General features: G+C 47.1%; 3 protein-coding genes, 3 long non-coding RNA genes and 1 other non-coding gene across 15 annotated transcripts; 4 read left to right on the top strand and 3 right to left on the bottom strand.

The window, feature by feature from the left end:
- Nucleotides 1-10188: 10188 nt before the first annotated feature.
- SLC18A2 (solute carrier family 18 member A2) lies at nt 10189-41179 on the top strand. 3 transcript variants are annotated; one of them, XM_066355525.1, is made up of 16 exons: nt 10189-10293; nt 10802-10936; nt 12382-12733; nt 20814-20872; nt 21385-21468; nt 21791-21883; nt 23161-23250; nt 23335-23378; nt 23448-23508; nt 26105-26200; nt 29094-29172; nt 29355-29406; nt 30058-30121; nt 31680-31799; nt 32050-32074; nt 38040-41179. In XM_066355525.1, exons 2-16 carry the CDS (start codon nt 10816-10818, stop codon nt 38113-38115), a joined length of 1416 nt encoding a protein of 471 aa, XP_066211622.1. In that variant the 5' UTR covers nt 10189-10293; nt 10802-10815; the 3' UTR covers nt 38116-41179. The 3 variants fall into 3 exon arrangements, with proteins under 3 accessions (XP_066211622.1, XP_066211621.1, XP_066211623.1); XM_066355524.1 differs by having other exon boundaries at nt 31941-32074; XM_066355526.1 differs by lacking the exon at nt 32050-32074.
- On the bottom strand, nt 40721-98148 carry PDZD8 (PDZ domain containing 8). Its single transcript, XM_066355523.1, has 5 exons — nt 97050-98148; nt 76426-76551; nt 71296-71398; nt 49175-49337; nt 40721-45905 (listed from the first exon to the last, which is right to left on the bottom strand). Exons 1-5 carry the CDS (start codon nt 97904-97906, stop codon nt 43702-43704), a joined length of 3453 nt encoding a protein of 1150 aa, XP_066211620.1. The 5' UTR covers nt 97907-98148; the 3' UTR covers nt 40721-43701.
- Nucleotides 98149-98298: 150 nt separating this feature from the next.
- LOC136384774 (uncharacterized) lies at nt 98299-102950 on the top strand. Its single transcript, XR_010747651.1, has 3 exons — nt 98299-98796; nt 100037-100162; nt 102834-102950. It is a non-coding gene; the product is annotated as an uncharacterized lncRNA (long non-coding RNA).
- A 2601-nt stretch (nt 102951-105551) lies between these two features.
- On the top strand, nt 105552-127283 carry LOC136384775 (uncharacterized). 2 transcript variants are annotated; one of them, XR_010747652.1, is made up of 3 exons: nt 105552-105967; nt 117752-117875; nt 126925-127283. It is a non-coding gene; the product is annotated as an uncharacterized lncRNA (long non-coding RNA). The 2 variants fall into 2 exon arrangements; XR_010747653.1 differs by lacking the exon at nt 126925-127283 and adding an exon at nt 122728-122796.
- Nucleotides 108647-108810, bottom strand: LOC136385199 (U1 spliceosomal RNA). Its single transcript, XR_010747797.1, has one exon. It is a non-coding gene; the product is annotated as a U1 spliceosomal RNA (small nuclear RNA).
- A 59964-nt stretch (nt 127284-187247) lies between the features above and the next one.
- On the bottom strand, nt 187248-222427 carry LOC136384682 (uncharacterized). Of its 5 annotated transcripts, none has more exons than XR_010747642.1 (3): nt 222295-222427; nt 198402-198974; nt 187248-192653 (listed from the first exon to the last, which is right to left on the bottom strand). It is a non-coding gene; the product is annotated as an uncharacterized lncRNA (long non-coding RNA). The 5 variants fall into 5 exon arrangements; XR_010747639.1 differs by having other exon boundaries at nt 198762-198974; XR_010747643.1 differs by having other exon boundaries at nt 187248-192649; nt 198762-198974.
- A 1024-nt stretch (nt 222428-223451) lies between these two features.
- Nucleotides 223452-229052, top strand: EMX2 (empty spiracles homeobox 2). 2 transcript variants are annotated; one of them, XM_066355138.1, is made up of 3 exons: nt 223452-223862; nt 225683-225867; nt 228073-229052. In XM_066355138.1, exons 1-3 carry the CDS (start codon nt 223454-223456, stop codon nt 228238-228240), a joined length of 762 nt encoding a protein of 253 aa, XP_066211235.1. In that variant the 5' UTR covers nt 223452-223453; the 3' UTR covers nt 228241-229052. The 2 variants fall into 2 exon arrangements, with proteins under 2 accessions (XP_066211235.1, XP_066211236.1); XM_066355139.1 differs by lacking the exon at nt 225683-225867 and having other exon boundaries at nt 223454-223862.
- The last annotated feature ends 4259 nt before the right edge of the window (nt 229053-233311 follow it).

The following is a 233311-nucleotide window of genomic DNA, read 5'->3' as shown; positions in this document are numbered from 1 at the left end:
AGCTGGATGACAGAGGAGCCAGGCTGAGGGGGCTGTCCCCGTATCCACAGCAGCTGGATGACAGAGGAGCCAGGCTGAGGGGGCTGTCCCCCTATCCACAGCAGCTGGATGACAGAGGAGCCAGGCTGAGGGGGCTGTCCCCCTATCCACAGCAGCTGGATGACAGAGGAGCCAGGCTGAGGGGGCTGTCCCCGTATCCACAGCAGCTGGATGACAGAGGAGCCAGGCTGAGGGGGCTGTCCCCGTATCCACAGCAGCTGGATGACAGAGGAGCCAGGCTGAGGGGGCTGTCCCCGTATCCACAGCAGCTGGATGACAGAGGAGCCAGGCTGAGGGGGCTGTCCCCCTATCCACAGCAGCTGGATGACAGAGGAGCCAGGCTGAGGGGCTGTCCCCGTATCCACAGCAGCTGGGTGACAGAGGAGCCAGGCTGAGGGGGCTGTCCCCGTATCCAGCTCCCTGGAAGCCAGGCACGTGCCATGGATGGCGGTGGACTGTCCAGGGTCGGAAGTCCTGGGCAGCTCGGCTGTTGCCATGGTGACGATGTGCATCTGTTTATCAGAGAACTTTGAAGTTGACTCTGATGCAGGACAACAAAGGGCGCTTCCACCTCTGAAGCAAATCATGGTTCCTTTCATCCTCCTCAACCCTTTACTTCCCTGCTTTGTTCTTGCTATTAGATCAGAAAATAAGACCCTTTCAAATGCAATAAATCCAAAACATAGGCAGTTAAGGGGCTTCTCTGAGGTTCAAGCCCCCCTTTAGTCTCTTCAAAAAGCAACGGCATGTATAGAAAAAGAGATGACCGTGCCAAGGTGGTCAGCTTCGCCTGGAGGCCACTCTCCGACAGTCCCAGTGGTGGGCAAAAGTAGGTTTTTAGTTGTGAGTACACCAGAGTGAATACAGCTATTGTAATAATTGTGACCTGCCTGTGTTTTCCGAACACTGTACAACTGTAAACCTCCTTTGCCCACCCTCGCATTTACTGAAGACCTACTATGTGCCAGGATGCAGGGGATTCGGAGTGGTGCCAGATGGACCAGGTCTCCGGTCTCTCAGAGCTGACCATCAGGACTACCGCTCCATGCCTCAGTTTCCTCAATGTACAGCAATGAGGCTGAAGTAGCCCAGGGTTTTCCACGTGGTGCTGCTTTCTGAAGCCCAGGCATGGTTCCGGTCACTTAGCAAAGGTTCTGGTCACTTCCCCCATTTTGGCCTGAGTAGATTTGCTTTGCCCTGTTTTATACGGTCTGCTTTCCTATAACATTTTGTTTGAAGAAAGAAATCTATAACTTAAATTAAAAAAAAAGAAAAAATAAGAGGGCGGGTGGGGAATGAAGACCACTGGCCATGGATTCCCTACGGCAGTGGTCCCCAACCCCGGGCCGCGGACTGGTACCGGTCCGTGGGCCATGTGGCACCGGTCCGCAGAGAAAGAATAACTTACATTATTTCCATTTTATTTATATTTAAGTCTGAACGATGTTTTATTTTTAAAATATGACCAGATTGCCTCTGTTACATCCGTCTAAGACTCACTCTTGATGCTTGTCTCGTAAGTTCAACAATTATATTTAAAAATACCACAGTTTTTATGCCGGTCGCATAACTTTATTTTGTGCATTTATCCGTCCCACCCTAAAGGCCGGTCCGTGAAAATATTTTCTGACATTAAAACGGTCCATGGTCCAAAAAAGGTTGGGGACCACTGCCCGACGGCTCTTCCAGACGGACTGTCCGGGATGCTGAGACCACAGACTCCCTGGGCAGTTCGGCTGCACAGAGACCGACTCGCAGAAGAAGGCAAGTTGCATTAGGATGTGCACCTGCCTGGACGGCGGACATCCTGCCTGCATTTGAAGTCAAGTCAGCAACTCTGCTCTGCTGGTGTTGCAAAGAGAGAATTCTGTACGTTTCTCACCAGGGCATCCTGGCGAAGACTTCTGCGCTTCCCAGACTCTGGGGCTGCGGCCTCACAGCCCTCCATCGCCCTCCTCGTGGAGCTCCGTCTGGGCCAGCAGCCTGCAGGGCCTGTGTCGTCCTGAGTTCCCCGCCAGCTCTGGCTACTCACAGCCTCCCTGTGGTGGGGGATCTGTCCTCTCTGCCCAGCTAGACCACGTGGCCTCAGAGTGAGAGGTTTGTTGAAGAAATGTTATTAAACAAGGGGCTGAGGGCCCTGCTGAGGATATTGCTTTCAGGGCCCTGCCCCTTACTCTGGGCCTTTCCGGGGTTTTCTCCTGAAATCCGTACGTCTGGTGCCCAGTGCCTCTGCCACTTTTCTTACCTCCCTGGGGAGCACCCTCCCCTCTGCCTTCTCAGCAGGTGACAGAGCAACATCAGGCTGGATTACAAAGGCCACCGGAATCTCTCCCCAAAGCCATTTACCCCGTCTGGGCAGCGAGTGGGAAGTGGGTCTGGGACAGGGCCCTTTAGTGGCCGTTCCTGGTCTCGAGGAGCCACAGGAAGGCTTCATAAACACGGCAGCACTGGACAGCCTCGTTGAGTGGCATCGCGCTGCCAGGGTGGCGGGAGATTCCAGTCCCTACCTTCCTCCCCCCAGGCTGAGTCTTCATGTGTGTACTCCTCTAGAAGGCATGTCACCTTCTCCCTGTGGGCCACACTGAGGCCGAGAGCAAGATTCTGGACGGCAGGACAGCTTCTTTCAAAACAACTCAAACTTGGCGACTCACCCAGCCAGGGGGACCGATGGGATTTGCTCTCCGGTCTCGTCATCACGGGGTCCTTCCAGCGATCAGAGGCTCCCGGGCTGCTGAGGCTGCGTGTCTGCTTTGCTGTGCACACAGTGGGTCTGCAGCAGAGGCTGGAGGAGGCACTGTCTGCTGCTGGGTGTGTAGGGTCAGCGGCCTCTTCGGCAGCTTGGGGGGACCCCTTCCTTCGGGTGATGTGGAGTTGAGTGTTCCCGGCATTCCAGGGCTATCCCCAGCCCCTCCCTCACCCTCTGGGGCGAGGGGAGCGGTGGGGGACAGAGGGGAAGGGCTGCGGCCAGGCCTGAAGCTATGGGGCTGGTTGGTGGTCACACATGTTGTACTCACTTCACCTTCTCATCCAGCTGCCGCAGCCCAAGGGGAGGCCCGAGGCAGGAATAGCTCCCATGCAGGGAGCTCTGGTTCCTCGGTATTTCACTTGTGAGGGTGACTGTCACTTACTCTGGGGGGGCCTTAATGTGCAGGGGAGGTTTCCAGATTTTTGCCTATTGCAATTCTGAAGTCACACAAGTGACTTGACAGACCCACGTCTTAATGACTTTTTAAATGATTCCTCATCCGTATTTTCTCTCTTGTGGGGGGTTTGGTGAATGCTTGGGGCTGTAGATGACATTCAGTGGCTCCCCGGCCACCTGTGCCGAAAGGGTGAGCCAGAATATTCCTGAAAGGCACGTAGGAAAGGGCGCTCTTGTGTGTGTGTGTGTGTGTGTGTGTGTGTGTCCGGCCACCTGTGCAGAAAGGGTGAACCAGAATATTCCTGAAAAGCTCGTAGGAAAGGGGGCTCGTGTGTGTGTGTGTGTGTGTGTGTGTGTGTGTGTGTTTGCGCACGTATATGCGTGCGTGCGTGCATCCCTGACGCACCCAAATGCTGGCTCTGCAGGGAGATAACATCTTCTACAAGACAACAGTCAATATAAATCCAATTGGAACATAATGACTGGATTTCTCTCCCCCACTCGGAGATGGTGACAGTGATTTCTCAGATGCCTTTTAGTTACAGACAAGTTTCCGAAGAAAATAATTAGGTTTGGGCCTTTGCAGCCTGCCCTATTGGACTATTGATTGTCCACTAAAATCCCCTTCCCTGCGGGTGTCTGGGAGTGTGGTCGGCATAGCAAGTGGGCGGGAGCAGCTCTGAGCAGGAGGTGCGGGAGCGTCCACGGAGCTGTGTCCCGAGTCCGTGGTCCCTGCCAAGCTCTCCACTGCTGACGACCACCTGCGGGCACCCACCTGCCGGCACCCCAGTGTCAAACACCAGCTGTCCCCGAGCCATGGAAGTCCAGAAAGCAGAGTTCCAGCCCTCAGTGCCCTGACCTCAGCCCTGTGTGACCTCAGGCAGGGACCTGGCCCTCTCTGGGTCCACTTCCCCCTGTGGCAAAGGCAGCCAGTGGACTCAGTAACCTCCTGGGCCCCTTCCAGCACCCATGTTCTGTCTCTGCTGTGCAACAGGAATATCGCGCGAGTCACAAATGTGAGCCATACAGGAAAATGTAAACTTCTAGAAGCCAATGTAAGAAAAAAAAAGTAACTGGCAAACTTAGTTTTATTAATAATATATTTTATTTAACCCGATGTATGTAAAATATTGTTGTTTCGGTGTGTAAAGAATATAAAAATTGTTAAGGAAATGTTTTGCCCTTTTCACACTAAGCCTTTGAACATCGGTATGTGTTTCCTCCTTAAAGTACATCTCAGTTCAGCCTAGTCTCATTTTAAACACTCCATGGCCACATGTGGCAAGTGGCTCCTGGTTTGGACAGTGCAGTCTACCTGGCCCACCCACTGTCTGTACAGATGGGGATACTGAGGCCAGGCTGGCTGGGGCAGAATCGGCTCTGGCCCTGGGACCCTCACTGGGCATCTGATGCTAGTCCTGAGGACCTGCTCTGTGAGGAGCACTGTGCAAGCCTCCCTCAGGGAGACAGGGGAGAAGAAATGCTTCCCTTGCCATTAAGGAGTTGACAGTCCAGTTGGGGGGGGGGGCGGAGAGAAAGAATAAGCCAGATGAGCCTACTATGGAGTCATGCAAGCTGGCGAAGGCTTTTGTGGGGAACAGGCTCTCAGGGCGTTATACACTCTTGAAGGTAGAAACCCAGGAGGGCTGCGATGTCTTCCCAGGCCCTGGGGTGAGGAGCAGAGCGTGTACAGTTAGATGGGAGACTCAGAATGGGAATAAGATAATCAGACAATGAGCAGGAGGAAGTGTGTCCTGGCAGAAGGAACAGAAGGTGCAAAGGACCTGAGTCACAGAACCCATATTGAATGGAGCCCAGTGTGGCTGGAGGGGAGGGAGGTGGCTGAATGGTGTCAGGGGTATGGAAACCGGGTGGTCCGGGCTGGGGAGGGCCTCCCAGGCCAGAGCGCCCCGGGCAGCACTGCTGGGACTCTCGGAATACCCAGATACACCATCTGAAGCCAAGCAAGAGCCCAGATAATGATAAGGGAATCCAGTTTCAGAGCAGGGGCCGGGGCGATGTGGTAAATGAAGAAGCAGTGGTCGAGGCTGGACTAGGCACGTCCCATTGGGCCACTCTGAAGACATTTGATGTTACCCTAAGTGCAAGGCCACTGAAGGGTTTAGACCAGGGCGTGGCAATAGCACCCTGGTGGTTTTGGCTCTACCCAGCTGGTGAGGAAGGTGAACTGTGAGAGTTCTGGGGGCCATTGGGGTGGCCATTGGGAGGTGACTGCACTGGTCCAGGTGAGAGTGGAGAATCGGGGCATAAAACTGATGAAACGTGCCCTTCACAGCTGGCTGGCTCCTCTGCAGCCTTCAATTAGAGCAAATGTCCTCAGACAGGTTAGTGATTCTATTACAGTGGCCAAACCTGGAGACCTGCATTTTACAGATAATGTTGCATAAAGCCAGCTAATGCCGTGATTGAATTATTAAGTTAGAGCATCCATGACTTGATTTCACTGGCAGCCGGCAAGGCATCCTTCAAGTAAATTGACATTTGCTTTCCCATTCCCTCTTAAAACCAGTGCAGGTTACAGTCTGTACGGAATATGTTCCTTTACAGTGTGCAGGATTCAGGAAAGCAAGAAAATGAAATGCATTTTTCCCCTAATTGTAGCTTATTTTTTTATATGTGTTAAACAACTGATAAGCAGGCTTCAAGGGGAAAAACAAAAACAAAACCCCCTCTAACTGACTGAGACAGATCCAGGCTGAGACCTTTCATGAGGACTTGAAAAGAATGTGAAGTCTGCTCATTTTGATGGTAAATAAATATCAATTAGGTCAACGTGGTTGATGGTATTTTGATCTTCTACATCTGCGTGTTTGTCTAAGTGTTCTATCTATTGTTGAGAAAGAGGTGTTCAATTCCTCAATTTGGACGGTGAAATTGTCTTTTTCTCCCTTTTTAAAATATGTATTTTCAAACTCTATTATTGGGTGCAGGTACATTAGAATTATTATGTCTTCCTACTGAATTGATCACTTTTATCATTATGAAAACTTTTTACTATCTGTTTAAATTTTGTCTTAATATGTAAAAAAAATAAAGTTTGTTTTAAAATCTATTCTATCTGTTATTCATATAGCCACATCAGCCTTCTAATGTTTCCAGTGTGCATGGTATATTTTCCATCCATTTACTTTCAACTTACCTCTGTCCTTAGATTTACAGTGTCTCTTGTAGACAGGACAGAGTTGGGACTATTTTTTAGAAAATCCATCCTGACAATTTCTTTTAACTGTAGTATCCATTAATGCTTACTGCATCTCGTCTGCCATTTTAGTTTTTGTTTTCTACTTGACTCCTCTGACTTCTTTGCTCCTCTGTTCCTTCTTTTCTGCATTTTGAAATGATTTGAATACTTTATAGATTACTTTATAAAGTTATTTGAATACTTTATAGCATTAATAATTGTACTTTTCCTGTTAGCTATTTACCCATTCTTCCTTGTATTATTTTTATAGTGATTGCCTGAGAGATGACACTCTACGTCATTAACATTTATACTCCAATCTATAGTTAAATAATAGACTGCTTTGTACAGAATAGAAATCTGGCCCCATAACCACCTTTTCCCTTTAAGGTAGGGTTGTGATATATACACAGGTCATAAACCACACAAGACAGTGTTGTAACTTTAAATAGTGAAAGCTTTACAAAGAAAATAAAGGGGAAAAGGGAAAGAACAAAACAAGACCAAAAAACCCACAACAAACCTCAAGTCTTTGGCATTGAGCCAGACATTTACCTTTTCTGATGCTCGCCTGCTGAGCCAGTGACCCCTTGCTCAAGCCAGCGACCTTGGGCTTCATCCAGTGGCCTTTGGGCTCAAGCCGGTGACCTTGGGATCATGTGGATGACACTATGCTCAAGCTGGTAAGCTTGCGCTCAACCCGGAAGAGCCCACACTCAAGCTGGCGACATCAGGGTTTCGAACCTGGATCCTTAGTCTCCCAGGTTGATGCTCTATTCATTGTCACCACCAGTCAGGCAGGTTGTATGAGTTCTGCATATTTTTTGGATATTAACCCTTACTTGGAGCTGGTGTTTGCAAATACCTTCTCCCAGTTAGTTGGTTTGAGGCATACATATTTTAATAAAATTCTTGCCCTGGCTGGATAGCTCAGTTGGTTAGAGCATTATCTTGATTCACCAAGGCTGTGGGTTTAACCCCTGGTCAGGGCACACACAAGAATCAACCAATGAATGCATGAATAAGTGGAACCACAAATCGATGTTTCTCTCTTTCTCAATGTCTCTCTCTTCTCTCTCTTCCTTCCTCCCTATCTAAAATTAAAAGTATTTTAATAAATTAAATTATTTACTTAATTATTATTTCAATTATTTAATAAATTTAAAGAAATTTCAGAGAGGTGTCAACAAACTCTCTGAAACCCTGTGGTAAGCTGCGGTGCTCGTGGGGTGGTGGCCGAGGCAGGAAGAGGGAGCACAGGGACGGGCATTTCCCCCGGGCCAGCACCCTCCAGCTGGCGGGCTTCTGTTCACCACCACGGTGTTGCTACCGGAATGGGTAAGCACCCTGAAGACAGGGATGTTTGTCAGTTTGGGCCATTACTATAGTATTTCTCCAGAATCAGTAGTGTCTGGTTCCTAGTAAGCCCTCAACAAGTATTTGTTGAATGAATGAATGAATGACACTTACTGAACTCTCACTCTCTAAGGCAGTGGTCCCCAACCCCTCGGCCGTGGACTGGTACCGGTCCGTGGGCCATTTGGTACCGGTCCGCAGAGAAAGAATAAATAACTTACGTTATTTCCGTTTTATTTATATTTAAGTCTGAACGATGTTTTGTTTTAAAATAATGACCAGGTTCCCTCTGTTACATCCGTCTAAGACTCACTCTTGACGCTTGTCTCATTCACGTGATACATTTATCCATCCCACCCTAAAGGCCGGTCCGTGAAAATATTTTCTGACATTAAATCGGTCCGTGGCCCAAAAAAGGTTGGGGACCACTGCTCTAAGGGATGCCTATGCATTCCCATTTAATCCTAAATACGACACTGCAATAGGTCCAATTAGTAGCCCCATTACAGAGATGGGGAAACTAAGGCATGGAGAGGGTATATAACCTGCCCAAGGTCACTGCTCAAGGAAGTAGCAGGTTGGTACCCAGGCATTCTGACCAGAGCCCTTAACCATGATGCCTCTGTGCCCCAGGGACATGGGGACAGGGCCTATGTCTCTGGGTTCTGAAACTCGAGGCACTTTGGGGCACTCCATGAATGCCATACTTTTCACAGCAATCTTAACTCCTGCCATCTGCTCTCTCCTCTTAAGTCAGAGGTCAGGAACCTTTTTGGCTGAGAGAGCCATGAACGCCACATATTTTAAAATGTAATTCCGTGAGAGCCATACAATGACCCATGTACGTTATGCACTATCCAATAAAAATTTGGCGTTGTCCCGAAGGACAGCTGTGATTGGCTCCAGCTACCCACAACCATGAACATGAGCGGTAGGAAATGAATGGATTGTAATACATGAGAATGTTTTATATTTTTAACGTTATTATTTTTTTTTATTAAAGATTTGTCTGCGAGTCAGATGCAGCCATCAAAAGAGCCACATCTGGCTCGCGAGCCATAGGTTCCCGACCCCTGTCCTAAGTCATTTCCCTTCTCTCCTCTCTTTTTAATATTTAAGTTACACACATCCTGGGACATGCAGGAGTCCCTGCGTTACTGACCTACTTTCTTATCCAACCATCTTTCTCAAACATCGGGGGCAGCAATGGGGAGCACAGAGGGTGTCTAAAGGGAGTCAGGAGGTGCGGAGAAGGGAGCAGCACACATCTAAGCAGTCTGCAGCCGACAACAACGGGCATTAATAAAACAAGCCCAGACTCCACTGCTGTGAGACTGTGGCAGGATAACATTTATTCTAAGTGGTTTTCCAAGAAAATAGCTCCTGTTCCTCCTGTCGCCTAGAAGGGCCTCAAAGCTCCAGCTATGTCAGGAGGATGTCTGTTAAAGGTGGACCCTCACCCCTGGGTAGTGAGGGCTACAGCTCCAGGTTTTCCCCAAATAGGCATTCTTGCTGTCAACCATCTCGTCTTTTCCTTTCCTTTTTAAAAAAAATTAAATGTATTGGGGTAATGTCAGTTACCTTTTCCTCCTCCTCCTACCCTCTTCCCCTCTGGCGACCGCCATTTTCTTGTCAGCATCTATGAGTTTGTAGGGTTTTTTTTTTTTTGGTTTATTCATTTGTTGCTTTTTGTTGTCTATCCCCCATATGAGTGAAATCATCAGGTTCTTGTTCTTTTCCATCTGACTTATTTCACTGAGCATGATAATCTCAAGATCCACCTATGTTTTCCAAATGGTACTGTATCATCTCTTTTAATGACTCAGTATCCACTGTCTCCACTGTCAACACGTATCACGTCCTCGTTAGCCAACAGTCCCCTTTTCCCGTTTCCACATCACCAGCTTGAGGGTACCCAAGGACGTGGGACTCAAAGACTTCAAGTGGCCCCTACCTCAGGCTTCAAAGATGACAGAGGGGAGAGGTGGTGGGGTGCAGAGTGGCTTCCCCAGGAAAGAAAGATCTGTTCCTGGCTCCCAATACCTTATAACCCCTTTCCCTGACACAGTCACCCGGCAGCCTTTATGACCTTACAGCCGATTTAAGGGACAGTGTGGATCAAAGAGCAGCTCCAGCCCCTTCGCGGGGTTCGATGAAAGCACCAATCCCTGACGCCTCACCTTGACTCCCGGTCGTTTACCTCGGGACCCTCGACCCCTCTCCCTGGAGCCCTGACTTCTTCCCTCTGCGCCCAGCAGCTTCTCCCGGGCTCAGGTCCCTAGGGCACGCGGTCACGTGCAGGGGCAAACGAGAGTCTGCGCTCCCGGAGCTTTGACCCCAGCAAGCGGGGAACCTGATGCGTAGCGGGTCTGGGCGGCGACCGAGGCCCCTCCCTCGCCCCCCGCCCCCGCTCCGCACCGGCCGTGACGTCAGAGCCGGACCCGCTAAACTGAGCGGCGGCGGGGCGCCAGGGTGGAGACGGCGACCCCGAGGCGCCGGGAGGGACGGACGGATCCCGCTGTGGCCAGGGCAGACAACCGCCGGCGACCCCGAGGTAACGCCGACCCCGCTCCCTGTCCGCAGGCTCGGGGCTGGGGCAGAGCGCCGCCGGGGCGCGGGAGCGAGCGGGGCCGGGCGGGGGTCAGGGGGAGCTCCCGAAGCGCCGCGCGCTGGGCTCCGGGACACAGGGCGCACGGGGTCCCGCCGCGCCTCCAGAGCGCTCAGTGGTACGAGCGGGACCCTCGGGGCGGCGGGGCACAGGGCTCACGGTGCGCGGGGTCCCGCCGCACCTCCCGAACGCTCAGTGGTACGAGCGGGACCCTCGGGGCGGCGGGGAGCCGGACAGCACCCCGCGAGACTCAGGTGCGCGCCGCGACGGCGCCCGCGGGCGTTATTAGCGGGGAGCGCGGGTGTGGGTGAGGACACACTCGTTGCGGGAAAGCCAAGGGTGGGGTGCAGGGGACCCGCCCGCAGCGTTCCGTCTGCGGCCCGAGAAGTCTGAGCGTTGGGAGTAGCGGACGCCCCGGCCCGTCCCGGCCCCTTATCTGCCGTCACGCCCGCAGCCCAACCCGGAACCATGGCCCTGAGCGAGTTGGCGCTGCTCCGCTGGCTGCAGGACAGCCGTCACTCCAGGAAGCTCATCCTGTTCATCGTGTTCCTCGCGCTGCTGCTGGACAACATGCTGCTCACTGTCGTGGGTACGTACGGCCGGCCCTCCCCGGACACCCCTGCGCCGGCGCCCCGCTTACCCGGTGCGGTCCGGGAGCCGCCTCGTGCGGCCTGGGGAAGTTGGAGGACACGCTCTGTCAAAACACACATCCCCCCAGACTGCCGTGCCCGGGCGAGTAAGAGCCGCGTTTGCGGCTTCGTTTTTCTGGGGGTCAGGTCCAAAATGTGACATCCGATGAAAAACCCAGAACTTGTGTTTCCTCCTGATAAACTAACTTCCCCCTGTCCACTTGGACTGCAATGAAGATTTCTGTTACAGACTAGCAATCCTCAGAGTTCAAAGTAATGTTATAATTAGTTTGCCACCTGAAAAGGAGGGTTAATCATTCGGTGTCACATCTGAAGAAGCAGTCAACATCCCTTTTTACAAAAATGGAAGTGACATTCAATATATTGTATCAGTGAATGACTCAAGATGGAAACATTTTGAGACCCATTTCAAAAGCAATTTGAGCAATGTTGTTTTAGCCCCCCCCCCCCCCCAATGGATTTTAAAAACAAACCCTCAGTAATTTAAACCCAGGTCTCTTAAATTAGCTCCATTAACAGGAAAGCTTTGAGCGTGTTCTTCCTTAACAATATCCATACTTTTAATGAATAAAAAAAAATTTATTTCGACTGTCGGGGGTGGGTTATCTCCCCTGCCTCCAGAGACCGTTTTCAGAGCAGAAGGCAGTCGGGTTTACATGTCAAGGATTACCCTAGATGTGAGAGTTCCGTAAGGGGGGGGGGCTCTCTTTCTTGTGTTGACTGTGTTATTGTTATACACCTGCCCAAAGCTTCTATTACATCAAAGGAATTTTCTTTTCCTTTATGGAAGTCTCAGAAATGCTTCCAGTGTCCCGATAGGATGCAACTGGGCCAATTTCCACCCAGGAAATGGAGAGATACAGTGGGCCTGTGGCAGGCAGAATTTCCAAATGATGACTTCCTGCAGCCTTTTTCTTTTTTTTTCTAAGACATACAATGAAGTTTAGGTTCCGGTTTCCTTGATTCATTCACTTAAAGGTCTTTCGAGCCTCTTTCTGAGAAGAGCCCTGGTTGAGCGTGGGTCAGCATCGACTCAGTCTCAGACCAAATTTGGCTTTCCTAAAATATTCCTGTGGAGGAATCCTGTAATGAGAAATCCCACACGGGACAGGATTCTCTGGGGCCCGCCGGCCGGTTTTGCTCAGTAACTGGCCCGGAGAGCCAATGGGACTTTCTCAGCCTCCCGGGGGCTTTGTTCTCTAGAGAGCTAAGCCACGTGGAATTGTTCCAGTGTCAGCATGCGTGGGGCAAGGCGGTTCCCGAGGTAGACAGGCCACTTCTCTGTGCCTTGTTTGGCATTAGACGTGACCGCAGTTTTCCTGGCATTTGTCCCAGGGAGGGTTTCGGTGCAGTCACCACCTTCCTGTCCTGCTCCTGTCCCCAGTCCCCATCATCCCAAGTTACTTGTACAGCATGAAGCATGAGAGAAACGCCACCGAGCTCCAGACCGCCAGGCCCCCGCTCACAGCCGCCCCCTCAGGCAGCTTCCAGAGCATCTTCTCCTATTATGACAACGCCAGCGTGGCCACAGGGAACGCCACCAGAGACCTGCAGGGGAAGCGGCTGCCCGAGGCCACTGCACAGCACGTGGTGGCGAACACGTCCACTGGCCCTTCCGACTGCCCCAGTGAGGACAAAGACCTCCTCAACGAAAACGTGCAAGTCGGCCTGTTGTTTGCCTCCAAAGCCACGGTCCAGCTCCTCACCAACCCGTTCATAGGACTGTTGACCAACAGGTAGGCTGCATTATTTTGGTCAAAGAGTTTTGTATTTATATTGTTCCCAGCTCATTTTCCACCCTGCAAGGTTTCTGTTTCTCATTTGTTTATCAGAATCTGGGAACCAGTGTGGGGGGTGGGGGGGGGGGCTGGGAAAAATCCAATCCCTGCCCCTTAGGTATCTGTCCATGGTTAATTGTCATTTCCCTGTTGTTCCGCCTTTCATTACTACCTCTGTCACTTGAAAAGTAAGAACATTTTGACACACAGTATGGAGGCCCTCCCCACGTGGGAGGGCTGATTCTGTCTAAATGCTGGACCACGTCATCCGGTCCTCTGTGCCGTGCTCGTCTCTTCCACCTCTGGCCTGCACCTCCTCCCAGAAAGCCAAGGTGGTCTTTTTAGGGCCGGCGAGGTGAAGGCTGAAGTAGGTGGTTGGGTGTGGGAAGCAGGGAAAGATGGGTCTTCCTGCTGTAGAGACAAAGTCTCAGCTAAGGTGGAGGTCCCGGACAGTGTGACAGGTGCATCCCTGCCAGTTACTCGCCTATGTCCACGGGCACCCAGGGAAGAGAATTGCGACTGTTCTCTGCATAATTCAAACTAGCTAATAATGTCCAAACTGGCTTTATGTTGACCTGGATGTTCTGGACACTTCTGGACTCCCCTACTTTGCATACTTCTTCACGTCGCCATTGTTAGTGGTGTTCCAGCAAGTCTTTGTGATTCTATAGCGGGGGCGGCCCGGCTCTGCCTGGTCCATGGGGGCTCAAGGTGTAGGACCAGGGCTTGCAGCGTGGGTAGGGGATGGGGTGTCCGCTGCAAGAAGCGGGAGCCAGGACAGTGTAAGTGCTGGTGGTGGTCTACCCTCTGAACAGTGTAGCCCCAATGGCAGAAATGCAAAAAAAGAAAAGGCAGAGGAGGAAGTGCCCGGAGTCCTACCTGTGAACCAGGCCTAGAAACATGAATGAAGACCAGAGATGGAAAAGGGAACTAGGGAAGGAGAGGAGGGCGGGGTGGGAGTGAACTAGGGAGGGCAGAGCAGGGGAAACAGGGTGGGCTGGTCTAGAACAGGCCCCAAGTGCCGGGCTGGGGAAGGAGTGGGGTTTTAGTGTGGGGCTGCCGGCAAGCCCTTAGAGGTTCCAAAGCCAAGCTGAAGTGTCCACAGGCCAAGCCGGAGTTCAAGCAGGTCTGCCCAGCACCCAGTGTAGGCTGGGAACGTGGAGGTCTTTACATATGAGCAAGCTTTGGCCTAGGGAAGGGGGGGGGCAAGGCCAGCAGGGTCCTTTGTTTAAATATTATTAAGCATTTCAAGAGGGCAACAGCAAGTCTTAAAGCAAGCCTGGGACCCTTCTCAGAGTGGGGTCCTGTGTGACTGGCGGAGGCAGGGTCAATGGGGGATCAGGCCTGCAGGCTGGTGGCAGAGACTCAGAGAGGGTATGGAGCTCTGCCTCCCCCCAGCGTGAGCTGTCCTCGTACACACGGAGGTAATGTGCCCGTGGTGAGCTGGATGGAAGCACATTTTCAACTTTTGCAATTTGATTTCTTGGACTGAATAGTGCCATTGAATCGATTTGAACCATCCCAAGCCATGTGCAGCCATCCAGTCTGTGTGAGGCAGTTGTTACAAAGCTGCCACATAAAACAGTGCTCAGCAGATTGACTCTGATGATGGTCGGCCTGTGAGCTCACCGAGAAGGATATTAGCAAGGCGACATTCGGGAGCTCCTCTCTTCTTTAGGAGGAAACCCAAACGGTCCTCAGTAGTTGCAGGGTGGTTTTCTTTCTATTTTTTAGACTAAGGGCGCTTTTAAAAATGCATCTGGTGTAATTACAGAAAATGGCTCTGGGTTTTGCATTCTGAGAAAGCAAACAGCTCAAATGCTATGTGGGAAAATTGAGGACATTATTATAGTAATGCCTTGCTATTACCATGGGCACAAATGTCACTGGCCGAATAGGGTGATAACTTCCATCCCCAGCTAAAGTGATGTGAGTATTCTAGTCTTTCCAATGCAAATGGCAGATGACAAGCTTAGTAAAAGCCCCATTCTTGGTTTTAATGCCTTGTTTATTCCACGAGGAAGGAGCTTATTTACAACCCGTGAGACCTTTCCTCGATATCAAATATACCAATATGCCAAATTCTTGACACGGAGGCCACACAAGGCTCATGTTTGGGGCTCTAGGGAAAAATAAAAATCTTCCAAGGAAAACCCAGTTGGGTTTTGTGATCTGTGAAATTTAGTCTGTTCTTATGGGGAGTAATCCACTTTGGAATTTTTCAATAGCAGATTTTTAAACCACACCTGGTTCCAATTACCCAGCAAACTTCAAAACGCCCTCCATCTTTTGGTGGCGCCTTGTAATTGGGAAATGCAAATACATTTTAATATGGATGGTGGCGGACTATCTGAGGGACCTCTGTCCCTCCAAAACTGATTCAGTGTTTTCCAAGTAGACTTAAATCTGGGCACTTGCAGCCTATCTGGGCATGCCACGATTCTGCTCAGAGAAGCCATAAACAGGCTCCGTTTTCCTTTACAGAATCTTCCCTTGTGAGCCATTGCAAATAGTCTTTGATGTAATTTGCGCCAATCACATCCTCAACCGCGGATAAGATGTGTGAGTCACGTTTTTCAGCGCTGTATACAAGCGTGTTGAAAAGAGCGTTTTACAGTTGGTTGATATATTTCTAATTGAAGAGCAGTTAAAACATGAAGCATCAGAGCTGGAAAAGACTTGATCAAAGGGTCTGGGGCAGCCCTAGGATTTTACAGGCAAAGGAGTTGGCTGTTCAGGAGCAAGTGCCCAGCAGCCGTAGGACTGGAACCAGGGTCCAGGTGCCTTCCTCCCTGCCTGTTCTTGCCACCTGCGTACTGTTACACCATTTGTGCATCTGGCTACTAACAATCGTGCAGGTAAAAAACCTGGCTTTCTTGCATCAGTTTGGGCTTTCTCTGGTGGATCCAAGCTGAATTAGTAAAGGCTCACACAGTGAGTTGTTGATTGCTCTTTGCAATCAATTGACAGGGAGTTCAGAAAAAAAAAATCAGCCTGGTTTTTTAGACATGGACTTTCCCTCACTTCCTTGGCCCTAAAATAAATAAATAAATAAATGAGCTCTGTTTCTAGCCGCTGATATGAGCTGGTCCAGCTTCCTAGTATCTCTGCAGTGTTTCTGACAATGGGGAGAAGGGAGGCTTTCTGAACCCCCAGAGATGTGGGGGAGCCTAGGGCCAATCCCTTCCAAAGCCTCTTGATGTAAGCAGGACCCGTTCTGAAATGAGACAGTCCATATCACACATGTCACAACCCGATCTCCCATATTATATCCCAGACCTCTGTATTCATGGTCATGATGCTGCCGTGTGGGTGGCTTTGGGGAGCAGATGACACAAGAGGCGGGTTGCCTGCCTGGTGTTTGCAACATCAGACAAGATTGCGTGCCAGTCCCCGGATATAAAAAAATTACAGTTCTTGGGAAGCATGTCTGTGTTCCTCTGGCTGCTAATATAATACACATAATTTCTCTTTCCCTTACTCTCCTGACACCATATTTTTACTGAAAAAAAAAAAATACGTGACTGGATAGGGAGCAAAGGAGCTTTGATTTTTGGCAGGTGGCGTGATCACGCACCCAATAACACTCTCTAAAGCTTGCGGGGACCTGGGATGATTTATTTCTGTTTTTGAAGCTCGTGGGACTGATGTTATAATTCCAGTTTATTTATTTCATGATTGCCTTGTGCATAAAGGGGATAGAAAGGCTTCTCTGAGCAACATCTGTTATCATTCGGTCAGCAAGTGAAGTTTAGACATCCACACATATGAAAGGTATGCTCCAGGTAGGGAAACGGTGTGAAAACACGTTTCCATGTCTCCTTCCACAAATCAGGCTAAGGACGTGGCATGGTGGTCCTCACTTGCATAGCATAAGGATTACACAGCAGGTGCATCTTTAGAACTCAGAGTTATTCCAGATGAACTGGGTGGCGAGGGAAAGGGTTAACTCTGGGTGCCAGGGCGGTGCCCTGGCCCCCCTCCTAGCTTGTCATTGTCTCAGTGGTCTGCTTTTTATCAAGCTGGCGACAGTGGCTCAATTTATTTCCATAGTTACCTAGTATATTTGAAAGCCAGTCATTTCCCCTCGCAAATCGCAGCTAACATCTGCACGACATGGAGGAAGCCACAGGGCACAGCATCCCCACGGAATCCACTGGGGTTACTTCTCTGTCTAGCTTCGGCCGCTCCGGTCTGAAGTGGGCTTTGTAGGAATAAGCAGTGACCTTTTCAGCGTCCCTGTGGACAGGGAGCCCAGCTGTTCTGGAGAGAGAGCTGCTGCCCTCAACGCCATCAGGGTGGTGTGACAGTCTTCGCTTCTGAAACTGGAAGAAGCTGGCTGTGGGATTGGGCATTTGTCACGGGAGCAAATCCCCCACTTGAGCTGTGTGTCACGGAACAGGGGTGACACCCGGGACAGTACGAAATCCATGGCTTACCTAACTCCCTGGAGCGCATCTAATAGCCAAAAAAGACGGCTCCATGGGCTAACCCTGAGAATTTGGTTTTGTTTACAAAATGATGGACAGCAAACTTCCAAGTGTGTCCTGTGAATTTAAATGATCACTGTGGTCACTGATGTTCAATCATCGTGTCACCTTTTAGGAGCGGGTTGGAATCATCGGAGAAGGAGCTGTTGCCTCTTGTCTCTTCTGGGGATAGCTTGTACCCTACTGTGCCCTTGCTTTTGTCACTTAGGCCGCAGGGGAGACAAGCTTGCTTCGTCTCCGTGGCGAAGGTAACCTAGGTGTAGCATTAAAGAAAAAGTAGTGCCTGTCAGTGATGAACTAGGGAATAGGAGCTTTCTCCACTGACCCTCTAAGGGTAAATATAATGACAACACTTTCTACCGCCTTGCACTTTTTTCCAGGGATTCGATATATGGTTTTTGGTCTTATTGCAATTGGATTAACTGCTCCCTGATGCTTTGTGGAGGATGACTGTGGGGCTGGGATGACTCACCAGGGGTCAATAATGGGATATTTGGTTAAACGTTTGCCACATCAGGTCTAGTTCTGCTTAGCGATGCTTAAATTGAGGTGGCATCGAATTGAGACAAGAGGCCGACTCAGATGTTTATGACTAATGGCAGTGGAGCGTCTGTCCGTTTGGAGACACGGTGGGGGAGGAGAAAGTGTACCGATGATCTGCCCATCACGCAGTGACCCTGGGGCCTTGGGCGAGTCTCCATCAGAGGTGGGTATTCAGAGGGCTGGCAGAGGAGGAGGCTGGAGGCCCAGGAGCACAGCTCTGGGGTGGGGCTGAGCTCTGGGGAGCCGCTGCCTGGCTCTGTCCACGGGGCAGCCCTCTCTGGCTGGGCCAGCATTGAAAGTGGAGGGCACCCACGTCTGGTAACAGAGAGAAGCAGTGGGCCCACTGTTGTCGGAAAGAGTCGGCTTGCTCTGTGGCTGTGGGTGAGCCATTCTGTCTCTGAACCTTACTGTGGACGGGCCAGCCTTTGAGTGTCCTTCCAAATTTGCCACTTGGGTATCTCATACATGCTTTATTAAAATCCCAAAGGAATTTACAGAACCACAGCTGTGGTTTTAAAGAAAACCCAGCACCTGGGCATGGTAAAGAGAATCTCCTGTGAGCTCAGAGCGCAGCGGGCATGGAGCCATCTGGTTTTACAGGAAACCGGGGCCCTTTCGTTCCACAAACCCCTAGTGAACCTGTGCTCCTGTGACCGGCGTCCCCACCAAAGTGTGCACTGGCAGGACGTGGCATCCCTCAGATGCCGGAGAGAGGCTCGCCGCCCCGAATTTGGGACAAGTCACTTAAATTCTCTGAGCCTCAGTGTGGCCTTCTGAAAAATGGGAATAAAGCCAGCAATGTCCCGAAAGTGCCATGAGATTCACGGGTGATGTTCCCGGTAAGAAGGAGCCCACCCCTGCTGTGTCCCACCAGGTGATCTGGGCCAGTGGCCAGGTGCAGACTGGGCATGGGTATCCCTGCTACTCCCACAGCTTTGACACCTGTAGTGTTCCAAGTAGCATGTGGGAAGTGGTGAGAAGCGTGTTTATCCCAGGACAGCGGCAAGTATCGAGCATTGTCTTACCTCTGTTCTTCCCTCGCAAGTACAATAATTGCTGAGAAACATAAACTGCCTGCGAGCGCTCCTCTCGGCGTCCCCTGGGAGTGTCCTCACTCAGTCTCCAGCAGTGCCCCGTGGGGCGGGGGTTGTGCACGGGTCCTTTTGCCTTCATGGATAAAGAGTCCGGGCAGTCCACTCCAGGCTCACTGAGACAAGGGAAGCTGCCATTTGATGGCCATCTGACCGGCGGGTCAGGGCCCCGGTGTCTCTGCTGGGTCACCTGTTTGGCCTTGAGCCCCGCTTTGTGAATTACCAGCTCACCTCAGGGAATTTGTGGTGGTGGTGGCGTGCTTCCCGTGAATCTGTCCTGATTTGGGGGATGTTCTTTGGTTTCTGTATGCACATGAAGCAGTTAAAAAAAAAATAATAGCCTGACCAGGCGGTGGCGCAGTGGATAGAGTGTCGGACTGGGATGCGGAAGGATCCAGGTTCAAGACCCCAGGATAGCCAGCTTGAGCATGGGCTCATCTGGCTTGAGCAAAAAAAAAGCTCACCAGCTTGGACCCAAGATCACTGGCTCCAGCGGGGGGGGGGGGGGGGGGGGGGGGGGGGGGGGGGGGGGGGTTACTCAGTCTGCTGAAGGCCCGCGGTCATGGCACATATGAGAAAGCAACCAATGAACAACTATGGTGTTGCAACGAAAAACTGATGATTGATGCTTGTCATCTCTCTCTGTTCCTGTCTGTCTGTCCCTGTCTATCCCTCTATCTGACTCTCTCTCTGTCCCTGTAAAATAAAAAAAAATAAAAAAAAAAAAAAAAGTATGACCAGGACAACCGCTGGAAAAGTTGTATTGAAGCCATATCTGCCTTTTGGCTAGCTGAGGAGGTGGGACAGCTTGTAAGGAAAGGCCCAGGCTGGGCGAGATGCCCACTGTGAACTGGGCTTAGGACGTTCACCAGGTCCCTCTTCTTGTGCCTGCGTTTCCTCGTGTGTGAAATGGGGAGGTGGTCGGCTGTCCTTATCTAGTCATTGGGCTGCTGGGTGTAAGTGCTTCGAGAATTGAGTGATACCATGATTTTTTTTTTATTTTTATTCAAGCCTGGAGGAGAAGAGCCCCTCCAGGCTGAGTGACTGGGACTTGGGACTTCTTGGTCTAGGATCCAGGGCTGGGGGGGGACGAGGCCTGGACACGCTCAGGGCTATTGCGGGACCGAGCCATGGGCTTAGTCAGCGGAAGCAGGAAAGAAGGAAGAGAACGAGGGAGGAAATGAGCTTTCTGAAGCGCCTTCTCTGTTCCAGGCACGCTGATAGCGGCGTCCACGGACATCGTGTGTTACACGCACCCCTGTTCTGGGAGGTGGGCCGTGGCCAGTGCGCTGGGAGACTTTCTGGGTTGAGGGGCAGGGCCGGGTGCCCAGCGGGGGTGAGATACAGAAGGGCCAAGGTCTTCCCACCATGCCACCCGCCTGGTGGCAGAGCCCCGTCTGGGCAGTGGTCTTAGGGAGGATGCGGACTTCGTGCACCGGAGACGAGGCCTGTCCTCCTGGGCGGACCGCACCGGGGGCACAGTGAAGACAGATGTGCACGTCTAGTGCAGTGGTCTCTGTGGCCGGTTGAATCACCTGATGACCTTTTACTCGAATCACTTGATTGCAGTTGTCCCTTTGGCAAAGCTCTAGCAAAGACGCGCTAATTAAAGAAACAAGTTTTTTTAAATGATGGAAACAGGGGCCGTGTACTTCGGCCGCGCTCTGGGTTATTGCCGATATTGTGTTAACATTTATTCTACAGAAACTTCTGTTCCCAGCGACCATCCACAGGAGGGCTCACATCCTAAGCCAGTCAAACACAAAAAGGTCATGCAGGAAGCACCTGCTGTATCACTTTTTAGACAAGTTGACCAAACGCTTATCCGCCTGACCCCAGTGAGCCGGAGCCGTGGGTGCAAAGCCTTAAGAAAACAGAGTGGTTGCTGATTGTCTTCGTGGTTTTGTTTTGCAGGATCGGCTACCCGATTCCAATGTTCACAGGCTTCTGTATCATGTTTGTCTCAACGATTAGTGAGTGTCTTGTGTTCGCCTTCTGAGCACGGGTCCTGCGTGGGGTGGGCTCTGAGCCTCAAACAGGGAACTGAGAACACAGCTGGGGTGGGGGGTGTGTGTGTGGGGGGTTGACACAAACCGCAGAAAGAGATCAGTAGAGAGGCGTCTTCATGGGCAGAGACACAGTGGGTCAGTGTGGAACAGCCGTGGGTTGCGGGGGTCTTCATGGGCAGAGACACAGTGGGTCAGTGTGGAACAGCCGTGGGTTGCGGGGGTCTTCATGGGCAGAGACACAGTGGGTCAGTGTGGAACAGCCGTGGGTTGCGGGGGTCTTCATGGGCAGAGACACAGTGGGTCAGTGTGGAACAGCCGTGGGTTGCGGGGGTCTTCATGGGCAGAGACACAGTGGGTCAGTGTGGAACAGCCGTGGGTTGCGGGGGTCTTCATGGGCAGAGACACAGTGGGTCAGTGTGGAACAGCCGTGGGTTGCGGGGCCCAAGGCGCGCTCACTGGCTGGCCCTCTCTCGCAGTGTTCGCCTTCTCCAGCAGCTACGCCTTCCTGCTGGTGGCCAGGTCGCTGCAGGGCATCGGCTCCTCCTGCTCCTCTGTGGCTGGTAGGTGTGCAGATGCCCGAGCAAGCTGGGGCGCAGGGGTTCTCAGTCTGGCGCAGGGCCCACCAGCACGGCCCTGTGGGTGCACCCCCCCCCCCACGTAACTGCTGGGTAATTTGGGGAATCAAGGTGGTGCTGGGGGTGGAGGTTGGCGGTGGGTGCTGGGGCAGGTGCCCGCCTCCTCATGGGATTCCGCTTGGTCACGGAGTTCCCTCCATCGGCCAGGTTCGGGAAGCGCAGGTCTGGGGTGGGGAGGGGGACGCATGTGGGTGGTTCCTTGGGTGCTCCCAGAGCCGGGCTGCTGACCGTTTCTGTCCCTGGGCAGGGATGGGCATGCTGGCCAGCGTGTACACAGACGACGAGGAGAGGGGCAACGCCATGGGGATCGCCCTGGGCGGCCTGGCCATGGGTGTCCTAGGTGGGTAAGGCTGTGGGGGAGGCACCGGGAGCCTGCCTGGCGCTGGCCATGTGCTCCTCCCTGATTCCACGCACATGCAGACAGATTCCCTGGCGGTCCTCTATTTGTTCGCTATTTTCATGGAGCCTTTGAAAAACGGCGGGGGCCTTCCCGACATGGGAAAACCCGGGCGCCTCCTACTTCTACCCCCAACCTGTCGGGAAACCTGAGGAAACCAGCCCCAGACCTGCCAGGCCCAGGTCAAAACGGAGGCTTGAACAGGCGGGTCTGCCAGAACCCCTCCTCCCCTCCCTTCCCCTCCCCTCCCCTCCCCTCCCCTCCCCTCCCTTCACCTCCCCTCCCTTCCCCTCCCCTCCTTTCACCTCCCCTCCTCTCCTTTCCCCTCCCCTCCCCTCTCCTTTCTCCTCCTCTCCCCTCCCCTCCCCTCCCCTCCCTTCACCTCCCCTCCTTTCATCTCCCCTCTTCTCCTTTCCCCTCCCCTCCCCTCTCCTTTCTCCTCCCCTCCCCTCCCCTCCCCTCCCCTCCCTTTCCCACTCCCTTCCCCTCTTCTCCCCTCCCTTCCTCTCCCCTCTCCTCATCTCCCCTCCCCCTCTTCTCCCCTCCCTTCCTCTCCCCTCTCCTCATCTCCCCTCCCCTCTCCTTTCCTCTCCTCTCCCCTCCCCTCCCCTCTCCTTTCCTCTCCCCTACCCTCTCCTCCCCTCCCCTCCCCTCCCCTCTCCTTTCCCCTCCTCTCCCCTCTCCTCCCTCCCCCTCCCCTCCCCTCCCCTCCTCTCTCCTCCCCTCCCCTCCCCTCCCCTCTCCTTGCACACATTCTCTGAGTTAATGTGGGGAGGACCCCCACCTCCGAGCCTGCCTCCCTGCCTCTCTGTCTGGCCTCCTACACCAGGGCCAGGCATCTTCCCGGGGGACATCTGGGTCCTCTCCCTTTTCCCTGTGACCTCCCCAGCCCTGCTTGGGGAGCCCGCAGTCCCCGTCTGCACTGGTTTATCAGGGACGGAGTCCTCACTCACCCAGTGTCCCCTGCACCTTCAGGGGCCGAGACCTCACTCCTCTTACCTTTCCTTTGGGGTGACCTTTCGAGTCTTTTGCCGGTGTGCCAGACTAACACCGCTTGGAGGAGGTTACCGGGGCAACTTAGCACTAGTGGATAGAATATAGGGAGGCCATCTGAACTAGCTTTGGATAAAACAGAGAAATGCAAGAAACGAATGACGGGCCCAGTGGGGCGGGAGGCATGGCCCCAGGGCCTGGCACGGTTCTCTTTCTCTTCCGTGCAGTGGGCCCCCCCTTTGGGAGTGTGCTCTATGAGTTTGTGGGGAAGACGGCTCCTTTCCTGGTGCTGGCTGCCCTGGTGCTCTTGGATGGAGGTGAGTCCACGTGGGGACCTCGGCCACAATCTGGGCATGGATGGTGACGGGCCCGGGGCCATGCCTCTTGTTTTCTTCCCGTAGCTATTCAGCTGTTCGTGCTCCAGCCGTCCCAGGTGCAGCCAGAGGTGAGCAGTGGGCAGAGGAGGGCGCGGCTCCTGCCACCTCGACTCCTCTGACCGCTCTTTTCTCCACAGAGCCAGAAGGGGACTTCGCTGATCACCCTGCTGAAGGACCCCTACATCCTTATCGCTGCAGGTGGGGCTCCTCCCAGCGCCCTGGCCCTTCTCCGCCTGGGGGTGGGGGTGGGGCGGATGGTGAGGGCCAGTATTCATTTTGCTGCTGGAAATGTTGGGCTGAAAAAGCATAAAAGGCATGAAGAGGTTATATGTCACACACACACACACACACACACACACACACACACACACACACACACACACACAGTTTTCTTTCTTCATTCGTTTCTGACGTCAGCCAGGTTCCTGTGTTGTTTTTCATTTGGGGCAAAGATGTCTGAGTCATGGAGATGCCCCCACAGAGGTTTGTTTGGGGTCGAGCTTGCTCACTGAGTCACTGCTTGGCCTTGCACTTCCGGAAGGAGCCCGTGGCCTCACCGCAGGTGTCTTAGCGGAAGGTTGAGTCACCTTGACATGTATGAAAGGACACCAACTGCAGAGCCCCAGGGGCCCGAGCGGGCGCCTCCTTCCTGCCCAGCGGGCGTCCTGTTCAGCAGCAGGGAGGCCCGGACGGAAACACCTTTGGGTTCTTGGCCTCAGTGGGCTCCAAGGAAGCCCTGGGTTCCACGGCTCTTGGAGACGATCGTGGCCGCATTCATCCAGGGGACTGTCCCCTCAAGGCCATCTCAGTGACACAGACCCGGTGCTCCCTAATGAGGGACCAGCCTGATGTTGCCTGGGCCTGGAAACTGCGGTCAGCAGAGGCCCTCGGGGCCAGGCCAGGGGAGGGTAGCCCTGCGGAGCGGCTTCGGGCCTGGTCATGGTTCTCTCCAGTTAGGGCTAGGCTGTGTAGGCAGGGGGCACGAACGCGAGGTGGGGAAGTGGGCACACCCCCTGCCTCAGGACCTTCAAATGCAGCCTTTTCCAGACCCCCCCCCCCCCCCGCTGGTTTTGTTTGAGTTTCTGCTGCAGGGTTTGGCCAAGGTGGAACCGCTCTAACCCTAGTGTAGGTCCTGTCCATCATGCCTGTGGGTGAAAGGGTTGGAAATCTGGTATGGCGACCTCCTCCTCACACAGGGGAACCTCTCTGTGTCTCTGACAAGATGCCGGGGGCCATTCCAGAGCCCAGACAACCTTGGAGCCCTGGCTGTCCCAGGTGGACATGAGAGACGTGGTGAGAGGTGGGGGCCCTGAGATGTGGCCACCCGCACGTTGGGGCAGACATCTGGGCAGGCTGGGCAGCCTGGGCAGCCTGGGCCCCTCCTGCCTTTGCCTTTGGGTGGCCCTTGCTGTCGCGTCCCTGTTCATGGAAAGAGATGCAGAGACCCACCCAACACCCAGTGTCAGCCCCATGGCAGGTCCAGGCTGCCTTGGCTGGGGGACTTGGAGGCCAGGTGGTGTCTTGTTTGTACCAGTGAATTCCAATTTACGGAGGTGACTGATGACATGGAGAGGTCAATACCATTGAAAGAAGATTTTATGACTACGTTTCCCAAAGGAAGGTGGCCCTCCACGTCACTCGGGGCCACATGGGGATGCACCAGGTTTGGTCAGGAGGCAGAAAGGGGCAGGGTGAGGTCTAGGCCAGAGTCCTGACTGGAGTATCCACGGGAAATGTGAGGCGGGTGGGTAGTTGAAATAATTCCCGCGGTCTTTGGGGGGCCCGGGTCTGTCTGTCCTGGCTGCCTGGTTCCTGCCCTGGGTGGAGTTAGGGGCGGGAGGGGACCTGGGCGTGCCATATCAACTAGATAACGAGGGGGTGGCGGTGTGGGCTCTCGCCCGCAGGGGAGGGGTGGACAGTGCTGAAGTTAACCTGGCTCCGTAATTCCTGTGAGTGAAAAAGACACAGCATCTAAGGAGACACAGAACAGGTGGGTGCGGGGAGGGCTGCCATTTCAGCCTCGTGTTTGTGTTCCGCCTTTAAATGTCACCAAGAAGGAGGAAAAAAAAAAGCAAACATTTTCTTCATTATGTGAGCACGTTAGTCATGATTGCACAATGTTCTCTCAATCAAGATTTTTGCAAATTAGAGGTTCCAGGGGGCACAGCACAGGAAGCTCTCGGAATGATGGAAACAGTTCCGTGTGCCTTTTTCCAGATGGTTCTACATTTACAAAGGGTTTGGTTATCAGAGCGATAACGGCTATTTGCAAAGAGACCCTATATGCATAGTTGATTAAAAAAAAAAAACAAAAAACCCAGCAACCTACAATAGCCCGTCTGTATTGAAAGCACTGGATTTGGGGCATCCCCAGGTCACTGGAAAATCCAGTAAAACTTAGATGCTTAGATGCGGGAGCCTCAGGCTGCCCCAGTCTGTGTGTGGTCTGGAAGTGGCTGTTGCATGGCTACAAGTAAATTACTTCTTTAGTAAATTGTACCTCCCTTTCTTTGTTAATAAATCAGGAAAGTTAAACCAAGTGATCTCTAAGGCTCCCCCCCTCTAGTTCCAAACTTTATGACTCTGGGAATCTAGTTGTTAGAATTAATAACAATAATAAACCAACCCTTTTACTATCCCGTGGACCCATTATTCTTATCTCACCCAAAGTATAGGTTCTGAGTTTCCACGCTGATGGTTCTGGCTGTGGGCACGTGGGGTTTCACTGGGTTTGGAAATGGTAAGGGACCCTTAAGACCCAAACCAGAAACACACTAACCTTTCCCCCTTCAAGGGTCCATCTGCTTCGCAAACATGGGGATCGCCATGCTGGAGCCGGCCCTGCCCATCTGGATGATGGAGACCATGTGTTCTCACAAGTGGCAGCTGGGTAAGGACTGTGGCAGGTTCTTCGGATTCTAGAACTTCTTATCCCCAGGGCGGGTCTCATCATTGTAGCCCTGCCGAGCTGCACTTTCCGGGATGATAAAGTGACTGTTTTTGTTTGATACTTAATGGAGTAAGTGCTTAGGGTAGCAATGAGCTTTGGGGATCTGTTTTGGCTCTAGTTTCTGTCTCGTCCTTGATGGATGCAGAATTTGTACAGAAGCATCAGACCTGGGCAGAAAGGACAGAGGAAAAAATACATTCAGCATCTCTCCGTGTTTCTGAACTGGACTAGATCTGTTAAATAGATGTAGGCAGCAATACAAGTTAATGTGAAAGAGACTGACAACATACTTAGTTTTTAGGGGGATGACTTTTTAAAATTATTTGTAATTTAGAAAGTAATACATGTTTGCTATTTTATTTATTTATTTTTAAGATTTTTTTATTATTATTATTATTCATTTGAGAGAGGAGAGAGAGAAAGAGAAGGGAGATACAAGGGGAGAGGAGCAGGAAGCATCAACTCCCATATGTGCCTTGACTGGGTAAGCCCAGGGTTTTGAACCAGCGACCTCAGCATTCCAGGTCGATGCTTTATCCACTGTGCCACCACAGGTCAGGCCATGCTTGCTATTTTAAAAAGTCAAAGTACACAGGTTGAAGAAGTAAAAATACTGGAAAATCTCATGTTTGCCACGTCCCTGCCCCAGCCTTGTCCTCTGGATGTTCACCGTTACCAGTTCTGAGTGTCCTTTTCGCTGTATGTGAAATGCTCAAAAACCTAGCCCAAGTGCGACCTGGCTATTCACACTGCTACGGACCTCTTGCTTTGCAATGTTTCTATGTCACAATGGGGGTAGATTTACTTCTCAAAAATAATGAAATTTTAATTTTTATCAAAGTTATACATAGACGTCCTTTTTAGTCCAACAGCATTGTAAGAATGGTAACGAAGTAACGGCAGTCGTTGTCCCGTGCCTCCTATTTCCACCCCCTTTCTTCAGATTCGACTCTTCAACTCTTCCAGCTGTTTCTTCTGCTGATTTCCATTACGTTGCTAAAAAATATGTGTCCACTCCTTTTTTTTCCTCCAATTCCTGACATTGTCCACCAGCTTCCTAGTAAAGGAGTGGCGGAGTTGACGCCGTTACTGCTGCACCTGAAAATATCAAACAACCAGCTCTCATGTATCCTCCCCTTCTGTTCTCCTGAAACGGTTGTATTAAGTCATTGGTCAGAATGGCATTCAATATTGACATTACTGTGACTGTGTAAATATTGTCCAATGATGAGCTATGCAGGGTTCTGTAATTATTTTTTACAAGCTTTTCTTTTTTCCTGCAGTTAGTGTTGCTATGTTTTTCTGGTTTCTTAGTTTTCTGTGTAGTGTTTATGCGTCTATTTCCCTCTCTGGCAGGGAACAAAGGCCCTCTGACTGTGGGCAGGTGCATTGGCAGACCTGACCTGGCTGTGATTTGCTTGTCTGTGGACAGACCGTCTGTTCTGCCCTAGTCTCGACTTGTTCTCTAGGTCATCCTGGAGCTCCCTTTTCCAGTGTCTGGGCAGTGTCTTTGCCTCTCTTCTGTTTCCTGAGTCCTTCTCTCCTGCATTGCTCTCTCTTGGTTTACTCCCATATTATGATGGAACACGTCTTCCAGCAGCTTCGCTGGGGGTGGGGGCTGGGGGCTGGTAGGTGAAATTTTCTGAGATCTTACATATCAGCAAAAATCATTATTCTCATTTCATGTTTGGTTAACTTAGTCTGTGGGGTGTGTGATTCTTGGTTGGGAATCAGCTTACAGAGGTGCAGTGCAATGCTAGTGTATCCTGGGAGGCATGCTGACATTGCCCGTTTGTGTGCTGTGAGCTGCCTGGCCAGGAAAGGGCCCCGGCTCTGTGCATCTGGAGTGCAGCGGGCACCGGCCAGCCGTGGAAGATCTACCAGGCACGTCTGATTTATGCACGCACACGGCTGACAGCAACGTAACTTTCACTATGTGTGGGCAAGGTGCAGAATGAAATCTGCTATATCTGATTTCAAGAAAAAACACTAGAATTTTGAACAGTAAGAGTTTGAAAAGCCACCTTTTAGAAAGAGATGTTCCTCTTGTCTTCATAATGAATAGGGGCCAGAGAGAGCTGATGTGGACAAATCCCCTGGTGGCCAAGGCAGGTGTGGCCAGAGGCCTTCTGTTCATGGCAGAGGTCACTGATGGTCAAGGCGACCATGGTTCCTCGCAGCTGGAAGTCAGGGGCTGCAGGGTCATGGAACTATGTTCATAAAGCTATTTGAAAAGAAAACAAAAACAAAAGAATGTAGAAAGGTAAGTATAATCCCATTTTTGGGGAAAAAACAAAACAAAATCATGTGCAAACACATTTATCATGTACACATAAATTTATAAGGGAAAAATGACTCTAGTCATTATCCAAGTGATGGGGTTTGGGCTAATTTTAACTTTTTTCTTTGTCCTTATCTTTATGGTCCCTAATTTGGTCCATGTCTGTTGTCTTCTGTCATACAAAATAAGGAAGGGGGCGAGGACAGGCACAGAAGCCCCACGGGCGTGTGGGAGGGCAGGTGCCCTGCTCAGAATCTGGTGCTGCCGGAGTCGGTTGGCGTGGAAAGCCTGCCGTCAGGCAGATGGGGGTGAGATGAAGCCGCTGATACAGAAATGAACTCCGTGTCTGGCGTGTCTCCGCGGCTTTGTGTGGATGTAGGAGCCACGAGGGGCCTGGCCTGGCTCCTGCAGGCGCCGGATATTAGCTGCTCGGGCGCCGGCCGCAGGCTTCGATTCATCTGCTCTGATCGCCACTGCGGTGTCTGCAATTATTAGCTTTCCTAACGTGCTTGATGTCAGTACTGATAAGGTGTCCTTTTCATAAACTTACAGGCGTTGCTTTCTTGCCAGCTAGTATCTCTTATCTCATTGGAACCAACATTTTTGGGATACTCGCGCACAAAATGGGGAGGTAAGACGAAATGAACAGGACGCTCGCTCTCTTAAAATAATGTCATTCTTTAAAAAGAAAATTCTGTTTCTGCCTTAGCTAGTACAAGCAATTGTTTTGATTGCCATTGAAAATTTGGCCTGGGGGGGGGGGAGAGAATGGATCAGTCATTTGCTGATAGGCCTTTTTTTGTTTCTTAATAGGTGGCTTTGTGCCCTTCTAGGAATGGTAATTGTTGGAATCAGCATTTTATGTGTGAGTAAAAGACAACATTTAACAAGTGGAAACTGTAAATAAAACTTGTTTTGGGCAAGAATCACCAAGACATATATATATTTAAAGCAGTTTGATGCTTATTGATATTGAGTTTTATTACATCTTTCACTTTCTTCTCATTTTTGATCCCCTTAAAAATTTTGGACAAGGCTCTCCAAGGGACATATTTTCATTTTATATCAGTTGGGAGTTGTTCAGAATGTTCCACTGTAGTTATATTTCCACCCATCCCCACCCATCACCTTAAACATTACAAATGTCTTAAACTTTAGGGTCACCAACCTGAAATAATAGCAAGATGTGTTTCTAGAATAAAATACCTTCTACCAGTGGCCAATATCTACCCCAAATGAGGCCTTCAGGTCCACGTCAACGGTGACACGTGGACCAGGCTGAGGATCTTTCGTGTCTGCAAGCTGACTAGTTTTTCACAGCATTCCCAAAACCAGTTTCAGCTTTAACTTTAAAGAGTTCGAGTGTCTGGTTCTCCCCAAACCTGTCTCCTTACTCCTGTTTCCTTCAGAAGGGAACACGCATACCCGACTGGAGAAGACATATTTTTAGACCTCCCAAAATGATTTTGGGTTAGAGATCATGGTATTTTAGTGTAACGTTTATTTCCTTTTACAGGTTCCTTTGGCTAAAAACATTTACGGACTCATAGCTCCCAACTTCGGAGTTGGTTTCGCAATTGGTAAGTCACCTGCGCCTGGTGCCTAAATTTAAAACTCCTTTCCCCGTTGCCAAGAAAGATGCCTTCTTACTCGGAAAGACCATAATTACTCAACCTGAAGTCTCCGGATGCCTGAGAGGAGGCTGTGGGCAGCCAAACTCCAGGACAGCCTGCAGCGTGTCCACAGAAAGCCAGCTGCTCCCACGTCCTGGTCACTCATGCCCTGCAAAGCACACTTTAAAAAGGCTGCTATTTGCAGAAGCTGGCCGCTGCCTCGCTGCTGAGCCTGGGCAAACTCAGAGCGCTTTGTTTGGGCTTAGATCTGTGAACAGACCTCAGAGGAGGCCAGGGAGCAGAGACCTCACACGTCCTTTTTATAAGGTTTGGAACAGAGAAGGAGGCCTGATGTAGTGATGACCACCTGTGCTGCAGGGGTTTTCACGGACAAGGATGAGGAGTCTTTGCCATGTGAGGAACAATTATATGGTAGGAAAAGTCCTGTTTCTATTTTGGATAAATAGTATAGAACATACAGAGAGACTCTGATACAACTCATTGCGGAGTCTATCACAGGTAAAGGCAGGAACGGCCTCTTCAGCTCAGTAGAGGGTAAGAGTGGAGCCTCCGCTGACCCCTCGAACCAGGCTCTGTCCCCGTAGCATATGCCTGTCATCTCACTCACCTCCATAACGTCCGTCACGATTGTCATTCATTTTCAGCTCTCTGTGTATCGTCTAGCTCTGTTGCTCTCCCGTGTCCCCACACCTTGCATGTATTCGGTGTGAGCAAGCTGAATGAAAGAAGTTTCCCCCACCTTCTTGCCCTGGTCCCTGCGGAGGTGGGGGAACTAACGTCTGAGTGCTCGGCTGGGTGCGTTCACTGGCGCCGACTCCTGGGAGCCGGTCATTTCCGTCCCCATCTGATAGGTGGGAAAACCGATGTTCAGAGAGATCGCACGACCGTGCTCCCCCAGCCAGGGATTTGGACTCAGAACTCTGTGCACACGTGCTCTTTCTTTATGCTTCCTGTCCCCGACCGTTCGAGACCAGAAACTCTAATGCTGCTTTTGGTGGCTTTTCTTCAATAATGAGCAGACCTCTTTGGATTTAGTTTCCTGAGTATGGCCAGATGTCCCTCAGACTCCTTGTTCTGGTTCCTTCTGCTCCTCCCCACTGTGTGAGGCCACGGTGTGGACAGGGAGGAGACTGGTGGGGCATGTAGCTGTGTCCACTTGTTTAGGGCAAGGGCCATGAGGACCAGAAACTAGTGAGTCGGGAAAGCAGCAACAGGGAGCAGGCTAGGGGCCCACGCAGCCAGCAACCGCGCCCACTGGATCTGAAGACTGCAGGTGTGTCACCGAGGACAGGCCTTCCAGACAGTGAGGACCAGGGGAGGCAAGGCAGATGGTGGCCTGGGTTTCGGTCCCAGTCTGAGCCACCTTCAGCCGGTCTTCAGCAAAAGGTGTGCTGCCAGGAGTCTGCCTCCAGACTCGCAGGTGTGAGTTTGGGACACAGTCCCAACGTCATCCCACTTCCGGTTTCCAGCCGTTTTCTATAGACTGTGTTCCCTGACTCCACAGGCATGGTGGACTCATCGATGATGCCCATCATGGGCTACCTCGTTGACCTGCGGCACGTGTCCGTCTACGGGAGTGTGTACGCCATCGCAGACGTGGCATTTTGTATGGGATACGCTATTGGTAAGGACATTGTCTTCACAGAACCACCTTTGATCTCTGTGCACCACAGCGAGTGCCTGCTGAAAATTATTTAAACATTTGCATCTTTCTGTGTACAAGACATTTGCAGAGAGCTTTATCTAATTCTCTGTTTCCTGAAAGGTCCTTCCGTTGGTGGGGCTATCGCAAAGGCAATTGGATTTCCGTGGCTCATGGCAATTATCGGAATAATTGATATTCTTTTTGCTCCTCTCTGCTTTTTTCTTCGAAGTCCACCTGCCAAGGAAGAAAAAATGGTAAGGAAGTTTCAGGATGTATTGAAGTGTTTCTTGATCATTTTAGCTTCGTCTTCTGGGTAGTTCCTTCATGGCTTAATTCTAAAATATATTCCTGCTTCTTTTGGGCATAACTCTCCAAACATAAATGGTAAGAGTTCTCTTTTGAGTTTATTCCATAGAAGGCAGCTACTTCTTTTATTTATCAAGCATTATGTTTATAAATTTGAAGAATAAAATTATTTTTATACATAGATTAGCAGTTGTTAAGGTCTTTCTTCAATGAAATAGAAACATAGAGTAGTTTAATTATCTGTGGTTCTTGAAAATTATTGCACACATGTATTTTTGCTTCCTGCACATACTCCTAAGATTAGCCATTTATGGTGCTGTTTGCTTTTCTCCTACAGCTTTCAGTAAGTGTCTCAGTCCTTACTGCATAAGATCTAGATGTGGTTTGAGTGTAGGTAACAGATCTTTAGGGGAAAATATTATATATGCACCCTTGAGCACACATAAGTGCACATGACCTTGAAATTTCTATTTTCACAACCAGAATCATAGCTGTAGGCAAGATGGAATATAAAGTGTTCCTCTTTTGAACAAGTTCAGACTTATCAATTATAAATTTGAAGGTTGAAATGCACCAGTCATTTTAACCTTTCTGATAAGCATTCGTAGCTGGAGGCAGTGGGTGTTGCAGACTTTTTAAAATATCAAATGGTGATAGATACTCATCTAGCTGAGAGAGAGAGAGAGAGAGAGAGAGAGGAAGAGAGAGAAAGAGAGGGGGAGAGAGCCTTAGATTAGATTAGGAAAGAATGAGAGAAACAAGGTGAGTGGAGGTGGCATTGTTGGTCTTTGAATGGATATCAGGCTCGCTGGTGATGTAACCCTGGGAGTACAGCCCAAGTTCGTTCTGGTAATTGAACTGAAATGGGTCTCGATGCTTCGGCACTTCTGGTCCGGCCCTCCCATGATTTCCCCCAGATAGTGCATTTAAGACAGACGCAGACCCTGTAGTTAGGTTATGAGCAGCCTATATTTGTTTTGGGCTTTTTAAAAAATGTATTAATCTATTTAACATATTTTAAACATATACCCAGCACTGTGCCCTTTAGTAGGTAGGATTTAACGAGATGATTTTGAATTACTGATGGCCCATCTGGCTCAGGGAAGCGGCATGGAAGTGCTGTGGAAGCATTCTGACGGAAGCCCCCTTTCTCCCTGCCCCTCACTTAGCTGCATCTCCACGGTGCTTTACTGAGCGTCTGTTTTCCGGCCTGGCCGTGAGGTTCTCCTCCCATCTCTGTGGCGCTGACTGACCCCAGCACAGTACCTTGCCCAAATCAGGGTCAGAACATTCTCAACGCAACAACTGGAAACTGTCACTCCATTGCCACCACCTCAGTTTGATTATGGTTAATCACCTGCAGATGCTTCTGTTCCCCAGGAGACTGTTTAAAACTCTTCTGAGGACGTGAAGGGCTGGCACCGGGGAAATGAGCCAGCTTGCTAATAGAGGGGTTGGGGGGATTGAATGAAAGAATCCCAGCAGAGAGCTTAGCCCCTGTCTGGCACACAGGAAGTGCTCAGTAATTCTGGCTCTTACCTAAATTCCTGGCTTCCTCTGTTAGCCCAGTGGGGCCCCGTCCCATCCTCTGGGAGGCGGGAGCTTCTGTTTGTTCTTCAGTCCCCAGACCTGTAGCGTGGCTTTCCCCACCGAGGCAGCAGTCGTTAGTCAGAGGCTGCTGTGTTATCTGCTTGCTGGCAGCACGCTAGCTTATCTGAGGACCTGGCAGAAATGGTGAGGTCAGAGGATGAGCAGGGTGTGTTAGGGGAAGCCCACCCGGCTTGCTCACCCAGCTACCTCTCTGAGATCCACCAAACGGCGGCAGAGGCTGGCCCCGGAGCCGTCATGTGGAACCACGTGTAAACCAGTGCTTTTTAATTCATGTAGAAAGAAAAATGCAGGAATGGAAGAGACCATCCTGAAAGGCAAAGCATTGAGAATGACAGGCTTCCAGAAAGCCATTTTCACTGTAAATGTCAGAATCTTTAATCAGTGCCAAGCAAGATGAATCATTCAAAACTGGAGAAAAAGTGCATCTCGCTGTCCATAATTGATGCCACCATTGATAGCATCACATCAGATGCCATTTGACTGGCAGCCTGGCAACAGTGGAGGGTGGTGGCCGGCAGCTGCTCCCTGCTCATTGTGGGGACTGATAGTGTCTAATGGTAAGGGGCACTGAGGGCCAGACAGCAGTGTGTCGTGGCGGAGAAAGAACTGATTACTGCCCACTTGAGTGTCAGTGTTCAGGACCAGCTGTTACCAAATGCAGGGGGACTTGAGAGCCGGAATGAGAAACACAAACCTTAGCAAACAGTTCTTTCATTAGGCAGCATTCTGATCATGTTGTTTGGACGTAGGCTGTTTTATATGGAAAGGACTAATGCTGTTCACATGGATCCCAAGTCATATAGTCATGAACTTGTTTGTTTAATAATCAGTGTTGACTTAGCAATACAGGTGGAGAGAGAAAAAAAAAAGAAACAATTTACTCTTGTGTCTCAGAAAGTATGAGAAATATCAACCTGGTCATTTGAGAACTGTGTCCCCGTTATAAGACAACTGGCAGCCTGTAGCTCTCAGAACACCCAGCGGAGATAGCTGTGTTCAGCTATGGATTTTTTTTTCCAGATTGAAGAATTACTTTCAAGAATAAGGCACATTTCTTAGACCTTACTCGTGAAGTTTCCAGTTGTTGCTCAGACAGGAAAGGAGGTGGTCTGAGGGTAGCCTCCTTCTCCTGGGTGGCTCTGAGCTCTGAGAGTCCTTTCATCAAGTCCTTCCGGCTGTCCCCTTGGCACCGTGGGTTGGGCAAGCAAAGGACCGCCAGAAGCCGAGTAGACTACATGCACTCTGCATGGTATGGTCTAGTTCAAGAAAGGAGTCCCTCTGCAGGGCATTTACACAGTGGATGCCTTTTTTAGCCATGGTAGATAAAACTTTTCTAGCACGCAGGCCTGGATCGTCCCCAGTCTGGAATCCTGGAATCGTTACAGGTAACGCTGTCCCCGTTTCACTAGCCCAGCTTCTTGGTTGCATTATCTTGACAGCACATTTGGTTCAGCATGTTTTTACCTCTTCCGAGATCCTGATGCTGCCGTGTCTGGTATGAAAGCTGGCATTTGGCAGGGGCCAGGGTTCCACTCTCAGTAACTGGGCTTTGCTCTAAATTCAGAGGGCAGCCTACTCCTCCTTAGTTCTCTTCCACCAATAGTCAAACACACCTGCTTTCCCTCTGCGGTGCACCGAGTGCCGGTTTGAATTCCCAAGCTGCCCATGGCTTCTCTGTGGTGACCCTCATGCACTTGACTTCCCATATGCCCCTGTTCATGCCTCTCTTTTCGGCACTTTTGGAATGTTACATGCTACCCCGCTTATTTAATTATGGGTAACTTTTAAAAACAGTAAGCCTATTCCATAAAAAGAGCTTTATTTTTTTTTGTATTTTTCTGAAGTTGGAAACGGGGAGGCAGTCAGACTCCCGCATGTGCCCGACCGGGATCCACCCGGCATGCCCATCAGGGGGCAATGCTCTGCCCACCAGGGGGCGATGCTCTGCCCATCTGGGGCATTGCTCTGTTGCAACCAGAGCCATTCTAGCGCCTGAGGCAGAGGCCATAGAGCCATCCTCAGCGCACGGGCCAACTTTGCTCCAAGAGCCTTGGCTGTGGGAGGGGAAGAGAGACAGAGAGGAAGGAGAGAGGGAGGGGTGGAGAAGCAGATGGGTGCTTCTCCTGTATGCCCTGGCTGGGAATCGAATCTGGGACTCCTGAATGCCAGGCTGACACTCTACCACTGAGCCAACCGGCCAGGGCCAAAAAAAGCTTTCAAAAGAGGTTTAGAAGCCAGAAAGCTAAGTTTTAAAAGCTACAGAATATTTCAAGGAAGAAAACTACTTTACCTGAAACAGGCTGTGTAACAAACATGGCTTGGTCAATAACCCATACTCTGCCCGTTCCCACCTGCCTCACTGTGCAAATTCTTCCCATCATTCAAGGTGTATCCCAACCCCACCTGCTCCGCTACTCCATAGGGAGCATTCTGCCTGTGAGCTCCGTGGTGGCTGTCATTCCTTGTGCAGTGAGGCAGCCAAACTGCTGGTACAGGACCATCAGGGCCCTGACATATGTACCTACTAAGTGTCCACCAAGCTCTTGGCAGCTGTGTGACTCTGCTACAGCCCCAGAAATAGGGCTGGGTTTCTCAAAGCATGTTAGCACCACCCTCATGTGAGGGTAGGGACCCGACATTCATTTGTAAGCTGTCCCCACCTCCAGGTGATTCTTGAGCACATTTCTTTGTGGGTCATTAACGTAAGGAGATGAGACCTTGAGCGCTTGGGGGTTAAGCCCTTTGTGTAACAAGAACACATCCACAGGGGGAGAATGGTCAGGTGTACAATGTCAGTTGCCTCCATTACTTGCTTTTGGAAATCAAACTCTTATTAAATATATGCATCAACTCCCTTGGCAGGAAGCATGCTAAAAAATGGAGTTAACTTTGCAGCTGACAGTTGGAGCTGGCAGCCTAACTTGGGGGGGAGGGGTCAATCAAGGAAGTCCTTATCTTAACATGTCACACAGGCAGATTTCAGAATTTCTTGGGAAACAATAAGAGGGTTAAGCCCTGTGTGGAGCCGGAGGGGCTCATCAGATCTGAGGGACACGAACTGGGAGCAGTAGCTACTATACACCGAGACAGGCCGCAGTAAACTGGTGCAGAATACATTTTAATCCATATCAGTGTCTCCATTTAGATTTTCAGACTGCACAGAAAGGCATCAGAATAGTTGATGTGGAAGAAACTCCGGAAGTCATAACCTCCTGAGAGAATTCATTTCAGTTGCATCCAGTGTCCCCTGCTGTCCTCTGTCCTCTGCCCTCCGGGTACCGTGAGCTCTGCACAAGAGGCCGCTCTGGCCCACGGCTGTCCGGGCTCGCATCTGCCCTGCTCAAGCTGTACTGCCTTTGGTCAGGTTCTTGAACTTCTGTGCCAGCGTGAAGCCACGTGGGAGCATGGTGAGGTTGAGCCATGTCATAGACAGTGCTAGCGTGGTCCTGGCCTGACAAACGTCAGCTGCGTTATCAGATGTGCTTGGTCTGTGCACTTCCCACGGGTAATGACTCGAGTGCTGATTGAGGAGCAGATGGCTGCTTTTTGTTTAAGCTACAGAAACAATGAGGGATGGTACAAGATTTTTATGTTCACAGGAGGAATATGTATATTTAATCATACATTTGAGCCAGCATTGGGCAGGCAGGGGTTGGGGAGGAGCTCGGAGGTGCTTTTTCCGAAGGGCCAGGTGAGGGTGGTCCAGGGAAACCGAAGAGGCTGTGGCAGTGGTCTTCAGCACAGTAAGGGCAGTCTGAAGACAGCTGGGATCAGAACCTGATCCACAGAACAGCAGACACGGTTCCAGCCCAGCCTCGGTTGTTTCTGACCCGAGGCTCACCTCCTCAAGGAGAGCAGGTCCTTAAGTGTTGCTGCAATGAAATCTGTCAACAGAAGTTGGATTGGGTGACCTCCAGGGACCTCCGCACCCCCAATTCCAAGAGTCTAACTCTTCCTAACCCTAACCTGCACACCCTTCTTCATAGCTCACAGGCTCCCCTGAATCGACTTACAGCTCCTGGCAGGTATCATGTAATAACTGTGGAGACTGCTTCTGCGAAGTCTAGTTGCCTGCCTGTTTCACTGAGTGTAAACCCCAGGTTTTCTGGGCCAGGCAACTGACTCGTCAATTGCACCAAATGACTAACTAGTTAAGAGTGGGTGGTACTACCTACCTACTTAATCTATCTATTCATCCATCCATTCATCTACACACACCAGTAATCCTTAAAAACAGGAGGTTAAAAATCACCTTATCTTTCTGAAACAGGAAGTTAACACCTGCACTTCGCTCTCTTTCAGGCTATTCTCATGGATCACAACTGCCCCATTAAGACAAAAATGTACACTCAGAACAGTATCCAGTCATATCCACTAGGTGATGAAGAATCGGAAAGTGACTAAGACTCACAAGTCATCAAACTATTTAATTGTGTAAAACAGTGTTTCCAGTGAACTGACTCGTCCAGAACCATCTTAGTCGTCCCATTCATCCCTGGTGAACGAGTGAAACAACCAAAGGTTACATTTCTTTTCCATGGTTATGATCGATTGCCAACAGCCTTATAAAGAAAAAGCAGCTTTTCTAGGGGTTTATATAAAGTTTGAAAACTTTATTTTATGTATTTGATTTTATTAAATATTATACAATATATTTTGACGAAATAGTGTAAATCTATAAATATTTAAATCCAAATCAAATATAATTTTTTAACTTACATTCATGAACACTTGGGCAAAAAATAATCATATATTTTTTCTGAATACTGGTAATGAGTGTTTAAAACTAAAGCACACATTATCTCCGAGACACTTCCAACAAGAAACTCGAAGGAAGTCTGAAAGCCAAGTAAGACAGCATATGGTTATGTAGTAACACTGAGTGTTGTTATTCAGTTTGTGATTATTTATATATGCATGAGTTAAAAGCTAGTTATCTCAAATGCAGAGGACAAGAACTTGAGTCAGGTATCTTTTGGATTTACCCATAAGTCTTAGGTGGCACTAGTAATATATGTAATCACCTACCTAGAAACATGTAAATTATGTTTACATGTCATGTGATTGGCAGCAGACATTAAAGCCAGGAAAAAAAAAGTCAATGTTCTGAACACAGAGAAAAGCACCCAAATAGTTATGAACAGCTAGATTCCCCTTTAAGACATGTACTTGTCTTACTGGATGAAAGAAAATTGAGGGTAGATGTATCTTACACTGTCAAGGTTAAGCATGGTAAGATATATCAACATCTAGTTCAAGTCTTAGAAAACCAATTTAAAAGGCTAATAGCTGCTATGCCATGAAACAAAACCAGACCACACCATCTTTGACCTGTTTGGAGGTCATCATCCAAGTGTTTTCTAGGGATCTATTTTCATTTTGAGTTGTCCGAAACTATTCTTTTCTAAACTTCTGAATGTTGTTTACATCAATGTGAAAAATTTAAATGAAGATGAAGGAATGAAATGATGTCGAAACATATTAGGAGAACAGGTAAAAGAAATAGGGTGGTCAGGATACACCCTGTTTCACAGGCAGGAAAGAAACCAAACATCTAAAAACGTCCATGTATTACTGTGTCTAGTGCTGTGTAACGCCGCTTCTCTAAGCATGACATCGATGTGCCTTTTCAGTGTAAGAGCAAATACTGTGTTAGTGAACTCCGTCTGTTTACATCAGGTTTTGTATGAGATATGATCAGAGTGTGACCATAGTGTGGAATATCTCATGATGTGTCAGTTCTGTAGTTCTGTAATTGCAAACAAAAATTACCTGATGTCAGTTCTTTTATGTTAAAACTGCATTAACTTGGACAAGGAACAAAGAATGTTAGTGCAAGGCCTCTTCAGCCTTTTAGATGCTCTGGGAAAGTTAGCTAATACTCCGTTTCCATTCGCTTTATGAATGATTTTCTGCGGGGCTTTGACTGCTGTGAAGTCTGGCTGTCAAGTGCAGGGTTGGAAGCAAACAATTTGCATAGGGCAACTTACACCAGTCTGCTACTGTGCAAGGCAGCCCCGGAGGCGCTGTCCCCTGGCTCCGAGGCAGGCTGCTCTCTGCTTCCGAAGGGGAGGACCCTAAAAGAGAATGTGCTACAGATCAGTTCTTAGTGGGCTTGTGGTTCTCCCACCCCAATACCATATCCTTCATTCCTGTTTCATTTTACCTTCCAGGCTTCCGTCCCTTTGGTTAAAGGCATGCCTGCTATTGGTCCTTAGGGAGAACGCGAAAGATATGTGGAGTGTTCCGGGAACTGTTTTAGGAGCAAAAAATATGTTGTATTTGGAGGGGGGGATTGTAGGGTCTTTGATGTGACTACTATTCTGGGGTGGGCCAAGACTGAAAAGAGACTTTAAGAAAAAATGTTTGTCAGGACAGAGAACATACAGCTCTCTGAACGGCTCTTTTCAGAGCTGAGGTGGTTCTCATGTTTGTACCTGGCAGAAAACGAAAACCGAAACGAGGTAGCGATGAATATTCAGTTCTTTCTTTTAACTGTTAAGTGTACCTGCCTAAGTCGTGTCTTAGCTAGTTTACTTAATAAATCTTCTGAACACTACTGTGCCTACTTGTATTCCTTTCTAAACTGAACACACTGTCGTTGGAATCAGAAACATAAGAAGGTATGTATGATTTTGACTGTTGGTATTTAATTCAAAACTTCTCTGCTTGCAGGCATCGGTAAAATCCACTCCAGGTGAGTCTGAACCATACATTTAGCTTTGAAAAAGGTTTTAAATTGAAATATGTCAGTTATCCTTGCATCTATCCTTGTGTTATTTTTCTGATTGCTGTGAACAATAGGGCTGATAAAAATAACTATGTAGCCATTTGAAACAGTAGGCCCATGGTGTGTGAATATCCTTTAGGGGTGAAGAGATTCTTTTTAATCAGGGGACCCATGGCTTAAAAAGGATTGGGGAACCTCCCCCTACTTTTTAAAAGGAAAGCTATTCTCTCGATTTAGAAAGAAAGACAACAGATTTTAAAATAAAAGTGATTTTAAATTTATTCACTTCTAGGGTACTTACGATTTTATTACCTTGATTATCTTACTATGAGTAAGAGCCAAATATTTTCAAATTGCCTTTCAAAAAATTTAGGTATACTTAAATTTAGAACTTGATAGTATCCTCAAATTTTTTAGCTGTTTTCCCAGAATCACACGTGGCCACACAGTATTCAACTATATAGTTCTGCTAACAAAGACGGCTTAACATTTAAAAATGTAGCATACAAATTCAGAATCCAAACCGCGCTTGAGTGTTGCTCAGCTTGATTCTCCAACCTGGGCATTAAATACCAGTGTAGGAAATAACACCTTAAATAGTCTAATTACTAGTAGGCAGCAGAGGCAAGTCCCTAAATCTGATATTTCAAAGCTTAAAGAAACAAGAGTAAAGCCAAAATTTAATGCTTAAGAGAAAATTTCAAAATAGCCATTTTGTTGAGCAAAAATGAACTGTTGAGCTTGTTGGCACGGCCAAATTTTACCAGCCTATATAATTCCATAGAGATGCAGCAATCAGCTTTTCCGGATGTCATCAAATGAAGATATTCTTGTTTTCTGTGATAGTTTTTATTTATTATTTTTTAGCTATTGATAACATAGCATGGCGGCAAGATTACATCAGGAATGTAATATAATAATACAGCTGTTTTCACTGAAGCCTTAGACCTTACTCTCCCCTCGGCTATTTGCAGTGTTCCCACTTGCACTCAAGTGGGATGCCTCTACTGCTTCTCCCAACATATAGAGATATAAAACATTGTACTACATTAAAGGTATATTTTACAAATGTCATGAGCAGCATTACTGAGCTTTCCGTAACTGCAGTTCTACAGAGTTAAATATTTTTAAAACACGAGTAGATTTTTATGAGACCAAAGTTTTGCATTATCTCTATAGCTCTTTCAAATATTTCAGCAGTACGCGTGGATGTCACTAAAACTCCCACGGTGCCATCCGTGAACACCAGACACTTTGAAGCTGTCTACCTTCCAGGTTATCAACGGTAAGTTGTTTTTTAGGAGATGAAAGTTGGTTATTACATTGGGCAGCTTGTTTCAAGCGTATGTTACACAACAATATTTTAGCTTTCAGAGAATTCTGTGTATAAAGACTTCTCTAGCAGTGTTCTTTTAAAATGCAAGCATGCTTAAATAAACGGGAAAATACACTGCTATATTTTTGTTATTAACTTGGCCAATAAAAGTATTAGGAAAGTATTGTTTAGTAATACTTCAGTTAATAGCAGAAATGAGGATTCAGTATTGATTTTAAAAGTAGAATAACTTTTCTACCCTCAAAAATGTTTTTATCACCCATATAAGCCACACCTTTTATTTGAATAGCTCTTTACTGTTCAGAGCAGTGGCTGTACTATTGTTTGCCTCACAGCAATCTTGTGAGGTAGAGTAACTCTTTGAAGCTGGGGCGACAGCAGCACGGGGCCCTTTTGTGGCTAGCCTATGGTTATACAGTTCATTCTGTGCTTGAACTTGAACTAAAACTCTTCTATGGCTTCCTGAGCTACAGATATGGGCCAGAATCCATACTATTATACTATGCCTTTTTCTGCAGGCCATACAAGCTGTCCTATCTAGTTTTAAATTCATATCAGTTTTACTATATATCAATTTCATAGTAGCTACCTACAAAAGGGAAAAACATATACATATTTTTTAATTGGCATATGAAAGACCAAAACTTTTATTATATTCCAACAGAGCCCACTGCTCACGTTTTCCCTCAGTCATTTTCAAAGAACTGGTCCCAATTCCTATGTATTGATACTGTCTATTTCTATTTATTTAATTTTATTATTTTTTAAATAAATGGAGATAGTCTGAACTACAGAAGCATTCAGAATGATCACCATTCCTTTAAGCCTGTAGGATGTCAAAGCAATAAATCTACTTTACATGATTCCTCTCCCTCATGACATTCTCCATGAAAATGTTTCTAAAACAAAACAGCCAAAACCAGTTCTCAACATGGTCATTTTAAGAACAGTCCTCTGAAATTTTATCCTTACACATGCTTTATTTCCTGTGGGAGAACTGAAGATGAAAAATAACCATAGATGTATAGAACTTCCATTTAAAAGGAAAGCAACATTTTGAAAGATTCTATTTCAAAACCCTACTGGTTGCTGTATTTTAGTAATCTCGTTATCTCTCTACAAACTGATGGTGTTCTACGTTTAATACTCATTACATCTGTTTTTCATTGCAAGCTCTTCAAATTAATCACTATATCCTTACTGTACCTCAACTGCACAAAACTTTAGAAAAAAAATTTCAGAGGCATAGAAAGCAAGCAATATATGTAAAATTTGTTTTACTAAAATCAGCAGAACTGACTGAAGCTGTGCAGTATCTGCTTTCATGTTACATTTGGCAAAAACAAAGCAAAAAAGCACCCCCCCCAGGACCCCAAAATAAAAATCTCAAGCAAGTACAGATGACGGACTTCATAAGACAAAGTAAAATTCAGAACCTGTTCCCTCAAGGACTGCTGCTGTCAGTTCGGGTGCGCAGCCATCTGTCACAACCGTGATAGAAATAAAAACATTACAAGAACCTGGACAGTATCCTATTTAACACTAATTCAAGACTAAGAGGAAGGAAAAGAGTACAACGAGACATCACATACATAAGCACGAAAAGTTAGCTTACATAATTCCGTAATTAGAAAAATTTAAAAATAAATTAGTAAAAATAAATTCCAAGTATAAACCCAAGAAGCAGAGCTATAAATACCATTTGAAACAACCAATTTAGTGAGCTGGTCATTTTTTTTTGCTGGAAAACAACCTTTTCATTCTTGTTCTTAACACAGGCAAATAACTGTGGAGAAGCAGGCCAAAGTGCATTATGCGAGGGTTTAGACGGGGTTATATCTGTGGTACTTTAGATGCAACTTCCCCCCAATCGTGTGAAAGTTCAAACACGCTGTTGATTACACAGACTCAGATGGGCCAAACAAGTCATCTGATAGGCTGCTGAATGGCTGAGAATCTATCAGTTGGGTTATTTCGTTATCAAGGTCTTCTTCCGTATCGTCTGCGTACTTGCTGATTTTTTTGGGGTGCTGGTCTAAGGACAGACTTTCTAAAGATTCGATATCTTCAATGCCTGCTCTGTAGTGGATCATAAGGAGTGTCAAAGCTTGCAGCCGTTCCCCTGATTTAGCCAAAGCGGCAGAAAGAAGGGATTTTTTCCTTGCATCGGCTGTCTCCTTCTCTTCTCTAACAAGGGAGTTGTTGTGCTCCAACTCCTGATCGATTTCGTTCTGCAGCTTGTCCAGCATGAACTCGAGTTTCAGGATGCGCTCCTCCGTGGGCAGGCCCCGGTACAGGTCCCGGCCAATCTCTTTCACCGCGATGAAGACGCTGTCGTCTAGCCCGCCCTCCTTCCTCACCAGCTTGATCCCTGTGCTGTTCCCCCGTTTGGAAGGACTGTGCGGACCGCACACCTCTGTGTCACTGCCTTCATTGTCTGACGTGTTGGGGGTGTGTTTTGGTGACGGTTCTACGAGATCAGTTCCTGGTTCGGAGAGGCGAGTTTTAGACACCTGCCGCAAGTTTAGCAAGCGAGAGCTAGTGTTGATAATATGCCTTGTCAAGCCCGTTGTCTTATTGGCGGACTTGCTCGTTTCAGCGTCAGCACGAGCGGGCAGGCCCAGGAGGGCTTCCTGTCCTTCCAGCCTGAGGCTTTTCAGGGTCCGCTCTATCCGCCTATCAGTGGCTCCACAAAGAGGTGTCTCGGCGAGACACTTCTCCTGGCACTTTTTATGGCAGACATAAGCACAGAACATACACTGGGAAGCAGCTTTCGTCCAGACTTTTTTCTTGCAGTAATCACACCAAGTGGGGTTCTGGAACTGAGTATCCTGGAAACTGTGTTTGTTTTCTGTTAAACCCATCTGTCCAACCAAGTGCTCCTCTTTTGGTAAGGCAGAGACCTCTTCGACCAAATGAAATTCTTTTTCTTTCTCCAAGTTAGTAACTGTATGGTGGTCCGGTTCTCCTTCTTTCAAATATTTGAAGTGAACAGTAATGTCACCAAAGCAAAATTTGTCGTTGAATCCTTTCTGCATGCTCAGATTGCGGAGTGCAGTTCTCGTGACCATGGCTTTGGGTGCTGGCGCTTCCAGCCTGAACTTCGAAAGGTACTCCATGTTTGACGTAGCCAGGCAGCCCAGAGCCACCTCTTCCAGTTTTAGGCTAACGTGCCCCAAACAGATGAGCCCCCCTAACTTAAAAGGATCCCTGCACCACAGTGCAATGTTCAGGTATCTGTGGCCGGCTTCTATGTCAAAGACACAGGTTGCTCTGCTCCTTGTCCATTTCCCTAGCTTATTACGATAGGGGATTTCGGAAGATTCCCACGTTCGAGGGTCATCTGAGCTGTCCTTAGGGGGGCAGGAATTCTCTGAGGTCAAGTCCTTTGCCACGTCTTGCTTTGCTGAAAACGGCTTAGGTGCAGCTCCGTCGTCTACGGGATCCACGCCTTTCGCTTGCTTCTCGGCGGGTTTATCTGCAGCAAGAGGCGGCGGCGGCACCTTTTCTGGCTTTTCAGCGAGGAGGTCGGGTTCCGCCTGCCCTGGGGCATCGGCGGAAGGCAAGGGGACTTTCAGTTGCGGTCGTGGTGGCACGGGTGGTTTGAAAGTGGATCCCTGGGTGGGTTTTGACACTTGTGCTGGGTCTGTTACCTCAGGTTTTAGGGCTAAGGGTTTGTTTCCATCTTTGGATGGAAGTTTTGGTGGGGGTGGCTGACTTCCTGCGACTAATTTACGGTTTAAAACTGGTGACACTGTTCCAAGGGGTCTCACAGAAAGTGCTGTTGGGGTGCGTTTGGGACTATGGCCTGCCAACTGGACCTCATCCCTGAGCTCAGTCTGGGCTCTGACATCACTGGCCAAGTCTTCAAACTCCGAGTCCAGGTCTCTGTTTTCAGTGTCTGCTGCCAGCCCAGGTGTTTCCTCTTCGTAACTGGGTTGGCATGAGCTCGGCAGGAAGTTTTCTTCCAGCTGTCCAAAATTCTCCTGCAGAACCGCACCTTGACTGCTCTGGCCAACGGGCCGCTCATAAAACACCAGGACTCGGTCCCCAGCTTGCTTGATAAGCTTCAGCACTTGCAGTGTAGATGTGATTTTCACACCTGTTTTAAGATTTTAAAAGGGAAAACAAATTACTGTAATAAGAGTAAAAGAAATTGCTAAATATAATTGCCATTAATTCTTAATATTTTAACAAAAAAGTAATAGGCAAACCTCTAAATTACACACGTAGCTTCTGGAACAATAAGAGCACTGACACTCAACCCCTGAATGCACTGACGTCCACAAATAGTCACCTCCTCAAACCAGGTGGTGACAGAATCCTCACAGAGGTGCTAAGGTGCTAACTCCTGAGTGCTCCCATTCCTCCCTAGGTTTAAATGACATCCTTTCTCCATTTAAGTGAGCAGCGTGAAGATTTTATTAATGGATGAACCAGACTTAAAATGATGGGAAACTGATTCTACTTCAGGAAATCCTAATATATACCAGGGGTTACAGCAACTGGCCCAAATTAAGAGACTGATGCTTGAAATAAACTTAGCAAAGTACTACAGTATAAATAACGTGCTCCTTCACAGACTCTTTTATTAGCTTTACCCATTAAACCAATCCTTTTCAGAACCAGAAAGAATATTAGGAAGGCATATGCTGCTTTAAAGTTAAACAAGTTGGTTACATCTGCATCTATATTGATAATATCTAAAGTTTTCACGTTATGGGTGCTATATTAACATAGCTCAAAATTCAAAAGGTACACAAGACATAGACTGCAAACTGTCCCTTCCACCTGTCTCCTAGCAACACTCTTCTTCCCCGAGGCGCTCGAAGCCGCAGCTCCTAGTGTATTCTCCTAGAGACCTCGTGTGCGTCACTTCCGGCTCTGTTTCCTGTCCTTTCCCTACCCTCCCCAAAACAGTACTTACCCACGCTAGCCCTCTCTGTAGGACTCAGAGAAAGGTGAGACGGGTCTTTGCTTTCCAAAGGTCTTAGGGCCATCCTAAATAAATCAAAGTAACATCAGCCCCATCTAATAACCTGACCTCAGTTCCTCAGCCTATATCCTCTCCTACTCGGCTGCCCAGGTAAGACCATGCTGTAGACCTGGTCATCGCTTGGAACTTGTCCACAGCAAAGATCTCTCACTTGGAAGTTAATCCCTGGTCACAACTCCTCCTTTCCCCCTCTGAATATCCCATCTGCTAACTGAAGCTGCTCCGAGGATTTCCAGACCTCGTCATTCCTCCTTTGCCCTCATGGTCCAGCTAGTTCTTCTGCTATCACTTGCTTTTCTCCCTGACCCCCGTCTCATGACTTTCCATGATGTTCACAGCACGATTCCCAATCCTTGCGCCCTGGTCCTTTGCTCTTCCACCCCTGCCCGTCTGTGTGCTTCCCCAGCTCTGCTAGCCTGCCGCCTCCCTTTCCTGGCCCTGAGATGACCGTCTGACCCAGCACCGAGTTAGGCTCTCCATCTTCAGCCGGGCGCTCAGTGCTGCCTCAGCACGCCGCAGAGTGGTCCCTAAACAACTGAGTCTCTAAAACACCAGCTTCAAACCTCCCCTGTCCCCTGAAGCCCACCCTTCCTGCTCTTTTACTTTGCAGGCGACATCACCTCATTTTCTGAAAAGATCAACAAGAAGCCATCTTTTCTCCCTGCCAATCATTTTTAGTGCTAACCCATCTCAGAGGAGGGAGGACCCCTTTCCTTGTACAGTACTTCAAATTTCACCCTCCCCTCCCCCACCACCTCCTGCTGCACTTTGCTCTGTCATTATCCTTGCTCCTGTTTTTATTCCCTTCTTCCTCCTGCTCTAAAACCACTTTCATGACACTGTACTGATTCGATCCAGATCTCTTCCCCTCAATCTTCTGCAGCAGTGCCGGCCCCTGTGTGCAAGCATTCCCTGGTCCGCCATAGCTTCTCTGCCCCTCTGCTCCCTTCCAGGGTTACATCAGCTTCAGCAGTTTCAGATGTCAACTTTTCCTTCATTTCCCCTCCTGTCCTACATTCTCAGCTCCTTCCTGGGTGTTTCCTGATAGTGCAAAATCAGTGCAGTCAGAAACGCTCTCTGCCTTCCCATGCTCCTGTCCTCAGAAACGCTCTCTGCCTTCCCATGCTCCTGTCCTCACTGCTCTGTGACTCAGCTTGCCACCCTCTCAGTTAACCTGTGAGGGATCCCAGAGATCACTGACGCCCTACTCAGCTGTCCATTCTGTCAGAGCCCCAGTCCATTTGCATCTCCCCTTCAGACCCTCCGGGTCACTGGCTTCACCTACAGGGATAAACGGCTCTTAACTGTGATCCCTCACTCACATCTTCCCTATTTTAATCACCCAACATACTGCTCCCCAATTTTCCTAAAACTCAGGCTCGAAAACCTTTGGCCCATAAACTCGTCACACTGAAATCCAGACTTCTAACATGGCTCTTCAAGATTCACCAGCCTTAACCTCTACGTCTCTCTCTCAATACTGTCCCAGCAAAGTTGTAGTCTCACAAATGTGTAAATGAAAACTAAGTCCATCTGATGATCTGTGGTGACAAAAACTTCAACTCAATCTAAACGCGTTCTTTGTGACTTAGCACCGCCCTCTCTCTCCCCCAGTCACCAGGAGCCACGTGGAAATGGCCACTGTGCTTCCCAGGACTGGCTGGTCAAGTCGGGATTCCTTTTCTTTAGGGAGTATTTGTAACACACGCAAAAGTAGAAGAAACAGTAAAACAAACTCCATTACTGAGTTTCAAATATAACAAATATTTTGTTCATTTTAACTGTCACCAATCTCCCATTACTAAGTTTTAAAATATTACTGTAGACCCATATAAATAAATTACAGCTATAAAAAATTTATGTTATCACATAAATTTCATATATCACACTTGGAATCTCAAATATTACTTTTTTACAAATGTTAGATATACTTTTAACTGCATACATTTATATGGCTTATTTATTTATTTAGCTTAGATTTATTTTTGATAATAGATATTTACTACTTGTGTAATTAAAAACAAAAACCATTCAGAAAAATACATAAGAAAAAAATTAATTTTATCTTGTAGGTAAAACCAAAACACGGTTATGTGTGAATATTTTAAAAACGAGAAAAAATAACATGTTTACATTAAATGTAACAGATGATGTTTATTTTATGGCTTTGCTATCCGAAGTGTCTACAGTATATATGTTTTTAATTAAAATTTAAGGCTTCCTTCTGGCTTTTATTTATAATAAAGTTATTACTTTCTTTCCATTATAAAAGTAACATGTGCTTATAAAAATAAAGAAGGAAGATGGGAAACGTCCCACATCTGCTCTGTGCTGTCTCTGTAAATGGCATGTATACTTCACATCAGCATAATTACCTCCAATAGCAATCAGCCGATCTCCTCGCTGAAGATCAGCAACTGCGGCAGGTGAGTTTGGGGCCACAGTCTCAATGACAACGTGCCCAGCATACCCGTCAGTCGACTGGACAAGACGAAGTGTAAGTCCAACGCTTTGTAAATTCCCCTTAATTAATTCAACCTTTAATAAAAAAGAAAAAAACAAAGACATTAATAGATTCATAATAGTGGAGTGAGAAAACATTAACACACTGAGAACAAAACAGTACAGTTGATGCTGATTTTTGTACCATGGTGACTTAATTGCAGACAAATAAAGAAGGAAAAAGATCTTTATTGTGATCATATGAGTTAACATGCTCTGACTGCGTATCTGGACCATCAAAACAATCAAACACTTCTTCAGTGTGTCTTATTAGGATAACACTGTGTTTACTGTGGAAAATTTGCGAATAAGCAGAATGCAAAATAAAAACTAATCGTATTATCTAGAACTTCACAGTCAATATCGTGTGTGTGTGTGTGTGTGTGTCACAAAGTTGAGATCCCATTATGAAGATAATTCTGAATCTTGCAATTTGGAAACATAATGGGAAAAATCTTCTACATCATTAGAAATAGGTTGGAACCTCCATTTCTTATGGTGTATTATTAAATCTTTTTGTGGGAGGTGACAAAGGAAAAACATTTACAATTATGTTTATTAAAAATTATCTTGTTAATGAGTTATCCTGTAATAACTCATAAAGATCATTTTGTTTTCTAAATGAATGTCATTCAATTTATGAGGAGTATGTATCCCAAATTATATTATCTGTGATTTAAAAAAACAACACGTTTTCTGTCCGCATTCAAATCAAAGGATAGAATGCCACATCCTTCTAGATGGCAAGAATTCAATCTGTGTTCATTGAGCTAAATTCCATTATCAGTCTAATTGTATTATCATTCAGCTTAAGTTTCTTAGTTCTGTTCTTCAAGATATCCATGAGGGACTTTGCCAAATAAATGGCTAATAACCAAATATATCACTGTCTGTATTGCTTAATATATAAATCCCACTTAAAAGCCAGAAATTCAGTTCTCCTAACCTAATGATGTTGGTGGGTAAAAAAGCCCTTATTGGAAGTTGTTCTTTAATATTGGTGTTAATAGATTTTGTAAAGTTGCTTTTATATTAAGGAAAATCTTAATCACATTATGCTCAAGAAATGAGAGCCTGACCAGTGGTGGCACAGTGGATATAGATAGCATCGACACAAGATGCTGACCTGAGGGCGCTGGCTTAAGTGCAGGCTCATCAACATGATCCCAAGGTCTCTGACTTGAGCTACAGGTCACTGGTTTAGCCTGATCCACCCCCTCTAGCCCTAATCAAGGCAACTATGAGAAGCAATCAATGAACAACTAAAGTGAAGCAACTATGAGTTGATGCTTCTCACTCTCTCTCCTCCCTCCCTCTTTTTCTCTCAAAGAAAATGAAGGGGGGGGGGGATAAAATCAAGTTTTTGATCATGTATAAGTTTATAAAAAACAAAAAGGACCCTTCCAGACAACATTATTTGTGTTTAAATCTTCAAAAACATTAGTCTAGCCTGATCTAGACATCAACCTGGAATGCTGAGGTCACAGGTTCAAAGCCCTAAGCTTGCCTGGTCAAGGTACATACAACAAACAATCAATGAACAACTAAAGTGAAGCAACTATGAGGATATTTCATGCTCCCCTACCCCCTCTCTCCTCTCTCTGTAAAATCAATAAATAAAATCTTTTTAAAAAAACCCAGAAAACATTTGTCTAATTCTTGCCTTAAGATATTGTAAGTAACAACTTTATACTGTTATAAGTGTTACCAGTTAACAAAAGCCCTTAAGAACATACTTTCAAATCCATAAACATAAAGCTACAAAAGATGTTTATGGAACATTGGGAACACTTAAAGAGACTAAAAACTAGGTGAAATTAGGGAAATATGTGTGATAACGAATATATAAAAGCCCTATTTTTAGAAGGCTCACACAGAAATATTGTATTTAAGAGTGAAACATGATTTCAACAACAATCCTTGCCTATAATTTTAGGCAAGTGTTAAACTTCTCTGAACTTAATTGGTAAAGTGAGATATCTATCACAGATATACAACTATGAAAGGTTCAGTATTTATTCCTATTGTTGTTATAAGCAAGAGTGAGCACCACTAGTAAAAAATGGGGATGCAAAAGGACCCAAAGGTCGCTGGCTTGAAGCCCAAGGTCACTGGCTTGAGTAAGAGGTCATGGCTCGGCTGCAACCCCCTGGTCAAGGCACATATGAGAAAGCAATCAATGAACAACTAAGGTGCCACAACTACAAGTTGATGCCTCTCATCTCTCTCCCTTCCTGTCTGTCTGTCCCTCCATATCTCTCTCTCGCTAAAGAAAGGAGTTTATAAACCAGTCTGTGAACGAACTCAATATACAGCTAAAGAAATAAGGCAAATATGAAACAAACACCAGTTAAGGACATTAGAACATTTAAACTACCTTATAGCATTCAAATATTAATTTACTTTTATAGGATCAGAATTGAAAAGCTAAAATAATTTTACAATTAAAAAACTCTTATTAAGTAAAACAAAGATGACGACTAATATCAACATTTAGTAAGAGAATAGCCAGTTCAAACACCCTAGAGGGATAATGAGCTCGCATGGGCTTTTCCTCTGAAGAGCAGAGATTATACTGATGGTGGGCAAGATCTACTTTTCCACAAAATTACAATTTTCCATCTCTTTAAAAAGTTTCCCTATGCAGTAGACTAAAGACATCAAATAAAAGGGAAAGGAACCATAAAAGGAACAGAAGGGAGAGAAAATTAGTATTTCTTATGGACAAATAAAAGCATAGTAAAAAAAAAAAAGAATGAACAGGAAACAGTATTACATTGTCCTCTGAGTTGCTGATCATGAGATCTTTATCAAAAAAGAAACAAGGGGAGGGGGAAGGAAAGTGGAGGCAAAATGTGTGTAATAACAAAATCAGGTATAGAGTATGGAGGCTCTCAGTCATTTCCAACAATCATCTTTATAACTTCCATTCTCATAAGAAGCCAATGGATGTTTTTAGGTTCTACAAAAATCTGGGTGCTCCCCTGTTCCAAAAGCAATGATTAAAGAAAAGTTAACATCTATGGAACTTTTCACTCAAAAGCTTTGTAGGTGGTCAAAGTTTGCTTCCTACATTCTTATAGAGACTAAGGAAAACCTGGTTCCTCGGTATCCCAAGTGAGGATCAAGATTTCTGCCACATGGGGGGTCACAACACCCCTCCCCTAAAGCAGTCATGTGGCTACATCCATGGAATTTACCTAGAAATTTTAGGTCAAGTCCAAATATGTGCCTATATAAGCTCTATAAACTCTAAGGTCCCGAGACTCCTCAGAGCACAGGGACCCTACCTTTGTCAGAAGGTTGGAAGCATCACAGCCAGAATCTAAGTATTGCTTAGCACTGTTTCAGAGGGCACCTAAACTATGCTCAAAGGCTGAAGCAAGATGTGCCACGAGACATGTATGGACACAATGTGATGGGAATTCAGGGAGGGACTGCCTCTGGGTGAGTGGTCTGGGGGAGGCCTCGTCTTAAGGAATGACATTTAGGTTATATCTTAAAGCATGAGAGGAATTTGCACAGATCACCTTGGAGTTGAGGAAAGGAATGTGGGATGGGGTACAAGAGGCCACAATTTCTAGGCCGTGGAAATGCTGTTAGAGCAAAGAGATAGAGACAGGAGTTCAGGGCACAGCCAAAACTTAAAAGCATTATGATGATACCGTGAAATGTAACGGGAGAGAAAACTACTATCATGATTATGACAGAACAGCAGCATTTCACAGAACATATCAGAATCCCACATGTTCTGAGTACCAGCGAAAAGTCCTACAATATGTTATCTTGCAACCAATATATAGTTTGCCCACATCTATTAATATGTATTTGCAATAAACATGTTCCTTGGTACTTTGTGACATGACTGATATTTTATAAAAGAAAGGAGGTTGATAATACTTGTTCAACACTTATTATATGCTTAAACAGACAGCAATATGGCCGAGTTCTCCCCCTAATCCTCAGTATGGTTATAGTGGGAACAGTTTCTCTTCACGTGGTTTCACTGCTCTGCCTCATTAGATGGTCCTGGGGCATACACCTGACCCAAGCTGGACCAATCCGAGTACCTTCCTACATGGCAGGGAGTCAGATTCAGAGATGCCTTAAATGGAATAAAGATAACTATAGCTGTAGGCACTTGTGCAGCCTCTTACAAACTGCAAAGTGGAGAAAGGCAGTCTGAGGAATAAAGCACAAGAACAGCCACGAGCAGAGGAAAGAGGCCTGACAACGGTTTGTCTCTGGCTCCAGTTCGTGTCTAAGGCCTGGCTGCACTCCTGGTAAGAGCTTCGCAGAGCCTAACCCAGCAGCCACGAACAGTGGCCCTGACATCCCCCGTGGTGCCCACGAAACTACCATGGATTCAGAGGATTCTGAATAAGTACCTTTTTTTTGCTTAAGTTCGTTTTGGTGCGTATCTGTTTCAAACAGGTTCTAGCTTCCCAGGCACTGTGTTAGAGACTTATACACAATATCGCATTAAACTCCAAGTGCTGTACTTATCCAAACTAGAAAGCTACAAAAATATTATAAAGGTAAAATACATTATAAAGGATGTAAAGGGTTTTCTCTGTGGCTTAGCCTGTGTCAACCGGCCTGAATTTTGTTGAAACCAAAAGGTAGCTTTCTGTTGGCGGAGAAATACTATTTCTAGTAGTTTTTGATAAAACATACATAAAATGTTCATCAACTGTGAAGAATGTGACACATACTAAGTGGCAATTACAAGAGCTGAGCCATGAGTCAATACATAGGAGACTGCAGACAGCCTGCATTTTCCTTCACCAATAATGTCAGGTGAAAACCTTCCAGCTATCCGTGTGCATTATCTTGTGGAGAGCAATTCAGTAAAAACACCCAGACAGCCTTCAAGAGCTCTCACTCTGACACCCACTGAGCCTGGCTTGGGCCCAGCCGGGGTGCCTTATTTTCACCTGGGGGAAAAACAACCTTGATTATTTAATCCCTTTCTAACATGGACATAATTTTATACAATGGACAAAAGGCGATATATTATAATAACACATCAATATAACTCTTTCACAAACTGTTCTTTCCTACTCAAGCTTGTAACATTGAGCAAAAAACTGAAACTACAAGAAAGGATCACTAAGTGAAAGACCCGAAATTACTGTGACCAGGCATACTTTTATTAAACAAGTTTCAGGAAGAGACATCATGAGGACTATTTTCGTTGAGTACTGGGGCAGGGGAGGGAGAAACAACATCACAATCTGTATACATATGTAGCAGACACCAGTAGAAAACTGAACTCCCAAGAACAGGCTTTCAAATGCAGATAACTATCCACAGTCTTCCTGGCCCATGATGTAAATCAATACCTATTCCATCCAAGTTCTCAGTCTATTACAATAAAAAAGATGCCCATGATCTTTAGACACATCGGCATATTCTACAATCTCTCTCTCCAAACTAGTGTCAATGTTTTCAGAAAGATCAATGTTGACCTAAGAAATACAGTTTAACGTAACTGACAGCAAAGCTACTAAAAAGAAAAGTAATGGGTAGAAATGCACTAATTGATTCTCCCACTCATTCAAACACATAGACACCACGTGGGAAGTGGTGTCTGTGAACACTGCATGTGAGCTCCCTGGTTTATGTCAGCAGGAAAGGTAGGCACAGACAAGTAATTACGGCAATACTTGTGTGAGTTAATAGGAGACACCTAACATTTAGAGAGCAGAGAAGACATTCCTTAAACAAATTTAATTTGTCACTGGGAGGATGAGTAGGAGTTTGCCAGACCCGGTCAGAAGTAGAGGCCACTGACCTCAGCAGGAGAGCAGTGGGTGTGGAGGAGGGTTTGTCTGGCTTCCTAATTCTTATTGCCCCAGAAAAGGACACTATTCTTGCTAAAGGGTCCTCCGGGGCTGGATACAGGTCCTCTGCAGGGGTAGAATTAGAACAACAAGTACAGAGATTCTAAAAACAATTAGCTCATAAACGAAAAGGTTTTAAAGGAGAAGTGGAACTACGTATATGCCAATCAAATACCCTTGATATTCTAGGATTATCAATTTTTTTCTTTTATGTATTTTTTTAGTTGGGATTATTCAAATTTTAAAAATGGTCTTGAAAATCATTCTATTAATGCTGTATCCAAACACTTCTGCCAGTCAGAAGGCCACTTTTTACAAAATTTGGTTGCTCTTTTCATGAGCATATAATATAGTTTCTTTGGTCAAAGTAATCAAAACTCTACATGCTATGCTAAGGACTTCCAGTAGTGACTAAAAATCATCTTTTTGATGGGCCATTGTACAAATTATGTTTACATGGCTTGCTTTGGGATGTGGTCATTGAATTCTGAATATCAAGGACCCAGGCAATTTTGACTAGTCATTAAAGATTTATCCCCAAACTCTGAATGACAATAGAGAGGTTAAGATTTCTAAAAGTAGAACAATTTTTATATTAGTTATTGAGCTGTTGCAAGGGAAACTTCTACATACAACATGCTCAGCACAGAATGTGTGGAGAGATGTAACTGTCTGGCCATTTCACTGAACACCAGCTGCTGGATCAATTTAATTATGGTCACAGGGCACAAATTACTACCAGGTGAGGGACCCACAACCTACTGCCCATCTCAATTAGAAGCAGCAGCAAGGCTGTTTGAAGATCGGTTCTAGGGGCAGATTCCATATATTATCATCCATCACCTTTAAAAATTTGAACCATAACTAATGATCTACTAACTCTGACAAGGAGAAGTGTCTATGTTCTTATTCTTATTCTCCCCTGTTCCTCTCTTCCTTTCTTTCCCACATATACATGCATTTGAGTGTGAAGTAACATTTAGCTCAATTCTGAAGTGCAATGAGTTAGAACTAGAGTACTATTACTCAATTTCTGCTTAGAAAGCACATTTCAGGACACTGTAATTCTGAGTGTACTTAAGATCTTGCTTCCCAGCAGTCATGACTTTGGCTAAAATAAACATAAAGAAAATATTGAGTCTCTGAAGGGTCATTCTGTATCAATCTAAACTACTTTTAAATATAGCAGTTTTAACAGTACAGAAGATGCCAACTGAAATATTTCATGGGATCTTCAACTACTGGGTCACTATGTATTGTTGCTTCCATGTACTGAGCCAAATTCTCAATCATCTTCATTCAAGTCCTCCACTCTTACCGAAAAAAGAAAATACTATATTTATTAGCTATCTTTGAAATTATCTCTTATTAGCAAAGAAGACTCACAATTTAGATGCACATGACCATACCATTTTTCCCCCCACAGGAAGTAAAACTCTGGAAACAGACATATGTTATTGCTTGGTATAAAAATTACTATCAACTCCCACAGAAATGTTCAAAGACCTATCATTAAAGTTAAATTCATAAAGATTTAAATCAGATCAGTTCTTAAACTTGTAAATCAGATAAATGAAAAAGAATCTGTCAGGTAAAGAGAAGCGCTATTGTAGAAGTAAATTTTCACAGCCTTGTCCCCCCAAAAAACAAAAATGATATTTTTAAAAAAGAGGTCTTGCCCTGGCTGGTTGGCTCAGCAGTAGAGCATTGGCCTGGCATGTGGAAGTCCCGGGTTTGATTCCCAGTCAGGGCACACAAGAGAAGTGACCATCTGTTACTCCACCCCTCTCCTTTCTCTCTTTTGCTCTCTCTCTTCCTCTCCCACAGCCATGGCTTGATTCAAGCAAGTTGGCCCCGGGAGCTGAGGATAGCTCCATGGCCTTGCCCCAGGCACTGAAATAGCTCATCTGCCAAGCAACAAAGCAGTAGCCCCAAATGGGCAGAGCATCACCCTGTAGGGGGCTTTCCAGGTGGATCCTGGCCAGGGCACATGAGGGAGTCTGTCTCTCTGCCTCCCCCTCAGTTAAAAAAAAAGTAAAAGTAAAAAAGAGGTCTTGAAGGGACATATTTGAATAGTACATATCAAATAAATCTTAAATTTTCTCACATGGATTTTACATGTAAGTATATTCTTTGTCAGCAGAATGCCTCAATTTTCAGTAATCACCCCTTAGTGGAGTGTTAAAAAAATAAAAATAAAATTACACTGAAATCAGCCCCTCCTCAGTATTAGGAAAGATTTGATGTTCTTTTTTGAAGAAACAAATGCAATGACTGGGATGGCTTGTATTCAGTGCTGGGTTTGAATTCTGGCTCTAATGTTTACTAGTTTTGTGTGGTCTCAGGCAAATGATTTAGCCTGTGAGACTTGTCTGTAAAAAGGGGTACTGATATCCACCTCACTGGGTTGTTGTCAGATTAAACAAAACTGTGGGAATGAACGTCTAGCACAATCCAGGCACTTTCATGATCTCTCCTCACCTGGGTCAAGGAGGCTTCTTTCTGGGGTAAAAATTCAAATGCGGACCCTCAATCTTCCAAACAGAATGCCAGCTTGGCCATCTGATTACCTGTCTCTAAAGCAGCTGGGTGGTCAATCAGGACTGCATCCTTTAGTCGCCTCACCCAAGACAACAAAGACACAGAAATACCTTGAAAAAGTCAAGTCCATTCTACAAATATAACTGACCTAAGAGGTCTAAAGAATAAGAGTTATCCTCTAACCAGTGCAAAGGCTGTTCGGACAGTAGTGCCATTCAAATTATTACCTTGCAATACACTCAGGTTTCTTCTCTCTTTAAATCTGACTGAAGTCTCCATTAATGTTTTGATTTGAAATTAATTTAAAATTTTTACAACCATTCCAGTGAAATAAAAAGCTCTGAAAAGTTTGCAAAGTCTGAGGTTGTTATGGAAACAACAAAGTGGAACATCAACCTTTAAATTCCTTTGTCAAACAGAAACAGCTCTGATTTTGAGTCACTAAGTCAACCGTAAGCATCATACATTATCACTGTACTTCTGCAGCGTGACTTACATCTCAGTAAGGAAGCATGAAACCCTTAGGGACAGATTTTTTTTTTAATAGAACTTTTTATCTTGAAATAATTTTAAACTTACAGAAAAGTTGCAAAAATAGCACAAAGGATTTCCACTTATCCTGAATCCAGATTACCTAATGTTAACATTTTGCTACACTTGTTTATCTCCCTCTCTCTTTGCACTGTTTTCTGCACAATTTGAAAATAAGTTGCAGACGTGATTCCAAAATACCCCTCTAAATATTTCAGTATGTATTTCCTAAAAAGGACATTTGCTTATATAACTACAGCACAATTATCAAGTCAGAAAATTAACACTGATACAAGACTATCAATGTTGATCTAAAGACTTTTTATTCTAGCTGGGATGCAATTTAAAAGTATGTACCAATTATTTCTTTAAATTCTTTGACCCAGACATCACCTAGATCAGGGGTTGGCAAACTATAGTTTATGGGCTGTTTTTAAAGAAGTTTTATTGGAAACCACTCAAGCTCATTTGTTTATCTGCCGTCTCTGGTTGCTTTAGAAGTTAAAACAGCAGCAGTGAGTAATTGTGACAGTGACTGTCTGCAAAGTCTAAAATACTATAAAAAAATCTGCCAAATATACAGATGATGTATTATATACAGTAGAATACCATACAGGCATAAAAACAATAACACATGTAAATGGAGACAGAACCATAAACATAGCCTATGAACAGTGTGTATGCCTGTGTTTTAAAGTTCTTCTGTAAAGTTAAAAGTGGTCTCCCTGAGTAGTGATATTATAGTTTACTTCTGCAATTTTCTTCCTAGTTTCCTTTAATTGGGCAAAAAATATATAGCTCACGCCAATTTCCAAACATGTATCACTTTTATCTAATAGAAATTGCTGATTTTGTTAGAATATGCAAGTTTCCTTAAATTTCACAAATGAAATAGCACAAAAATTAAAACTCTGCTTCATGATACCTATCCTATTTCCTTATGCTCAATGGGTTTCCACTGAGACTTCTAACATTCTCAATATTGCTCATTTTATGAAAGAGAATTCACACACAACATTCATTTAGAAAACAAGCCATCTGTCCGTACTCTAAGAATCACTTGGTAACCTTTAAAGAAATACAATGAACTATCCAGAAGTAGTCTTATTTACAATGATTAATAACCTTATCTCCTCCAGTATAGAGCGTACTGTTTACATGAAACAGTTTTCAAATATAACCACCTATTTGTCTAGTACAACCCAGTATCAATGTAAACCAACATGCTTACAAATGGAAAACACAGCTGTCCCCGAACCCACTTTAAACTCTATTCACGTTCAGTATTTATGTGGAGAAACACTCAACACCTCATGGGAAAAGACGGATGTAATAGGAAGTATGAATTAGGTGTTGCTGCTGCCCTTTCCACTTGCCTTTTTGAAGATAACGAAAACTTCCACCTAGTTTCACTTTAGCTTGCTCATTTCCAAGTACCTTAATTAACTACTTCACATTTAAAGTAAAATGCAAAGGTGAATGCTGGAGAGATCTAACAGTTTAGCACCATGAACTATTTCTTCCTGAAGGTTCTAAAATTATGTTGTTAATTACAAATATCTAATTTTTTTTCCATGCTACATTAACACTCTTTATTCCTAAGAAGTTCTTAATTTATCTTAAACCTTTCTGGAATTTAAATGTTTGTTCATGCTTTATCCTCAGTTGAGATGGGCAGCAGCTAATCTCCATCCTTCTTATAAAAGCCCTTAATAAACTTGCTTATTTTCTTAAAAGTCACCATTTGGCCCTCCTGTCTGTTAAAAAAGACACAGAAAACAATACCTATTCCTATTTCCCTGTCTTCCCACCTTGTTACAGGGATGATTTAAAGAAAGTGGGTGCAGGGCATTTATAGACTATACAAAACATCAGATAATATTACAAACACATGAGTGTGGCATTTAAGTCAAGTTCAATAATAAGTTACTATTATAGTTACTTTGTGCCACATAATGTGTGAAGTGTTTTACAGATATTTAACTCATATACTGTTGTTATTCCCTCTATTTTAGAGATTATGAAATAACTTGTTCATAGGCATGGAACTAGAGTGGAAGAACCTGGATTTGAACCTATCATTCATGGAAATAATATAGTAATTAAGAACACCAGCTCTAGAGTCATGCTGCCTGGGTTTGAGAATGTCTTTACCACCAGCTAGCTGGGTGACTCGGGTAAGTTACTTTCTTTGTGTCTCAGTTTATTCATATATAAAATGGAGATGATACCGAGGGTTATGAGAATTAAATGGCTAATGCAAATAATTTCTTAAAACCACGAATGGCACAGAGAAACTGCTCTCTTCTTATTGCCCCTAACTTCCACTGGACTGAACACACGTGCGCAGGGAGCTGTACTACTTACTGCAGGGTCCCTAATAACACCTCTCTAACATTTTCCTAAATTGTTTATTTCCTAGTTCTGCATCCTGCATCTGAGCGTATGACTCAGAAAATGAGCTATTCGGCTAAGAGGTGCTATTTAGTTCATGACAAAGAATGGGCTAAGTTAGTTTTACTTAGATTGCAAAATACTGGAGGGTCCTGAGAAATACCATCCAAACCAATGTTTAAGTTGTATTAATACTATGTCCTTAACTTGTTCTCAAAAGCTCTTTTAAAAGAATATTTAGCCCTGGCCGGTTGGCTCAGCGGTAGAGCGTCGGCCTAGCGTGCGGAGGACCCGGGTTCGATTCCTGGCCAGGGCACACAGGAGAAGCGCCCATTTGCTTCTCCACCCCTCTGCTGCGCTTTCCTCTCTGTCTCTCTCTTCCCCTCCCGCAGCCGAGGCTCCATTGGAGCAAAGATGGCCCGGGCGCTGGGGATGGCTCTGTGGCCTCTGCCTCAGGCGCTAGAGTGGCTCTGGTCGCAACATGGCGACGCCCAGGATGGGCAGAGCACCGCCCCCTGGTGGGCAGAGCATCGCCCCATGGTGGGCGTGCCGGGTGGATCCCGGTCGGGCACATGCGGGAGTCTGTCTGTCTCTCCCTGTTTCCAGCTTCAGAAAAATGAAAAAGAAAAAAAAAAAAAAAAAAAAAAAAAAAAAGAATATTTAGAATCTTACAAGTTCATTGTAAAACCATTGCTTCTTTTTATTCTTTTTCAAAAAAGAGATCTAAAAATAGAGCATCTGCCCCAAATAAAGTGTTTAACTTACTAGATGTTAAAGCTTCAGACAACAGCACTGAAAATATAAAAACAAGAACAAAAAACAGTTAGTTGTTCAAAGCAGCACATGAAAAAAAAAATCCCATCTCTGGACTGACTTTTGACAATCACTCTACCTCCAACCCAACCTGTCCAGAATGAGATTTTTCTCCTCTTCTTTCTCCCTCCTCATGGCTCCAGTCTCTCTGGCTTCCCTCACTCTCCAAACCCCCTTCTATTTCCAGTTGTATCTAAGTGACACGGATTCTATTTTCTAAGTTCACTGCCACCATTCTGGTTCAGACTTTCATTACTACTCTCCTGGACTATTTCCAGTCTCTCCTTTGTCAAGTTATTCTTGACTTCAGCCACCTGCTACCAGATTTGGTAAACATATTATTTATTACCTACTATATGCTGGACACTGTGCTAGATGCTTTAATATTCAGAATATCACTGATTTCTTATACAACTATGTGAAGCATTATTAGTCCCATTTTATAGAGGAATAAAGTACTGGACTTGTGGATAAGATGGATTTGAGGACTTTAAGATCATGCTTCCAATATGTGGCCTAGCTAAGACTCAAAATTCAGAGCCAAGTCTGTCTAAAGATAGACTATGATGAGATCACTTTCTTTCTAAAAGCCTCCATCATTTCTACAGTCTTGAACAGCTAACTTCTTAGGCTGGTACTTAAAGTACTTCTATAATATGGTCCAACCCTTTTATTTTTGTTTTGTATAATCTTCGCACACTACCATATTCTTCAGCCAACCTGGACAACTCACTTTATCCTAAACATATTCAAATATTCTCCCTCTTTATTTGGGTTTACCCCATTTCTTCCACCGTGAAATGCCCTCCCTACCATCTCAGAATCCTACATATACTGTGAAGCTTAGCTCCTTTAACATATTCCTTCCTGATTTTCCCAGAAGAATGTCCTCACCCCTTCATGGGACCCCACAGTACTTTATCCTGAGACTCCCGGAGCACTCATCCTCCACTCCCTGTGCTGTGGTCTTCCCTCCTCACTGCCCATCTTCCTTGAAGGAAAGGACCATGTTCACACTACCTACTCCTCCGACCCAGTATCCTCTTTCTCACACTCCCAGTGCCTTACACTGGTTTAATTTGGAGAGTTGATGTTTCTCTGTTCTAACCTAAGCTCCTACTCTTTACACAGTATTTCAAAATCATATAAAATACACTTAGAAAATCTGAGACAGAGAACTGCATTCTTCATTTTTAACCAAGATAAACTTTAAGAATGGAAATACTGCACAGGATTTACTTCTAAAGCCCAAAAGCATTTGGTTTAAGAAGCCAAATTATAGAACATTCTATGTGGTTAGAATATACTGCACGTCCCTATTGTATTTGCAAATATTATCAAATTGAACTAAACCAAAGTTTTCATAAAAACTGACATTTTCAAAAAAGCTTTATTTGCTTTAATCTTTCCTTCCTTTGATAAGATTAAGACTGTAAATGGCAAATGGTTACATAGGATCACCAAAATGTGACTGGCAAGGCCTCTGGCCTTCAACAAACAGGACAAAATGCCAGCTCGAAAGCATCTCGCTTAGTGTATTTATAAATCTGCACATCTCAGATGATCTTATTTGAAATCAAAGTTCTTTAGGGAGTTCTTTTACTCTTTGTATGTACACTTAACAATCTGCAGATAGATCTCGGCTCGGTAGATATTCAGGAAGACTTCTAAAACTCTCCAAAACGAAAAGAGAAGTAAAATTTTAGGTCACACAGTCATTTTACTTAGGCTACATTAAACTATACACAGTTAGTTCTTCTTCTGATTTTTTTAATACTAACATTATAAAACATCAAAAGAATTAACATAATAATTATTGTAATATTTATTATGTATCATTTATAAACTAAAACCTTCTAGAAACCAGGTTTTTAACTTTTTTTTAACAAAGGGAATAATGAACAGTAAATCTCATTTTGTAGCCTTCCTCAACCTAAATATTTTTATATGGTGAAGACACACATCAGCGACAGCCTGAGGGGAGAAAGAGACAGCAATGGGACTGAGTTAGGCTGAACCTGACTGTCTGGAAGGAAAGCGCTGACGGTAAACGAAGGCTCATGGCTAGACAGCCAGCTTCAGGCTTCCCAGAAACACTCATGAAATACCCACTAAATAAATCCCAAGTGCTGTGAGCCCCAGCAATCATGGTGCAAAGAAAGATACTGGTGGAAACGACACTGATCAGACTTTCATTCAAATATACATGTGAATTCTCAACTGTGGTATTACCAAGAGTTCTATGCTCGTTAGGAAAAGTTTCCCAGCAGAAGATGATTGGTCAGTAAGTCAGTCAGGATCTGATGAAACAGAAAACACTAAAGTGTTTGAAACAGAAGGACTTGAAAACAGGGAAATGGCTAGTCCCTGTTAGAACTGAGAACCAAACAGGGGACAGTGAAGCAACTCAGACATTCTCAACAGTCAGAAGTCATGCCCAACCTTGGGCTAGAAGGACAGAGGGAGGGTGTGTATTAGCAGAGGCCAGGGGCTGGAGCACCAGGCAGACTCCGCATGGGAGGCTGTCCTGTGAGAAGCACTGAGCCACTATGAGAAATTAGTGGCCGTCAGACTTGTTTTCCAGGTGGAAAAGAGACAGAACACCTCAGCTTCTCTAGTCCACTCCCACTTCCCACCAGAGCTTTCCATTGGCCAAACCAGCTGACCGTCAGCTGACAGTGAAGTCCTGGAGACACAGCCAGTAGAGGTAAGCCTTCCCACGACACAGTGCCACAGTGCCCCAGTGCCCCAGTGCCGGGGAAGAGCCAATGGGCGAGGTCCCGGCACCAGCACAGATCTAGGAGTAGGGGTATGCCGGTGGACAAACGTGCCAGGGGAAGAAGCCCCAGCACAAAGGCTCTGTAGCGGACAGAGTATGGCAAGTACGGAGGAATGCAGGCTGGCCAGCACAGCTAAAGCAGAATGGGAGGGAAGAAGGTTGGGCCAGAGGAAAAGAGACCAGGCCAGAGGAGGCTTTGTAGGCCACATCAAGGAATCTGTCCTTATTCTAGGAGTTCAAAGAAACCATTGAGATTTAAGGAGGAAGCAGACAGAATCAGATTTGTATTTCAAAATAATCACTTTCCAAGATCAGGCGCGTTCAGGGTGGTATGGCCGTAGACGCTTAACTTAAAAAAAATAATCACTTTCCTTTCCCCACCCCCCAGGACATTCACAAAACAAATGTGCCAGGAATTCTGCAAGGTACGGGACACGCAGCATTAAAATATACTGCTCACAAAAATGAGGGGATATTTCAAAATGAATATGAAGCGATAAAGTATCCCCTCATTTTCTTGAGCAGTGTATAACATATTTGTGCCCCTGTGAAGTCTGCAGGCAAATATTTAGTGTAAAGTATTATTAAAGACCTTTTAAGTATCCTTCTTTTAACATTTATCATCTGATTATCATCAGGAATGTGAGGTTTATCTTCATAGCCTCATAGATGTAGTTCCTTGCTCAGTAAATTTGTTGACTATTCTACTGTTTACTCTTGCATTTATATGCTTCCATTAATCATTCACCCACCTTTGTTTTTCCAGATGGAGATCATTAATTTTTCCCCACCCATTTATCTTTACATGGCTATCTCACTTCTGTGTTAATTTTAGTTTTTCTTCCCACCTAACCCAGCTGTTATAAATTTCCTGTATTATAGAAACCTGAAAAAGCACAAATAACTCAGAAGAATTTCATGGTTTTTAAATAAGTATCTTCATTTTATGACACCTAGTCTCTTGAAAAGTTGAATCATTCAGAATATTACACCCTGTTAAATTTACTGTTTACAAAATCCTTAAGGCAGATCTATTAGGTGATTTGGGAAGTTTTGCAATGGATCTTCATCAAAAGTTTCCTGACAGTTGAAAATGCATTCACTGCCTGACCAGGTGGTGGCACAGTGTATAGAGTGTCGCGCTGGGATGCTGAGGACCCAGGTTGAAACCCCGAGGTCATTGGCTTGAGCACAGGGTTGTCGACTTGAGCACGGGAACATAGACTTGACCCCATGGTTGCTGGCTTGAGCCCAAAGGTCACTGGCTCGAGCAAGGGGTCACTGGTTTGGCTGCAATTCCCCCGTCAAGGCACATATAAGAAAGCAATCAATGAACAACATAAGCTACAAGTTGAAGCTTCTCATCTCTCTCCCTTCCTGTCTGTCCCTCCATCTCTTTCTCTCTCTAAAAAAAAAAAAAAAAAAAAAATATGCATTTACTATTTCCATTTTTTCTACTGTTGTTTAGCATCTTGATATTAGACAGGAATGATTTCCATATATTATATTTTTCTCCTGATTACCTTCCCTTTACCAAATTTTCCTTTATTCAGTTGACCTAACCTTTACTCTGGAAGTAAAGAGAGACTCACTGGGCTGTAAAAGGCAGGCTGCCTCTGAATGAGGCTCAGTCTTGGACAACTAAACACGGCTAATCCTATTATGAAGACCCTTCCATTCCAATCTTATCCTATCTTATCCCAAAGCTTCACAGCTCCCCTTGCCTCTGTTCTAAAATGATTCCACTATCACCACTCCCAAATTGTCCCCTAATTATCAGATACCACTTACAGGCCAGTTTTGTTAGAAGTAGTGGGATTTAAAGGAACAAGTATTGATTCTACAAGCAGAAGACTATGGTTCTTTGTATATAGCAGAAGTATTTCAGACTCTAGGCATCATCTCCTCAAATATCTCTTTAATTGTAAGAGTGTGTTTAAAAAAATGGAAGGAGACCTGATATAAATTATCTCTCAGAATCAGATCCACTCAAAAATGAGGGAAGCAACAGTGGAGAGAAAGAAAAGTGCCACTCGAGTCAAACAGAAAGGTAAAGTCAAGTCTGGAATCGAGGAGGTGAATTCTTCTGACTTCATATTGTGGGTAGAGCTGACTGTATCAAAAGGCCTTAGTAGTTGCCAATTGATAGCATATAACCCTGTGAAAGGAATATACTCACTCTGATTAAGTGATCCAAATGATCATTTATGAGTTCTCCCCAATTGTTAGCTGAATGCTCTTCAGGGATTTATTACTTCTTATTTTTTAGGCAGTTCTGAAATATGATGACAGGTAATGCATACCACCACAATAAAGTACAAGACACAAAGTGCTTTTGCTTCTACTTACACTGAACACATCACTGTTCCAGTATCTCTCTTCTGCCCATCTACTGTGTATATCTAAGGGAGCCAAAAGATTCCTTTCTAATTCCATCTCCATTTCAAAACAGGAAGAAATCCATATTCTTCCTTTCTCTTTGATAGTGACATATTTATGCCAATGTACTGACTTAACAGTTATTGGGATTTTTAACATTATGTCTCTAATCAAAGAAGGAAAGTATTGGTCTCTTATAAAGGACAATTGATTTCAAGTGTCTGAGTGCAGAGTGGCCGGATAGAAGGAGAGGAAGCAGGGTCAGATTAGAAATGTACATAACAAAGCTTGTTTTTAAAATTAAAACTCATTTCATCCTTTTATTCAAGATGGAGAATAAGGAAAGAGCTAGATAGAACAGCGGGGTGTCAGTTGGCCCCAGTGCCTTAGTATCTATTCCAGAACTCCCAGATTCAGAGGTGCCACAGCTCACTTTCAGGGTGCCTTCTCTTCTCCCCAAGGGGCCTCATACATTCCAGGTTGCACAAAGCATAAAAACAATCTGAAGAATGAAGTGACAGTGTGGAGACATGACAGAAGAGACAACATACATGGTATAGGCAGGATAGTTGAGACAAGCAGAGAGAAGGTAAGTAAGAAAAAAGAATATTTACTCAAAGCAAGTGGGTGGTCAATGGTGAGGGAATTCCAATTCTGGGAAACGAAGACTCAGGATCTCTCTCTTTAAAACTGTATTTATGGGATATTTATACAATCATTTTGCTTTACCCATGCACACAATGATAATTATGTACACTTTAATATGTTTAACATGTCAGATTAATTCTATTGTAAATTTTATTTGATATGCACTGTGAATTCTAGATATACACAGTTGTTTTTAGTTTCATACATGTAATGCATTCATGTATATCAATCATGGCCTGAAACGTTTTAAAATCCGAACTCTTTAAATTTGTTCATTAGTAAAAACGAAGCAAATTATTGAATAGAATGAAAATAAACTTCCTGTCTCTTTTGGTGTAGGTGAATTCATTCTTAGTATTGATTCTGTCATCCCTTGCAAGATAATCCTCTGATTTTTGCTTAAGCCTAATATCTAATTTATTTGCACCTCAGCTGTCCCATTTAGGAGGGTTCTGGTGAGGAATCTCTCCTTATTTTTGAAGAACAAACACAAAGCACCTCATTTATCCTACAAGCGCTTTCATTTTGCTAGTAAGATAAGGAGCAGGGCACTGGCCTGAATGTCTGGTTTTGCTCCAAACTTGCCTTTGATTCCCAATAAGGTAAAAAGTAGGTTTTATGCAAGATATTTGTTAAATTATTCTTTTCAATTATTCCCTGATATCCCAATTTAAGAAAAATTCCTTTAAAAATAAAAAGTCATCAAACATTTAAATTTTTTCTTGAAGCTAGACTGTGGACTGACCACCTAAAAGGCATTGATAACCTTTTTCTCTTACCTTCAGCTTCTACAAAGGCTGAAAAACTAAAATGATTCCCTATACTTCCTCACTGCTGGGGGCGGCCTGAGTCACTGTTGGTGACTCAGGTCTAACCAATGAGATACAAGTGAAAATCCCTGGGTGGAGCTTTCCAGAAAGAATTTAAAAAAGACAAAACCTGGCTGACATGTGCCTCTAGCATGTCTTACATCTCACCCTTTTTCTTGAAAGGTAGATACGTAGGGGGGCATCAGGTGTTCTGCAACCATGAAAACAAAACGCCCAGGCTAACGATGGAGAAGAAAGCCAATAGGAGCCAGGCTCCTTGATTACATACTGACTGCGGGCTTATCGCATAAGACAAATACGTCTCTTTTTTGTGCGTCAGCCACATTCACTAGATTTTGCTTACACTAGCAGCATTACATTGTTCTATCTCTACCCCCAGTATCTGTGCAAGTACTACAAATCTAATGCTTCCATCTATTATTGATCTTCCCCTATTAATGGCATACAGTACACATTACAATGCTGTAAAAACTCAAAGATATATTTAAAATAAATATGGAAGGAACTGAGTTTCTTTCATTCTGCATATTTGTTGAGATTGTGACTAAGTTTCACCCATTATAAAAACTAATTTAAACCTGAAGATAGCTTCCCAACTTATCGAATACTTTAGAATGCTTATTTTTTAATGACACTTTTTTTCCCTACCCAAATTTACAATATATTCCAAATTTTCAAATCCTATCCTGTAATGTTTTGTACAGTCTTGAAGAGCACTCTAATTCTCCCTGGAGTTATTACATTCAGACATATGTAATTTAATGCCTGAAGACACTCAACTGCTGCTGACATCTTTGACACCAGATGTAATCAGTAACCTAGAATTATTTCTCCAAAGCTACCTATGACATATGCTAAGATCTAAAATTATGACTCAATATTAAAGTCTCACTAACCTTTGCTATAAAATATTAACGCTGTCTAATCTCATATAATAAGGGAAACTGAAAAGGCCAACAGCAACGGCAGTCCAACAGCAACGACAAGCTATGACTGCTTCGTATGGGACTAAACAATAATGCTTTGTCATGTATTCTCGTATTTCAGAACAAGCTGAGAAGCTGGGCTTTTCACTCTTCTGAGGAGCTGCTTCAAACTGGTTGAGCTGTAACTTAAGGCATGAACCACCACCAAAAAAAGGGAGTGTCCTAACAACCATTATTTTGACTATGTCATTCCCATGTTCAAAATCTTCAATCGCTCCCAATTCAAACACTGTGGGTCAGCCCATCCTCCTTTTCCAGCTTCACTTCCCCTTATATTCCCATGCTGGTCACAATTACTCTATGTATTCCAAGAGAACTTCGCACTGCCCAATTGTTTTTTCAAACTCTAAGAGAAAGTTTACTCAGAAAGTCACAGAAGTATACGTGAATGGTAGAAGAATCAGGCTCAGGTAACAAGTTACAGAGGCAAAAGGAGGGGCCCTTGGAGCTCAGGAGAGAGAAAAGTAAAGGGGTTGCATCCTGGGAAGAAGCGGGTCCTGGGGGAGAGGCGGGTCCTGGGGAGAGGCGGGTCCCGGGGGAGAGGCGGGTCCTGGGGAGAGGCGGGTCCTGGGAAGAAGCGGATCCTGGGGGAGAGGCGGGTCCTGGGGGGAGAGGCGGGTCCTGGGGAGAGGCGGGTCCTGGGGAGAGGCGGAACAGAAAAGGTGCAGGCAGCAGCGCTAGGGAGAGGTAGAGTCCACACTGCTTGCTCAGTTTTTATGCAAAGATGTTCAGAACACTTATTACATAAAGAAACTGGAAACAATTTAAAAGTCAAGAGAACATCTATAAAAATGCATAGCCATTAAAAGTCACATTCTTCAAAAGCATGATAACATGCTCTGGGCCTATTTAAAAAATTGAGAATTGTAACTTTAAAAATGCTATGAATAATAATAGACTATTCTAGATTACCAAAAAGCACATTACTATTACTATAAAACAGCTAGGTAAGTGCAGTTCAAAAGTAACTATTCACCAGTATGCTGAAGACAAAGAAACAGTTTTCCTAAATACTGGCTATAAATAATAATCAGATGATTGGCTATACTGTCACCAAGATGTAAAAAAGTTCTTGTCTCTCCTTATCTTAAAACTATCCCACCACAAATAATAAAATTCAAGCTCCTTACCACGCCCATTATGTTAAGCATGACTGCACCTCACCTATCATGAGGTAGCTCTACTAGCCTTCTATTTTTTTAAGATTTTATTTATTGATTTGATAGAGAGAGAGGGAGAGAGAGAGAGGGTGGAAGGAATGGGAAGGATCAGTTCCTAGTAGTTGCTTCTCATATGTGCCTTGACTGAGCAAGCCTGGGGTTTTGAACTGGCGACCTCAGCATTCCAGGTGGACACTTTATCCACTGTGCCCCCACAGGTCAGGTTCTACTAGCCTTTTTTCTGTTCCTCAAACATGCCCACCTTCCCCTCTGCTGTTCCCTTTGCTTGTAATGCCTTCTACTCCTTCATCCCCCAAACTCTCCACTTGGCTCACTCCTCATGATTCAGGCCTCGCTTCCAGTGTAAGGCTTCAGTTTGGCAAATAAAAATAGCGGACATACTTATACTAAAAAAATTATTCATTGTTTATCTTAAATGCAAATTTAACTGGGCATCCTCTCCAGTGTCATCTTTTTAGAGAATTTTCTGATTATTGCCAGATCGAGTCTCCTTTGTCATAACTCATTATTCCTTTATCATAACCCTATTTTCTTCATTGTCCTTTTCAATCTCTGGAAATTTCTTTGCTCACTTCTTTGGTTTACTCATTTGTTTCTATGTTCTACCTCCATCCTAAAATGTGTAGTTCACCTCCCCCAACTTTGAACCCTCCCACCAAACCACTAATTTGGGTTAGAACCACAAAAGCAGGATCTTTTTGTGTCCCTAGCATCTGACACAGTGCCTAGTACAAAGTAAGCACTCATCAATGTCTTTTGAATGAATGAATGCTCTGAATTTATATGCTTTTTAAGGGGCTTAGAATTATTTCCAATTCTACACCTGTGAAACAATTTTAAAGTTCTGGAAGGAAAATTAGACTAGTTTCTTATGCAAGCAAGCAATTTGAATATTATAGTTTGATGTGTTTCATTACTGATGTACTATAAAAAGACAAATAAATAAAAGCTGTTCATAGTTGTTTGCCCATGACCAAAAAGAACCAGGAATAGAGGAATACTAATAAAAGCAAAGTTATAGAATATAAACTTTATACAGATATAAAACTATGCAAATCAATTTTACCGTCTTAATAGAGCTCCTTTGTTTTTCTTCCCAAACACCACTGCTCAATTCAAGTGTGCAATGAATATTTGCATCTCGGTCATAGGATCCAAAAATGAGTAACCTGCAGTATAAAAATAAAACAAGGAGACTATTATACCAGTTATGTTCATTAAAATTTTTCTTTCAGCTCATTATACCAGGAGGTAATAAATTACTGTTATTATTATAATTTTGATAACACAAAGTCAAATACTGGTACACCCTCTAGTGGAAAAGTGAAGTAAAGCTAGAATTAGGTGAAATTTCAGGACAAGCTGTTTTTAGCAGCTAAATCAAACAAAGAGAAAGTACTATCTATTCATGAGATAAATCAGACTGTTGAATTATAAATGTTGTAGAATAATGCCTATAGAATAATACCAGCTCTATAAAAGTTAAACAAATATAAAGTAGTACAATAAAGTTGCTTATGAACACAAACACCTCAATCTAATGTGACCTTAGGCAAATTATTTAATTTCTCTATGCCTATCTCTTCCTCTGAAAAATCCAGGAGAAATATAGTACTTCCTTCTTAGAGCTGCTGGGAGACTACAAGAAAGGCAAGCAAGGAAGGCACTCAGCACAGTGCCTAGAAAACAGTAAGTGCTCAATAAATGTTTGTTATTTCTATTATCTTGAACACAATTATCAAGGACTAACTGTATCACCTAATTTTACTGCTTAATATTCAGATCTAAAAAGAAAATCTCAAGTCCAATCTTGAGATGATATAAAGCAGTTTTTATTATTGAATGAAAAGAAATGTTCCCCACATGTCCAACAACTTCTACATTATCTATATTCTAAATCAGAATGTAAGCCTGCTATATGCCTTAGAAGCAAGTTTGAGAAGAGCTTAAGCATTAATCCTGACTACCACTCCATTACTCTATCTCTACATGAACATCACAGGGGTAGCAGTGAGCTAATGACAGAAAAATGGATAACACACATTAGAGTAATATGAGAAAATTGTTTCCTAAGGTTGGAGACCTCAAGCAAATTATATTTATGCCTTACAAACTGGCTTCATGAACTGAAAAGCCTGCATAAAGTCATGGCAAAAAAAAAAAAAAAAAAAAAATCCCTAAATGTAAATAATTTTTCATCTTAAAAGGAAATTTAATTTCTCTATGCCTATCTCTTCCTCTGAAAAATCCAGGCCCTGGCCGGTTGGCTCGGCGGTAGAGTGTCGGCCTGGCGTGCAGAAATCCCGGGTTCGATTCCTGGCCAGGGCACACAGGAGAAGCGCCCATCTGCTTCTCCACCCCTCCCCTTCTCCTTCCTCTCTGTCTCTCTCTTCCCCTCCCGCAGCCGAGGCTCCATTGGAGCAAAGATGGCCCGGGCGCTGGGGATGGCTCCTTGGCCTCTGCCCCAGGCGCTAGAGTGGCTCTGGTCGCAACAGAGTGATGCCCCGGAGGGGCAGAGCATCGCCCCCTGGCGGGTGTGCCGGGTGGATCCCAGTCGGGCGCATGCGGGAGTCTGTCTGTCTCTCCCCGTTTCCAGCTTCAGAAAAATACCAAAAAAAAAAAAAAAAGGAAATTTAAACAGTGCCTGACAACTTATTGCCAAAAACATTAAAAAGATTCATAATTATAAAATACTAAGTTTAGAAAAATGAGAATTTTCATTTATCAAAGTTTTGCTGCCCCCATCTGTTCAAAAGTGCAAACTACCTACGGGCCTCTACAACTGCTGCCTGCAGAAGCTACGCGCCAACTTGTTAGTGTTCCCAAGTTCCCAGCAGATACTGAGCTTCAGGATTCAGGAACAAGAAAGCACAATCCTTGGAGTCCTCCCCTGAAATCGTGTTAATCTACATTTTTCTCATATCACCACTTTTATGTTTTTAAAAAGAGTAACAAAATTTAACAAAAAATTAACTCAAAACGAATCCGACTAAATGTATGAGAAGAAAACATAAGCAAGTCTTTGTAACTTTGGATTAGGCAAGGGTTTCTTAAGACAGAACAACAAAAGCACAAGTGGCAAAAAATATATAGATAAATGAAACCACTGAAATGAACATTTTTGTGCTTCAAAGGACACCACCATTAAGTGAAAAGACAAGGCAAAGAATGGAAAATCTTTGCAACTCATGTGGACCTGTGTACTTACTTGCTGAGAATCTTAAGTCTCAACAAATGGGATTTATAGCAATGTACTCTGAAGACCACCAAGCTAGATCTGGGAGGGCTGCAGCCCTCTGAATATGTAGTCCTGAGGGGACTTGTATTCAGTGGCCAGTGGCTGGCTGACTGGGATGTAATCCGTGCACTCAAAACTGCGGTGCTCTGAGTGAGAGGGAATCTATTGCCACACCTCACAGATACTGCTCCCAGGAGAGGGAAGAATTCCTCCTGAATTTCATATCCTTCTCTTTCTTATAGGAAACTGAGCTCCATCATAACCTCATGACTGCTGTCATACACGTGGTCCATCATTGACCAAAATGTTGTTATGCAGCATATGACTGTACAGTGCTTGACCACACACCCTCCATCACGGGTAGTACAGGAGATGCAAATAAATCCAGAATCCCTTTTAGTAAGTATGTTTTCTGTACTTGTATGGATAAGCCAATTCTGAAACTATTTGAGATGCATTACAGAATTGAACAAATGAGTAAAAGTGCTGATGCTACTGGAGCTGGGTTTAAGGGACATAAAGATATGAAAGAAGAAGGACTGAGACAAGAAACAAACCTAGGATGAACTGAAATTGGAAGCACTGGGTAAACTCATGATTTCTAAACTGAGTATGTGTGTATGTAAGCATATGTGACAAGTGTTTATACATATATGTATTGCACAACTCTTTCCACTGAAGGGACTTATGAATATTGGAAGCACCAATGAACAACCCAACACCCAGATCTTGACTTCTAATATCATTCTCTATGAAAAGGAACCAGGGCTCTTTGGTAAAAGAGCTGATTCTAGGACTATGGCAGAGAAGACATAAAGATACAGAATGAACCTGGAATAGCTCATTATCCCAGAAAGTAATGAAGACCTCAAAACAAAAATCATGCCTGACCAGGTGGTGGCACAGTGGATAGAGCATCAGACTGGGATACGAAGAACCCAGGTTCAAGACCACGAGGTCACCAGCTTGAGCGCGGGCTCATCTGGTTTGAGCAAAGCTCACCAGCTTGGACCCAAGGTTGCTGGCTCGAGCAAGGGATTACTCGGTCTGCTGTAGCCTGATGGTCAAGCCACATGTGAGAAAGCAATCAATGAACAACTAAGGCAGTGGTAGTCAACCTGGTCCCTAATGCCCATTAGCGGGCATTCCAGCTTTCATGGTGGGCGGTAGCGGAGCAACCAAAGTATAAATAAAAAGATAGATTTAACTGTAGTAAGTTGTTTTATAAAGATTTATTCTGCCAAACTTAGTGAAAATCCGACATAAAGTACTTGGTAAGTAATTATTATATGCTTTAACTTGCTGTAATTCTGCTTTATAAATTTTATAAAGTAAAATTACTTCCCTACTTTATAAATCACTATTACTGTGGAACTGGTGGGTGGTTAGAAAATTTTACTACTAACAGAGATACAAAAGTGGGTGGTAGGTATAAAAAGGTTGACTACCCCTGAACTAAGGTGTCACAACAAAAAACTGATGATTGATGCTTCTCATCTCTCTCTCTTCCTGTCTGTCTGTCCCTATCTATCCCTCTCTCTCTCTGTAAAAAAAAACAAACAAAAACAAACAAACAAAAAAACCCACATACACACACACACATACATACACACACACACAAAACACACAAAAAATCATGTCACAGGCATATGGAGCCATAGTGGCCAAATCAGGGACGATTCATGCACAAAATAAGAACAGTAAAGAATTGTAACCATTGAAAACTATAGGAATCCATGACTCTGCTGATAACAGATGAAGGAATAAGGCAGGAAGGACTCTTGGTAACAGAACAAAAAGTCAAGTGCTGTAGTTTTCTATATTTGTGTTAACGTTAAAAAATTTTTAAGTAATGTGTTTTTGTAACCCAGTAAAACAACGTTCCAAAAGCGGCTAAGAAAATATAGGCTTTAGAATAGTGTTTAAGTGTGACTCAGTGAAGAAGCGACCTTAATTAAAATCATCTATCTATAATTGGGACAGGCTATCTCCTAAATGTACCACTGTAGAGTACAGAACTTTCACACACCTGAACTTTATAGGCTTTGCCTTCACTGACTATATCTTTGTTTTTTTTTTTTTTAAATGTAACTGGTTAGTAAAACCAGCCAAAGCAAAACAAAGCAAATGTATCCATTTCTTCACTCGATTCCTTACATAGAGATATGTGACAAATCCTGCCTAGAATTTGGTGCCAGCTTCTTCCCCCTGAAGAACATGCACGTCTATCAGAGAATGAGAGCTATGTAATCCATTCAGTTTCCTTTGCGGGCATAAACACTGATCTTCTTTTCTATTGGTTGCTTTTCATCTTATTTTATTTTCTATTTAACTGCACACAGGAAAATTTAAAAAGTCTTAACAATATGAGTATAACTCTAATGTGGAATAGTTTAGTCTTCTAATAGCCGCACTACAAATACAGCAACTGAGTTCATCAGTGACTTAAAAAATCAACTTTAGTTCAATACAAAATAATGTAGTTAGAACCAATTTTTACAAACAAAATTGTTTCCACCCCCAAACTTATCATTGGAAAATTCAAACTATTTCAAAATAGAAAAGGGGCTTTGTTTACAGTGCGTGACCCTTTTAAATGAATAAAATTCAAGTTCCAGTTCTTACAACTAAATACGCAAAAAAGAACAAGTTCATTTAAAGACTCACTTTCTTAGTGATAAACACTATAATAATTGCATTAAGGCATAATAATAGAAGCTACATCTACTGAAGGCTTATTATGTGGGAGGCACTGTGGTTTATTTACCTATCTCTGATCACAGCTGCTGACAAGGTGGCAGGCTTGCCCATCTTACAGACATGTGACTTGCTTAAGAACATAAAACAGTAAGGTTACCTAGCTAGGATGTAAAGAAAGCACTTACTAATGCAAAAGTCGGTATTATTTCCACTGTATGTTGCCCCCAAAATGTAGCAATGACAAAACAAGGAACATACCTGCTACATTCTAACAATGTAATTTTAAGGCGGCCTTCAGTAAGTGCCCACTGTTGTATGTGGATATGCTCTTCTTCGTCTTCTTCAAATCCTTGCAGGGTTTGGAATGGAAAAAACGGCTTAAACCTGAAAAAGTAAAGATAAGTCTAAATTTCTGAATCATAAACACCATAGTTTATTTATTTATTTATTTATTTATTTATTTATTTGTATTTTTCTGAAGCTGGAAACGGGGAGAGATAGTCAGACAGACTCCCGCATGCGCCCAACCAGGATCCACCGGGCACGCCCACCAGGGGCGATGCTCTGCCCACCAGGGGGCGATGCTCTGCCCACCAGGGGGCGATGCTTTGCCCCTCCGGGGCGTCGCTCTGCCGCGACCAGAGCCACTCTAGCGCCTGGGGCAGAAGCCAAGGAGCCATCCCCAGCGCCTGGGCCTAAACACCATAGTTTAAAGCATTATAACACAGCCTACCTGTAGGGAAACAACACACACAAAAAGCAAACACCTAAAAGTGCAGGTGCCCAACACAACCAATGCTTACTACATGCCCTGTAAATGGCGGTAAGTGGTGCCCTTTCTGCAGCACTCAGACTTCCTGGGTTTTGGTGTGCCCTATTGACAAGGCAGGGCACTCAGAACAAAGAAGAAGAAAGTCTAGAGGTCACCAAACGTCTCTGAAACTTGGAAGGGGCAGGAGAGAGCTTTTCTGGACCCGATATTCCTACAATACAAGACCAAAATTCAGAATGCACCGTTCCATGGAAGCAATAAGAGTGATAGTCTCCGCCTGTACCCAGAAGATACCACGCATTTTCCTACTGTTAAAAAGAACCAACAGGCCGCAAATGGAGTCACTTTGCTAGGCCCCATCAACCCTTAATACCTAACTTAACTGTACTTTCAGCTTCTCCCAGGACTGGAATTCTTTTTTTTTTTTTTTTTTTTTTTTCCCATTTTTTCGAAGCTGGAAACGGGGAGGCAGTCAGACAGACTCCCGCCTGCGCCCGACCGGGATCCACTGGCATGCCCACCAGGGGGCGATGCTCTGCCCATCTGAGGCGTCGCTCTGTTGCATCCAGAGCCATTCTAGCACCTGAGGCAGAGGCCACAGAGCCATCCTCAGTGCCTGGGCCACCTTTGCTCCAATGGAGCCTCGGCTGCGGGAGGGGAAGAGAGAGACAGAGAGGAAGGAGAGGAGGAGGGGTGGAGAAGCAGATGGGCGCTTCTCCTGTGTGCCCTGGCCGGGAATCGAACCCAGGACTCCTGCACGCCAGGCCGACGCTCTACCACTGAGCAAACCGGCCAGGGCTAGGACTGGAATTCTAAACCAATCAATCTGGAGTTTCCTGGCCAATACTAGTGAGGTAAGTTGACTGATAAGATCCCCTGCCTTCCCTGAGAGGTGTCCTTCACCGAAACATTACATTCTAAACATTCTTGTCCTAGCCTCTTTCTACCTATAAAAACCTTCCATCTGTACAACTCTTCCAAGTACCTTTCTGTTTACTAGAGGGGATACTGAATATTCATGAATAAAGCCAATTAGATCTCTAAAGTGACGTGGTTTAATTTTTTCTTTTCTTTTTTATTTTTTTTGATGATACAGAGAAAGAGACAGAGAGAGGGACAGATAGGGACAGACAGACAGAAAGGGAGAGATGAGAAGCATTGAGTCTTCACTGTGGCACCTTAGTTGTTCACCGATTGCTTTCTCATATGTGCCTTGACCAGCGGGTACAGCAGAGTGAGTGACCCCTTGCTCAAGCCAGCGACCTTGAGCTCAAGCCAGCGACCTTGAGCTCAAGCCAGTGACCTTTGGGCTCAAGCCAGCAACCCCGTGCTCAAGCCCAGATGAGCCCGCGCTCAAGCCGGCGACCTCGGTTTCAAACCTGGCTCCTCTGCGTCTCAGTCCAACGCTCTATTCACTGCGCCACTGCCTGTCAGGTAGAATTTTTGTTCCTTAACAGTACCAACTGGATGTCCTCCCTACTCCTCAAAGCCTATACAAATCCTAAACACTTTCTATAATGGGTTTTAGGTCCTAGATCAGCACAGGTCACAGCCTTAAGGTATCCCACCCCACAAAGGAATCCAAACAATAAAGCAGGGCTACTTCTACGGTTTTCTTTTATCTCCCCATTCTACTACATATATTTCTTCAGAACTTATTAGCCTTTATCTCCTGTTAACTTACCAGCTTTAAAATGTTAGTTTTCTCACTCAAGTTCCCAGAAAATTAGGTTTCTTTAACTAGCTACCCATACTTCACCCTACAAAAAAACTTAAAAAACCAACCCAGAAAGATAGATTTCTAAGACGACGGCATGAGAAGTTCCAATGACCTATTCCCCAGTGAGGCTGGTGAAAATTATTACAACTAAGACAGCAACAATATATTGAAAGCCTCTGAAGTGGTCCTAAGGGCACACCACAAATGAAGAAACTTCTAAAGAAAATCTACAAAATTTTGGTAAGAAAGGTGAGAGCCCATGGTGTCTGACCAAGACTTCCTTCCAAAAACTCAGCAAGAAAGAGATTCTGCATCAGACTGCCACAGCTCAGAACACATCTGCCTGCCCCTGGGTCCCCATCACAGGGCTTTCTCCCTGGAGGAGCAGGGCATCAGTGTTTCTCATCCGGCTCTCAACTCCCTGGTACGGAGGCTAAGTTCCAAGAAAGCACAGTCACAACATGCAACTCCCTTCTTGACCCAGCCCCCATTTGTGGAATGGTTTTGAATGCTGCTCTGTTCACTTTGTAAAAATTCAATTAACTGAATTTTTATGATTAGTATACTCTTGTAAGAGTTTAAAAAAAAATATTAACTTAAAAATGTGAATTACTTTGGTAACATTTTATTTATTTTTTAAAAGATTTTATTTATTCATTTTAGAGAGGGGGAAGAGAGAAAAAGAGAGAAAGAGAGAGGAGGGAGGAGCAGGAAGCATCAACTCCCATATGTGCCTTGACCAGGCAAGCCCAGGGTTTCGAACCAGCGACCTCAGCGTTCCACGTCAACGCTATATCCACTGTGCCACCACAGGTCAGGCTACTTTGGTAACATTTTAAAAAATACATAATTTTACACTTAAGAGTAGCTAAGCCTTGTTCTCATATGTGAATCTGAGAGAATCTTTTTTAACATCTAAAATATGTTTTTGCTCTAAGATGTTTCTTCAAGGCTGCTCTGTGAGCACCCTGAATGCCAGCTGGTGGCAATTCCATCACATGGCAGCAGAAAAACTGTTTGCAAACACTATGATCTTTAGAGAAAAAAGGTTTACTACAAACCCAATATAAAAATATTCTGAGGTCTCAATCTACTCTTGACTTCAGCACAGCCTTGTGTGCCCTTGGCAAAGAAATACATCAGCTAGAGTTTTCACAGCTCAACCAACAAGAAAACTTTCTACCACTTACAGCTAGCTAAAAAAGGACAGTTGTCTCACTGCACTGCATGCCTTCTATGTCTAGAAGTATCTGGGCAGTTGATGAGGCTGTGTCAAGAAGGGAAGGTGTTATTAAAAAAAACACAAAATTTAAAATCATACAAATAAAGAGTATAGTCCCAACTCCTAGATATTTGTTTCAGAATAATCAGGGAGGGGAGTGTGGGAAGATAGAGATAATCAAACGTGGCCACAAGTTAATTATTTTGCTACAGATAGTGAGGGTTCACCGAACTACTGACTTCTAAGTAAGTTTGAAATTTTCCATAATGAAGAATTAGAACAGGTTGTTCAGCCTGACCTGCGGTGCCGCAGTGGAAAAGAATCAACCTGGGATGCTGAAGTCGCCGGTTCAAAACCCTGCACTTGTCTGGTCAAGGCACATATAGGAGTTGATGGTTCCTGCTCCTCCCCCCTTTCTCTCTCTCTCTCTCCTCTCTAAAATGAATAAATAAGTAAAAATTAAAAAAAAAAAAAAAACAGGTTTGTTCTGTATACTAAAACAACCTGAGTTCCGTCTTCCTGTTCCTCTTCTATACCTTCCTTAGCAATATCATTTGCTTTTACTGCTTCTCTAAGTTCCAAATACTTATGCTTAAAAGTAAATTAACACTTATTCTTCAAACTTGTTCCTCCTGTCCTGTTTCTTATTGGCACCACCAATTTAATAGACACTTGGAAACCTAAAGTTACCGCCTACTCCTCTCCTTCTTACAACCAGTGAGTGCCACCTCCAGTCCCCTCCATAAAGTGACTCTTCTGCTGTTGGTCTGTGTTTCCTATTGGCCTGGTTCAGGTTTTCACAGTGTTAGAATGTTGTGATTTCTAAAATTATGCTTCCTCTTTTAAAACAAAAACAAAAGCCTCTATTTCTTTTCTTAAATAAGAAGCTATCTCACATGACTATTACAAAGACTTAGAGAGTTCACAGATGTGGAGCATCTCGTAGAGATCTTGGCATGTAATGGGCACACTGAACCTGGTTTTCTTTTTTCTCTGAGCTCAACTTTTATCCAACTGGCTTCCTCACTGAATCTCTAACGCGATCACATAATATCCTGATTCTGTCCCTTCACTATTTCTTCCACTTCCATCCCATTTCTCGTCTCTAAAGCTAAACTGTCCTTAACAGTCAGTTCAAATGTCATTTCATCCTTTCAACAGCTATGCTCACTTGAGAATAGAGACACCAATCAAAGTTCAAAACTCAGAGACTACCGTCTTATTTCAGGCTCAGGAATACAGACAACATTATAGCCTGCCTTAGGAAGGAAGCAGAACAAGCAGTCACAAACAGGCAATTTGGGAGTTCTGTGTGCTTTTTGCCTTTTATTCTCAAATAAGAAACGAGCAAATATGTGTGTGCTCCAAATTCTCCTAAACCAAATATAAACTAGATAAATCAGGTGATCGTTTTCAAAATGTTTCTTCATTTATTGTCCTTCAGAGACACATCAGTATTCTTTTAAGTAATGAGTCCCTCTGCTGCACTTAAATATAATTACAAAACCTCAATTAGCCATGATTTTATGGTGCACATTATTATGTAAAGTATGTCACACTATTATAAAATTACATGTAAGCTAGAAAGAAAACAAAGTACAAGTGGTTCAAAATACTCTTAATGTTCTCTGTGTATTGAATGAGCCTAAATTTTCTATTTTACTTAGTTCAATTTATATTACATTAAAGACAATTCATACCTAAGCTCCCCCAGGCTTACTAAGGCTTGTGCTGCCATATAACTTCTCCTAAGAGACTGCTTGCTAACCAGTGATCCCATCACTAGCCACACCTGGTAAGCTCCTTTTCACTACTGAAGTTGTCTTTAAAAATCACCCCCTCTCTGTAATCCCCCCACGTCTCGCGCGCTTGCTTCCTCATCTGTGTTCCAAAAGCACTTTATTCTGCTATGCCGCTAGTCACCCTGCTTCCATGTCTGTCTCCTTCCAGCTCTCCCCAGATCCCCCACCCTCCCAACTACATTCTGAGACTGAGGAAAAGGGGTCCTGGGAGGTAGTACAGAGAGTGGTTAAGAGCAGACTCCGGGTTAAGCAGCAGGACTAGGAACGCCCTTCTGGACTTCCCAGCAATATGGCCTGGAGCGAACTCTGACTTTAAGCCTCAGTTTCCTCCTGTGCAAAAGGAGGGTAGTAAGTGCGCCTCTGCCTCCCAGTGCTGTTACAAGGATTACAGGCAATAACGAAAAGCGCCTCTCACGCCTCACTTGCCAGCTTCTTTCTGACGAGGCAGTTGAAAGCGCTAAGCACACAGGTTTCAGAGTCAGTACTTGGTTCTGAATTGTGGTTCTAGCACTCACTAGCTCTGAGACCATGGGCAAACTACTTCAACTTGAAAGCCTCAGTTTCTTCATCTGTAGAAGAATGTTATTGATTAGATGAGAAAGTTCATATAAGCATTTGGCACAGCAATTTCCTATCACACTTTCTATTTATCTATTTTAAGGCTGGTCTCCTAGACACATTTTAGACAGCAAATGCTTCCTCTTCACAAGGAATCATTTCAGAACTCAGCTTTCACCATGTATAATGCTAAAGGTCATAGCTATTGGTCTTCCTCAGATTTCAGATTCTACTTGGCCATAAATTCCATTACCATACTAGTTGATTTTTTTTAATTGTGTTCTTTGTGAGGCTATCAAATTAACAATAGGCAATATGCCTCCCTACCCAAAGTATCACCTTTCTACCTGTGTGTCATGAAGCTTTATAACCAAGGCTTACAATAAAGTGAATAGATTAAGAAACTGACTTATAGAAACCAATGGAGAATCATTCTATTTATGGAATCCCTTGGTGTACACTATGCTGACAAAGTCCACACTTGGGAAAGTGATTTTGATTTCTGTACTCCTAAGGAGAAAAAAATACTCCAGAATAGTTGTGAAACTAAGAGCCAGGATAAAAAACACTGTTACAAAATCCTTACCCCCACTCTTCCACATATTCTCTACCTAATAAGAAATGTTCACTGTTATCCAAACTCCTAATTCTTCATAGAATAATCAATATCTAAAATGCTTCACAATTTCCTGAAGTGGTTTTATATATACACTGAACAAAAGAATGGTAATAGAGGCTGCAGGTGCCTCATAACAGAACTCAATAGCTGGTGACTCAAAGGTGAGTCAATGTTACCTGATATCCTGTACACCAGAGATAAAGTATCAAATGAGTTGCTCAGGGATCCAAATGTCTGATAAATCTCGTATCTTTTTATGTTCATCATGACCCATAACATGAGGGTCCCTTACCATAGCCTATGATCGATTAAATTAAAATTCTCAGTTTTAATAAAGCTTAAAAAAGGGGGATAGAGAGAACAGAACCAGAAGAACTGTGCTCAAATCCAAATTCCTTGTGCTTCTCTTTACCAGCTCCCCAATACATGTCTTTAAATAAGTGAATATAAAAATGACCACTTTCGCCTGACCAGGTGATGGCGCAGTGGATAGAACGTCAGACTGGGATGTGTAGGGCCCAGGTTCAAGACCGCAAGGTTGCCAGCTTGAGCGTGGGCTCATCTGGTTTGAGCAAGGCTCACCAGCTTGAGCCCAAGGTCGTTGGCTTGAGCAAGGGGTCACTTGGTCTGCTGTAGCCCCTCGGTCAAGGTACATATGAGAAATCAATCAATGAACAACTAAGGAGTCGCAATGAAGAACTGATGTTTCTCAGGCCCTGGCCAGTTGGCTCAGTGGTAGAGCATCGGCCTGGCGTGCAGAGTCCCAGGTTTGATTCCCGGCCAGAGCACACAGGAGAAGCGCCCATCTGCTTCTCCCCCCCTCCCCCTCCCCCCCTCCTTCCTCTCTGTCTCTCTCTTTCCCTCCCGCAGCCAAGGCTCCATTGGAGCAAAGTTGGCCCATGCGCTGAGGACGGCTCCATGGCCTCTGCCTCGGTGCTAGAATGGCCCTGGTTGCAACAGAGCAACGCCCCAGATGGGCAGAGCATCGCCCCCTGGTGGGCATGCCGGGTGGATCCCGGTTGGGCACATGCGGGAGCCTGACTGCCTCCCCGTTTCCAACTTCAGAAAAAAATAATAATAATAAAAGAATTGATGTTTCTCATCTCTCTCCCTTCCTGTCTGTCCATCTGTCCCTGTCTCTGATTCTATCTCTGCCACAAAAAAAAAAAAAATGACCACTTTCTTTATTTCTAGCGCATCTGTAAATTATTAATACATGCTTTCATATACATCCTTGGTTCTCATGACTTAACAATGTACAGCCTTATAAATCTTATTTCACATATGAAGAAACTAAAGATGAGAAAGTTCAAGCGGTATTCCATGATCACATAGTAAATGGCAGTCAAAACTATAATGATCCACTCAACCCTGTGCTTCCTACAACACCAAGGTGTACAAGCAAAACTATACATCAACTGAAAATTATATATCTAATATTTTTGAAAGTTAACTTAGCAAGCGAGGCAACAGGAGTCCCTAGGTTATGATAAAAATAAGTAAACTTCAGGGTAGACCAGTAGTCCTCAAATATTTTGTTCACAAAATTCCTATACATTTTTAGAAATTACCTGTAGTAAGAACTCCAGAGAGCTGTTGTTATATCTACTGATATTTACTGCATTCGAAATTTAAAATAATACTTTTAAACATAAGAATTACACAAACTCACACTCCATTAGCCATCAGTGTGATAATGTCATTACATGTCAGGTAACTCCTGGAAAACTCCATCATACAGTTGTGAGAGAAGGAGAGTGAAAAAGGCAAATAACAATTCTTAAATTCTAAGTGATAACCTTGTCTTACTGTAAGGACATCACTTCTTACTAGATTAAAAATAAAACTTGAAGGAAGAAAGGACTGTTTTCTTTATTCTCTCTTAGCACTAATTCTCTTTGCAGTACATAGTGCCTGGACAAAGATGATATCAAACATCTACTGAGTAAATTTGAATGTCTTCTGAAGTCTAGTGGATGGGGGAAGAGAAAACATCTTAAGGCAAAATTATTACCTCCCTACTATAGTAAAGACAATGAACAATAAGGTAAATAAGACAGATGTCTGATCTTCTAAAGCCAGTCAGATGTATCAAACGGACAAAAACTCCATTTTAGGTATGAAGTAAAGACAGTTAAAGATTGATCAAGAGGCCCTGGCCGGTTGGCTCAGTGGTAGAGCGTCGGCCTGGCGTGCAGAAGTCCCGGGTTCGATTCCCGGCCAGGGCACACAGGAGAAGCACCCATCTGCTTCTCCACCCCTCCCCCTCTCCTTCCTCTCTGTCTCTCTCTTCCCCTCCTGCAGCCAAGGCTCCATTGGAGCAAAGATGGCCCAGGCGCTGGGGATGGCTCCTTGGCCTCTGCCCCAGGCGCTAGAGTGGCTCTGGTCGCAACAGAGCTATGCCCCGGAGGGGCAGAGCCTTGGCCCCTGGTGGGCAGAGCGTCACACCCTGGTGGGCGTGCTGGGTGGATCCTGGTCGGGCGCATGCGGGAGTCTGTCTGACTGTCTCTCCCCGTTTCCAGCTTCATAAAAATACCAAAAAAAAAAAAAAAAAAAAAAAAAAAGATTGATCAAGAGAAATGAGAAAGTTAATATATACTTTTAACTGTTTAGCTTTCTCCTCATTTCTCTGAATCCCTCCAAAAAGTAGCAGAGCTCCTTCTGAAGTATGATTTTGAATTTTATCTGTATCACTCTCTTAGCTCATTACCTAAAATCAGAACTTATTAAATGAAAATATTTTAAAGATGATTTGTATATGCATATTTGAGAAAAATCCTAAATTAGACCTATGCAAAAGTAACAGAGAAGTGAATAATGATATCGCAATTTACATAATTATTTTCTCTAAGAACTTCCACAACTTTAGATTTTTACTTCAACAACTTTAGATTTTTACTTCAGACAGTCTCAAAAATAGCAAGTTACACAATTTTCCCAAGGATACACTAAATGAACAAATCAATAGTAATTCCAGAAATAAAACAAATTCCTCATGATGTAATCTTACTGTTTCAGGGCAAGAGGCTGTTACTTTTTTCTTTAACTTATTTATTGACTTTAGAGAGAGAGTAAAAGAGTAAGATAAGAGAGAGAGAAACATCAATTGTGTCCCACTTATTTATGCACTTATTGGTTGATTCTTGTATGTGCCCTGAATGGGGATCGAACCTTCGGTCATTGGGATGATGCTCTATCTGAGCTACCAAGCCAGGGCCAAGGCTGAGTTACTTTCAAGAGAAATCTTAAGAGCACAGAGCACTCCCAAGGCTCCAACAATTATTACCATAGAGTCTGGTTTAATAAATTGTTGACTGACATGAATCTTGGAATAACTGAGTCCAAATTCTAATTCTATACTACTAAAAAATTCAAATATTAGAGTAATTTATCCAAATATTTTAAGTAGCAATTTATTTTTTAAATGGCCTATAATTTAGATAAATTGTATTCATGGGCTTTATTATAGACTAAAACTGTCACAAATCTTCTCATTATACTTCATTAATCTCAAAAATATCTAAAATAAATTCAATCTGAATTATCTATCACTCCAGTATTAGTTTTAAAAAGACACGTTATTTTGCTACAAACATATTTTAAATTCTTTTAATGTCAAGAGACTGCAATTCTAGTCCTATTAAAATCTGAAGTTAAATACTGAGAACTAATAACCTTTCCAAATATTAAAATAGATCAGACACCAACCTGTCCTAAATTTTACAGAAAATATTATACTTAATAATGGTGAGGGAAAAAAAGATTTTCAATTCATTATAAAAATAATTATCACACAATACAATCAGCTATAATAGAATGGTTCTTATTTCAGCTACAGCAAGTTTCACAGAACTAAAAGCTTTGAATTATTTACTTGCTTGACCAATTAACTAAGGTAGCAAGATTGTGTAGTCAGCAACCACAATAATCCTTAGTAATGAGGATGAGCATAATCTAGCATTCATGAGACTACTGTTTATAAATTGGCATATAACTCAAAAAACAGATATACTATTTACTAGATATTAATATTTGCATTAAATAGTTATATATAAGAACAGAATACAGTCAATTTTCAAAATATAGATTCTTGTAGTCAGCTACTAAACAGAAGTTATATCTGCCCATTGCTACTTAAGATTTTACAGCAAAATGTAGTAGTCACTTACATAGATTATACAGGTAGGATACAGAGTTCATCCTAGGAGATATACCAACTTGTAAACATATTTAAAGCACAAATACCTATTTTAAATGGCATGTACCTTACCAACAAAACAAGAATACATAACAGGTACCTAATACAAAATAATAAACCTAACTAAAACATTTTTACTGTGCTGTTCACAGCATTTTTGTTTTTAAACATATACCATCAAGAACCAACTATGCTGGGAAGTGGGAAGTTTTCTGGCTTTTTTACCAATACAATGCAAATCAAAGCACAGATATTTCAGTACTCCACCATATCATAAGCTCCAGCTACAATACATGAAGTATTCATGGGCATAAACACCCAATGTACTCATTGTAGAAGAAAGAAAAATACTCTGCTGATTGCATAAAAATTGATAATTATGCACCAGAGCAGTAAAAATAAGTTTTACTGTTATTTTATACCAGTCCAAGGAAAGTATAATCTAGTTTATCAATACCGACCTTTCCTAAGAAAGTGGAATTAAAAACAAAGGCTTCTGGAGTGCCAGAGAAGGTTACAAACACATTCACATTTTGTTTTTGCTTGTGTGTGGAAATGAGAGAAGGTGTTCATAAGAGGTCCCACAGACCTTGAAGTTAGCATGGCTAATTGTTGGCGACCTCCAGCAGCATTACTAATGCACATATGCATATGTGCACGTGTTTCTGTGTGTTCTGGCAGCGCACTCCTTTTTAATACCGATTTTACAAAGAGAATTGGATTAAATATCATCACCCCACGTTTACAACCACCTTCAAGCATAAAAGGTTAAATAAGATATGTTCTATATATTTTGTTTAAGAAATTTAAAGAATACAGGTACTCTTTAGATCTAGCACTTCAGTTCACTCTGTGAAAATTAATCAAATGTACACCTAGGATTTGGGCAGTGTGTATGTACATACACAAACACATGCACAGGCATATATATTGCTCACAAAAATTAGGAGATATTTCAAAATGAACATGAACATCAGAAAAGCAAACGACCAGTCAAAGAAAGTTGTTCTGATGGGCGCGTGCTTGCAGTGTGGGAACAGCCAGGAATCAGAGTGGACCAAGAGGAAATGTTACAGAAGACATCAGAGAAAGAGAGAATGCCAGAGGGGAGTAAAGTAGTGAATGAATTCGATCCATACATACTGCCTGGAGTAGCGCCCATATTACACTTACAAACCAATGTGGAGGGTCAGATTTTTATTATACTCCCCATTTTATTAATTAAGGACAAAGGGAGGAGGAGATAGAAAAGGAGATACAAGAGGGGGGAGGGGGAGAGAGAATGGGGAGCAGAGAGTGAGAGAGGCACCTCCTAAGTATATAAGAATCTTCTATATATGTGTTTCAGCACAGAGTTAAGTGTACACCTCAAACAACATTTTCAGGGGGATAAAATTAAAAGGTAGGAGTACATTCTTAACTTATTTATGCTCCTAAATACTATTAGAACATTTGTAAAAACCTAGCCAAAACAAGAACTAAAAACTGAAAAAGAAGGAACCTAGTATCTACACAAAGATATAGGTAGAAAAATGTTTATGGTATCATTATTTATATTAGTGAGAAACAAAAAATTTTTAAAAGGAATTGGTTAACCCATAGTACTTCTGACTAATGTAATTCTAAGTACCCGTTAAAACAAATGAAGTAGATATAGTTAGAAAACCCAAGATATCGGAAGCAAAACCCCCCCCCAAAACAAAAGAAGCAAGATATTAACACTGGGTACCAACTATGATTCTGCTTTATAAATCAATAAATTAGAATAGATTTAGAACAAATATGGATACAGAGTCCCCACATTTGTTTTCTTTAAAGATATTACAAGAGTTTTCACTTTGATATTTCATACTTTCTAACTAAATTTTTACAATGAGCTCATCACTCATTTGAAAGGGGAAAATTTGTAATATGTCATCTAGCTGCTAGGTGCCTGACATGTATCAAGTATGGTCTGAAATATTTCTAGCAAAAAGTCTGACAAATGTAGGATAATCAATATGTATATATTAATATAATTAGATGCTAAAGGAAAGACATTTATTCAGTAGGTATCATAATCATGTATGTGACATTTATTATACCCAATTAGATAAATTTCCGTTTTCATTTTATAGATACAGACACTGAGACTAAGCAAAAAGAAGGCCTTTGTCTAAGGCAGGCGTCCCCAAACTGCGGCCTGTGCATGCGGCCCCCTGAGGCCATTTATCCGGCCTGTAGCACTTCCGGAAGGGGCACCTCTTTCACTGGTGGTCAGTGAGAGGAGCACTGTGTGTGGCGGCCTCCAACGGTCTGAGGGACAGTGAACTGGCCACCTGTGTAAAAAGTCTGAGGATCCCTGGTAAGGTTTCTTGCTCAGTATAGTGCTAAAGCTCTATAGACTAAAACAGACAACTTACACTTGTACACACTATTCCAAAGTTCTATAGACTAAAACAGACAACTTACACTTCTCTATAGCCTCAACCCAAAAGAATGAAATCAGTCTCTACTGGCAGGCTCTACTCTGTACCTGCAATTCTATTCACTGAAGGTCAATGGCCCTTATATCTCATTCTTCCCTAGTACAAACACAGCAGTATGTGGTTTTATGACAATCTTAGAAATGTGGCAAGAGAGATTCTGAAACTACTCTGTAAAACTTCTGCTAATAGCCAGGTAGTTGCTTTATGACTTTCCAATCAAGTGTGATGTGCTCTGATGCCTAGCCAAAAGTGTTTCTGGGGCCTATGGCTCTAGGGAGGAACAAAGGGATGTTTTAACAGCACTTGCTTCCTGGTGCCCTTGTTCTGAGAAAATGGAGAATGTGATGGGAAGAAACGCTGGGTCAGTATTAACTTCTAAACAAGGTATTTAGTGTTAGAAACTCTTATTGAACAATATACTCAAAAATGTCTCAGCCTGTTATAGAGAATCTTGATAAGGTGGTGAGGGGAGAGACAGGCTGAACTTTCTTGAACAGAGGTTTTTTAGAAATGCTTGAGCTACATGAATCCTGAACACTGTCTATGCATTTTTCTGCAGAGTATCCAGTTTTTATTAGCTTTCTAAAATGATATGACTGAAAAACAGGTTGAAGAGTATCTTTCAATGTACAGTATATGCATATGTGCTCCTTTCTGGTAGGCATTTAAGAATAGTTGGGGTTTTCTGTCTGCTTTTTTAGGGTTTTTTGTTTAAGAGGTTAGAGCAAACCTTTTTTATAAAGGGCCAGGCAGTAAATATTTTAGAATCTGTGGGTCCATATGGCCTGTCACATATTTTTTTTTTCATTTTTTGAATTTTAAATGTAAAGTTTAAAAATGTAAAATACAATTCTCACCTTGTGGAGCTGATACCAGTGTATGTGCAAACGCCTATGCCTGCATAAGTAACAGAGCGTGCGCTTGGGGAATCTAGGTCTTTTTTTTAGACTTTCAGAAAGTCACCAACCCCTCTAAACCTAAGTTTCCAAGTCTGTAAAAATTACTGACCTCTCAAACACAGTAGTAGTTTTAGCCACTGAGATAGCAAGTTTATGGAACTGCCTACAGTACCTGGCATACAGGAAGCAATTTAGTGTCCTTGCCTCTGCCTATGCGACAGAGCATTAGTAATATTTGTAAGTCAATATTAAGTGTTTGATCAGGCATGCTCCTCCAATACCATCAACTTTATAATAATCTCCTTTGGCTATTTCCAGGAACAAATTGAGGCTTTCCTAGAAAGCCAAGAGATCTGTATATTACTGATTAGAATTTAACATTCTCCTCATAATTACTCTTCTCTGTTCCAGGTGTAAATTAAATTTCTTTGTAAGCAAAGACTTAATTGATCAATTCATTATTTTCCATCTAAATGTTTTTTTTAAACATCTATATCACAATAATTAAAAACAGCTTTAAGAAAACCCAACTTACAAGAAGTAAAACGAAACAATAAATTGGGGTATATTTTGGTGTACCAAGGAATCTAAGGTCACAAAACATCATACAAAACAAAATAATCAGGTCTGTGTCTTAGGACAGATACTGATCTTTCCTCTAACTGTTTCTCACAAAACTGAAGGTCTTAAAGATATTCAAATGCCGTTTAAGTGAGCTTTACTTATTTTCCCGCCTGACCAGGGGTGGCACAGTGGATCAAGCATGACCTGGAACGCAGAGGTCACTGGTTCACTGGGTAGTGGCTTGCCCAGTCAAGGCACTACCTGAAGCAACCATGAGTTAATGCTTCCTGCTCCTCCCGCACCCCTTCTCACACTCTCTCTCCTCTCTCTACAGTGAATAAACAATATTGTAAAAAAAACTGGTTTTCCCCTGAAAGACTAATCGTCTTGATAGAATGAATTGTGTCATAACCATCACCTTCATCATACCCACCACAACACTAGGTATTGGTAATCCTCAGAAAGTAGCTAATGAAAATAAATGATTTTCTAAAAACAATATAATTATTTATCTCTGCGACAACAAATGATAATTCCTTTTATATAGAGATATTCATCTGAGTAGTAGTACAAGAAAAAGCATAAAAGAGAAAAAATTAGCTACGACATTACATCATTACTCCAGAATAGCCAGAATTATACACTATGACCTTGTGTCCACTATCCCAAATATATAGTTCTTAACACTACTACATCAAACTATGATTCCTATAATCACAAAGAATTTTAATAGCTATTTTATAGTATTTTCCAGCCTCAGACATATTTAAAGTCCATATTTAGAAAAGTATGAAAGAGTTAAGTGAATACAGTACATTACTCTTAATTTTATAAATGATTTTGTCAGCTTCCAGAAAATTTACTTTGAAAGTTTTTAAGATAATATGGATTACTCAAAACCATCTTTACCTCAAATAATTGGTAAATTAAAAAAGCAATAATTAACATTAAGAATAAATGTTGTACTTCCCCAAAGAAGAAATAACTCAATTGCAAACCACATTTTGAATATGAGGCCTTCCAGACCAAGCCTAATTTACTTCTCTGGAATAAATGGTATATTTGGAGAAGATAAATATGAAAACAGCTCTAACTAAATACAGCTTTGTCCTTGTCTTTAATGAGGACAGTGGTCCTCCTCTATCTCCAGTCACTAAGAATGTTAAAAAATGTCCATAAATATTTATCAGAATGTTTTTTAGGAGTAAAAAACAGTTATAACAAAACAGTTATATTCAACCCTGACCGGTTGGCTCAGTGGTAGAGCATCGGCTTGGTGTGTGGATGTCCCGAGTTGGATTCCCAGTCAGGGCACACAGAAGTGCCCATCTGCTTCTCTACCCCTCCTGCTCTCTCTTTTCTCTTTTTATCTCTCTCTCCTGCTCCTACAGCCATGGCTCAGTTGGAGCAAATTGGCCCTTGGTGCTGAGGATGGCTACATGGCCTGGCCTCAGGCACTAAAATAGCTTGGTTGCCAAGCAACAGAGTAATGGCGCCAAATGGGCAGAGCATTGCCCCATAGGGGGCTTTGCAGGTAGATCCCAGTCGGGGTGCATGCGGAAGTCTGTCTCTGCTTCCCCACTTCTCACTTAAGGAAAAAAAAAAAAAGTTATATTCAGAAGACATTCCATGAACCTGAAAAGTTACATTTTCCCCAAATATTTGTTCTATACTCATTCATTAAATTCAAATAATGTCAATAAGTAGATGCACATCCCCCCATTACTCAGAGATCAGAAAAGTTAATGAAATGCCGCCATTATCTACGTTCTTACTATTACTATACTGCAGAGAAATGGAAAATGTTTCAAGGGATCTACAAAATATTTCTGGCAGAATGACTTTTTAAAATTCAACATTATATTGATGTCTGCCATGAAACTGTTCAATGACAGTCCCTTCAAAAATACCACTATGTAGCTATTAACTCATCCCATTTTCCCTGATTAGCAACAGTAATGCTCCCCATTAAGTGAGGGTCTCAAATTCATATGAAGACAGGCCAGGCAGGTACCATCAGTAAGGGTAATAACCAGGTGGGAACTATAAACTACACATAAGAGCTTCCTGTAGCTGCTACTGGACTCCATCTCTCCACCCAGTTATTGCTGTGAGGAATGCAGCCCTGGTACAAGACCTTCCAATTGTTCCTAAGAGAAGCCAGAAGTCCAAATCATGCAAAATCTTCCATTGTAAACGCTGGCAATTAAGAAACAACAAACAAACAATACACAATTCAAACCCAATAAAATGTATCTGCAAAGTGAATTTGGCCTTATAGCAGTCCTTAACCAGTGCTAGCTACACAGCAGTAATACCCTAGCACCAGAGAAGCCTCAGTAAGAATCTCAAATATTTGCATCCCAAACCTTAAACTCTCCAGGACTATTTATAGTCATATTTTATGTTGAAGACGGATTCTCCACGTAGTCAAGAACATTAGTGGTACCTTTCTAATTTTGGGGTTCATTTTTTAAAAAATACTACCACTTTTAACTATTTTGAAATACACATTTTAAGAAAAATATTAAAACAAGATTGAGGCCTGACCAGGTGGTGGCGCAGTGGATAGAGCGTCAGACTGGGATGCGGAAGGACCCAGGTTCGAGACCCCGAGGTCGCCAGCTTGAGCGCAGGCTCATCTGGCTTGAGCAAAGAGCTCACCAGCTTAGACCCTAGGCCCCTGGCTCCAGCAGGGGGTTACTCAGTCTGCTGAAGGCCCGTGGTCAAGGCACATGTGAGAAAGCAATCAATGAACTAAGAAGTCGCAACGCGCAACGAGAAACTGATGATTGATGCTTCTCATCTCTCTCCGTTCCTGTCTGTCTGTCCCTGTCTATCTCTGCCTCTGTAAAACAAGATTGAGGTGGCTGAATTTAGAATTATTAGTAAAATTAGAATTATAATATTTAGAAAATGTATACATATTAAAACTCTTTTAAAAGATTATATAATGTTTTACAAATTGTGTTAAGTAAAATGAAGTGTCAATCAGCTGGGTCCTTAGAAAGCAACCACTTGACTTCCTTCACATCTCTAGATGAGACATCAGGAACTGGCAGTCCTGATGAACCACCTTCACCTTAGCGATATGAAAATGGGAAAACAAATGGAGGGAAGAAGTGACAGCGATGTTAAATGGCAAGATATTTCTGTTATATAACAATGTCCAAGGATCCTAAGACTCAATACAATCCTAAGACTTCATTGCTTTAGCTCTACTAAGTAGATTAGATGGCTAAAAAGGATAAACTAGCAAGACCTTCTATTTGGAAACAAAATCTGCTGGATTAGAAAAAAAATGCTATGTGAGGCAGCACCCAAAGATTGAATCCCTTAAGAACAAGGTGGTATAGTTTAACAGAAAGGCAGCCTGCCTTTATCAGAGCTTGATTTCACCGCTTCACAGCTGTACGACTTTAAGAAAGTTATTTAACTACTCTGAGCACTGTGCTCTCAGCTATAAAAAAGGATAAACACTAGCTACTTTAATTCTCATTATGAGAATGGTGATACATCTTAAATGTGTTTTAATTTGTTCTCTTAGCTGAAACCTGAATCGCTTCACAACATCAGTAGTTTAAAACACTTCTGATAGAACTGCTACACACACAAGAGAACTCAACAATTCCTAAAACAGTCCATTCCATCCTCACACTTTTCTTTTTTTTACTAAACTAAAATCAGCTTACTTCAACCCAATCAAATTACATTCTAGTTTAATTCTTATTAAGTACAGCTAATTCAATTCTCACTAAACTCTAAGCTCCACAAAGACTGAAGCCCCAGCACCTAACAATGATGAGCACATAGTAGGTGTACAATATTTACAGATTAAGTGATACATTCTGTGCAGTATTTACTGATTGACCACTGAAATGCCTTCAATATAAAGAGCACAAATGTGTACATTTCCAGAGGTGATTACTTAATGTTTAAGGTTTAAAAGTTGAAATATAAATAACCAAATACATGCTATTTTTTTTTTTTTTTTGTATTTTTCTGAAGCTGGAAACGGGGATAGACAGACAGACTCCCGCATGCGCCAGACCGGGATCCACCCGGCACGCCCACCAGGGGGCGACGCTCTGCCCCTCCGGGGCGTCGCTCTGTCGTGACCAGAGACACTCTAGCGCCTGGGGCAGAGGCCAAGGAGCCATCCCCAGCGCCCGGGCCATCTTTGCTCCAATGGAGCCTCGCTGCAGGAGGGGAAGAGAGAGACAAGAGAGGAAGGAGAGGGGGAGGGGTGGAGAAGCAGATGGGCGCTTCTCCTGTGTGCCCTGGCTGGGAATCGAACCCGGGACTTCCGCACGCCAGGCTGAGCCAACCCGCCAGGGCCAATACATGCTATTTTTCAAAAATCCCTTCAGCTAAAGTAAATTAAAGCAATTTAGCTGTATTTTAAATGGTGATGCTGTTCCTTCAAAGCAATGGACCTATTAACAAACGTCCTAACTCCTATTCATAATTTCCTTCATATTTAACTGAATTCTAAGTCTAAATTAAAAAAAAAAAATCACACCCTCAAAATGACATGGAACCTTAATGCCACTGGCTATTCTGCATATAACCCCCAAATAATAACAAGTTAGTCTAAGTTTATTATCTGAGAGTTACCCAGAAAATATCAGCATCAAAATAGGGATAGAATATTGAAATCTGTAACAACTTTTCTCATGACGCTCTTAGCAACACACTGCTTAAACACTATAACTGATTTATAATTTAGTTACTTATGTCCCAGAGCCTAAAGAGCAGGTTCCATGAACTATATTCTATGTCACCGAACAGGAAATCAAACACAGTGAGCGGCCAATTCACTATCCTCTGCAAATCTATAGAAGTATTTCCATTATAAAGTCAATTTCTCCTGCCACCTGACAGTTTTAGTTTTAAGCTCTTACTCTGGGCTAGTAACCTAAACAAAACATAATTAGTAAGGTAACTCTGCCACAAACGCAAGTCAATAATCTATCCCAAACTCAAACATAAAATATTTCTGGGTTATCTGGGCACTAATGCTTGGGACTGAAAGAAAATTAGTAATCTAGACAAAAACAGGCAACATCCACTAACGAGCATTAGGTAAGGCAAATAACAGATTGACATAACTTTATAATAAAGGACAAAATCCAAAAGAATAATTCTGATGAACACAAAATTAAAGGACAGAAAGTGAAGTTAAATATTCAGCAGTTTTAGAATAGATATGTATGACCCTTTCTACTCCAACAACAATCTGTCCCAGACCAAAGTTTGACCCTACAAAACTTTCTTTTTCCTTCCACTTCACCTATAATAAAAATAAATAAAAAAACAAACCCTTGTACATGAATCAATAGACTCCATAAAATTAAGCCACCAGGTACAGGAGGGCTTTAAAAAGTTAAAAATCACTACCCATCATTAGAATGCTATATGCAGAATAAATTCAGGTCCTGTGCAAGGACTTTAACAGCCATAGAGAGTTGAGACACAGGAGAGAGAGCAGGAGGACACTATATATCCCAACTCGTTTCCCTTGGAAAAGTATTCCTTTACAACAGCTAGTACCTCTGCCCTGAAAGCTGTCAGAGCAAAAGTGGCCTGCAGTTGCAAAATAGGACAGCCCTGGGCTACCAGCACATTCTTCCTGCATGCACTCTGTGTCCAGGAACAATTTCTCAACGTGGCTAAGGTGATGCTGCAAGGTGCCCGGAACGCAGCAACCACAGTTTTCTCAACAGCCCCAGAGCCAGCTCCTGGGGACTGGGGTGGCCCCCCCTTCCACTTTCAACAGGCTGCTTCTCCGCACGCTGACGGCACCTTGTGTGCCCAAGGACTCGCGAAAAGGTTTCCAGGTTGTACTAACCGACGCCCTCCGGAAGGGAAGGTGTGCGCCACGGGCCTTTACCTGGGGCCCGGTGCTGCGCTGGGAAGATCCTGGGAGAAGCAGGCACTGGGGAGGCAGCCTTGGCCCTCGCCACTCACTGCACGCGGGCAGCAGCCTCCTGCCCAAGCCCGACTCCCAGCAGCCGGGTCCCCGCAACCCCGAGACACCTGCCCCTCTCCTGCACTCACCTGATCTTGTAACTGGGGAGGGTGTGCTTGCGCTTGATGACTTTCTTGAGCTGGTTGACGATGATGGAGGTGAGCTGGGGCATGGGCCGCCCTTCAAACTGGGAGCGCACCTCGAAGTCGATCAGCGGGTCCTCCACGAAGGAGAAGAACCAGTGGGTGAACGGCACGCGGGTCAGGACGAAGCGCAGCCTCCCCACCACGCGGGACAGCTTCACGAACAGGTAGGCGGACTTGCCGAAGACCAAGTCCACGTCGATGGCCAGGTGGAAGCCCCCGTTGTACTCCACCTCCGCCTCGAAGGCCAGCTCGTCGGGCGGCGCCTCCCCGTCGGCGCCGTCGGGCTCCCCGGCGGCCGAGGGCACGGCGGGCCGGAGCAGCCGGATGGTCTTGATGAAGGGCACGGTCTCGCCCAGGAACACCTCCCGCAGGCTCAGCCCCTCCAGCAGGCGCCCGGCCGTCTTGGTCTGCAGCAGCTCCTCGAACTCCACCTTGATCTTCTTGGTGACCCAGCGGCGGGCCAGCGCCGTGTCCCGCAGCTCCCGGAACAGGAACAGGATGGTGGCGTTGAGGAAGTAGCAGGTCTCCCGCGTCGGCGGGCCGGGGGTCTCCGGGGTCGGGGTCGGGGTGGCGCCGCCCTCGGGGGCCCCGCCGGAGGGCTCCTCGGCCCCGCCGCCATAGAGGTAGTCCCGCAGGGCCAGGCCCGGCACCGGCCTGATGTAGCGGACGCCGTCGCGCGCGCGGGCGGCCTCGTCCGGCGGCGGCTCGGGCTGCCTGCGGTACAGCAGCAGGAACTGGGCGAGCAGAGTGAGGAAGGAGCCCAGCACGGCCGACGCCAGGATCATGAGCAGCAGCCCCATCCCGCCACCGCCTCCGCCCGGACCGCTGCCCCCGCGCCTGCGGCGCGGCTTTCTTCACGCCGCCGCCTCCGCTGCCTCCATCTTGAGGACATCGGGCGGCGGGCTCCGGGCGAGCGGCACCCTGGGCCTCGTCTGGCGGCTTCGGCCGGCGCCGTACAACGCCCGAGCCTGCGGCAGCCCGCGACTCCTCAGACACTCGGGGAGGCGGTGGGTTAGGCGGCAGCGGCCGTGGCGGCCGCGGGGGCGGGAGGAGGGGGCGGGACAGCGCGTCCTTTCGCCCTTCGCTCATTGGGTAAACGGCTCACTACGTCACTGGCGTGCTCGCTCCCGGCGGCGCAGCCTGGCAGCCAGCGCCCGGGCGCGCGCGGGTCCTTTTTTTGACTGTTCAGCACCCTCCCTGCCGGCTCCCCTACACCAACATTCCATTCCCCCGCGATCCACGTGGCTGTCACTTCTGAAGCCACTATCGAAATCCGAGAGGATAACTGGGGCCGCCGGTTGGAGGATAAGAAGGCCGGGCGGAGATGGCGAGGCGCGTTTTTGATCCTGGCCATCCCGTTAATTCCTAGCGCGCCCATACGCCCTCCTTGGCCGCGGTCCCTCTGCTGCAGCGTGGTTCTTCCACTCGCGCCCTGCGATGTGGGCTGGCGGCGGCTTTCCCCGCACGGCAGTGCCACAGAGGGTCCAAACTGGACGTCGGGAGACGTCCCAATCCCAGGACAAGAGAGGACTGACCGGCAGCCTCAGAGACCGCGGTCCCTAACCTCCGCTCTGCGTCCGCGGAGGGTAGGCCCTGGGAAGGAGAGACACAGAAACAGTGTAAGATTTACCACCTAAGTGGATGTTCGAGGTTTAAATGAGAAGGAAGTAAAAGAGCTGGGACAGGAAAGGTGAGTGAGATGTCTGGCAGATGGATTAGTGGCTCGTTTTCAAGTTCTTGCAGTGGGTGAAGCCCGTGTGTATTGCCACCTTTAGTCCATCCCTGAGGTGCTTAGTGTTAGCCCCCGCCCATTTTACAGATACAAACACTGACGCACAGAGGCAAAGAAAGTGGCCTCCTAGGGTGACACAATGGAGCCTGGTTTGTCTAACCCTAACCCTCGATCACTTTCTCTGTAGCATGACATCGAAATTGCTAGAGTTGGAAGGGGGTTACTGGTTCCCTGATGCACTGGAAGGGAGAGTTGAGGAGGGGGGGGGGGTCAGGAAAGTCTTCAGGGAATTTTGCACAAGGGAGTACCTTGACCAAAGCCATAGAGGTGATGTAGCCAGGTAGCCCAGCACGTTGTTATTCCTCATGCCCCCTGGCTACCTGGTTGTTAGATTCTGCTTCTGTGGCTCCCATCACATGGACACCACCGCAGTTCTACCTCTGGTTCACGAGGGTTCGATATTACATACCGAAAAGGCAGACCAACCAGTTCTGGTTGGGCCTGAGGAGCCAGGGCAGGGATCCCCTCTAGCCAGCCTTCAAGATCTTCAAGCCAGTGCTTGTCTTGACTCTGGGTGATTCTAAAGCAAACACAGAGTATGGCCACATTCTGACGCACCTGGAGCAGGTACAGGACTTAGGAACCAGTCTCATCTGATCTTACTCATGCCCAGGTATAAGTCCAGATGGTTCTTTTACTACAAAAATGTAAGAAAATTGTCTTCTGGGGAACTAGGCCCAACCCCTCCCATTCCACATCCTAAGGAAGTCCAAAGCCATGCTGGGATTTCTGGGAGCTTGAGGCAACTTCTGTTCTTGAGGTCACCTCTGGCTCCTGGCTTCTGCTTCTGGGCTGCTGCCCCGGTTCTCTACGGTTTCAACCCAAATGGAAAATATAGACTCTTCCTCAACTTCCATCAAAAACTTTGTTTATAAAACATATGCACAGAAAATGTCACAGAAGATGGAGATGGGGTAGACAAAAAAAAAAAACAAAAAAACACCATAGTTCCTCATGTTACTGAGATACAAAACTCTCAAACTGTATACTGACCTGTCCTGCAACTTGAAATAGTCTTCAAACACTTCCTCACCCACATGGAAAGCTGTTCTTCATGGGAGTGAATCCTCAGTTTCATATTCCATCTCACAGTCTCCTCCCTCTTCTTTCTTCCCTCCTCTTCTTTCCTATTCCTCAGATTATTACCCCCGGGAATCCCAAATCTTTGAAATCCATTACAGAGTGCTTTGATTCCCCAACAAAACTGGTCTCCCAAGGGATGCACTCCAGATCCATGAAGAAGCCCAGCACACCTTTTGGGAAGGTAAAAGAAAAAGACTTCCCTTGAGTTATAATGGCAACATTGATTGAACAGTTACAATAATAATAGTAATATTTATACAGCATTGATTATGCGCCAGGCACAGGGCTAAGTGTTTTCTGTTCCTTATGCCATTTAAAAATCAGAATGTTAGTGAGTGTTGGTTCTGTCCCAACACCCTGCCCAGACCTGGGTAGCCCGCCCAGCCCCCAGCTGGCTGACCCCACCACAGCCCACCTGGGCAGCCCACTCATGGTTCTAATCTGCAAATGTCTGCGAGCTTGGGAGCTTTGGTACTTTAGCCTTTCACTAGATCATCAGCTAACCCAGGGTTTCTTAACCTTAGCACGATTGCCATTTGGAGTTGGAAAATTCCTTATTGTTAGGAATTTCCTGATTGTGAATTGCAGGAGGTGATACTGTGTAAATAGAAGCTTATTATTTTTTATGGCATTCCCTGAAAGAATATAAATTCAGCAACCTTTTTATTTTTCTTGAATATTAATGCTGGTTCATAGAAACTCAAGTCTGAGACTCTTTGACTCTAGCTCTGAAAATCTATGATTCTGGGTAGGTATTTGAAAGAAGAAGGTACTGAGCTTGCATGCGGACCTTTTAATGAGTTATAAATGACATCTTTGAAATTAAGCTGCCCCAACAGCCTTCATGGGAAGTATCCATTTTAAGGGAAAAGGCTGTTCAATACTGGAAGATATAAGACAAGCATTCTCACCAAGTAGAGGGAGATATGCATCACTTCCGCTGCTAAACTCTGAGTCCTTCCTGGTGACCAGCAAACAGGATGAGAAAGCCAAACCATGTGAATGTGGAGAGTTTGGAAGTAGGGTGAAAACCAACATGATAATGATAGTAATATAAAATAATGCAAATGTAGCAAAATACGGTAAAAAACAGAGAAGTTTAGAATGATCTAAAAATGATACATTAAACCATTTTTGAAACTGTCAGGATTCAGTATCAACCATTTTTGAATGTCCAAGCCTGTGCCAGGCTCTGGAGATACTGAATGAATAGGACAGAATCCCTGCCTTTGAGGTTGCTAGACATATATGTGTGTAACTGATGTTAGACGCAGTACCTAGTGTGTTGTGAGAACAGAGCCTTCTGAAATTGGATTTATGTTAAGGAGACTGGGAAATCTCCAGGAACTCAGCTGCACAATTTTCAGCTCGTGTTCTGTCAGAAACATGGGAGTGAGATGGCTACTTTTTTCTCTCTGTGTCTCTCTGTCTCTTCTCTCTCTGCCTCACCCCCTCCCTCACCCCAACACATTCCTTCTGGCCCCAACCCCACCGAATATCTTGTCTCTTCAACTCTCTGCAAGTCTGTACCATTTCCCTCTTGGTTCCTACTTCCTTATAGCCTCGGCATGCAGGCAGCTTTGAAAGGCACTGGCTCTATACCCAAATCTAGAGGGTCCTATGTTTCCGGTGCCTAGTGTGACCTGTTATTTCAATTTCAAGTGCTGGAGGAGAAACCCTAATCCTCGTATTTATGCCAGAAGGGCTGCTGGTGGGTGGAGCAGTTTCTCCAAGGCTGGGGAGAGGATGGAGAATGAGCACAGATGGGCAGTTGTAGGTCAATAGGGGATGAATGGTCAATTCTAGCTGGGGAATGTGGGAAGTTTCTTGGGGCAAATGGAATTTGCATTGGCCTTTGCTGACTAGAAGGACATTCTAATCAGGAGGAGGCCAAAGCTTAGAAATTGGAAATCCAGTAGAGTTTAGTGAAGTTGAGACCAGGATGGTTGGAGGGTGATTTGAAAAGGGTCAGTGCAGGAGGAGAAGAGATAGAGATAAGATAGTCAAGTAGGATTGAGCCACATTAGGAAGGGTTTGAAATGTCAGGGCAAGTTTGGCTTCTGTTTTGCAGTCTTTGTAAAGTCTCCAAAGGTTTTTAAGCAAGAGCATGACTTTAAAACTCTTTTCTTTCCAGCAGCTAAGTAGCACTGTTGCTAGAGTGATCTTTCTCCAGTACAAATCTGATCTTGTCACTTCATTGCTAAAAATTCTTCAATGGCTCCCCACAGCTATATTAATAATAATGGCTGTCATTACATCAAGAGCATAGTAAATGGGAAGCTTTGTGCTCAGCACTTTAGAAACATGTACATTCTCACAGTTGCCTTTTGGGGTAGGTCACATCATCTCCATTTTATAGATGAGGAAACAGCCCCATAATGCATAATGTATAATGCAGATAACCTGATAAAGGTCACTACTTCATGAATAGAGGCACAGAGGTTTGAACAAGCTCTGTCTAACTGCAAAGCCTCTCATTTTAGGGCAATGTTCTTTTAGGGATACAGTCCAAACTCGTTAGCATGGTGTTGGGCAAATGAATTTGTAAAATCTGTATTTTTTGTTTGCTCACTTTCAGTGTTAAAAATTGGCACTGGGCAGCACCAGGTATGTGATCTGTGAAATTACTAATTACCTTTCTGCTTGGGAAGGACCACTGTTATGCTAATATTACTGGAGGAGAGGTTTTCAAACCAGAAAAGTTTTAAAAGGAGAGAAGGAGAAGGAGAAAGAAGAGAAGCCAAGATGGCAGGGAAAGAGAGAGAAGCCAGTTTTGCAGAGAAAGAAGCCATGTTGGCAGATGGGGAACCAGAGGTGAGGGGCTTTGGGACTGATGAGGCCTTTGATTCTAGGAGGAACCGGAGAAGATTCTCCTGGTTGTGGAACTGGAGAATGTTTCAGTGGCTTTGGGAGCCCTGTGTGTTTGCTCGTCAGCCGGTGCGAGTCTTGAATAAAGGAATGGCCCACCATTTTTTGGCTCCACTGTTTCTTTACTGTCTGCCCGAATCCAATGGGAACCTGTATGTCTATGGCCACAACAGTAGTGACTATTGGCCTTACACATGGCAGACCATTTTCTTTGTGAACTGGGTTGTGCTTACACTTCAGCCCACCCCCCACCCCCTTCCATGCACACTGTCAACAAACCCCGTTGGCTCTTCCTTCAAAATACACTTAGAATGTCACCACTTCTTACCACATATTCATCATCCTGGTTCAAGCACCATCTTGGGCCTGAATTACTCGAGTAATCTCTTACCTGGCTTCTTGGCTTCTGCCCCTGCCACCGCGATCTGGGTTTAAACACAGAAGCTGAAGTGACCATGTTAAAAGCAGAAGTTTGGTCGTGTCAGTCATCTGCTCAGAAATACCCGTGGTTCCCATGCTGGGCAAAATAGTGCATTTCCCCCCAAAGATGTCCACGTCCTAACCCCTGTATGTTATGTTACGTGACAAAGGGGAATTAATGTTGTAGATAGTTGCTAATTAAAGGTTGCTAATCAGCTGACCTTAGAATAGTACGATTATTATGGATTATCCAGTTGTGCCCACTGTGATCACAAGTCCTTAAAAGCGGCCGAGAGAGACAGAAGAGAAGATCAGCATGAGATGACATGCGCACTGCTGACTTGGAAGGTGGGAGGGGTTAGGAGCAGGCATGCGGGCAGCCTCGGGAAGCTGGACATGCAAGGAAGTGGCTCTCTGAGAGCCCCCGCAAGGAACGCACCCCTGCCAACACCTTGACTTCAGTCCATTGAGATCTGCTGGAGGTTGGGCTTTTGACCTCCAGAACTGTAAGACTAGAGGTCCCCAAACTTTTTACACAGGGGGCCAGTTCACTGTCCCTCAGACCGTTGGAGGGCCGGACTATAAAAAAAACTATGAACAAATCCCTATGCACACTGCACATATCTTATTTTAAAGTAAAAAAACAAAACGGGAACAAATACAATATTTAAAATAAAGAACAAGTAAATTTAAATCAACAAACTGACCAGTATTTCAATGGGAACTATGGGCCTGCTTTTGGCTAATGAGATGGTCAATGTCCGGTTCCATATTTGTCACTGCTAGCCGTAACAAGTGATATGACGCATTTCCAGAGCCGTGGCGCATACGGCCGTGTCACCGGAAGTAGTACTGTATGTGGGCGACGCCACGCTTTGCAGCCTCTCACTGACCACCAATGAAAGAGGTGCCCCTTCCGGAAGTGCTGCGGGGGCTGGATAAATGGCCTCAGGGGGCCGCATGCGGCCCACGGGCCGTAGTTTGGGGACCCCTGTGTAAGACAGTGAAATTTGTGTTGTTTAAGCCCCTGTTGTTTGTGGTAGTTAGTTATAGCAGGCACAAGACATGAATATGCTCTGGCAACAAATCCTGTTGGCCTTGCGAGTTCCCACTCTCCAGCTACAAGGTGAGAGCCAAACGGCCCAGCCCCTGTTACCTCTGGAGCCCCAGCCTCCACTCTCCACCTCATTCCCTCTCCAGCCACGCAGCTCTGTAGAATGAACGCATGCTTTGAACCTTCATTTCGGGGAAGAAAGAGAGGAGAGGGGGACTTGCCCAGTGATCCGCAGCAAGGACTTGAACCCAGGACTCTTGCCCAGCTACCAGTAGGTTATTTCTGTTGTACTTAATTTTGCTTTGGCTTGCTCTCCCCAGAAAATCTTGTGATTAAACCTCCTCTGATCACCTAGCAGAGTGTTTAAATTCCCTTCCAACGAGGGGATCTTTATGTCGACCCGTAATAGTCTTTGCCAAAAGAGTAGTTCATTTCTTTCTGAGTGAAATTCAGTGACAGAAGCAGTTCTTTAGAAGACAGAGGAAGAAATTTTCAGAGCGTCGGAATGTACTGACCAAGACAGGCAGATTCCTTAGGAGAAAAGACAAGCCTGGCTTTCCTTCAGCCGTGGACGTTTACTGTGTGGATTGCTATTTATACCCTGAGACGTAGAGTGAGGTGCACGGAAACCTGGATGCATTTCTAAGGATTGTTGGCAACATCGAGCTGAGTGCTAACAGCCCTCCTTTTTCGCTGACCTGGCATTTCTATTTCCAAATGGGAAGATTTAAGCTTGTGGCCACTCGGCGGAGGACGCCCGCTGGACATTTGTGCCGAGTCACTTTGGAGCATATCAGCCTCCCTGTGTCCAGCTGATCTGTGTTGCAGGCTGTTCCAGGGCTGATCTCTGGGTTCAGTCAGCCCTGGTCACAGGAGCACAGGTAACTTTACTACCGCTAAGGCTTGTGGGGACCAGCCTGGCAGAGCAGGCCTATTATGTTGTTTGGATGTTTTTTTCTCTGCCTAGCATTCCTCTCTTTTGGTAACTTCCCTGTCTAGGTTGTGTTCTCAGGGTTCTCACATCCAGGCTCCAGCCCCTCCCTTCAGGGATAGGTATGTGATCCATGTGTGGCCGATTGATAGTACCCAATTCCTTTTGATCCCGAGTGTTCGAGAGAGGGTAGATAGACATGGGAGTCATCAGAGCCCATCAGAATCCAAGCCCAAAGATAATTATACAGACTATAGGAAGGAGACTATAGTCTTCCTTCTCCTGCTGGGGAGGCTAACCTTGGGAGAACCTGGTTCTGGAGTGGTCCATTAGAAAGTGCTTGTGCAGTAAGCTAAACAGAATCAAGCAAAGATGAAAGTGAATGGAGAGATGGTTCTTGAGATGGTGAGTCCCTGGTTCAAGTGCTGCAGGCGCTGTTTTCTGTTGCTCTTCTTGTGTCCTCTGAGCCTCCCCTCTGCCCTTCCCAGCTATGTGAACCAGTCCATTCCCTTCCTGCTGTATAGAAGGCTTAGACTGTGTTTCTGTCATTTGCTTCCAAAGGAGGCCAACTAATATGAGGGGCTTTGGCAGGAAGAACCTGATGGGACCCCTGCCACAGGCAAGAGAGGATTTAGAACCCATTCCTGCAAATCAATGTCAGTTTCCTCAAAGGGGTCTTTGGAGGGCCTGGCCTGGAATATCCCAAAATGGAAGTAAGAGTTTGACTCCTGAGTGTTCCTCATGGAAATCAGATTCTATTATTTCCTATTCTCTTCCCTCTTAAAACATGTCGATGGCTTCCCATGGCCATGAAGATGGAGGGCAGAGTCCTCAACAGGCCTGCAAGGCCTGACCTCTGGTCTGGATCAGGGGTCTGCAGGTTTTTTCTGTTAGGGGCAGAGAGTAAATATTTTAGGCTTTGTGGGCTATAGGGTCTCTACCTTAACCACTCAACTCTGCTATTGTAGCCAAAAGCAGCCAGAGCCAATAAAACAAATGAATGTGGCTGTGCTCCAATAAAACTTTATTGACAAAAATAGGCAGTGGGCCATAATTTGCCCACTTTTTGGTCTGGAACATCTAGAACCTTACCTTCCATACATATATCCAGCCTCACAGACCTCCAGTCAGAATCTTCATGCTCTAACCCACAAACTCCCTCCCCTCACAGAGCTCTCAGTGTGACCTACACGTCTGAACCTGTGTATGCTTAACCCCTAGTCCACTCCTGGTGCACTCTGTCTACCTCTCCTTCATGGTATTTGTGTCATAGTTGTAATTTCCAGTGTTTCATGTTGATTTGCTCTCTTCCCGCTAGATAATAATTTCCATATGTACAAGGCCCTGTCTGTTGTGTTCAGTGTCTAGTGTAGCACTTAGTGCATTGTAGTAGTGTAATATATATATTGAATATATATATAATATATATATGTAATATATATAATATATATATGTAATATATATATATATGGAAGGAAGAAAGAAGGAATTGGTCCTCTGAATCTGCCTGTCAAATCACTGAGCATTTAAGAGCAAAACAATAAATGGGTATTTTTCTTATCTGCCCATTGTTGAAATCAGTAGAACACAAAGATGTGGTGACGCTGGCAGCCCTTCTTGTCCATTCAGACATTTGGCAGCCTTTGGTGCTGGAGGATGTTCCCTGGAGGTGACAGCAGATCTCTGGCTTGACGGTGCAGTTGTTGGGGACTTTTGTGTAGCCCTTTCTCCCAATACCCTGACATTCCCACCTTGCCTTTGGTATGTCCATGTTCTCTGTGAGGGATGCCAGTCAAGGTCAGCTCTCCCAGAATACCCTTTCCCAAAGCTACTCAGACATCCTGGAGTCAGATCCCGGCTCCAGGACTTAATGGTTATGTGACCTTGGGCAAGTCACTTGAACTCACCGAACCTCAGTTTCCTCTCTGCAAAGTGAGGATAATAAAATTACCTAGGACACAGGGTTATTTAGAGGAATTAATAAAATAATGTTTAGAAATTACTTAAAGCCTGACATACTTAGTGTTAATAAGTTAACTACTGATAGCTAAATTTTGGAAAAAAGAACAATCTATCTAAGTGAAGCAATTGGGCCCACCCTTAAAAAATGTAGGCTCAAGGCTAGAGTACAAATGGTCTAAATCAGGGCTTGGGAACCTATGGCTTGCGAGCCAGATGTGGCTCTTTTGATGGCTGCATCTGGCTCACAAACAAATCTTTAATAAAAAATAATAATAACATTAAAAATATAAAACATTCTCATGTATTACAATCCATTCATTTCCTACCGCTCATGTTCATGGTTGCAGGTGGCTGGAGCCAATCACAGCTGTTCTCCAGGACAACACCAAATTTTTATTGGATAATGCATAAGGTACACAGGTCGTTGTATGGCTCTCACAGAATTACATTTTAAAATATGCGGTGTTCATGGCTCTCTCAGCCAAAAAGGTTCCTGACCCCTGGTCTAAATGTTTAAAAATTATAAATCACCTTGGCTGGGTTGCTCAGTGGAGAAAGCATCATCCCAGCACTCTGAGGTTGCAGGTTCGATCCCTGATCGGGGCACGTATGAGAAGCAATCAATGTGTGTACAACTAATTGGGACAAGTAAGTGGAACAACGACTTGATGCTCTTTCTCCCCCTTCCTCTCCTTCCTTCCTCAAATCAATGGAAAAAAATTAAAAAATTATAAATCAAGCTGTTAAATCAAATTTGTTTTCAATGTCCACATTGATGAATATGGCTTCATAATGGCAAAATTATTTTAAAAATTGCAAAACTATAGTTTTAGAAGACCGAAAGTTGGAAAAATATAAAAGACAACTGAATTTAATTATTATTGTACATTTGCTATTGATGGCCCAGAAATATTTGGGTGATAAAATAAAGGCATATTTTATGATTTCTATATTTTAAATAACTTATTTTTCATGCCAGAAAAAAATCACTAGTTATATAATTGCAATCAAAATGTACACAGAATTTATGTGCCATTGACAATAAGGATGTAATGGATTAAAGTTAACATGCAATTATATTCAGCGTATCATATTTGAATATATGTCCATCAAAAATGTAAGTGAAAGTAAATGCAAAACATAAGAATTGAATATTTTGGAAGAAATTTTATTTTTTAAAACAGAAAATTATAATGTCATAATAATGAATAAAAATTATAAATAAATAAAAAATTTTAAAATAAAGCTGCAGTTTTTATTTGACATTTCAAAAATGGAATTAATTCTTAATAAATATTTACAAACATAAATCTATTTACAATTCTAGTAATCATTTTTTTAACTTGGTTGCCAATGTAAATAATCAATATCACACTCCACTCATGCTATCCCTAGATTTATAGATATACTAAAGAGTAATACAAATTTTTTAGGGGAAAGCAGGAATACAGTCCCCCAGTACCACAAGCTATGCAGTCAGATTTCCGACATTTGGGGAAATGGGACAGGTCAGCACACCCAGAATGCAATGGCTGAGCCTCCCCCTGGGAAGATGATCTTGGTGATCATGGTATTGTCCCTACCAGGTAAGAATTAATTAGTATGATAGTATGGTTCTCAACTGCCCGTGTGCACTTTTTTTGTGTGTTTTAAGCTAATTATTACTTTAGAAACCACAAATGGAATACAAAAGGAAGAAAAAGATGCTCGGTGTTGGCAGGAATGATACCAAAATCTATTTGATTCATGCTATCTGAGGGGAAGGAATTGACAAGTTAATTAACCTGCCTTTTCTGTTACTAAAGTCTCCTATTACTTCAGTCCTTCCCCTCTGCCCTCTGAAATGATGTCTGTCTCAAGAAGTTGGCAGCAGCAATCTGCAACCTTCATGTCGTTGGGAGTCAGTAGCCTTGGTTTTGAGGACAAAAGGCAAAATGTGGAAGTTTTCCTGGGGCCTGAGCAGTGTTGGTCCCAAGTGCGGATGTTTAGTTTAGGATGAGGGTAAGTGATAATCCAATCATAATAATCCACATTCTTATGATACACATGAACAAAAGCATACACATGTTCTTTAGTGTGTGTGTGTGTGTGTGTGTGTGTGTGTGTGTGTGTGTGTGTGAGAGAGAGAGAGAGAGAGAGAGAGAGAGAGAGAGAGAGAGAGAGAATGTGGTGTCCTTTAGAGCAGAGACCTTTCTTCTCTGTCCAGGTCTTAGAACAATTCGTAAAGGAATTGCCTGGAAGGTTGACCGATAGGTCATTTGGGGCATTTGCAATGTAACAAAGGTTCTGCTTAACCTTCAAAGAATTCCTGGCACGAATGGGACCTTAGAAGGCAATTTTGAGCCAAGGAGGTGTACAGTGCTTCTCGCCCTCACTGTGCCTTTCTGTCTACCACACACCAGAAGAATGGAGTCCTTCAGCCACAAGTACTCATTCTGACTCTGCACTCTATATGCTTTAGCTGACCAACAGTAGCACCACAAGTAACAAAATACTTAGGGAACAAATGTTTTAATTCTTTCCTTCCTGATTGAGCAGAGTTTCAGGGAAGTACTTTGATAAGTAACTTAATAATAATAACACATCAAAATAAAACAGAACTAATGAAAGAAGGATAAGATACTGATATGCAGAAATACCAACACTATTTTTTTTAATCAGGAAAAATAACCAAAACGTATTGCTCATAAGTGCCTACTAAAAGCTTTTTAAAAATAAAAGTACTGTTACAGGAAAGTATGGGACAATCCCTCAAATAAAAAATGGAGGTAAGTATAAATTCCCACTTTACAAAGAGGAAATGGAGGCACAGAGAGGCTAGGCAACTTGCACAAGGTCGTACAGCTGTTAAGTAGCAGGGACAGGATCATCGTGTCCAGATTCTGACCTGGTGACCACCGTAGCACACCAGCTCTTTGTTCCTTCTACCAGAGGAACCAAATAATCAACAGTAGCAAAAATTCAGTAGGATCTCTGGGTGAGCACCTTCCTTCTGCTTATGCCTCAGGCTCCCCCAGAGGACGGAGATGTCTTACTCAGATTGGCAAAGAGTTAATGAGCATGTGTTCAAGTGTTAGGTTATAAGATGTTGTAAAGCCGCACTCACTGGCTGCCCTCACTGGTTGGATAAAAATCTGACCGCTGAACTTTAAAGTACCTCTTTCCTCCAATTACAAAATGTTGACTCACTTCAGCTTACTTTCAAAGTTCAATGAACTTCACAAGGTCACTACAAGTTGAAAAAATGCCAACGGGGCCTCAAGTACAGTTGATCCTTGAACAGCACAAGTTTGAACTGTGTGGGACCACTTATATGCCAATTTTTTTTTTCAATAAATACATACAGTACTGTAATCCATTCTCTTCTTTATGATTTTTTTAAATAACATTTTTGTTTCTCTGGCTTTATTGTAAGAATACAGTGTAAAATATATGTCATGTACAAAGTATGTTAATTGACTGTTTTTGTTATTGGCAAGGCTTCCCGTCAACAGTGGGCTATTAGTAGTTTTGTGAGGAGTCAGAAGTTCTACGTGGATTTTTGCCCGTGTGGCAGTCAGCACCCTTAACCCCCCTCATTGTTTCATGATCAACTCTAGTAAGATGGGGAGACATGTTGTGCTATAAAGATATCAACAGTATACATTTTGGCAATATCTTTATGATTAATAATTATGATTTTTAACAGCTTTATTGAGATGTTTTTCACATACCATAAAATTCACCATTTAAAGTGTACAGTTGATTAGATTGTAGTATATTTAGAATTGTGTTACCATGACCACAATCTAATTTTAGATCACTTTCAACACACTATAAAGAAACCCCATTCCTATCAGTAGTCACTCTCCATTGCCTCCCACTCTAGCCCTAAGCAACCACTACTCACTTTTTGTCTCTGTGTATTTGCTTAATCTAGATATTTCATATAAAAGGAATCATATAATATGTGATTTTTCTTTGTCATTACTGACTTCTTACACTTAGCATAATGCTTTCTAGGGTCATGTTATAACATGTATCATTATTTCATTTGTTGGTTTTTTTTTAATTCAGTGAGAGGAAGGGAAGCAGAGACAGACTCCCGCATGTGCCCTGACCGGGATCCAGCTGGCAAACCCACTGGGGGGTGATGCTCTGCCCATCTGGGATGTTGCTCCATTGCTCTGTTGCTCAGCAACCAATCTCTTCTTAATGCCTGAGGCAGAGACAATGGAGCCATCCTCAGCACCTGGGGCAACTCTCTCCAATTGAGCCATGACTGTAAGAGGGGAAGGGAGAGAGAGAGAAGCGAGAGGGGGAGGGATGGAGAAGCAGATGGGTGCTCTTCCTGTGTGCCCTGACCAGGAATCGAACCTGGGACATCCACACGCTGGGCTGATGATTTACCATGGAGCCAACCAGCCAGGGTTTCATCCTTTTTTATGGCCAAATAATATTACATTGTATGGATATACAATTTATTTATGTATTTATCTGTTGTTAGACATTTAGGTTTTCCCACTTTTTGGCTATGATGAATAATGCTGCTATAAACATTTGTGTACAAGTTTTTGTGTGGACATATGTTTTTATTTCTCACATGTATATATCTATGAGTATAATTATTGGGTTAGATGACAGCTCTATGTTTAACCTTTTTTTTTTTTTCCTGTATTTTTCTGAAGCCGGAAACGGGGAGAGACAGTCAGACAGACTCCCACATGCTCCCGACCAGGATCCACCCGGCACGCCCACCAGGAGGCGACACTCTGCCCACCAGGGAGTGATGCTCTGCCCCTCCGGGGTGTCGCTCTGTTGCGACCAGAGCCACTCTAGTGCCTGGGGCAGAGGCCAAGGAGCCATACCCAGCGCTCGGGCCATCTCTGCTCCAATGGAGCCTCGGCTGCGGGAGGGGAAGAGAGAGGCAGAGAGGAAGGAGAGGGGGAGGGGTGGAGAAGCAGATGGGCGCTTCTCCTGTGTGCCCTGGCCGGGAATCGAACCCGGGACTTCTGCACGCCAGGCCGACGCTCCACCACTGAGCCAACCAGCCAGGGCCTCTATGTTTAACCTTTTAAGGAACTGCTAGACTGTTTTTCAAAGCAGTTTACCATTTTACATTCCCACTAGCAGTGTATAGGGTTCCAATATCTCCATTTGTTCACCATCACTTGTCTTGATTTTAGCCACCCTAATGGGTGTATGATAGTGTCTTATTGTGGTATTGATGTGAATTTCCCTGATGTCTAATGACTTTTGTTGAATTATCTATTCAAATCCTTTGCCCATTTTTAAATTGGGCTATTTGTCTTTTATTATTAAGTTGTAAGAGGTCTTTATATTTCTGGATTCAAGTCCATTTTCAGATGCATGATTCGCAAATATTTTCTTCCATTCTGTGAATTGTCTTTTCACTATCTTGATAGTGTCCTTTGAAGCACAAAGTTTTAAAATTTTGATAAAGTCAAATTTACCTGGTTTTTATTAGCTTGCTTGTACTTTTGGTGTCATACCTAAGAAACCATTGCCTAACCCAAGGTCACACCTACGTTATCTTCTAGGAACTTTCTAGTTTTAGTTCTTACATTGAGATTTGATCCATCTTGAATTAATTTTGTGTATTGTATGAGGTAGGGGTTTAACTTCATTTGTTTTCATGTAGCTATCTAATTGCACCAGACCAATTGTTAAAGAGATTCTTCTTTTCTTCATTGAATTGTCTTGTAACCTTTTCTAAAATCAATTGACCTTAAATGTGAGAGTTCATTTCTGGATTTTCAACTCAAGGCCTCAGGGCCTTTGCATAAGCAGTTCTTTTATAATAAAGTTCCCTACTGTTCACTTCAGCAGCACATATACTAAAACTAGAAGTTCCCTTGCCTTCCTGCCAGACTGCCCCTTTATTCCTAAAGATTCTTTCTCCCCTTTCCCAGGCGTTCTGACTCACCTTCCTTGGGCCTCATTGTTCTCGGAACATACTTCTACCCATGACTCTGTCACTCCGCAGGGTACTTAAATTTGCTAGTATGCCTATCACTCCAACTAGATTGTGTTTCTTGGAGGCAGGGACTACATCTTACCTGTCCTTATCACTCCAGGTCCAGGAATTCAAAGTGTATTGAATATATAATTTGGATCTATTTGGTTTACATAAACTTTGGGAAGAAGAGCAACTAAAAGTTTAACACTATTAACCCCAGAAAGCATATCTGTGGGCATGTTTTTATACAAACTGAAGAGGAGCTTGACAATTATTGGATTCATTGAAAAGTTTTGGTTTATTAAGAGCCTTGTCAGGCTTTATACATCCATAATTACAAGAAATCCATTTGAAGACCAGAATGCATTGGTCAAATTGGCCAATGGTCACCAACGGTTCTCTTTTCCAGAACCCTATAGAAATTGACCTGGATGCTTATCCCACCCCTAGCAAATTCTGTTCTCATTTGTGCTACTTTCCTCAAACCACACTTGGGCTCATTACATCCTCTGGATCAATAGGTGGAAAATTGTGTTTACTCATGTGTTTCAGATGTTTGTACCCTCACTGTCTTACTTCCTGGCTCAGATGAAAATGTCTTTGGACTGAAGACAATTCAAGAGCTGGCTAAGAATATTGATCCCGCCCAATTTAGACGACATGCCTTTTTATAGTCATTCCCATCAGAGTGAGAGTAATCAAGACTCTAGACAAATGAGTGTGTGGTCCTTTCCACAAAATTGCTTATCTGGGCAGACCTTTCTTCCATGTTCTTCACTTACCTCAAAGGTCTCTGGGTGTGGAGTTGGGGGTGGATCCCTTTCTTAAAGAAGAGGAGCCAAATTGTCTTTGGCCAAGGACAATTTCCCACCATTGCTTTTACTATTCCATTCAGATATTCTAATGAACAAAACTGACATATATTTCCAATGTAATAAGGTTAGGAATCTTCTATTTTGAAACTGTTTCACATGTCTCAACTCTGCCAAGGATCCTTCAAAGGACTTAACTATTATTTTAAATTACAAAGCCACTATTACTTTAAATTACAAAGCCACTACAAATAGCCTTGCCTTTGTTTTCAAGTTCGAAGGTCATACCTGAATCTTGAATGAATGGCACTTAGTTTGTGAAATCAATAATTCTCTTACCCTCTATATTAGTCCTAAACTTTTTATTATTATTATTATTATTATAGCATTCTTAACTGCTCATTCTACTGTCAAAACAGCACAACTTCAGAATAGACTTTAGAGCTACAATCTACTGGAAGCAACAAAAATTAAAGGTCTACTTAGGAAACGCAGAGTTGAAGAGAAGGGGAGGAAGGGCTTCAGCTGAACTCCTCCCCCTCCTCCCGTGGGGCCAGTCTTACTCTGATGGAGTTCCTCTCACATGGAAACACCAAGAGACTCACCACTCTAAATTTTTTGTTTGTTTGTTTTTAAGTCAAATAATTTTGGGAAGCAGGTGGCTAACCTCTGATAAGCAAAGTCCTTACTGCAGACCAGGGAGCTTCTCATCTGCTCACGTGTGTTATGATTCTCAAAGAAGAACGTGGTGTATCATTTTCTCTAAAGGCATTTGACTATGAAACACTTTCTTCCCAGATCATCTCTTTTCAAGGTTACTGTTCCATGGAACATACTTTGGGAAATGCTGCCTGATGGCTTTTATAAGAGTATAACTCCTGGGTTTGCAATTGAATTCATACTTCTTTATCCATGCCTGGAAACCCTCCCCTCAAAGAATAATCACCTCTCAAGAAGGAGAATGGGAGGGATGTTGCACTGCTTAGGGCATCTATGGCTTAATTCAGGGAAGTGTTGCCATGCTATTTGGCCAGAGCTAAGCCATGTCCTCCAATATAGCTTATCAGTAATAAGGGTGGTATTTTCATTTCCATCTATTGGCATCCTGTGTCTCTCAATTTGTTCAAAACTCAGCAGATTTTTTTTCCTAGGCCTATTACAACCCCAGTGAGATCCATTAAGCTGGGGTTCCTCCAAACACATTGTGAAAACCACTGCTGTAGGTTAATGGGGGTTGGGTGGGCACCACAGAGTTGAAAGCAAAGGAAGAACAAAATCAGATGAAGAGATGATAGAGGCAGGGAGACCTGACGGAGTCCAGGAGAAAGATACTGGGGACTAGATGTAGGGCAGTGATGGTTAGGGAAGAGAGGAAGTAGTGGAGGGGGCAGATGGGTAGGCAGAACTTGATGACTGATGGCCCTAGGACAGAGGGGAGCTAAGGATGACGTGCTGGCACCTGACTTGGGTGACTGTGAATGGAGCTACATGAAGAGGAATAAAGGGGGAAGGACAGTTGTAATCTTTACCTGAGCTGTGTGTCCTTAGCGCTCCAGGGTAGAGGAAGGGAAAGACAGCATTGGTGATAGGAAGAGGGAAATGATGAGACCGGGTGAGGCTTCCTAGGATCGTGTAGAAAACCATTAAGAATGAACAAGCGCCAAGAAAAATCTTCACTTTTGGGCTGTCCTTGGAGGCTGAATTAACCGGGTAGGCCCTAAATCCAATGACAAGTGTCCTCAGAAGGGACAGAAAAGAAGACACAGAAAGAACGAAGGAGGTCATGTGAAGATGGAGGCAGAGATTAGAATGATGCAGCCACAAGCCAAGGAACGCCAGGAGTCATCAGAAGCTGGAGGAAACAAGAAAAGATTCTTCCCTGGAGACCTGGTGTGAGCATGGCCCTGCTGACACCTGGATTTCAGACTTCTGGTTTTCAGAACCTGAGATAATCTATTTTTGTTGTTCTAAGCCACCCAGTTTGTAGTAATTTGTTACAGCTGCCAGAGAAAGCATTATAATACATGAGGAACAGAAATGGGAAAGAACTCAAACTAGCTTTGACAACATGAGAGGTAGCAAGGGCATTTTCTAGAAAGACACAAGGGGGATATCATGGATTCCAAGGACAGGAAATTTAATCTGGCCTCCTAAGGGACAAGGACCAGGCTTAGAAAACTGGGAATAAGGTGGTACTGTCATCATTCATGGTCACTTGACCTCTCCCCTCTTGCCATTCTTCTGTCTCTATCTGTACGCCGGCTCTCTCTGGTTCTTCATGCATGTGGCCAACCCAGCCTGTCTTCACATTGCGTTTCAAGTGCTTAACAGGCCAACAAAGAACTCTGGAGTCTGATTCCAGATAACAGGGACAGATAGTCCCTCAGCCTTGGCAGAATCAGCTCTTGCCCAGGGGTGAAACCTTGTGTCTGGGGGCTTTAGTCGCGGGTGAGGAGGCTGCTGGCAGATATCTACCTGAATGCCAGAAATCACTTAAAGGGAAGACAGTGTCCATCTATTCACCAACTTGGCAGGTCAGGGAGAAGCTGACCTTCCTTCCAGACTTCCCTCCCAGCCCTCTACCCTTTCGTCTCCTCCAGCTCCTCTCGGGCGGAACTACATCATATTACCGAGGAGAAAGGCAGGTGAAAAGCCATCCGTTAGATTCTTTCCCTGTTCTAAACGTGAAGTTCATCTACGGGAACAAAAGCATTATTGATTTTTTTTGTCTTTTATAGTCATATAAGAGACAAAACAAACAGTAAATGCGTGCTGCTCTTGGTAAAATATTTGGCTTTCATTTTTTCTTTTTGGACTTAGATCTTCAGTATAAATAATACCCATTTATTTATTTCTTTTCAGTCTGCCTTTGAAGGACTCCCTTTGGCTCTGTGGCACAGGAGATTTCTGGAGCTTGAAGGAGGGCCTTTGGCTATGATGTCTTTGATCAGCAAAGCAAAGCCTCCAACCAAACAGAAATCCAAGCCAGGCAGGGCTCTGGCAGAACAAGAGAAACAAGTTCTGGGGCAGCGTTCCCTTCCTCAAACTGGTGTCAGTAATCAAGGAGCATTTGCTGAGTCCATACTGAGTGCTGGGCATGGGCTTAGAGCTAGGATTACTGAGGGGAATAAGTGGATACGGTGGGTCCCACGTGGAGTGTCTGGCTGTGGGACAGGTAGGCAGAAATAAAGGAAAATGATGCAGAATGAATGTGTGATTATAAGCTATAACAAAGGCCGGGGAGGAGCGGTGCCTGGCCCAGGGAGAGTGAATCAGTCAACAATTAACCCAATGGGTCAGGAGGGCTGATTTCCCCAGATCTGCAGGGTGAGGAGGGATTGAATTAGATGAAGCTGACACAGGAATGGGGAGGCAAAAGGAATATTGCATACAGATCTTCATTACGCCATCCAGGTAGGAACCCACATAATGTAAATGAGAGACATGCAGGCCCACAGAGTCGGGAAAGGATGAGATGGCAGGTGATCGCCCTCTGCTTCTTCGCTGTCTATAGATACAAGGGCTGCCTGTGGTTTTCCACCAGGTGTCTGACCCCGTGGGCATCTCCCCAGAGCCCTGTAAGAGGCTCCGGGCATCCCGCCTTGCTGAGTGCCCTCGGGGCTCTCTGGGTCAGCGTTTCCTAGTGTTTGAGGGAGCTCTCAGTCTAAAGGAGTCTAGACAGACAGAAAGTATAGATATTGCCAGAAAGAAAATTAATTATGATGAGAGGAGCTATTTGGTTTTCTTTTCTCTTGTCTCTGAAGGGAGAAGATGGGGTTCTTGGAGGCGTGGGGAGATGTTCCCTGAGATTTGCCCACCTGAGATGTGCCCATGTGAGGTCTGCCCACCCGAGGCCTGCCAGCCCTCCTAAGAAGGCCAGCTGCAAGAGTAAGTTTGTCAACCCAGGAGCAAGAATTGACATGGGGGAAGGTAGAGGCCATCAGCTGGGGTCACTTGGCTTCCCCCCCCCAGGACCCCTTCCTGGCCCTCCCCTCCCTGTGTGCCACAGGAGCCGGGTGCCCCCCTCTCTCCTGGCCCGCTTCTGAATGCTTTGCCAGCTGTCCGTCTCCCCAGCCGGTTGCTGGGTTACTCAACCAGAGGGACTGGATCTTTTTCAGCGTTTCTTGTGTGCCTACCACCTGGCATTTACATGAGAAGCATCCAATACAGATTTATTAAAGGAACGAATACATGGGGCTTATTAATTTAAACTCTGCTTTCATCCCAAACATTTTGAGGCTGAATCACGGTGCTTAGAGGCAGATGAATGAGATTAAGCGAAGGGTATATTGTTCACACTGCCTGGTACATTATTAGCAGGTGCTCAATCATGACCTATCGGATGGGTACTTGTAACTCTCTCCATGTTAATGCTCCGGTATTTATATGTAGCACAATTTCTTTCTTAATGGAATCGATCTTGTAACAAAGCAGCACTTTGGGGCAGTGTTCACAGATTCCTAAGCTAGTTATTGCAGTGAGGTGGAGAACTTCCCATTGCCATTCCTTTTGTATGTAAGACTATATATTTCTGCCCTTCAGTTAAAGATAGGATGTAGGTCTTTTTGTCCTATCCCTGACCCTTGTGGGTCAGGACAACTGGTCCCCCTGTTCTGGGTGTGTGTTCAGGAAACAAAAGCTGAATATCTTTCAGCAAAGGCAGTTGAAGTTCCTGTATCTTGTCCTTGCATAATGAGCTCTGCCAGTTAGGGCAGCACAAGGGTGGGACGGGTGGCAGCCCGCCAGCGTGGTCTGTAACCTTTGGATAAACATCAATATTTATCAGAGCTGCTTCCGCAGGCTTCCTCTGCTGCGGGAACAGGGAGACCTCCCTGCGCCTGTATACAGTTCTCTCTGTAGGAGATAAACATTTGGAGCTATTAAGGGGAAAAAAAATGTTTGTTCTCTGCTCCCCAGTTACCTAGGCTAATTTACTGCACTAGGAGGCCCCGTAATTCATTAATAATATACAAACACAAACCAAGGGAAGAAATTGCCTTGTTAATTGACTTTTGCGATGCTAATCTAAGACCTGTTGGCTTTAAACAGTACCCGGCAACTGTGCTTATACCTACCACACACTTTACAGAAAGCAGAAAGCCATCCAATGCAAATATGGAAAATCATGGCCTCTGGCCTTCGTAAACAAACCCTCACCTCCACTGGTTCTCTTTAGGAATTTAGAGGTAGAGGAGACAAGGAAAAGAGACAGGAGATGGAGGTAGATTCAGCCACCCTAGGATACAGTCAGACAGGTGTACTACAAGTGAAGGCTGGGATATGCTGGCCCACGCAGCATCATGCTGGGCTGTGCAGGGTGTTGCCAGCTCCCTAGCCCACCACAGATGGCTGCGAAGCTTGATTAGAAACAGTATCACTAGGCTTAGCTGACTGGTCCAATTAGGAGCAAAGTTCATTAGTCTAACTAAACCTTCCCCCTGACAACTCTAGGCTAGGCTTTCCCTGTGCTCTGTGATCAGTGCTTATAGAGAAGTCATGACATTCATGTCTGTTTGTTGATAATGAGCGGGGAGGCAGTAGAGATGAGTGATGAAGTTTTACAGGTCAGTCTCAGTGGTCAGATGGGCCTGGATTTGAATCCTACTCATTCTCTCACCCCCTGTGACTGCCAGTCACCTACTCCCACCAGCCTGGAGATGGACTTTCAAGTGCGTGAACGTAACCCAGGCATGAGCATCCTCATCACTTCCTCTGAATTTGCAGTGGGGGGGAATCACCTGGATGACAAACCTGGCTCCTCTTTAAAGAAGCCACACCCCAGGGCACAGGGAGCCACGCCCCCGGGGCACGGGGAGCCACACCCCCAGAGGGCATGGGGAGCCACGCCCCCGGGGCACGGGGAGCCTTTTGGATTTCACTGCAGATTTCATAAGTGAGACAAAGGGAAGGCTGCCTGCGGGTCCTCTTGATCTGTCCATTCTCCCCAACCTCCCTTTGATGCTTTGCCTCTGGGAATTTTCTTCTCCGACCTTGCCCTTTGGAGTCTTCTAATTCCTCTCATTCTTGTCTCTCTTGATTAAAAGAATAAAAGAAAGAATCTTGAAACTGTGGTACGAAACTTGAGATTCATTTTTCTAGTCTGTAAAATGGAAATGATAATAATCCCTATTCTCATAAGGTGAGAGGGAGAATTAAGTAAATGTAAACTCTAGCAGGGGTCCCCAAACTTTTTACACAGGGGGCCAGTTCACTGTCCCTCAGACCATTGGAGGGCTGCCAAATACAGTGGTCCTCTCACTGACCACCAATGAAAGAGGTGCCCCTTCCAGAAGTGCAGTGGAGGCTGAATAAATGGCCTCAGGGGGCCGCATTGCGGCCCGCAGGCCGTAGTTTGGGGACGCCTGCTCTAAAGCAATGTTTCTGCAACGTGACCTATGGAATCAGTTTAACAGTTTGCCATCAGCATTTAAAAAATAAAGTAGGATAAAATAGAATATCAAACATCAAAAGGCATTGCTTGTAATAGGGGTAAGTTTTATTTTGTGAATCTTTTCTTTCAGTTTTATATGTGGAAGCATATCAGTATAAAATGGATTTTTTTTTTTACTGTCAATTAGGGTAAAAAAAATAAATCTTTGAAGTATTTGTCATCAAATTCACCTTCAGTCTTGAGCTGGAGATCTCTGGGAGTCAGGGAGACACAAAACCCTAATGTTAAAAGACAAAAGACCTCCCATCCAGCCCCCAGCAGGTGGCTATGATGTCACACAAAAGGCACATTCTAGCAGCCCAGGAGCTTAATGTTTTTGTTAAGCTCAGACAGCATTTATAAAAATTTTTGAATTCATTGCCATCATCTGGAGAGCAGGAGAGAGGACATAAAAATCTAGATTTTCGCCTCTCTGGAGAATTTGGAAGAGCCGGCCACCCCAGGCATCTTTCCTGCAGCCACTGTCCCACCTGTGTCCTCATCTGTCTCCTGCCCAGTTCAGGAAGCACTGAAGGCTACCGCTTGACCTGGAGTCCTTCTCACCTAAGGCTCCATATTTGTTCTAAAGAATCACAAAGCTAGAGGGTTCCTTTGGTCCAAACCCTCATTTGTGGATGGAGGATAGGGGCCTGGGGAGGAGGTGACTCACGAGGTCACAGGGGTCACAAGTGATACAGACAGAAAAGCACCCAGCTCTCCGGAGCCCTCCGGGGTCAGTGCTTCTGACCTCATAAAGGCTGAGACTTTCTTATGAGATGTGTTTGATTCACCTCAAAGGTCGTCAGTCCCTACTCTTTCCCTGCCAAGGCAAATGTTTACCTTGCAAAAGTGAAATTCGATCCAGAGCGGTTCTTACTTGTCTTCTGCGGTATTTACATACCTCTGTCTTTGCCCTCCGTGACTTTTCCTTGTGGCCTTCTGTGGCCACAGCTGCTTTGAGCCTGGCTTCTGCTGGCGGAAGACATCTGAGCAAAGGGACTCACCTCCGTGGGCGTTTGGGAAAGACACGACCCCCAATGTTGTCTGGCTCCTCGCTTCACCCTGTTGTAGTTGAAAGACAGAGAAAACCAGTTTGGTGTGCAGTTCTTGTCGAGCGCGGTCACAGGCAACGGCACATTAGCAGGCTGACATACGCGTAATCCCCCGAGCACCCAGGAGCAAAGGCGCAGGCTGGCCCTGACCGGGCCATTCTCAGAGGGGGGAGCCACCCTGTGCCAGGCCCAGGCCCAGGAACTTCACAAATATTTTGGTAGTTTTAAATTTTTTTAAATTTGTTTTGCGTAATAAAAATAGTCTAACATGCACAAAAGTAGAAAGAATAGTCTATGACCCTCCATACACCTATCATTCAACATTTATCAAGATTTTGCTATGTATGCTTCCAAACCCTCCCTTTTAGCTTTTATTTTGGCATGTAATTTATGTACAGTAAAATGCATAGATCTTAAATGTCAAGTTAGATAAGTTTTTAAACTTTTACTATTTTAAAATAAGTCTATACAGAAATTGCAAAAAGAAAAAAGGAAAATATCCATATACTCTTCAGTGAGATTCACCACATACTCACAAATTGCCACATTTGCTTTATCATGCATTAATTACACACATACATATAACACATTATAATTATTTTTCTGAAGCATCCTTTGCTGATAAGTTTTGCCAAATATTTATGCCCATGTAAACTTCACTGAAATTGAGTTGTAGAACATTCAGTTCCCCAGAAAGTTCCCTGGTGCCCTTCACCACGTCTTATTTTTTTATTTCTTTTCATTCATTTCACTTCATTTTCATTTCAGTTTTCATTCTTAGTTTTTTCACCATGGATCAGTTTTGTCTATTCTTGAACCTGATGTAAATGAAATCATCCCCACTTTATTTCTGCTTAATTATTTTAAAGCAAACCCCAGATCTCAGGTTATTACATCTTTACATACTTTGTAAATATCTCTAAAAGTTATGGACTTTCTTTTTTGTTTATTTATAAAATTGCAACCCCAGCGGGATTATATGAAACTAGAAAGCCCGGCGGTCATATGAAATGACCGCTGTTCTAGATATTATAAATTGTAATTAAAATGATTTGTGCAAAGGTGTCTGCTAATTCAAACTGAATTACCCAGGGCAGGCAGTGAGGACGCCCCTTTGCTTAGTGCCCCACGTCTTGAAATAATTCCCCCATTTCATTAAGTAAGGTCTCAGGAACTCTTTTATTCCATTCTAAACGTGCCGAACTGGCTTCTGAGGGATCAAGTATATATAATTGAGCAAACTTTCTTTTCCCGTCAGAAGGATGCAAAGTTCCAGTTTGATGGTAAACTTGACCATGAAGTCGAAAACAATAAAGTCCTGGTCCAGGCAAGTCAATTGGTTTGTTTCCCATGGACGCAAAAGCAAATGAACTATTAATGGATCGAATGCTATCCATGTACTGTTTGCTATTTGGATGCTGATTAGTCAATAATTTATTCAAGAGTGGTGGATAATTCTCAATTAGTGGAACTACAATGTTTCCGTACTTGCAACATTGAGAAAATCCTTTCTTGCCACGGTCAAATCGATTAGTTTCTAACTTGAAGTTTAAGGACTGACAGTGTTCACATTTAATATTCATGTCACCAGAGGAGTGCTCAAAAATTAAAGTTTCTCCGTTTGAAACTGTTTTAATCCTTTTTGCGTTTCGGTCAGCATTACTCTGTCGTTTTTTTGCATTTCTCTCCTGCCTTTGTTCAAGGGACTCATTTTGTCGAGACAGGCTTTTTTGTCTTGCATCTGAGGCAAGCCTTGTTTCTCTATGCTCATCAGTCTCATTTTGCCGAGAAAGACGCATTTGCTCTGCGACTGAAGCAAGCCTTGTCTTTCTCTGCTCAGTGGTTTCTTTTTGTCGAGAAAGCCGTTTTTGTGCAGCTTTAGCTCCTTTTCTCTCCTCTTTAGTGCTGTATTTTCTAGGAGGCATTCTTAAAAGAAATTACGTTAAGACGTAGTTTTTATGTAAAACAGATGATTGCCAATGCAAACAAATGTTCACCTTCCCCCTGACACGCTCAATTTGCGTTCAGCCTTAAATTGTTTCAAAAGCAGATGATTGCCAATGCAAATAAATGTTCACCTTCCCCCTGACCCGCTCAATTTGCATTCAGCCGTGGCAACTTCACCCCATTGGCTAGTATAGTTATGCAAGCAAGCTATTGGCGACAAACAGACACTTAAGCTGCATATAATAAAGATGTCTTCATAACAAGCTACCATGATTATCTCCATTTTCCAGGTGAACACACACTTGCCCAAAATCGCCCTGCAAGTAGCTGGTGGTGCAGGCAGCCTTCCTTCAGGGCCTGTCCCTTTACTTCTTAGTCTCTGCCCTTGACCCTAGTGGGGTCCCAGCGGAGCTGTCTGTTGTCTGTGGGGAACAGGAAAGCCTGGCCCCTCCTTAGACCCTTTTAAAAAATTATTTATTTATTTATTTATTTATTTTGTGGCAGAGACAGAGAGAGTCAGAGAGAGGGACAGATAGGAAGGGAGAGAGATGAGAAACATCAATTCTTCATTGCGGCTCCTTAGTTGTTCATTGATTGCTTTCTCATATGTGCCTTGACTGGGGGGGCTACAGCAGACCAAATGACTCCTTGCTCAAGCCAGCGACCTGGGCTCAAGCTGGTGAGTCTTGCTCAAACCAGATGAGCCCGCATTCAAGCTGGCGACCTCGAGGTCTCGAACCTGGGTCTTCCACATCCCAGTCTGATGCTCTATCCACTGCGCCACTGCCTAGTCAGGCCTTAGACCCTTTCTTGCTGGGCCTCCACAGTACACAACAGTCCCCAAATGCACCCCTGCCCACAGACAGACTCATTCACACCAGCTTGTTCTACGAAGGCTGCTTGCTGCCTCTGGCTGCCTCTCTTTAAAGACAGAAGAAAGGGGGGAAATAAATAAATGAGGTAAAGACCGAAGAAAGAGAACACTCAGCCCCCAGTGGCTGGACAGCTGGCCAGACCGGACATGTTTGTGTTTGAAGGCTGCTGAGACCTTCCCGGTCACCAGGATCGAGACCTCAGAAAGGTGCTGAGGAAAGTTAAGTAATCAAAATGTAGACAAGACACATGCCTTTAAAATTTTAGATCATATCTGCAAATGAGTTTTAAAAATACACAAACCCAGATCTATTAAAAAGAACACAAAAAAAACCCCCAAAAAGAACAAACCCACAGCAATCTGTTCTTCCAGAAGACAATTAGGTAGAAACAAATCTAAAAAACTATTCCCCGTATCCCTGAAACCGAGCACAAAACCCACCAGGAACAAATCCCTCACTGTAAGCCAGCATCAACTTCTAATCAGGATTTTATTCAGTCTTGTAAATTGCAGGGTCCACATAGCAACTAGATAAGTTAAACACCTAGATGTATTATCCACAAATCAAACCTTATACTCTTCCCAGAGGACATACTTGTTTGGTAAAAATATACTTATTGTTGGTTTCTAAAACAGAGTTGGATAGAGCTATTTAAATGAAAATGGATTTTCAGCAAAAGTATGTTTCCCAATTACTTAGAAATAGAAACCTCCTCACTTCTCCACCACTAGATTCTCTGTTCTCCACATGATGGGCCAGTTGAATATTATAAGGGTTTAAAGCTGTGTTTCCTTTTTAGGCAGAGAGATCAAAAGACGGACCTCATGGACCTGGTGATGGGGGCCTGGGGGCTGGGGGACTGCGAAGAAATGGTTGAGGCTCCAGCATCCCTCCTTCCCTCCTTCCCAATAAGCCGTCTGGCTGCTTTGTAAACTGCTTTATGCAATAAACTTATGTATAAGATTGCCGAGGATATCTGCTGGCCTCATTGGTCTTTCTCTTTCTTAGAAATTTCACACAAGGGTGTGCAATTCCTTGGATTTTCAGTATCCTGCAGTCGGGGAATTATAATTTGATGCCCATGAACTTGTCACCATGGTGCTGTTTCCTTCCCTTCCTCAACCTCCTCCCCATGAATTCCTGGTATCCTAAGAAGGAAAGTGTGACTTATTATGGGAACCAGCAATGCATGGAGCCTTGAGAGGCCTTTAAAAGTTCTTTATTTCGTCCTTTTCCTCCTCCTTCTTGTCATTATTATTATTATAAAGATCCACGCTCATTGAAAAATTAGTAAAACAGAAAAGTAGGATGAAGACAACAAAAGCCTTCATCATCTATTGCTTAGAGACAAGAAGATATACTCTTGTGTTAAACATTGTAAAATGCATCAACACAGCTTGGATTATATAGTATTCACCACTTTGTACCCTACTTTTTCACAGACTTTTTTCTTTTCTTTTTTTTTTACAGGGACAGAGAGAGAGAGTCAGAGAGAGGGATAGATAGGGACAGACAGACAGGAATGGAGAGAGATGAGAAGCATCAATCATCAGTTTCTCGTTGCGACACCTTAGTTGTTCATTGATTGCTTTCTCATATGTGCCTTGACTGCGGGCTTTCAGCAGACGGAGTGATCCCTTGCTTGAGCCAGCGACCTTAGGTCCAAGCTCGTGAGCTTTTTGCTCAAGCCAGATGAGCCCGCGCTCAAGCTGGCAACCTCAGGGTCTCGAACCTGGGTCCTCTGCATCCCAGTCTGATGCTCTATCCAGTGCGCCACCGCCTGGTCAGGCCACAGACTTTTTTCAATGCAAGCATTTTTGCTGACTGTGTAAGATTCCATTACAGGGATGTACCAAGATTTCCATACAAGAGGGGGTTGGCAGGAGGGTTTGCCTTTCTATGAAAATTGCTTAAAACTCTTCCTAACCTTTCACTGGGGAACACACTTCTCTGGCGTATATCAAGGAGTGTGTCATTTTGCACACAGCCCGTGCTCGCAATGATGGAGCAGTCGGTCACAAAGAAGCTCAGCGGCCTGACCAAGCAGTGGCGCAGTGGATAGAGCATCAGACTGGGATGCGGAGGACCCAGGTTCGAGACCTCGAGGTCGCCAGCTCGAGCATGGGCTCATCTGGTTGAGCAAAGCTCACCAGTTTGGACTCAAGATCACTGGCTCGAGCAAGGGGTTACTCGATCTGCTGTAGCCCCATGGTCAAGGCACATAGAGAAAGCAATCAATGAACAACTAAAGTGCCACAACAAAAAAACTGACCATTGATGCTTCTCATCTCTCTACCTTCCTGTCTGTCTGTTTCTATCTATCCCTCTCTCTGACTCTCTGTCTCTAAAAAAAAAAGAAGCTCAGTGAAGAATGGACTTCACTAAAGACTGTCCCTGTGGAGCATGGCAGGGCTGGGGTCTGTCACCCCAAAGAGCGCTCTTGTGTCCTCGTTAGTGGAGCTGGGGCACCTCTGTGTCTCGGTAATAAATCACTTCCTTGGAGCAGTTTCAGGAGAGCCTACTGCCCTCTCATCTCATTAATCATATTTGTGCTTCAGGCTCTTGAAACCTTTCCAGAACCTTTATTATTCTCACCAAAGGACCCAGAAAAAGGCCCCCTTTTCTTCCCGCAGCACCGGAAGCTGTGCTCTAACACACAGCACTAAAGGATGTAATATCCAGAAGGAATGACCGAAATATTTGTTGGATGCCATCTCTGCACCGGACATGAAGAAAGCGAGACTCAGAGAGAGCTTGAATTACATGCTCAAGGCCACCAGGTAGGACGGGCAGAACTGGATTGGAACCCTCCTCCCTGCGTTGAACCCTGTGTCCTGCACCCCAGCCTCTTGGCGTTAACCTCAGCAGCATGGCTCCCTTGCTTTGTCCATCAGGGATCTCTTCCTCCACCCTCACGGTGATCCTGTCTTCATGAAAGGCAAGGAGGATCTTTATCTGCCCGCCCCTGACTGGTGGAGCCGGCAACGCCCCTTCCCAGACCTCAGCGCCAAAGGCAGAGAAGCACCCTTCGCCCCAGCCCTCAAGAGAACTCGTGAGCCCCTCCCCCAACCCCCCCCCCCCCCCCAACCTGACAGCGTTCAGGGGAAGGAAGGAGGAAGAACTCTCCCAGGACGGGGTCTTTTTATTTCGTTTCATTTCACAAACACAATGAGAAAAAATCCTGCTAATAGGATTGCCAATTCAGCAGGCCTTGGCAAGCAGTTCCAAGTACACAGAGAGCTTCCTGGTACACCTTGAGATTGATAACAGGTCAGGAACCACGACAGGCGACCAGAAATCAATCAGGAGAGTTGCTTTTACTGAAGGGAGACAGAATGTATGTGTGGGGGTGGGGGTGGGGGGGATGGGGGCGGTAGGAGAACAAGCGTGAGGCTGCAGCCATGATCAGCTCCTGTTGATCTTGTGTCTGTTTTTCTTGGGGCCCCACAGGCCCAGGAGCAGAGGGAGCAGCCACGTGGTTCTCTGGGCTGTCCCAGTGCTTGCTGCTCTGACCTCACCAGCTCCTCCTCCTGGTGCTGACGCCCACGGCTTGGGAGGAGGGGCTTCTCTGGTCCTGGGAGGGCAAACCCTCTGTGGTCCCGAGCCCTGCCCGCTGCCAGGCCTTTCTGGGAAGGCCCAGAACCTGTGGGCCCGCAGCTCTAACTTGGGGCCGAGGGACCACAGCCAGTCTTTAAACTGCTATCTACCATCTCCTGGGTTGGGCGGATCTCGCGAGCATCCTTTGCACATTGTCCTTCCCGGGGCTTCTTATCTCTCATCCCATCAGGCAGGTGACCATTAGGTACGGGGAGCTGGTGAGGGAGCTGCCGGGACCCACGAAGGGTGCTAGGTGCCAGAGAAGCGCGGCGCGGGCTCCACCCAGCACTGCAAGGCAGGCCGGTCATCTCCTCCCATGGGTCACAGGCCACAGAGGCCCCTCCTCAGAGGCCGGGTTTATTCTCCAGCCCCAGCAGGCTGTATGTGCCTGGTTTCCCGCTTGTGTGAGCAGAGAGCAGAGGGACGCTCGGATGGGCACGGAGAATTGGGACTGTAGGAAATGGCCATCCCAGAGCCACAACTGGACAGGACTCGGCAGGGACTTGAGAGGTCGATCAGCCCATTTCTGTCTTACCACTTGATAATGCCGAAGGTGGGAGTCTGGTTTTGTGTTCATTTATGAAGAACGTGAAAGCGATCGAACGGGCAACATGGAAATCAAAATGATCAGGCCCCGAACTGTCACAGATACGGATCAGGTGTGTTCAGTGGACAGTGGTGAGTGGGGCAGAAATGCCCACCCCGAGCTGGTGTCCTTTACTTCGCTCCTTTGGCATTTCTTTGCTATGGAGAGTGTCTTGGAACTCGTCCAGGTCAGGGCTGAGCTGGCAACAGCTTTCTCTTGGACAGTTGGGCTCCATTCAGTCCAGGGCCCAACATGTTGACATTTCCAGCTGCTGACATGTGTTTTTTTTTAAAAAAGACTTTCATAATTAGGCTTTTAAATTCTTTTTCTGTCATGAGTGCATCATTTAATTCCAATAGGACTGGGAGTGGAGAAGTTGTGTGGGTCACCCCAGGTCACTATGCTCCTTACAAACCAATCAGGCCTTCCTTTAAGTCCTGGTTTGGTTGCTCCACCCTTTGGCCTCTCAGCTTGTCCAGTGAGTCTCTGTCCACAAATGACAACAGACGTTGCACTGCAAGCTGTTTTATGGGAGCTCTTCAGCACCTGTTATCACTGAGCTGCCCGACAGCCATGAGATGTCGTGGACAATTTCATTAGGACTTCTCAGCATCCTTCACTCTCTCTCCCAGCTTGGCTCCCCTTTTCCAAGGAACCATGCCTTCGTTATTCCAATGAATTGGGTCCAGGGCCATAGCCGTAGACCCTGCCTCCCACCAAAAATATATCAAATCCAACAAAAACAGGGCCCTTTGTGGCACCTCAGTGCTCTGGCTGCAGTGTTTGTTTCAAGGATGTATGTGTGACCCCAGCTGGGCTAATCCGCGTTGATCTCAGGGATTTTGTACTTTGAGCTGGAGGGATGACCCTTTTCCTCTCGGGTAATCACTGTGCACACATGAGACCAGAGCTGAGCGCAGACAGTGCTCCGGCCTCGTGGAGAAAGCAGTTGGAGAATGATGCCAGCCAGAGGCCAAGGAGGGGGAGAATCCTGAACTGTTGGAGGCCTTCATTTTGATTCACCCTGCTCTTCCTGCCAATATGATTCCCCTTTTCTTCTAAGCCAGTTTGAGTTATCTTTCTAGGACATCCAGTCAGAGAGCTCTCAGTGAGAGGCCAGCAGGAGCGATTTCTGGGGCAGCGACTGGGACAGTGGTGGAGGTGGCAGATAGGCTGCTTTGAGAGGCTGTTAAAGAAAATGCCCCAGTAGATGGTATGCAAAAAAAGGATCTACCTCTGTATGGTACAAATGACAAAAAAGAACCCTCCAACTTAAACTGGTTTAGACAATAGAGTTTATAGCTAATGTATAAATAATTCAGAAGTCTAGAGAAAAGTCCTCCTTCAGGTGATGCTTGATCCAGGCTCTAATGATGTCCCTGAAGTCATTTTTATAACCCTCTCTAAACTGCCTTGCTCGTGGTACTCAGAATGACCCCAGAATCTTCAGGCTTCAGCTTTCCCCCTGTGGTAGCAGCAGGCCTCAATTTCAGATCTTCAGAGAGAGGGGATGTTTTTACCACAGGTTTTGCACAAGTGCTGGACTTACTCTTCCTGATGGCCCAGGCTGTCTCCGAATCCCATGCTTGAATCAGCTCCTGGCCTGGGCCGGGGCTTATGTTGCAGGAGGATATGGGAGGCAATTCCATGTAGACTCCATGGCAGCGAATGGAGGAGGGAGAGTTCTTCAAAGAAAACTAGAACACTGTTAGTGAGAGAAGCCGCGGTGGGATGTGATGGGCACAGCAACACATGTCCACTGCCACCCTTACTGCTGAGGCCGCCATGTTACATAGACTTAGGCTGGGATTGGATGAGAAGCTGCAGGCAGCCTAGCTTGGATACCGACAAGCTGAAGTGAAGGTTTTCAAAACAAACGCAGAAGAAACACACTTTGGAGTCATCTGCCGGCACTTGGCCAAGGGATGTCATGTGTTCTAGGTGGCCATCTGGCCGCATAGCAGGTGATATGTAAACCAGACTTCCCCCTCACACCCAGACCCCCATGTGGCAGAGCAGGATTCTTCACCTTAGCCCTCTGGCACTCCTGACTCTATTGCTCATTGGGGTCAAGGCCGTGTCCTCTCTCCAGTTCTCCCAGCCTTCTGCACATCACCTCCCGGGGCTGGGCACTAACTAGCTGGGCAGAGGCCTGTCTGTCTTCAGCAGAGGGCAGGCTCTTTGGGGAAAGGAGCGGGCGGACCTTGTTTATGAACTCCTCATGCTGACAACTGAGGCTTCAGTGATGTCTGCCGAATCAACATTGTTAGGGTTTAGGCTAACTTTTGTGAGTTTTAAATTCCAGCCAGCTAAACTGTGTTGAGTGCCCTGACTGTGTGGTGATTAGGAAGATAATGACTTCAAAACATGGTGCAGGTTTGTCACTCCGGGACACCTGACCTTTCTGAATGCCTGAACAGATGTTGCTTTTGCGTTATGCATAATAGGGAATAATTAGATTATTGGTAGGGTTCCTCTCTTGGGACCTTCCACAGATCTTTTAAAAACATGAGTTAAAATCACATCTCTTCTTATGGAAAGATATCCAGGATATATATTCAAGTGACCAAACAAATTATAGAACAGTAGGTAATACAATCCCCCCAGCCCCCTGAAATGCACAAAAACCACTGATAGGCTACAGTCCAGACTGTGAACAGTGATTCCCTTTGGAGAACGGGATGGGGAAGGGCACTTTTATTATTATTTTTTTTTTCATTTTTCTGAAGCTGGAAACAGGGAGAGATAGACAGACTCCTGCATGCGCCCGACTGGGATCCACCCGGCACGCCCACCAGGGGCGAAGCTCTGCCCACCAGGGGGCGATGCTCTGCCCATCCTGGGCGTCGCCATGTTGCGACCAGAGCCACTCTAGCGCCTGAGGCAGAGGCCACAGAGCCATCCCCAGCGCCCGGGCCATCTTTGCTCCAATGGAGCCTTGGCTGCGGGAGGGGAAGAGAGAGACAGAGAGGAAAGCGTGGCGGAGGGGTGGAGAAGCAAATGGGCACTTCTCCTGTGTGCCCTGGCCGGGAATCGAACCCGGGTCCTCCGCACGCCAGGCCGACGTTCTACCGCTGAGCCAACCGGCCAGGGCGGGCACTTTTATTTTTTTACTTCATTTCTGTATTATTTTTATCTTTGACAGTGAGTATGTATTACTTTTGCAATTAAAAAAATACTAATATTAAAAATTAAAATCTAGAATAAAATAAAAATAGCTATTGTAGTAGGCATGGTGGATTGGTGTTGACCATTCATTACACTCTCATTCTGGTCTCCTGTCCATACCTCAGTAGCCAAAAATGGGAAAACTACATTTCCCAGACTCCCTTGCAGCTAGGATTCTGGATGTGATTTACATTTAGTCCATCAGACACCCTTAGGTGAGATTTGGAAGGGGAATGTGAAGCAGGCACTGCTCTGCTGCTGCTTGTGCTGAGAAGCATGGGTGAGGAGGAAATTGGCTCTATTGGGGTGGTGGTTAAAAGAAAACACAATGTCCAATCACTCATTTTGTGGGGTCAGGGGGAGAGCACCAGTTGCTGGTCTGGACTGGAACTTTCTAGTTCAGCAAGTAGCTACCTGGTGGTCAAAGAGTCAGCTGCTCCCTTGTGGCCTGGTTCTGCTGTGGACTGGAAACTACGTTTGTCCAGCCCTTCCTGTCATTTTACAAACTGTAATAAACCCCTTTCTTTCAGTTTAAACTGTTTAAACTGGCTAGAGCTTCTGATTCCTTTAGAAAGCATGAGAGAATTGTTTCTTTAATTTTTTTCTTTTAAATTTTTTATTTATTGATTTTTTTTTTTTTTCCAAAGCTGGAAACGGGGAGGCAGTCAGACAGATTCCCGCATGCGCCCGACCGGGATCCACCCGGCATGCCCACCAGGGGGCGATGTTCTGCCCCTCTGGGGCATCGCTCTGTTGCATCCAGAGCCATTCTAGTGCCAGAGGCAGAGGCCACAGAGCCATCCCCAGCGCCCAGGCCATCTTTTGCTCCAGTGGAGCCTCAGCCGCAGGAGGGGAAGAGAGAGACAGAGAGGAAGGAGAGGGGGAGGGGTGGAGAAGCAGATGGGCACTTCTCCTGTGTGCCCTGGCTGGGAATCGAACCCGGGACTCCTGCACGCCAGGCCGACGCTCTACTGCTGAGCAACCGGCCAGGGCTATTTATTGATTTTTAAAGAGAGGGGAAGGGAGAGGAGAGAGGGAGAGAGAGACAGAAAGAGGAGGAGAGACATTGATTTTGTTGTTCAACTTATTTGTTCATTGGTTGATTCTTGTATGTGCCTTGATGAGGAATTGAACTCACAACTTTAGTGTATCAGGACGATGCTCTAACCAACTGAGCTACCTGGCCAGGGCTGGTTCTTTCTTTTAAGTTCAACTAGGGAGACTTCTTAAAGTTCCTTTCTAGTAATTTATGAAATCTGATAACACAAGTGGAAAGGGTCAGGAACGTGGTCTCTGAGCCTCCAAAATCACGTCTCTGCCTTTCCTCTCCTGTAGACATACCGTTTCACTCTCTCCGGCCATTTCACAGTTTCATTTCCAGCCACTTTGCAAGACTAGTCTTCCTAAGCAATACCCTAGGCCAAGTGCAAATGGAACACAAGGAAAACATAAGGAAATAGTAAGGGCGTAGTCTACTGGTCCAACTAACATTAACAATAGATCCCTTTGACAGAAGAATGGACAGTGCCTCATATTTTTCCTTTGGGTTGTGTTTCTATTTTTTAAACCCTTTTTATATATAATTTTTTTGAAGTTAGATGGCCTTTGTAATTACTCATGTTTATCTCAGAGACTTCCGTCTGGAGGACAATGCAGAATTCCCTTCCCTGACGGGGTCACCTTGGCAGTCCAAGGCTGGGTCTGAAAGCTTGAGTGAAATTGGAACTTGGAAGTGTTATTTGTCATCTGGCCAAGGCCCCAGAGTCACAGTGCTTCCTAGGACCTCCTCCACCGGCTCTGCTTTGCCCTGCACTGTGGACAAGGCCCACCGGGGGTGAGGACGACGGAGATGCAGAGACCTGACTCCGGGAACCAGGTTCGGTGACGCAGATCCACTTTATTCAGGAAGCAAGCTAGCTTATATACACAGGTTCAGCCTATAGGGTGTTACAGCGTGTCCTTCACAGCCAATGGCTGGAAAGATCAGTGAGCTGCCTGGTTGGCGCTGAATCACTTCCGTATAGTGGGTGAGCTCCCTCCTGGGTGTGCCTAGGAGGGTTTTAGGTGCTGGAGTGTTCTCACAGCATTGCATCAGCCACAGCTGCTAGGATTGCGCTCTGTGCTCTACCTACACTGCACCACCTTCGTCCTAGCAACCCCCACTGTCCAGCCCAGCACTTCGCAATTTACAAAACACTTGTACTCCTTCCCATTTGACAATTATCACAACCCTGCTCAGCCTCAGTGCAGAGATGAGGAGACTAAAGCACAGAGGTTTGGGGGCTTGCTCACGGTGACACAGAAGCAGCAGGTGTTGAATCAAACTTTCTAACCTAAAGTCCCCGGTGTTTTCTAGAATGTGGGCACATGGCCGCTTAGGTTTTATTCTATATGGTCTTATCTAGCACATTGCCAGTGATGGCCTCCAGTTTCCCTCCGACTCTGTGGGTCAGTGTTCAAATCACCCCTGGGTATCTTGTAAACTGGCCTAGGTTACTTGGCCTCTGGCTCCAAGTCATACAGTTCTCCAAAGTGAACAGCACCCATGGGTAGCTGTCACCCTCCATCACTCCTCCTTTCTCTGGCTGAGCACCCACTGGGTTCTGGGAAGAGAAAGATGGGGTGTTTCCAGCAGTTAATTCTCTGTGGCCACTGGATGTCAGTGCTGATCTACGCCTGCTAACTGATCCTCTTCCCAGGCTACGCAGAGCCATCGGCACGAGGACTTAAAACAGAACAGGAGAGGCACATTGATCAGCAGCAAGGCGTGCAGGGACCGCGTGTTTTAATGAAGTGCATTGGGTCTTTCTGGCCACCCGCCTTTCTGCACAGACTTCCCAGCCGAAGCCTCAGTTCATCTCGTTCCCCCCAGATCTTCCCCGATGAACTTCCTTCTGCTTGTGCTCAGGGTTCCCCTCCCTGACCATAGCCTCCCAGCTGCCTTTGTTGTTCCCTACTTCCTGTCACACCTACACACACACGCGTGCACGCATGCGTGCACACACACTCTCACTTAGTTCTCTACTCTTTTGCCCGTGTTCTTGCCCGACTGCAATTCTCTCACCCTCCTGTCAACCTATCCACATTTTCCTCTGTTCCGTCTTAGTTTTAAAAAACAAACACGTTATCTGGGTATAATTCACACACCATGAAGTTCATCTATTTAATGAGCAAGCTTCAATGATATTTAGTATATTCACAAATATGTGCAATCTTTGATAGTTAACTTTTGGACATGTTCATCACCTCAGAAAGAAACCCTGGACGCTTCATCTGTCACCTCCCAACCCCCCAGCGCCTCACGGTCAGACTTAGGCAGCCAGCAATCTACCTTCTTTCTCTACGTACTTCCTTGTTCTGGACATTTCATAGGAACAGAATTGTACACGTGATCTTCTGTGGCTGGCTTCTTTCACTTAGCATGTTTCCAAGGTTTACCCGTGATGTAGCATGTGTCAGTGCTTCATTCTTTTTTTTTCTTCTTTTCCAAGTGAGAGAAGGGAAAATAGAGAAACAGACTCTCTCATAGTCCCAGATTAGAATTCACCAGCTAGCCCCATTTGGGGTCGATTCTTTGCCCATCTGGGGCCATACTTGCAACCAAGCTATTTTTAGCACCTGAGGTGGAAGCTCCACAAAGCCATCCTTAGTGCCCAGGGCCAATGTGCCCGAACCAATCAAGCCATGGCTGTGGGAGAGGAAGAGAGAGAGAGAGAGAGAGAGAGAGAGAAAGAGAGAAGGGAGAGGGGGAGGGGTGGGGAAGCAGATGGTTGCTTCTCCTGTGTGCCCTGACCGGGAATTGAACTCAAGACATCCACATGCCAGGCCAACACTCTACCACTGAGCCAACTGGCCAGGGCCAAGGTTCATTCTTTTTTTATGGCCAAATAATGTTATATAATTCTCCCTGTCTTTCAAGGTATAGCTTAATTTCAGCTTAATCCTCACCTCCTTCAGGAAGCCTCTGTGACTCCTCGGGCCCTCGTGACCGCTCCCTGGGACATTTACCCCTGTGGCATGGATTCACTCTTGATTCCTGAGGGAAAGTCTTTCATCCCCGTTAGACTGTGTAACAGGCCAGTTCCCTGGGAAGCAGAGATTTGTGTGCAATAACTTGCCGGGGAGTGTTCTCAGGGCCAAGCTGCTGGAGGCTGACAGCTGCAGGAAGGGGCAGAAGAGAAGCTGATCTGCAGTGCCGTCTCAGCCAAGGTCCCAGCCAAGGTCCCAGCCAAGGTCCCAGCCAAGGTCTCAGCCAAGGTCCCAGCCAAGGTCTCAGCCAAGGTCCCAGCCAAGGTCCCAGCCAAGGTCCCAGCAAAGGTCTCAGCCAACCTCTTGGAGCTCTGGAGCTGGGAGAACCCTCAGAGTGGGGCGAGGGCCGGGCCTTTATAGCCCCTGTCAACACTCGTGGGCTGCAGCTGCCCTGGGAAGAGGGCCCAGCGTTGGCCAGTTATCTCTCTTTAGCCAAGGGCAGGTCCTGGGGAGGAACTCAGCTGACAGCTGATAATGGGCTCAGAGATGTGAGGCCACCTGTTAATAGTAACTGACATCCCCAAGCAAGCTGGCTCCTCATTCCAAATTCTGTAGCCTGTAGCCACGCTTGGCCTCCCCAACCTCTATCAGTCATTTTCAGCAGGTGCTTCCTTGCTTGAGGATACTGGTGAGACCCTGAAGGCTGAGAAAGGTGAGAACCAGTTTTCAGGGCCACTCACGCTGTCAAAGGTGTCCCTGCTGTTGACCTTGTGACCTCAGCAATCGGACGGCAGAAAGCCATTTTAGAATCAGAGGTTGTTTCGTGCTTCCCCCCTCCCCCCCGTGTCTTTTCTTGAGGATTTCAGTTGAGCAGTCAAAATGTATTTTTCAAATTCTGTAAATGGCCAGCAGGCTGGGTGTTGGGGAGTCTGTGGTGGGTGATGAGTGTGGAGGCAGAAGGTGGTCAGCCAGCATGGTCTGCGTTCAGATGCACCATTTTTGGCTTGTCTCACCTTGAAATGGGGTTTCCACAGAGGGAAGTATGGCACAGTAGACAGATTCTCTCTTTTATAAGATGTCATGTGACTATTCTTGCGTGCAGTTATTCTTTTAAAATAATTTGTAATGGCCAAGCTCACTGCCATAATCAGTTTCTATTTCCATTATCAAGCCAATTTTGGAGAGTGATGGTGTCACCTCAGTGCTTAAACTTGATCTTTCTCTCTCTCTCTCTTTTTTTTTAAAAGGAAGCAGTTTGCATGGATGTTTTAAGAAATTAAGGGCCTGGGCATTTGGGGGATGGCTTAGCAATAGAAATTTCAACAAAACAAGGATATTAAATAGGTTTCAATTCCGATGTCAACTTTGATCAATTGGTAGTGGGTGACTCGAGTATTGTGTTGAGAAGAATTCTGAGACCATGTCCTACATCCATGGGGAAAATCTGTGATTGACTAGTGATGTCTGTCATGAATCTGCATGTGGGAGGGGCCAGCTGGGAGGGAACCCTGAAAACATTCACTTATAAACTGGAGTAACCTTACAGATGTTTTCTCCCAACAGGAACCCCTTACTTCTTTGCAGCGTTTGATAGTTTCAAAAGCACTTTCCATGTGCTTTACTTCCATTTAAGCATTACATCAACTGTGTGAACTCAGGAGGGCTAATCTGTCTCCGTACTAATTAACTTATCCATTAAATATGTACTGAGTAATCACTGTACTAGACCGTGGCGGGTAATCTCTAAGGGGGACCGCCACCAGTTTCTCCCCTTCCTGTCCGTGCATGCTGCCTCTCACCAGGAACTGGAAACCTACTCCCTTCCCCTCCAGCCTGGGCTGTTCTTAGTGATGTGCTTGACTCACAGGACGCAGCTGAAATAATGTTCTAGTGACGAGTCTTAAGAAGGCTTGACGTTTCAACCTGTCTTTGTGAAATACGTGCTTTCAGAGCCCTGGTCTGCTACCTGAGGAACGTGGCTAAGCTGTGACAGGCCCTGAGGCTCTGAGTAGTCCGGCTGAGCCTGACTTCCCGCTGTCCCACTAAGACACCAGATGAGAAGCCATTTGGACCCTCTAGACCAGTCTAACTGCCAACTAAACACCTCTGGGTCATCCCAGGTGAGGCTGTGTGCAGCTGAAGAATTACCAAGCTGCCTGAATCCATGATGCACAGAATCCTGAGGGGAAATGGTTGTTGTTTTAAGTGCATACACTTTGGGGTAGTTTGTTATGTAGCCGTAGGCAACCGGAACATTGATACTAGGCTTTCAGAGATGAGTAAGACCCAATTTCTGCCCATAGAGAGCTCCAGGTCTCCTGGGAGAGGTGGGCACAGGAACAAACAAATCATAATTCGGTGCAGGAGATAGACTGGGAACGCAGAGCACAGACCGCTTACTCTACTTCAAAGGGGCCAGGAAGGCTTCCCGAAGGGGTGAGCTATCTGTCTGGGCTAGAGTTCCACTGCTCTGGGGACACATGGCCCACAAGAGGTCATTTTTTTTTTTGGAACTCCTCCAATTCCTAGAAAAAGCTCTCAGTGGCCAAGTCTATATGAGGTGACTTGTTTCCCTGCCCACAGCGGATGGACCCGGGGGAACAAGTACTCAGGACGGACCAATCAAGTTTCCTCCCCCAATAAACGGAAATTTGGAATGGAGAGTCTCAGAGGCTGAGTCATCGGAGCCAGATTATGAGGCTAGCGCCCTGCTGAGCGGGGTGTCCCAGCCTTGGCTCTGGGGACATGTTGGTCCAGGGCTTTGCAGGACATTTCGCAGCATCCCTGGCCTCCACCCGGCAGGTGCCTCCACCACCTCACCTCCAGTCATGACAATCAGAAATGTCCCCAGACACTGCCAAATGTCTCCTGGGTGGCAAGCCCCCACTGAGAACTACTTTACTTGTCCAGAGCGAAAGCCCCCAAGATTCACAAGCTGTCCTATCCCTGTCCTTATTGAGATATGGCAGTTAAACTCTTCTTTTGAATCTGAGCGGCATTCCGGAGCCTTCTAATAATTTGGTGCCAATTTCGATATCTTGCAACCCAAAGAATCCTTACTTCTACAGTTTTGAAGGTTAGAATGGGGTTCATTATACCTGCAGGACTTGGGAAGGCGTTTCCGGTAGAGGAACGGTGTGTCTGCAAGCATGAAGCGGCACTCTGGAAGCATTGTGATGGCTGGAGCTGTCCGTGGGGGTGGGGTGGGCGGGAGGGGTACATGGTCATGCTCAAGTTTGAGGCCAGGTGACTGTGGCTCTGGGAACCTCCCTAATGTACCCAAGGTCAGCACTTGCCACTGAACCAAAGGCCTCCCGCCGCCTTCTCTTGTATCAGGATGGAAGGCTATTAAAGGCTCACGCCCGGGAATTTAGAGGATTACGTCCCACTGAGACTATTCCTCCCTGCTAGAGAATTAGTCACTTCTAGACTTTAACCCCATCCATGTTCTACAGACAAACTGAAGTGGGGGACTGAAGGCAGCGTGAGTTTTGCTGGATCCCACGTGTCTTCTCAGTGGGAGGCAAATGTAGAGTCCCTCAGACTCGAGGTCCCCAATGAAAGTGTCGCGCTGTCCCCTTGGCCATGTATCCGCGTGTTCAGGCATGTGCGCGAGGACTTTTGGGTCGTAGAGCTCGGAGACAAGTTACAGGGCACGTTTCGAGGTGCCCACTTCTTTCCAGGGAGCCGTGCCACAGGGACCTGCTGTCCCTCGGAGACGGACTCGGCCCCTCTTAGCTTCAGGCTCTATGTCTCTTGTTACTTACCCAGTAGCAGATTTTCTGCAAGTCTCAAGTTCAGGTTCCCAGGAGAGTCTAGTTGTTTGAGGCACTGCTCTAGAATGGAGCGTTGACTCCTGGCAAACTACAGACCACTGCCTTTGGGGGCTGTGTCCATTTACAGGTGACCGAGGTACAAACCGCAGGGGACCCTCAGAAGAGGCTTCCCAAGCTGCCCTAGAAGGGAAGTGTCCTTGGCAGTCACAGTGATGAGCGCCAGTCAGGGTTGAGCTGCACCACTGACCTCCCCTTGCAAACTGTAGGCCGTGGCTCTAGATCCAGTATTTTTGGGTCCCAACCAATTGGCCACACCCGGCAGCCCCGGACCAGGTATGCCTAGGGGCGGCCACTTTAGAGACATTAACATCCAAGAATAAATTCCCTTGGGAAACTCCATGGGCAGCCTCCCCTCAAAAATGAGACTCATTAAGAGCTTGGGGAGCTGTTAATTGCCATGTCCGGCCAAGATGTGGTGCTGCCTGATGAAAAATAATGAAGTCCCTAGAAATTCCAGCTCCGTCCCTGTTGCCCATTCCCTCTGCTTCCTCTCCCCCCTCAGGGCCAGGCACTGGGGTCCCGCTGCCCCTCCAGGGGCCCTGGCTGTGCTGTGCGGAGACCTGCCCTTGGTCAGGCATGTTCTCAGACAGAACACGCACACGTCAGCTGTTCCGCTGAGTTGTAAAGGTATTCATCTGAAAGTTATGTTTACAAAGGACTAAAGACTAAATCACAGAGCTGGCACTCATTTCAGAAAAGCAGGAAAGCTCAAGAAGTTCATCCAGTCTCCGTAAAGCTGTGACTTTCAGTTGCCACGGGAACGGCCACCTCCTTTCTATCCCGGTCCTACACTGGAATGGGTCAGAGGAAGGATGGAAGACAGTGTGGTGGGACAGAAAGAGCCCTGGGTGGGGGGGCTGGGAGGCCTGTATTCTAGTGCCAGTTTCAAGACTAACCAGCTTCTGAAACTGGAGTGTTAAACTACAGATTTCGCCTGACCTGTGGTGGCACAGTGGATAAAGTGTCGACCTGGAAATGCTGAGGTCGCCAGTTGGAAACCCTGGGCTTGCCTGGTCAAGGCACATATGGGAGTTGATGCTTCCAGCTCCTCCCCCCTTCTCTCTCTCTCCCTCTCTGTCTCTCTCTCTCCCTCTCTCTCCTCTCTAAAAATGAATAAATAAAATTAAATTAAATTAAAAAAAATAAACTACAGATTTCACAAGACTTTTGTAGCACGCACATCGCTTCTCAACACAGTGCCTCTACAGGGTCTAAGGTACTAAGGGCCCAAGGGGATCTAGCATGAGAAATCACTTGGTACTTGTGGGGATTCTCGCCTAGTGTAGGCTAAGGTGGGAGGAGAAAGGTGGAGGGGAGCAGAGGCTGTCTCTCTCCCCTTGGCCACCAGGGGGCAGCACCTAACTTAGGCTCAGGCAACTGGCTTTGCCTCCTGTGACTTGGAATTCTGAGAGGGATCCTCAGAGGTGGGCTCAGGTGGAGGTGATCAGGCTGGCAGCAGCTGAGTTGCCAGTGCAACGGCGGTGGTGGGGAGTGCCCAGGGTGCAAACAGCGATGTCTCAATCAAGCTCTTCCTGTGGCATAAACATGACTGTGCTCTCACTGTTAACTTCTGTGGTTCTGCCTTTTGTCTCCATTACTCAATTTTGTGAGCAATGCAATACCTTCATCAGCTTCTCAAATAGGCCTTTGAATGGTAAAGCATTAAAAGTCACAGCTACGGTCCTGGCCAGATACCTGGGTTCTTTACAGCACTGACCCGAAGCGCAGAGTTTGCCTGTTCGTTCCCTGGTCAGGACACATAGAGGAACAGATCAATGTTCCTGTCTCTGTCTCTGTCTCTGTCTCTGTCTCTCCCTCCCTCCCTCTCCCTTCCTCTTTCACTAAAGTCAATTAAAAAAAAAAAAAGTCACAGCTATGTAATCTTTCTGCCTTTAAGAGCCAAGTTAGCCAAGGCTATTTGGGTTGCAAGTGCTGGAAACCAAACTTAAGCTGACTTGATCAGATGGAAATTTAATGACATGCCTGCTGGAGGAGCTCAGGGACCCGAGGGAAGCCCAGCAGTTTTGGGGTCTCCGGGACCGGGTTCAGGACCACGTTGCTCTCAATTCCGCTTACCTCCGCTTGGCTGATTTGCTTCGGCGAATGAGCTTTCTTCACGTACCACGGAGGTGGCCCCTGGCAGCCTCAGTTCCTTCCCAACTACAACTCAGCATTAAAAATCCCGGGGAAGGATTTTGAGCGCGCTGTGTTGGGCCTTACACTCATGTGAGCACTGGAGCAACCAGAGGGCCAAGGGAGCCATGAGCTGGGATCAGGCGGGCCCACACTGCTTGTCTATACCCTTGTTTTGTGGGGTGGAACAGTGATGGTGGTGCTGCCGGGCTCCCACAATGGGAGCTTCGAAGGGGTGTGTGTGTGTGTGTGTGTGTGTGCGCGCGCGCGCGTGTGCATGTGCGCGCGCGCTGGACAGTGAAAAATGTCAGACGTCTCCTACAGTGTCATTACCATTTTAGAGGTTAGGAAAGTGAGCCTCTGTAAATGCAGAAGGAAGCGAGGGCGGTGGAAGGAAGATTTGAACTTGAGTCTCCGATTCCAGGCACAGTGTCTGTTCTGGTTCTTCTCTTTCTAAATAGCTGCGGAAGGATTTAAGAAAGCTCGCGTTAGGCATAACCTTTCTTTTGGCTCACACCAGCGTTCTGAAAGCTTTGCAGTTTACAAGTAGCAGTCCTTCAGCAGCCTTGGGCCTCGCCCATCACTCACAGGGGAGGTGCTGCTCGGCCCCCCGGGGTCTCAGCGGCTCTGAGAGCTCCCACTGGGGTGGAGGAGGAAAGCCTGCCTCTAAAAAGAGTTAAGCAGAAGAATCCGGTGTTAAGCACTTAACACTTGGGACCTGATAACAAGTAAACATCTGATAAGGTTACTATCAAGTAGTCATATGATGTGATAGTGATATGATAGTTAATCATAGCACTACATCAGAGCCCAGAGGGTGGGGCTGCAAGGTCCTGGTGGCGTCTGGGAGGGAGTGCAATGTGGCTTCTTCAGGGCTATTTCCACGGGCTCCGTGGTTGGTCTGCTTGTTTACACGCTTGTGCTCAGTCTCTTCCCACTCCCCCCAAAGAAGCTCCAAATGAGGGCTTTGTCTTCTTCTGGACCAGCGCCAGACACACAATGGTCAGTAAACACTTCCCGGCTGGCTGGCTGGATAGAGGGAATGGAAGGAAAATAGTAGTTTCTAGTTAAAGAATGAGATATTTGGAATTGTTATTATAATACATCTGGTAATTCCACTCAAGTGACAGTTTATTTTCTACTGAGTAGACCAGGTGTGGCCAAACAGAGCACATCCGCACAGACAGGGCCTCTAAGTGGTTATAGGAGGCCCCACGGCGGCGAAGGCGGTCCCTGTCGCCCCTCCCACAGTGAACTTCCTGCTATAGAATGCTAGGCTGCTCTAATTGACCTTGAAAGAAGTGGTGTTTAGAGCTGCGACTTAGCAGCCATTGATCTTGAATTGAGTAAGTCGGGGTTTTGAAAAGGAGAACGACAAGAACAGGAACAAAGAACCCCATGCACGGCGGACTTCACTCCATCCATTCACCCCCTTGGCTCCACACATTTAATGGCTGTGCTTTAAAAAAAATAAACAAACAATTAATGAATTACTGGATAGAGAGAAGAGGAATGAGGTCCAACTTTCTCCCAGCAGGAGGGCAGATTGGCTGCCCAGAGCCCCGAAAGGGCATTCCTGGGCCTCATTAATTTTAACTGGAGGGTCTGTCCACTCCCCTGAGAGCGGGCAGCTGATCTGGGCTCGGCGGGTTGGGGCTTTGTCGGCGATTGTAAACTCTTTAGACCTGCTTTTTCTGTGTCCGTTCCAGCACTTGGCAGGGCCCCCGGAAAGAGCAAAAAACTTGGGTTCTCATCTTGGCTCTGCCCGGTTGAGCTTGACTGTGCAAGTGACCTCGCTTTTGTGGCCTCTAATCACTCATCTGTGCAATGAGGGGGTTGGACAAGAACAGTGGTTTTCAAACTCTTTATTAATTTTTTTTGTCCTGGAATCTGTTCTTTAAAAAAAAACTAAGTGGGCCATCCCTTACCCCCCCACAATACCTGAAAACAAAGTTGCAACAAAAGATGGGGTAGGGAGGGGCAGCATGGTCCCGTGCTCCCCCACCTCCAGTCTCCATTCTGAGTGGGGGAACGGAGTACACAGCTTTTGCAGTACACAGTTTGAAAACCCCTTCAGGCTCCCATCCAGCTCTAACGGAAGTTGGTCCTCATCAGAAGGAGCCTAAGGCTTGTAGCAGCTAGTAATAGGAACCTGACAAATGAGGGCATAAGCAGATTAGGAAGTTATTTATTCATTTACTTGGTAACCAGACGTCTGAAGGCAGGAGCTCCCGGGCTAGAATGGCAGCTAGCTTCACAGCATCATCGGGGAGGAGAAGCCCAGCTTCCTTCCATCTTTCTGCTGCATCATTTTTGAACACATGGCTGCCCCTCCTCAAATTGGGCTCATGGTCAAAATATGGCTGCTGAAGCGCCAGACATCACATTCACATTCTAAACAAGAAAAAGGGGGCAGGGAAGAAGGGCAGACAGGCATAGGCCAATTCAGTGTGCTCCCTGTAAAAAGCTCTCCTGGGAGCATTCCTGGGGACTCCGGCTCTGGCTCTTTGGCAAGAACTGTGTCAAATGACTACTTCTGGCTACAGGGGAAGCCAGAAAACGTTATCATTATTATTTTTTAAGCCCAGGTATATTGGCACATAGCATAAAACCAAAACCAGGGTTCTGCTAATAATGACAACGGTGGAGGACTGCATAGGCCACATGAGAAAACAGCAGGACAGCTAATATCTACTCAGTGCTTGTCAAGATCCGGGCACCCTGCTGAGAACTTTATATGCATCATCTCATTTAATTCTCCTAGCTGCCCAGTGAGGCAAACACTCACCATTTCCATTTTATACCTGAAGATGGGGCTCCGAAAAATTAAAAGGCTTGGCCAAGATCTCACGACACATGAGTGATGAAACCGGGATATTGACCCCGGCGGCACCTGATGCTGCAGGCTCAACAGTTTTACCCGCCGTATACACCGCTATGGTGAAGACAGTAAAGTAACTTACAGCCGGACCTTTCAAAGCTGTTTCCGGGTCCTTTAAAGAGGGGGACACAGAGCACCCCACCCAGAGTGCCAAACCCTGCCCTTTCTGCTCTCCTGCAGTTTCTGTACGTCTTTCTCCTGGGGACAAAAGCCGCGGTGACAGACCGAATTGGCTCTGATGTGCTTACCACACAGACTTGAGATACGGTTTGGAGGGAGTTCAGGGGAAAGGTTTTCAGGGACTAGACTTGCAGGAATGATTTATGAAGCGAGGTGAAAAGAGCTAAACGTATGTGGGCTGGCGCGTAGGAAAGATGAGGGGGGAGGGAGGAAGACGGCACTGGACTACAACATAGAGACAGCCCCTGCGTTCCGAGCGCGGAGCGATGGGGGCGGGTGACAGTCTCCCTTCCCCCATGTTCCCGAGCCCCAGGGGAGGGCGACCGCAGTGAGAGGCAAGGGGGTCGTGACTCCCATCCGGCTGAAGAAGGAAAACTAGCTCTTGGCTCTACCAAACAGATAGTTATTCAGGGCTTGCTCTGCCTTCAGCTCTGTGGTGGGACGTGGCAGAGGCTCCTGCCTTCAGGGTACTTAGGTGACACTTCCCTCTTTTAACCTCCCCGACAACATGATCCCCATTTTGCAGATGAGAACACTGAGGCAGAGCTGGCTCAAGTGGCTCCAGGTTCAGATGCTATCCCACCCCGCCGGTACAGCGGCTGGCACATAGTAGGCGCACAGCAAATGCCCTCTCTCCACATCTAACGACGTAGCTTATAACCCAAGCCATGGATATAGCCCCTGTCAGGATTTCTCTTAAGGGAAGTCCAACTTCAGTTTTGGTTCCTTTGTCAGGAGTGATACTTACCAAAGAGAACATGGAAACACACTCCTCCCAGACACAGGAGTCCTGCAAGCGAAATTCAATTCTCATGAGCCAACGAGGAATGGGAAAGCCGCTAACCTCGGGTTCTAGTCTATACTTGAATTCATTTTTGTTACAAGAGGGGGCTTTCTGGGGTGTTGGTAACATTCTATATCTTGACCCATTTGTAAAAATCATTGAGCTTTAAATAAAATTTTTAAATTGATGTTAGAGACAAACATTGATTTGCTGTTTTACTTATTTATGTATTCACTGGTTGTTTGTTCTATGTGCCCTGATGGGGGATTGAACCCGCAACTTTGGCATATTGGGATGATGCTCTAACCAACTGAGCAACCCAGCCCGGGCCTCGTTGAGCTTTTTCATTTGTGTGCTCTTTATTAAAGCATGCTAAAGAAAGTTTCTTTTAAAAACACGTGGCATCTTCAACAATTTGAGGTTCTAAGTTGGCATTCTGGTTAAGACTGTGATATGGCAGACACCAGAGGTGTCTCCTAATTTCACTCTCCCTCACCTTTTTAGAAGGAAACTCTCCATTTTTAACTGGGCAAAGGGCCAGCTGGAATAAAAATATCTTCCAGCTTCTCTGGCACCTGGGTGTGGCCTTGTGACTAAGTGTTGGCCACTGGAATGTAAGGGAACTTTCAAGAAGTTACTTGTAGCAGGTAACGTACCCTTCTTTACTTCACTTCTTTCTAGGTTGGATGTAGATGAGATGGCTGGAGCTTGGCAGCTGTTTTAGCCTAGGAGGTAGGAAATATGCTGTGGGCAGTGATGCACACAGCAGCTGGTCTTAAGGCATCACGAAGCTCCCACAGGGGCCCCGAACTGGTTTCCAGATCTCTTTTTATGAAGGTCAACAGACTTCTCTCTCACGTAAGCAAATGTTTTGGGTTTCTTGTTTATCGGAAGCCATACTTAATCCCAGTTGCTATGTGTGATGGGCCCAACTCAGCTTATTTCAAGGAGGCGAAGGAGAGTGTGCAATCAGCTTCACCTCTATTGGTAAAACCTTTGTTTCTCAAGTGGGGTCGTGGGCATACAGATGTTCATTATGTTATAGTTAGTTATACTTTTTGTATATCTAAGGAACACATATTAAATCTTTTTTAAAGATACTGATAGAAAAAGTTTCAAAGCAAGACCATAAGATACAGAAAGAGAATCAACTTTTGGCTTCACCCAGGCTCTGTGCCGGGGTTAGTTCTGGTGTTAGTGCCTGAGCAGCCTCAGAATACGCCTCCTGGACAGGACAAGCTAGACACGGAGGGCGAGGGCGGGTTCTGCCTGTGGGCACCAAACCCGGGGTTTGGAAGCAAGAAGAGAGGAAAGAACACAAAGGCTGGGCACCACTCCCCACCCCACGCTGCCATGACCCCGTCGGGATTAGGTCAGCAGGAGGCTCCCACTGCGGGCAGATCAAAGAGGGATGCTTGACTCCCACCTCCCTGCCTCATCGCTCTGTTATCCACCAATCCTCACCTTCACCTTCACTTTAGGGGAAAAGAAGTATTTCAAAAAACACATTTCCATTGCAACAGATTTGCCCAGATCTGATGAAAGTGAGGCAGGGATACAAAGCCTCCTCCAATCTCGCCCCAATCAGAGGTAGCCATGGGGCGGTTGGCAAAGCCAGATTAAAGGCTGGCATCGCAGGGAGACCAGCCTGAAGTCTTCAGGCACGGTGTGCTCCGCCCGCAGAGGCTGGAGGCCGCAGTGGCCGGGGAAAGGGCGTCTGCAGGGGGGGGGGGAAGTGGGGCCAGGAACTCCTTGAACTTGTTGTACCTCTGCTGTGCCCCCGGGATCAGGCTGTCTCGGTAGAGGCACAGGGACTTCTCGCCTTGACTGCTCCTCAGCCGATCGGCCACATCTCACCGGGAGAGGCCCCAGAACCCAGCAGCTGCTTCCTCCCAGCTTTGTGATTCTCTTGCAAATACTGGCAGCAGCCGCAAGCAGTCCTGCGTATCCTGGTGACAGATAGCACAGAAACATGTGGACAGATGGGCATGTTGGTGGGACATCTTCAGTCTGATGAGCCATTCATCAGGAACCGGCACCCCGAACTTCTGAGCATTCAAGGGTGCAGCAGCAAAAAAGAGCTTGTGGTGACACAAATGCCTATACTAGGCCCAGGTGACGGTACAGTGGGGCATCTTACCCCGTCTCTGTTTTGGTAGCGGTTATAAAAACTACGTTCACTCCACTCCCTGGAGAAGCTGGGGGACCACGTTGCTTGAAACAAGAATTAAAACAGAGCCTACCAAAGGCTTTTCCTTGACATTTACAGTGATCAACAGAGACAGGCGTTTAGTTTTACCCTGAATTCCCTTTACTGAAAAGCTGAGAATGTTCTAGTAAATTCAGACTCCCTAGTGAATTGGACTGTTCTAGTAAATTTGACTCAATAGTGAGTAGCAATGTTTATATACTCCTCATATGTTATCAAATGGGTTTTTGCCTGGATTACCTTATTAAATTCACACATTAAATCCAAATATCTCACAAATAGGGAATAGGTAAAATTATTATTGCCAAATTACAGATGAGCAAACTGAGGTTTAGCGAAGGCTTAGATAACTACCAGAAAGCACGTAACTATAATGGTGGAGTACTTGACTGAACTCAGGCAGGTTGACATCTGTGCCAGAGCCCATGGGCTGAGTCAATAGTGTCCTGCATCTCTGGAGCCCTAAGGGCACCCAACTCAGTTTACGTGTCTGGAAAGGAGGTGTGGACATTCATCACAGAAAGATCCGAGGACATCATTAGAAAGAAAGGCTCTGGAAGCAAGAGGCAGCCTCATGGAATTTTTTGTCTTTTTGTGTAACCTAAGATTGCTTTTTGTTGGTGAAACAACAACAAAAAGAAGAAAAAACCAACTGAAACAACAGAACAACAACAAGAAGACCTATTCAGTGTTAATCAATTAGGAACATTTACTACCTTACATAAACAGAGGTCCAGAGATGAGGCTGCTTCGGGGTTGACTGACTTAGCAGTTCAATGTCAAGTGCAAGGCGTCAACACCAAGGGCAAGGCCCAGGTTCTCACCATAGCTTTGCTCTGCCAACCTGCAGCATGTTGACCTTTGCAAGATTGCCCCTCAGGGCCACAGAATGGCCGCCCTCAATCTCACGTGACACTGTCCGAAGCCCAGGTCTTTTTTGAAGAACATGAAGAGGATTTTCTCTCACGTCTATTTTTATACCATAACCAGGCCGCGTATCCATTCCTAAGGCAACCACTGGCAAGACTGGAATCACCGCTATGACTGTTTGGTTCTCAACCATGGCTGCACATTAGAAACTCTTGGAGAGTTGTTGGTTTCTTTTTCTTTTCTTTTAAAAGTATCTATGCCAAGATTGCAACCCTACAGGCTTTGCTCTAACTGATCTCAGATAGGATCCATCCGTGGGTATCTTTACAATCTCCCGGGCACTCTAATATGCGGCCGGGGTTGAAAACCCTCTTTTAGACCAATCACGACTCCCCTCTGGAAAACTGAATTTCTTGGCCCCGCCTGCTGTGAGACCTATATGACCCGATCCCCGAACAGAACTGAGGTTCTATTTAGCGAGAAGGAAGATGGAGGGGCGGACCAGGGAGGGGGATGGCTGTTGGGCGGATCGCCAACGTCTGCCACACCCCTGCACGTTCTCCTCCACGTGGAGACTGGGGTTCTGGCGGCGTGACAGCACAGTGAGGAAATTTCTTCTTCTCTGGCTCATCAGATGCCTTCAATGATACAATCACTAGCTGAGGTCACACAAGGAGAGGGGCTAGTGGGAGAGGAGGGGGAAAGGCTTTCATGGCTCAGTACATTTGTGAGTAATGGGGGTGCCAAACTTCAGTTTTCTCAAAGTGTGGTCTCTGACCACTGGGGCAACTTAAAAGTCAGGTTCATGGGCACTAGCTCCTCTGGACCTGGGAGACTAGACTCTCTGAAGTGGCGACCTGGGCACTGGCATCTTTAATAGACACCACAAGTGGTTTCCTACACGCTCCCAAGCTTAAGAACAACTGAGCTCGATGCAGCAGAAACGAAGAAAAGTGGTCCAAGTTTTTAACTTCTCCAGGAGGAGGAAGATTGAATCTTAGCTTTCTTATTTTGTTTTGGGTCCCAGTGATTTGGGAAGATGGAAATGCTTGTTCTAAAGTTGGCTCATGGACCCGAAAAGAATCAGCTCTGAGAACGGACGTGATGATGACTGTTGAGCTGTCTGGAGGTCTCTGATCCCCCAACTGAGAAGAGAGGCCGCGCAGGACGCCCGCGTGGTGGAGGCCTTAGGGCTGGTGTCTGGGGTTGCTCTCGGCTGTCTGGTACTGGCTCTGTGTGTGTGCACGTGTGTGTGCGTGTATGTGTAGTTGTGTATGTCTGTGTGTGGGGTGGACCTTTAAGGTGCTCATGCAATACTGGAAGTACTATTAATTAACCCCTATGCCTTGATAAACAGATTCTCATTCTGGAACGAGTGAAATGGAAACAGGTGGCTGAACACAGTAGCTTTCCAGGTCAGGCCTAGCCCAGCTTCAGGGTCAAGGCCAGCAGCCTCCTCTCTTGTCCGTGCCTCATGAGGGGTGAATCTGATCGTGCCGTGTCACTGAGTCCCGGGATCCCCACAGCCCAGAGCAGCCAGCCCCAAGTTCTCCAACATCTGCCCCCTTGGGCCCCCGTAGCTGGTGCCTTCCACCTGTTCCGCGGCTTTACCACACTGCGCCCCTGGGCTCTCCTCCAGGCCACCACAGCAAACCCCTGGGTTCCCTGAATGCCTCCACACCATTGCTTTCACTCCCCCCCTGCCTGGCCGACTCTGAGCTCACTCTTTAACTCTTACAAGGAAAGCCCCGTCCAGGAGGCCGGCCCTGATCCCTTCACCCGAAAAGGATTCCCATTCCCACCTTCGCGTTCCACCCGCATCTGAGAAGTCTTCATGGACGCCCTGGCAGCCCTTTAAGGCATGCACGTGAGGACCCCTCTGCCCGGAGAGCCCTTGGGGAATGGTTTCACTCTATTCCCTGAGCCCTTCGGAGCCACCAGGGCCCATCATGTGCTTGTTGGTGGAATGAATGGTGTTTTGCCCAGACATCTGTTTAGAGCCGTTTCTAAGACATCTTGGGTTGCGGGAGAGTCTCCCCACCTTCATGGGAACCAAAGCCCGGGCAAGTGAGTCTCCCCCCAGTCGCCACAATTCTTTTTAACCTTGACAAATAAAAAAAAAAACACCCAACCTCTGTCAGGCCCAGGCCTCTAAAGAAGCTGGAGAAGCTTCCGGGGCAGGAGCTTGGCTCCTGGGAAGGCAGGCAGCCTCTTCCTGGGGGCCCAGGAACCAACATGGCGGACAGAGGCAGGAGGGAGGCAGGAGGCCGGGAAGAGCGGGCGGGGAAGGCTTTCTAGGAGCTGCGTGCTTTCGGCAGCATCTGCTTTCATCACCACGAGAGCGCTTCAGGGTAGCAGCCTCCCGTCTCAGACAACACCAGCCCAGTGACAGGACCTGCCCAAGGCTCCACAGCAGGGAAACGAGCCTGGTCGGGTCAGTCTGTGCTTTAGGAGTAAGTGGAAGGTTGGGCCCGGCACGCGGTGACCTCCACTGGCGGGAGCCAACTGGACAGGAGGGCTGCGCACCTGTCTGGGAGAGGGGTGGTCCAGCCTGAGCACCAGGACAGGCGAGCTGCTCCCAGAACCCAGGTCACCTCCTGGCAGGACAGGCCGAGGCTCCTGCGGCTCCCCCCCAGCTTGCCCGGTGAGCTCAGGCCAGCCTGGGGCCCGGAGACAGTCACCCACATGGGAGACGGGTGGTCCAGCCTGAGCACCAGGACAGGCGAGCTGCTCCCAGAACCCAGGTCACCTCCTGGCAGGACAGGCCGAGGCTCCTGCGGCTCCCCACCAGCTTGCCCGGTGAGCTCAGGCCAGCCTGGGGCCCGGAGACAGTCGCCCACAGGCGGCGTGGGCCACAGGACGCTGGGTCCTGAGTGGTTTATGGGCTCCTTTTGTGTAGATGAGCTGGAGAGAGCCACAGGCCTGCACCTCCTCCCTGAGCCCTGTCAGCAGCCCACACTGACAGTCACCACAATGCTGTCCGTGACAGTCACCACGATGCTGTCCCCCTCAGTTCCCTCGCTGTCTTATGCTTTCAGCTCTCTCAAGCAGAAGAAAGGAGACCAAAGTAATCATGGGTAAAAAAGCACAAAGTGAGAGCAATGGTCAAAGGGTAGGGTTTATGCGTTTCCACGGCCCCATGTTCGTGCCCAGCTTCCTTCCTGGGGCCACATGCAGACGGGCACAACCTGCAGAGCGTGTGGGATCCGGGTGCCCAGGCCCGAGCTCAGAGGCCCTCCTCAGCGCCGCAGGCCGCTGGGGGCAGGCTCGCAGCCAGCCCCTCTCACGCTGCCCGTGGAGCCAGGGCTGGGAGCTCTGCTGGAGGAAGCCCTGCCCCCACTGAGTGAGGACAAAATGCCAGTCCTACTCCCTTGCTCCCTCGTGTTTGGGGTTTTCTTCAGAGATGCCCCCTTTCCCACTAGCACAGTCTGTGCCCTCTGCACGCTGGAGCCTGCAGCTGCCGTGGCCTCAGAGAGGGGAATTGCACGGACAGAACCTGCCAGGCGGAGGGCTCGTCCCCTCGCAGGGGCTGTGCTTACATCACCAGCTGGGCACCCGCCCCAGGCACTGCCCTTCCCTCCCTGGGGCGGGGCAGCCTGGTCTGACACTGTGGAGGCAGGCTCTGGTTGGAGTTAGGAGGTAATCCCTGGATCCAGGAGTTTGGGAAGAGGAGAGGGAGGAAAAAGAGAGGGGAGAAGAGGAGGAAGAAGAGGAAGAGGAGGAAGAGGAGGAAGAGGAGAAGAATGACCTGCTCCCTCTTAGCTGAATGCCCTTGGCCAATGAATTTACTCTGCTGAACCGCAGTCTCCTCATCTGCACAGTGGAAACCCCGAGGCCTGCCTTGCGCAGTTGTGCATGAACTAAATATGCATGAAGTGCTTAGCTCAAGCCTGGGCCATAGCAAGCGCTCGGGGAACGGGCTGTTTCCATGCACGATATTAGTGCCATATTAGCATATATTTTGTCTCCTCCAAGTTTCCAGCAGAGTGCTGGGCCCAAGGGGACAGCGACTATATCTTTCTTTCATCTCTGCATCTCTGGTGCCCAGACAGTGCCTGGCATGAAGCTGGCACTCGGTAAATGTCTGCTGGGTTGAACTCAAGACTTGTTATTCTTCATAGCTATGTGGCACTTTGCCCTTTTTCAATTCCCTGAATATATTATTCTATTCGAGTCTTGCCAGATGCCCATGGGGGAGGCAGGGCAGGTGATAGTATCATTCTCATTTTATAGCTAAAAAGAATCTAGGCTCAGAGAGAGGAGGCTTCCTGCCTGAGCCACGTGGCTGAGCTAAGCCGAGGGCAGGCTCTTGGCTGCGGGTTTCATGGCCACTGTTGGTGAAAACCATCTGCAGGACGCGGAAGGTGTTGCATGGCTGAGTTGACAATCCCCAGGGACACAGGCCCTTCATGAAACCCCGGGGTTTCTTGCCCATAGGTTCAGAAAGGGCTTCAGAGAATGACCAAGGCTCGGTCGTCTGGTCCCACTGATCTTGGCTCCTCTTCTTCCCCAGGCTCAGCCCAGCCGGCTGCTCCTGGCCCATCGGAAGGGACCTGGGGAGTGGTGTGGATTCCAGGCAGGGGCTGCCCAGGGCAGTCGCAGGGGCTGGGAGTGGGCGGCCTTGCCAGGCTGCCGAGACACCCAGGCTCTGTTTTCTGGCTCAGCTGACAGTCTCACTGACAGGTTTATGACCAGGTTTTATGACTTCCAAGCTTAGTCACTGCCTAAGTCAGCCTGCTGAGAAACAAACACTTAGCAAAGCCATGACCCAGATGCCGAGCTGGGGAAGGCGCGACCTGCCCTCAGCGGAACTGGCCTCTGGAACCAGGTCTGGGGACACGGGAGGCAGCAACACTGTGGTCATAGTGTATTTCTGTGACTCACACAGCTGTCCCTTATTTTCCCACAGTCTTCACTACTGAGTTTTTACGGTGTAGGAAGCAGATGCCCGGTGTCACCTGGCACAGCCTGACACATGCCATGGGTGCCTGGTGCCCTGTCCCCAGGCCTCCCTTGAGAGCTGAGCCTGCGGGAGTGGAGGAGGGAGGGCTGGGCGTCTTCTGGCGGACAAATCAAACTCCCTCCTAACTGTCGATGCACAGGCTGAAGACGGAAGCCCAAACTCTGACCCACAGCGGTTCAAGCCCCGATTCCTGTTCCTGTTGTTTTCATCCCCGTGGACTCGATTAACTCCAGAAGCCTCTCCAGAACCTTTCTAGTCTCAACCCAGATCCGCCATCCGTCGTCCACCTAGGGCTGGCCCAGGCCCAGATGTGGTGGGAACTCCCCTGGGCCCAGCTGTACACTGCAGATTCCTGGGACAAGGAGCAGCCCTAGCCGCAGGGCTGTCCCTCTGCTCTAAGAACACAGGACCCTGGGGGCCCCCCTTCTGGCTTATTTAAGGTCTACCCTCCCCCAGCTGGAGAAGAGATGAGATACCCCAGTTAACTAGGAACTCGCTCTGACCCAGAGCTGGGGTTCTGCGGCCCATAATGTTGGTTGGGGGGAAGAATTTGGAAGGTTCCATTGGACTTGAGTTGGTTGACTTGCCCCGGTGGTTGACTTTAGGGGCTGGCTGTGGAGTGACCGGGTCATAGCACGTGCTTCCATCCTGCAGGTGCTCACCTAACCCTTTCACCTGGATCTAGTCACCACTGTCACTCACCTGATTGTGACTGTGAGAGCCTCCTCACTGACCTCCCAGTTGGAGTGATGGTGCCACGCTAGCCCCTGGAAATGAAAACAGTAATAAGTTTTCTCCTTTCTCTCTCTGGAATCTTTATCTTCTTATATACAATCCACTTCCTTCATTTCTTTCCCTCCCAACACACACTAAAGTTTGATTGTGGAAATTGCTTTTGATCTCTAGCTAATTATAATACTACACTGCTCACAAAAATGAGGGGATCAGGGAACGTGCAGATACTCCAGTACTTTCAGCCTTTTGTGTATAGTGCGTTTTCACCAATGAAAGAAAAGTTGGTTTTGCATCTCATTTGCATAATCAAACAACTTTGACTTGTTTACTTTTCTTCTGTTCTTGTTTAATAAAAAAAATCAAATGTTTCTTTTTTTTTTATCACTTCATGTTCATTTTGAAATATTCCCTAATTTTTGTGAGCAGTATGTATATAAGACCTGTCATGCTATTAAATGGGGACTGAATATTCACACATGTGAAATGTGGGAGGAGCATCACTGATAAATTTACAAATGACCAGGGTGAGCTTGTGCAGGTGTGTAGCTCCAGACTGTTGGACCCAGTGACCAATAACATCACAGCCAAATTTACATCTCACAGGAGTGTTTCATTGCAGGATTTTACTATAGCAGCACCAATACCTGCATTTGGGACTGCAGCCCCAGGAAGTCCTAGATTTAAATTCCAACTCCGCCACTTGCTAATTTTATGACACAAGCCCATGTGTGAATTTTGATTCTAGTTTCTTCATCTGTAAAGTGGTAGAAAATAATACTTGCCTCATAAAGTTGTGATGTTTAAGTGCTGTATCAGCTAGCTACTGCTGCGTAACACTCAACCTCCACACCTACCTCCTTCTAAATGTTCTATTTAAAAATAAAATATTTATTTCTAATGTTTTGGAGGGTTGCCTGGGCCCACCTGTGTTTTCTGGGCTTGGCTGGGCAGCTGTGCTTTAAGCTGCATGTATGATGACTCTATGTTTCTTATTGTGGGCTCAGGCCAAAGAGGGAGCAGCTACCTGGGGGAAGCTGTCTTTCATAGCAATGGCACAGACACAAGAAGTGGGAAAATCCCACTGCTCAGGCACATGTCAAGCCCTTGCTTGCATCTTACCTACTAACATCCCATTGGCTAAAGCAAGTCACATGGCTGAGCCCAGTGACAGGGATCAGGAAGCATAGCCTGCCCACAATTGGTCCATGGCAAGAGCATGGACACAGAGAAGAGTTAAGAATCAGGGCTGATATTTAACCAACCACAGAAGACAATGTTCATTCAATGCAGCTATTCAGCTCCTGGATGAGGTCCAGGTTCAGTAAACATTGACTGTACTGATTGCAGGTGTCTCACAGTTTGGGTGAAGCAAGATGTCTTGGTCTCATCCTTGGTAAGCAGAGTAAGGTCAGTCGTGGAATCTGGGCCTCCAAGCATCTTGCGACTGTTCAGTATTTTCTAAATGGTTCCATCACCGTCCAGGTCAGACTTCTCCCAACCTCGCAGACTGAAGGACGGGGGAATAAGGAGTAAGAATGCAGAAGGGAGAATCTTGGGCCACATTGGCCCAAGACATGCCCAAGACTTGTAGCCTGAACACCAACAGGGAAATTGGTCAGTCCTCCATTCCCACTGGCTTAGCGATATGGAGCTTGGGGGTAAGGACAAGAATTTGGGTTAGAAACCTGGTTCCGCCTCCCACTGGCTGGGTGATGGCAGGATTTCCCCAGAAGGAAGCTTTCCCTGCGTGCTCTGTTTCAGGCCCCTGTGTCACTCTCCGTGGCCCCCTTGGCCTCTCCTTTATTGTATTTTCTAGTGATGTATAATTGTATCATTGTCTGTGGGCTCATTCTTTCAATAGCAGCCTTGCTCACCAAACTGTACGCTCCAGGAAGGCACAGGCCACGGCTGTTTGGGGCAGTTATTACCTGGTGGTTGGCATAATATTTGGTATGTACATCTGTGGGATGAATGAATAAACAAATTCAAACTTTCTCAGGTTCACTATCCTTACGAGAATGTGAGACAATAATATGTCTTCTAAAGAGTACTTTTTTTCTTTTAGAAATATTAAAAAACAGGGAAGTGCCTTCCATGGTGTGCGTGCATAGCACATGGTATAGATGGCCCGCGCTCTACCCTTTGTGCTCACCATTACGTGGCTACGTACACAGTGGCTAAAAGATTTGCAAAGCAAACCTGTGCTCTAGCTCCTCTTTCCAGCTCTTTCCCGTCTGTGCAGAGGACACAGGCACCTTCGTTCCAGGTGCCCGGGCGTCCCCACTCGGCAGCTCCTCTCTGGCCAGTTGGGAAGGCGCTCCTCTTTGGTGGTCCTCCTTCCCCATCCTCTCCTCAGGCTCCTTAGGCCCTTCTGACACGGAGCTGTTACCATGAAGATGTCCCAATAAGGCCTCATTGTGATTAAAATAGTAAAATCCTTGCATACCAGATGGTAAAAAAAAATTTGAGTTTGTGAGGCTACAAACCACCATGACATTGGTTATGGCACCCCAGAAGAGGTTACTAGGGTTGAGAGTGTCACGGGAGAGGATGCTGCCAGCTCTTGGTGACACAGAGCAGACAGGGGCTATGAGGGTGAGTGCTGCACCTGCCCCCTGCTCCGGAGCAGCCTGCTGTGGTGGCCGGGCAGGTGGCCGGGCAGGCGGCCTGCAGTGGTGGCCGGGCAGGTGGCTGGGCAGGTGGCCTGCAGTGGTGGCCGGGCAGGTGGCCGGGCAGGCGGCCTGCAGTGGTGGCCGGGCAGGCGGCCTGCAGTGGTGGCCGGGCAGGTGGCCGGGCAGGCGGCCTGCAGTGGTGGCCGGGCAGGCGGCCTGCAGTGGTGGTCGGGCAGGCGGCCTGCAGTGGTGGCCGGGCAGGTGGCCTGCAGTGGTGGCCGGGCAGGCGGCCTGCAGTGGTGGCCAGGCAGGGGCCGGGCAGGCGGCCTGCAGTGGTGGCCGGGCAGGTGGCCTGCAGTGGTGGCCGGGCAGGCGGCCTGCAGTGGTGGCCAGGCAGGGGCCGGGCAGGCGGCCTGCAGTGGTGGCCGGGCAGGCGGCCGGGCAGGTGGCCTGCAGTGGTGGCCTGCAGGTGGCCGGGCAGGTGGCCGGGCAGGCGGCCACCATGGCAGAGGCTCTCTGCCTCCTGACCACGTGGGCGGTGTGTGTGTTCCAGCCATGGTGGGCGGGCAGGATGCCATGTGGCCCGGGCTGCAATAGAACACCAGGTTCCAGGAACCTAGTGAGCATCGCTCTGATGGGGATGTCCTTGGAAGAGTTGGAGGCAGTCCCTGCAGACAACCGTGGCTCAGACAGGGGTTTCCTAGTCAGTGCAAGCCAGAAGAAAGAAAGAAATTACTCCACAAATGAGTTGGTAATTATTAGAAGGATCGCAGGAATGATTTGTGCTATAAGGTTTATCCCTAAAGAGAAATTTCAGCATAGTTTTGTTAAGGAATAGAAAATAATAATCTTTAAAATTCGTATTTACACATTAATTAATCAGTCATGGCCCAGGTCGTACGTACTTTGCACATCCCCTGACCCTGGGCTCTTCCCGGGAACATCCCCCAGGGTCCCTCTTCACTTCTGCAATCACACCATAGCACCTGGGCCTGCACCTGCTCTGGCCTCAGACTGGAGCTCCTGTAAGGCAACCAGGCCTTTGCCCGCGCCAGAGGCGGCTTCTCGCACGGAGCACTTATGTATTTTTGTGCTGAGTATATGCTACCCTGAGCCCCGTGATGGTTAACTATCGCTGCCAACTTGACGGGGCCGTGAAAAGCCCAGATAGATGCTTAGTCAAACATTATTTTAGGTGTGTCCATGGTTTTGTATGAGACCAATATGAATCAGGGCCCTGAAGAAAGCAGATTGCCCTCCCCACTGTGGGTGGGTTTTACCTAATCAGTTGAAGGCCCGAATAGAACAAAAATCTGACCCTTTCACAAACAACAGTGAATTTCTCCCGCCTGATTGTTGAGCTGGGACAGCAGTCTTTTCCTGCCTTTGGACTCAAACTGAAGGATCAGCTCTTCTTGGGTCCTGAGCCTGCCAGCTTTTACACTGGTGCTCTCTCCTCATGGCTCGGTTTTTTTGGAGAGCCCTGACCATACAAGCCCCAGTTCCTCAGACTCCCTTGAGTTCACCTAGCTGGGTGTGTGCTGGTGCCCAGCGAGGGCCCTGGGGGAAGCCAGGAAGCCAGGTCCACTGGTATCACACCTTCTGTTTCTGCCCTGTCCCTGCTCTGGCTGTCTCTCCTTCATGTCCTGAGTCCTGCTCCAGGTGGGCAGAGCGATCGCAAAAGGATGGTGAACTGGTGCGGAGGGGGTCAGTCCCCGAGTACGACCCGAGTCACAGGGAGATGTCCACAGGGGCTGGGTGCTGGTCTATGTCCCTTTTCCCAAAGGCTGCAGGCTGAGTGTCAGGGCTGCTGATCCATCCCCGAATGGCTCCTGGCTCAACCCGTGTGGATTAAATCTAGAATTGAACCCCAGCACTTGTTCTGGACTTGAAGGGCCGACTTAGCTGTTTTCTTCAGGAATAAAGAGAAACCCGAGGCTGGCTTGGAAAGTGTGCCCACGGCAGTTTGGAACGGAGGGGCCCCTGGGTTGATGGACTGTCCGCTGCGGGTCGAGAGGAGACAGAGTCCCTGCCACCTCGGGGTTTACAGAGGTGAGTGGGGGCACAGGAGGCTCACAGGCCCTCATACAGGAAACAGCTTCCTGCCCACCTTGTTCTCACATGTCAGCTCTCCCTGGGGCACCCGTACAACTGTCCTCAGAGCTGTCACCTCCCCCTTAGCCTGCCACTAGGTGGCTGTCTCGTTTTCTAGTAGTCTGCTTTCAGAGGCTGCTGTGGTCACAGCAGGAGAAAGGTGGAAGCCAGAGGGAGCCAGGTGGAAGGCCAGCCTGCTCCTCACCCCACTCAGCTGTGCCCTCAGGTTCAGTTCTGTGGGTGCCCACCGTATAGCCCAAACCCCGCGTGGGGACCCACCCATGGCAGGCGGTGGCAGAGTGGAGTGGTTAATTCTGGAAGGACTGTTAGGATTCGGACCCCAGTTCTACCCCTTCCTAGCTGTGTGACCCCATGTCAGTTCATGCCTACGTGCCTCACTGTCTTCGTCCGTAAAATGGGAAGGATAATGGTTCTTACCTTCTGGGGTTGTTCCAATTAACAGCATTAATGAATTAAACGAGTTAAGGCCATAAAGCATAGGGTCAGACTTATCATAGGAATTCAGTTATGTTGATTATGACATAATGAGCTGTGATTAATCCCAGGAGGGCCACCATGTCCTTCTTCATCCGTTTAACGAGATGACACTTGCAAGGTGTTGCCTGGTACGGAGTCCCCAGAGGATTCTGTGAATTCTCACTCCTTCCTTTTCTGGTTGGTGAATGTCCTTTCTTCTCCGTTTTGGTTGTTTAGAGATTCAGCGTTCATCCATAAAGTCAAAGAAGTGTGATCAGGAGTGGAGACACCTTGGTCTAAAACGTTGCCGTGTCTTGCGAGGCCCAGCAGCTAGGGACAGGTTCTGCCGGCTGCCAGGGTTCAGGGTAGTGGTTGCTGCCTGAAGGTCTGGCCTTCTAGTGGCCCAGGCCCTGTAGGCCCCGCCACCTTAGCCTATCTTCACATCATGGTCCCCTCTGCTGTGGGCTTCACAGGGGAGTGTCCCCAGCCAGGAGGCCACCACGACCTGAGTGGGACGCCCCGGTTTCAGCCTCCCCCTGCTCCAGGGCGAGCACTGCCTTCCTCCTCCTGATTCAGAGATCACCTTTGCCTCCCTTCTGCTTGCCTGCCTACGATAATTCATTTCATGTGTCAACTGGGCTGGGCCACAGGGTGCTCAGATATTTGGTCAACCATCATTCTAGGTGCTCCTGGGCTGGTGTTTTTGCATTAGAATAACATATTTACATCGGTAGCCTGAGTAAAGCACAGTAAACATTGCCATTCTTCATGTGGGTGGGCCTCGTTGTCTATTCAGCTTAAAGAGAAGAAAAAGGGCGACCCTCTGCTGAGTAAGAGAGGACCCCTCCTTGCCCGACTGCCTGCAGACAGGAACCCAAGGGGCAGCTCTCGGCCTGGCGCTTACCCCCTCCACTCTCCCGGTTCGCAGGCCCTCGGACTCGGACTAGAGCTACGCCACGGGCTCCTCTGATGTCTCCAGCTTGCCCACTCAGCCCACACATCCTGGGACTTGTCAGCCTCCATAACCACGTGAGCCAGTTCCTTATAGTAATCTTGCTATATTCTTCCTATTGGTTCTGTTCCTGGGGAACACCCTCAAATACAGGGTACTACCTGGCAGTCTAGGGACCTTGCTTTCAGGCTGCACAGTCCCACCCGCCGTTGCTCCCACCAGGCCTGGGAGCCACCTGCACACAAGGCTCCCTGGCATCCCAGCATCACCAAAAGGGCATGTCATTTGGCTCACCTGCACCTGTCACCCCTGCCCACCCGCTGGGCATCACTGCTGGTCCCCACCACATCTTGGCTTCCCTGGCCAAAAGGGAACCAGATAATCTGATGAATAAAACCCATCAGAGAGCCTTGACCTGGGTACCGGTCAGAAGATGGTGCGCGAAGCCGCAATGTTACAATTAACTAAACCAGTGACCTCAATTCGGAGACAATGTTTGTCGAATTGAATCTTCATCGGGTTAACCTTCCTCGTAGGAGTAAAAAATGATATTTGGGATTAAGTTTCCACTGCGCGGAATGCATTACTGGATTTCTGCTTCTCATCATTAGAGAGGGGACGTAACCTTCACCAAAGCAGTCTGCGGGGACGGGGACAGCTGGCATAACTGCTGAGTGCTGACTGACCACAGGGGATTAAGGCCAAACACAACTCATTTCACACTGAGAATAAGCTGATTTGTTTTTGTTTTTAAATAAGCCTTATTAAGACGGGCAGCCGCGGGTGCGGGATCTGTAGGAGCCCCACAGGGCACGGCTTTAGAAGGTTTTCAAACAACATCTTCTTGCTTCAAACACCGGGATGACTCGGAGAGCATCGATGCTGTCCGGACCCTGGGGGAGGGCCAGAAGGTGTCGTCCCAGGGAGCAGTAGAGCCTGGGCGTCCAGTGGGCGTGGCCGAGCCTCTGGTTCCCTCAGCATCCAGGGCCCTTTCTGAAGCTCCGTGTAGCAGGGGCCTTCCCCTGCTGTGTGTGACTGCCTTTCAGATGACTCCCCCTTCTTATCCTCTGCACTGGCCCCTGCCTTAGTTCTAGAATAGACCAGCCATTCTCAGAGTGTGTTCTTGGAATGTCTGGGAGTCCCCTGAGCCCTTCTGGGAGACTCATAAGGTCAAAGCAATTCTCATAGTAGGATATTATGACATTATTGTCCTTTTTCTCTCTCGTTCTCTCAGCCGTGAGCGGTGAAGTTTTCCAGGGGCTATATGACATGTGATGATGTCATTGCTCTGATGGCTGATGACATGTGGGCTTGTGCGTTGTTGTTTGTTAGACATTTCTCGGTTGTAATTAAGAGTACGGAAAATATCAATAGATATGGAGACCGAGAAGTTGGAGAACTTCCGTTCCTGGACTCTGTCCTACAGAATCAAACCTCAGGACAGAGGCACAGTAGTTACAACAGGGCTGTTTATAATATTAGGAAAACAAACCTAAAAAAAATAAACCAAGACAACAACAGCAAAGCCCAACTGGAGACAAACTGAATGTCTATCCACAGGAGACTGACTAGTTAATAAAGTCTTGGTTACTATGGATGGAATGGCTGTGTGCCCCAAATTCATGCATTGAAATTCTAACTCCTAATGTGATGGTACTTGGTAGGTGACTAGGTCATGCTTGGGATTAATGTCTTTATAAAAGGGACCCTGGAGAGCTCCCTCGTCCCGCCACCATGTGAGGACAGAGCCAGAAGACAAGCATCTATGAATCAGGGAGTGGGCCCTCAGCAGACACCAAATCTTCCAGCGCTTTGACCTTGGGCTCCCCAGCCTCCAGAGCTGTGAGAAATATATTATTGTTGTTTATAAGTACCCAGCCCGATATTTTTGTTATAACAGCCCAAATGGACTAAGACAATGATACATCCACACAATGGGAAGCAGCATGACTTACGAAAGAAACAAGTCAGCTCCAGATCTCGCGATCCGGAACAGCACCCAGGGCACATTGCTAACCTCTTTTTAAAAAGCAAGTTTAGGAGTAATGTGTGTCCCAGATTTGCCTGGCAGAAAAAAAGTCAGTCATTCAATGTATTTTTATAAGCGTTCAAAAAATTTAAAAAACCCAGCGATACACATCACCTCAGAAGGTTTAGAAAGAGAGAGGGAAAGACAACGGGCTGGTTTGTATATGTGATTTGGTTCTATATTTATTCAATAAAGAAGGGGGAAAGACCCCCGACTTCTGTTGGGAGCTGTCATTCTAAGCAGTGGGGAACGGGTCCTGGGCTCTCCAAATGCCTGGTGTTTTCCTGGGCAGTCAAAGCAGGACATCCCAATACCTAATTCTTTGCCCCCAATCCAAGAAGTGCCTTTTGAACAAGTGTTTGTGCCTATGGGTGGGTGGACGGGGGTGGGGGAAGGGCTATAGCTCCAGCCAGTTCTTCTAAACCTTTACCCACACATCTTCATGCACAAACCCTCCCAAATAACCAAAAAAAGTTGAAAAGAGCCAGTGTTGAGGATGGGTTTTCTACGATGGAGGCTGAGTTTCCACTCGCAAAGGGAGTAGGTGGAAAATTTGACAACACCCTGGAGACGGCTGGCAGGGTCCCAGGAAAGCTGAAATGATCTCCAGGCTCGAACTTTTCTGGTAGAAACTTAAATGCTCCTCGGCCCCTTGCGTGGGAGTCCAGCTGGCAAAGGAATGTTCAGGAACTTGGGCCCTGCTGGCCACTTCCCCTTCCGTTGGCCAAGCCTCCCCACTTCCCGCCTCTCTGTGCCCTGCTGTCTCGTCTCCGTCTCCCCACTTCCTTCCTCAGTCTCTGCTCCTCCGGTCTCTGCTCCCTGCCTGTCTCTCCTCCTCTAAGCTGTATCTGAATCTGCCACTCGATGTCTAGGGCGCTCTCTCTCCTCTTGGTCTCAGTCTCCACAGAGTTGGCACCTTAGAGGGAGAGTCGTGCCCAGGAGGGCCCCCTCTGGTTCCACAAAGGGGCATGGGTTGGAGTTTTACTAGCTGAATCCATTTCCTGGTTTAGCTTTCTCTCCCTCCCCCTTTTCGTTCCAGGGTGAGGTCAGGCCAGGAGCCAGAGGAGGCTTTGTGCAGCCCGGCCACCAGGTGAGCCAGGACTCGGACTGGAAGGAGGAGACCAAGAAGGGGTCTGTGCTCTGCAGACGGCTGGGCAGCGGAGAGCGGATCACCCAGCCTTCCTCCATCCTGAGCTTTAACAAAAGGCAATGGCCACCGGCTCCTCAAACAGCGCCTGACAGAAAGGTTTCTAAATCCCACTCCCTCGGGATCCTGGCCAGGGCCCCAGCAGAGGAGGACTTGGGTCATTCCACATAAAAAAGTATTAAATGAGCAATGACTCTGCACACACGTGGCAACTTTCCACTGGGCAGAATTTATTTTCCACTTGAAAAGCTAATGAAAACCAGTCATGGTGAAACACCCAGCCAAAAAAAGAATTTAGGCTTTCTTTTCTTCCATAGGAGAATAACACGAGGTTCTGAGTGCTTCTCTGTAGGGTCAAGACCCAGGGAGAGAAGGGGGCTGGGACACATGGGGACCCCAGAATCCTGTCGGGAACTGGGCCTTGGGGGGGACAGGAGGCTGAGTGGGGCTGGCAATGCTGGGGAGACGGGAGGCACGCTCATTCTGCAGAGGGAGGGGGATGCCTCAGCCCCGGAGAATTCTGCATCCAAATACAGCGGGGAGTCAGAGCTGGAGGGCCCAGGAGAGATGGGAGCTCAGCTCAGGAGGGCTGACGCTTTCCTCGCTGCTTCTCTCTTAGGTCCCCCTGCTCAGGTGGGGGCCGGGAAACGTCTGGGCTGATCTAAAATGCTCCAGGCTTCATGTTCTCAGTTCATGCCTTCATTTGACAACTGTTCTTCCCTCTCAACATGCTGCCTTCAGCGGAGTGTGGGGACTGTTTGGGTCCTCCTTTCCAACAGAGGGCACTGCCTCCCGGCACTGTCTCGGCTCCCGGGCCACCCCACCCAGGACACTGACAACATGGCTCACTTCTACAGGCCTGTGATCTTTTAGATGCTCTCTCCCCTGCTTAACCAACTTCAAGGGCTCCTTATTGCTTCCAGAAGCTCCTCTTCGTAGGTTGCCCCTGCCTCTCCCTACAGCTGCACCTCTCGCCACGGGAAAGCCTCTTGGATTCCAGAATTCAACAAAGGACGCGTGCCCCCTAACTGGACTCTTTCATCCCCAGGGGCTTCTGCATGCACTGCTTCTGCTCCAGGAATTCCTTCCCCTTCCTCTGTGCCTGCTGGCCATTCTCCGAGCCCTTCCTGCAGCGGCTCAGATGCTGTTCTGTCCCCAGCACAGCCTGCACTACTCTGAAAAGTCACTTAGACTCCCTCTTCTCGCTCGCAGGGGTCTTCAAACTTTTTATAAAAACCGCCCACTTTTGCAGTGCTGGTCAACCTGGTCCCTACCATGCAACCAAACAGTGCTGCGATTGGCCCACCATGAAAGCTGGACCGCCCACTAGTGGGCGGTAGGGACCAGGTTGACCAGCACTGCAAAAGTGGGCGGTTTTTATAAAAAGTTTGACGGGCCCTGGCCGGTTGGCTCAGTGGCAGAGCGTCAGCCTGGCGTGCAGAGGTCCCGGGTTCGATTCCCGGCCAGGGCACACAGGAGAGGCGCCCATTTGCTTCTCCAGCCCTCCCCCTCTCCTTCCTCTCTGTCTCTCTCTTCCCCTCCCGCAGCGAGGCTCCAGTGGAGCAGAGATGGCCCCGGCGCAGGGGATGGCTCCTTGGCCTCTGCCCCAGGCGCTAGAGTGGCTCTGGTCACAGAGGAGTGACACCCCGGAGGGGCAGAGCATCGCCCCCCCCTGGTAGGCAGAGCATCGCCCCTGGTGGGCGTGCCGGGTGGATCCCGGTCGGGCGCATGCGGGAGTCTGACTGTCTCTCCCCGTTTCCAGCTTCAGGAAAAAAAAAAAAAAAAAAGAAAAAAAAAAAAGTTTGATGACCCCTGCTTGTGCGGGCTCTAGTTAGAGCATTCTCTAGTTAGAGCATTCTGGATGCTGAGTGGCAGTTATGCAGACCTTAGCCATATTCATCGTGCAGAGCCTCACGTTCCTCGTTTTTAAAGTGGGACAACAGGGTCCCTTGCGCTGGGAGGTGAGGAGTGGGGGAGGTGAGGATTATAAACAAAGCCAAAACCCGGGAGCACTCAGTTAATTGCTGACCGGGATTATATTAGTAGACGGTGGACATTCTGAGGACAGGGACTTTGTCTCATTCACTTAAGCGATAGAAATGTATCGTCTCACAGTTTTGGAAGCTAGAAGTCCAGAACCAAGATGTTAGAGGGGTTGTGTCTTTCTGGAGCTCTTTCCTCCTCCCTCCATCCTGGGAGGAAGAGTCTGTTCCAGGCCTGTCTCCCGGCTTCTGCTGGGACGCATCACCCGGATCTTTGCCTTCACTTTCACATGGCATTTCCCTGTGTGCCTCTATCTTCATAGATCCCCTTTTTATAAGGTCATTGATCATATTGATTAGGCCCCCCCCCCTATTCCAGTATGACCAGATCTTACCTAATTATATCTGAAATGACTCTATTTCCAAATAGGGTCACACTCTAAGAAACTGGGGGTTAGGACTTAAACATGAATTTGGGGACACCATTTAATCTATAACAAAGGCCCATGAAAAATCTCACCTCCTTTAGGAAGCTTTCTGCACCCAGTCAAGCTCAACTAATCTCCCCTCCCTGGAGCTCTACAGGACGTAGTGTCTGAGTAACTCAGGGGCCTGGCCATGGCCGGCCTCCTTATCTCTCTAAGGCGGGACTTAACTCCAGGTGGATAGCATTTGCAATTTTTAAAACAAGCACAGCACAGCAGAAAGTCTCTTAGCTGATGTTATTGGGACCGGTAGTGAGGTGGTAAATTGAAAATCTCAAAGGAATGCCAGCAGAAAGCTTGCTAGCAGCACGGGTCCAGCATGTGGTGGGCAGCAGACTCGTGCAGGAATAGAGAACAAAGCTCAGCACTGCACTGGTTAAACAGAAGTTGGCTAGGAGAGATTCTTCTGTGCAAAAACAAGCAGCAGCCCCTAAGGCCCAAGATGGAAGAAAACTGGGTGCCAAGTTATTCAACCTCCCACTGAGAGCACATTTTTTTAAAATGAAGAAATCATCGACACTCTGGGCCATTTAAGACACTTTCTATCTGTTTTGGATGTCAAAGGACATGGCCGTACATGACAGCTGGGCAGAGGCGATTTAACGGTGGGTGCACCAGGCACGTGCCCTGGGCCCCGACTTCTGAAGGGCCCCGCCAAACCCCAACTTTACAGTTCCTTCTAATGACACCAAGTTTGGTTTCATATGAGCGATTTTAACATTGATAGTATGTAATATTTTTTATTTATTTAAAAATATGGTTAACATGTATTTTTATTTTCCCTGTCTCTCTCTCTCTTTTTTAAGGGGCCCAATATTTTCTTCTGCCCTGGGGCCTCAACCGACCTTAATCCACCTCAGCAGCTGGGGTCTTTAGAAGTGGAAGGGAATCCTGGGACTGCGTAAGGGGCCCCTAAGGAACCTGGGTTTGGAGAAATAAGGTGGTTCTGAGAGTGAAACTAGAAAACAAACATAATAGGTCAGAGTGGAGAACAGCAGAGTCTGTTTCACCTGATTCACAGTATGAACATATCCAAACAAGAATGGGTTCATTAGTAGTGTGTGTGTGTGTGAATGTTTGTCATTGTGCATGGTTGTGTATATATGTACACATGCATGTGAGTGTGAGCGTGTGTGGGGGTATGTGAGCTTGTGTGACTGTATGGTCATGTGCATGCGTGCATGAATGTATGTAAAAGTGTATGTGTATGTGTGTGTGTGTAGGCAGGGAGGCCCAGGAAAGAGAGAGTACCCTGCCTCTGCTTAGTGAGATGTGGCAAGGCCAAGCAGTGCGTTCCAAGGCAGAGAGGGGACTCTGGGCCAGGAACTCCAGTGAGCTAGTGAGGGACAAGTCAAGTTTCTGGGTCCATTGGTCCACGACTGGGACAAATCTGCAAAGGTAAACTACCCTAGACACTTGTGCCTGGTGACCAGCCCTCCTTTCTCTGGGGGGGAAGTTGGCCCCAACCACCCCTGATCACTCTTGGGGAAGGCCACCAGTGAGTTTGGAGAAGGTGCTCCTGGTATAGCCATTTGGTCACTAGGCCAAGGCTTGGGTCACATCACCACAGGTCCCAGGCTGCCAGATCGGGCCATTGATGTCTGCTCTTGTTTAGTAGTCATTTGGGGTGGGGGGAGCGGAAGGGTCGCTGAGTGAAGGCATCCTCCTCCCAGGCCTTGTTATTTACTCTGTGTGCCATGGGCCACAATGTCAACCTCAGCGAGGACCTTGTCAGAAATGCCAACTCTCAGGACTGGCCCATGGAGTCAGGACCTCCATTTCAACAAGATCCCCAGGGGCCGTGCACACATTCAAGTGTGAGCGTGTCACTCTAGTGCCCCTTGTGCAGAGAACTCGCTTGCCCAGGGCGCACACTCCGCGCCTGCTCCTTCTTAGCTCCCCCACTTTTCTGTAGACCCTGCCTTTCCTCAGCATTGTAATGAGAGGCCTCTGCTGTCTGCTGATTGAATCAGTAATTGTTTCCTTGAGAAGCCTGTTTTTAATTCAAGGGAGTTGTTTATGCGTCTATGCTGCTGGGCGTTTTATCACCCCTCTGTGGCTTCCCGGAGGGTACCACCCCAGGCCCTGGCATGCACCCTCTGGCACTGAAGGAGTACACAGGGTCCCTATTAGGCTTGCAAAGAATCCAGCCACCCCATCCCGGGTTTTGCTCGTCTGCATAGCTGTGCCGACCAGACACAGAGGACCCCCCCCCCCCCATCATTGTCTGCCCTCCTACCTGCTCTGGAGAGAATGCGGACATATGTCAATGACAACGCAGTAAAATCCAGTGACAGCCCGAGAACCCCTAAATCTTCCAAATAGCCATCTGCACTTCCTCTAACTTTACATCCTGGCTCGCTGGAGTGGACCGCCCCCCGGATCTGGCTCCTGCAGCTGCAGTCAGGGTCTGCTCATCACAGCTGCTTCGAGGCCGGCCAGGGCTCCAGGTACCAGGCTCGCCCAGCCTCTTCCCAGAGTGGGCACAGCTAAGGAGCCAGCCCCTGCGGGAGAAGGGATCGGCAGGGAGAACAGGGCCCAGAACTCTCCCAAATCCAACCCTTTCTAAAGGTCCTTTGGCTCTCCACATGGAAAAACCAATCAACCAACCAACCAACCAATAAATAAATCAAGTGAGTTTGTAGCAGGCGTCCCCAAGGCAAGACAGAGAACTCTCAGTCAGGGTTGTGGCAAAGAGATGGTGTTCCTTTCCCACGCAGCTCTATGCTATACATGGGAACTCAAAAAAAATGGGGGGGGGGGTTCTAGAACTTTCCTTGAGCATCTAGAAATTAGGCTCTGCCCTCAGGTTCAAGTTGAAAACAGTGGTTGGAATTCTAGTGTCAACTTTGCCAGAGAAGGGGGTTGGGGTGGCTCCTTGGAGGTGACATGCGACATCCTGCTCGGCTCTGTGGCTCCGGTATTGGCAAAGTTCTGGGACAATGGCCCTGTGAGGCCCAGGCGCTCATCACAGGTCCAGAGAGGCCAATGCCTTGCCTGCAGCCCTTTTCCACTTGGGAGCAGAACCTTCTAGTGTGGGTGGGAGAAGCAGAGCCCTTTCTCCATTTCCTCATGAAGAATTAGTCCCGTGTCAAAGCCTCCTGCCTCCTTGGCCAGCTGACCCTGTAATTAGACAGCGCAGGGCCACTTCCTCTCCACTGCGGCCCTCCAGAGCGAGAGCTATTAGTCAGGGTCTATCCGGAAACATGGCACACTCAAAATAGGGTAACTTAAGGAGTCCTTTAAAAAAGGTGTGGGCAGGATACAAGGAAACCAAGAGGGTGGAGCTCATAATGGACATGGGGCTCCTCTCAAGCCCCCGGCCTGGAGGGGGAAGGGCAGAGTGCTTACCAGAACCTGGAAGGAGAGTCAGGTGAAGAGGGTCATTTGGAGAGGAGCTGGGACCTTTGCTGAGCAGTACAGCCAGCCCGAGTGACCCTGTGAGACGGGAGCCTGGTTGAACACTCCGGCTTCGCTGTCCTCCTTCCCTCCAGTCTTCTGCCAGCCCTCCCCTCCCCCCACTCCCAGTGACCCCACCGGAAGGAGCCAGAGGAAAAGGAGCCCACCATGTGGGACAGACAGGTCAGCCTCACGAGGCAGAGAGCAGGGCAAGAAGGCTGAAGAGTGAATCTGGCGGGGCCAAGAGGAGACACCTGACATGTGAGCCTCTCTTACGTGCATCTGGGACCCCACCTGATCAGTTCCTTCCCAGGGCTGCTGTCCACGAACGTCTTGTCATTTTGCTCTCAAACGATCCACTCTTGAGCCGTTATCATTGTATATTGTCTGAATATCTTATCTGCCAAACCAGATAGTCGGCTCTTCAGGGAAAGAGATTGCATTCTCCACTTGGTAATGGGTTCCCTCCCCCCCCCCACACACACAGGTACTGTGTGTGTGTGTGTGTGTGTGTGTGTGTGTATGTGTATGTGTGTCCACATCTGTGAGGAGAGGCCAGGTCATGATGCAGTAACAACCACCAGATCTTAGCGGCTTTACACAATAAATATTTTCTCTTCATACAACCTGCTCATTGCAGCTCAGCAAGGGCTGCTCTGCATGTCACAGTTACTTTGGGGACCCGGGATGGCTTTGTCCTGATACACGCATCCACAATCACAACAGAAGAAGGAAGAAGAATGAATAAAGTATACACCGACCTGAAGTTTCTACCCAACATGTCACTCTGTCCACACTTCATTGGCCAAAGCAAGACTCAAGGCTACTCCCAACTTTCACAGGCAGGGAAGCAGGATCCCTCCATGCCCGGAGAGCAGAGAGCCAGAAACATTTCATGAGCAGGTCTCACGGTGGCCAAGAGTGGTCTCCAGCAGGGAGGCCTGGAGGAGCGACTGATTTTTAAATTTAACCGAACAGCAGGAGTCAATAAAAATGAAACGAATAAAAAAGTCTCTCCATCTTGACATACTCAATGCAAATTAGTCAAGTCAGCAGCAGCAACAAAAAGTCAGCAAACCAGGTGCCCAGGAACCCTAGCCATCAAAGGGTGGTTTTCATGGACAGACTAGTTTATGGTACAACACTCTTAGCTCTGGCTGGCTCCAGCGGAGCCTGTTTTGTTTGATATGAATAGTTCCTAAGATACAGATTCTTGTTCCCCCCACCATTGGCTCTGTCATTATTTCCCAGATCCACATGCCCTTGGCTGTCTGCGAGGACTCCGCCACTCGGCATGGGTTGCTTGCTGACCTCCAAGAGAATGTAGCGGCTGCCATGCTCCCGTCCCACTGGATGTGGGACGTCCCACAGGAATGGTGCCCTGTGCCACTTCCGGGCATCAGGTTACACATGGGACCAATCCTGAGCCCCCTAGATCTTACAGCAAATCATCTCACCTCAAAAGTAAGAAAAGGTGAAAAACAATTCTGGATCTTGGCAAACACTCTGTTGAATGAAAAAAAATTTTTTTTTGTATTTTTCTGAAGTTGGAAACGGGGAGGCAGTCAGACTCCCGCATGCACCCTACCGGGATCTACTAGGCACGCCCACCAGGGGGCAATGCTCTGCCCATCTGGGGCATTGCTCTATTGTGACCAGAGCCATTCTAGCGCCTGAGGCAGAGGCCATGGAGCCATCCTCAGTGCTCGGGCCAACTTTGCTCCAATGGAGCCTTGGCTGCGGGAGGGGAAGAGAGAGACAGAGAGGAAGGAGAGGGGGAGGGGGCGGAGAAGCAGATGGGCGCTTCTCCTGTGTGCCCTGGCCAGGAATCGAACCCAGGATTCCTGCATGCCAGGCCAACACTCTACCACTGAGCCAACTGGCCAGGGCCTTGAATGAAAATATCAATATTTAAAAAATTTCAACCACCTTCTCAGCATTATTTTCAAATGGAGAAAGGCATACTGACTCATCTTAAGAAATTGTCCACACCTAAGAACTATTTGCATGGTGATCCTGGCCAGCTGGGATTAGCATCAAATTGTCTTATTTACTCAGTTTCCCAAAGAAATGGCTCTGAGAAAACATAAAGAGACTGTGACTAAAAATGTAAAAGATAGTTATAGGTATATATTCAAAAACTTGTAGCATCTCTTCTCTGTTTCCTCTTATTTTTTTGGAATCTTATTTGCACACCATGAACCCTGAAAGCAGACACGGATACTACTTCCTCAAAGTGTGCCGTCAAAGGACTTCTGGCGGCTGGACTTAGGCCGAGGGGCATTTTATTTCCAATGGTGAATCAGGTCTCCTGGAAAGAACATTAAGTCACGAGATCTCTGGGGGCCACTGGGCAGTGAGGAGAGGAAGACAAAGTTGACCCTCGTAACTCAAAAGGCACATGGTCTCACGGATACAGTTACCATAGCAGCCATCTCAGAAGCTTTCAGAAGTAGGTGGCTCACAGAGTACTTACTTGTCACCCGGAGGGTGTCCGGATCAGTTCAGCTCTGAAGCCTCCCTGAGGGTCATTTGGTGTCCCTGCGTCTCATCTTCAGCTTTTTCTGAAGTTCAAACTCTCATGTGACCTGCCAGGGATGGAGTGAAGATGATAGAAATAATAGCATCCACTTTGATAGTTCCTTTACCCAATGACATTAGAATAGTATATGCTGATGGTAGAGAATTTGGAAAATGTGAAAGATGAAAAGAAGAAACTAAAAGGCAACCATCTTCACCCCACTCACCCAGTGCTAATCACCATCAGTGTCCTGATGCCTCCCTCCCCCCTTCCAACCTTCAGTTTCTTCTTTATTAAGTTAAGCTAAATAGTTTAATCATTCATTTACCCTTTTATTTTAAGCACATACTCTTATCCTGTTCCCAGAATTAGTGATAGAGCAGTAGAATAAATGGACAAAGTTCTTGTGGAGATAAAATAATATCAGAGACAGTTATTAAAACTCAGTGAGTAGAAAGACAATAGGAAAAAAATCCCCAAATGCTTAAAAATTAAGCAGCATATCTCTAAATAATTTATAAGTCAAAGAACAAAGCTCAAAAAAAATTTTTAAATGACATGGAACTTAAATGAGTATTAAAATATAACAAGTCAAAACATGTGGAGTGCAGCCAAGGCAGAACTGAGGGGGAAATTTATAACACCAAATGCTTGCATTAGGAAAGAGGAAACGTCTCAAATCAAATATGTAAGTTCTTACTCCAAAGCCCTAGTAAAAGAAGAACGAAATTAAAAGAAGCCTAAGGGGGAAGAAATGCCTTAGAAAGAGAAGCAAAGATAAGAATTATATTTCGTCCCTGGCCAGTTGGCTCAGTGGTAGAGCACTGGCCCAGCGTGTTGAAGTTCTGGGTTCGATTCCCGGCCAGGGCACACAAGAGAAGCGCCCATCTGCTTCTCCATCCTTCCCCTTTCCCATCTATCTCTCTCTTCCCTTCTCTTTCCCTCCTGCAGCCAAGGCTCCCTTAGAGCAAAGTTGGCCCCAGGGCTGAGGACAGCTCCATAGTCTCCACCTCAGGTGCTAGAATTAGAATGGCTCTGGTTGCAACAGAGCAATGCCCCAGATGGGCAGAGCATCGCCCCCTGGTGCATGCTGGGTGGGATCCCGGTCGGGCGCATGCGGGAGTCTGTTCTCTCTGCCTCCCCACTTCTCACTTCAGAAAAATACCAAAAAAAAAAAAAAAAAAAAAAAAAAAAAAAAGAATTCAGCTTTTCCTCAGATACCATAAAAGCAAGGAGAGAACGGAGTCAAATATTTTAAAGTGTTGAGAGAAACCCCCCCAGCCACCTAGAATTCTAGGCTCTGCAAATTATCTTACAAAACTAAAGGTGAAATGAAAACTTCTCAGATTGAGGGACCTTGTCACCAGCAGACCTACCCTGCAAGAAATGTTGGAAGAAGTTCTTTGAAGAGAAGGAAAATGATATAGGTAAAAAACTCCACAAAAATAAAAAAAGAATATCAGAGAAGGAATAAATGAAAGTAAAATAAAAACTTTTATTTTTGTTATTCTTAATCTAACAGGTATTGTTTTTTCTAAATCACAGCAAAGTATCAGATTATATGTGCCCACTGTGTGTGTATAAGTGAAATAATAAAATGAATGACACCAATGATATAAAGGTTGGGAGGGAGGAACTAGGATGTTGTTGTTGTTATACAGTCGTTGCATTACCTGTGATGTGCTATAGTGTCTTTTTTTTTTTTTTTGTATTTTTCTGAAGCTGGAAATGGGGAGAGACAGTCAGATAGACTCCCGCATGTGCCCGAGGGGGATCCACCCGGCACTCCCACCAGGGGCGACGCTCTGCCCACCAGGGGGTGATGCTCTGCCCCTCCGGGGCGTCGCTCTGTTGCGACCAGAGCCACTCTAGCGCCTGGGGCAGAGGCCAAGGAGCCATCCCCAGCGCCCGGGCCATCTTTGCTCCAATGGAGCCTCGGCTGCGGAAGGGGAAGAGAGAGACAGAGAGGAAGAAGAGGGGGGAGGGGTGGAGAAGCAGATGGGTGCTTCTCCTGTGTGCCCTGGCCGGGAATCGAACCCAGGACTCCTGCATGCCAAGCCGATGTTCTACCACTGAGCCAACCGGCCAGGACCTATAGTGTCTTTTGAAAGTGGAGGACCTGGAGTAGTTGTAAATTTATATTGTAATCTCTAGGGCAACCACTAGGAAAAAGTGTTGTTTTTTTAATGAAGTATAATTGATACACTAAACAAAGGAGAAAATGGAATCATATAAAATGCTCCATTAGAACCACAAAAAGCAATCAGCACTACAAGTAAATTCTTTACAAAAAACACCAAATGTAAGATCCTCCATTCTACCCAGTCTATGGACAGATAGATCTACAGCTTACTCACAATTAAAACAAATTTCCTAACTTAAAAAAACAACAACACAAAAGGCAGAAATATTGTGAAAGATGAAAACAGAAATGAAGACCAAAGGCAACAAATGGAAAACAATAACGTGGCCCTGGCAGGATGGCTTGATTGGTGGGAGCGTCGTCCTGGTGTGCAGAGGTCACTGGGGCCACCCCGGTCAGGGGACACACAGGAATAGACTGATGTTTCTCTCTCTCTCTCTCTCTCTCTCTCTCCCTCTCTCCATCTCTCTCTCTCTCACTTCCTCTCTTTATCTAAAATTAATAAATAAAAAAATTTTAAAGTAACATAAATGGCAGACATTAATCCAATTATGTCAATAATCTCTTCAAATGCCAATGATCTAAATATCCCAATGAAAAGACAGAGACTGTCAGAGCAGATAAAAAAAGAAAAAGAGGCCCTGGTTGGTTGGCTCAGCGGTAGAGTGTCGGCCTGGTGTGCAGGAGTCCCAGGTTCGATTCCCGGCCAGGGCACACAGGAGAAGCTCCCATCTGCTTCTCCACCCCTCCCCTCTCCTTCCTCTCTGTCTCTCTCTTCCCCTCCCGCAGCTGAGGCTCCATTGGAGCAAAGATGGCCCGGGCGCTGGGGATGGCTCTGTGGCCTCTGCCTCAGGCGCTAGAATGGCTCTGGATGCAACAGAGCGACACCCCAGAGGGGCAGAACATCACCCCCGGTGGGCATGCCGGGTGGATCCCGGTCAGGCACATGCAGGAGTCTGTCTGACTGCCTCCCCGTTTCCAGCTTCGGAAAAATAAAATAAAATAAAAAAAGAAAAAAAAGAAAAAGAAAAAGAAAGCCCCAATTGTATGTTGCCTATAAGAAACCCACTTCAAATATAAAGATGCATATAAATGAAAAGTAAGGAGGTGGAGAAGGATACACCATACTCACATTAATCAGAAGAAAGCAGCAGTTATACTAATTTCACACAGAGCAGACCAATGAGCAAGGACACTTGTAACGAGGGGCACTACATAATAGGGGTAGTGCTCCAAGAAGACATAACAAGTCTTAATGTGCATGTGCTAACAATGCAGCGTCAATACACACGAGGCAAAAGGGATAGAATTGTAAGGGAAAAGAGAAGAACCCAATATTTTAGTCAGAGACTTTAACACCCCTCTATTAGAAATGAGCAGGTCCAGCAGGCAGAAAATCAGCAAGGACACAGTTGAACACAACAGCACCATCAATCAACTGGATCTAATTGACAGTTATAGACTAGTTCATCCAACAACAGCAGAATACATTCTTCTCAGGCTCACATGGAGCATTCATCAAGAGAGACCATATTTTGGGCCATAAAATACACTTTAGCAAATTAAAAAAAATAGAAATCATACAATGTCTGTTTTCAGACAACAGTGGAATTAAACTAGAAATCAATAACAGACAGATAGCTGGAAAAATCCCCAAACACTGAGAGATTAAACAACACACTTGTAAATAACACATGGGTCAAGTAAGAACTCTCAAGAGAAATTAAAAATATTCTGAACTAAATGAAAATGCAATTTATCAAAATCTGTGGGACACAGAAGAGCAGTGCTTAGAGGAAAATTTCTAACATTGAACACATATACTAGAAAAGAAATGTCTAAAGTCAATAATCTAAGCTTCCACGTTAGAAAACTAGAAAAATCAGAGAAAATTAACATAGGAGAATACCGAGGTATCTTTGGACTAGCACTGACCTTTAGACACAATAGCAAAGGCCCCATCCGTGAAGAAGCAATTGATAAGCTAGACTTTATCAAAATTAAAACCTTCTGCTCTGTGAAAAAGAATGCCAAGCTACCGAATGGGAGAAAATATTTGCAAAAGATAAATTTGATAAAGGACTGTTGTCTAAAATATACAAAGAACTCTTAACACTCAACAATAAAAAGAAACACGACAATCTGATTTTAAAAATGGCAGAAGACCTAAACAGAGTTCACCAAAGATCTACAGATAGCAAAACAGCCTGTGAAACTAGGCTGCACATCCTATTTCTTCATAGAAATGCAAATAAAAACAACAGTGAGATACCACTACACACCTATTGGAACGGCCAACAGCCCAAACTGAAACTATCAGACCTGCTGGTGAGGATGAGGAGCAACAGAAACTTGGGTTCATTGCTGGTGGGAATGCAAAGACAGTTTGGCAGTTTCTTTTGGGACTGAGTATAGTCTCACTATATGATCCAGCAATTGCATTCCTTGGTATTTGCCCAAATGAACTGAAGATTATATCTCCAGAAAAACTTACACACAGATACTTATAGCAGCTTTATTCGTAATTGCCAAAACTTGGAAGCAATCAAGATATCCTTCAGTAAATGAATGAATGAACAGACTGGGGTACATCGAGACGATGGACTACTATATGGCACTGAAAAAGAACCGAACTATCAAGCCATGAAAAAATATGGAGGAAACTTCCAAGCATATTAGTAAGTGAAAGAAGCCAATCTGATAAAGGCTACATAGTATATGATTCAAACTATAGGACATTCTGAAAAAGGCAAAACTATGAAGTGGGTAAAAAGATTAAAAGAAAAAAAAGATCAGTGGTTGCCAGGGGTTAGGAGGAAAGGTGGGATAAATAGGCAGAGCACAGAGGATTTGGGGGCCAGTGCAGCTATTTTGTACAATACTACTATGGTGAATACATGTCCCCTACATTTGTCCAAACCCAAAGCGTGTGTGATACCAAGAGTGAACTCTAATGTACGCTGCACACTTTGGGCAATCATGATGTGTCAATGTAGGCCCATCAGTTGTCGATGATACAGGAAGAATCCTTGTAATTTAGGATTAGTATTTATATTTAGTAAATGAAATATATCTCCAAATATTCTTTAGAAGTTAATTAGCTATATTTGCTTCGGGTTTTTTCTTACAGACAATATCACCCTGGTGAGGATGCTGATACCAGGGGAGGGTTGGGGACGAGGGGTATATGGGAACTCTCTGTGCTTCCTACTCAATTTTGCTGTGAACCCAGAACTGCTCTAAAAACATCAAGTGGAAGAATAAAAAGATAAAACTAGAGTCCAGTATCTTTTATAAATTTGGATACATAAATCCTCAAAAAAATTAGCAAATAGAATCAGCTATGCATTCACATATGTTCAGGACACTGGATGGTTTAATGAGCTAAAACTTCAAAGTTAGATATGCAGTCCTCACTAAGCCTCAGTTTACTGATCGGTAATACAGAAAGAATCCTTGTAATTTAGGATTAGTATTTGTATTTAGTAAATAAAATATATCTCCAAATATTCTTTAGAAGTTATTTTGCTATATTTGCTTCAGGATTTTTCTTTTTTTTTTTTTTTGTATTTTTCTGAAGTTGGAAAGGGGGAGGCAGTCAGACAGACTCCCGCATGCGCCTGACCGGGATCCACCTGGCATTGCCCACCAGGGGGCGATGCTCTGCCCATCTGGGGTGTTGCTCTGTTGCAACCAGGGCCATTCTAGCGCCTGAGGCAGAGGCCATGGCCATCTCAGAGCCCAGGCCAACTTTACTCCAAGGGAGCCTTGGCTGCGGGAGGGGAAGAGAGAGACAGAGAGGAAGGAGAGGGGGAGGGGTGGAGAAGCAGATGGGCGCTTCTCCTGTGTGCTCTGGTCAGGAATCGAACCCAGGACTCCTGCATGCCAGGTCGATGCTCTACCACTGAGCCAACTGGCCAGGGCCTTCAGGTTTTTTCTTACAGACAAATAAAATGTTACAGATGTGGCTAAACATCTGGTTTCATACCCCATTTTCCCTCCCTCCTCCAGGGAACATTATTTTGAAGCTGTTAGTGTATAAATTTCTGGTAAATGTTTTAATAGCGTTACTATTAAGATATATGTTAAAAATTATATAACATAATTTGCGTTTTTTGAATAAACCTAAATGGTATTTATGCAGTATCTCAATATTCATAGGCATTCTCCATTCTTTAAAGACATGCATGTTTATGTATGTACACACAGAGACACATAGATACACATGATTTTAACAGCTGGGAGCACAGTGGATATGTGCATCTAAGACACTTGAACACCTGCTTTGGAAAGTGCTCCTTAAACAATGCCAGTTAACATGACATCCTACTAGAATACACACACGTGGGAGTTCATTATCATGCTCACAGCTCCTAGCCAGCACCTGGCACAAAATAGGTGCTTAGTAAATATCAGGAACATGAGTGACAGATCCCTTTAGTTCCCTCAAATGCCCCTTGAGATGGGCACTAACCTTCCCATAGGAGCAGCAAGCGAGATGTTGAAGCACTCGCCACCCGCCCCGAGTCGGGAAGTGGCAGCCACGGGATGGAAAGCCACACACTGGGCCTCCAGGGCTCAAAAGCCTCTTACCTCCATCTACTGGACAACTGAGTCTAGTCATGATTTGGGGGTTCCAGGAGATGGTCATCTCCTCCGGGCAGGGCTGTGGCAGGTCGTGCCCAACTCTGCACCCTCTGCAGAAGGCGAGGAGAAAGGTGGAGGAAGTACAGCATGCTGTATGTTAACGTGCCAAGAGGACCCAGTCCCAGGTCTGGGCCGAGGCGGGTGGGGAGGAGGGCGAGAGGGGCTCGGCAGAAGACTCACTCGTCTCAGCGAACAGGTGTTGAGAAAGCAGGCTTGTGATGCCAGTTGTTTTTGTAGTTGTTGTTTGAAGGGGCATCAGCATTAAAAAAATGGAGCTTTCAGTCACTCAGTAAGTGTTTGCTCAGTATTGCACACGCATACTCACACCGCCACACACAACAAACACACCTTCACATACTCGCTCCCATGCTCACACTCACAGGCTCCCCTCTCTCTCTCATCACCTTCGACACACGGGGTTTGACTTTATTGTTCTCATTTCATTCCATATTCACTGAGTGAGTGAAGAGAATGGCTTGCGTTTTTGAGAGCGTTTTCCAGATGGCTTGGCACAGTGCGGCAGCCTTGGCTGCGTCTCCGGACCCCAGAACAACATCTCTAAACTGAAAGCCAGTGTAATGGACTGCACCCCCCCCCCCAATTTATCCCTGCTGTGATGACATTTGGAGATGGAGCTTTTGGGAAGTAATTAGAGTTAAATTAGGTCACGAAGATGGGGCTCTCACAGTGGAATTAGTGGCCTTATAAAAACAAGACAGGAAGGACCTGAGGAAAGGCTGTGTGAGTGCAGCAACAGGTTAGCCCTTCACAAGACAGGAAGTGGGCTCTCACCTGCAGCTGAATAGGCTGCTACCTTGATCGTGGACTTCCCAGCCTCCAGAAATGTGAGAAGTAAATGTCTGTGTGTAAGCCACCCAGCCTGTGGTGTTTTGTTATGGCTGCCCAAGCCAATCAAGACAGCCAAGATCCTTTAACAACATCCTTCAAGACCCCGTACTGTCCAGCCCCTCTCTTTCTTTCTGATCACCTCTCTGATGTCGCTTCCCTGGCTCACTCTATCAAGCTACCCTGGCCTACATGGTATTTCCTGAATGCGCAGAGCACATTCCTACCCCAGGGCCTTTGCACTTCCATCCATTCTGCTAGGTATACTTTTCCTCCATGGCAAAGTCTTTCGTTTTCTTCAAGCCTTTATTCAAAAGTCACCTTCTCAATAAGGCTGACCCTGAAAACTATTTAAAACTGCAACTCACTTTCCCCCACCCAAAACTTTTTATTCCCTTACATGTTCTGATTTTTCATTTTTTTCCCCATGCATTTATCACTCTAACATATGGTATTCTTTATTATGGTCATTGTTGATTGCCTGTTATCCTCTGCAAGAATATAAGCTCCCAAAGAACAAAAATATTGGGCATTTTTGTTTTCTGATGAAATCAAGTACCTAGAACTGTGCCTGGCACAAAATTCCTGTTCAATAAATATACATATTTATATATATTTGTATATATACATTGTATATATATTTTGTTTTCGTGTTTTTTTTTTTGTTTTTTTTTTGTATTTTTCTGAAGTTGGAAACGGGGAGGCAGTCAGACTCCCGCATGCGCCGGACCGGGATCCACCCGGCACGCCCACCAGGGGGAGATGCTCTGCCCATCCGGGGCATCACTCTGTCGTGACCAGAGCCACTCTAGCGCCTGGGGCAGAGGCCAAGGAGCCACCCCCAGCGCCTGGGCCATCTTTTGCTCCAATGGAGTCTCGCCTGCGGGAGGGGAAGAGAGAGAGACAGAGATGAAGGAGAGGGGGAGGGGTGGAGAAGTAGATGGGCGCCTCTCCTGTGTGCCCTGGCCGGGAATCTAACCCGGGACTTCCGTACGCCAGGCCGACGCTCCACCACTGAGCCAACCGGCCAGGGCCTGTATATATATATTTTGATTGGAACCTTTCACCGCTGGTGAAATAGCCTGCCTGCCAAGGAGACCATGCCATACCTAGACTACCCAGCAGATGGCAGCCAAAGAACACCAGAGACAGCTGGGAGCCTATGAACCCAAGGTTCCTCCCAATTAAGTCTAAAATAACCCGGGAGACAAAACCAAGTTCAACTTACTCTCACCCGCAGACTTGTATTCGTGAGAAAGACCTTCGAAGTAGGAGGTGAGCTGCTGTGCTGATACAGCCTTTATCTAATACAGTAGGCTGTTTACCCACAACTCAGGGGTAAAAAAATGAAACCAGCTGTTAAGAAGAACCGAGGTCAGAGTCTTCCCACGGTGGGAAAAAGGGGTGTAGGAGGCCTATGGCCATGAACCTGCAGCCCTCCTCCAAGGAAGAAGGAGTGACATGTGGCTACTATCATGGAGGGAAAAAAGTAACACTAAGAACTAACACGTCGCCTGGGGGCAGGGGTGGAAGTTTCCCATCTTCCTCTGAATACGGAAGATGCTCTGTTCCGAGAACCTCGAGTCTCCCACCGCAACGCTGTTCCCTGGGTGCCAACCATCCTCTTCCCGGGCACTCCTGTTAGCCATGCAGCCTGGATACTGAGTTGCAGCTGTAACAAACCCTTCCAAGCCGAGTCCAAGGGAACCTGCCTTAGAACAAACGCGGCATTGGTGTAGGTCAGGTTAGGGGAGGCTCCAAGACAGGTAAGGTCTGAGTGAGTCTGAGTCTGCTGACCCAGAAATATCCAAGCCAGCTGGTCCACCTGGATACTGCTACAGGAACAAGAGCTAGTGTTTATTGGGCACTTGTGGGCCAGGCATGTGCTAAGTGCATTGCCTGCATTGTCTCAGCAATCCTCAGAGCAACTACCTGAAGTCCACACTGTTCTTGTCCCCATCTCACCGATGACACAGACAGGTGTCACTCACCTAGGAACCCTGGACGTTCCTCTCAAGCTCCCTCTTAGCCACTAGGAGGGAGAAATCTGCTGAGTGCACCATGGATCCTGACAAACCTCAGAGAGCACTTAATCCAGCCCCCTCTGTTCACAGATGGAGAATCGGAGGCCCAGCGATGGGAAGAGACTGGCCCAAGTTCACACAGAGAGCTGAGAAGCCCACCTGAGCGCTATGCACCGAGAATTGTCCTGCATCCTAACATTCCCAGTGAGTGTTGGGAGGTCCTCTTAATCCCTGAGTCACAGGCTTTTATGTTGTCTTTCCAGATTCCAAATTTGCTCCAGTCCTTGCTGGCCCTAAACACTTCTTATAAGACCTCATCAAAAGAACAATACATCTCTTGTTTTTTGTAGCTTCGTCAACTAGGAGATGGTCCAGCTGGGATTACTGGCCTCTCATGATGTGAATTTGGGCTTCTGAAGCTCATTAGCTACTGTTCTTGGTCAAGACACTCAAGCTCTGAGTTGGTTTGTTCCTCAGTAAAATGGGGATAGCCCTATTCATGGAAGGGTGTATTATATTGTGGAGTAGGCTGTCCAACACAAATATAATGGGAGCCACAAATGCAAGCCACGTGTGTAATTTTAAATTTTCTAGTAGTCATATTAAAACAATGGAAAGGAAACAGGTGAGCCAAATCACTTGACATTATGCACCCTTATTAATTTTCATAATTTGTTTCATTTAACCAGTATATTCAAACTATTATCATTTCGATATCTAATTAATATGTGATTATTAATGAGGTACTTCACATCTGATTTTTGTTCAAGTCTTCAATAGCTGTTGTGTCTTTTATACTTATAACACATCTCAGTTTGGATAGCCATGTTTCAAATGCTTAATAAGCACACCTGGCCAAGTGGCTACTGTGCTGGACTTTATAGGTCTCGGTAAACATTCTGAGCACACGGCGCTGTGATTTAAGTGTAGGTGCATTTACACCTTGGCTGGGCAGGCCGTCTTCACTGTAGCCTGCAGATAATCTGCTGGGACCTGACGGGTCCGGAAGGTTTGAGTTTGGGCTTTGCACTGGGAGGTAATCAGCCCTGGCCCCTCTCTGCTCTAAGCAGGTCACTGGGTGCCTTTGATCACCTTCCCTCCCCAGAACCGATTCCTCCGGCACCACAAACAGGACTTGTGCATCCTCTGCAAATATTTGTGTCCATTTGTCTTTGGTGCGGCAGGACCATTTGTCACAACGCACAGCAGACTGAGGCCCAGTTAGGATGGAGAGTGGAGACTGGGGGAAGGTGACAGGAGAGGGGGAGAAACTGTCCTCCTTGCCCTGAGGGGTCCTGGGACCCAGAGGTCTGGTCCTGTGGCACTTGGGCGCTATCCCTGCTTTCCAGTTAACTCACTTTACAAATTCAAAACACAACATTAATGCAAGTCTATGGTGCTAGAGAACAACTCGGGTGTATTTTGTTAAGCGAAAGAAGCAAGGAGCCGACTACTGCGAGCCAGGAGTGCACGGCCTGTCTTTGGGGTAGTACAGAATGATCGGCGGGGACAATTTGGGAGGGGAACGGGGGACAGGGGTGCAAGAGAGGTGGACTCTTCACGATCTAGCCCCTTGTCGTAGTCACGTGCTACCAGGACTGGGTATCACTGCTTTTCTTCTTTTCTGAGCACGCAGGACTTTTTTAATTAAAAAATAAATGAATTAAAATATCCTTTCTCCTGCTCCATGATTACAAAGGAATGCCTGGTCATTGTCGATCATTTCCAAACCTTGAGGAAAAGCATGAAAATGCTGTGTCATTTCACTGCTGGGTGTTTGAGGGCCCGGGTTCCATACCTGGGGAGATGGTTCGCTCTAAAATTAATTTTCCGCGTATCACCATTTAAGCCTCTGGTGGGATTTAATTGGGTGAGAGGAAAAGACAAAGGGGCTACTTGCTAAGCCCTGTGAACACACATGCACGCAATAAACAAAGCAACACACCCACAGACACACGCAAATGAAGCTACACACGCACCCTCAACAACCAAACCTCTTCACACCCACGTGCCGGCAGCTGAACGGCTTTCACCCAACACTTCGCAACCCTATCCCCACACCCAGAGCGTTTCACACCCACAAACACACGTACCCCGAGAACCACGGCTCTTTGCATACACGCACCCAACAACCAGTGTGCTTACACTCACACACACACACCAAGAGCTTTCATCCCCCAATCAACCAGAGCTTTATATATGCACACACACACACCGCAGTAATCAAAGCACTTCACATACACACGCCAACAACCACAGCGTTCACGCACCCACACAAAGCTTCCCTAAAAACCAAAGCTCTTCACACACACACACACTCACCCCAGAAAGTTTTACTCCCCCAATGAAGGTGCCTTCACTCTCCCACAGACCCCACCAGCCAAAGCTCTCCAACCTCCACAAAAGAAAACCCAAGCGCTTGGGTGCATTTGCCGCAGCAGCAGATACTTGAACACCGAGACATAGAACTGTGACTTTCTTTTCAGATTAATGAGCGGAGAGAGATTGGAGGGGGCCAGGGCTGCGGGAGAGAGAGCAGTTACACCCAAATCTTTTCTCTGTTGATTAGGGATTCCTTCTCCAGCCTGCTTTGGCTCCAGCTAAATCTTTTTCTAATGAGATGTGGCTTATCCAGATCAGAGCGCTGAGAAAAAAGTTGCAATTAACTTTTAGAAGAAAAGGAGTGAGAAAGAGAAGAAAGGGGAGGGTGGTGGTGGCTGGGAGTGGGGGCAGGGAAGGGGGCAGGGGCTGGCAGCCAGGAGGGCTGGTGCGGCAGGGACGCTCTCCTGCATGGACAAGGGACAGCTGACCTTCCCAACACTGTGGTCCCTGCTCCTGGGACACAGGCTTTAGGACAAGTGCCTTGCGATTCCTATGTCTGCCTGGGTCAGGCTTCCAGGCACTCCGGGCTCCAGCGAAGGACTGGGAGCCGTAGTCTCCTGGCTCTGGCACCTTCCCTGCTCTGCACACCTGACACCTGGTGGCGAGGGTGGGGGAGAAGGACCCCTCAGCTGTATCATTCACAGCTGTGCTCTTCCTTCTGCTGACGTACTCCTACAGAGATACAGGGTCCTCGACCACCTGCCAGGAACTTCTGTGACCCCCCCAGATGTCAAGTCAGCGCTCAGCGTCTCCTCGGGATCGCTGGGCTCAGCTCCCCACCGACAGCCAGAAGGGACGCCCCGGAGTGGACTGGAGGCACCTGAGCTGCAGCTGGGGTCTCCCCAACGCACCTCGTTGTTCCCACGGGCCAGTGGGGTCCCGACTTATTTTCACGTGAGCCACTTAGAAGGTTGGAGAGGGTCTGCAACTGTAAGAGATATTTTGTACAGAAACAGTCAAAATGCCTGAACTTTCTAGAAGCAATATCGATTCACCTTTATTTGCTTCTCTATCGATATACTCAAGCTTGACCAATAGGCACTTCCTCTCTCTGTTGCTCAATTTCATCCGTTAAGAAAAATGAAGGGTAGCTGACCTGCGGGGGCACAGAGGATAAAGACTCAACCTGGAACGCTGAAGTTGCTGCTTTGAAGCCCCGAACTTGCCTTATCAAGGCACATACGGGAAGCAACACTGAGTTGGTGCTTCCTGTTCCTCCCCACCCCTTTCTCTCTCTCCTCTCTTTAAAATAAATAAATAAAATCTTAAAAAATAAAAGACAGAAAGAGATAGGGGGCCACAGGCACTGGCTCTCCAGGGTCTCTGCCAAACCCGATGCTCTGAGATCCCGCCAAAGGGACCGACACAGTCTTGGGATGTCCCAATTTGAGTTAACGACACCCCCGTCCCCATGTTCCGCTTTGGGCATCCACAGGACACCCGCACATCCATGCCTGTTCTTACCCAACCGGACACCAGTTTTTACCCTAGTTGGCAATGAGCATCCAGCAATGCCTTCACAAATCTCGAAGCTTCTAACCCAGCACTTGTGGTGGAGCCTCAGATAGTAACTTGCTGCCACGCTGGGGCTCCCAGGCTTGGGCCACTTGGAATTGGGACAGGTGGGTTGGATGGAAGGGTATAAATGAGCAGGGCAAGTTCTCTGGTTCCTTTGGGTGCGTGCAGCTCAGAGGGTCCAGGCAGGTCATCTAACATTTTATTTCTCTTTTATTTATTCTCTTGTCCACAGTACTTCCTTTCTCCAGGCCGCGGACCTCCCTGCGCATAGCGGAAGGGCTTTTTACTGCCTTGCCAGAGACTCAGTGGGAAGAAGTGATTTTGTGCCACCTGACAAGCCTGCGTGTTGGTGGCCACCCAGAAACACGGTCCCCTTAGTGGGACGTTTGGGTGATTCCTTACCAAATAAGCCCTAGAGATGACACCAGCCAGGGGAGAGATGAGCGAAGCCCATTTTTCCTGTGTCTAAGTTCCAAGGAGGTTAGCCTATTCCCCAACTCCAAGGCCCAAGACTCTCCTTAGCACCGGGTCCCTGGTCAGCCCTCCGTGCTGCCTCTGCTCTCCACCCCGTGAGCTGCTGGAGAACCCTGGCTTTCTCCTATCTCTCTCTGGCTGTCACCAATCTAATAAGCATATGTGCCAGAAATACTAGCTGGAGCACTAAGTTAGAAATTCTTCTTAAATATATAGTAAGGTCAGATGAAGGGGGGAAAGAAACCCAGAAAACAAAACACAAGACCCCCGAAACAGAAATTGGACACAGGAGGGCAGATGTAGACTGAACAGGAAGTGCTGGCCCTAGGCTAAATGAAACAGCTGTCACCATTGTTCTGGACTGAAAACTGCCTTTGCAAACTCCACGCAGTCCGGGCTCAGAAAGCAGATGTTAATAATTACAGCACATGAAACGAAGGGCACCGGATTAGGCAAGTGACGAAAAAGAAATGGTACCAGTAGATTTATAACTCGCTCAGGCAAATCTGTTTGGGCTGGTGGGGTGGGCAGGGTGGCCTCACTGCAACCCCCCCACCCCGATTCCCTTTCTAGTTTGGCATTTGGGCTTCCGGGATGGTCTCAGAATCAGAGTGAGGGGACTGTGTAGATTGTTTTAGGGCAGTGGGTGGTGGAGGCCTTTTCTTGCTTCATTTCTAGGGACCGCGAGCCTACTGGGCCATCGCCCATTGCCTTTGACCTAAAGGTAAAAGATAAATCCTCCGTCCCAAGGCACGTTCCAAAGGGGGATCTCTAGGCAGACGAATCCTGTAGTCGGATGGCTGGCTGGTGAACGGGAGGTCACGGACACCAAGCTGGGCAGCCTTCCTCAGAGCTCTTGTGTTGACCAACGGGTTCACGTTGAAAAACCCGGGAGCTCAAGTTCTCTGCTGCCAAAGCTGATTCGCACTTTAATGTCAGCGGGCCTCCCGCGCATGCGCGGTGGAGGAGGCGAGGGAGAGCTAGGGGACCTCTGAAAAAAAGCGAGCAGAGCAGGTTTCTTGGGCTGAAGATCAGAAATGGAAGAGGCAGAGAGTCGTCACGTGCTGTCTGAACCTTCCTCGGCGCCTTTCCATGGGAACCAGAGTTGTCAAAGGCAAAGCCAAACAACACACACTTAACTTGCATCCACCCCAACTCCTCCCGTCCCACCACCCCCTGGAAAGGACGTCCCCAGGAAAGGTTAGAAAGAAGGTAAGCCATGTGTTTGCCATCTTTACGCCTGATATGGAAACCATATGCTTAAATACACTCGCAAACATACTTAATATAACACTCTTTTATTAAATGTGGTTTTATAAACGCTCTGCCCAGCCAGGGCACCTTCGCTGTGCTGGAGGCTGGGCTTGGCAAAATAACCTTCCTGCTGTTACATCTATTGATACACATTTTTTGAAAATGAGTCTCGGACCCTTGGAAAATAGACTGGTTCTGATTATTATTGCAAGCGGGAAGGGGCACACGAGGGCATCTATTTTCCTCTGATAAATTAAAAGAACTGTAACGGGTGCTTTCTGCAACCTGTAAAAGGGCAGAGACATCTGTGATTCATTTAGCAGCTCCTTACAGAAGATTTATTTGATTAATTCGGTCAGAAGAGAGAGAATATGGATTTTCCCCTGCTCTGAAAGGCACATACGCACTCACACATGCACACAGCCCCCTCCTCCACACACACACACACACACACACACACACACACACACACACACACACAGGTAGACATCTCAGGAATGAGAAATGTCACATTATTGGAACTGGCCAACGCGGGGCCTGGGGGTGAGTGAGCCAGCTCCTGCCCTGCGGATGGTAGGGCTGCTTTCAGACTAGATTTCATATCTGCAGGCCTGTTGTCACCCAAGAGCAGTTCTAGAGGATATGAGACTGTGGACACTGGATTGCTCGTGTTAGACACTGAGCACGGGGCCAGGCTCTGGCATCTTTGCCTGAATGATCTCACTGCACCATCACAACGACCCCACCCGGGGACGCAGTTATCATCTCGGCCTTACAGACAGGGAGGCCTCCCCATTCCCAGGAGAGCTCGGCTCAAAATGCTTTTCACATTTTTCAGAGGGTTATTTGGCTTATTCAATCTTCCATGCCTAAACAAAGTGGACAGCGTTTGTCTATTTAGTGAGAGAGAGACAGAGAGAGGGACAGACAGACAGGAAGGGAAAGGGATGAGAAGCATCAGTCTTAGTTGTGTCACCTCAGTTGTTCATTGATTGCTCCTTGTTCATATGTGCCTTGACTGGGGGGCTGCAGCTGAGCCAGTGACCCCATGCTTAAGCCAGTGACCTTGTGCTGAAGCCAGAGACCTTGGCTTCAAGCCAGCAAACTTTGGGCTCAAACCAGGGACCATGGGGTCATGTCTATGATCCCATGCTCAAGCCAGCAACCTCGCGCTCAAGCTGGTGAGCCCATGCTCAAGCCAGATGGCCCTGTGCTCAAGCCAGTGACCTCAGGGTTTCAAACCTAGATCCTCTGTGTCCCAGATCGACGCTCTATCCACTGCGCCACCACCTGGTCAGGCAGGATAGACTCTCTTTTGGGTTTATTTCTAGTCTCGAGAGGTCCTGGCTTCCTCTGGCCTTGGTGGTCTCTAATTGGAATGGCTCAATCCTACAAGCAGTTGTCTGTAGACGACTAATTCCTGGTGGGCAGGAAGAGTCCTGGAACTAGGCCCTTCGAGAAGGCAAAGAAAACAACTGGCAAGAGGAATCAGACAATCATACAAGATATGAGCCAAAGAGGACTTCGGATATCCATGTCTGGAGTGGCAAAGATTTGTCAAGGAAATGTGCCACCGCTCTCCTGTGCTCGAGCAGACACAGTTGGTTTGTCCCAGCTTGCTTTCTCGCACTCACCTTCAAGATATTTCTCAACACAGCTCTCCTGGCAGCCCCTACCAAAGGGTGAGAATTAGGGCATGAGTTGAAGGCTGTTCGCCGTCCTTTTCAGCCAAATGTCCCGTTTTGGGGCAGGAGAAATGGGCCCAGAGAGGATACATTAGCAGAAGGCCAGGACGGGGCCAGCTCTGAGCACAGCTCTCATCTCCTGCCCTGGTCCTCTGTGTCTGCACACCGGGGGATGGCGGAAGCCAGGTTCAGTGGGTCACAAACCTCCGCCTTTGCCGAGTCTCTGAGCTCTCCCCCGCCCTCCACCCCTCCTAGAACGTCACTGAATCTGCTCCGTGGACAGGATAAAAGGCGTCCCCTGGAAAGCAGCACAAGATTGCAATCTCTTTGTTACTTTAAAATAATTAACTCCTAAACTGGGACAGAATGGGGCAGCCCGAACCCTTAACACTGGGCAATCCCAGGCCTAAGACTTTGGAAAGAAGTGGAGGGTTTCAGGCTGGAAGCACTGGGATGGGCAGACACTCCCCACTCCGGCCTTTTCCTCTGCTGTCTCCCTGGCTGGACCTCAGGAAATGACTAGAACAAAGGCTGCCAGGACTCCATCAGCTGGAGATACTGAGTGCTTGCCCCGGTGGCTGTGGGCTGCCACCCTGTCCTCAGACTTTCCGGAGAGGCGAATCTCCCTGTGGGACAAATAACAGGATGCTGTGGAAGGAAGGAGGGATCCCCATTTAGAAGCCCCTCTGGAACTCCTTTCCTGGTGGTCTTTCCTAGGACCTGATATTAAATGTTTCTCGTTCCAGTGTGGCCCGAGAGGGGTCGGGGGCTCACTACTTAGTTCTGTGGAATGTCTAATTGGCAGCAACAAGTTTTGCCAAAGAAGAAGCTAAACTGAGGACCAGGGCTGGTTCAGCTGATTCAGAGGGTGCGTCTGAAATACCACGTTTTGAAGGGAGGCGGTCACTGCCCCATTTAGCGAGGCTGCCTGCCGGATCTCAAGGGGACCTGCTTAAGGAATGGGTAAGGCTTGGGTGTAAGTTACGTCTAAGCTATTGGGTCGCTCCCGGTGTTTCTGCAATTTTTGAGGAGGCTCGAAAACACTTTGTTTAAACATGGCTTCTACCATCTTGTTTACACTATGAATTACAAATTCATAGTGAAGAAAAGTTTGCTAACCAAATCATACTCTAGCCTAGCACAGCCTCTTGAAAAGATCATAAATATTGAATTAGTGAGGTCCCAAATAATGAGGATTTCACAGGCCCAAATGACACCTTTTGAAGAGGTTTGTTGACCAAACATCATTTGTTGAAGAAAGTGTTTGTATTGTGAAAGTGGTTTTCCGGAATGTTCTCAACTGAAGGGGTGATTGAAGAGGCTGGAGAAGGAGCCAAGTTGGGGTTGGGGGTGAGTAATAAAGACGGGAGGTGCCCGCTGCGCCATCTTGGATTCCACTCAGGGATAAATGAGTGGGCTGAGGTATGCTCAACTGGCCCCGGAAGATCCCAATAAAGAGAGGAATCTGTGTCCCTGGGAATTGCAGTCAAGCTTAGTGGCCAAGCAGGTCTTCAAGAGCTGTGTGAGCTTGGGCAGGTTAGATCCTTTCTCTGGGCATTTGCTTTCCTCTCTGTGAAACAGAGGTCCTAATAACACCTACCTCATAAGGTTGCTGTGAGGATTAAATGAGATAAGACCCTTAGAACAGGGGCTGCTTTCAAGAAAACATTATCTCCCAAGCTGATGAATGGATACATAGCACATAGGGTGTCCATACAAGGGAAAATCATTTGCTCCTACAAAGACATGCAGTGCTGACACAAGCTGCCGTGTGTTTGAATCTGGGAAACCTTGTGCTAGGCGCACGAAGCCAGGCACGAAAGGCTATGCTTTGTCTTGTTCCATGTATAGGAAATGTCTAGAATAAGCGTCTTCTATAGAGGTAGAAAGGAGATTAATAATTGCCCAGGGCTGGTGGAGGGATAGAGGGGTAGGGAGGTGAGAGTTAAAAGGGTACAGGCTTTCTTTATGAGGTGATGAAAATGGTCTAAAATTGATGTGGCCAATACTGTGAATATACTGGAAACTATTGAGTTCTATGCTGTAAATGGATGAATTGTATGGTATGTGAATTATATCTCAGTAAAACTGCTAAAAAAAAGTCTTATGTTTTTAAGTCAGCATGGTTATAACAGAGGAGGATGGAAACTGACCCCTGGAGAGTCCTTGTCCACCAAGAAAAATTCAAATGAAAAAAAACCAAAACAACCAAAAGAAACCATGCCTGGGAGCCAGACTCACCTGCTGCCTCACCTGCTAGAAGAGACAGAAGCCCCTCCCACAAAGGGCCATAGAAAGAAAAGTGAGGTCATTCGCGCACAGTGCTTAGCCCAGAACCGGGCGCACCCAGGCTCTCAGGAGACGGTAGGGGCCCTAGGATGCTATGCAGGACAAACGATAACAAATGTCCACAACCAGCCTTCATACGTTCACTGCCTTCCTTCTCATCCTCTGTGATAATGTCATGCCTTCCGCCCCGTTTCCCCATCGCTTGTTTTTCGTCTTATTGATTTGTAGGTGCCTGTACCCTGAGGGCTCCCTTCCCCAGATCCTCGCCACTGGGGAAGCTGAATCTGTGGGCATGTAGCAAGACCACTCTTCCTGCTTCTGCCTAGAAGGGTACAGGCTTCCCAAGGATGAGTGGCTTCTCTCAGGGTTGCTGCAGGTCACACAGTACCTCTGTGCAGAATAAAATAAGGGGTCTCTTCGCCAAGACACATGACTTCTGTCTGCTGGGAAAGTGTTATGATATACTGATTTTATAATAATAGACACTTTATTGCAATCCAGAGAAATGGAATAAATATACAAATTGATGCTGCCCGAGATGTGATTGGCACTCCTTTGGTGGGGGTGCCCTAATGTAGTGCCCAACTGTGTGGGCAGACCTTGTTCCTAACTTCTGGACAGTGTCTTTATGGTACACAGTCCCTGTCTGCGTCCCCTGGTGGAAGCCTGGTGTGAGTAACGAGGCTCCAGTCCTGGCCTCTCACATCGTGCTGGCTGACCTCAGACTTGTCATAATATATTTCTCAGCCTTCCTAATATCTGCTCTGTCTTACTTCTACCTCAGGCTTAAAGGAGACATCGCCATGGGAAACCTGTGGAGAGAGAAAAGGCCCCTCCAGAGCTCATGTTGGTGCTGTGGAAGCACAGCAAGGTTGCCGTGGTCTAGTAGCACTTACAACACGTCCTCTACAGGCAGGTGGTCCTGTGCTCCCTTGGCCAGCCGTCAGGAGCACCCCCTGTCCAGGCTGTGGCTGCCCTGGGAGGCAGCGTGCCAAGGGGCATATGCAGGATTTCTTGGCATCACTGATGGTGCATCTCATGCCATCTGGACTTGCTTTGCACAGTCACAGGGAGGCTGCTGGGCCCAACCAAATCTCTGCACCAAGTGGACAACTTCCAGGGTGTCCATCTCCTCACACGGCCTGACCTGTGGGTTTCTGCTGTGGCCGGCAGTGGTTAGAAGGCCACAGGTGAAGGCTTGGCAACCCCTCCGACACCAGCACCTCTGGCAAGCGTGAGGATGTGCAGTCCAGGGACCCTAGGGCTCCGAGGCTTGGCTGACAGTGTTCTGTGGATTCCTGAGCATTTCGGCAATTTCTATGAGTCTCATGGAATGGCGTAGTGACTCCCAACGAGGCCACTTGGGCTGACTGACGCTTCACATTCCTTTGTGGTGATCTGGAATGACATCAGCTGGACATGTGACACCAATTCTCCCGATTCTTTCATGGCCAGAAGCTCCCCGAGTGGTGGGACTGCAGCTAGAACTGACTTTGTAAAACAGGAAAGTGAATTAGTACATAATGAGCGCACCTGCTGGGTAGAGAAACAACTTTTGAAATGCCGAACTGTAGGGAGGGGCAAAAGTAATTGAAAGTGTTCTTGGAGGCAGGAAAGCCCTTATTTCATTTAATAAATCCCTTCAAATAGCACTTGTGTACCAGACCATGGGCTTGGGGCAGGGACAGTGAGACCCAGGAAGAGAGGGTTCCTGCTCCCATGCAGCTGATGCCCTTACTGTGGGAGACAGGCAGTAAATGAAGAACAAAAGTGACCTTCCTTAGGTGCTGAATAAATGGTAACTGTTAATGTAAATGTCAATAATAAGGGATTGGTTTAATATATTCTAATACACCCATGTTTTGGGCTGTTTTATAGCCAATACATACATGGTTTTTTAAGGAATATCTAATGACGTAGGAAAGTGCTCACGGTTCATTCATTCATTCAGCAAACATTACTTGAGCACCTACTCTGGGCCAGGCTCTATGCTGGGCTCTGGAAACAGAGCAGGAAGCAGCAGAGGCAAGCTCCAGTAGGCTCAGTGCTGTCCTGGCACTTCCGTCCTACTCAGAGAGACAGCTAATACGTATGTGGAAGAATGTCCAATTAGGAAAAGGTCAGATAGAGACCACGGACAGGGGACAGTTAGAGATGCCTGGGAGAGGGGAGGGGACTGCTGTAGCTGAGGTGGTCATGGAGGGCCTCTTGGAGGAGGTGACTCAGAACTAAGAACTACCTAAGAGGTGGCCAGTAAGTGAAGATGAGGAGGGTTTCTGGAACCTTTGGGACCAGCTAACCTTTCCTTAGTGCCACTAATGGGGAAACTGAGGCGTTGTGGCTTGTTTTGGAAGTCGGTGACATAGCTAGGGGAGAACCCGGGGCCTGGGTTCCCTGGACAGTGCTTCTCCCCTGCCTGTGGCACTCTGGCTCTTCGTCAGTGTCCCTTCTGAGAGCTTTCATGGATCTGGGGCCACACAAAAGATGTGTCGTAAGGGTTTCTGGAAGTCCTACTATGTGCCTCGTGCTAGGCCCAGAGCTGTGAAGAGTGTAACACACCAAGCCATGAGTTATCCACACCCACGCAGGACCGTGATAGCCAGCAACATCCGAGAGTCTGGCCGTGGGCACAGCGTCCCGACTGAAGGGACCCTAGGAGGAGAGGTCATCGTGGTGGGGCTGGGGGATGGACCTTTCTTTTGTTGACCCACGACTTCTCAGGCCCCAGCCCCTGGCATGGGAACCCAGGGAGGGGAGATCTTCCGCCTCGCACCCGGGCTGGGGGTGGCCCAGACCTTCAAAGAAGCCCCAGCCATGGATGCAGCCACAGGAATGATACGAGACCAGCCTCACCCCTGCTCATTTCTGTTCCTTGTTGCTCTGCCTCCCCACCCCCCTCCCCGCTGCCTTTGATCTCAGTCCCACTGAGCTTGGCCTGGTTTGAGGTCTCCTGCTGTGACACCCCAGGCTGGGACTCCAGCTCACAGGGACTCTCTCTCTCTCTCTCTCTCTCTGTATCACAGCCTGGATCTGGCCTCCTGCCTGCAGGGCTATGGCAGCAGGCTCCCTCAGGACCCAGCAGGAGGTAACAAAGGAAAAAGGTAACTCTGGGCCAGAGTGGGGAGGGTTTTGCAGGCCAAGGAAGGACAGTTAGGCAGATGCATTTAGATTTGGGATGAGAGCCACCTCAGCCCCGGCCATCTGCGCGGTGTGCAAGACCTAAGGGGGGCAGTTGTAAGTAGCGGCCAAGAGTTCAGGCTCCTGGTGGGACCTGTTCACATTGCTCTCATTTTTCTCCCTGGGTAACCATGGCCAAGCTCCTTAACCACTGTGTGCCTTGATTTGCTCATCTGTAAAAGGGAGTGAAAAGATTAGCCACTTCATAGGGTTGTGATGAGGATTAAGTGAGGAAATACATGTGAAAGTGCCTGGCTTGTAACTGGCCGCACCTTGCGCTGTCACCGATGCTAATGTCTCAGCTGACTTCAGGAAGAATCAGCAGCCCTTTGCAAGCACAGCTACAAGGGTTCTCAGAGTCTGTCTCCTGCCCTCTGCATGGAGCAGTATAACTTCAAATCCTTGCAGTATAACGCCTGCATCCTTGCTCTCCTTTCTCCTCTGGCTCCGGCCCAGATCGGATCTAGGACCTCTGAGGGACTGACTGCCACAGGTTCTTCCTTTGCCTTCCTGCACCCAGCCTCCTTCCGCCCCGGCTTCCCCTGCTCAGAGCTGCCCATTGGGTCTTCCAGCCCTGCTCAAAGTCCTTGATGTGACTGCAGAGGAAACAGCCGCCTCCTCAGCTTTTCATTTAAGACCCTTGATAATCTGACCTTTTCTTTTCAGCCTTAGGTGGATCTGAGAAGTTGAAGCCTAAGTTTAAGTCTGGGCTCCACAACATCTAAATTGTGAAACTTCTATGCGCCTTGGTTTTCTGATCTTTAAAATAGAAACAGTTAGACCTGCCCGATTGACTTGACAAGCATGAAGATCAGCTGCGCAGGGATGTATATGCTGTTTGTACCTGGAAAGTGACTTACTGTTTTGGGGCTACACAGTGGATTTCTTTCTTTGGGCGTTTGTTCTTGTCACTCCCTCTGCCTGGAGTGCCTTGTCATTCTCATTGTACCAAATGGGTACATCCTTCAGAACCCAGGGCAAATGCCATGCTCTTCTGTGAAGCTGCCCTCATTACCGGCCTGCACTGGTCTCTTTCTCTCATGTGTCCTCCATCACATGGCTCACTCCTCCCTCACACACCTGTGACGGCCTCATTTAGTCCTGGTCTTCCTGTGGCTGCTTTATCCCCTTAGACTGAGCTCCGGGAGAAGGACGACACTCAAATCAAAGCTGGTTTTCCCATAACACCTTATCCCCCGTGCACAGTGGGGGCCTGGTGAGCACTTATTGAAAGGACAGGTGACTGTGTGGGTGAATGAATGAGTTGGGGTAGAGTGATGGGACACTGAAGCCAATAGATGAGCCTGATCCTCACCGAGGGGCTGTGACATGGCCCTAGGTGACTTTGCGATTTCCCACACGTGTCCCACATGTTCGCAAACATACTGGATCCAGAGTGTGTCTACAGGAAAGATTGAGGGGTAGGAAGCCGATTGGAGGTTGGGGAGGGGGCTTCTCTGAAAGCTGTGTTACATGGAGTGTGCGCCCCCTCATTGCAGTGCGGGTTAGGGGTGAGGCTAGTCTCACAACTGAACCAGGGAGTGTGGAGGAGTCCATGCCACACCTTACTTCTACTGGGGGTGCCTCCAGAGTGAGCTTCTGGGAGGGGAGCGGGGAGGGTGGGCTTGCATGGGAGCTGGGGGAGTGTCTCCCAGTGACCTGACTTATGTCTCACACACAGGAGCACCTGATTTATTATCAGGGACTTAAAGCACACGGAAGAACAAAGGGCCCTGGGGACATTTGTGACCCAGCTGCTCCCTCTCCATATTGAGCCAAGGCACTCTCAGTTCTCAGAGCCCCTCCTGAAAACCCACCCCCCACTGCTGTATTCTGGGCTACACATTCCTCAGGCACTGCTGAATCCCAAGCATTTTAATGCCTGATATCTATCGCCGTATGGATTTTTGTTTTATCATGAGGCCACTGGAAAGTTTTTTTGATATCTCTTTGAAACAGATGTCAGCAAAAGCTTCCAGCACAGATCAAGGGCAGGTTAAGGCCTTTGAGATGGGTCTGAATGTCCCTTTAACATCGTTCAATCTAATACCCAAATATACCTTGAGTCATTACCCTGTTTTTATAAGAAGCTCTGAACCCTGTGTTCGGGAACTAATTAAGCATACAAATCAAGCCCTGGGATCAGGTGGAGCTCTGTTTAAATATCTTAACCTTTTATGATGATCTTAATTTAGAGGAAATTCAAAACACATTCAGAAGTCTTAGAAAATGAACTGACTAGGAATTTACTGGCCGGCTTCTTTTCTTGATGTTGGGATCGTTTCTTTACAAGCCGAGCCCAGATTCCTGGGGAAATCCTCCGTGCTCACCACTTCCCAGGAAATGTAGACATTTGTTATTGGCCTGGGACGCTCAGAAGGGTCTGCACCTGACTTTCCCTTCCACCAGCAGCTTCTCCCTAGCCCGAAAGCCCACCATTCCCCCTAGCGCAGCCCAGATGTCTCTTGTCCGCCAGGAGGAAGGGGGAGAAAAGACTGGACTCTGAACCTGGAAGCTTTATCTTCCTCTTTAATAAAATCAGTGCGGTATGAAATGAATCGGTGTGAAATAATCTGACAGCCTGTGTTGTTTTGGGAGGACACCGTGGAGGGGAGTTCAGGGCAGGGCCCAAGATGTGAACTGCAGAGAGCTACCTCCATATTGGCGGCAGGTGGCCGGGAGCGAAGGCAGGGGCTTGAGGCTGCCCTCCTGTTCCGTTCCAGGTTGATTCTGGTGGCAGGGAGTGTGGGTGGTCAGTGGGTCTCTGCCTTGTCACCTACCGTAGGCAAAGGAGATGCTTGATCTATAAGGTGCGTTTAAAACATGTGAACTTATCGAATCTTCCATTGACTACTAACAAGGTCTTTAGCTGTTCATTCAGTACATCTTATCGAGCACCTGGATGCCAGGCTCTGTTCTGGGCACTGGGGATTCACTGAGCAGGAAAGGCACAGTCTTTCCCAGGATGTTAAACTGCCTCTAACACAGGGGCCCAATTAGTGTACCAAAACCGAATGTGTCTCAAAATCACTTTTTCTTAATGATCTTAGAACATGATTAAACCTTTAGAACATGATTTCCAAATAAAATACAAGGTGCCTAGTTAAATTTTAATTTCAGATAAACAACAAATACTTGTTTACCCTAAGGATGTCCCAAAGATTGCATGAAGCATACTTATACTAAATATTTGTTGTTTATCTGAAGTTCAAATGTAACTGGGTATCCCTTATTTTTATTTGCTAAATCTTGCAACCCTACTCCAGCAAAAAAGATACAAATCAATCTTGGATGTTGAGGATTAACTTTGGAGAAAGGCAACCAGTCACAGCCTTGTTCCGGGCCTCTGTCCCTTTGTTATTTCATTTAGAACTCACCACCACTCCATGAAGTGAATTCAGTTATCATCCCCACTTTGCATATGAGGACATGGAAGCTCAGAGAGGTTAAGTGACTTGCCAAAGGTTGCCCAGCCTGGGCTCTTTTCATGGAATCCCAATGCAAGCTGATGATTACTTCTGCAGAGTTCTTATTTTCCTAGCTTGACCTGGCTTCCCTCAACTCCTTCCCCTTTTTTATCCACAAACGTTCAAGGAGAGATTCACCCCCGTCAGATCAATGTCACTGCTGTAATGAAAACCACCACCCAAGCCCATGAAGGACGAGGTCTGTCGATCCCTAATGAGAATGGTTCCGATTATGCAAAAAGCAACCTCATGGTTATTCTAATGTTACAAGTAAATATAAAACATTTAGAAATACTTGGCTTGGGCTGTTTTTTTCAACTACAGATGTCTGACTCCCTGCCAGTTTATTATTAAAAATGCTACGGTGGTTTGGGTACAAAGATTGCTGTAAAAATAAAAGCTGATGCACTCCCAACACTCATTTTGACTTTGCGGAAAAAGTTGGCAACGGTGAGGCTGGAGCAGATGGTGGCTAATGGCGGCTCTGCAGTGGGTACCCCGATATTCAGAGCTCAGTTATCACCCTGCTCACAAGCCCGCAGGTGCTTCCCCCTGCACCCCAAGTCCCCAATCGGCTCCCTTTCCCCTCACTTACTGGCATCTCCCACTGTCCACGTGTTCGCACTTGCCACGTCCTCCCCAGCTCTTGGTCTGGCTGGTGCCTCCTCCGCCTCCATCTTTCAGGCCATCTCAGACCTGCTTCCCCGAGGTGGTTGTCCCCCCTTCTGCCCCCGGTCACTCTCCATCACGCCACTTGGCTTATTCTCTTTATTTCCCTTATAACTCTCAGAAATGACCTGTTGACTCTTTCGTTCCCACCGGAAAGAAAACCTCCATGAAGACAGGGTTCCTGTGTGTTTTGTTTCTACCCTGTGTCCCCAGCACACACAGCAACGTGAAGCGCCCACGTAGCAGTTGCTCAATAAATGTTTGGTGAACAAACTAATGAATTTACCAGAACAGCTGATGTCTTAGATGGCGGCGGCGCCTCGGGGTCCATGGGCCGGAAGGAAAGTGGCAGCTTCTTCTATACACTTTCATCAACTCATGGGAACACTGGCACGTGGGGGCATCCTCTGTGAGCAATGGTTATGAGGCCAGCAGGAGTGTCCCAGATGGCGCGCCAACCTTAGCCATGGAAACCGCTTCGATGGGCTATAGCATTTGCCTATGTATGAAGGAGAAACATAAAAGAGAGAAATGGTGGAGAGGGTTCAGATGCACCAACATACATAGTGTCACCCTACTAGTCTTCCTATTCCAGGGGCATGGGAGAGGAGCGCTCCCTGGAGGCTTGGTCCTTAGCTCGGCCTTCAAGGCTCTTCCCACACGTGCTTCAATCTTCCTGGATTCCCTCTCATGCCTCTCTACGAATTATTTCTTGGCATGCTTTCTCACGCCTGCCTCTCTACTCTCTCTGTGCCCTTGACCTAGACTGCCCTTCCTCCATTTGTGCAGATCCAATCATTCAGGGTCTGGTTCAAAGCTCATCATCTGGTTGGACTCGGATCCCATCCATCCCTACCTGGCCATGAGCTCTCCCTCTCTGAACTTCCCGGGCATCTCTTTCTTTTCCTTATCCTGCTTGCTATCAAGCCTGACTTCAAGCTTCCGAAGGGCAGGAGCTGTGTCTCATTTTTCTGTCCTCCACCGCTCCTGGCACAGTCATTTTTGTGATTAACGAGCTAATGACATTTCCCGGGCACGCGCAGCCTCAAGTCGTTAGCTGGGAGCCCTGGTGGGGCAGCGCCAGGACGCTATGGCTGATCAGAGGCTGTAACTGTACCTTCCTCTTTCGCAAGATGTGAGGCAGAGTGATGTGACTTATGGAGTGTCTACAGGACCCCACATGTCCAGATGAAAGGTCCAGAAAATAGGCTCAACTTTCCCTTTTCTATTCAGATGTTTTCCGTTTGGGTGGCCAAAAGCCTGGAACAGCTGAATTCCTGGGCGCGCTACAAACCTCTCCCATTCCCAACTTTCCCAAATGTTTTCTTCCAAAACTCTGTCCAAAAAAAAAAATCCCTGAAGAGATTCAAGTGTTAACACCGAACACATGAGTCTGAGAACCAGCAATCTGAGTAGAAACAAACCCCCTGTTTTTGCCAGGTGAATGTTGTCAAATATATGGACATGCAAACACAGGTATCTCAAGCGGGCTGTAAACAGAGCCTGCGTTTCACACGGGTCCGAATTCACCTTTAAAAGGATGGTAACTTGTTTTGGAGAATCTCACTCATATTAAGCCAAGGATCCTCCCTTTCTGCATGATCCAGGAGAACTGGAAATGTTCTGGGAGCAATGTGGTTTTAAAATGAAGCCCAATACAAGCTTTTGATCTATATATGGGAGTACGCATGCATATGCAACCCTACTGGATTGACAGGCTAAATTTAAACACTCCCCTTCACGTACAGAATCTGGATTTACGATCTTGCTTTGGGACACACACATCTTTTGAGTTTTCTACATACACAACACATGGAGAGGTGAAGTGGGAGCCCTGTGATCTTTCTGAGGCTAACACCCAAGTGTGGCCTTGGCAGCTTTGGGGCCATTGTCATATTTTCAACAAGTGATCGCTGTTAGAGAGTGAACTAGTAAAAATGTTTCCCTGAACTCATTGTGAATTGCAACAGGAGGAAACACTCCATCACTGGAAAGTGACACTAATGTATTCTATTAGATTTTCTTATCATGTTAAAGAGCATATTAAAAGGAAATGTTTGGAAAAGGGATGCCATAACGTGGTATGATGGATGGAGAATTCCTAATTTGGAAAAAATGTGCTAAGACAACATGATTGATGTGAGTGACCTACTTTATTTTATAAGAAAGTATGAGTTGCCTCAGGCTCATTGGTACACATATTTGGAAAAAGTTGTTTTTTTTCCACATTAAGTTTTTATTAACATTTTCAAAAGAGCAGAAACACCATAGAAGGATATAAGTTGCGACTTGTCAATGCAGATGTGTTTGTAGTCAGTCATTTGCTGCTTAGAAAAACGTATCTCCTTGCTGGAAGGGTTCCCGAATTAGGGGTTTCTTGCCAAGGGAACATCTGACAGGATAAATATGACACCCTTTTCACTGATAAAAAATGACAGGGAAGAGCGTGGTGGTGTTTTTTTTGTTTGTTTGTTTTTGTGGTTTTTTTACAGCACAAAATAGATCTTCTGCTCCTTGTAGGTAGCAATCTCTTGAGAAAGATTAACATTTCATGATGCCCCCCCCCCCCCCCCCCCCCCCCGCCACCTTCTGGCTGCAGAGAGGAAATGAGAGCGGCCAAGTTAACCATTTTGTTTCTACCGGGAGACGTTGTAGCCGGAAGCCAAGCTCCCATCCAAGGAGGCTACAGGGTCTGAAAGTCAGGCACTCTTGGGTTTATCCCAGGAAGCAGAAGAAACGGCAGAGGCTGCAACAGAGGGTAGGTGACTCACAAAACACTCTGTCACCATTAGAATGATGTTGCCACAGAGTTTAAGAACTTAAGAAATGCCTATCATGGTGTTTACGGAGGAAGCAAGATATGAAAAAGAAATGCGCATAAGCTTTCCGAGGGCAATTTGTCAATGTGTCCCCCAGAGCCTTAGATTTCTGCATGCCTTTGGACCCAGAAATTCTACTTCTGGAAATGTCTCCTAAAGAAATAACCATGAGTGTTTGCAAAGATTTAGGTAGTAAGATGTTCGCTCTGAATTTATAATATTAAACAGTTGACTTAACCTGCATGTCTGCAGTTAGGGATTGCTTAAGTAAATTCACACATTTAATACAGTTGTTAGAATGATAATGTAAAATTGTAATGTGGAAAAGATTTATAGGTTATTAAGTAGGAAAAGTGGATTAGAAAACATTATGCATATTATGATGCTATTTTAGAAGCTAGATATACATATGGTCTACATCAGTAGCTATTGTTATATATTGAATATAATGATACTCTTTGAAAGTACTTATAAGTATCGTATATACTATATATATATTTTTTTCAAAATGTTAAGAATGACTATTTCTAAAGAGTAGATTTTACAAATACTGTTTGTTTCCTTTTGTATGTTTTCATTTTCTACAGTAGACATACTTTACTCCGGTAATAAGTAAAGCAGTTATTAAATAGGAAATCTGAGAGACTCAACTAGTTATTTAATAGAAACAATAAGGAGGTTCACAAAGGTTCCCAGATGCAAACTAGTTTTCTCATCTCATAGTGATAACAAATTGAAAATCGAAATGAAAAATTATTCTATTCGCTAGAGCAAAAACAAAGCATAAATCACTCACAAAACTGAAAACACGATGACTAATTCATTAAAGAAACATCCAAGACCTGTTTAGAAGCAAATATTGCAGAATATCAAAGAAAATCTAAACAAAGTCACTTCTTGCATTTCTTTTTGGGATGACTAGGTATCATGATTTAGATTTCGATTCTCCTCCAAATCAGTTTCTATGTTTTATGCAAACCCAATACAATTTCTGATTTAAAGAACTGGCAAGTTGATTCTAAACATTATCCCCAAAAAATGGATACATGAGAAATGGCAAATTTTATGAAACAAGAAAAACAAGAGGGTATGCATTGCTCTCTTGGCTTTATTAAAAGATATTACAGAGTCAGAGGAATTAATCATTGTGATAATGTTGTAGGAATATCAGATAGATGAACAAATTAGAATGTAAAATAGAATGAAATCAGTTAATGGGGAATAAGTTGTATTTATGGGGACCTGGTATGTGATAAAGATTATACTTCTCATTAGTAAAAAAGAGGCTAGATTGTTTCATAAACAGTGTTGGAATAATTAGATATTCATTCAGAGGGGAGAAAAGTGAATTTCTACCTTGAATTGCACTCACAGAAAAAATTTTCAAATGTATTAAAGATGCACACATTTTAAGAATTATAGAAGTTGCAAAAGAACCTAAATATGAATAGTTTCATAATCTTGAGAAAGAGATCTCTCTTGAGAGGAGATAAACCTCAGAATCCATAAATCTAAACAGAAGACAAACTAGAGAAAGATGTAACTTCTATGATAAGCAGTGGATTAAGGGCTTTACTATATAAAGTGCTATTTTAAGATAAGAAAAAGGCCATCATTCCAAGAGAAAAAATTGGGAAGATACAAACAGGTTTTACACAGAAGAAATACAAATAGCCATGAAACATACTAAAAAAAAAGTGCTCAGTAATAGTTTAAAATTACATTTAAAAAGATTATTTTCATACATCACTATCAAAATTTTAAAAAGGAATGATAATAGTCAGTGGATTGAGGATGTAAAGAAATATTTTTGAGCCGGTTATTTCATTTCCAGGAATTTACCCTGTGGAAATAGTCCCAGAACGTCCCAGTGCATGCTGGAATACTAGGCCATTGGCTGAAGGAGGAGGAGGCAGACCAATACACTGACAGAGGACAAGTCCAAGAGACAGAGAGTCTGTGATCCCGACTTCTGCTCGAGAAGCCCGCGCAGCTATTCGTAAATTGCGAAGAATTTTTATTTATTTATTTATTTATTTATTTATTTATTTATTTATTTATTTTGTATTTTTCTGAAGCTGGAAACGGGGAGGCAGGCAGACAGACTCCCACATGCATCCGACCGGGATCCACCCGACACGCCCACCAGGGGGTGATGCTCTGCCCCTCCGGGCCATAGCTCTGTTGCGACCAGAGCCACTCTAGCGCCTGAGGCAGAGGCCACAGAGCCATCCTCAGTGCCCAGGCAAACTTTGCTCCAGTGGAGCCTTGGCTGAGAGAGGGGAAGAGAGAGACAGAGAGGAAGGAGAGGGGGAGGGGTGGAGAAGCAGATGGGCGCTTCTCCTGTGTGCCCTGGCTGGGAATCGAACCCGGGACTTCCCCACGCCAGGCCGACTCTCTACCACTGAGCCAACTGGCCAGGGCCGCGAAGAATTTTTACAGCGGACTGTCAGTGGTGGTAGGCACCTTCCCCGACCTTTTCCTCTTCTGTCACATTTATGTCTTTCGTGATCATGTGTGACTTTTATAGTAAAACACAATGCATTTCTGATAGACGTGCTTATAGAAGTGAGGTGACTTGCTCAAGGTTGAGAGCACATGAGGACCAGAGAGGCTCTGGGTGTCCTGGTGCCGAGGATCCTGCTGCCCCCAAAGAGCCCCTCCTTTAAAGGAACCCATAAGCACCCTGAAAGTGCCACTTGCTGCCACCTGTCAGGTTGTGACCACCCCACCCACAGGCATTCTTAGCTGGGAGGGGCTCACATCCAAGGCCCTGATTTAATGGGTTTCAGGGCGGGGCCTGAACCCTGCATTGCTGATGGGGACTTCCCAGCCCCATCCATGGGCTGCTAGCCAACACCTGTGACAGCTTGCCCGCTTGCCTGCCTTGTGAGGGAAATCTCTGGAGGGAATCCACTCCCCGCCACCCCCAGTCCATGGAAGCAAGTTTCCCTTGCTGGAGATTGGCCTTGATTGGCATCTACTGCATGGTCAGGATGACCTGGGACCCCTGGCTCCTGACTCAGTGTCTAGCATGCCAGGCCTCCACCAGTAGCTTTTGCTTTTTGGCAGCTAAGACTGGTTGGGCTGATGATTCTCTGGGGGCCCCTGGGAAGGGCACAGACCTGAGCATTCTCAGAGGGTATCGTCCTGCCTGGGAAAACCTTCTAATCCCTAATGCCTTGGTCAGTCAGCCCTATGTTTGACTGGTTCACACTGTGCTCCCACAGTCTAGCTAAGTGCCTGGCACATAGTAGGTGCTCAACAAAAGTTTGCCAAGTTAGTGGATTGGCTGTGAGGACCCAGGGGTTATCTCTGGTCCTTCTAGACCTCATCCTGACCTGGAGCTATCCCTGTCCCCACCTCTGAGACTCATTTTTCCCACTAACAATGTGGATTAGTCTCTAGGACCCGAAGCCACCAAGCCTGTCAAGGGGCTCTGCCAGCCTTATTCTCACACACAAAGGAGTTGGAGGGGACAGAGGCCAGCTTCACCGAAGAGATTTAGAGCCCGGGGCTGCAGAGAAGTGGAGGGGGCTCTCCCTACTTCTGTTCTCAGGCCCCTTTCTAGCAGCTTTACCAACTTCCACATCCCCAAGAATGGACTCTGCTACTTGTATGTAGCAACCTCTTAAGAATGTTTAATATTTCATGGAGCCCCCTGGCCACCTGAGGCCAGGGACCTTGCTGTCCAGGCGTACGTGAACAAATGTGGTCTCCTTTTGTAACAACTTGCCACGAGAAAAATCAGAAGTTTCACAGAAAACATTTTCAAATGTATTAAAGATGCACACATTTTAAGAATTATAGAAGTTGCAAAAGAACCTAAAGATAAATAGTTTCATAATCTTGAGAAAGAGATCTCGCTTGAGTACAGATAAACCTCAGAATCCATAAATCTAAACAGAAGACAAGCTATTTCTAAAAAGAAAAAAGTTTCTATTTCTAAAGAAGAAGTTGCAGTTTGGTAATGATATTCTGGGATGTACAGTCCCTCCACTTGAGACCTGGAAGCAGCAAAGACTTGCCCAAGGTCGCAGAGAGAGAGAGAATGGATGGGGTTCGGCCAGGGTACACAAGTTGGTTTTCAGAGGTCAGCCAAAGCGATGGCCAGCTCACTGGGCTTGGTTTGGGAACCAGAGGGACCCTGTTGGGAGCCACCCATCTCATCCCAGAACCCCCACATTGGCTCCAGCCAAAGCTCAATTACTGCTGGGAGAGGCATGATGCTCTCATAATGAAATCATATCTATTGCAAAGGTCCCGGGGCTACTTAACCATGAAATAATTACATGTGCCTCAGAACTGGGAGATCAAGGATTGCTATCCAACATCCCATGATGCTCTTAAAAAAAAGGTTTCACTATAAACTGCAGGTGGGGTGGGGAGAGGCAAGATTTCTGAGCCAGGACACCGTGTTTTAATTCCACCTTTTATGTTTTGGCATCATCTCATCTATGTGTATATATCTCTCTCTATAGGCGTTAAAAGAACATTAAAGGATATTAAAGGAATAACAATTGTTATCCATTCTCATACTGCTAGAGCTCAACCATACCCACATGCATGTGTCTCCTTGTTTAATTACACAAGCAATACATAAATGCACTCTCATTGTCAGAAATAAACATTGTGGCCAGTTAAAGTACAAGCCCTACAACATCTCTATGAGTTCTCCTCCCCTGTCCGGAAGTAATGTATCTTTCCAGAATTTTTCTCTGGTTGAGATCTAAGTATTCACATATAACTATGAATAGGTTTGTGAATAAAACACACAAACAAGTAGTGTTTACTTGAAACATTAATGGGATCATACTATATATTGTTCTGGGACTTGCTTTTTTCTCCTTTTAACAAACAGGTCTTAAAGATCTTTCCATGATACTACATACAGATAGCTACTCCTATTTTTTATTTTATTTTATTTATTTATTTTTTTTACAAAGACAGAGAGAGGAAGTCAGAGAGAGGGACAGACAGGGACAGACAGATAGGAAGGGAGAGAGATGAAAAGCATCAATTCTTTGTTGCAGCTCCTTAGTTGTTCATTGACTGCTTTCTCATATATGCCTTGACCGGGGGGTTACAGCAGAGCTAGTGACTCCTTGCTCAAACCAGCAACCTTGGATTCCAAGCCAGCAACCTTTGGGCTCAAGCCAGCAACCATGTGGTCATGTCTATGATCCCATGCTCAAGCCAGTGACCCCTCACTCAAGCCGGATGAGCCTGCACTCAAGCCTGTGACCTAGGGGTTCAAACCTGGGTCCTCTGTGTCCCAGTCCAATGCTCTATCCAATGCACCACTGCCTGATCAGGCGCTGCCTCTATTTTTTTAAATAGCTATACAGCTTTCCAAAGTCTGGAAGCATCAGAATTGTTTTTTGTATTAGTCTCCCATTAAGGGACGCTTAGATCATTGCCAATTTTTCAATATTACAAATGGTGAAGAGATGCATATAGCATAAGCTTTCTGTCTTTCTCAGGTAGCTGATGAGTCTCTTTATTTATGTCAACAGACATCCCACTGGGGAATGTCAGCTCCGTGAGGGTGGAGATTTTGTCTGTTTTCTTCACTGCCATATGCCAGGACAGTGCCTGCTCAGCAGACGTGTACAGTTAATATCTGTCAAATGACTACTTGATTAACAAGGGGAGAACATAGCTGAAAATCATTTAAACAATTAATGCTTTGCTAATGCCTGCACTTTATAAAGGAGTTTTTAGTTTTTATATCATAATCATTTCTCTTCTCAGAACAATTGTGTGAAGTTATTAGATCCTGCATTGTTATTCCCCTAGATTTACTGATGAGAACAGCATCAGGAGGCAAAAAACCAGGAGATTTTATGTTTGGGCACATTAAATGATAGTTATCTAGTTTCCCAAGGCAAGGACCATAATTCACTACATCTTTAACCCTGTTAATTGCAGGTCACTTGCAAAGTTCCTTAAAATGGTAAACATACCATACTGGTTGAATGAATAAATGATCCCTAAATACTGTCAGTATGTGACTTTAAGTGACCCTCTCTGCATCGGGGGCACAGGGCCTCCTAACGCACTCTGCTTTCGAGATAGCAACTAAACTGTCCCGAGCCAACTTCACCGTCTGGTACCTGGTATTGGGAAAAGCCTTTTCCTCCTTCCCCAGGGGTAGGGGTTCTCCCTACTGGGTTCAAGCCACCTGTGACAATCCTTCTCCTAGGTTTATATACCTTCTACACTTTCTTCCCTTTTCTCTTTGGAATTGAAATTCTTGCCCACTTCTACTCCCTTCAAATAATGTGAAAGTCAGAAGCAAACAGCCAACCCCAGTGATGACTGAGAAGTCAAACTGCAGTGCTCTGACAGCAGAGAAAAGGAAGGACATGCATTTTGAAGGAGAAGTAGACCCAGGACCATTGCCTTTGGTAGGTCATTGCCTCAGAGCCCCATAGGGTCTCTCTCCACAGGTCTTAATCAAATTCCAAATCCCATCAACTGTCGTTGCTTCTAAACGTGTTTTTCTTTGCCAATAAGGGCTCACTCAATTTTCCTCTTTTATCTAATAATAACAAACTTTATCAGAACACCTGTAAGATATTATTGCACTTCCCTGGCCGGTTGGCTCAGTGGTAGAGCGTCGGCCTGGCGTATGGAAATCCCAGGTTCAATTCCTGGTCAGGGCACACAGGAGAAGCACCTATCTCTGCTTCTTCACTCTTCCCCTTCTCATTTCTCTCTGTCTCTCTCTTCCCCTCCCACAGCCAAGGCTCCATTGGAGCAAAGTTGGCCCAGGCGCTGAGGACAGCTCCATGGCCTCTGCCTCAGGCGCTAGAATGGCTCTGGTTGCAGCGGAGCAATGAACCAGATGGACAGAGCATCACCCCCTGGTGGGCATGCTGGGTGGATCCTGGTTGGGCGCATGCCAGAGTCTGTCTCTCTGCCTCCCTGCTTCTCATTTCAGAAAAATAAATAAAAAATTAAAAAAAAAAGATATTATTGCACTTATATAAATACAAGGTGGTCTTCTAAACAGTAAACTGCGAGGAGGGGAAATATTATGAGATTTTTTTTTTTTTTTTTCATTTTCAAATCTCAAATGCCAACGTAGTGTCTGGTATTTTGGGCTGGGGGGGGGGAGGATAAGATTTAGCTCTCTCTCCATTTTTTCCAATGGCACACAACCACTCCAATTTCATACACTTTGTTCCTACCAAGCTTAGAATTTTGTATCTTATGAATAGGCATTTAATAGATTTTTTGAGGGGGAGGGGCAAAATCTGGAACCTTGACCACCATCTAAAGCAGGGGTCCTCAAACTTTTTACACAGGGGGCCAGTTCACTGTCCCTCAGACCGTTGGAGGGCCGACTATAAAAAAAAAACTATGAACAAATCCTTATGCACACTGCACATATCTTATTTTAAAGTAAAAAAACAAAACAGGAACAAATACAATATTTAAAATAAAGAACATGTAAATTTAAATCAACAAACTGACCAGTATTTCAATGGGAACTTTAGGCCTGCTTTTGGCTAATGAGATGGTCAATGTCTGGTTCCATATTTGTCACTGCTAGCCGTAACAAGTGATATAACTGCTTCTGGAGCCGTAAGGCATCTGTCCCGCGTCACCGGAAGTAGTACTGTACGTGAGCGACACCGTGCTTTGTGGTGCCGCCACATACAGTACACTGACCACCAATGAAAGAGATGCCCCTTCTGGAAGTGCGATGAGGGCTGGATAAATGGCCTCAGGGGGCCGCATGCGGACCGCAGGCCGTAGTTTGGGGACCCCTGATCTAAAACATTGTTTCTGTGAGGTGCAACATTCTGAGTCCTAGGTGGTGACTAAGAAAGGAACTTTCCACCTGTGGGCTATTTGAAATTCACACCTTTGACCTTCCTTCCTGACTCAAGCTCAGAGTCTTGTTAGGCCCTAAGGAACCCTCCCACCCACTCTTATCAGAAAACGTAGTGTATCAGAGAAAAGAGTCTGGTGGATGATGGGCCCCAGCAGGATTTCTGATTACATTTCCTATTTAAGGCCCCAGCCCCTTATATTAACCTGCAGGCCTGCAAAGGGGCCTTGGTGCTGGGGGAGACTGGGGTAGGGGGGTTGGGGGGGGAGAAAGCCTGGTACCCTTCTCAAAAGTTCCAGGTATTGTGTGTGGCATGTTTAGTTGTTGTTTTTTTCCTTCTCCTACTTCTTCTCCTTCTTCTCCTCCTCCTTCTCCTTCTTCTTCTCCACCTTCTCGGTTAGGTCTTTTACTTAAATATTTGTCCAGGATTCTTTCTTTTCTTTCATTTATTGAGATATAAACATTTATAGTAAAGTACATAGGTCTTCCATTGGATGAGTGTTGGCAATTGTATACATCTGTGTTACCGTCACCCAAACCAAACTATCGGGCTTTTCTTTTCTTTCTTTTCTTTTTAAAGATTTTATTTATTGATTTTAGAGGGAAAAGAGAGAAGGGGAGGGATGGAGTGGGAAGCATCAGCTCGCAGTGGGAGTAGTTGTTTCTTGTATGAGCCTTGACCGGGCACTATTGGGGTGTTGACCCAGCTACTCCAGCATGCCAGGTTGTGACTTTATCTACTGGGCCACCACAGGGCAGGCAAGATATAGGGCATTTTTAGCATCCTGTAGAGTTTCCTGTTATCTCTTTCTAGTTAACCCTCTCCCAGAGACAACCACTGTTCTGAATTCTGTATTCAGTTATAAACCTTATATAAACAGAATCACACATACCATGTTTCTTTATTTATTAGAACAACAAAATGTGTAGATATAATCTAATTCCTTTTCTTTTAGAAGGTGTCAAAAGTTACCATCCCCAAATGTTTGACAGTGGTGGCCTCTGGCTAATGGGAATTTAAGTGATTGTTATATTTTGTTCTTTACACACCTGGCCTAATGTAAAAGATGTATACAGGACCTGGCTGGTTGGCTTAGCAGTAGAGCGTTGGCCCAGTGTGTGGAAGTCCCAGGTTCGATTCCTGGCCAGGACACACAGAAGAAGCACCCGTTTGCTTCTCCACCCCTCCCCCTCTCCTTCCTCTCTATCTCTCTCTTCCCCTCCCGCAGCCAAGGCTCCATGGGAGCAAAGTTGGCCTCAGCGCTAAGAATGGCTCCATGGCCTCCACCTCAGGTCCTAGAATGGCTTCAGTTGCAATGGAGCAGTAGCCCAGAGGGGCAGAGCATTGCCCCCTGGTGGGCATGCCATGTGGATCCCGGTTGGGCGCATGGGGGAGTTGTCTGTCTGCCGCCCCCCACTTCTCACTTCAGAAAAATACAAAAAAAGAAAAAAGAAAAAAAGAAAAAAGAAGATGTACACAACATTTATAATAAAGTGTTTTTTTTTATTAAATGAGGGGACATGGTTCTGGTGGAGAGTGAACAAGTGAGGTTGAGAATGAGTGTGGGATGTAGGACTGGCAAGGCTCTTGCTAGGGGTAAGGTACTTGGTCCACCATCTCAAGGTCAAAGGCTCCTCCTGGCATTTCCTGTCTGGATTCTTGGTTATCCTTTTGGATATGGAACTACTTGGCAAAGGATTCCTCCAACCTCAAACTCTTCCCCTTGGATCTTAGCTAAGAAGAAGAAACATTGTCTAAAGCAAGGGTTAAGAATTCTATTAAAATCATGAAAAAATATACACACACATATAATTTGAAACTCTGGATCACACATTTGAGTTTTAGTGAGATGCATGAGGCAAATAGTTATAAAGCAAAAGATATAATTGCAAATAAAATCTATGTATACTCTCTGGTCTCTATCATTTGAACACAGACAAGGGGCAGCTCCTTGTCCTGCTTCCTTTATGGCCCGGCAACCCAGATGGATACATAGATGAAGAAAAAATGAGTATAAGAGAGGCATAAATAAAAAGTTTTGAGTCCTGAAATAATATTTTCAGGAAAACTTAAAACAAAGAGAAAACAACCTAGCAATTTCACAACAGAAGGCAAGGCCTAACTCTGTTGGTTAAATGGTCCCATATGTGTTGTCTGCAGAGCCCAGAGGCCTACAGTGGGCCAGCCTGGGGCTGGTGCCAGGGCTCTGGGTTAGCTGGCTGGGCAGTGAACAAGTTATTTAACCTCACTGAGCCCGTTTCTGCCTCCTGTCTAAACAGAGGTGATAATGACAATGTTCACCTCACTGGATGGCTGAGGGAGGTGACTAATGTCAGGGTTGAGCAAGGCCTCTGTAAACCATATAAACTACCTGTATGCCAACCATTTATTGTCACTTCTGGACCCGGAATAAGTGATTTAAAAGAATCCGGGATCCAGGCTCAATAGCCTATGGTTGTTGACTTTTGGGGGATTGTAACAGCAAAGTTATCTCTTTCTTCACTCTTAGGGATCCGGTGTCCTCACTGGACTTAAGGGGGTATTTTATAGGAAATAAAAGATAGGGGTGGGGGTGTCAGTCAGACAGACCTGGGTTGGAATTCAGATTCTCACAGTTACTAGCTGTGTCTGTGACCTTGGGGGAATCCAAGACAACAGAGCCCCAGTTTTTCTCACCTGGAAAGTGGATATAGACATACCTCAGTGGATAGTTGGGAGGACTGGATGGGACAGATCCTTCAACAGGCTTTTAGCACAGTGCCTAGGACAGGTGTCATCAGTGATAGAAATGGACTGTCCCTCATGCCCTGGGGGGCAAATGAGCGTCTTGTTCCCAGGACACCGAAGCAGCCGCTCCTTAAAACCAGGCTCACGGGGATCAGAGCGGGAGCAGAATTATGGAACTCTGATGCTAACACAGTTGGAATAAAGTTTTCCACCGCACTGGGCACAGGCAACATGGATCACCTGGATGGAGAGGAGACTGCAGACAGACCAGATGTGCCAAGGCTGCGCTGGGGGTGACGCACAGCCGCAGGGTTGGCACTGGGACCCACTCTTCATTTGAAGGGCTTGGCATCCTGTGTTCAGATGCCCCCCCCCCCCCACCACGCAGCCAGGCCGGGAGACTGCAGCCATTGGAGGGGGAGGGGTTGGTAGTTTTATTTTTAACAGCATGAGACAGTCTTCCACATCCCCACCCTTAACTGATCTTAGTTAGCATCTGGGAACCCCAATACCGGACAGAGCGAGAGGGCACAGCCTGCACTCTCCGTCCAAGTCCACAGAAACTTCCCTGAAGGCCGAAGGCCAAGGATTGGACTCGATTAGAGGCGGGGCCGGTGTCCCCGCTGAAACTGGGCGTGGCTAGAAGCGGGGAGCTCAAATCACTTGGTGAGATTTTAGCCAAAGTTCACAGTTTTGTTTCACCAACGTCCCTCAGGTAGCCATTGAAGGGTGGTGCTTTAAAGAAATAAACAGCCATGGGGGTCTCTGCTCTCTCTTTCCCCTTTGCTAGATCTTCTTCCAAACCCCCATTCCAGTCCTCCTTCCCGACTCCCAGGTCTCCGAAGGGACCGCCTTCTGTGTATCTGGTTGTAAAGTCAGGTTATTTCTCACCTCTGATCCTTGAATGAGCCATACCTGACTTCGACACCCCACCGCACCCCGTTGCTCTCCATAGCTGATCTCTGTGTGCTTCTCGCCTTGTAAGGCTGCGATCACGCGTGGCTATCTGAAATCCCGGCTCGATCTTCCTGGGCCCACCTGCCCCCCCGCCCCCCCACTGCAGCTCCCGGCTGCTTGCTTAGTTCAGTCCTTAATCGCTATTAGAAGCGGACTGTAGTTGGGACCACCTGATGTGCAAGCGCTCCGAGCCCCGCACAGCCTTTCCCAGCGCGGGGGCGGGAGGGGGTCAGCCAGCTGCAGCGGCGACCGGCGGGGACCCGCGTGGACCCGCGCGGACCCGCGTGAGCCCGGAGCGCGGCCGCGCGCCCGCCCGTCAGTGCGGCGTCTGGAGCCCAGAACCTGGGGTGAAAGGCCTCCGTTGCTCTCCCAGACGCCTCAGCTGAGCATATGCTGCACTCTCCAATTCATTTTTAATTCATGACATCAGTTTAGGGACCGTCGGAGGCTCTAAACAGCCTCTTTCAAAACCAAAACAACGAGCACAACGCCAGCGTGGAGCGGAGGCGGCTCCGGGTCCGCAACTTGGTCTCTTCTGTCCCCAGGGAACGGGCATTTGGAAACCACTTTTCAGAGGGGACCTGCTGTCCCTCACGAGCGAGTTACCATCGCCCCGCCTTTCCCTGGGGCCGAAATTGGACTCCAGGGTATTTGTTATAAAGACATCGCCGATGTTAAAGTGGTTTCGATTAGGACTTTATAACGTTGCATTAAAAACGATCAAGTATGTACTTGCAGGGAGATTAAAGGCGCCCCAAATATTTTTACACACATATAAAAAAGAAATATATGAATATATATATGGAACTATATACAACATTTAATATGTTAAGTAATGTAATGTAATATAGGAACTATGTTACATTAAATATATGTTCAATAGTATATAACATGATGAAACTATTAAATACATATTATATGTTAAGTAATATACAATACAAACGAACCATATATATGTATAATGTATTATAGATGACGTATATCGTAAACCGAATGTCCTCTTTTGAAATATCCCAGGCGCGGTATTGCTTGAGCCTCAGCTCAGTACAGGGCTCCCGGGAGGCAGGAAGGGGGCGCACAGTGGTCCCCAACCCTGTTATCTGCCATCCCAGTCCTTGTCCCTTCGCAGGTCCTCACACGCCCGTCTGGGGGTAGATGGAAAGACCCTGAACGACCAGCTTCGTACTGGAGTGGCAGTTAGCAGACGATCTCTCACAGAGGTCACACTCCGTCGGGGAGTTTCTGTAAATGGGACTTGAGGGCATCCTTCCCCGCGTTCACTGCAAACCCCCGAGCCCGCGGCGTTTGGCCCCGGGAGCTCAGATCGAAGTGTTCTGTCTCAGATAGGTGAAACAACTTTAAGTGCCATTTTCCAAGGTGGGCATTTAGAGGCAATTTGGAAATTGAAATGAATCTTTATACGCAAGACCTGAACGTTGCAGACGCCCTTTAAAGCTGCGGTTAGAAAGGCGGTTAAGAAACCCGCGATAGCCTGCAAGGAGACGATTCAAAGCAAAGCCAAAGGCATAGTTAGGATTTTTTTTTTCTTTCTTGACCGCGCACACAAGTAATGCAGCCTGATGATAATTGCCGGGTGCGTCTACTCTTCTCGTGCCGGGGAAATAGGAAAAAATACTCTGACAGAGAAGTTACCCTAATGAATTACAGCGTTTAAAAGGGGGAAATATCTCCGTGGCCGTTGTTGGCTTACTGGCAAACTAAAACAACCTGTGTGGGAATTCGTTTTTCTCCAGTAACCTAGAAGGAACCGCAAATCAACTGGGTGGCAGGCGGGGCGCGTGCTAAACGAGGGCTCTTTTCGATGGGAGCGCGCAGTGCCCCTTCTCAGAGAGGCTTCTCGACCCCAGTCCCTCTGCCGACACCCAGGGCCCCGGCGGGAGGCCGGGCGCACGCCGCGGGGAGCGCCTGCTGCTGGGGCCCCGCGGTCAGCCGCCCGGAGGCGCCGCCGCGCGAGCAGCTTTTATTTGCCGTCTCTTTTACCTCTCCACTTCTAGTTCTCTCCCCTTCCAGCGCCCCGCGGCGGAGTGTTACACAAGCCCTGTCGTCCGCGGGCTCTCACCTCAGAGTCAATATTATCTCAGATGGGCACAATAGACTGGAATGAAAAGCTAATATTGAACCAATGAGGTCCCTGCCCGCGCCGCCGCGATGCCACCCTTTGTTGCGCAGCCGGGGCGAGCCGCTGGCGGCCGGCTAAGCGGGGGCGGCTGAAGTCGGGCCTTTCCAAGCCCCCGCCAGGTGGGGGGACCCGCGCGCCCTGCGCGGAGGCCTCTGACGCCCGGTCTGGTTTCGGTCGCCCGCAGGCTCCTGGGAACCCAGGGCTTCACTCTCCATTTCTCCTCTAGCCCCCGGAGGCTGGCGGCGAAGCCGAGGCCCCGCGGAGCAGCAGGGGAAGCGGGCGCACCACAGGCCCCGAAACTAGGCGCCAATATTGGAGCGGGTTTGGTGTGTCCATCCTCCGGGCACTAGGGGCGGGGGGGGGGGCAGCTCTGAGCCCGGAACTCGAGGACTTTCTGCGGCTCGTCCTGGGGGCAGCCTGGCCACCTTGCGCTCCTCTGATTAAAGGTCTCCAGGGCCGTGGCCGGCTAGCGGCCGCCGGGTGAGGGGTCTGCGCGGGCTGGGGGCGGGCTGTGGACCCTGCGAAAGCTCCCGGCCCCTGGCTGTTCTTCTGTCTCCCTAGCTCGCAAAGGCTGGACAGAGCTAGGGACGCAGAGGTCGCTGGACGAGGGCCTGCGGGCAGCAGCGCTGATTTAGAGAGAAGCCCAGGCCACACTTCTGTTTTTCTGTCCGCTGGTGCTGGCACCCATGGTGCGCACCTCGGAAGGTTCAGGGCCACTTCGAGTCGCCCACACAGCAACGCGAGGCTGCGGGTGCGCGGCGCCTGAGTCGCGCCTTTGAGCACGCACGCGCCAGGGCTGCTCCTCGGCTCCCTGCCACAGAGGCCGCTGGCCGCCCTCGAGTCCGATCCCCGGGCTTGAGTCCGCAAAAGGTGATTGGGGAGAAGAAAGGGGGCCTGGGACGAGACCGAACCCGGAAAAAATTGTCCTGGAGGACAATGGTGGGCAAGTAGGCTCAAGCCAGCAGGGGAGTTACACACTGTAGGGCCGCCTGCCTGAGCCTAGCCGAGTGAGACGGAAACCCCGTCTGTCTGTCCGTGCTCTTTGCCTTCTCTTCTTCTCATTGGCTTAAATACAGGAGTCTGGCCACGGGTGGGGTGGGGTGGGGTGGGTTGGGGCCGAAAAGAAGGGGCAGAAAGGGGTAGAGGGGAGGCGGGGCTGTCCCAGGGTTCTTCCTGGAGTGACCACTGCATGCACGGCCAAGGGCTGAGTGCTTGGTGTAAACCTCTCTGAGCCTCAGTTTTCTCATCAGGAGAATGGGTAGCATGACCCCTTCCTCACCAGACTGTGATGTTCACTTCGATCCTGGGCGTGAGCAGCCATGATTTTAAACACTAAAACTCAACACAGGTGAGTGGAATTGTTCTTTTAAGTCTTCCCCACATCCTCCCCAGGTTTCACAGAGAGTTTCATGTCCAAGAGAGAAAGCCTCCACTTTCCTTCTTTTTTCACACGGCCACGATCCCCTAAGCATTATCCCGGCCCCCAGAGTCCAGAGGAGAGGTGCTAAAAGAAGTGACAGTTTCCTGAAAGAGGGGCTGGTGGGATGTCAGCGTTTCAGAAGCCACCCCTACCTTCCTGGGTTGACTGCTGCTTAAAACCCCAAGAATCTCCTTAAATGACTGGACTCCATGTCACAGAACCAGAAACTGGGGTTAAGAGCAGTTTCAAACGAAAAGATGCCTGAGAACACAGCAGAGGTGTTGGGATGTGCGTCCCTTGCCTCCTATGCTGGTCTGGTGGCCCAATGGAGGTCACCTTGTCTACCTCTGGGATCACCTAGCAACAGGGGATGCCCTTGTGCTCCAAAGGAACTGCAGCTTCTGGGGACTTTGGAGGGGAAGGTGACAGCCCACACTAGGGGGAGGAGAGCGTAGGGGAGACAGAGTTGTCACCACCTTTGCCTGGACAGTCGCGGAGCAAGGGCACCCATATTTTCTAATTCCTCTGTCCGGCCTGTGTCCAGCCAGTCTACCCCTCATCCAGCCTTGCTCGGCCTTAGATTTTCACTTCAAGGCAGGTGAAGGAGAAAGAGACCTGCTCTTTTGATTGTTTTGTTGCTTTCAATAGTGAATCAAGACATCTGTTGAGGCGTTGACGAGTTTTAACGTGATGAAGGAGGTATAAAGCTGGACGGCCAGGTCCTGCGTGTGGATCCACACAGAGTTCCTGGCTCTGAAACCCTGGATCTCAAAACCCATAGACCTGGGAAGATCCTGACGCTCAGAGCTTCCTGCTAGCGTTCGGAGAAGGACAGCGCTTGCTGACCAGAGTTGGGGCGGCAGAGACACAGGGACCAGGGTCCACTCTCCTGAGAGGGTGCAGCCTCCCAGGTGAATACTTGGAACAATTATGCGGTTAATGTCACACGGGTTTCCAGCGAACCTCGCGCGGATTCCTCGACCTCACTTCACCGGCGGAGCCAGGCTTTCCTGGAACCGACGGGGGTCCATGCGATCCAAGAAGATGGCTGGTCCTTCGGGCCCCATCGCGGCCTTCCAGTCCGGCAATTAAACACTACGTTCGTAATAATCACCATGACCCTTGTCTCGGGGAGACTTCGGCCGGCCTCGAGGGGGCGCGAAGCCGGGAGAGTCTTAGCCAGCGACCCCAGTTCTTCTGTCAGCATCCCAGGTGAGGCCAGGCCAGGACATTATGGGCCCATTTTCTGAGCCACCGTGGTCGGGCCGCGGGATCTGGGACTTCAGGCATGGAGTTGCGCGGTAGCTAGCTATGGCCCTGGCACAGGAGATCATGACCACCTCGTCCTTTTCAGAGCAGAACCTGCCCCCTCTGCCCTTTTTGTATCCTTTGCAAGGAAGCCCGAATCCTAGTGGAGCTGGAATTCTAGCGTGAATGTTGAACGCTCCAGCGGAGGGAGTGGGGACGCATTTCCAAGCCGTCCTCTCTCCTCTGTGGCCAGCGAACCTCCTTAGACTTCCTGTCCCAGCTCGGACTGCAGTCGCGCCAACAGGTTGGCAGTGGGGCGCAGCTCCAGCACTTCAGGGTGCCCAGGACTCAGGCTCCGCGGGGAGCTGGCCCGCGCCCAGCTCTCGCCACTAGGCGCCGCTGCGCGCTCGTGGATCCGGGTCCCCGGCCGCTGCGCCTGCCTACCGAGTGGGCTCTCGGGAAGGAGTCCAGATAGGGATTTGATATAACAATTTTAAAACATTTTAAAGGTATTAATTCTCTTCGTTTTCTCGCTGCCGCCCTACGCGATCGGAGAGGCTGAGTGACTGGGAATCACAGTGGGATGGAGGAAATCTTAACCTGCCTCGAGGCCTCCCCATCCAGGGACGCCTTTCGCAAGGCTAGGGCCCTGGAAAGGGCTCTCACCCTTCATCGATGTCCGCGCTTCCTGCTGCCTGGAGGGCGCACAGTGTGGGCCCACGAGGCCCGATGACCCGGAGGGTCTTAGCCACAGAGAGCTGATGTGGCAGTGTGCCTGCGCTCTGTGGGCCGGACAGCACTCGGCCATGGCCTAACAATGTTCCGTGAACAGTGACTACACCGAGCATCGGCTCACTCATTCCTCTCAACAACTGTTAAGATACTGATATTTCCTTTCCACGGATGAGGAAAACGTGGCTCAAAAAGGTGAAGGTCACACAGGCAGTGACCCCAGGCGCCACTTGGGCAGGCCAAGCAGGACACCAGTCAGGGAGAAGCATTGCTGTTTGCTCCTCCAAAGGCGGATCTGAGGGGAGGGGGCGTGGAGGAAAACAGAGCGGGAGGTTTGGGAGATCCCCAGAAATGTCTACCTTTTCATGCCTCCCACTACTCAGGAATCCAGGCCTCTCTCACCCTAACATGCCCCTACAGAAGCCCCAGCCTTTTAGGAGCACAGAGGAGCTCATGGCAGGAGTGTGAGACCAGCAATAGCTATGTTTGTACAACTTTATTGTTCAATCTTGAAGCCTGGCAGCAAACCCTGGAGGTGAGGAGGTAAAAATGATAACATCAACTTCAAGGATAGAAGCTCATTTTTATTGCAGCTCGTATGTGCTAGCCAGTGCCTAACCACATTGCTTGGCTTATCTCATTGGGCAGCCCCCAGGGGCCAAAATACTATTCTTTATTCCCATTTCATACAATAGATAACAGAGGCACATGAGGGCAGGTCACTTGCCCAAGTTTACCCCAGCCTGGGGCAGGATAATGAAGTATAACTCACATAAGAGTAAAACTCACCCACTGTAGCGTACAGTTGGTTCTATGAGTTTTGAAAAGCATGCAGAGACCTGCAATTACCATCAGGAAGTAGAGGGGTTCTGTCACTCCCCCAAACAGGCCTGACTCCTACCCTCCACAGCTGTGCACTCAGCGCGAGCCATATTTTCACAGTTGACAAAATGGAGGTTGGGAGAGGTTGTGTAGTGTTACCCAAGATCACTCGACTAGGAAGTGTCAGATCCAGGATTAGAACCTTCATTAAGCATCTGCTAGTCCGGCTGCCACCAGAACATAGATGCCTGAATCTGCAGAGCCCAACTGATGGCTTGGGGTGTGGGGAAAGGGAGCCCCTTGCTCCGAGATGGAGCCTCAGAAATCCCAGAGCCCGGCCACACCAGGCACCTGTACAGACACCCACCCTCCCGGGGCAGCTAAGGCGCAGAGCGGGGCCAGGTTCTGCATGGCCAAAGCCACCAGTGAAGTTAATGGAGACAGCTGAAGACATGGAGGCTGGAGGAGTCCTGACCAGAGTGCCCAGGGCCCTGGCTCCCTTCCACCAGTCTGGTTAATGAGTTACTCTCCTAGTTCATTCCACCTACACTCCCCCCTCCCCCCGTAGAAGCCTGAGCTGCACGAATCTTCCCAAATTCCTCAAGTCTGGGTGCATGAATTAGTATAGTTTACCCAGCTTCCAGGGCTTCCGAGGGCCCCTGACTCACTGGAAACCCCCTTTTCCTCCAAAGGGCTTGGGGCCGGAGGCACGGGAGGCAGAGGAGCTGGGAAGCCCTGCTCCCACCAGGAGAGTGGGCGCTGGAGCCCACAGCTCCCACACTCTTGCCCACCTTCCCGACAACTAGAATTTCTGGGGGAAACCCGACATTCTCAGGGTGGTTTTGTGAGGTAGGCAGTCAGCCGAGGACCTGGGGAGGAGATCTGGCTATGAGCTGCCTGGGCCCTCTGCTCGGGGTGGGCTGGAGGCTGGAGGCTGAGGGTCTAGGGCTCCAAACTGGTGCTCACTCCCTTGCAACACTCCAGACACATCCTGGCCAAAGCGTTTAAGGGGATGCTGACAACATCTTAGAGCTCAGGTGGACAGTTTTAAAAGAGGGGAAACCACTCTTACATACCACACATTGTGGACACACTGACTGGTGCCCTTTGCCCTCAAGGTCATCTATTCTTACACTTTCAACCAAGATCACTAACGTTAACTGTTCAATCAAGGGTCACTGCCAGCCCTGTGGCCAGGGTGGGGCTTTTAGCATCACCAGTTTTCAACGTGGAGCCAAAGGCCCAGTTTGGAGGGCCTGGCCTTAGGATAAGCCTGACCTCCAGCCCTTCTGCAGAACTTCCCACGGAGAAGAGGCTCTATCCCTTTCACCCCAGGACCCTAGATCTACAGCCTGTCTAAACTGGGTGTTTCTTTCTGGCTTTGAAAATGGAAGACTGACCCCTACCTCCATTCCAGGCCTAAACACTGACTGGCACAGCTAGAAGACCTCCACCATTCCAGGTGGCTTTGGGATTACCTCCATCCTCACCCCTAGCCTGGACCTGGTGGGGTGTCTGTCCTTACAGCCTAACACAAGTAGGGATTTCTGAGCTGGAGACAATTTTGAAGGGTGGTGGTGCAGGTCCCAGGGAGGTGTGTCTTCAATGCACCCCACTCCAAGAGGCTGGATTGAACACCCAGCATCCTTGGGTCTGGGGAAAAAGGGTGTTGGGAGAGAGCTGCACAGCAAGGCCATGAGAACCCAATAGGGATGGAAGCCCAGCCGTGATCCTTGCCCAGAGGGGGGGTCAGAGGCCTGCAGCCTGAGGCAGGGGCAGGTTTTTCTGCGTGAGGTCAAAGCTGAGACCCACATTGGTCGGGTGTATGAATGTGTGCATGTGTCCATGTCCTTGGATGGTTGGAATGGGGAGGGGGCAGTACACATGCTCTCCCCCCCCCCCACTAAAGTCAGGTGCCTAGACAATCCCAGAAGGTGCACTCCTAACTCCTCTCTTGCCTGGGCCATTTTCTGAAAGGGCTTTTTGGATCCCTCACTCCAACACAAACCATGCCTGGAATAAAAAAGTGGGAAAATCAACACGAACATAAATACACAGCAGGTAAAACCAGAGAGGATCAAGGGAGACCCCAGGGCAGGGAGGTGGGAAGGTGGGGGGAGAAGAAAGCATGTCTCAAGAACTGGGACCCTACAGCCTTGCTCATATGACTTTGCTCTTCTCCCTTCTCCCCTCCCAATGGACTTTTTCCGGATCTCACCGCAACCTAGTCACCAAACACAGGCATTTCTTCATCCTTAAAGAAATGACATGGGCTTCCAAGTAATGATTTAAAAGACGCCAGATTTCTTTTTATCATTTATTGAAATGTGTAAAAATACTTGCTGGTACTTCACTTTAGAAGAATGTAATTGGCAAAAAGAAAAAAAAAAGAGAAAAAAAGGAGGCAGCCGATGAATAGATAATAGATCTTTAACCACCAATAAACAGAGAGCAGCGCCAGCAGCCTAGGGGATGTGATCATAATTATGCCGCTGCGTGAGCCAATGGGGATGAGGGAACTCGGCCCTAAAATCATCCCAAAACCGAAGGCGAGCTCGAAAATGCGGACACGGCCTGGAACCGGAGAAGCAATCTGCAATCCCTAGTTGTGAGCCTTAGATTTACACAGCAACCCTCCCCTGGGACGACATATGGCAAAATAACAGAAATAATAATAATAGCAGTAATAATAACAAGGATAACAACACTAACAAAATAATAACGAGAACGGAACGATCATAGTAGCACCACAGGGCCTGTCCCCTGACCTTGGATCCCCGGTCCCAGATATTACAGAAGGAACTGTTTTGGGAAAGAGGTGAGAACTATCCCAGAGATAAAGAGAAAGCCTCAGGCTCGAGTCGGAAGCCCGTTGCCCCAGCAGAGTCATCGGCTCCCGACTCCCGTCTTAACTTGTGAAAGATCAAGCCCGGTCAAGGATCGCGAACGCAGCGACCCTGGGACCTCGCGGCTTACGCGTGCTTGGAGGACCCACACTCCCAGGATCCCTCTTCTCCTAGAAAACCGCCCGGAGTTTTGCCAGGGGTGCGGATTGAAACGACCGAACGGTTCCGTTAGCCCTCGACGGGAACCAACCCCTGCCCGCTTACCCTTGCAGTGCTCCCGCGGCGATCCCAGCTCCCTTGACGCGGGGCCGCGGTGAGCAGCAGCAGCTGAGCACGAGGAGCGAGGAATCTACGTGTTTATCTGTCCGTCAGTCCTACCAGCTCGGGCTCAGCAGGCTCGGGATCCAGGGGGCCGCAGCGGAGGTTGCGCCGGCCGGGGACTCTGCAGGGACCGGGGTGCCCCGGAGGGAGTGGTGGTGGAGGAGGAGGAGGCTGTGGCTGAGCAGGAGGAGGTGGGGAAAGAGGAGGAGGAAGAAGAGGAGGAGGAGAAGAAGGAACTGGAGAAGGAGGAGGAGGGAGAGAAGAAGCCGAAGGAAGAGGAGGAGGCTTAAGAGGAGGAGGAGAAGCCGCAGCGGGCGCCGCGGGAGCGAGTGAGCTGGGAGCGCGGGGCGAGGGCGCGGCGAGGCCGGGCGGCCGGGCGGGCGCAGGAGGCAAGGCTGAGGCAGCGGCGCCGACTCCGTTCCGCTCTCGGCCGGGATCCAGGCCTCCGGGTTCCCAGGCGCTCGCCTCCCTCTGACGCACTTTAAAGAGTCTCCCCCCTTCAACCTCAGGGCGAGTAATAGCGACCAATCATCAAGCCATTTACCAGGCTTCGGAGGAAGCTGTTTATGTGATCCCCGCACTAATTAGGCTCATGAACTAACAAATCGTTTGCACAACTTGTGAAGAAGCGAACACTTCCATGGATTGTCCTTGGACTTAGGGCGCCCTGCCCGCCTTTTACAGAGGAGAGAAAACTTTTTTTTGCCTCCCCCAAGAAACTCCCCCCTCCTCCCTGTCTCTAACTCCGATCCCCCCACGCCAACTCGCAAAAAAAAAAAAAAAAAAAAAGAAAAGAAAAAAAAAAAAAGAAAAAAAATTACCCCAATCCACGCCTGCAAATTCTTCTGGAAGGATTTTTCCCCCTCTCTCCAGGTTGGGCGCGTTTGGTGCAAGATTCTCGGGATCCTCGGCGTTGCCTCTCCCTCCCCCTCCCCCCTCCTTTCCTTTTTTCCTTTCTTTCTTCCTTTCCTCCCCCCACCCCCACCCCAAACAAACAAGTCCCTAATTCTTGCCGGTCCTCGCCGCGGGCAGCGGGCGGCGGAGGCAGCGCGCCGCGGTCTCCGGGAGCCGGGAGCCCCGGGCGCCAGCTCCTCCGCGCAGCATGTTCCAGCCGGCGCCCAAGCGCTGCTTCACCATCGAGTCGCTGGTGGCCAAGGACAGTCCCCTGCCCGCTTCGCGCTCTGAGGACCCCATCCGTCCCGCTGCGCTCAGCTACGCTAACTCCAGCCCCATAAACCCGTTCCTCAACGGCTTCCACTCGGCCGCCGCCGCCGCCGCCGCCGGCAGGGGCGTCTACTCCAACCCGGACTTGGTGTTCGCCGAAGCGGTCTCGCACCCGCCCAACCCCGCCGTGCCCGTGCACCCGGTGCCGCCGCCGCACGCCCTGGCCGCCCACCCCCTGCCCTCCTCGCACTCGCCACACCCCCTCTTCGCCTCGCAGCAGCGGGACCCGTCCACCTTCTACCCGTGGCTCATCCACCGCTACCGATATCTGGGCCATCGCTTCCAAGGTACGTGCCACGTCGCGGGGCTGCAGGCGCCGCATCCCTCGTGCTCTGGGCCTGCTCGGGGCGGGCGCTGGGCAAGGCCCGGCGGAGGTGCCTCCCGCCCGCAGGCCGCGCGCCCTACTCGGAAAATGGGCGACGAGGGGTCGGGCGTGGGGTTGGTCCCCAACTTCCAAACGCTGCAGCCAATTTAGGGGCTGGCCTGCGGCCCCCGAGGACGCTTGGGTCGAGGCAGACTGGGACAGCCTGCTCGGGTCGCCGGCAGCCACGGAGCCCCAAAGCTCGCGGGGTCTCCAGGCTCTACGTCTTCTCGGCGCTGCCCTCGCCGCCTTGGCTCCGGAGGGCGCCGACTGGGCCCGGCCGCCAGGTTCGCCTTCGCCTGCGTTCGACCCCGTTCGCCACTCCGCGTCCTAGAACCCTGACTTGAGGTCTCTGACATTCCTCGGGCGGCGAGGAGACACGCGCGCCGGGGGCAAAATCAGGGGGTTTGTTTTTCCTGATTTTGGAGGCCCGGGAGGGGCGGGCACCCGCTCGGGTTGAAACCTCGGAGTCTCGGGGCCTCTCCATTGGGGCGCCGAGCGCCCGCGTCGGGAAGGCAGGTTCAGTCTGGTATTTGTTTTTTATTTATTTATTTTTCTTTTAAGAGAAACGAACCGAGTCGGGAGAAGGGTTGGAGAAGAGTCTGTTTGGGTGTTTTCCTTTCCTGCTATTTTTTTTTTTTTTTTGGTTTGTTTGTTTTTTTCTCTATGTGGGGGTGGGAGGAAAGTTAAAACTCCAGAAAAAAGAGCCGAGTAATTAGTTTAGCGCTCCGAGCGGGGAAAGACCTACCTCCCGCGGCAGCCGATCAATACTCAGCGGCTTGTCCATTCATTAACCCTTTGCGTTCCTGCCAGTCTAGAATCAGGTAGATGCTACCCCGCCCCTAATTTAAAAAACAAAACAAAACAAAAACAACCGTTCACTTTTATTCCCGGGCCAGATTTGCCTCCATTCCCGCCTGAACTGTCGGTTAGTTTTCTTTGTTTGGGCTTTTAGTGAATCAATTTCCCATCCTAATAAGTAAACCCGAAACTCTGGCTTTGCCTGCAAAGTTTAGGACTCCCTTTCCGTATTCTCGGCCAGGCATGCTCTTGGTCCCCGCGCCGGGCCAGGAGTAGCCGGGACCTTCGGGGCTGCGGACAGTCCCATCGGGCGCCCGCAGCTCGCTCACCCCCGGGTTTCGATTCCTTCACTCTCGGCTCCTAGTTCTCCGGAACCGGGCGGCGGGGGAGCCGGGTCCTCGGGAGGAAGAGGCGGCAGAAACCAGGCTCACCCGCCGGCGAGATTCCGGTCCCAGCCGGGCTGCAAAGACACACCGGCCTCTGCACTTTCCAATAGGGAAAAAATTTAAGTACATAATTTAAAAATAAGTCCTCGTGAAAACTCTGGCTCTAGGTCTGCCGCCTTTGCACCCTGGGTCAAAGTTCCCAGAGAGGTTAGAAAGAAAAAGCCGTTTCTCTGAGTCGTGGGCTCCAATACCCGGGCCTGTGCCTGCTGTCCTCTCCTCTGCCCCGGGAGCCTGGCGCGGAGGTGGCGAGGCCCGCGCGCTAAAGCGGCGGCGAAGCCCGCAGAGGTCAGGAACCTGGGGACCGGCGCCGCACAGGTAGAGCCCGGAGGTCCAGTATCCTCTTCGCGCGAATCCGGACGGTTCCCGGCCCCTACGGGCCGAACCGCAGGGACTACGCATAGGCCCTGAGCACACTGTCCCGCCAGCCCGTCTCCTGAGAAGCGCGCGGCTCGGCCCGGGGAGGATCCCTCTAACGGGACTTCTGCTGTGTCCCCCACAGGGAACGACACAAGCCCGGAGAGCTTCCTTTTGCACAACGCCCTGGCCCGAAAGCCGAAGCGGATCCGAACCGCCTTTTCCCCGTCCCAGCTTCTGAGGCTGGAACACGCCTTCGAGAAAAACCACTACGTGGTAGGCGCCGAGAGGAAGCAGCTGGCGCACAGCCTCAGCCTCACGGAAACTCAGGTGAGTCGGGCCCAGGCGCGGCGACCCCGTCCCAAACCGCCGGACCCTCGCAGCAGGCTCACAAGTGCGGAGGCCTTTGGCGAGGAGCCGGGAGCTTGTTCCGCGCCCTGCGCGCGGTGTGTATGAGTTTCGAGATGCAGGCTCCCTCGGCCTCCGGGAGGGACTGCAGGATCGACCCGCTCCAGGCTTTGGGGGGACGGGCTGGGTCTTTCCTTCTGTCCGCCGGGCACACCTGGCAGCTCCTGGCTAAGACACTTTTGCACATTTGGTGAAACTTTTGGTGAGAGTCTGGTGACCCAGCTGGGGTCCAGAAAGAGGGAGAGAGCAGTGGAGTGTCTGAGTGTCGGGTGTCGAAGCTGGAGAAGTCTGGGGATTCGTTCAAATCAAGTTCTGTGCGACCGCAGGCCCACGCTCGCACCAGCTCTCCCCTCGAAGGGATCGGAGAGGCAGAAGGCGGAAGCCGTGCATCTTGGGTGCGCTCCTAAGTCAGAGAAACGGAGCTGGAAGGTTGCTGAGAAAAGCTGCTTTTGGGGACGGACCCTTCCTTCGCCACCGGGTCCTGAGGCGGGCCTGGCTCTGGCCTGCCCTGGGCGGGGAGGGGGCTTCGGCTACAGTAGGAGCTACTGTACGCGGAGCCGCAGGGCGGGGTCAGAGTTCCCGGCAAACAGTAACGTTTTCGTGCAGATTAAGTTGTAACATTTTTTTTTCTGGGAGGCGCAAAGAGGTCGAGGCTTTTGTTTTAAAACGTTCCCGGGACAACACCGAGGAGGGCCTCGCGGGCTGGTGCGGAGCCGACACAGGGCGCGGCCCGGCTGACTTCTCTCGGAGAGGCGAGGCGGCGGTGGTCTTTGTCCGCCTCACTGCCCCCGATACCGCCGTCTTTGTGCGCGTGTCAAGCCCCGAGCGCACGGACGCGCGCCTTGGGCGAGCGCCGGGGAGAAGTGAACCGTCCTCCCCCTCAATTAGCAAACTCAAAGCAAATTAAGCTCAGCCTTGTTCCAGCTCCGCTTTTTCTCGGGGCACTTTGGGAGACTAGGGCAATCGGGGAGAGCAAGCTGGGACCTGGGCTGGACTCTCAGAGGAGGGAGTGGAGCGGACCTCAGCGGCCCGTGGTGGTGCTATCAGGACAGGACTAGTCGGCGGGCCTGGGAGGTGCAGTCGCTATCATCTCTCCTACCTGCGCCTCACTGGTGGAAGCTCGGCCGGTGATACTGTCTAGTCTGGTCACTGAGTGGGGACCCACCGCCCGGTCTCCCCAGGTGGCAGTGAGGATTGCAGCCAGTCGAGTGAGTCCCTTGTCTCAGTGCTCCCCAGACCTCTATCAGCCATTCTGGGGAGACAGGCCTGCCAGGTGAGCCCTGGTCCGTAGGGATGTGGCCACAGTGCTTGGCCCTGTCCTGCCCTGGGGCTGGTCAAGAGGGGGCAAGAGAAGGTTCTCCCCTCTCTCCCCCTCTTCTTCCCCTTCGCCCTGAGGTCCTTCTGAAGCTTTCACTTTGGAGCTTCTTTTCCTAACTGCAGAGGTGTAGCGGGGCTGGCCCCAGGCTTCTGCACCCTGTGCCCCTCCTGGCTTCCCCCAGCACCCCTCCCACCCGCTCTCGCTCACCTGCAAGGGTCCTGGGCGAGGAGAAGGCAGCGCAGGCAAAGCCTGACTGCCCCCCGCAGCCGGGCCTTGCAGAGGAGGCGCTATATTTAGGCAACCCGGCGGAAACCGGCAGAAAATAGCACCTTGGGCCCTCCCGGAAGCTGCAGCCGCTGGATGAGGTCTTCCCTGCCTTGCGTAGACAGAGGGGCTTGGGGACGGTCTCTTTATTTTCCTTTACTTACTATTTTTATAGGGGCTCCCATGCTTTGCAAAAGCTTTTGTTCTTAGTGGAACGTGGGTGTCCCGCGCAGGGCAAGGTGAGCAGGGCTGAGCACTCCGCCCGGGCCCGGGGACCCGGGACAGGGACTAGGGCAGGCCCAGGGCCCAGGGCCGGGCGCCAGGCTCCCCACCTGCCCGGCTGCGGGAGCTCCGCGCCCCGGACTGAGGCCGTGCAGGGCCGGCCTGGGGACACTCGCTGGGGCCTGGGGACACTCGCTGGGGCCTGGGGACACTCGCTGGGGCCTGGACTTCCGCGTCTCCCACGGGGTCCGAGCCGGGCGCAGGCAGAGCGATAGGAGGGCGCCGGGGAGGAACTAACGCGCCCTTTCCGCTCTGGCCCGCAGGTAAAAGTATGGTTTCAGAACCGAAGGACGAAGTTCAAAAGACAGAAGCTGGAGGAAGAAGGTTCAGATTCGCAACAGAAGAAAAAAGGGACACATCATATTAACCGGTGGAGAATCGCCACCAAGCAGGCGAGCCCCGAGGAAATAGACGTAACCTCAGACGACTAGACACGCAAGCCGGACCCCACAGACACGGACAACACGGAGCAAAAGAGGGAGAGGAGGGGGAGAAGAAATAAAAACCCGACAAAACAGAAACAAACCGCACACACACATTCACGGAGAAGGGGAGAGGGCGCCAGAGAGGAAGGAGCTGCGCGTCGCAGACTTTGGGCCGCGAGAGCGCAGGTCCTGATCCGAGGCCGCGCCAAGTGGCAGAGGATGGAGGCTCCTTGATCAACATGCAACCCTTGTCTAAAGAGGCAGCAAAGAGAGATAGATAAAGGAAAAGAGAGTGGAGAGAGAGAGAGGGAGAGAGAGAGAGAGAGATCCGAATGAGGCAAAGCGGAAAGCGCTCTGACAAGGGGAGCTGTCAGTCAAACGCCAAACCAGCGAGACGAGATGATTGGCAGGTATTCCGTTTATCGCAGTCCGATTTTTTTTAAAAATGATGACAATGATGATAAAGGAAAAACCCAACCAGGCACAGGACTCTTTTATTTTGCACTTCACAGTGTTTTCCCCCAATTTAAAAAAAAATAATTAGTAAAAATAACGATCGAAATTCCATATCCAGCCCCATCCCACACGTGTTTAAAAACTTGAATTGCATGTAGCAGTTGTTGGGCGAATGGTATCTAAAGACAGAAATGAATTGTAATTTTCTTTTCTTTTTAAAGACAGGTTCTGTGTGCTTTTTATTTTGATTTTTTTTTTCCGAGAAATGTGCAGTCTGTAAACACTTTTTGATACCTTCTGACGTCAAAGTGATTGTGAAAGCTCAATTTTAAGTAGGCTCAGCGATAGTGGTCCTCTTACAGAGAGATGGGGAGCTGGATGGGGGTTGGGGGGCTGGGGAGGGTGCCCACAGGAGGAGTCAGGAATTGTGTTGGGAAACAAACACACACCTAAATTAATTCTATTTCTTGGACATTCCCTTTCCTAACATCCCAAGGCTTAAAAACCACGAAGCAAACTCCTTTTAGTGGTTGAGATATTGGCCGAGTTCAACCATTCATTGTAAAGGCCATTCCAAACTTAAAATCGATCTATTGCGAAAACCGAAGGACTGTAGTTAGCGGGGATGGTGTTAAGTGTGGCCAAAGACACGGCAGCAAGTTTTCAAGCACTGAGTTTCTATTCCAAGATCATAGACTTACTAAAGAGAGTGACAAATGCTTCCTTAATGTCTTCTATACCAGAATGTAAATATTTTTGTGTTTTGTGTTAATTTGTTAGAATTCTAACACACTATATACTTCCAAGAAGTATGTCAATGTCAATATTTTGTCAATAAAGATTTATCAATATGCCCTCAGAGTAGTCATCTTGGGAAACTGAAGTAAATTTTTTTTCTTAAAAAAGTATGTCCAATAATTTGAGTGTGGTCTTTCCCCATCTAGGCTCAAGAAACCCAGCCTCCCCAACCACAAAAGGGCCAGACTGATGGATTCTTGGGCATTTTAAAGAGAGATGAGGGTGGAAAGGGGGAAGGATTAGGAAAACTTAAGATCTTCAGAAAAGGGATGGGTGAAAAGTTTTTCCAACCAGTCCTTTGCCCATTGCAAGGCCTACTGAGAGAGTTTAGTTTCAATTACAGGTTAAAAATGCCTACTTCTTGAACCTCTAGTTTTCTTTTAAAAATCTAGACATGTAGTTATGCATTGAAGACTATTTCTCCAGGATTGGGGAAAACACCTAGCAGGATCAGACTCCTGGGACTTTCAGACTGTTTCTGAGTTTAAACCCCAAAGTACAAGTCTCCCTCCCTCTCTCTCTCTCTCTCTCTCTCTCAATCCCTTCCTTCTTTCCTTTCCTTTCCTTCCTTCCTTCCTTCCTTCCTTCCTTCCTTCCTTCCTTCCTTCCTTCCTTCCTTCTTTCCTTCTTTCCTTCCTTCCTTCCTTCCTCTTCTCTCCCTGTCCCCAAACTGCCCAAGGTAGTGAGCAGACCCAAGGGCCTCAGCGGCCTTATAAGGCAAGCATTCTGAGAAATCTCCAGCTCTTAGTTTTAACATTAAAGAAAAAGTTGTAACCAGACTTGGAAGAAAGTTAGCTCCCCCTTCTCCTTTCTGGGGGTACGAGGTTGTTTTTGCATGCTTCATTTGCTTCTTATCCTGATAGGCTGCATTAATCAGTTTTATTTCCATTGATAGAGAAACCTCCTCTGTTCTGTTCGAGCTACAAAGCGTCCTGCGAGCTTTTGTGTAAGTGCAAATCAGTTTAAGCAATTATCATACCAGGAATATGAAGGGGAAAGAGGAGGCCTTGCCCAGTGGTCTCCTTTAATCTCTTAATCCATGGATCCAGGGGGGCTGCCTGGACATAATTTAGGACAATCTCCCCACCCTTTACACTGTGATAAGGCCAAGTTACAATGCAGGGCAAAAATACAAGCTTTGTTAACATCCTGCCTTGAAAAGTTAAGATTAGACATTCTGTGCACGTGTGAGGACTATAGGGCACTATGGAAATTTTTCTTTCTCTCCCCCCCTTCTCTTTTAAAGTGGAATTCATTCTTGGTCTTTCTCTCTCTTTTTCTTTATCTCTGCCTGTCTCTCCTTTTTTCTGTGTGTCTGTTCCTCCCCCAAACCCTGGCTGTTCAAGGTGCATTTTCACTCAGACTCCTCTGGGAAGGTGTGTAGGTCGTGGGGAGACTTGGGTGCAGGGGGTGCAGCGGTGAGAGGGGACCTGGCTCAGGAGACCTAGGCTTGTCTCCGGAAGGGACAGGTGCTGCCCAGTGTATCCTGGGAACTCGAGTGGGGTTTCCAGACACACTGACACTGAGACCTTGGTGGCCGATGGCTGTCCCAAGTGTTCTGCAGTCCGTGCCATAGTACCGCATCCTTTTTTCTAAGCACGTTTCCTCGCCTTCTGCTCACTTGCCCAAACTTAGAGCATCTCCAAACACCAAGCCCAGGCTTGCTAAAATTCAGACGGACCTTTCCAGAGGAAAAATTTCCAATTTGATCAAAGGTTTATTTCTGCAGGGCCATATACTTTTTTAAATACAAGAAAAGGGGAGGAGGACAAAGATTTTTTTTTTTTTGGTAAACGTCCTATGTAGTGTAACAGCAATAAAATCATCAGAGAATACCATTAGCTTTGAAAAAAAACCTAAAAGCTTTATTACAAACCAAGCTTTGAAAATAGGGGGGATTAGGCGGCTGAAAGGGCCCCACAATGGAAAGAAGAAAAGGTTTCATGCTAATGAGGTTAATGCCCTTTGTATCTCCGGCCTCCACATCTTCATTACGCGCTATCTCCGGCTGCACCGAGCGGCTCAGAGGGCCGAATCCACTCCAGCGCCCCCCTTCTCGGCCCAAAGAAGGATTTGATAGCAGCTCTGTTCAAACTAGATAATTATATCTTTTCAAGTCGGAATTAAGATAAAGAAAGTGAAGCAGAGGCGGCTCGCCTTGATCCACTGCAAACAAATTTGGCGCACTTTCGAGTCCTTCCCCCACCTCAAAAAGGCAGGACAGTCGGCTTATTAGCCGCTCGTTTGCTTTATTAATTCATCTATTTAAAGTGGCAGGATTAGAGTGTCTAATGTGGACGCGGGCTGCCGTGGCACTGAGGAATATAAATATTTGCGAGATGCCATCCCTCGATGACTATCTGGGTGCGGGGCGCAGGGCAGGGTGCGGGCGCGTGTGCCTCTGACTGCGTCCCCTCCGCAGTGCGCGAGGGCTGGGCCGCGTGCAGCCCCGTGGAGAAGGGGTGTGTAGGAGCTGTGTGCCCAGTCTGGGTCTTCTCTCCTGTTTCTCGTGTGCCAGGCCTGGATGCCCCTGGCAGGGCTCTCTGGGCATCGATGGCCAGGTTCTGCTTTCCTCCCTGAACATGGCAAACCGCATGCATGTTGCCTTGTGTCTTGCCTGTTACCCGGAATCGGGATGTAGCTTATACGTTTGATCCATGTCCTACTCTCTTGTTGATGACTTGTGGGCCTTATCTGTGCGTCCCCTAGAGCCCAGTGGGTTTGGGGTGAGAGAGGTGTGGGTTCTCAGCGCGCACATCCCCGAGAGAACCTAATAGCGTGTGTTGCCTCCATGCCCGGCTACCTCCTCCTTCCTGGGAGGTACACCCGAGTTCAGCGTGCATTTTGAGTTTGGGGTCCTGTTCCTCTGTGGGGCCCAGGGCCCGGTAGGCGAGGGCGAGGGTTCAAGGCACCAGAAACTCCCGGGGTGGGAGAAATCTTGGATCCCTCGGGAAGTTACCCCTTTCTGCTTCTCTTCTGGGCGGCCGGTGCCCTAGCTCTCCGACTCTGCTCCTGGCAGCCAAGCCGAGCCGGAGCGGGAGCGTTGGCGGCGGCCCGGAACCTGCCGGGCCACTTTTGTGTTAGGGGCGGATTGTGGCAGGCAGAGAGCCGCGCCAAGCGGGCCGGGCAGAAAGGGGGCTCCGGCCTGCGCGCGCGGCCTCGGAACCTCGGCTCCTCCCCGTCCCCGCCTCGAGGAGCTGGAAACAAAGTCTAGGACTCTCGGGCGCTTGGGGAGGGACCCTGGCGACTGGGGAGCCTGGCCCAGGGTCCCGCTCCGCGGTGGGGGCTTCTGGGCTGGGCTGGCCGCCTGGGTGCCGTTGCCAGTCGAAATAAGGGTGTGGATGTGAGTTAGGGGGAGAGGCTGTGCTTGTGTGTTTGCATAGGTCGAGCGTGTGAGTTAGGCCTGTGAAACAGTTGTGTTTGCGTCGAGATGTAATTGTGTATCTGAGCCTGGACTTAAGTCAGCATGTGTAGGTGCTAGTTGTGCTAACTGCGTGAGCTAGAGGCTGGAGAGACCAGTGCTGCTCATCTAGATTGTGCGTGTCAATCTGTCCAGCTTTCCTTGTGCATCTCGATTGTATCCAGTTAGGCAAAGACGTGTAGTTGTGCTGCTGTAATTAGAGTGGCTGCAAAGGTGTAGAAATGCAGTTGTGTATAGAATTTGTGCGCCAGCCTCCGGTGGCGCAGTGCGCATCTGTGGGTCCGGCTGTAGTCGTAGATTTCAGACGATGGGAATGGCCTCAGAGTGTGGATCACTCTCGGGAATATTTCTCCGTGTTTGCGGAGGGGTTCCAGTGCGATGGCGCCCAGGCCCCGCGCCCAG

This window comes from Saccopteryx leptura, chromosome 13 (genome assembly GCF_036850995.1).
Source record: "Saccopteryx leptura isolate mSacLep1 chromosome 13, mSacLep1_pri_phased_curated, whole genome shotgun sequence".
Taxonomy (NCBI): domain Eukaryota; kingdom Metazoa; phylum Chordata; class Mammalia; order Chiroptera; family Emballonuridae; genus Saccopteryx; species Saccopteryx leptura.
This window is presented reverse-complemented; position numbering and strand designations above follow the sequence as displayed.

Excerpts from the sequence above, each read along its gene's own strand:
- SLC18A2 (XM_066355524.1), top strand. The coding sequence starts at position 10,816 with ATGGCCCTGAGCGAGTTGGCGCTGCTCCGCTGGCTGCAGGACAGCCGT. Across the intron at positions 29,407-30,057 it reads TTGGAATCAGCATTTTATGT|GTTCCTTTGGCTAAAAACAT; the intron begins GTGAGTAAAAGA and ends TTCCTTTTACAG. Across the intron at positions 31,800-31,940 it reads TTGTATGGGATACGCTATTG|GTCCTTCCGTTGGTGGGGCT; the intron begins GTAAGGACATTG and ends GTTTCCTGAAAG.
- PDZD8 (XM_066355523.1), bottom strand. The coding sequence starts at position 97,906 with ATGGGGCTGCTGCTCATGATCCTGGCGTCGGCCGTGCTGGGCTCCTTC. Across the intron at positions 76,552-97,049 it reads CTCCCCAGTTACAAGATCAG|GTTTAAGCCGTTTTTTCCAT; the intron begins GTGAGTGCAGGA and ends TTACTTTTTCAG. Across the intron at positions 71,399-76,425 it reads ACATTGTTAGAATGTAGCAG|GTTACTCATTTTTGGATCCT; the intron begins GTATGTTCCTTG and ends TTTATACTGCAG.
- EMX2 (XM_066355138.1), top strand. The coding sequence starts at position 223,454 with ATGTTCCAGCCGGCGCCCAAGCGCTGCTTCACCATCGAGTCGCTGGTG. Across the intron at positions 223,863-225,682 it reads TCTGGGCCATCGCTTCCAAG|GGAACGACACAAGCCCGGAG; the intron begins GTACGTGCCACG and ends TGTCCCCCACAG. Across the intron at positions 225,868-228,072 it reads TCAGCCTCACGGAAACTCAG|GTAAAAGTATGGTTTCAGAA; the intron begins GTGAGTCGGGCC and ends TCTGGCCCGCAG.